Source organism: Heptranchias perlo, chromosome 19, assembly GCF_035084215.1.
Source record: "Heptranchias perlo isolate sHepPer1 chromosome 19, sHepPer1.hap1, whole genome shotgun sequence".
Taxonomy (NCBI): Eukaryota; Metazoa; Chordata; class Chondrichthyes; order Hexanchiformes; family Hexanchidae; genus Heptranchias; species Heptranchias perlo.
Genome location: NC_090343.1, coordinates 37,520,930 through 37,809,287, shown reverse-complemented (window position 1 = coordinate 37,809,287; position 288,358 = coordinate 37,520,930). Strand labels below are relative to the sequence as shown.

The 288,358-nt window shown below is 43.0% G+C and overlaps 4 protein-coding genes across 8 annotated transcripts; 2 read left to right on the top strand and 2 right to left on the bottom strand.

Moving 5' to 3' along the window:
- Positions 1–21,922: 21,922 nt before the first annotated feature.
- Positions 21,923–72,061, top strand: LOC137335488 (V-set and transmembrane domain-containing protein 2-like protein). Its single transcript, XM_068000833.1, has 4 exons — positions 21,923–21,998; positions 57,808–57,977; positions 64,349–64,399; positions 71,696–72,061. Exons 1-4 carry the CDS (start codon positions 21,923–21,925, stop codon positions 72,059–72,061), a joined length of 663 nt encoding a protein of 220 aa, XP_067856934.1.
- Positions 72,062–103,863: 31,802 nt separating this feature from the next.
- On the bottom strand, positions 103,864–126,218 carry tti1 (TELO2 interacting protein 1). Of its 4 annotated transcripts, none has more exons than XM_068000624.1 (8): positions 126,179–126,218; positions 119,492–121,852; positions 116,074–116,241; positions 113,417–113,568; positions 111,772–111,912; positions 111,323–111,527; positions 110,244–110,331; positions 103,864–109,319 (listed from the first exon to the last, which is right to left on the bottom strand). In XM_068000624.1, the coding sequence occupies exons 2-8, from the start codon at positions 121,803–121,805 to the stop codon at positions 109,136–109,138; spliced, it is 3,252 nt and encodes a 1,083-aa protein (XP_067856725.1). In that variant the 5' UTR covers positions 121,806–121,852; positions 126,179–126,218; the 3' UTR covers positions 103,864–109,135. The 4 variants fall into 4 exon arrangements, with proteins under 4 accessions (XP_067856725.1, XP_067856728.1, XP_067856727.1 ...); XM_068000627.1 differs by having other exon boundaries at positions 126,183–126,213; XM_068000626.1 differs by lacking the exon at positions 126,179–126,218 and adding an exon at positions 125,392–125,443.
- A 199-nt stretch (positions 126,219–126,417) lies between these two features.
- rprd1b (regulation of nuclear pre-mRNA domain containing 1B) lies at positions 126,418–162,492 on the top strand. Of its 2 annotated transcripts, XM_068000622.1 has the most exons (8): positions 126,419–126,696; positions 129,815–129,944; positions 132,157–132,290; positions 139,347–139,511; positions 150,342–150,451; positions 154,324–154,450; positions 155,971–156,146; positions 160,587–162,492. In XM_068000622.1, the coding sequence occupies exons 1-8, from the start codon at positions 126,546–126,548 to the stop codon at positions 160,734–160,736; spliced, it is 1,143 nt and encodes a 380-aa protein (XP_067856723.1). In that variant the 5' UTR covers positions 126,419–126,545; the 3' UTR covers positions 160,737–162,492. The 2 variants fall into 2 exon arrangements, with proteins under 2 accessions (XP_067856724.1, XP_067856723.1); XM_068000623.1 differs by lacking the exon at positions 139,347–139,511 and having other exon boundaries at positions 126,418–126,696.
- A 9,825-nt stretch (positions 162,493–172,317) lies between these two features.
- LOC137335309 (protein-glutamine gamma-glutamyltransferase 2-like) lies at positions 172,318–213,068 on the bottom strand. The gene is made up of 13 exons (XM_068000621.1): positions 213,013–213,068; positions 209,976–210,155; positions 198,876–199,118; positions 195,325–195,443; positions 193,450–193,578; positions 191,899–192,076; positions 188,083–188,218; positions 185,829–185,932; positions 184,348–184,590; positions 183,793–184,059; positions 177,041–177,201; positions 175,575–175,708; positions 172,318–173,089 (listed from the first exon to the last, which is right to left on the bottom strand). The coding sequence occupies exons 1-13, from the start codon at positions 213,020–213,022 to the stop codon at positions 172,930–172,932; spliced, it is 2,064 nt and encodes a 687-aa protein (XP_067856722.1). The 5' UTR covers positions 213,023–213,068; the 3' UTR covers positions 172,318–172,929.
- Positions 213,069–288,358: the final 75,290 nt, after the last annotated feature.

Sequence of the window (288,358 nt, the reverse complement as noted above, 5' to 3'; positions counted from 1 at the left end):
TACTGTTCACAATGAATAAGAACAAAAGATTTAACTCTTGAACTGATTTGCATAATCTCAACAGAAAAAGTGACATACAATATGAAACACGATGCATGGTTTTTTAAATCATACAGGGAATCATTGGGGTGGATTTGGAGAAACTACACTGAACTGAGAAAGAAACCCAGAGGACATAACCACAATGTAAAAAAGAAGCCATAAGACATAATAACTACATTACTCTTCATGTTAAATTATGGGGCAGACTGCCACCTAGTGTTGTGAGTGAAGTTGGAAGTTCCTAAAACAATTGGATAGAATCTTGATTCCGCGGGGAGTAGAGAGATGCAGGCTGGCGATTAAGGCAGGAAGAAGATAAATGATCCCCCCCCTAGCAAGCTCGGCACATGGACCAAAGCAACAGGACAGTTAAATGGGCTGAATGGTGTTTTTCAATTCTCCCTTCTTAGGCACCAATCAGAAGCCATTTTCTTAAATGAATCAGGCTGCAGTTGAGATTTAGTAAATCAGCATTGGAAAGAGAGATGGTTTATTATTGGTTTTCCATTGTCTGCATGTCAGTAAAGCTACTCCTTTTTAGTTCACCACTTGTTCATCCTCCAGATTGAAACTCACATTAGTCATAATGTGCCAGCTCGGGGAAAGAAAAGCGCACCCCCCAAAGAATTGTAGAGCACGTACAGCAAGAATGGCTCCCTGGAAAAGAGCTGCTATAAATGTAGCATTATTTTAATTCTGAAGGTATTTAAAAATACATTATCAGTCCTGTCTATGGAAACTATACAAAACACAGGTTAGAATTGGGGTTCTAAAGAAAGAGCTTCTCTATTAAGTGGGTACTGTACGCAATGAGAGGCTGGTGTATTTCTAGAACAGATTTATGTCAAATAAGATAGTTGTCGTATCCTACATATCTCAATATAATTTTACTCCATTGCCTGTAATAATAGTTCCAGATTAGTGACTTACAGCATTTCTTGGTTAAAATCCTTTACTTTGCTGCAGTCTGATTTTGATGTGCCCTTTCCAAAAATAAAAATCCCCTTTTATACCCAGGTTATAAATCATTTTGTTGGCTCTGTTAATATAGTATTGCATTGACAGCACTGACTGCTTAGTACATTTTCAATCCCTCATCAGCTTGCAATATTCCCATAACCTTCCTCGTCACATCTGTACAATCATACTCCGTATCCTTACTGTATTTATGAATGCTTAGTTTTACAATCTTGTGAATGTTGAGAATCTATGGTGATGCTTTGCCTGTAACATTTTTTAAAACCAGCTAGACTCTCATTTCTGATTTTGTGCAGAGAATACCTTAAATACAGAAATGTTACTCTGATCAATATGTTTCCTTTGTAGTATTCAACACTTCCAGAATATCAGCCTGCATACAAATTTTGAAAGTTACCATGGCAATGTGCTATTCAAGTGGAATATCTTTATAGTTTTGTTTTTAAGGTGTTACCGCTGTGATTTTGACAAACCTTGTTGAAAATGTTCACAGGAGGTTAAGGGCTTCACCCTTTTCTGCCTTACTCAAAAATGACCTATTGAAGTCTGGGTCTCATTCTTTGAAAATAAGAACCAAACCTATAACTGGATGTAGCAGTCCTCTCAATTACAGTCGATGTCTCATTCTGTTTAGTGCACTCAACTAACATGGGTTTGATTCCAGAATACAGATGCCTTTCACCTACCTTGTGTAAGGAGACAGAAATGCACAGTAGCCCCAGGTCCCAATATGTTAGTTGTGTTGCTACATTGCAAATGTTTCGACCCCACACTGGAGGGGGAAAAATCGTGCCTAGCTCAACATATTTCGAAGAATATTTTCAAAGAGTTTGAATCTGATATTTGCTATTACAGCATAGAATTCCACATAATAAAATATGGAAGCAATTGGGGTTCAAAATAGTTGCTGCAAAATGCCATATTCTTCATCAAAGCTGATAGTAATATAATATCAGCTATTATAATACTGATAGTATTAAATTATGTAACATGCATTTTCATATAGTAAACAACATAATATGCTTTTGAATTATTTATTTCCTATTATTCACTGCTTCTCATGTCTTCTATATCATTAGAGGTGTTTACTTGAGTCAGTTCAATTCATAGTGTAGGGGTTTCAAACCCAGACTCCAAGTTGCAGGCTGCAGTATAACTCCAGTTTATCTGAATATGGTTGCACAGAAGGATGTCTATTGTATGTGCTGCATCATGATGTGATGACATCATGGCTACCTAAAGCATTCCCTCATACAGTTGCCCTAATACATCCCACATCAATAGAATGCTCAGGTCCTGGGATTTCAAAAAAAGTTTTGAGTATAACTCTGGTTTGTGCAACCATTGCACACTCAAAGACCATCTGCTTGCAAATTACTTTGTGCAGCATTAAGGCACTATTAATCTGTTTCTCCATGAATTTATGTATGTTTCCTTTGAGCTTGTATCTTCTTATGGGCTTAAACTTATTAGGATGCATTGAGATTGTAAGTTTAGTTTTGGTGCAAAGTGATTCTACTCCTCACTAACACTAACCTGGCAGTGTAAATCTAGAATCAGGACAGGACCTGACCTGACTCCAGCACCCAGTGGAGAGAGCATCCTCGGTGATGCTAGCCTCACACTGCTTTGGTTTGGCACCACATGGAGTGCAAATCTAGTATTATGTCATGACTGGTTTACAAAGTGCATGGGGCTGCCTGGGTACATTGCAAGCCTACCTGTCCTCAACTTAAATGTTTAAAGAGCAGGAATTCCCTTATCCACTCTTTAAACATTTACATTTCTAACTGTTGGGAGAGAGCTCTGCATGCGTGTATCTAGGCTTGCAGAGAGGTCTCTTCTGGGAGGGTGGGCAAAGGTCCATACAGACAGGAGCCAAGCAATATAAATGCAGTTGTGCCTAGCTGTCTTACTGTAGTTGCAGTGTAAGCGCCCCTTTACACTTAAGACGGCCAAATTCTTGAATTTACTTCTGGCACATCAATCACTGATTTTTAAGCTCTTGAGTAATCCACTATAATTAGTTCACACTGTTATTCCTCATCCAAAATTTGTACCTAAATTGTCTTAAGTTCCATCTTTCCCAATAGATTACTGTGCTCAAATTCTTTCTGCCACCACTTCCCTCAAATATCAAACCAAGAGCTACTGTGCAGTTGCCTTCAGTTGCCTTTAAGCTGTGAAACTCTCAGGTTCTGCATAAATTATCTTTCAATCACTGATGTGCCTCAGAGAGAAACTAGCTCCATCTATCTATCATAGTATTAAATATGGTGTGTCCTGTCATATTTCCATTCAAATGTCCTATATTAACAGTGCCTATGGATTTTTCCATGTTAATTTTATCCACATGTGTTAACACCTGCCTTGTCACATCTTTAGTAGGATTTTCCCCTTAACGTGACAGCCTGTGATGCTGTGGTTCCATGCTCCGGCCACTGGGTGGCTCTGTGAGCAGACTCTGCACTGCAAAGCCTGGTGTACCCTGGCAGCCATCTTAGTAAAGGTGAGTAAACAGGTAGGTTCTTAGACAAATGAGAATTTAATACACTTGTACTACCATTCTTTTTAATTCTCAAATTCCCAGCTGATCAAGCCTGACTGCTAACCCATCTACCCAGAACCCAAATTTTAATTTAACCCTTGAATAATTGGCTCCATCATTCCCAGCGCCACATAGCTATTTCTAGAGGCCTCTGGGTTAAAGCAGAGTTGTTACATAATAAAAACTGAAAAGGGAAGTTCAAACCATTTTGCCACGGAGGGCACATGTAATCTATCCGACCATTATTTTCTCACCTCCCAAACTAATTTTAACTGTACAACTAAGTTATAGTTTGTGATGAAATAGACTCCCAGAACGAGTGTCTCTTTTCTGCTTCAACCTCACCGCTCCCCCCGTCCCCCATTCCCCCACGTCTGGCAGTGGAAAGGGTAACCACACCCCCCTCTCCTCCCTAACCAATAGAGTTGCCAACTGCCCCTGCAATGATGTTCTTCCCCCCCCTCCCACCTTTACTCCCCTGTCCACATCCACCTCCCTTCCATCCTCTCCTCTATCCCACTACCTCTTCCTCTTCCTTTCTCCCTCCCCATCTTCCCCTCCCCTTTTCTCTGCTCCTCTCTCCCTCTCCTATCCCTTCCCCTCCTCTTACCCCCAACCCTCCCCTTTCCCTACTCTTTTCACCCTCCACTTCCCCCTCCTCTTTTCCGCTCCCCTGCCCCTGCCCCTTCCTGCTCCTTCTCCCCTCCCCTATCTCCCTTCCCCTCCTCCATCTCCCTTTCCCTCCCTCCTTCAGTTCCACACTCCCTCTCCCTCACTCTGTTCCTTCCCCTTGCCTCCTTTCTTCCCCAATCTCTCCCTTGCCTTGTGTTACTGTTGTCCTGTAGGCAGCCAATTTGCACACAGCAAGATCCCACAAACAGCAATGTGATGTTATTTTCATATCTTCACACTCTTCCCTTAGTGTGAAGTAATGAAAAGATTCACAAGTTGATTAATAGTTATGAGTTGTGAATGCTCCCTCCAGCAATGAGATGAATAAACAGTTAATTTGTTATTGGTTGAGGGAAGAATATTGGGCAGGACCCCTGCCTGTTCTCCTAACAGTGTTGTGGAATATCGGTAATAGCCAGCTGAAAAGGCAGGAAGGACCCAGGTTTAATATCTCATCTGAAGGACAGCACCTCTGACAACTAGCACCCTCTCAGTACCACGCTGAACTGTCAGTTTAGATTATGTGTTCAAGTCCGGTAGTGGGATTTGAACCATAACCTTCTGACGCAAAGACAGGTGCTAGTAACTGAGCCAAGCTAACACTAGACTCTGTGTCACTGGAGACACTAACACCACCTTATTTATATTACAGCACCATTGCTGAAGTCAGATTCATTGCTCTGTGATAGGATGCAGTATTAGCCAACAATAGCAAGCAGTATGACATCACCTAATAGGTAAATGGCCACTAACATCTCTCCACAGAAATTGCCCAGCTGTTCTTGGTCACTTTGGAAAGCATTCACTCTGAAACTTGTTTTTTCGACATAGGTGAAATGAGAAAAATGAACTGGTGCTGGGTTCCAGATATTGGAAGAGTGCTCTGTGTATTAAACACAAGCAACCAGGAGCCCGGAGTTTCACTTTAATTGATTGCAGAGCTGATATATAAAATAGCTGCTTCTAAAACCCACACTTTTAAATTGAGAAACCTCAGCAGAGTAACTTCATAAAGGCCACAGCAAAATCTATTTGATAGATTGCTCTAATATAATTCATTTAGACAATCCTAGGTTACTCTCGTCACTGACTGTATTTCAGAGACTGAAGAAAGGCTTGCTTGTAAGAAAAAAGGGCAGCTTCTTCGTATCAGTAATAACAACTTGCATTTATATAGCACCTTTAATGTAGTAAAAAGTCCCAAGGCGCTTCACAGGAGCATTATCAAACAAAATTTGACACCAAGCCACGTAAGGAGATATTAGGACAGGTGGAGGTAGGTTTTAAGGAGCGTCTTAAAGGAGGAGAGAGAGGCGGAGGGGTTTCGGGAGGAAATTCCAGAGCTTAGGGTCTAGGCAGCTGAAGGCACGGCCATTATTCAATGAATAGAAGTCAACAGATGGGATAATTCTCTGCATATGCACTAGTGACAGGAACACGGGAAAATCAATATGCATTGGGGACAGGGGAGATTCTGCCTGCCAGCACATAGTTGGGAAAATTACCCTGTGGAGCAAATGTAATGGGTATACTCCTTAGTGGTGCCATTCTAACATACGACAACTTTCCTCTAATACATACAGCTGAGCATTAATTCAATGTACCATTTAGCTGAAACCAGTTTTGAGTGGCATGTTGAAGCATGAAGTGGAGGGAAGAAGCTTTGATTGGCCCTCCGATACCACATTCACAATCTAAGCTGTGAGGAGGGGAAAGGGATGGGATGGGAGGTATCAGATTGTTGCACAATTCCCAGCAACTGGTGAAAGAGCAACATTGCCAAAGGCCTGGAAGTAGCTTCCCTAGGCCCAGGAGTAGGCATCCAGCCCCTTGAGCTCATTCTACTACATCATGGCTGATCTGTACATCAACTCTATTTACCTGCTTTTAATCCATATCCCTTGATACCTAATAAAAACCTGTCAGTCTCAGTCTTGAAAATGTCAATTGTCCCAGGATCCACAGCCTTTTGGGGGAGATAATTCCTGATTTCCACTACCCTTTGTATATGTACTCTCTTTAGCTCAAGAGGCATATTTTTCCTATTGCTGGAATCGAGTGCAAATTCATTTGTTTCATTTCATCCGCACAGGAAGACAAATTTCAAGGTGAAGGTTTTCCCCCAAGAACAGCTGCTGATTTCTGTGGCAAGGCTTTTGATAGTAGAGGATATCACAGGGCTTGCTACTGTCGGTCAATGCTGTGTTATATTTCAATGCTGCTATCAGCAGCATCCCGGCCTCAGTGGCAATGCTGTAACACAAAAGGGGTGGCACTACCACCTCTAGTGGCATGGAGAACAAGTACTTGAGCTAAAGAGAGTGCATAGCAGTGAATTACTTTGAAATACAGTTCCACTTGTTTTGTAGTCAAACATGGCATCTATTTTGCACAGGGCAAAATCCCACAAACTGCTTTGAGAAGAATGACCAGTTGATCTGTTGTTGGTTGAGGGAGAAATGTGGACCAGGCTCCCAGGAGAGCTCATAACTCTTCTTTAAGAAGTGAGACAGGACCTTTAATGTCCACTTGAACCAGCGGAAAATCTAAACGGGACTTCAGTGAGCATCTCATCTGGAGAATGGCACTTCCAACACCTAGTGGTTCCTCAGCACTACACTGGAGAGTCGGTCCAGATTGTGTCATCAAATGCTGAACTGGGTTTCTGATTCAGAGGAATGTGTTACCAACCGAGCAAATCAAATAGCAAATGTGATACCCTTTAAAAATTATATAAGTTGCAAGGTTGAAGTTTACATTCACCTGGTAGCTGCTAATAACTGCTGAGGGGCAAATGGTTTTATTATTCTATAGGTTTATGACAAATGTAAAGTTCATGATACAGTAGAGAACCAAGCTAAATACCGAAAGTACAAAGGAGATTTTAAAAAAGGGAATAAGAGGGGCAAAGAGAGAGTATGAGAATAGATTAAGGACTAACATGAAAGGGAACCCAAAAATCTTTTATAAACATATAAATAGTAAAAAGATAGTCAAAGGAAGGGTGGGGCCGATTAGGGACAAAAGAGGAGATCATGTAGAGGCAGAGGGTATGGCTGAGGTACTAAATGAGTGCTTCACATCGGTCTTCACGATAGAAGAACATGCTGCCATTGTAGCAGTAAAGGAGGAGGTAGTAGCGATATTGGATAGGATTAAAATAGACAAAGAGCAGGTATTTAAAAGGTTGGCAGTACTCAAAGTAGAAAAGTCACCTGGTCCAGATGGGATGCATCCTAGGTTACTGAGGGAAGTAAGGTTAGAAATTGCAGAGGCTCTGGCCACAAACTTGCAATCCTCCTTAGATATGGGGGCGGTGCCGGACGACTGGAGAATTTCAAATGTTACAATCCTGTTCATAAAAGGGGAGCAGGATAACTCCAGCAATTACAGGCCAGTCAGCCTAACATCGGTGGTGGGGAAATATTTAGAGACAATAAACCAGAACAAAATTAATTGACCCTTGGAAAAGTATGGACTAATAAATGAAAGTCAGCACAGATTTGTTAACGGAAAATCATGTTTGACTAACTTGATTGAGTTCTTTGATGAAGTAACAGAGAGGGTTGATGAGGGTAGTGCGGTTGATGTTGTGATAGGGACTTTCAAAAGGCAGTTGATAAAGTACCATATAATAGACTTGTAAGCAAAATTAAAGCCCATGGGATTAAAGGGACTGTGGCAGTGTGGACACAAAATTGGCTAAGGGACAGAAAGCAGAGAGTAGTGATGAACGGTTGTTTTTCAGACTGGAGGGAAGTATATAGTTGTGTTCTCCAGGGGTCAGTATTAGGACCACTGCTCTCTTTGAGATATATTAATGACCTGGACTTGGGTATAGAGGGAATAATTTCAAAGTTTGCAGATGACACAAAACTCTGAAATGTAGTAAACAATGTGGAGGACAATAACAGACTTCAGGAGGACATAGACAGACTGGTGAAATGGGCAGACAAGGTGGCAGGTGAAATTTAATGCTGAGAAGTGTGAAGTGATACATTTTGGTAGGAAGAATGAGGAGAGGCAATATAAACCAAATTGTACAATTTCAAAGGGGGTCCAGGAACTGAGAGACCTGGGGATGTATGTACACAAATCTTTGAAGGTAGCAGGACAAGTTGAGAAGGCTGTTAAAAAAGCACATGGGATCCTGGGCTTTATTATTAGAGGCATAGAGAACAAAAGCAGGGAAACTATGCTAAATCTTTATAAAATACTGGTTAGGCCTCAGCTGGAGTATTGTGCTCAATTCTAGGCATTTAGGAAGGATGTCAAGGAACATAGGAACAGGAGTAGGCCATTGAGCCCCTCAAACCTGTTCCACCATTCAATGAGATCATGGCTGATCTGTGATCTAATTCCATATACCTGCCTTAGCCCCATATCCCTTAATCCTTTGGTTAAGAAAAATCTATCAATCTCAGATTTAAAATTAACAATTGAGCTAGCATCAACTGCCATTTGCGGAAGAGAGTTCCAAACTTCTACCACCCTTTCCATGTAGGAGTGTTTCCTAACTTCACTCCCGAAAGTCCTGGCTCTAATTTTTAGGCGATGTCCCATAGTCCTAGACTCCACAACCAGCAGAAATTATTTCTCTCTATCTACCCTATCAGTTCCCCTTAATATCTTGAAAACTCGGATCAAATCACCCCTTAATCTTCTAAATTACAGGGAATACAACCCTAGTTTGTGTAATCTCTCCTCCTAATTTAACCCTTGGAGTCCAGGTATCATTCTAGTAAATCTATGCTGCACTTCCTCCAAGGCCAATATATCCTATAAGGTCTTAGAGAGGGTGCAGAACAAATTTACTAGAATGGTGCCAGGGATGAGGGACTTCAGTTATGTGGAGAGACTGGAGAAGCTAGAGTTGTTCTCCTTAGAGGAGAGAAGGTTAAGAGGAGATTTGATAAAGGTGTTCAAAATCTCGAACAGTTTTGATAGAGTAAATAAGGAGAAACTGTTTCCAGTGGCAGAAGGGTCGGTAACCAAAGGACACAGATTAAGGTGAGCGGCAAAAGAACCAGAGATGACATGAGGAAACATTTTTTTTTGCAACCAGTTGTTATGATCTGGGCGGTGGAAGCAGATTCAATAATAACTTTCAAAAGGGAATTGGATAAATACTTGAAGCGAAGAAAATTACAGGGCTTTGGGGAAAGAGCAGGGGAGTGGGATTAATTGGATAGCTTTACCAAAGAGCTGGCACGGGCATGATTGGCTGAATGGCCTCCTTCTGTGCTGTATCCTATGATAATATTATGATTCGGATCAGAAGCTGAAAAACACCACGTTGTATAAAATCCCAGTATTTGAGAACAGTTTGGTCATACGTACGCTCCAAGTTTATTGTCAGTATGAAGTGACTTAGTTTGGTACTGATGCTAAACTGGCTGCATAAATCCGGAGTCAGCGTCCGTCCTGACTCTGTGGCAAAGCAGAGTGAGTTTCCTCGGCAGGGGGTATTTACACACTACTCGAGTTTTGATGCTGGAAGGTGTGTAAATCCATTTTGGCGTCAAACTTTCGTTTGCAAAGGTCAAATGCGTAGAGAGCAGAGGTTCTCGCCTCCCCGCTCTCACAATATTTACATTTCTAACTTTTGGGAGGCAGCTCTACCCCTGCATGTCTCCTAAACAGGACAGTTCGAGTTCCAGCCAAGCAACGTAAAGAGAGTAGTGGCTTGCTGGGACCCAAATTGCAGCTTTTGGTTTCAGACCACTAAGTCAGTGTCAGTGCACACGTTTTGATTAGAGTTGATTTTTTAATTAAGGTTGGTAACGACTTAAATAGATAAGGGATTTTTCTTTGTGTGTGTGTAGCATCAAAAACATTCCACTCTCGTAAGTGGAAGAAAATACTAATTTAAAACACGCAAATTTGATCCAGAAAAGGTTTGGATTCTACTCACAGCAGCCGTTTCAGTATTTATCTGCGGCGTGATCGGAAACAACTGAAGAAAAGAATTCTCCAGCTAATTACTACATCTTCTGTTTGTACCAGATCTTAACGTGTAAATTTTAAACACTTGAGACCCCAACAGCAATTGAACTGGTAGGTCATGAATTTTCAGACCCTCTGTTTTAGAGATATTCTGCTGGACTTTATAACTCAGGACAACATTTTAAACCATAGCGGGGACCAATGTTCCTGTAGTCATCCATTCCCCAGGTAGGGCTGCCAGGAACCTTGTTAAAACCACTTAACTAATAAACTCTGGGGAACGCTTTGAAATTAAGCATGATGCAATCTAATTCTATTGTACTACCAACAAGCCAAGTAATTTACAGAAGACTGTAAATTTTCATCAAGAAAAGTTATGGATTTATTTGATTATTTTCAACAAAATATATACAGTGGTACACCATCACATAACTGTATTTAGTATCTGCCAATTAACTACTGAAGACAGCATTAAATTGCAGTATCAACTTTTAAAATTATCTTTTCTATCTCTGGATGTGGGCGAGGTTGGTAAAGTCACATTTATTGCCCATCCTTGGTTGTCCTGAGTCAATAAATAAATAGTTTTAAGGTTCTATCGAAAGCTAAAATGTAGTAAGCTTGTTATGGACTTCCAGGATAGTGATAGACAGATAATTCTGGCACTCACTTCCTTGTCATCCCCTCCTCCTCACCATCATCACCATCCTACCCCCTCAACAGGAAGCGATGAGTTCTCAACAAGTTGATTGATGAATGTTTCAATGTAGCTCTCCAATTCCCTCCTTAAACCTTTCTGCCTCTCTCCGCTCTCCTCCTTTAAGATGCTCCTTAAAACCTACCTCTTTGACCAAGCTTTTGATCATCTGTCCTAATATTTCCTTATGTGGCTTGGTGTGAAATTTTGTTTGATAACGGTCCTGTGAAGCGCCTTGGGACGTTTTACTACTTTAAAGGCGCTATATAAATGTAAGTAGTTTTTGTTGTTGCATGAGCTGGCCGAGTACCATAATCAGATTTATATGTCAGTCCATGAATTTAATGACCCAATGGTTGGCATGGGGAAAGACGAAGAGGGGGCCAGGATTCTTCTCTTTCCAGTTCCACCATTGGAAACAGATCTTCGGATCCGAATCATTCTTGACATCCTTTCTCAGTGCTTTTACTTTTGAGAATAAACACTGAGAAAGGGGAAGGATGATTCCAGTCTATATTGTTTTCCAAATAAAAATTGCCCAGATATTTAAATAATATGTTTCAGATTGCCAGCTACATGAGCTGCCAGATTGCAGTATATCTGTCCTGTTGTGTCCTGCTGCTGTTGTTTAGTTTATTTATCTCTTATCTACAGCAAAAATTGGCTGTTGGACCATTTTTCTGGCAGCCCAGATGTACTGAAATTCAATCATGAGTTTGTTGTCTGACTCAGATGATAAGCAGGATAAAGTAGCTGTCTTTCTCATTTATTTATTTACAAATCTTTCCAAGGCCTTTTCCCTTAACATGCAGCTGGGAGGCCTTTGTTTCATTAAAATAACTCAATGATACAAACATGGTTTATTTGTACCTATTAGAGTTCTGCTCTTGGGAATATACTCCAGGATTTTGTGTATTTAAAATAAAATCAATGTGCAAATACAAAAAGACAGTATTGCACTACAGCTGCAATGAAAGTCAATATACATTTTTATCAGATTTATTTTCTCTGTAAATGAAGGATTTGTAGAACTTGTGTACATCGAAAAAGTAACATTTACAACCCACATGTAACCTTTTGTTTTGTTTCTCTATTAACTTGTCTTGTATCTCTGGAATATGTGATAACATATAGATGTTTCATTGAAACACACAGTACATTATTAATTTCCACTATTGTTCCACTCAGCCCATAGTTTTACACAATTGGGGGGGAAAAAATCAGATCTTTCGTCATATTGTTTTAAATGACCTAGGTTTCAAAAACATTTCACACATGGTTTCCCAAACAGTAATGCGTTTCACTGCCGCAGACATTTAATGAAGGTAGTGACTGATTTCTAAGTTGTTGCTGGTGTCATTTTAGACTACTCCAAATTAATGGCAAATATGAGGTACACAGACAGTTTTAAAATTAGCTACACAAGCAAACAAAATAAGCATTATCTTTTTAAGGGCATAAGTTTAATTATCCACCATTTATCACAATATGTGCAGTGTATCAAATACTCCTACATTAGAAGGCAAAGAGTTGTAATTTTAATATTGTGTTGTCAGATTGTTATGCCAGTATAAAGGTATAATTTTATTCTCAAACATTATTCACCAATTGTGTAATTACAGGTCATGTGTCTGGGCTGCAACATAATCATTAATGTTGTATAGTCTAATCCACTGATACATTCACATATAAAGAAGCTCCCCTGTGACACATATACAGATAGAGAGTTGCAACCAATATCAGATAATTTGTGATGGATTAGTAATACATAAGCAGTTCCTTATCGGCTTAAAACCTCTCTAGTTGTAAATGTTAGTTGTTATTTCTCAGACTTTTTCCTTCTGTTCTGAAGATTGACTTCTCACTGAACTCTATTTCTCATCATATGACTTTTTGAACCATTCTTACCCCCTTCCTCAAGAACTGTAGCCATCATACAGCCAACTGTATTCCTCGTTACCAACGAGGAATATACCTGATTGCTATAGAGACCAGTCAGTTTAAATATGCAGGCACCAGATATATATTATATCAATTACAGATTATAATGCTTTCGTGCAAGAGAAGTTACAGTTGTTTTGTAACAACAACTTGCATTTATATAGCGCCTTTAACGTAGAAAAATGTCCCACGGCGCTTCACAGGAGTGTTATCAAACAAAATTTGACACCGAGCTACATAAGGAGATATTATGATAGGTGACAAAAGCTTGGTCAAAAAGGTTTTAAGGAGCATCTTAAAGGAGGAGGGAGAGGTAGAGAGGCAGAGAGGTTTAGGGAGGGAATTCCAGAGTTTAGGGCCTAGGCAGCTGAAGGCACGGCCGCCAATGGTGGAGTGATTAAAATCGGGGATGCACAAGAGGCCAGAATTGGAAAAGTGCAAAGATCTCGGAGGGTTGGAGGAGGTCACAGAGATAGGGAGGGGTGAGGCCATGGAGGGCTTTGAAAGCAAGGATGAGAATTTTAAAATTGAAGCATGACCGGACTGGGAGCCAATGTAGGTCAGTGAGCACAGGGGTAATGGGTGAACAGGACTTGGTGCGAGTTAGGATGTGGGCAGCAGAGTTTTGGATGAGCTCAAGTTTGTGTAGGGTGGAAGATGGGAGGCCGGCTAGGAAAGCATTGGAATAGTCAAGTCTAGAGGTAACAAATGCATGGGTGAGGGTTTCAGCAGCAGATAAGCTGAGGCAGGGGCAGAGATGGGCAATGTTAGAGGTGGAAGTAAGCGGCCTTGTTGATGGAGTGGATATGTGGTCAGAAGCTCATCTCCGGGTCAAATGGGATGCCAAGGGGTTGCGAACAGTCTGGTTCAGTCTCAGACAGTGGCCAGGGAGAGGGATGGAGTAGGTGGCTAGGGAACGGAGTTTATGGTGGGGACTGAAGACAATGGCTTTGGTCTTCCCAATATTTAGATAGAGGAAATTTCTGCTCATCCAGTACTGGATGTCAGACAAACTGTGTGACAAATGAGAGATGGTGGAGGGGTCAAGAGAGGTGGTGGTGAGGTAAAGCTGGATGTTGTCAGCTTGCATATGGAACCTAATGTATTTTTGGATGAGGTCACCGAGGTACAGCATATGGATGAGAAATAGGAGGGGGGGCAAGGATAGATCCTTGGGGGACTCCAGAGGTAACGGTGCAGGAGCGGGAAGAGAAGCCATTGCAGGTGATTCTCTGGCTATGACTGGATAGATAAGAATGAAACCAGGTGAGGGCAGTCCCACCCAGCTGGACAACAGAGGAGAGGCATTGGAGGAGAATGGTGTGGTCAACCCCATCAAAAGCTGCAGACAGGTTGAGAAGGATGAGGAGGGATAGTTTACCATGGTCACAGTCACATAGGATGTCATTTGTGACTTTGGTAAGGGCTATTTCAGTACTGTGGCAGGGGTGGAGACATGATTGGAGGGATTCAAACACGGAGTTGCGGGAAAGATGAGCATGGATTTAGAGGTGACAATGCATTCAAGGAGAGGAAAGGGAGGTTGGAGATGGGATGGTAGTTTGCAAGGACAGAGGAGTCAAGTGTGGGTTTTTTGAGGAGGGGGCTGATGACGGTAGGTTTGAAGGGAAGGGGAACAGTACCTGAGGAGAGGGAACCATTAACAATATCAGCTAACATGGGGGCTAGAAAGGGAAGTTGGGTGGTCAGCAGTTTGGTAGGAATAGGGTCGAGGGAGCAGGAGGTGGGTCTCATGGACTAGATGAGCTCGGAGAGGGCACGAGGGGAGCTAGCAGAGAAACTAGAGAAAGATGCAAGTTCAGGGCTAGGGCAGGGTGGATCCTTAGAGGAAGTTTAGCTTGCTGAGCTAGGGGAAGAGAGGGAAGCGACAGAGGCAGCTGATCGAATGATCTCAATCTTAGTGACAAAGAAGTTTGTGAGCTCCTTGCACTTGTTATTGGAGGTGAGGGTGGAGGAGGCTGGGGAGAGCAAATCTGTTTGCCAATGTTACTTTGAATACTGTCAGTTTATTTGTTTCCTGTTAGTTTTAATCAGCTTTCTGTACAAAGTACTAAAGTGTGCTATTACTGGTGAACTCATTGCCAGGGCATCAGAGAGTAATGGTTTTGCTTCCATTGCCTTCTGATCCTACTCAGCGTACACCACAGCATAATCGAGACTAATTATCTCTGACTAGCAACAATTATTTTTTTAGCAATGGCTGCTTTCTAGTAAATCACCTTTAACAAACGCAATGGCTCATATCAAACGTAAGAGTGCTTTTTCTTCACAAATACAAAAGTATGCAGCCAGAGTTAAAAGGATCTTTTCATAGAGTGATCACTGCAACATAATTGAATAATATAGCAGCAGAGCAATATCAGAAATGAGAAAATGGATTATTCTGCACTTAGGATGTTAAAGTACAACACTTTGTTTTTTTTATTCGTTCACGGGATGTGGGCGTCGCTGGCAAGGCTGGCATTTATTGCCCATCCCTAATTGCCCATATGCTAAATGCTTGATTTGCATTCACACTGGATTCATCACTCTCTACATTCTTCCTAAATCTGGTTAGCGTAGATCATCCAAATTTGTCTGAACTAAGTCAATCTTTCAGTATACATAACAAGTTAGAAATGGAAGTAAGATCACCCAATAATCTAGTGGGTAAAGGCTCTACCTGATGTGGCATCAAACTATGCAAACTAGAAAGACCCAGATTTGATCATTGTTCTTTGGTGAGTTAGCTGATCTCAGCTGGGGCAGTATTTGGGGTGCTAAAATTACCCTCAATACCTATGTACCAAAGAGGGGTAAAATTGGTCCATTTGCCTGCTCCAGGTTGCTACTGAGCGGCCCCTGCTGGGAAAGTACACAAATACACACGTTGAATAAGGTCAGGATCAGTCTCAGCTGTGATGCTTTTTGTGTTGAATATCTGGCCAACATGCAGCCTCTGGGCTCACACATGAAGAATAATATTTTGAGTGAAGTACTGGAGGGTTGACAGGATCTGTGAAACTGTACCTCAGCAATTGTCAGTGTCGCCAGGGACCAGCAGAGAAAACTGGAAAAAATAATCTTGCAGGTTGAACTGATCTAAATTCACTCCACTTCTGTTATGGAAATTGGGTCAGAGTACAGTTATGATTTACAAAGATATATATTTTTAAATTGTGGACCTGATTCCAAACAGATTTATCATTGATGGTTCTTTCACATATGCATACATAAAATATCAAAATATTAATATACTATAAAGTCGTTCAGAAAAATACTTTTCCTCTCCCAGTGATGTATGCCATGAATATACAATCAGAATATCATTACCTAATCTCAGCACAAGAGTGGTACAACTTGACAATATGGGATCATATTTATAATTACTACCAACACATTTGTTAAATTCAGTCCTTCAGACATTAAAGGATGAACTGATCTGCACATTCATTATTTCAGACCTATGCCTGAAAATTATTTACATGTTGTTGCAAGCTGTGAATTTATATCATAAGTGTCCGGGGCACCACCGAGTTATTATATAAATTTACTTCCACGTCCTGAAGTAATTTTCATAACTAACATACTTCCTGATAGCACCCATAATAATTTTAATGTTGCAATTACTATTCCAGAGTCTCGTAACAGTATAAAGCGGCTCAAATGCTTTTAGTGTTTAGCGGTTTCAATACAATAGAAATAATATCTAAGATCGTACAGTGTCCAACGTGCTGCCGTAGTAAACCTTCAGATTAAAGGTCAGGGTTAAGGCCCACTCGGGTTTGTTCTAGGAGATAGGTTTTCTCTTCTCTACCTGGTTAGTTGGCAGGGTTGGGGAAAGTGCCTGGGGGTATATTTTACTTAAAAGGGAAGATTCACCATCAGTAACTCTTTTCAAAATTGAACGGTCAGTAAACATTATGGGGTGAAATTTGTTTCGGACGGTAGCGCTAAACAGGCGGGATCACAACGGCCGCCTGTTACACACTGCACTCGATATTCAGTTCTATTGCAGCCAATAATGGGCGGCCGATTCAATTCCGCCCATTTAACGCTACTGCCCACGACAAATTTCTCCGCCTATGATTCTTTAGTTTTTCTTGTCTGTGGTGGGTTTCTTTACCTGTGTGTAAATACGGATGGCATTACCATAGAAGTTAGCTTGGAGAGTTCACTGTGATTGGCTGCCAGGAAACTTCACTCAACAAAGTTGAAATGCCAAGAATTTCCGAAGCACTGTGGGTTAATTCACCTCCCTTGTGCTCTCAGGCTCAGCAGCTACTTCTTGTTAAGCCTCAGATGCTGAGATCAATGTTCATAGTTTACACAAAAAACTTTTTTTTAAATCAGAAGCAGTAGATCATGTCCTGTGTACTGTCGGATTTTAAGTCCCCGTTTTAAGTGCACCTCCAGGTGGATTGACTAAGGAATAGCATCCATGGAGGTGTCTAAATGCCACGGTCCCTAAGAACGGAAGGAGTGATTCCACGATCCCATGTTCACAAGGGCAGTGTGGCTCAGACAATCTGCACTGCAATGTTATTAGCCTATCTCCAATCCACACTCCAATGCGCAGGATTGTGGAATCACTCCCAATGTGTTGATCGAGGTGGGGATAACTTGGATGAAAAAAAGAACAAATGATGGCAAAAAAAATACTATTAGTAAGGATGGTTTTATGATAGAACTGGTAGGACTCCCATAAACAAGAGGGGAGAGAGAGAGAGGAAAGTTTATTGAGGATCTTACAGGCTCATTCATGATCATATTGTTACCATTAGGTTCTGGCGATTTCATTAGCGGAATACACAAGGTGCAGTATTCCTCTTAGTGCAGACACTCTGTACCTAACCTCAGCTGTTCTTTTACTTGTATGAAAAAGAAAACCCATCACAAGTCACCACGTCTGCTATGGTGGTGAGTTAGGAATGTGTCACATAGCTGAGAGAACTCCCATAACTCAGTGTCACTACTCAGATCTCCTCCATATCAAACCTGTAATATAATAACAATATTAATTGTCAGCATTGTCCCCAGCAATAAATGGCTCCCCCACTTTAATTACAAAAACTTTGACCTGTAGCTTCTACGTTAGAACTAGAGCATTGCTTGACAAATGAAAGTTGTGGCTTTAAATATCAAATGGAGAGATGTACTAGACTGCTGGTTAGACCAAACCGCGTAAATTATTATTTGCATATTCTTAATTTTGAAGGGTGGAAATGTTACACTCACTTTGCATATAAAGCTATCTTCACTGTGGAGAGACTAGAGAAGCTGGGATTGTTCTCCTTAGAGCAGAGAAGGTTATGGGGAGATTTAATAGGGGTGTTCAAAACTATGAGGGGTTTTGATAGTTTCTCCTTATTTACTCTGTTTCCACTAGTAAGTGGGTGGATAAACCAAAAGATACAAATTTGAGGTAATTGGCAAAAGAACCAGAGGGAAAATGAGAGGTTTTTTTTACACAGTGAGTTGTTATGATCTGGAATGAACTGCCTGAAAGGGTGGTGGAAGCAGATTTAATAGTTACTTCAAAGGGGAATTGGATATATACTTGAAATGGAAAAAAATGCAGGACCAAGGGGAAAGAACAGCAGTGGGACTAATTGAAGAGCTTTTTCAAGGAGCCGGCACAGGCACGATGGGCCGAATGGACTCCTTCTGTGCTGTATGACTATGTTTCTCAGGTATTGCTTATTCGGCAGGAACTTTTACATATTTTTTAGTGGTTAAATGTCAATTAAAGACCAGCTGAGCAGTATTTATGTGGAATTCCGTTGAGAGTTTATCACGGTTGCCCTTTATTTCCCACTGAAGAGAAATATCTTGAAGGACCTCGAACCAATTTACACGGACGCCGTTCGCTCGCTTCTGCATCGTGTTTCTGTGTCTGTGCTTAACCGACTTAGCTGTGGGAAAACCACCCATACAATTGATAACCCTTCCAAAAAAAACTTCAACTACACATTTACTACAAACCTGACCTTAATGATAGCACTGGGTTTCCAACTTTATTTCAAGTATGCATTTATACTCACTCACTAGAACATCTAACGAAAACGCTGGAAAGCATTAGAGTTAGATCCGAGGGCTTTTTAAAAAATGAATGGAAGCTGGGGGGTTAGCGGGCTGAAACTTGTTAATAAATGCATTGATAACAATATTCAGTGAAAATACATGACTGACTTACACCAGAGAGCTTTCAGTTCAGGGCCGGCGCTGATAGAGAGGCGGCGGAGTGCACGCTTTGATTGCTGCATTAAAGGAAGCTCTGACGTTTGGTATATATCACGGAGAAAGAGACAGCCTTGTTTCCGGGAATTGACCAGATAAAGGATAGGTGGCACCTTAACACAGCAGCGATTAACACACGACCTGAACGGCCAGCACCTAAGAATGCTGCAATCCCAAGATTAAATACCCCCGATTTAAATTTAAATTAAAATCAGAAATTACACTTTTGAATATGTAATCAAATAATGTATGTATCTATATACGTGTGTATGAGCTTCTCTATCTCAGTAACAGTCGTACCGCTTCTGATATTTAAGAATCGTCCGGCTGAAGCGATGGTTTTGTTTCCAGTGTTTACTGGAGCTGTTCCCCAGTGTGGTGCTGAAACAAAACTCTCGGATTGGAGATGTCACATGCACTTCACTGAGCACACGCAGCATCTAACAGCTCTGATGGAAGCACTGATGCTTCCCGAGTCACACAACCGGATCAGTCTTATTTATGCAAGCCTGAATACGAGCAGTTGTTGTAAGTGTCAGTGCTGACCTGTGTTTCGCAGGTAGAGTAACGAGGTTTTTAACGTCGTTTCATAGCATTGCGAGCACTCAGCCAACGGTAGTGTTCATTAATATGCAATCACCCTAATTGGTATATGTTATGAACAGAGCAATTATAATTGTTATTGTTAATTCTGATAATCATTATCATTAAGTTAATTGTAATGTTGACGCATGCTTAACGAATGAAGATTACTGATTCTATTGTGCTGTTGCTGGCCTCTACCCCTTCAAAAAAATACAAGTTAAAGAAAGTTTTAGGGCATGAAATGAAGTAACTGTTACACACAGTTCGCATTTCAAAAACAGCAGTGTATTTTAAACTTTCAGTGTGGAGACCCCCCCCCCCCCTCGACCCTTGCAAATGTTGCAAACCTGGGCTCTCCTGGCTTCATTCTGAAAGACAGTACAAATTTTTTTAAACTATAAATGTTGGAAACAAAAACAGAAAATGCCATTCTGAAGAAGGACCCAGCCCGAAAAGTTGACCTGTCCTTTCTCTCCCCATATTGTGGCTGACATGCTGTGGTTTTCCATCACGTTCTGCTTTTGTTTCTGAAGGACAGTGTCAGATACCGACAGGGAAATGGTGTTTTCACTGTAGAAATTTGTAATTAGCGTACAACAAAAGAAACAAGTAATAGTAAGTCAACAAATATCGAAAAAATACAGCTATCTGATGGACTGACAAACGCTCTGAGATCCCCTACGAGCTCCATTGAGCTGGAAAATCTATGACCAAGAGCTGTTTAAAAGTTATAATAGTAATCATGGGGAAAATACAGAAGAATCAGGGCTATTCGTTCATCGACAATGTATGTCACAAAGTAAGTGATTTTTATATAAATACAAAATTGTGCCGGTAGGAAGGAATTAGGCGAGGACTTGGCGGTGTTGTTCCTGTTTTGTATACATTAAACCAACAATGTAAATGCACATATTTGCCATTCTTTTCTCAAGTAGTATAATTTGCAGTGAATGTGTTAGAAAGTATTCAGATTGACACGCCTGGATACGTTATTAGTTTGATAGGTGTCAGCCATGGTATCTCTGAGTCAGAAGGTTGTGGGTTCAAGTCCCACTCCAGAGACTTGAGCATATAATCCAGTCTGACACTTCAGTACAGCACTGAGGGAGTGCTGCATTGTCGGAGGTACAGTTTGCCCTCTCATAAAAGACCCAGGGCATTATTTGAAGAGAAAGGGAGTTCTAGATTGTCATGGCCAACATTAATACCTCAACCAACACCACTAAAACATTATCACATTGCTGTTTGTGGGACCTTGCTGTGGCAAATTGGCTGTGGAGTTTCCTACATTGCAACAGTGACTACACTTCAAAAGTACCTAATTGACTGTAAAGCGCTTTGGGACTTCTTGAGATTATGAAAGGCGCTATATAAATGCAAGACCTATCAACACAAGTCTTTAGTGCAGCTAGTTGTCTGATATCAACTGGGCAACATGTCACCACGTTTAAGTGTCACCAAACCAAACTACTCTGATCATAAGCAGATTTTCAGTTTGCCTAATATGGAGTATTCACTCTCTTCTCACAGGGATACACCCACTTACCTAAGCCCAGAGAATGTAAATACAGGTTGGCAAGAGTTAAGATTAAGGACCTCAGAGCGTGGGTAGAGGTCCTTCTGCTGTTTAACTACCTCACAGTGCTGATCTCACCTACTCAGAGAACTGGTAAGCTTCCTATGGCCACCCTATGATTTGATGCGTTGATTTGCAGGGTTATCTGAGCCTGAGGGGGGTGGAATCTCAGCCCCCAGATCTACCCCTCTAGAGCCCATCAATGAGCCAAGCAATCAAGGGCATCCTGGACTATCACAGACAACTACTGAATTACCGAGCCTGCCTTGGGCGATGGAGTAGCTTGTCAACATCTTGGAGCTCACTAAATCCCAAAGAGAACTTACTTTGGTCAATGTGTGACAGATAAGACATGTGCATATGTCATTAGGGATTACAATGTTCTGCATCAAAAATGTTTGATCTTGTGAGCAGTGTCTCTGAAGTTATTACAAAGTAAAAAAACAAAAAATAGACTAAGTCTTGAGTGAATTGCTCCGCGCGGTGATCAGACGCCCACGTGCTCAGCACAGCCCTGTTCTGAGCGCCTCCTCCGCCCCAGCGTGAAGTACCGCAGAGGCAGCAGCTCGGATAGATCAGCTCACATCAGATCGGCTGAGCGATCGAGCTGTTTGAGCGGCAATTTTCTCAGACTCGAGACCGGATTTCTAACAACACCAAACCCGACTGATGCGAGAAACACAGCGCTGCAGACAAGATGGGGATGTTTGGAGCGATTGTGGGAGCTTTGCATTACCTGGGGCTCTATGTCCAACTCTGTGCTTCTTCACAAGGTGAGAATCAGCACTTGGCTATTCTGATAGAGCAGGTTAAATACGAGCAGCCGGGAAGGATGCCTTTGCACTTTGAATTACCAGGCGCAGGCATTGTGTCTTATTCTTTCATAGTGTTTATTTTTCATCCTAGCCACGAAATGCAAATTAAAGTTTCTACTGTTACCAATAAATATGTTCTTTATGAATTGAGGCTGGGTTTATGGTAACATTTGAAGACTATTTCTATACAGGGGGTTGCACTGCGCGATTCAATCTATCTTTATTTATTTATTTATATGAAGCAATGTCTCCAGATTACAAGGTAGGTGAAAGTCTGGATTGAGGCTACCACCCCGCTATTGAAATGCTATTTTTGTTGTTATAATTGTTGTGTTCCATCAGACAGAAAACAGAATAATCAAATCAAAATGTTGGATTTTATTTAGGATTAAAACTTCTTGCTCCCATTAGCTTTTTAGCACAGGATGTGGTTAAGAGTGGAAACTGTGGAATATATATAATTAATAAGCACTCTACTCTCAGCATCTTTGTGTGTCCGTGTGTACTCCATTTATCCCATGCTGTAGTTCTATTGTATTCTATGTATTTCCAAATATGATTAACCCTGTGAAAACCGATGAAGCATTCTGTGCAACGTCCGGAATAATACGTTTTGTAGTTTACAGCGAATGACCATTGAGCTCACTATTTGTTTTGCATTTTGCCATTGTTATAATTAAACTTCAATAGAATATTAATTCAGTAAGTACAAGGGGATCTTAAGTTGGAATAGATGAGCATGCGCTTATAAGCAGTTTACATACAATACGTCTCATTGTATCAGTTCTGACTCTGAGGGATGCAATCAGACAGTAACACTGCTTATATCAGGAATTTTCTTGAGGCTTTTTGTATACTGTGTGTGAATTCAGTTGTATTTTTTTTAAAGTTTGTCTCCGAGTTGTCTAAGGGTTAATACAGTTCCTAGGTGCATTTTTTCCCTATTTTTACCATTGAACGTGTATTAAAAAGATTATGGCTATATACTGGATCTTCCAGTTCATATGATGAATTCTGAGGGTACTAACTCTGTCAGTTCTACTTTCAGTAGATACAGTACTGGTGCTATTCTTCAGTTACCAATAGCTGGGATTATTAAACATTTAACATCAGAACCAATAGAAGCAAGTCTATAAACATTCACAGATCTGAGATAAATGTAATTCAGTTAGATCAACACATAAAATAGAAAGTTTAATATAACAGACATGACGAACTATTCACAACACTACCTCAGCATATAATAACAGCTGTACTAGACCCCGCTCTTAGAGGGGGAAATAATGTTGTGATTGTTTCAGTTGGATATTATGACTCACAACCAACAGAATTAGGGCTAATATTAATATTTGTTTTGTATAATTTTGTTTTGTGAGATAGCACTTTAAAATAAAATCTATTCTTTTTAGTAGCTAAGCTGTAAAAATGCTACAATCCAAACAAACCCATGACTCTTCAGATCACTGCTGGGAACTTCTATGTGCTGTGGAGTGACTAGGAACAATAATATATAATATGTAACTAAGAAACATTGCTGTTCAAAATGATTAAAATTAGCACAATTTAAGGTGTAGTTTTCTTAGGAAATAATACATTAAACTAGAGACTAGATCAGTCAACAAGGGCAAGGAAATTCAGTATGAATACTTAAGCACCGTGTTATAGTGACAAATTAAGGTGTGAGTTGATAAGATTGTATTTAATCATTTAAGTAAACTGTAATGATTTAGATTCAAGCATGCATTTTAAGTGAGAGGCAATGTCAAAGCAAAAAAATCAAACTCATGTGTTTAAAATGAGTTTAACAATGTGATTAAATAGGTAATTAGTTAAACCCTTCAGGAACAAGTGACATTTCAAAACTGCATCAAAAACTTATGAAGCTCCCTTTGTCAGCACGATCAATGATAATATAGTAATTAAAGGAACATCACATTTCAAAATAGTCCTAACTACTTCTAGATCAAGGACGGCAGAAGTCAGAAGTAATTTGGTGACATTCCTTTTATTGGAACAAACCAACCGCAAAACAGCATCCTCCACTGCTCCCATTTTTCATACCCAAACCTCTGCTTCTTTTTGAACCCTATCCATTGTATTGAATGTTAAAATAATAGTTTTGTTCCGTGGAATCATGTTCAACATGCACCAAACTCCATTTGTTGGAATCCACTTTGTTTAGGAGGTCCAAAGCATTTGTTTGTATCTGAAACATCTTTCATTAAAACCATATTATATATAAATACTGTAGCCTATTTTGGACCCTCCATTGTCAAAGCCAAATAAAACAGATACACTATTTTGTTTATGATGAATTTTATAGCACATCTTTCCAGAGTTGAACATTTAAACCTTTTCCTAACATACGAACATACGTAAATAATGGACAGGAAAACACCCACTGGTCCATCCAGCCTGTCCCATATAATTGTGATCCCCTATGCACTCCCTACTCACCTGAAGCCATGTAATCTCCTCGGAGAGGTGAAAAACCAGACAACACACCATATCATAAGAGGTATATCTTTTTGAATTTGTTTTTCAAATTTTGTTAAATTGAAAGATTAATTTATGCCATTAGGTATTACAAGTGATAAAAGCTGAATAACCCTTTTGCAAATTGAATGCAACAGTATTCCCTTTATCTTTCTCCGCTGCCTAGCATAAGGTTATATGAATCAGAGTAGGTTAAATCCAACTCACAATAGGAACTTATGTGCCCAAAGCCGCCCATAGCATTATGTTAGTGTGTACTACACACCTCATTACTCAGGGAAGCTCCACACTCTATCTATTAGACCTGGCCAGAGAGTGCTTGTTGTTTTCACTGGATGAAGAAAATTTCATTCATCATCTTGACTGCCCTAAAACATGCTTAAAAATGCAAAAAATGTAAGGATTCTAAAAGTATTTTTCATTTACTAGCAGTGATATTTAGTATTAAAAATTCAATATGCATTTTGAAAGATAAGATTTAACATATTTCATAAAACTGGAAGGTATAATTAAAATCTGCTTCAAATCCTTCTCCTCCTGTTCTGTTTTTCTTTATTTTTATTATTATTAGGCAGGGGGCAGATAGATTGTGGTGTTTAATGGCAAAGTGAGGATGCCCCCTGCTGATGAAGGAAGAACAAATGAACAGTGCATCGATAACACAAGCTGAAGCTGAGAGGTCAGATTAGAAAGAGACCACTTTAACTCTTTGCATTGTAGGGACAGATAGTTCATTACAAAATATTTTACTATCCATTCATGGCACAAGACTCAACATCATTTCTTAAAGCTGTGTGGTTTAAACAATGCTTTTTTTTCTCCCCAGATACGTCAAATATCTTTTCAAAGGTTTACATTTTTGGGGAAGAAATAACAATTGTTTAACCTCATATTTGAGCAAAGTTTGTTCTAAATCAATCATTTTCTTTACGTGCTTCCAAATCAAAAATGAAATAATAGAAAGTTTAATGGAACATATCACAACGGTATTGTTTTTCCCTTAGAAAACTGGCATTAAACTAAATGAGGCATAGGGCATCTGGATGTAGTGCTGGAGCAATAAAAAAAAGTATTTTAAGGGAGTTTTTGAAATATATTATTTTAATTAACAAAATATTGTAAAGGTCTGTTATTCTGTGGTATTTTATGCCATTATATATGATCCATCTAACGGAAAAGATGGTTTGATGCAGAAAGCATGAAGTAATGAATCTTTTTTATACATAAATAAATTCCAAACACTCAAGCCTGTGAAATATTACTGGAACTGAAATATTTAATTTGACAGCCTTAAATATAATGCTTGTCAATAGTATGGCCAACCTTAGGCTAGAATATATCACTGGGCTGCCCAAATATCATGTGATATATGGAATTCAAACCAATAGGCATATCTATAGCACACAGTATGAATCATCTGTAGTAAAACCACAATAACTTCCATTAAAATTGTACCTTTAATGCAATAAAGCTTTCCAAAGTGCTTCACAGATACTGAGCAGCAATAGAAGAAGAGTTAGGGTTGATGACCCAAAGAGTTAGGTATTGAGAAAGCTTTTGTAAGAGGAAAGAGAGGCAGCAAGGGAGAGGGGTTCAGGAAAAGTATTGCCGAGTGTGGTGCCAAGACTGCTGAATGCTCTGTGATTAAGTGCTAAGTATTATATTATTTATGGAGCTCTACTAGTATATGTGTTTACAAACAAGTAGCAGACTGGTGAAAGATCTTCTGAAACATTCTCATTGTAATTTTAATGTAGATTTCAGATAATGATTATATTACAGTTCAGTAAATAAATTGAGAAACTGTACACTTATTTTCACTTATAGAACAAATTTGTACTATGATCCTTTGAAATTGATATTGTCATGTAACAGAGAAAGTGGATATTATATACTTTAGACATTTGCAGTACTCTTCACAAAGCTCTATGATAAATGATATAGAGGTCCATACAGCAGAGTAAATTCTGTTATTCAAAGGTTATCAATTGAGCAGAAAAGCAATGTTAATGTTGGTGTGGAATTCATTTCTGCGTGGAATAAAGTTGCACACTGTGTTAATTTGGTTTCATTTTGTCCAAGTCAGTTCTGTTTACTGTCGATGCTTTACTCACTGCTTTACAAAAATGTCTGTTATGTGTTGTGTGCCTCTCGCAAACCTTCAAATGTCAGTCATTTTTATTTGCAATTTTCTGCAAATATTTGATGGAAGTCCCTTTTAACTAGACTTCAAAGGTCTGCCACGAATCACGGAAAAAGAGAAATGGGAAATGATTGCTCTGTTTTACTCATACAAAGAATGTACTTTTTTCAGCTACATACTGATTTTGCCCATTTCATTCTTATATTTTGGATCACTTATGTGATGTGGAGTAACTAAAAGTATCAATTGAAATGATCGATTAATTCATGCGAGTTAATATAACGGATTGGTCCAATTGTCCATAAATGCATGTAGGCATGGCTTAGTTTTATCATACTGGGGGGAGATATCCACTGTTGCTATGTGCCACAAAATCATAAATGGGTTTATAAATTCATTACACATAGCAAAGGAAACCTTCCCCCCAATGTCCTTACTTCAATAGCATTTTTAGATCTTATACCTGAACAAATAAATTTCTTAATGGGTACAGACCACTTTTATTCTAAGATTAAAATATATCTGCATCATCTTTTTTAATGTGATGATGTATTTATGGACAACAACATCCTTTTGAATTGAAATCTACGTCACAGAGGTGAAGGAACAGTGGACTAACCTATTGTGTCATTTAATTCCTGTGTTCATCTGATGTATTAACCAACCAATTTAACCGTATGGCCTTTACCTCCCTCTGTAGGCAGATAACCAGCACAACACTTATAAATAATTAACAAGTCATCAATGGCTCATCTACTATGCTCCTTAAAATCTGTTCAGTAGGGATAAATAATTAAATTTAGGGTGACTATCACAATCCAAAATAAAGCATGTTACAATCTAGTTCAAGAATATAGGATGAAGTTTTAGCTCCATTACCCAATATGAGGAAAGAAAAATGTAAAGTAGATGTTGGAATGGGAGTTTAGCTATCGTAGGGAGAGAAACCACATTACAGAATTTAATGCAACGGTCAGAATCGTTTTTTCTAATTGTTTAACATATATCAGGTCTGAGAGCTAAAACCTCAAGATGATAGAGACACAATAGCAGCTTGCACAACCTATTCAGAAGGATTAAAGAAACCTCCACGCTTGTAGTAGCCCTTAGTAAAAATGAATGTAATGCAATTTATATTAATTAATTTTAAAACAGTAATTACCTTGAGTGCTATAAGTACATTACTTAATGGGAAACTGCAGAATCCTGAAAATGTTCCATTCATGAGACAAAACTTAACAACTTATTTGTACACTCATGACTTATCAGGTCTTCCTCACACAAGGATTGCATTCTATATTCAGCAATTCCTAATGTATATTCTCATCTCCAAAGAAGGGGGGATTGTACAAAGTAACTGTGAACTGCTCATTCCTGTGCTGGAGCATGACATGGAGAATTTAAAAATGCCATCAAAAAGGAATCTAAAATAAACAGACATGATCTCTTGTGCCTTGATGTTTATCCATAAGCCTCTCAAAGATCGCAACATCACGTTTCCAGAATCTGTAACTGATTCAGTGTCAGGATGGGAGAGTTGTAATTTATTTCAAATGTTAGTGTTGTTCTCTTACCCAGCACCAGAACCAAGGATACTAACCACCAGCTTTCTACAGGCAATATTCAACATGGATAATTCAAAACATACAAAAAAAATCACTTCTGGTCAGTTGATATTTAACCTCTCTGAGAAAAGCTATAGTTAGGACATTCTTAAAGCGCAGGGAAAAAATACCCTATTGTATCCAGCAATTTACTAAAAAAAAATTCAGAAGAATCATAAGCTGGTGGAACACAAATCAAATTTGATATTCAATTTACAGCAATGAGCGAGATACTGTTGAGTAATGATACAACATGTAAAAGAGAAAAGGCATGCACTTATATAGCGCCTTTCATGACCTCGGGATATCCCAAAGTATTTTACAGCCAATGAAGTACTTTTGAAGCGCAGTCACTGTTGTAATGTAGGAAATGCGGCAGCCAATTTGCACACAGCAAGCTCCCATACACAGCAACGTGATAGTGATCAGATAATCTGGGTTTTTTTTAGTGCTGCTAATTGAGGGTTAAATATTGGCCAGGACACCGGGAAGTACTGTACTGCTCTTCTTCGTAATAGTGCCATTACACCTTTTATGTCCACCTGAGGGGGCAGACGGGGCCTTGGTTTAATATCTCATCCAAAAGATGGGACCTCCGACAATGCAGCACTTCCTCAGTACTGCACTGGAGTGTCAGCCTAGATTTTGTGCTCAAGTTTCTGGAGTGGGACTGTGAACTCACAACCTTCTGACTCAGAAACGAGAGTGCTACCACTGAGCCACTGCTGACACCAACCCTTAATAAGAAGAGCCTTTGAAACATTGGTAAAAGAGACATTCTATTTTGTTGCCTGATAAAATGCAATTGTTCCTTCATTATAACACTGTTTTATGCTATCTCTCATATAAATAGATACTATGCAAATTTTCCTCTACTAGAATAACCACATGAAGCCACACCCTGATTATAAGACATATTTTGAATAGCTACAAAAGACAACATCATGTGGAGGGTCTGCTGTGACTGTACAAGAGAGCAATATAATTTTGGAAAGTTCATAGGATGCACACTTCAAAAGGAAATTGTGAATTGTAACTCTGTGAGTAAAGGTGATGTAGTTAACCATAGATCTAACCAGTAAGCATACATTCATATAATCAATGGTAATGCAGGATTGACCAGGTGAATTCTCAAATGATAAAACTCTTAAAAGGTCTTCTGCATTTTCAACCAGGCAAGCTGACCCTGTTCACCATCAATAGATATCTCTGGTATGAGAAAAATTATTAAGTCCAGGGAATTTAAATAACTTCTGTAATTTTAATCAAATCTATACAACAGAAGTTATGTATATGTTAAAAATCTGAACAACGTTTTGAAACTACCACTTAAAGGTAAGAAAATTAAAGCTTATGTCCTTTGCAATCTTCACCTTTAGCAGTCTGGGCAGATTTTTGATGCTATACTGTCAATGAGAAATTACATACTATATACCCAGATATACATATCATTGAAATTTCAGCACAGAAGGAGACCTATCAACCTATCGTGTCTGTGTCAATGCTAGCCCCCCACCCACCCAGTCAAAGCTATCCACATCCCCCTGTTGAATCCTATTTCCCTGCTCTTTGCCTATGTCTTTAATATCTTTCTTCTTCAAGTGTTCTTAAATGTGTTCAACTTTAATAGTTTTTTAAGGTAAAGCAGTCCATATCCCAGTGTTTCCTGTAGTAAAAGCTTCTAGTTACTGAATCACCAATCAGTGGAGATAATCTTTTACTATTGTCACTTTCTAACCATTTCATCTGTTTGAACACTTCTATTAGATTCCTCTTTAACTTTTCTGCTCCAGTGAATACAGCCCTCTGATACCTTATCTATGATGGGGTACTTAAAACTGCTCATAATACTCCAGTCATGGCCTAACCAATGTTCTGTACAGATCCATCATCACTTTCTTGATTTTGTATGCAATGCTATATATGCAAATATATTTCAGTTTGCCTTTTGTATGGTATTTTCCAACTGTAATACCTATTACTCATACAGTGTATTTTTAAGCAGGATCATTTTCTTGTAAGGGAAGTGAGATGGGTTTGCTGTCCTACCACAGCAGCACTGTTGAAATCAAGGACAGATGCATTAATATGGTGACCTTGTACTGTATATGTATTTTCATGGAGACAGATAGGCTGGTTTCCAGGCAGAGGCAACACATTATTTAACCTATCAGATTACTCATATGGCAAATCCATTAACTAACTTGATTTCAACTGTGCCATCCTTGGTAAGAAGAGGAAGCAGTCTACTGTGATATTTCATAGTGTGGAACTCTTTGAAACCAATACATGCTGGAGCAGTGAAAGTAATATTGGCATTTTCATATATATTTACTTGAAATGCTCTAAAATGCACCAGCTTTGGATAGAAATAATTCAATCCCTCTCACTGATATGTAAAGTTCAGATTCCTAGATGCCCTACAACAGCCATCTTGTTTGTCCCTAGTTCAAGGTACAAATCTTCAGAAGTGGTTTATTGACATCCAATTCCTCAATGCTAGAGGAACTGTCATGCAGATGCAGAAAAGCCAACTAATCAATGTTGGAAACATGATGGAACAGGTTACCCATGAATCTTTGCCTTCTGCCTTGAAGAGAAAGAAAACACAATTATGTAAGTCTTGGGGCCTTTTCTTACTTTCCTTATCTTGGGATCAACTAGTGACATGTTGAAAATCCTCTTGCTGTATTGACTCAATTGAACCATGTGTTGATAGAGCTACAAATCTGCTTTTCTGTCTGAATTCAACATCGATAATCCTGTATCGTGGTAATTCTGCAATAATGGATGTGTGTGCTCAACTTGCAGTGTAACATCACAGCTGGGAGACAAACATTTTATCTTCTACAGTGAGATATGTAATATAGTGAACGGAGCATAAAATAGAGCATGAGAAAGTCAAGAACCATGGTGCAGCAGCTTTATAATAGGAAATATAACTCAGGCCTAATGAGCACTGTGTTTGTCACTTTGTGCTTTTGAACTCTGCTGTGTTGTAATTTATTTATTTGTTAATTACAGTAAGAAGTCTTTCTCAGAAAAAATATACAGTGCAAAGCCACTGTTATTACTGAAAATATTTGCCAGCTTGTTAACTTTTTTTCAAGGAAAGCAAATATGTCCTGTTACATGAATTACCTGAATGCAAAACATTTATTTTCAATCTAAGAGAGCCCAATTACGATCAGCTCTGAACAAGTTATAATCAGTTTCTATCGTGCATAAATCCATTTCTTTTTACTGTAGTGTAATATTTTGGAATAACATTAATATTAATTTCAGGGGAATAAAGAAACATCTTAAGTAAATTGACTAAACGGTAATGTACAAGAAAACCACAGATGAAGACAAGTGGAATACCTTTAAAGACATACTATTGAGCATGCAGAATGATACATTCCAAGGCTTAGGAAACACAGACTAAACAAAGATGACTGTAAATGGATAAACAAGACAATATAAAGTGAACTAAATATGAAAAACATCTCTAGATGTAGATGTAGAGAGATGTAGAGAAAGATATGAAGGAAACCAAAAGGACTAATGCAGGAACCATCAAAAAATGTAAAAAGGCAGTCAGAGGGGTAGAGAGGGAAATGGAAATGAGCCTAACTGTAGAGGTTAAACATAGCAGGAAGAAAATTTTCTAATATAATTATGTTATCAAAGAACAAGCCTTTAAGGATGTGAATGGGTTGAAATTGAAGATGAAATCAAAATATTTAGCATACTACATCCTGGAAGTATTATCTTAGTATTAAGGCTGAATTATAAGCAAAAGCTAGAAAAATTGGTATTCTTCAGTCTTGAAAGGACATGAATAAGAAGGGTATGTGTAAAGGTGTATAAGCTAGTAAGCAGAATAGAAAAGGTAATCCAGAACATTGTTTTAAGTTAAGTCATGACTACAGGATAAAGGGACATAGATACAAATCAGTACAAACACAAGTTCAGGATTGATGTCAGGAAGCACTTCATCATACAAACAGTGATAAATATTTGGAGTGGTTTTCTGTGTAATGCAATGCTGCAAAAACCTTGGAATCATTCATGAGGTGGTTAAATGCTACGATGGGAGGATCATAGGCTTCTTTCGAAGGATAAGCTAAATGAGCTGAACGACTTGCCTTAACTGAACTTACCTTTGTGAGTAACTGTAAAATCAAATCTCACTTAATGTTTTGAAGCACAGTTTCAGTCCAAGTTCAAATCTCATCATGGCCTCTCCCCTCCCTTTCTCTGCAACTTTCTCCAGTCATACACCCCTCCGAGAACTCTGCTTTCCTCCAACTTTGGCCTTTGGTACATATCCCACTTCATTTGCTCCACCATTGGGACACATAAGGTCTGGTCTTTGGGCTCTTTCTTGTAATTCACTTGCTGCACTCTAAAACTTTGACTCATCTTCTCTAGAGTATTGGAAATATTGACAAAAACAACTTGCATTTATATAGCGCCGTTAATGTAGAAAAATGTCCCAAGGTATTTCATGGAATCGTAATCATAAAAAAATTGACACTGAGCCAAAGAAGGAGATATTATGAGGGATGACTAAAAACTTGGTCAAATAGTTTTAAGCAGGGCCTTAAAGGAGGACAGAGAGGTGGAAAGGAGGAGAGTTTAAGGGAGAGAATTCAAGAGCTTATAGTTTAGATGGCTGAAGGCACAGCTACCAATGGTGGAACCAAAAGTTCAACTTGGGGTCAAATACGACACTGAGATTGCGAATAGGTGGCTTCAACCTGAGACAGTGGCCAAGGAGGAAGATGGAATTGGTGGCAAGGATATGGAGTTTGTGGCAGGTGCCGAAGATGCTGGCTTTTGACTTCCCAATGTTTAAAGGAGAAAACAGTGGCTCATCCAGGACTGGATGTCGGAGAAGCAGGCTGACAACACAGAGGCAGTGAATGGATCGAGAAAGGTGGTAGAGAGGTAGAGCTGGATATCGTCAGTGTAGATATGGAATCTGATGCCATGTCTTCAGATGATGTCATCAAGAAGCAGCATGTAGATGAGGAAGAGAAGGGGGTCTAAGGATAGATCCTTGGGGGACATCACAGGTAATGGTGTGGGGGCGGGAAGAGAAGCCATTGCTGGAGATGCTCTGTCTACAATTAGATAGGTAAGAGTAGAATGAAGCAAGGGCAGTTCCACTCAGCTGGACAACAGAGGAGAGGTGTTGGAGAAGGATGGTGTGATCGACCATACCAAAGGCTGCAGAGAGGTCGAGGAGGACAAGGAGGAATAGTTTACTACTGTCGACTAATGAACTACTCAGTTCCTATCACCGTGTGTTTCTAGCATGTGTTCTAAATGCTGTGCAGTATAATATTTACTGGCTAGCCATTCTTGATGGTAGGAAATCAATATTGCATAAGTATTTTTCTATTGAGGGTAACAGTCTTTTTAAAGTATTTACAGTACATCCTATTTCTTGGATTTTCTTAGCAACATGCCTAACCAAAAAGATGGATTGGTGACCTAATCCAAGAAATGGATCATCAGGAAGAGCGCAGAAGCCTGCAATGACTATCATTTCAATTTTCATTGCTACTTAGTGGGGAAATGCCTAGATCTTTCATAGCACTAAGGCTGAGATCAGAAATTTAGTATGTGAGGGATCTAGTATTACACATGAGTTTGATCCTTTTCACAGTCAATATGAATGTGGCCATGATGTGGAGATGCCGGTGATGGACTGGGGTGGACAAATGTAAGGAGACGCACAACAGCCGGTTATAGTCCAACAGCTTTATTTGAAATCACAAGCTTTCGGAGCTTTGCTCCTTCGTCAGGTGAAATGAAGAGATGCATATAGGCACAGCATATATGGTCAGAGAACAATGCCTGGTGACTACAGATAATCTTTCTAACTGCCCTTTATCACACCTCGGCAGAGAGATAATCACAGCAATCAAAGGAGTGAATGGTGTTCAAACAGGTTAGTCAGGGAAACATTACATCCAAGAATACTGAGGTGGGGTCACAAGGGGTCAAATGTAGCAGATGCTGGGGTTTGTATTAAAAACAGATAACTTTTTTTTTGCTGGAAATCGCAGCAGGTCCGGCCGCATCTATGTATGGTCTGCTGCGATTTCCAGCAAAAAAAAGTTATCTATTTTTGATACAAACCCCAGCATCTGCTACATTTGACCCCTTGTGACCCCACCTCAGTATTCTTGGATATAATGTTTCCCTGACTAACCTGTTTGAACACCATTCACTCCTTTGATTGCTGTGATTATCTCTCTGCCGAGGTGTGATAAAGGGCAGTTAGAAAGATTATCTTTAATCACCAGGCAATGTTATCTGACCATATATGCTGTGCCTTTATGCATCTATTCACTTCACCTGACGAAGGAGCAAAGCTCCGAAAGCTTGTGATTTCAAATAAAGCTGTTGGACTATAACTGGGTGTTGTGCGTCTTCTTAAATATGAATGTGTTTATTCGGATGAAATCCTACTGCAGTTCAATTTTTTTTCTTTGGCAGCTGATTTTATAGATTACTTCACTTTTCAAATTAATTCTTCAAAGCTTTTGAGGGGAAGGTATTGAATAAACAGTTTAATGTCTGTACCTTCCAGGTAATCCTCCATACTTGTATAGAAGGGATTATGTTTTCAATCTTGTGTTTCTGCTCATCAGTGCCCCTCACCATTTGTTCAGTGTAATTACTGCTTCCATTATCTGCTCTGGCTTTGCAGTGTCGAGTTGAAATGCATGTTACAGGTTAGCTAGATACTTGGTGATCTGGGCCTTGGTGCTGTGGAAGATGCTGAGTAAAGGCTAGATGGATGAGGAGTGAAAGTGGAAGTATAGTGATGTTAGGCTGTCCCTATCTGACACCAATAAACAAAAGAGCACCATGCCTGTGATCTTTTTAATCTGAATTTTCAGTGGGTATTGAAGTCACTCTATCTTTCATTCCTTGACCATTTTACCCGTATAATGTTCCGAGTAATGTCTTGAACAAATGGGGTTTTGTTGGTGGGAGATTGAGGAGCAGGAACTAAAGTCTGTAGCAACTTTTAGAGCGTCAAATGATTCCCCAGAAGGGCTGTAGTGTGCATGGAATGCTTATGATGGGTAATTTTAGTTTAATATTACATCAAAGAAAGAAGAAAATACAGCTGCTTCCTGGCCTTTAATATAACTGTGTTGTCTATGCACATCGGATAAAGCACCGGAGAGATAGAAATTAGTGTTTACTTGTAAAGGATATATCAACTTACTGCTTACAATCCCTGTTTGCACTACATTTAATTGTGAAAATGTAAACAAGCTGCCGTGGACTTTTTTGGCAAGAACAATGTTTAGTTGAGGTGAAGTAAAACATTCACAATGACGTCTGTAGCACTTATAAACACGAAAGGCTATAGGACATGTTGGAGGACCACTTCTGTCACTCAGGTCAACAGTAGCACAGTGCGAGCCCTTGTAGAGAGTGTTAATATTTAACAAAGCTGAGACACCGTACAGGAAAGCAACGTCGTTAGAATAAATGACACGTTAACTCATCCCCGGTTTTTCATTAGGATCTATTCTCTAATCAAATAGAAACCCAGTTTCTGCTCAACAGAATTTTAAAATATCTGCTTCTGTCTGTTCTTTTGCTCACTGCTACCGAATTTTCCTTGGGAAACATGTATTTTATTGACCAGAATTGCTAATTGCTGTTTTCCCTCAAATTTACGACCTGTCTCTCGCTTTTCCATCCCACCTCGTCCTTTTCAAGATGGGAAAAGTTCTTTCAGTCAGACGAAGAATTATGAATAGGCTTCAGGAGAGGCTGCTCAGACGCTGCAGTCACGAAGACTGCCTAGGGCATGCATACTTCCACATATCACAAAAATGACGGGGGGTTTAATGTTTTGACAGTAGAAAGCAATACTAAAATAATTCATTTTCATCACGTGAAGTAATTCATGCTTTGTATTTAAATGAATTACAAACAGTAAAACTACCAACATTGCACGAAGCATCTATTAATTATGCAGCTGTATATTTATTTTTAAGCAATAAAACTGCATATATAACAAGACTTTTTCTTGAATCCTAAAGGCAAATACAGAAAATGCTGGAAATACACATCTGAAGGAAAAGGCCAGGTTAATGTCTCCAGCCGTTCATCAGAACTGGCTATTTCTGACATGTTAATCTGGAACATTCTCTTCTCTTTTTAATAACCTACTGTGCATTTCCAGCATTTTCCATTGTACTTCAGATTTCCAGCATTTGCAAGTTCAATTTACCAAAAAAAAAATAACTTCCAAAGGTAAGGAATAGCTTTTATTTGAAAGTCACCTTTTTCGGTGCCAGTATGTACAATGAAACTGTATGACAATTAATGTAAGGAGTAGATACATTTTATCTGGAATAGTCCCATTTAAAAGAAGCAGAGAGAAATCTGTGCCTGGATCAACATTGCTCTGAAGTGCAATTTGTATTAATCAGGTTTAGCCTTAAAGAGATAATATTTACTACTGCATTTATAGAAAATTTCTCATAAAACCAAAATATTGTATCTGTATACTTATTTGTGTCTCTAATCTTTTTACCGTATGTTGTGCTTTAGTGCAGCTGCAATAGCAAATCATTTGCATAGAGCTCCCCTGATGTGACATCAATAATGAGAGCAGTAGTCAACAGGCAGTACTGTCCAATCATGATGCTACTGGACTGGAACTTCACAATGTCACCAAATGTCTGACTGCTTCTAACCAGTAGTTTTAAAACATAAAACATGGAAACAAAGAGCAAATGAGAGACACCTGTAAGTGCATAAATAACTGTCTTTATAGCAGTAAGGATTACTGGACAATTGAGAGGATTATGCATTTCTTTAAATGTGGTAACCTGTACGTGATTTGAAAATTATTTTTTGTCCTTGGTGTGTTTGAGATGTAATTACTTTAAGCCATTTCTGAAGGATGTTTCCATTGTCTTGGATCTTCGTCAGCTGTAGTAACTGCCAAGTTTATCACAATGCTTAATTGCATTTCTCCCTTAATCAATTGACTGGCAGACAGAAGTATTTGCTTTGCTTTATCTATTGTGGTTTTGTCCAATTCCTGAATAGACTGGTTGTGCGATTCAGCTGTTCTGTTGGTGCTTGATAGATGGTTGATATTTCAGTTATAGGTCACACAAGACACCAGAAAGTTTATTTTTCATATTGTGGTCCCACTGTAATTTCAAAGTCCTTTTTATGCCTTCGGTATATTAAAGCTTAATGATTTTAAGAAAATTTCCTCCATGATCCTGAATCTGTTTTAACTGCAGTAAAATGTAGGTAGTAATTTACAATTTTAAAAATCCCAGCAAGACCACTTAATATGTTAATTAACTTTGTCAAAAAGGAGCGGGATAAATTTTTGGTTAGAAATGCGTTGAGAGATTACAGACTGAGATAATCAAATACTCCTCATGAGATAAGGGGGCCCCTTTGCTACAGGTTGTTTTCTGTAGGGCCGGGTTGAATGGTAGGAATAGATCATTGCGCCTCTATCCTTTGGGAACCAATTAGTGATTATGCAGAACATTCTGCCCAGGGATTAAACGGGTTGGGATATAGTTCACGATAGGATAAACTGTACACATGTGTGGAAGCAGAGCAATCAGCAAGCAGAATGATCGTTGCTAAGTTAATGCTTCATCATGTTCTTATTATAGTTTGTACTAATCAACCCTGACTTGTGGCATTCCAATGATGACCCTTTTGAAAAATTGGATGTGTGCATCTCCTCAGAACACAATACTGGAAATGTATTGGCTGCTGTCAGCCTGTATATTGATATTGAATCTCCCACCTCCATATAAATTCAGTCTGTGAATTGTTTATGGAGGTGAAAGATCCAATGCAGGAGAGAGTCTGGTTTCCAGATACATCACATGTAAAGTTACAGAAAGCCTTTCTTGTGAGTGGAGTAACAAGTATCATTAGCCCATTAGGGCAGCTAGAGGCAGCATCCCACTGCTAGGAGATATCAGGCTTGTTTGTTGCAGATAGGATTCATGATGCTCTTGAAAGTCAATTCTAGAACAGACATTTCAAGCCACAGTGGACTGTGCCCATTCCCTCAGCAGCTAACAATAGAACATTCATAACAATGAGATAAATACTTTGAAACTTTTTTTTCAATCAACTCAACTGAATACACTGAATTGATGTTAGGGTGAAATAATCTGTTTGCAAATAAATTAAGCTGCTTTATTAGAAATATTAATTGAACCAGCTGGTACAGTGAAATACTGGCAAAAATTTCTGGATCGGATATATTAGTTTATAATGGAATATACATTATCATTTCTTTTAACTTGAATGTTAAAGGCAAAGAATAACTTTTTTTTAAAGATATGAACTTGAAGAAAACGTCTGCAGACCGTGTCTATTATGTCTGTTATCTTAAGTGAAAGCCATTTTTTATCAATGACTTCAGTAAAAAAGATAGTAGCAATTTTGAATGGATTTCTAGTGGGTTTATAATCAGTGCCTGAATGTTTAATTACACTGAGTTAATCCTTATTGTGTATCCTGGCAGGTGGGATAGGCTTTATAGTTATTCCTTTATTCCAGGAAGCCTCATGCAGAGAGCTCGGTTCTTTGAGATATGTGGTGGCAGCACCCATGGTGAAACAGGGGGGTCAGATCATTAGAGTCACAGAGTAGAGATGTGTTTTAATAATAATGACTGATCTATTATCTTCGTGGCGATAAGGTCATTGCCCGAAGCAATATCTGATGGGAGGACAAGCAGTTTATAAGTGGAAATGTAAGAATTCAAACCTTTAGTGATTGTTTGGGTCAACAACATGTTAGTCTAATGTGCCCAAAATTGCATGTGTGTGTAAGCCATTTGGTCATGTGTTGCAGAGTGAAGCACTTATAGAGCAATCAGCTGCAGAGTGCCCTGGACTTTTATGATTTTCTATGACTGTATATTCCGCTGAATCCAAATGTGTGAATATGGCTATGTTGCGCATAAACCCTAACACCATCAACTGCTGGTGCAGCTGCACCTCACTCTGTATTGATTCCAAAGTCTGTATGAAGTGTATCAGTGTCAAAGCTTTACACCACCTCTGCCAGTGGAACTTTCTCTCAGGCAATATTGTAACCTGAAAATCTGCTCTTTGTATGCAGAAGTTCAAAGGCACAGTGCTCACCGAGTGGGAAGGGATATAGATCAATAATTACCCTTTATGCTAAATTTCTGTCTTTACTAGATATAAAATGTTGGGGAGTGCAATATTTTCCATTGCCATATCAGGTCCCTGTCCTGTGTTGTATTTGCTGAGTTCAGCTGGGGTGTCTGTAAAGGTGATACAATGAATTTCCATTTTCTTAGGATTAGAAGGGGGGAAAATTCACTCTTAAATCACTATCCAGTGGCTCTGCTGGAAGATACACTGGTAGATATGAATGAATGAGGTCATTCAGCCAATCCCAGCTCATCCATTCAGAAAAAAAACCTACAGGTCCCTCTGCTTGAAACCTTTAATCACAGTCTTCTTCTGTTTTTTAAATGATTCCACAGTTTTTGTCTCAAGAACTCTACCCAGTAGTCTATTCCAAATGTTTATCACTCTTTGTGTGAAGGAGAACTTATTGAAATCAGTCCTAAATTTGTCTTTTGCCAGTTTGAACCAATTTGTGGTCCTTCACCCTACAGTTATGATTCACTTGATTTAGTGTTCTAGATTTCCATTTTTATACAGTTTACTGCCTTATATACCTCTATGAGGTCACTTCTCAGTCACCTTTTCAAGGTTAGTTTTCTGAAGCTAAGGATCAGCCTTGCCTCCAGGGATTGAATGTCTACTTTGTCTCTCTGGGACCAAAATTACTCCTGATTTTCAATTCCATTATTTTGCCTGGTATTGATATAAGACTGATGGATCTGTAGTTGCCCGGTTCTATATTGTCACATTTATCACTTTTGCTACCAACACCGTACAAATCTCATCCCTTGACTTTGTTCAGTACCCCAGGATAAATACCATCTCTGGGGATCTGTTTGTTTTGAGCCATGTTAGTTTATCTGGGACCTTCATCTCATTGATGTCAAAGTCATTAACCTTACTTGGATTATCTCCGATAATAACAGTCATACTACTGATGTGTTCCTTTATGAATACTTGGAGGAAACAATCTTTCCTTATTTTATGCTCATCATTTTAGGTTTCTCATCTCTACTCTGACAGCCCTCTTATTGTTCTTGCTATTGTGTTTAGTATTGCAGTATTGTGCTCATTCCCAGATTAAATTCCTTTTCTTTCCTCTGACCACCCTTTGAACGTGTTCATGAATGCTCTAATATTAATCCCAGTGTCCTCGTATCTCCCTTTGCTGGAGCCCGGTGGCAGTCTCCGGCTGCCCAATTTGAACAGCCAGGCAGTCGCTTCCCGCTGACTTTCCGGCCATTTTGGTCTGGAAATTGGCAAACAGCATGTTAATGAGGCTCGACCATTAAAATCCTCCGAGCCTCCCTACTACCGCTCCCGGACGGGCTGGATGTTCGTTAGGCCCAACCTTTCCCTCTTCATGTTAGAAATGTCCAACCATTTTATATCTTTGCACATCCTATTGGATCAACTTCTTTAACAGGGCTACATTAATTCCTTTCTTATCTAATCCATTTTCCCTGAGCACTCTATGTTCCTGTATGGTGCATTTGTTTCCATTTTCTGGAATTAGGCATGTTTCTGATGTTTCTTTTTCATACTTCTCTACCACCATAGACTCAAGCTCAGAGCTCTTATTCCTAATGCCTCTGTTAGATGTTGGCTGTTAACAAGATCAGGCTCAGCCATATTGACTCTTGTTGTTGAATATCCCATTGATGCTCACTATCTCGGCTGATACTAAAGAAGCTAGCCAAGACCCTCAGAACTGTGCAAAATTCAGACCTTTCAAGGCAGGAGGGGAAGAAAGATGTTATTATTTTTAAACATTCTTATTACCATCTTAGTCAAGCAATGAGATGGAAAAGTGTCTAAAATTGGGCACAAAGACTAAAAAAGTCCATCTACCTACATATCATAAATTATACAACCAAAATATTTTAAAGATAAATGTTTCTGTTACAACAGAATGTTATAATAAATACTTGAAAAGGAAAAATTTGCAGGGCTACAGGGAAAGAGCAGGGGAGTGGGACTGATTGGATAGCTCTTTCAAAGAGCCAGCACAGGCACGATGGGCTGAATGGCCTCCTTCTGTGCTGTATAATTCTATGATTCTATGAATGTGTTAGATCCACAGATTAGTGAAATTGTTGATGTATCACATAACCTTGCTTTCATTAAATAAATATTATATAAAGGTGCCATTGGGAGAAGTCACAAATCCTGCAAACAGTCACTTTGTCAAAATATCTATTCTTATCAAGTATGAACAGTGTTGCTTTCAATCTTAAGTCTTCCTTTATTGGGATTAATTTTATATTAAAGTTGAAATCCTCTGTTTATTAGGTACGGGATGCAGGAATTCCCTGCTTGATGTTATCAGAATACAAAGGATTAACTCAGAACTCAGAGATTTGCCAAAGTGGTCAATTTGAAGAAAGGCATTTAAAAGTAATTTGTAGTTTTAATGAACAGTAGTGGTTGGTAGGCTAAGGACAGCTTCAAACTCATTAGAATTGAGGATAATCTGATAGGTTGCTAACTAATTTTTATTTAGGTGCAATTAGCAAGGCTGCTGCTGTTAGAAGGGACACAAATCTTGGCTGGGCTTTTGAGCACTAAGGTGATGCCATTACTTATGCCTTTATCATTGATAGCAATATCCCTATCCATTCTTCTGGCTGTACCAGGACACTTCTCAATAGACATCGTTGCCTGTATATATGTTGCATCAGTGTAGAAGTAACGATCCATCTCTGTTGCCCTCATCACAACTTCCTTATCTCTCCCTATTTTGTTGATACTACTATCCTCATTGCTGCCTTCTTCTTAAGCTCCAAATTCACCATCCTACACACAAATCCTCCTCCATGCATTTTTATTGTGTTCAAATTAAGATTCATCACACCATCTCCCACTCTACCTCATTGTCACACTGGACCTCAAAACTGTGGACCTCCCTCAGTTTTTCCTTCCGCCTAAGGTATACAGGCTGTGCATGCTCTGCCCATTTCTCTTTGAAAATTGCAATTGGGGTCTAATAGCCTCCCGTCTGGATAGAGCAAGAGTGCTGGGCGCCCATTTGCAAGCCTGTCTGAAAGTTAATTCAGGCCAGCAAATAGGCACACACGGTCCCCACCAGACTTTCAACTGCCAGTTGCCTGTTTTTTTAGGTGAGATGGCTGGTAGTGAACTTACTCAGTTTGACCACTAGCATCTAGAGTACTTGTGAATGTGTCAGTAAAATCCCCACCAGGTTGCCATTCCTATTGCATCATCATTCCTGATTGAACATGGCATCTCTCTTTCCATTTACTTCATAGTGAGAATGGACTGTAATACTTTCACCTGTATGACATGGAATAGCACAACTCATGCATCCATGTCAGACAAGCTCACCTTAAGGGACTGGTATGCCTTTATTTAATTAGTTATTCCAGTAACAATAAAATGCACCCTACTCCCTCTTGAGGGTGTTATTTTTGTCAATTAATTTTAAGTCCAAAATATAGAAGATTCATAAATTAAACACTTTGGTGCATGTTCGTTAGTGGACCCCCTCATCCACCTGATGCAGTTTCTCTCCAAAAGAGCAATAGTGAGCTTCTTGTATTTGCCGCTGTAGCATATGTTGCCCAGGGAACAGGGTCAGGTTGTGGAGGGCCAGCAATGTGAAATTGCCACTTGTTCTCCCAACTCACATTTTGAACGAGGCTTAGAGATCCAACGGGACACTCAGAGACCCTCCGTGGAATTTCAGGACCATTCTTTTTTAAAAATCAGTGAGGGAAGATTTCCTCCTTGTGCCACATGTATTGAAATCATAAATACATTCTTTATAAATGCAGTTATAACTTAGTTATGCATAACAGAGGAAATCTTCTGGAATTGCATTACTAGTGATTCTTCTGCTAGTAACGGTGACTAAGATACATTATGGTATTCATGTGATAATATTGACTTCTGAAGGTTACTGCAATATTGTTGCACAAGAACTAAACAGCCCAAACTGAGTAGGATATATTCTTCAGTTTGGAGCACACACATTTCTGATGTAAATCTTCAATGAATTTTTCTATCTTTGCTCATCAGATCTACTTGGTCCTCCATACGTGTGGGAGGCTATAACTGTCAAAACCTTCACCACTTCTTACTAGATCAGTATGCAATATGATGCCTTACCTAGATACAGCTTATTTGTTTCTTTGGGAGGGTTGTAGAGGTGGCGGTCTAACTCAGCAAAATATCTTCCTTGGTGAATGAGACTGACAAAACTGGTGGTCCATTTATTTTTAATTAACTTAATTCTCAAGTGGAGTAAATATATTTAAAAAACCACAATAACAATATTCTATGGTATGTTGCTATCTTCAGTGCTGAATGCAAGGGTGCATCTGCACTTGTAAACTGTGGGTGAGAGGGGAGTAAATATCCCACAATTAATAACTTCTGGTAGGAATTCATAACTATCACCAACAGTATAATAATTGGTTGATACTCAGTCTACAAACTGCTGTTGATATGTTATTCATGGGCAAACTGTGGTTTACACACTGTATTGATGTTTTTAGACAGAGGGTTGAAATGAAGGCTTTCCCTCCTACACAGTGGGCCAGCCAATGAAAAGTGAGCAGTACTATTACTCTAAATCCCTATCATTGAGATTAGGAGTTAGTTAAGCACCTAAAATAGCACTGGGCAAGCAAGACAAGCTGATTACTCGATAAATGGCCATGCGTTTGGGTGCAACAATGAGAAAAGCCAATTTGATTGACCAGGAGCTGTTTGCTCTTTTGCAATGGTTATGGAAGGAAGATACACACTTAAAGGTCTGATGACCGCCTACCATCCCCCCAGAGGTGCATGATACACAAAACATGGAATGAGATGGCCTAAAGCAAGCAAGATCAGGCAGCCATCTCTGATATGACTGACATGCAGTGCCTAGATAAACCATCAAAATTCCAGTAGGTTGTTAATGAAACCCTGCAGCACGCCTTACTCCTTCCACAAGGAAATCACTTTCAAGGAGTGGTAGATTAGGTGTCACATATCTGAAACAAAGCACAAGCATCAAAGACAAGACACAAACATCATTGATGCATCACTCAATTTATCAATAAAGTCTACATTCTGCTGAGAATGCCTTAGTTTTACACAGAAAAATGCAGCATGACCAAAGATGGGCATTGATGCTGATGGAGAAAGTGTTGCTGAAAGTGTTTTGAGCCAGTTTCTTTGGTACATGTGGATATTAGAGTTCTTTAAAGGTTAAGTTCAGACATATATCTTGTTGAGTACCCGGGGCACCAATCTTGCTGACTGCACTAGTCTTCTGCAGCTATTTCTTCACTACCAGTGTCTGCTTTAGCCTTGATCCTCTTCTCCTCCTCCATAGTTAGGCCTCTTTGTATAGCAGAAGGTGTTAAACTTGGAGACCTTGGAGTTGCTGCATTGAATCTTGATCTGTCAAGACATCTAAAGTACTGCTTCAAGACACCAATGGTATGCATGGTAATGATCTTATTGGTTGCATGCACCTCATTTTATCTATGCTCAGCTTTTGTCAATCTCATTAGCTAATATTGATGAGGTGGAGATGCCGGTGATGGACTGGGGTTGACAATTGTAAACAATTTTACAACACCAAGTTATAGTCCAGCAATTTTATTTTAAATTCACAAGCTTTCGGAGGCTTCCTCCTTCGTCAGGTAAATGTTTAGGAGGAAGCCTCCGAAAGCTTCCTCCTTCGTCAGGTAAATAAAAGGAGGAAGCCTCCGAAAGCTTGTGAATTTAAAATAAAATTGCTGGACTATAACTTGGTGTTGTAAAATTGTTTACAATATTGATGAGGGTATCTTTGGCCTCCCAGGAGACACCTTTATATTCTACAATCAAATAAGATGATTGTTACAAGTTAAATGCATTATGGAAGCAGCTAGGGAAATGGAACTATTGATGTGCATGATTCTGTTCTCGTGGTTTCAGGTCAGCTGGATGTTCTGTTGATATATGCCACATGGGTATGGGTAGGCGCCTGAATGGATATATGGGCCAGTCAATGGTGACTATTATGAAGTTGTTGGCTCTCCTGTATAATGTCATCTCCTTTATGTATCTGTGAACAGTAACCGATGTCCCCAGCACTAGCCTTGGAAGAAGCTGGAAGTTTAAAAATTGGGGGAAATGATGATGTTCATAACTATATCAGTTTTGTTTAGACTGCAGGTGTTGGTGGAAGTCTTGGTGGAGGAGGTGGCACAGTTCAGTCAGTGCCCGAATTATATGGTCAGAAAGAACATATCGCTGTACAATAAACCAATCTACCAATATGATTCACTCTCCCCTTAATTTGCACTAATGTTATGTCCACAATGTATGCTTTGGTGCACAGATATGATCTCCTGCTGCCTGCAATATGGAGCGCAACAGTCAATGATTGGGATCTGTGTGCTGAGCCACACTTCAAATGTGGTACCACTTATCTCCCAGTTACTACCGGTGCTGTCCGTAAAGGATAATGCCACGATGGGAAGGGAGCATCATGGAGGGAAATGTTGAAAAATGGTAATGGTCAGTACAAGACGGTAAACCAATGGCTTAGGGAATGTAAGTAACCGAAGGACAGGATTAAATGTGAGGGAATGAATTGGAAAATGCTGCAGCGGGACCAGCTCTATCTCTGGAATTGCATGCTATTGTATATTTACTGATGGATGGATCTTATCAGCTATCACAGAAATATAACACACAGGGGATACACTGGGAAGTCCCATAAATTGATCTAATTGAATAACAAATGAGTCTTAAAGGTGTTATTAAGTAATTTTGTCTGTTGCAGTCTAATTTTCTAGTTCTCACTGGGCTGTATTCCAAATCCCCCTACTTGCCAGTAAACTGTTAAAGACTTGATCCTTGAAATTACATTGTGTAACTATTAGAATATAAATACTTAACATGTTCATGTGAATTTTATTTTTCTTCACTATTTTAACCAGTATAAAATAAATGGGTTAATTACTTTCTCAAAATGGTGGTCAAAGACAATTCATATGATTGTATTAGGCACCAGTGCACTAAGATACACACAGTTTAATTTGAAGGTAAATTGTATCAGTGTCATTGTTCCCAGTTCACCAATGAGTTAAGGTAAAAATGACATTGTTTTCATTCAGTTTAAATATTACCATTCTTTATATTAAATTATGTAAAAGTTCTTGACTATCAGTAACTAAAGGCTAGAGGGCAGAAATGTTAACATTGGTCCAGAGTTCATGAAGATATCTGTATCACAATAAACAGACACTATCTTGTTCACTGAGAAGGGAAATCAACTGGAACAACTGTGCACCATTTTTGTCACAATGGCACTGCATACAAGCAATACAATCACGTCTTCACAACGTAGTGATACACTTTGATCTGATTTAAATCATAGTGTTTATTAAATACATTAAATATCTTTTCATAAAGACACTTCCTCTTTAAAAAAAGAGTTTGTGATATATACATTTTTTTATGATTATAGTTATCAAATTTGGTTAAGACCATAACCATAAGACCATAAGAGATAGGAGCAGGAGTAGGCCATTCGGCCCCTCGAGCCTGCTTCGCCATTCAATGAGATCATGGCTGATCTGATTTTTACCTCAACTCCACTTTCCCGCCTTTTCCCCATATCCTTTGACTCCCTTGCTGATCAAAAATGTGTCTAACTCAGCCTTGAATGTATTCAATGACTCAGCCTCCACAGCTTTTTGGGGTAAAGAATTCCAAAGATTCACGACCCTCTGGGAGAAGAAATTCCTCCTCATTTCCGTCTTAAACGGGCGACCCCTTATTCTGAGACTATGCCCCCTAGTTTTAGATTCCCCCATGAGGGGTAACATCCTCTCAGCATCTACCCTATCGAGTCCCCTCAGAATCTTATATGTTTCAATAAGACCTCCTCTCATTCTTCTAAACTCCAATGAGTAAAGACCCACCCTGTTCAATCTTTCCTCATAAAACAACCCTTCCATACCCAGAATCAACCTAGTGAACCTTCTCTGAACTACCTCCAATGCAAGTATGTCCTTCCTTAAATAAGGGCACCAGAACTGTACGCAGTACTCCAGGTGTGGTCTCACCAGCACCCTGTACAGTTGCAGCATGACTTCTCTGCTTTTATACTCCATCCCCCTAGAAATAAAGGCCAATTTGTACTATTTGTACTTGTTACATACAAGTATGTGCAAGTTGGCCAGTATAATCCTTTGCACTTTCAGTAAACCCTGTAATACATTTGAGTGTCCACCGTGCAATTTTTTAGGCATTCAAAAATCTTATTTGGATCTACCACAATAGCACTAAAGCAAGACATTTACCCATTACATGAAATCTACTCTATTTAAATTTTCCCGCTAAAATATAATGTCGTCAACATAGAGCACAAAGAAAAGCAGCCTTATAGAAATTTAATCTCAATTTTCATTTATCATCACATGAAAAAAATGTTATTGACTCCAGCCCTATGTCAAACCTGAATGTGTTTCAAAAAATGAGGATCCAAAGGGTAGAGTTCAGGGAGATGCATTGCATGTAGCAATTCTTCATCTGGGAACCGATGACATGATCACTAGTCGGCATGTGTTCCAAGTCTCAGTATTACTCTTTCCTTCTAGGTACACATGTCGTGTTTTGGGATCCTTTTTTTCTTCACTGAAAGGATTTTGAGATTGAGTTATGGTTAAATATTGTGTTTTAATACAAAGTGAATTTGCACAGTTCTAAAAAAGAAGCCACATACTGCAAGTATTGGAGATATATATTGAAGCCAGACGGGTAAGTTTGTGAATTGTCATAGCTCACGGTTTATTTCCTGCAGATGCAACAAGGATCTACATAAGAACATAAGAAATAGGAGCAGGAGTAGGCCATATACAAGCAATACAATCACGTCGTGCTCCGACATTCAATAAGATCATGGCTGATCTTCGACCTCAACTCCACTTTTCTGCCCTATCCCCATATTTCTTGATTCCCTTAGTGTCCAAAAATCTATCGATCACAGTCTTGAATATACTCAATGACTGAGCATCCCTCTGGGATAAACAATTCCAAAGGATTCACAACCCTCTGAGTGAAGAAGTTTTTCTTCATCTCGGTCCTAAATGGCCAACCTCATTTTATATGACATCTAGTACTAGACTCTCCAGCCAGGGGAAACAGCCTCATGGCATTAACCCTGTCAAGCACTCTAAGAATTTTATATATTGCAATGAGATCATCTCTCATTCTTCTAAACTCCAGAGAATATAGGCCCATTTTATTCCATCTCTCCTCATAGGACAACTCTCTTATCCCAGGGATCAATCTAGTGAACCTTCATTGCACCACCTCTAAGGCAAGTATATGGGGGGAAGAAATTGGATAAGGGCCGTTTTTGGGTGAGATGCGCTATTACCCTATGCCCAATGACCGCTGCGCAGGCAGAACGTGAATTTCGGCCGAGAACTAACCTGCAATGAGCATTCCATTCGGGTCTTGCACGTGGAATCAATACAATTCGAACTTTCCATCACCAAGGGGAGCTCAATCTTTTAAAGGGAGGCTGTTTCTTAGAAATCTCTTAAAGGTAGCTGGTATCTGTTATTCGCTGAAAATAACAGTCTACTGTCTGCACGGAGTCTGAACAGAGATCAGACATCACACACATAAAACACAGATGCAGGTCTGATCCCTATGTTTACACACTGATGAGTTATGTTAAAACATTGAATAAAGGTTGCGCACTACTAAATCCCACATCCTCCAATCTGCACACCAGACCTCACCAATGTGCCGATCTGAGTTGGTACCAGGCCTGCAAGAGTGCAGGTTCTCTGCTGATGCACTAGAGACCTTGGTGCAAGAGGTGGACAGAAGGAGGGACATCCTATATCCGCGGGAGTGGAGGGGGTGGGGGGGGAGTGTGGGGGCAAGAGGCTCTCCAGACATATATCCGGGAGGCAGCGGGGGACGAAGTCAATGCCAGGCGCACAGCATCATGAGCATGAATCCAATGCAGGAAGAAGTTCAATGCTTTGATATGAATGGTCAAGGTGAGTGAGGTCAACTGTCAAGTGGCGTCTCCTACCAATGGCACCACGCACTACACCCCCCATCACCCACATACCAACAAACTCTTCCCATCAGCACTCAACTCTTCCAACCCAGATGCTTACACATTACCACTGTTTCAAGCCGCCCACCTACAACTCATAGGCCACATGCACTGGCAGCTGTTCAACCATGACAAGTACATCACCCAGACACAAGTCCCACTTTCTTGCAGGAGAAGGTGGCACATATCAGGTGGTATTTAGTTCCTCGAGCCTGTTCCACCATTCAATGAGATCATGGTGGACCTGTGACCTAACTCCATATACCTGCCTTAGCCCAATATCCCTTAATACCCTTGGTTCACAGAAATCTATCAATCTCAGATTTAACATTCACAAGTGAGCTAGCATCAAATGCCGTCTGCAGAAGAGAGTTCCAAACGTCTCCCACCCTTTGCGTGTAGAAGCATTTCCTAACTTCACTCCTGCATGTCCTGGCTCTAAATGTTAAGCTATGTCCCCGCATCCCAGTATTCAAGTCTAGGAGACCTCCAAAAACAGTTACAAATGTCTTGGCAGCCAAAAGCAATAATCCAGCCACTAACCTGTAAATCCTGCATGGTCCCTTTAAATAGCGGTGGTGGGGGTTCCTCCAGGCAATCTAAGACACGTTCAGATGGTCGGGGTTAAGACTGTGCGTTGAGTTGAGCGTTAAGTCCCAAAATGGTGTCTATCACTTTAAATCAGCATTACACACTGATTGAAGCCATTTTCTCCCTACTTTACATGTTTCCAGCGTTCGTTACTGGCGCCTGCGCTAACTCCTATACCAAGATGGCATCCGGCACACGTCACGCTAGAAATGTGCGTGCACATCCAAGATGCCATCTTGGATGTCAGGGAGGCCGTGTAGCACTGAAACAATGGGCGCTACACGGCCCAATTTAGCGCCCATCCTTCCTTAGATGAGGAGACCAAAACTGTACACAGTACTCCACGTGTGGACTCACCAGAGCCCTGTATAATTGCAGCAAGACCTCCTTGCTCTTATATTCCAAACCCCTTGCAATAAAGGCTAACATATCATTTGTCTTCCAATTGCTTGTTGTACCTGCATGTTAACTTTCTGTGATTCATGTACAAGGACACCCAAATCCCTCTGAATAACAACATTTCGTAGTCTGTCACCTTTTTAAAAATATTCTGCTTTTCTATTCTTCCTACCAATGTGGATAATTTCACATTTCCCCACATTATATTCCATCTGCCACCTTCTTGCCCATTCACTTAACCTGTCTATAATTTCTTTGCGTCCACCTCACAGCTTACTTTCCCATCTAACTTTGTATCATCAGCAAACTTGAATACATTACACTCGATCCCCTCATCTAAGTCATTAATATAGATTGTAAACAGTTGAGGCCCAAGCACTGATTCTTGCGGCAGCCTACTAGTTACAACCTGCCAACCCGAAAATGACCCGTTTATTCCTACTCTCTGTTTTCTGTCCGTTACCCAATCCTCAATCGATGCTAATATATTACCCCCAATCCTATGAGCCCTAATCTTGTGTAACAACTTCTTGTTTGGCACCTTATCGAATGCCTTTTGAAAATCCAAATATTAAACATCCACTGGTTCCCCCTTATCTACCCTGCTAGTTACACCCTCAAAAAACTCTAATAGATTTGTCAAACACGATTTCCCTTTCTTCATCTCAGGCCGATTAGCCACGATGGCCCCCATTCTTTTTAGCACACCCACAACTTAGTGGGGGGGAGGAGGGGTAGGTGGGGTTTATTGATAGGCTTACTGGTGAATCACTAATGGGGACGAAATCATCCAGGGAGAGGGCCGTAATGCTGGAAATACATAGACAAAAGGGACAAAGGAGCACGTGTTTTGAACAGCGATCTGTGAGACATAAATCTTTAGCCCGAACCTGGAATCTAAAAATGCAGGAGGTCAGTTTTTGTTTTTAGAAGTAGTCTGGAAGAAAGGTAATGCCAAAAACAAGTAGGTCGACTTATGATAGGTTCTGAGAGCGGGTTAATTAGTTTTCCCATGTTTTCGAGGAGAGAAGTTTGATTGAGCTAAGTGAGTGAAATTTCCTTTGACAGTTACTTTATGTGTTCATGTGCTGTCTGTAAAATAAAGCAGCTTAATGATTCACACCTGCCTTCGTTTCGTCAAAGCTCCAATTTTAACCCCCTGCGCCTGACGAGAATGGGCTGTGCGGGGGTGGAGGGGTAAAATTGCAGCAGTGTCCTTTCCTCTGCATTCGTGCCACGCTCCCACTCGCCGCAATTTTAACTCCCAGGTTTTGGGAGGCTTCAGAGGCCCTCAGGTGAGGGCCTCATCAATATTCAAAAGTCGGGGTCCACTGATGTCATTCAGACCCCGACGTGGTTTTAACTCAAGATTGCGCGATTTACAATGAGGGCCAAGTGACGCCAGTTAACCCTGGCACCATTCAGGAGCAGCTCCATTCTGATTCTTTCAATCACATTTTAAATTAAATCATCTCCATTAAAGTACTTTGCTGACTCTTATGTTTTATCCACACAGCTGAGTGCCTGCAATCACTTAAACAGTGAATGGCAGCGATATTACTGTATAAAAAAAATGCAGTCCATTAGAAGAAGGTCTGATTTAACTATAAGTGCAGTTTCAGGGCACACTTGCTACAATTTGATGGAATGCGATGGAGGGAACAGGCACACTGGCCTGCTTGCTTGCGTTAGTTATGTCAGCGCAGTCCGGGCACAATCCACCGAACCAGTGAGTAAGATTGCAGAATTTTAAGTGTAAGTGAGTTACGCCCAAAACTCACTCACGCTTGAATTTCCGCGATCTTTTACACTGGTTTAAAAATCACTTCACCCGAAGCTGGCCCCACCACAAAACTGGCCACGTCCCCAGATTGAAATAATGAGGATGGCGAGTTTCTGCCGATTGCGCTCGTTTGTGGCCATTCAAGGAGGGTCTTCAAATTAAGCTAATTTTCTTAGGCGTGCAGGCATTAGTAGGCACGTTTTAAAAGTTTTTATATATTCAAAAAAATATTTAATTTACTAAGAAACTGACTCGTGTACACCAATGAAACTAATAAGTGGTTCAGCATAGTTTTTAAAGTCATTTTCAGTGATTTTAAATCTGGTGACTCACAAGTGGAGGACTGGACACTCTCATTAAAAATGCTTCTTTTTTATGATAAACCCATTTTCAGCTGTATTAATAAAACTGCACCAGGTTACCACTCTTAAATACATCAAGGAATGTTTTTTAATGCAAAGAAAAGAAAAGAAACGATTACATCCTATTACGCTGCCCAGTTGCGCTGGTTCATGGAAGATTTTACGTTTGTGATTATACAAATTCATTTTAGCGGAAACTTGAACTATGACCTAACCAGTGCAATTTACGCCCAATTTTCCGATTGCACCCAAAGCGGAAACTCTACCTGACAGTGTCAAAATCATATGTTTGGAAGTTAGCAGAATAAGAAAAACATAAAGAATGCATTGATTAGCATTTAGTTATTGTGTGCCCTGTCATATTGATTGAAACTTAAAGGGGGTTTGCCTTGACAATTTAAAGGTGCTACCTATGGTGAGAGAAATTCTACAGATGTCTAAGGGTTAGATGAACCTTTAAGAAGAAGAGAGCCATCTGAAGAGTGAATGAACAATTTCTTGTCTACCATAAAACTGTTTTAAAGCTGGTTAGCATTCATTCTTCATTAGTTCAGATACTTTTGGGTCTGTACACTGTCATACATTATGTTCAGGTTTTTCTCGTGGGCATATATCCTGCGAGACTGTCCCATCCCCCCAATATTAAACTTTCCCAGGAACCTTGCATGATTGCTGATGGGGGACAAGGGATACTCCCACAGACATGGCTAATGTGCAGCCCTCCGCAACCCCACCATGCCTGAGTAACGCACATATAATTAGGGCCAGGGGACCACCAGGATCATTTTTGAGCACACCAGAGGGATGATGAAGCAGAGGTTTAGGTTTGTGGACATCAAGGCTCAAGTGTTTTTCGATCCACCTTCAAAAGAAATTGAAGCAGCATACACGTGAAAGTCACAATATCCAGTTCAGATCACAAGAGGGCCCCATTGTTACACCCCCACCCCCACCATCCAGCTCACGCTATCATGTCATTAGATATTGGGCAATATGGGCATACTCCTGAATGTAAGACACTAGGACCACTTACAGGAGTGACTAGCACTACTGTACCTGAGAGAATATGTAAAGCATTCCCTAAACTTATAGCAACACATATATACAAAACAATGTACTAAGAAGTCATAAATTGGGTTATATAATAGAAAGCAGTGTTTTATATTTTACTAGAACCCCTCATTATTTAAATGAGGTAAAATTGAAAGTGTACTTTTCTAGGATTGAGCTACAGTATAATTAGGAAGGGAAAAATGAATAGATTCTTCTATTAAGAAAGCCTACATCAGCTGGGGTTACACTACAAATATTGGTACTTGTCCAATGTTATCCACATTTCATGTGAATTCTCGTTAAGTGCATCTTCTAGCCTAATGCATTCAACACTCACAGCACATCAAATGCATGTGAAGGATAATTATTGATGTTACTGAAAGCATTGGTACATAATGTGAAAGTGGGCTTCCATAATGGGAGCTCAGTGGAACTGTTAAATTAGCTGGAGGTCAGATATCCAACACTGGGATTTCAAAGGAATCTTTGCTTTAATGGGTTTGTAGGTCTTCCCCAACACTGCTTTTTTTTTAATCAAGCATACACTTTTAAGAGGACCTCTGCAGAATCTTTTTTTTTCCCCATGCTAATGGAATTTTTTGAAATGCATCTTAATAGGTTCATGGGCAGAACCTTTTGCATAAAGTGTCACTGCCTAGGGCTAATGGCACTTTGTCATTCAATCTTTTGTTCTGGGTGGGTGGGAGAGGGCAGCAAATGGTCAATTTTAATTTGCTGTTAGGTGCACTAAGCACTCTGCAGCAGCTTGGTACAGGTGGAAGAGGATGGTGCCATTACTGGGCGATTTTTCAACTATGTTGCAGTCGACCATGGATTTGGTTATTCATCCAGTTTTAGACTAGACAGGCCATCCAGATACTGCTAAGCTGTAAATAGAACACCAAACATCGTTTTTTTTGTTGAAATAAGTCATTTCTTTCCCACGTCTGTACCTCAGGATGTGGAGTCATTAATTATTAAAGTTTTCAACAAATTTCTAACAGCAAAATAAATCTCAGCCCTCAAACCAGGATCCCACTCCTGTCCAGTCTTGAATGTGGCAAAAAGTAGCAGATTGGAGCTGGTTCAATCTGAGGTGACTCCAGCCCATCAAATTCCAACCCAGATCAAGGTCACTGAATTTAAGATGCCCCGATCTACAGCAACATCACTTGATGTGACTGCTCAACTAATGGATATTTGTGTTAACTGATTGAGTAGAAAATTCCAAACCCACTTATTGAATTTTAATCAATTCCGCTAACCGAATAATTTAAACTGTTTACTTGAGCACATAATCCAGGGTAGCACTTCAGAGCAGTATGGGGGGAGTGCTGCATTATCAGAGGGGCCATCTTTTAGATGAGACATTAAATTGAGGCCTCCTCTGCACTCTCAGGTAGGTGTAAAAGATCCCACAGCACTTTTCGAAGAAGAGCAGGGGAGTTCTCCCCAGTGGCCTGACCAATATTTATCCCTCAATCAACATCACCAAAAAACAGATTATCTGGTCATTATCACATTGCTGTTTGTGGGAGCTTGCTGTGCACAAATTGGCTGCTGCATTTCCTACATTACAACAGTAACTACATTTCAAAAGTACTTCATTGGCTGTAAAGCGTTTGGGACATCCTGAGGTTGTGAAAGGTGCTATATAAATGCAAGTTTGTTCTTTCTTTCTTTGCATCTGTTACATTAACCAAAGCACAAAAAGCTCAAACTATAGAAAATCATCAGTTAGAACCCAAAGTATGAAAGAATTTGTCTTATATTTTGTGCAGTGTCCTCCTAAGTGGAAACCAGTGCATTCAGATTTAGAAATTGACTGTAAATGAGAACTTGACTCAGGATCAAGTGTTTTGCCAAAGGCCAGGGTGGATTTCTTGACGAACATCGATAAATATGAATGGAGCAACCTAACCGATGAACCAGCAGAATACTGAACTTCTGAGTAATGAAAAAATGGAGAAAAAAAAGCACCATCTCTAAACAATCCTAAGCAACTTCGATTTTTAAACTCCTTCCTCTCAGACCTGCTGTCAGTTTTGTCAAATTAGCTGCATCTTGTCCAATTGCAATGAACGGAAACATGAAATTGACAGTGAAAAATGGCAAATAATTCTGGAATATACTGTGCCTATACTGCGTGTAATTACAGCCTCAAACTGCATTTGGTGCTGATCCTTCTGATTGCGTTTTCTGAAGTGTAGGGAGCTGCACATATCCTGTGCTACTCGTTGCAGGAATCGTTTTTAGCAGGAATCGGAACTTAAATTAAAAACGTTAGTATTTCCTTCAGTTTAACTGAACAGTCGCAGTTTAGTATATCGAGTTATGTATCAGTCTACTGAGTCTCATCACCTCCACAATTACTTTCATGTGTCCTGCAATATCTTGATGTATACTGATTACGACTTTACTTAAATAAAATAAATGGTTTTTATTTTCCAGCTTGTATGCGTATGAATGTAAAGGAAATTGTGTTGAATATAAGTATGTGATATAAAGCTACATTTATACTGCCACCTTCACCATGAGGCGAGGTAGTTTTGAGTGTACGTCAACATGAAAGAGGTAGTATAACTTGGAGTCAATTTCCAGTTTGAAACACTGTCCCATTTCAGTCATCCAGTATCAGCATCAGGAATTCCCAGGTCAGGTAAAGAACAGCCAGATACAAAATACAGCTCTCACCACTCTCTCCTTAAGGCCTCAGAACAGCACACCCTACTGCACCAATATGACATTTCCATTTACCACATCAGCTAAGCTTATATTGGCTCTGAATCAGACAGGGGCAGTGTTGTGCTGTGTGGCCATGCCCATTAGGAACTGTATTGAGGTAGCCCAGACTGATTTCATCCTTACAGCAATGGCGTAGGCAGGATTTCTTTTCAGGGGGAGTTGGACATGAGTTTGCCAGACCAAACAAAACTACTTCAAAAGGTCTATTTTTTAAATAGGAATTTCACAGTAAGGTTCAAATAGAAGTATTGGGGGTCAAATCAGTCAATGCCAGTAACGTGAAATGGGCTGATAGCGGATCGGCAGCCCGTTTTACACTACGCCCGATTTTCAGGTGCGATGTAGAATGGGCTGCCGATCCCCAGCAGCCCATTTCATGCGAGTGGCAAAGACTAATTTCACCCTCGTTATTATTTCCATTAATCTAACAATTCAAATAATTGAGCAAATGAAAACAAAACACAGCCTAGTCAGGGAAAAACTCTAAAGCAAGAAGTCCAAGCAGTGGTTATGTGTTGCTGGTCTGTCAACAACTTTGTAACTATTCAATGCAATATCCTGGTGAATATTTAGAAGTGCAAGGCCAACTAATTTTTTTTCACTGGTTGAATCGCGGCACTGACTAGCTCTGGAAGAACATCCGTTGTTTCTGTGTTTCTATCAGGTGGGCTAAGGGTCATCATTCAAAAGATGAAGTGGCCCGATTAGAAAAAAAGCATAGAAATTTCCGAGGGTATGTGAACACCCTGAACACCCCTCCCCTGCCTCGCTACTGCCTTACAGCCGACAGAGAGAGGAGACTGTCACGAGCCTAAGTTCGAAAACCATTAATCTTGCTCCTCTATGTGTTCAACAGTTTTTTGGGTGTGCTCTGCTACTAAATCTACCCTTCAATATAATTCAAAGTGAAAAACTGTTGTGTCCTTAACTGTAGCGATATTATATAAAACCAAGAGATATTTGACATTTTCTTAATTCTAATTACTGTACTTGATGAAAAGTAAAACAAATTGACCATCTCCATGTGCTTGCTACAGTTAATGTGGACAACCAACTAGATCAAAAGTGTAATCTGAGGAAATATGTTAGCCTAGAAATTACTGCTGGCAATACTAAACACAGCATATGGCGTTCTCCTGTGTGATATTTTATTGAAGATGTTAATCCATTAACCTTACCTCCACTAACAGTGGATTAAGGAGTGTCCCTTAATATCGGCAACTATAATTTCTAGGCTGTAGTCTCTTACTTTGCAAAAAAATGACAAAAGAACTTAAGAGAGTTACCTCACTGCATTCTGATTTGTTCTTTACAGCTCTGTTTACTGAAGTCCCTAATGATGTCACAGCCCGAGCTGGGCAGGATGTGGAAATGGCCTGTGCTTTCCGAGGTAGTGGCTCGCCATCCTACTCACTGGAGATTCAGTGGTGGTACATCCGCAACTCCAAGGACTGGACCGACAAACAGGCATGGAATTCCCACCAGGTTAGCATACCATGCATACTTGTACCCAAGTTATTTCTTTAAGCATAAACAACAACGATGGCAACTTGCACTTAAATAGCGCTTTTAACTTAGTAAACCATCCCAAAGCACTTCATGGGAGCGTAATCAGACAAAAATTGACACTGAGCCAAAGAAAGAGAAATTAGGACAGGTGACCCAAAGCTTGGTCAAAGAAGTAGGTTTTAAGGAGGGTCTTATAGGAGGAGAAAGAGGTGGAGAGGTGGAGAGATTTAGGGAGGGAATTCCAGAGCTTAGAGACTAGGCAGCTGAAGGCACGGCTGCCAAAAGTGGGTGAAGGAAGTAGGGGATGCACAAGAGACCAGAATTGGAGGAACGCAGAGCTCTCGGAGGGTTGTAGGGCTGGAGAAGATTGCAGAGATAGGGAGGGCAAGGCTGTGGAGGGATTTGAACACATGGGTGATCATTTTAAAATCGAGGCATTGCTGGACTAGGCGCCAATGTAGATACAGCAAAATTACTCAACTGTACAGACAACAATTAAGACTCAGTAATGAGTCCCAACATCTGATCATTCACACCATCCGTTCCTGGCGATGGAGAAAGCACAAATTGGTGGCAGTGTGCAGTGATAACCCGAGGATCTTAACATTTTGACATGTATTGTAAAATCACTTGGAATGTTTATCACAGGTTTTTTTAAAAAGTATGGAAACTAAATTTGCATCTCATATAACATATCCTAGATAACAATAATTCTTAAACTACATTTGCTCTGGATTTTACCCCTCTCTGTCCCAAATGGCAATTTACAGCCAGACAGAATGCACCTCCATGATTGGTGTGGAGGACTGCACCAAGCAAAGCACTCTATTGCCACCCTGTGGCCAGGTCAAGAACCAACATAACTTCCCACTAACGGGCAGCCAGGTCTGGGTTCTGAACCCACCCACAACTATCTGCTTTGGAGGCACCTGCTTCTGGAAGGCAAAGAGGGTTATCTACCATTGATACATTGCTGTAAAAGACCATGCAAGCTGATGCAATATACTGATGATGGGATTATATAGACATCAATATCAAATCCTCCATAGAATACTGCAGCTTCAGTCCTTTTGGGATCAAAGGAATAACATCTGTAACGAGAGAGTTTGAATAATGTTAAATTGATACCTTGTCATTTTTCACCCAATTAGCTTCAGGACTAGAAAGGAACTCTTGAGTTTTTTCTTCTTGGAAGAATTACCTAGGGTTAGTCATCTCCTTCAGAGGTTAAGTTAAGGAAGAGCCCATTAAAGGACCTTTTGAATGAGCAGAATTGAGAAGCCAGCTGTGTTGCATTGCATATTTACTACCATTAATTCAGCCGATCAGATAGGAGTGAATGAGTTACTGTACTGAGAGATCCAACCCGACCGAACTGGGCTGATTTGACTGGACTCAATGCAAAAAGAAATCTGGACCTGACTGGACGTAAAGCTTGTAGCTCCATCATATTTTCACTAGTTCCATTGTCTTTGTCATTTCTTATCTTGGCTGATCTACTGTAAAGACTCAAATTAAGGGTGTTTCCGTTATTCCTAAGAGAGGGAAGTAACTCCGTGTCATATTTTGCCTCTATTGCGAGCAGCACATATTTCTAAGTTTATGAATTCATGGAATGGAATTGCATCATAAATAACAATTTGTTCTTTGTAAAAATGAAATGATTATATAGCATGCTAAATAAACGCAATATGTTTATGTTGCAAACTGATAATGATGATGATGATGATGTTGACTCATCGTCATCAGTCTGATGATGGGAAGGATAATCCCATCATCAGATTAATGCAGCTGCCCCACACGACATTCATTGCCTCCCTCTCCCATGTGAGTGGACACTATTTCTGCCCCGCACCGCACAACACTCCCCTAAAGCAACCAGAGCAACCGATAATCACCCTATCCACAGTCCAGTGGCACAACCTGATGTCAACCTGCAGCTTTCACCTTCTGCCCAAGTATCCATTTTGAAACGACTCCTGTTTTACATTAAGAATTTGAAACCAGCGGAACAGAATTAAAACACAGAGAAAAATTAGAATAAGTGAGCGTTTTCAAGTGGAATATGAAAGACACTGAATGTGCCAACAGTCTGCTCAACTGCCTCAGACCCACCTTGCTTGTGAGGTTTTTTCGGTTGGACAACTCAACTGCACAATTACAAAATTCACAAGCCTCATGCAAGGTTTAGTTATTTGAAGATTTTTTTTTCTCTCACACAAGATGATGGATAAACGGATTGGTCCTCAGAGAGAGAGAGCAGTGAATCCTGGGTCAATTGGGCACCTTTAAAAAGGAACTGGATCAAAACCTGTCAAGAAAAGAGATTGAGGGTTACAGAGACATTAATGAATCAGTTTGATTCACATGTGGTTTAGGAAGAGTTCATGGGTTGGCAGAGTTCGTGGATGAGGTAATCATGCATGGACTGGGAAAGGAGCAGAATTGAAGGGCCAAATGGCCTTTTCTCATCACAGACTTTCTTCTTTTGAGGTTGTCCACTTGTGAAATATTTTCTGCAATTTGGCTGACTCATTCTGTTGGATTTGGTGACAACACCAAACCAGTTCTCACGACGAATTCATCACTGACTGCTGTTCAAAATAACAATATTCTCCTAAATTAAAGTAAACAGAAAAACAAAATAATGTTAAAATGAACCGTTATTCTTTGTGACTTTTTAAAAATGAAGTTGAGACTTGTTGAATAAGTAGTTCATGCAGATAAAGTACAAACAGTAAATAAATAAATGGAATGTTACCAAGGTCTCATTAACTTGATGACCTGATATTAAAAATTTAAGGAAACCCCCAAACTCTAACTGATAGGTCACTTGAACTACATATTTTGTGTCCATGTGAAGTGGTTTTGCCTTCACATTGACACTAAGTGTGTAACATCACCCAGGGGTGAAGTTTCTGAAGTGCTTTGCACTTTAGCACACAGTGTGAGATCAGTGTAGGGAGATAGACCCACACCATTTGGGGTTTGACCTTGCTGACATCCCATTTATTCATTTACTGTTTGGATTTTATCTGCATGACCTACTCAAGAAACAAATCTCACCATCATTTTTAAAAAGTCATAGCATAACTGGAATTGCTGCAAAGTGAAGTTTTAAATTGTAAACTTCATTTTTAAACTTTTTAATGTTAGCCAAGAGCAGACTGTCTTTGATCAGATCAAAATTTAATCTGCATTTGGATGCCAGTGAGAAGTCAGTACATACATTCACACAGCTCCCTATTCCATGACAAGACTACAATAAGGAACTAGCAGTATGTTTTGGGTCTACTGGCTCATTCTCAAGAGTGTCTCAAACCTGTAGTATAACCAGGGTATAATTGCTGTCTAATTCAATAGGATACCCTTCCAAATACCGATGCATTTTATCATTTCACTTGTGAAGTAAAAGGTCGAGAAGGATGAGAAGGGAGAGCTCACCACGGTCACAATCACAGTGCACAGTGCATATCATTTGTGACCTGGGTTAGGCCGTTTTAGTGCCTGTGGCAGGGTCGGAAAACTGGTTGGAGAGATTCAAACACAGAAAGATAGGTATGGCATTGAGAGGCGACGACAAGTTCAAGGACTTTGGAGGGGAAAGGGAAGTTGGAAATAGGGCGGTAGTTTGCAAGGACAGAGGGGTCAAGGGTGGGTTTTTCAAGGAGGGAGGTGACGACGGCGGTTTTGAAAGCGAGAATGACTGTACCAGAGGAGAGGGAAATATTTACAATGTCAGCAAGCATGGGGGCCAGGAAGGGATGTTGGGTGGTCAGCGGTTTAGTAGGAATGGGATCAAGGAAGCCGGAACTCAGAGGAGGCAGCCTAGCTACAAAGGAGAGCTCAACAGGGTGTACACCTGGCAAATGTATGGTACTGCATGTGAAAGCAAAAGTAGAAGGCTCATCTACTCCATGGATGGGTTAGAACTTGCCATGGGGAAATGTGAAAGAGGTCTGGTGGTATTAGTTGATTCACCTCTCACTGGGTCAGATTTTCCTCTCAGTGCTTGAGTGTGGAGCAGAAATGCTTATCGCAAATTCAAGTGCAAACTGCTCACAGTCTTCCGTCCATTAATTTTGGAGTATCTGGATTACTGTGGACAGTTCTAGTCACCACAACAAAAACGGGGTATTCAAGCCCAGAAGCAGTGCAGAGGAGAGCAACAAGGCCAGTCCTCAGTGTCAAAGCAGGGAGGAGTTACAAGGAACAAATTAACAATTTTTGGCTCATTAGCCTCAAGAAGAAATGTTTCAGTGGGCACCTCATAGATATTAATGAGTTAAAGAAAGTAAGAGAGAAAGAAAGAAAGACAGACTTGTATTTATACAGCACCTTTCACGACCTCAGGACGTCCCAAAGTGCGTTACAGCCTTTTGGCCAGGGGCTGCAGTAACCTGAGACATCAGCTGCTGACACACAGGCAAGAGCAACTTTTGAACTGAAGTAACCTTAGTTCAGTCGCTGGCCTGAGCTGGCTGGAACCGGTTTGAATTAGTTAAGTTTTGTGAAAGACAAAGGAGATGTGATAAGACACAAGTCCTTATTTAGAAAAGGAGAAATGAGGTAATGCTACCTAAGTCCTTGGGACAGAGCCAATGAGGAGAAGACACAGGCTAGGCGAGCAAGCCTAAACCAAAGGGAGAGAGAGAGACCACAGCTTGAAGAGATAAGATTCGGAATAAGAATGAAGAATCTGGGGCATGAGCCAGAGCGAAGACTCCGGAGACCAACCATCGCGGAAGTGGATGACCCTATGTCGGGGACATAGAGATGACGTCGAGAGAGAGAGAGAGAACAGAACGCCTGGCCAGCGTCAGCTCTCCTTTTCGGGTATTATCCTTTATATTCTGTGACCACTCAGGGAGTGTCAGAGAAACCTAGTGGGTGTGCATTTAGATCCTAGTTTGGGTATAAAACTGTATAACCTGGTGCAAACTGCATGTCTATATCTAACCAGACGTATAAGCTATATGTATATGATAACGGCATGAATAAAGTGAATTGAGAGTTAAGAGAGAATTGACTCTTCTCCTCTTTGTACTAAGCCAGTAACCGTAACCGGTGACCTCCGGTCAACAAGCCAATGAAGTACTTTTACAGTGTAGTCACTGTTGTAATGTAGCTTAGTGGATGTAAACACAGAACAGTGTTTTCCAATACACCAAGATAGCAGGACAAGAGGGCACAGGTTCAGGATTGCAAAGGGAAAGTTTAGGACAGACACCAGGAATTATATCTTTACACAGGAGATGATCAACAGTTGGAATTGATTGCCAGGAACAAGTGACTAAGCCCAAGAAACAGCTTGATGCTATAATGGTAAGGCAGTAGGCTCAACATTCAGGAAGGATAAGGCCAAATAGGACAAAGGGACTTTTTTTATCTGAACTGATCTAGTACGATAATTAGCAGCCTATTTTCACCAGAGCTTGTTGCTGGATAAAATATTCAGGAAGCTAGAAATGACATGCAGCCAAGTTTCACTTTTATTTTTCATGCCTCAGCTCCTTTTGATTTTTCTCACAACTCAGCTGAAAATCTCCCAGTTTCACTGACATTTTGAAAATGTTAAAACACATCAATTTTTTGTTCGAGAACATTGGAACAGTGTAATTTCAAGGTCTGATTTTTTTTACGCATTATGTTGTTAAATCAAGGGGCTTCTCCATAATTAATGAATTGTTTGAAAGGTGGGGATAGGAATTTCCTGCAAGTGGGTTCCATGCAGCAATAGCACTGGTATCAGATTTTCTCCTGCCCTTAAGTAGCAGTGGAGGGATCTATCACCGGGGAGAAATGTGCCACACTGCAAATGGTCCATGACAGTGCCAATCCCTTGGCAAAGCTGGTTTTAGCTCTTACCTCTGACATAATAGACAGGGTCGGCTCGCATGAAGCCTGAAGTCATTATTATTATAATAGTCCTGGATTACCATCCTGATACAGGGGGCAGACCCCAACTGTGCAGCCGTTAAGTTGCAATGACATTTTATATACTGCTTGAGCTTTGCTCTCACACTTTTACACCTCATCTCAATCTCCCGATGTGTTACTACCTGTAGCGAACTGTGTTATCCTTTATTTAGCATGCAGAGTGTGAAAAAAGAATAAACCCATATGCATTACTTTAAATACCTAATTAAATTACATGACTGGTTTCATCCTAATGAAGAAGAACTTCAGAGCACTGTCGTGCTGTCTAATGAGAGTGGCTGAGATTGCTTCTCTGCTCTTTGGGGTAGAGGTTTATACTAAAAATATTGAATAGTTTTGAAAGTGTTGTACTTGTTCTCTCTCTCTCATTCTCCTGCACATCATCTGTCTTCCCTATCTTTTAACAGATGAAAGCTTCTACTCATGAGGAGTCTCGGAAGGATGCAACAAAAATAAGTGTGAGTTGTAGTAACTTTCCATCATCAGTTCATATCTGCTATTGTGTCTAGTTACATCTCCAGTAATATGCAAAGTCTACAGGTGATAATTTGCATGTTAAGAAGGAAATAGAACAGTCCAGTAAAGGACTTTAGGATCAGTTTCATTTGCAGCTATTTGTAATCTATTAAATATACATCTGACAAACTAATCTAATATGCCACACAATAATTGTCCTTCATCCCTGGTTTCCACTGAGACCAGGTGTTACAGGTGAGCTGATGAGCCAGGTGTTACAGCATTGGATTCCAATTTCGGGCCCAGGTGTTAAATATCTAAGTAGGAAATGTACGCCAGCTTGATTCCTTCAAATGAGTTAATTTTTCTCACTCTTGCCTTGGCCATTACTTCATAGAGGCAGAGTCCTGCATCTTGTGGGGAGGACTTAGAAAGACTGACTAATCCCGAGCATGCGCAGGTACCTGCTGGCACTATTGGTGGCAGCTGCAGAGAGTGGTGTGTTTGGAGCGTCCCATTCTTGCAGCTGGAGGAAGGCCCAGAGTGCCTCTCACTATTATCCATGATCAGACCCCTTCAAAGGAAACGTGGGAAGGACACCTCAGTCCTCTTCCTAGTGACCACTGGTACCAAGCTTAGAACTACTGACATCCATAATGGTGACAGCCAAAATCAATATTTTCATTCAAATGAAAATGTCACATCGTAAAGGTCAGAATGTCCGCGAGCAGTTTGTTACAGTTCAGTAAAGTCATCCTGTTGAAAAGTGAAACCTGAACTTGACAGCATTGCACTCTCTCTAGTGGTTTTCTTTTCCTTTTGATGCTGCTTTCCCCCTGCACTGTCTTTAAGCTGCTCTGTCCTACATCTTGCTCACCTGCTACTGGTTAAGAAGGTGATGGAGTGTCCTCTGCCATTGTCTCTCTGTAAGCAATGACCAGGACCCTGGTGTATCAATGAGCTGGAATGACTCACCTTCCACTCTCCCTCCTTGTGTGGGAAAAGTGTTCCCCAACCTTTTTGCTCAGCGCCTCCCGCCTGTGACGGCACTCTCGCGGTCAAGAACCAATCGCCGTCACATGATCCTTCGTCCCCCAGCCTGCCAGCGCTGGGCCGCTCGGCGGCAACAGGGGGATTTGATGTAGAGCCAGCTGGCAGGAGCCAGCGAGGGGGTTAAACCATGGCGAGCTTCAGCAACAGAACAGAGAGGCTGCTCCACCTGCAGTAGCTGCAGCTGGCAGCATTCCTGTGGGGATATGAGTGCTGCAGACTGCAGCTGCTGCAGGGAGAGAGTTGCCCATTAGCATAATGGTATGTCATTGTAGATGCAAAAAACAGACTCCGTGCATTGATGCGAAAATCAGTTTTAATCACAGTGTGTCCAGTTATTACCTTTTGAAGATGCTTTGATGCAAATAAATTTTTACATGTTTGAGGCCTTGTGTTTCTTCAATGTTAGTGAATGTTAATAGAGCTTCCCAATCTAGGTGGTAGGTGGTGTCAGGGGCTCCTGTCTCTCTGCGGGTACAAGCTGCTGCAGTCTACCAAGGCCGACTCAAAATACCAGCTTCCCTGTTCCCTGTTACGTTACTAGGCGAGCCTCAGAACACAGTGAGGCCTGTCTGACATTATCCCAGACATTCATGCTGCTGGGAGCTTAATCACACAGGCTTGCTCTTGCCAGCTTGAGACAAAACCCCAGCTCCCCCCTGATGTGAGTGATGACACGGACAGCAGGCCATGAGGTAATCTGTACTCCCTCGTCCCGCATTGATCCATTTCAACTCCTGTTTACATCCCATGTTGCTTTTATCCTGAACCTCTGCCCTTGTTGGCAGGGAGAATGAATACTGGTTTCCATTTCATTGAATGTCCAGGAATAATGTGCAGCCACTCTCCTACACATATCATTATGCAGCATCTTTTGGCTACCAGAGGCTCTCCACTAAAAATGAGCACAGAAGCCTTGTTATGGCAAGAATGGCGTTAGAGAATAAATCAGATACTTTCTGAGACGTGCTATTTGGGTTTAGAAATGCAAGCCAGCAAGGGAACGCTGATAAATGCCACACTGGGAGTATTCTTCGGAGGGAAAAAACACACAGGGAAAGTTTTTGGATATAGTATCTGTTCCGAAGTAAACTTGGCTGAGCAGCCAAAGCAAAAGATTTTGGCTTGAAAATTGGATTGCTCAGTGCCCATTTTTCAGGCGAAAAACATGCGCTGAACGGTCCAATATCGCGTGCGGGGGTCTTGTGCCTGATATGCGCTGGCAGCCATATTGGCCCGCGCTGCTTTCAGGCATTCCTGGCCATCTCCTGAAAACAGTGCTGGCCCAATTGCAAGTACCTCCTCTTATATTGGGCAAAAACCTGTCCGAGCTTGGGCTGTGCAATCTCTGACAGGTTTTTATTGCTTCTACGGTGACCTAACCAGTGGTCCTTAAAAGAAACACAAAGGCAAGCTTTTAAAAGCTACCTGAAAGTGGAGTCAGAAAGAGCAGGCGTGCTCCTCCTGGCTCCTCATTAAAACTGCTTGCCTTCGCCCCCCCCCCCCCCACCCCTACCACTGGCGATTACCTCCCCACATCCCCATCCCCCCACTCCCAGACTTACTGCGGGCCCTCAGCTGGCAACCCAGCGAGCCGATTTTGCTCCTCCCCGCGACCGGTGAGCTGCCTCTTGGTGCTCGACCGACGCCCGCAGTACGCCAGTCGCCTTCTTGTGACGCAAGAGGACCAATATCACGTGGTCCTCTCGCCCATCACTTTAGGCCGTTCTTGCCGCCATTCAGTTCATGCCCAAAAATGGGCGTGAACGAATTTCTAGGCCTTGATGTTAAATTTTCAGGGCAGTCTGGTCAAGAAGGTGATCTCGCAGGTTGAGGACAATCTGACATCTGCGACTTCCCCAAATGCGGGAAACTCGACTGCAGGATTTGTGGTATCCTGTGTGATCCAGCTTTCGCCTCTCCTATCAAATAAAAAATAGGTTTGTAAAAATAAACCTGAACCAGTGGTCTGGGCTGGATTTTGCTGTGAATGACTTGCACTTGCCTATTGACTTTATATGAGCTTTTGCACGGCAAGCTACTCTAAATTAGAGATTCAAACAGCACGGCCTCCCCCACAAGGCATCTGGGACCTGTGTGAACAGGGCGAGCAGCTGTGTATCTCCCTAACCATTCAGATTGAAGCATCGTTAATGAGCAGCACAGACTGAATCAGGAAGTGTTCAGACATCACGGCGAGCGCTGTTAGCCCATTGTGATCTGCAATACCTTACTGCCCTCTCGTGGTCAATCTATGCATCACCTCCACACCACTCTTTATAAAAGTGCACAAATGATTGTTGGATTCTGTCATGCCCATGTTGAGTGCTGGATTCGTGAAATCTCATCCAGGCTGTCAAGATCCAAATGTTTTGGAGGGGTTTATTCTGGTATCAAATCACTACTCTCTTAGAATTCCACAAATTTAGAACAAGGATAATTGAAAATCTTCCAAACAAGTAGGAACTGGTATGGTGTATGATTTTAGAATTACTGGCAGATTCAGAATTAAAACTGTGCTTATTGAAAAAGCAAAATGAAAGCAGCAAGCCTCTGTAATTAATTTTTCACAAGACATATCTGAAGTCATTATAGCATTAATGAAATGGTCAATAAAGTACACCACGGTACATTTTCTGACCTAAATGTTACAAAGTGTGAAAGATGCAAGAAATCAAACATATCACCAGTGATAGCAATGGTAATTTTTTAATTAATTGAAATGTTAAAGACTCAATTTTGAAGCTTGTGAATTTTAAATCGTTCTCTATTTCTGTTCATCATTGATTTACCTTAATTATGTAACTAATTTTTACATCGTAACATATCCAGTTAGTAGGAGGAGTCCATCAACATAGGCTGTGATGCTACACCACATAAGCTTGTTTTAAGAATTCAGATCAAGGTTTAGCATCATTGAAAAGTGCCATCACATAGATGTATTGCACAGAGAATGGGCAACAGAAGGTACCTACAGAGCACGTTTAACATACAATAGTTTATGTCAGAAACGTTATACTGTTCTACCAGCGGTATTGGAGACATACCAGGATTTTGTCAGTAGTATAAACCCTAGCGAATAAATCCCTTTAGCCTTGGATTTGATATTAATATAATTCCAGTATCTTCCTAGATCTGAATTTTCTGCTGGCATTAAGCTGGCTCCCTGGCATAACACCAGCGGACAGGGCCTGCGCTTGCCCACCACTTGCCGAAATGATGGGGTTGCGCAATACGCACGCCCAACCATGGATGAGCGTATCCAAAGGACATGTGAATGACAAGAATGTGCTGTCCAACGCATTTCCCGCCACTTGCACCCAAGCAATGTTTTTTGTAATATGGAGACTAGAACTGTACACATCAGGACAATCAGGACCGTCATTGTGTATTTGTGTTCCAACATGTGTATACACTGTGCAAATTTTCTATGCAGTTGCAATACGATTCGGATGTCTGCAGCTCCCAGACAATTGATTCCCCTCAGATATAAAAATACGCACAAAAACCTCGATATTTAGGGCTCATACTGACTACTCCCAGCTGCATTCCCCATGTTCATTAGTGATTACGGCAGCAGTGGTTACACATGCTTAGCTTGCGTAACCTAGGTTACAAAGGGTTCTATCCACTCTGAGACTCGTAGATTAGCTCAACCACTGCTTTGACTGACATGATCAAATCTGCTTGAATGCGGTTCTGATTCTATGCTAATATTTTCTGACAAATGGAGATTTCCTACAAGAAGGGCTATGTTCTAATGCAAATTTAACAACTTGCATACATGTCTGGAGGCTGACCAGGGACTGTGGTTGAGGCTAATATTGAGATGAGTCTAATCGAATCTCCCCAATACAGAATGTTAATTTTAACCAAAGCAAGTTGCCGTTATGTAATATCTAAAAAGCCACTCACAACTTTTCATGAATTTCTGATATCTTTACACAAAATTAATAATCATTAAAGGAAACGTTTATTGTATTTTAATGGACCATCTTTCTGCAGTACAAATGCTGCAAAGGTCCTTTCTTGTTTTTTTATCGCACTCTAATCCTCCTACACACTAAGTGTTGCACACTGTGGGTTAGCAGATAATAGCAAAAAGCGACATGAAACTAGCTATCTCACTATCAACAGGCTTCAGTCTGGACTCCTAAAATCCCTGATCACTTCACAGCATCTACCACCTTAAGAGCTTAGATTTAATATCTCTCCTAGCAGAGGTTGAACACAATGAATTAATTTTATTGGTGACAGACAATGCGTTTAAATTGATTTAGCTGAGAAACTAATGAGTTTGGGGTAAGTTCACATTGATCTGTTTACTTGGCTCATTATATTTTTTTATTACCTCTGAACTGTGGTGCCTGCTTGAGGTCAGAGCTTTATCAAAATTATGTGGATACAGGGAACATTTTAAAGACTTTCTTGCATACAAACGTTAAGGCACAAATCAGATATTGGAAGGCTCCTTGCATTGACCTTGATGGAAGCTAAAATATTGGCAAATGTGAATTCAATGATCAGACTCTCCTTGTAGAATATCATTTTTAAAATCTGTATTTTGTTAATGATTTTTCCAGAATGAGTGAGAAAGCAAGCTCTATGGACACAATTAAATGGTTTCTGACCGGAAAGCAGTAAGCAAATACAACAAAATAAATAAGATTGTAGAGGATGGGGATAAATAGAATCAGCTGATCAAATAGTTCACAGGACACACAATGGTTCCTTGAAACTGGGGCTGAGGGGGGGTGTTGGTGAATGCTGCCTGCAGAGGGTATGTTAAACGGTGGGGATGCGGGAATGAATGAATATCATGGAGATCTGCTTAATTACATTTGAAAGAAAAAGAAAGAACTTGCATTTATACAGCGCTTTTCATGACCTCAGGATGTCCCAAAGCACTTTACAGCCAATGAAGTGAAATGTAGTCCTGCTGTATTTTAGGAAATGCGGCAGCCAATTTGCACACAGCAAGGTCCCACAACTAGCAATGAGATAATGACCAGATAATTCTGTTTTTTTTTTAGTGGTGTTGGTTGAGGGATAAATATTGGCCAGGTCACTGGGGACAACTCCCCTGCTCTTCTTCAAAATAGAACCATGGGATCTTCTTACATCCACCTGAGAGGGCAGATGGGGCCTTGGGTTAACGTCTCATCTGAAAGACGGCACCTCCGACAGTGCAACACTCCCTCAGTACTGCACTGGAGTGTCAACCTAGATTTTGTGTTCAAGTCTCTGGAGCACAAAATCAAAATAGTTACACAAAACTTTCCCACAGGAGACCAAGAGGGTAGGCTAGTGTTTGTGATGGACTAGATTGTGCAATGTTTGTGGAAGGAGTGGGCATGATAGTGCAAATATAATTTCCTTGCCCCATGCTCTCTATTCAGGAGTGGGCATAATAACGTGATGGGTGATGCATTGTCGTCAACTTATCAACACTTTTACCTGGCAGTGAAAATCTTTTTTTTTCCACAGCTTGCATGAAGGCTACAATCAAAGTCTGAAATTACTTCCTGCGAACATCAGCATACGAATCCTTAACGTTTTTGTACGATATCTATTTCCAATTTTAATGAGGGTATTATCCCATTTAAAATAAATGAGTTAGTGCCTGCATTAAAATAGTGCATAAAGAAATTTCATACAAACGTGTTGTGACTGCATTTCAAGGTCCACACTGTAAGGAGTTTGAACTACAGCAGAAATGATCACCGACCCACATAAGAGTTGTTGCACAGTGCAGTTCATAGTATGTGCAACACTTCTGAACGTTTCTCAGAGAAGCGATAAGACGCTACATAAATGTAAGTTCTTCCTCCTTTCAACAGTGCAAACCTTCCCAGCAGTCAGCATGTCAGGGTTTGAAGAGCTATGGAAGTGGGCTTTGGTAACTTGCTGGTTTAACACAAATAGTTTGTTTGGGAAATATTGGTAACTGTGACTGAACAAAGCTGCACTGAGCTGCATGGGATGCTGATTTCTTAGAAACTTTCTTATAGGGAATCCCTAAGGAACCAATTCCATTTGCCATCAAAACTAAAATAACTGATGCAAACATGGATTTATTCAAACCAAAATTAAATTGCATTCAATTAATACACTGAGGCGTTAATTAACCTCAACAAGGTATTAGTCTTACCCATGTTACTCTTCAACGGATGGTATTTTATTTCTCACTAATTTCTCTTTTCTAACCCCTTTATCAAGCCTTTGTTTGTCTTTTCCATTCATTCTAGGCTGTGAAGGTAGTTGGAAGCAATATCTCTCACAAACTACGGTTGTCCAGCATAAAAACTTCAGATGAGGGCACTTATGAATGCAGAGTGACTGATTACAGTGAGGGCAAAGCCAGGCATCACAAAGTCAAAGCCTACCTGAAGGTCAAGCCTGAGCAGGGTCACGAGGTGCTGCTACACGGAGTCTCCGCACACATGCAGGACACCGAGGTGCCGGGAAACGTCATGGGGACCCACACGAATCACGTTGCTAAATCCTTTTCCAACAGCCCTCAAACTGTCCGAGCCATAAAGGAACGAGCCCTGGATACTGACTGTGAACAGAATGATCTGTCCCTTGATACTGATCGTATCCATTGTGTTTAATAGAATGAGCTGTTGTGGAGAGTCAAGTGTTTGTATATTGTATAGAAGGAGTGCATGACCAGCTTCTTTGTGGGAGTATTTTGGCAAAAAAGATCTCTAAAACTATAGTTTAAAGGGGGAAACCCAGCTTTTGAAATATTTTCCTTATTTGATATCTATAATGATTATTGGAAGTAAAATGTTGATTTCATTACATCCACCTGGATGTTGATACGTGTTCAGTATCCTACATTGAAACATCTATCTACCTAATAACTCAGTAGAAACAAGCTCAGATCAACCATTTACTATATATTTATTAGAAAGGTGGAAAACACCAAGACATGGTACAGAATAATGATAACATTTCTTTAGTTTTCATAAAGTTGCATTAGAACAATTATCCGTCTCTTCAACATTAGTGGAAGAGTCTTTCATCTTCAGCCTCTTTTCGTTTCACAATGGAAACCCCATCTTCATCTAACAGTCCAAACCTTACCCACAACTAATAACTGTTGAAATGAATTACCTGATGAACTTCAACCTTATCTTTGCCCAACAATTCCAAACCCATCATGAACAACCCCCAACACATTATTATCTTATAAGTTTAACCTCAACTGAACTAACACTCCCAAGTCTGTTTTCACTTGAAGAGTCCAATATCATTATCCGGTAAAACCACAACTGTTCTCATGTAACCTTAACTTCATTCTTACCTAAAATCTCTAACGTTATCTCACCTAACCATCACAACCCCATATTCCCCTAAGAATTCCTACACTTCCTCTTCTTCATATCTGCCCATCATATTTAACAATCCCAAACTTATTCCCATTAACCACCCTATCTAATCTCACCTAAGAGCCCCAACATCATTTCACCTAATAATTGTATGTCATTTTAATTAACCACCTCAATCTGCTCCCACCTAACAATCACAATCCCATCTTTGTCTAATACTTCTGTTAAACTTTACATAATAATCCAAACTCTCCATTGTTCCATGTTATCCCACTGAATTACGTCTAAAATAATTATCTTAGCCCAAATCTCAAACTCATTTTACAGATCATTTATAATCTTGTATAATAACCACAACCACATATCATGAAATGCTCCAATCTTCTTTTACCCGTCCTCATTCTCATCTAATAACTTTAACCCATTTTATGTTTTAACCCCAACCTACATAATGCCCCTATCCCAACATAATTAAAAATCAGTACTCAACCTGCCCTGTTTCTTCCGAACTCAACCTCATTCAATATATTTTACCTCATTAAAAACCTGTCCCTTATTTCAACCTCATCTGGAAACTTCCACTAAAATGTTGCAGCCTCATCTAACAAACTATACTGCAGGAAATAATAAAGATTACTCCTCGACAACCTCTAATAACCAAGTACATTGAATTATGGACTCCGATTTGTAAATAGGGTTCTCAAAAATACAGATACAAAATTCAAAATTTAACATACCTTTTAGGGTTGAAAAACAGTGAACATTATTGAATAGCACAACATGAAAACAGTTGGATCTCTGGATTTTCTGCTCCCTGAATTCAGCCTAAAATGCCAACTATTTTGATAGATACTGCAGAAAAAACTTTAAAATATAGGCATAAACCATCCCTTTTATCCATTGTATACACTGACAGGGAGCATTTAGCAACTGAAATGTGTATGTGTCGTGCATTGTTAGTGTGCCCACAAATGTCTATTTAAAGTCCATCAAGAGTGGATGAATTGGAATGACAAGCAACTTGCTTCTGCTCTCCCTGAATAACTAATCATCTTGATAAAATACAAATGTCTAACAATGGTTTATGGGACACATCTGATTATCTACCAGGAAATCTGGATCATCTGATTAGATGTTGTCCTCAAATATTGCATGTGTCTACCAGATCACATTGGTTTGACACGTCATCTGACAGGGCATATCTGGTACTGTGCAATAGGACACTTCACTGTAAATAGAGCTTCATTTTGTGACTGTCTCTGATATCAATATTTTATTAATTTAATTGTGAAACATTGAAATATTTATGTAAGAAATCTAAAGTAACATTGTTTTATCTGTAGGTTTTTAAAATTATATATTGACAGAATTCATCAAATCAATTAAAAACAACAGCACTCAGGCACTGAGAGCGGTAATGATAAATTTTAGACTCTGCCAATTATCTGGTCCCTGTTCTTCTCAGACAGGGCCAAACAAGAACTAGCTTTGTGCTTTAGTTACTAAAATAGCAGATCTATTATGCCTGCAGACATACAGTGTTCTTAGCATATCTGAATATAATCAGTTATGTGTTGACAAACCTGCAGGACTGCAAATGGCTCCCAGCCCCATACCTTCATTGCCAGTAAATTGCTCTGTAAAGTAGCCTGACATATATTACAAATGGTGCCACTTTGCACTTTGGAACCCATTTAATGAGCAGTGAAGTGGGCCGGTACTCTAGGCTTTAGAGCCCATTTAATGAATCGTTCAAATGGTCCGTTCAAACTGTGAACAGCTGCCAGTCTGTACAGCTAAAACCTCTTTATGCGGGAACAATAAAATCCAGAAGGGAGTGGGTAATTGCCACAAATCATACTTTTAAGTATTTCTTTAGTCATGAAGTAGCTATAGAAGCATATTATACAATAACAGAGCTGCAGCTACTGAGCCTTTAATTACTGATTTTCTTTTGACCATTTGTAGCAGAACTTCTCTGTAAAATGATTTTGCTGAATGTGATTAATAAACACAAGAATATGGATCTACTATTGTCAGATTTGTTACTTTTGTTTAAATTTTTCCAATGATATAAAAATGCTGCAACTTTCAGAAGCCAAGAGAGATTCAGTAATGTGTGCTGAGAACCAATTATACTTTTAGGAGTTACATACCCAGCAGATTTAACATGGCTGGGCTTTTTTTGATTGGACCAATAAGGATGACACTGAGTTGGCCGAGTGTCACCTAACAAGAATCAAGATAACAAATGCTCCTTTTAGGGCGCCGCTAATATAATAAACGAATGAGTGGTCCAATTAAACTACTTTGCTTAAAATAAAGCAACAAAATGTATGTTTACCAATTAAATCAGAGTGTCATTACTGGTGTTTATAGGACACGGTGCCCACCGGTCGACATTTACTGTTGCTTTTTGTGCCTAATATCTGTACACTTGAGTGACTCCGTGAGAAACAATGGCGGACCCTCCCTGCCTGTCCTACTCTACTCCATTATCTTCCATATATTGCTGACGTCTCACTGATTGATCAATTATAGAAAATCGCCTCTGTACAACATACTATGCACTGTACTTTTTACAAATCCAAAGTCAACCATTATGTTTGGAAACATAGCTACCCAGTGGGGAGTTATAATATAAAAAGTAAGAGAGTTGAAGTTCTCTTGATGTCATGAACACGCAGGAAGTTTCCAGGATTGAATTACAGCCTTAAATTCATGTTTGTTATGATGTATAGAGGATAAATTCCCTGATTCCATACACCCAGCAGGGAGCCACTTTCAAAGGGAGTACAGGATGCAGATAGGGCTACAACACTGTAGATCCGATTCTCCGGCCTGTGCTCCCTTAAAGCGCAGCTCCCCGTTGGGAATGTGGAATCAGAGAATTTATCCTATAAAGGATAGTTGGATAGGAACAGGAGCAGGCCATTCAGCCCCTCGAGCCTGTTCCACCATTCAATGAGATCGTGGCTGATCTGTATCCTAACTCTATCCACCCGACTTGGCTTCATATCCCTTGGCTATCAAAAATCTATCGATCTCAGATTTAAAATTATTAATTGAGCTAGCATCTACTGCTTTTTGTGGCAGTGTTCCACATTTCTACCACTCTTTGCGTGAAGAAGTGTTTCCTAACTTCCCTCCTGAATCGCCTGGCTCTGATTTTAAGATTATATCCCCTTGTCCGAGACTCCCCCACCATTTGAAAAAGTTTTTCTCTATCTACCCTATTAATTCCTGTCAAAATCCTAAAAACCTCAATCAAATTACCCCATAACCTTGTATATTCCAGGGAATACAAACCTAGTTTATATAATCTCTCCTCATCATCTAATCCTTGGTAACATTCCGGTGAATCTGCGTTGCACACCTTCCAAGGCCAATATATCCTTTCTAAGGTGCGGTGCCCAAATGCTAGGGAGGGATTAAAAGGAGGGATTCAATTGAGATTGAACCGGTGAAAGAAAGGGTTACAGTGTCATCTGAAACCATGAGGTAAGATTACTGTCTTCAGACTTTTTACTTTTTTTATAATTACTAGTTGATCTCCTGTGCTTTCACTCATGGATAAAAAGTAAAGGGTTTAGTAGTGAGGCGTGAAACACCTTACCGTATTTCAGTCATGAAGGTGAACCCTTTTGGTCATAGTGCGACTGAGTACACTCCTGAGATATGGGCCTCAATATTAACTCCCAACGATGGGCAGGACAGGATCGGGGGGGTGGTTAAAGAGTGAAACGCTCGGAACACAACACCAACCAACCCGTTGTGCATGCGCCCGCTGCCATTTTTACAGTGGCGGATATCGGGGCGTCTGAGTGTCCCACCATGGAGAAATGGAACACTTATTAACATATTTAAATTGGGCTCCTACAGTGCAATTGGGAGCCCGATTTGAAATTAACTTGTGCTGCACGGGTTTTCCGGGGTCAGGAAACTCAGCAGTGAAACGGAGGCGGAAGCTGCCGGCTCCTCAGGATAAGTGGCTGTTTCAGCATTCCTTGTGGGCCAGGAGGAGCAGGAGTGCTCCCCCCAGGCACCTCAAAGAAGCCTTCAGCCTCCCCCAGCCCCAATCTCCAGCCTCCCCCCCCCCGAACCCTCCCGATCGAAGGTCTCTCCCTCCCCCCCTCCTGATTACCAAGAGTCCCCGGCCTCCTGCATCTGGTGCTCCCTCCTGCCCGCTGGCCAGGCTGTCCATTTGGCTGGCTGCCGGGAGGGAGGCGGAGTTACAAGATGTTAATGAGGTCCTGGCCAGGTTCTTCAGCCGTTTTCGGCCTCCCCTGCACCCTCCCCAGCTCCCCGTAAATATCAGGGCCTTGATGTCTTACTTGCTTGACTTCAGTCAGGAATTTCAATGTTTGACTGCTACAGAAAGGGTTCAAGTGAAATTACAGAGTAGAAATTAATTCTGATCTTTCTGACCAGGGCAGCAGCAACATATCGCACCAGGAAGACTCGTGCTGGGTGGGGTGTGGGAGGGAAAACCGCTAAATGTGGCAAAGGATTGGGAGAGAATGAGTGGGCAGCTGATTGGGTTCGGAAGTAGGAACTGTGCTGGGATTGAGGCGGGGGCTTAGGAGGGTGCGGGCAGCTCGAGTGGTGCGGGTGGACCGGCAGTCAGGGAGAGTTCTTGGGAGAGCTGGCTTGAGCCATGGGAACATTCCATGTAAGAGGGGGAAGATGGGCATGAGTGGAAACACTTGAAAGGAGCAGTCAAGGGTTTGGGAGCACCGGGATGGGAGTATGGGAGTGTAAAATAGTGGCAAGGTCTGCTTGTCTGAGAAAAAAAAAGACAACTAAAAGTATTTTCTTACTCAGTGTTTAACCTAATCCTATTACAGTGCTATTTTTAAGGAAACATTTTTTATGATACTAGTTAATCTCCTGTGCTGTTACACATGGTAAATAGGAGAATATAGTCACTCTCTTATCTGTTTCTGCTGTCTTTTTGTTACTGCTGCTCTCTGACTCCCACCTTCTGCTTCTGTCTCTCTCATTCTGTACTCTGCTACTTCCCTTCCCCCATAACTCTTTTTGCTTCTCTTCTGCTTCTCTCTCTCCCTTTCTCAGGGAGGGAACCCTCCTGTCTGGTGATTGTTGCGCGGTGTCCGTTCATCCATTGTCGCAGTGTCTGCATGGCCTCGCCAATGTACCATGCTCCGGGGCATCCTTTCCTGCAACGTATGAGGTAGACAACGTTGGCCGAGTCGCAGGAGTATGAACCATGTACCTGGTGGGTGGTGTCCTCTCGTGTGATGGTGGTATCTGTGTCGATGATCTGGCATGTCTTGCAGAGGTTGCCATGGCAGGGTTGTGTGGTTTCTTTCTTGGACACACGAATCTCCATCAAAGACGGACACCTCAGTACCTCACTCTACCGCAAGCCCACGGACAACCTCACGATGCTCCACTTTTCCAGCTTCCACCCTAACCACGTCAAAGAGGCCATCCCCTATGGACAGGCCCTGCGAATACACAGGATCTGCTCAGATGAGGAGGAACGCGATGGACACCTACAGACGCTGAAAGACGCCCTCGTAAGAACGGGATATGACGCTCGACTCGTTGATTAACAGTTCCGACGGGCCACAGCGAAAAATCGCATAGACCTCCTCAGAAGACTAACACGGGACGCAACCAACAGAGTACCCTTCGTCGTCCAGTACTTCCCCGGAGCGGAGAAACTACGCCATGTTCTCCACAGTCTTCAACATGTCATCGATGACGACGAACACCTCGCTAAGGCCATCCCCACGCCTCCACTACTCGCCTTCAAACAGTCACCCAACCTCAAACAGACCATCGTTCGCAGCAAATTACCCAGCTTTCAGGAGAACAGCGTCCACGACACCACACAACCCTGCCACGGTAACCTCTGCAAGACATGCCAGATCATCGACACAGATACCACCATCACACGAGAGGACACCACCGACCAGGTACATGGTTCATACTCCTGTGACTCGGCCAACGTTGTTTACCTCATACGTTGCAGGAAAGGATGCCCCGGAGCATGGTACATTGGCGAGACCATGCAGACACTGCGACAACGGATGAACGGACACCGCGCAACAATCGCCAGACAGGAGGGTTCCCTCCCAGTCAGGGAACACTTCAGCAGTCAAGGACATTCAGCCACCGATCTTCGGGTAAGCGTTCTCCAAGGCGGCCTTTGAGACACACGACAACGCAAAATCGTCGAGCAGAAATTGATAGCCAAGTTCCACACCCATGAGGACGGCCTCAACCGGGATCTTGGGTTCATGTCACGCTACACGTAACCCCACCAGCGAAAAAAGAGTTATCTGTTTTTAATACAACTGATCATTCTCTCTCTTTCTCTTTTTGGATGTTTCTCTCTCTCTATCTCTCTGTCTTTGGGCTCTGACCGTTTGTATATTCAGTAGTCCTGTATGTAAAGTCTCTCTGTCTGAAAACTATTCGATTCCTTTGATTGCCTTGACAACGGGCAGTTGGAAAGATTATCTGTAATCACCAGGCATTGTTCTCTGACTATATATACGGTACCTTCCATGGAATCGCACACTCACCTGACGAAGGAGAAAGCCTCCGAAAGCTTGTGATTTTCAAATAAAACTGTTGGACTATAACCTGGTGTTGTAAGATTCCTTACATTTGTCCACCCCAGTCCATCACCGGCATCTCCACATCATCCCTTTTTCCTTGTTTTAGGTGGGAGGCAGTGGGTGGTATGGTATGGTGTGGTAGAGAGAGGAGCCACCAATTACTCCAGGCTTCATTTGGGGTAGGATTATAGGGAAAACGTGCCCTTTAGAGGATCCTTTCCTATCCCACTAGCCATTCCCCTTCCTATCACCATTCATTCCTATCGCTAACTGCGTGACTTCCCCTTTGAACTACCCATTTAATCCTTTTATCCTCCCCTCCCTGTTGCTCTGTTGTCACTCTCCTCACTATTAACCCTCCATTCACCTCCTCACAGTCCCCTCACCTTCAACCAGATCCTTTCCTCTCCTCCTGCCCCTCCCTATTTATCACTCTCTCTTTCTCTTGTTCTATCTCATTGGCATTAGAATTTAGAACCTCTGTTTCACAGGTGTAAGCAATTAATATTGAACTTTACTAATGGTCAAGAGGTGTGATAGTAAGCTTTAAAATTCAACTTTTTTTAAGTTGAACTAACATTAAATGAAAACACTCTCTCTCACCCTCCCTTTCCTTCTGACCCCAGTCTCTCTCTCACTCAACTTAATACATTTTCTGAAGTTTATACAACTCAAGACAAAAGCTACAATAGATGTGCAATCATATCATTCTCTCTCTCACACACACTCTGATTTAAAAAGAATGCATTATTAAATTATCTGAGTAAAGCATTTGAAATGTGTCCTCTTGTTTTACAAAATTATTTGAAGGAAAGGTACTGAGCAAAAATTGATGCAAGCTTAAGAAAAATATCCCATCAGTACAGTTGACTGTATAGTACGGATGCAACCTGGGAAATCAGGTACACTGTGCATACTTAGCGTTCATTAATGTCCTTCAGGGAAGGGAATCTGCCACCCCAGCCTGTCTGGCCTACATGTGACTCCAATCCCACAATATGTGAATGACTGAGTGACTCTTAATACCCTCAGAGCAACTCAGGATGGGCGATAAAATACTGCCTTGCCCGTCTCATTCACATCCCACAAACAAATAATAAAATTTGAGCTACTGAGAAAAAAAAGCACTGAAAGCAATTTGTGGGAACCCAGTGGCCAGATTGCACAATCACACGGCGACTAATTTAGCATAATAAACACCCTTTGTAAATGTGAACATAGGAATTTAGAATGCGGAAGAGTTGACACAAAAAGTGTAGTAAAAACAAGTCAAGTTCTACAGACAGGATGTGCGTGCAGATGTAAGATTTTTAATAATTGTGGATAGTTAAAAAGTTATTTTAGCTTAAATTTTATGTTTCTTTAAAAAATTTGCTTTAAAATGATTCTCTCCCACTGTTCATAAAATGTCGAGCCAATTCTTTAATTTAAAAGTGCCAATGAAAATAATTTTAAAAGCTTCACTATTAATACAAGTTTTCACTTCCATGGTCACTTACAGGATTATTAACTGATGCTCCAACAGTGAAGCTGCTGTCACAATACAGCCAGCAATAGAAAAATATTTGCACAACCTTGAAGAAAGTTATATGCCTTTAAACGTATCAGCAACAACAAATTGTTTGAGCGGGACCAGAATTTATAATCCATTGACTGCGTACCCTTTAAGTTGCATTTATATTGCAGCTGCTGGTCTCAGAGCAGCAGTCACAGTATTGGTTCCTGCATCTTATTTCTACCACCTGGCTGGAACTGGAATTCTCCTATTCTTCCCCCAGTCACATATATGAGCATAGCTCCTCCCCAACTGTTAAAATTTAAATGTTTGGCAAGCACGAGCAGGTGTATCTGGGTAAACTCTAGAGACTTGAGCACTAAATGTAGGCTGGCATTTTAGTGCAGTACTAAGGGAGTGCTGCACAGTTGGAGGTGCCGTCTTTCAGATGAGACGTTAACCCAAGGCCCCGTCTGCCCTCCCAGGTGGATGTAAAAGATCCAATGGCACTATTTTGAAGAAGAGCACGGGAGTTCTCTCCAGTGTCTTGAACAATATTTATCTCTCAACTAACACCTAAAACTGATTATCAGGTCATTATTCCATTGTTGTTTGTGGGACCTTGCAGTGCGCGTATTGGATACCCTGTTCCCTACATTACAACAGTGTAAATTACATGGCTGAGAGGGTGTTGGTCGGGGGAGGGAAGAAGTGTTTAACCATGATGGTCCGGCCAGCATGATGTGGGTTAGGTTTAACGGACTAGCTGTTTTTTTCATGCCCGTCAATTTTGTATGTTCGTAAGTCTTTCTTTTTTCTAAACAATTTACACTCCAGGTAGGTCTAAACAGTTCCCTGGGAATCCAAGGAACCCTGCATTGGAACTATACAACGATGCAGTGCCAGAAACAAGCAGTGTGAGGATGCATCTCCAATTGATTCTATCCCAAGTCATGTTGCTGCCTGACATTGGATTTATATGTTTGCAACAACACAAACATTGCAGTATAAATACAACTTATACCTTTAAGTCACATTGTCAGGGGTTCAAGTCCCACTCCAGGACTTGAATGCCTCAGCTAGGCTGACACTTCAATGCAGTACTGAACTGTGGGAGGGGTTGTCTTTTGGATGAGATGTTAAACTGAGGCCCTGTTTGCCTGTTCAGGTGGATGTATGTAAAAAAAAAATCCCACAGTACTATTCGAAGAGCAGAGGAGTCCTTCTGGTATCCTGGTCAACATTTAACCCTCAACCAATCACTACCAAAACAGATTAACTGGTAATTTATCTCATTGCTATTTGTAGATCCTTGCTGTACACAAGTTGGCTGTCATGTTTCCCTACATAACAACAGTGACTACCCTTCAAAAGTAATTAGTTGGCTGGAACATGAATTGGGATGTCCCAAGGTTATGAAAGGTGCAACAACCCTCCGAGATCTCTGCGCTCCTCCAATTCTTGCCTCTTGCGCATCCCCGATTTTCATCGCTCCACCATTGGCGGCCATACCTTCAGCTGCCTAGGCCCTTAGCTCTGGAATTCTTTCCCTAAACCTCTCTGCCTCTCTACCTCCTTCTCCTCCTTTAAGACGCTCCTTAAAACCTACCTCTTTGACCAAGCTTTTGCCACCTGTCCTAATGCCTCCTTTTGTGGCTCGGTGTCAAATTTTGTTTGATAACGCTCCTGTGAAGTGCCTTGGGACATTTTGCTACGTCAAAGGCGCTATATAAATGCAAGTTGTTGTTGTTGTTTTAATTCATTGGCTGTAACATGCATTGGGATATCCTGAGGATATGAATGGTGCTGTATAAATACAAGTCCTTTCTTTATTATTGTACTGCTTAATACCCAGGTATATTACAGTGATCCCTCGAAGAAGTGATCAGGATGTTTTCTCTGCAGCGTTCTTTTCCCTGCCTTACTGCAAGTGAAGGTGAGCAGAGAGGTAATTAGCACATTGGAGACTCAAGATGGTTGGGGAGGGGAGTTGTACATGAGGGACTCAGAATGGGCATTTTTTTAAAATGAACATACCTTGGCTTCGGAGCTGTAGTTCAGTTTTATAATATAATTACGGGGCCTGAGAAGGACAATTTTTTTAAATGAAGGTCCGGCCTGCTGTAGAACTGTGTCAGGACCTGCGGTTGGGGATGTTTACAAGACCTGATGACGGTGCTCATAGAAGAGTTGTTGGAACAAGTAGAAGGTGAAAGGGGGTACATTTATGGGCGTTTATGATTTTTTTCAGAATTATTCAATTCTTTTATTGTACATTTAATTTTTAGTGGTATACTAGTGGATCACCTGTGGCTCAAAGTGAGTCAGAAGTTACACTGTTGCAAGAGAGAACAGCTGCAATGTGGGAGTGGGGAAGAGGTTTCTATCACCCGCGAAAGGATTTGGAAAGAAATTGTGAGAAAAAGGCAGTGAAGTAGATGGTTTTTGATTAGTGCCTCAGAATTTTGAGCCAATCAGGTCTTTTATTTTACTGTAACGATTTATTTGTACATACGATGAACACACGGTAGACACAGAGTTATTTACATATTTATATTAATAGATTTCTTGTAGCAGTGCTCATGCCAAGTTGGACCACATGATGTTTTATGATGATAAGAGTGTTATACCATGTAATGCACACTGTAATATCCTGCTGATAAGGTGAAGCTATATTCCTTTAAGGCCACAGATTGTTAAATAAACTAAAGTTTTGGTTAATTTGAATTTCAGTGCTTGGTGAAGGAAGTATGCAAAATAGAGAATGCTTGTAGGTTTCAGGCTGCAGTCAGAAGCACCCTCCATTAAATGGCTGGCCTTCTTTCTTGCTTTTTGAAGATCACATTAATTTTTTTTATTTGTTCATGGGATGTGGGCGTCGCTGGCAAGGCAAGCATTTATTGCCCATCCCTAATTGCCCTTGAGAAGATGCTGTTGAGCCGCCTTCTTGAACTGCTGCAGTCCGTGTGGTGAAAGTTCTCCCACAGTGCTGTTAGGAAGGGAGTTCCAGGATTTTGACCCAGCGACAATGAAGGAACGGCGATATATTTCCAAATCGGGATGGTGTGTGACTTGGAGGGGAACGTGCAGGTGGTGTTGTTCCCATGTGCCTGCTTCCCTTGTCCTTCTAAATGGTAGAGGTCGCGGGTTTGGGAGGTGCTGTCGAAGAAGTCTTGGCGAGTTGCTGCAGTGCATCCTGTGGATGGTACACACTGCAGCCACTGTGCGCCGGTGGTGAAGGGAGTGAATGTTTAAGGTGATGGATGGGGTGCCAATCCAGCAGGCTGTTTTGTCCTGGATGGCGTTGAGCTTCTTGAGTGTTGTTCGAGCTGCACTCATCCTGGCAAGTGGAGAGTATTCCATCACACTCCTGACTTGTGCCTTGTAGATGGTGAAAAGGCTTTGGGGAGTCAGGAGGTGAGTCACTCGCTGCAGAATACCCAGCCTCTGTCCTGCTCTTGTAGCCACAGTATTTATGTGGCTGGACCAATTAAGTTTCTGGTCAACGGTGACCCCCAGGATGTTGATGGTGGGGGATTCGGTGATGGTAATGCCGTTGAATGTCAAGGGAAGGTGGTTAGACGCTATCATGTTGGAGATGGTCATTGCCTGGCACTTGTCTGGTGCGAATGTTACTTGCCACTTATTAGCCCAAGCCTGGATGTTGTCCAGGTCTTGCTGCATGCAGGCACAGACTGCTTCATATCTGAGGGGTTGCGAATGGAACTGAACACTGCAATCATCAGCGAACATTCCCATTTCTGACCTTATGATGGAGGGAAGGTCATTGATGAAGCAGCTGAAGATGGTTGGGCCTAGGACACTGCCCTGAGGAACTCCTGAAGCTATGTCCTGGGGCTGAGATGATTGGCCTCTGACAACCACTACCATCTTCCTTTATGCTAGGTATGACTCCAGCCTCTGGAGAGTTTTCCAACTGACTCCCATTGACTTCAATTTTACTAGAGCTCCTTGGTGCCACACTCAGTAAAATGCTGCCTTGATGTCTCACCTCACCTCTGGAATTCAGCTCTTTTGTCCATGTTTGGACCAAGGCTGTAATGAGGTCTGGAGCCAAGTGGTTCTGGCGGAACCCAAACTGAGCATCGGTGAGCAGGTTATTGGTGAGTAAGTGCCACTTGATAGCACTGTCGACGACACCTTCCATCACTTTGCTGATGATTGAGAGTAGACTGATGGGACAATAATTGGCCGGATTGGATTTGTCCTGCTTTTTGTGGACAGGACATACCTGGGCAATTTTCCACATTGTTGGGTAGATGCCAGTGTTGTAGCTGGAACAGTTTGGCTAGAGGCGCAGCTAGTTCTGGAGCACAAGTCTTCAGCACTACAGCCGGGATGTTGTCGGGGCCCATAGCTTTTGCTGTATCCAATGCAATCAGCCGTTTCTTGCTATCATGTGGAGTGAATCGAATTGGCTGAAGACTGGCTTCTGTGATGGTGGGGATATCGGGAGGAGGCTGAGATGGATCATCCACTCGGCACTTCTGGCTGAAGATGGTTGCAAACGCTTCAGCCTTGTCTTTTGCACTCACGTGCTGGACTCCGCCATCATTGAGGATGGGGAAGTCTGCAGAGCCTCCTCCTCCGTTAGTTGTTTAATTGTCCACCACCATTCACGACTGGATGTGGCAGGACTGCAGAGCTTTGATCTGATCTGTTGGTTGTGGAATCGCTTAGCTCTGTCTATGGCATGTTGCTTCCGCTGTTTAGCATGCATGTAGTCCTGTGTTGTAGCTTCCCCAGGTTGGCAACTCATTTTTAGGTACGCCTGGTACTGCTCCTGGCATGCTCTTCTACACGCCTCATTGAACCAGGGTTGATCCCCTGGCTTGTTGGTAATGGTAGAGTGAGGAATGTGCCGGTTCATGAGGTTATAGATTGTGCTGGAATACAATTCTGTTGCTGCTGATGGCCCACAGTGCCTCATGGAGGCCCAGTTTTGAGCTGCTAGATCTGTTCTGAATCTATCCTATTTAGCACGGTGGTAGTGCCACACAACATCTTGGATGATGTCCTCAGTGCGAAGACGGGACTTCATCTCCACAAGGAATATGCGGTGGTCACTCCTACCAATACTGTCATGGACAGATGCATCTGCGACAGGTAGATTGGTGAGGACGAGGTCAAGTCGTTTTTTCCCTTGTGTTGGTTCACTCACCGCCTGCCGCAGGCCCAGTCTGGCAGCCATGTCCTTCAGGACTCGACCAGCTCGGTCAGTAGTGGTGCTACCGAGCCACTCTTGGAGATGGACATTGAAGTCCCCATCCAGAGTATATTCTGTGCCCTTGCTACCCTCAGTGCTTTCTCCAAGTGGTGCTCAACATGGAGGAGGACTGATTCATCAGCTGAGGGAGGGCGGTAGGTGGTAATCAGCAGGAGGTTTCCTTGCCCATGTTTGACCTGATGCCATGAGATTTCATGGGGTTCGGAGTCAATGTTGAGGACTCCCAAGACCACTCCCTCCTGACTGTATATCACTGTATAGCCACCTCTGGTGGGTCTGTCCTGCTGGTGGGACAGGACATACCCAGGGATGGTGATGGAAGAGTAGAGAAGCAGGCCATTCAGGCCAACTAGTCTATGCCACTGTTTATACTACACAGGAGCCTCCTCCCACTTGAATTACCTCATCCCATCCCTCTCTTCCCTTCTCCCTCATGAATGCATCAAGCCTTCCCTTAAATGCATCAATGCTCTCTGCTTCAACCACTCCATGTGGCAGCGAGTTCTATATTCTCACCACAGAAATTGTTCCTAAATTCTTTATTTGATCTGTTCGTGGCTATCTAATATTTATGATCCCTTGTTATGGATTTTTTTGATCTGTAACAAAGTATGACACCTGGTGTGTAATGCACATGCTAGATATGCTAATTTCATTTATGTACAGGAGGATCGCTTATAGTGTTGCTCATGGTAAGTGGGATATATAAAGACAGATTTTCCTGGCCTTCGCCACCAGAGAATGCCCAAAGGTACTGGAAAAGGTGGCAGAGACTCATTATATTAAGATTTCCAGGGTTCTCTGAGGGGGGGGGGGGGTGGAGGAAGCAGTGGTGGGGGTGGGGGGAATTAGGCCTCCTGTCTCTATTTCCTGTTCTTCTTACTGTTGGGTGCCCATTTTCAGAGTTACCTGAAGAAGGTAGGTGTTAGGGATCGCAACACCCCCCAGGTCTGTGGGGGCCCAGGGGCAGCTCAAAGACAGAACGTTGCTGCAGGTGAACACTTTTTTTTCCTTCCCTCTTTTCCCCCCAGGACAAACTTTAGGCCACACAGCCTCTTGCTGCTACTCTTCAGAAGGCCCCAACATCCGCAGCCAGGAGCGAAGCTGGAAGGCACTCGAGCCATTTTTAAAATCAATTATCTACAGAAAATATTTTTTAAATGTTTTAAGGTTAATAAATCTCTTCAGTGTGTATAACTCGGTCTTCCACAGTTCTGCTAATGAGGAGATACAGCTAATTGATTTCTTATAAAGTATCACTATGATACTATTTTATGGGGCTATGGGGAAAGAGCAGGGGAAAGGGACTAATTGGGTAGCTCTTTCAAAGAGCCGGCACAGGCACGATGGGCTGAATGGCCTGCTCCTGTGCTGTACTTACTATGATACTATTATCTGAAGATCCATGCTTGCTGTTCCTTTGACCGAAAGCTGTCTGCAATCAAATTGACATTTTGTGCGGTATGTTCTAAACACAAAATCCATAACATAATTTAAGTTTCTGAGAACAAAACGTATCAGTTTTCTCACTGCATTTATTTTTTTTCTGAACTGGTGCTCCATAGAAACGCATGTCAAGCATTATGGAACATAATGAGAGCCAAATATAGACTCTGTTAATATTGTTCTCTGAAGGCAATGAGAAAATTAAATTTTCTAGTGTTTAGAACATGAAGCCAAAGTGGAACTCCAGTCTGTAACCTTGTATGAGTACTGAAAGACAGTTTGAGCTTTCAAAATAACAGCCGTCATTTCATGTAACATCTGCAAAAATAGTTTCCTGCAATTTTTTATTGTTGAATATTATAAAATCAGGAAAACGAACAGAACTAAGATCCATTGCTTAATCCGCAGGAGCCTGACAGAGAACTAAGGTAATAAATGAAAGTTTGATGAATGTTTTGACTTAGGTGCTGAAATGCTACCTCAATTCTCAAACGGTTGAGCAGCAAGAAAGACAGTGAAGGGAAAAATCGACCAAATGCACATCTTGTGCCATGTGGCAACTCCAGAATGCTTCCCGTGTCCTGGACAGCCACATGTGCAGTTAGTGTCATCAGCTGGAGGAGCTCGAGCTCCAGATTTCGGAGTTTGAGCAACAGCTGGCGACACTACAATGCATTCATAAGGCTGGAAAACATGTTTCTGGAGGTGGTTAAGAGAGTGCAGGCAGAGAGGGACTGGGTGGCCGCCAGACAGACAAGGAGGACCAGGCTGGTAGTGCAGGAGTCCTCTGAGGGCATCTCGCTCTCTAACCAGTATTCAGTTCTGAATACTGGTGAGGGAGAGGTTTCCTCTGGGGAGTGCAGTCAGAGCCAAGTCCACAGCACTATGGGTGGCTCAGCTGTACAGGGCGGGAGGAGAAAGGTCAGGAGACCAATAGTGATAGAGGATTCAATGTTAGGGGAACAGACAGGAATTTCTGTGGCCGCAGACGTGATTCCAAGATGGTATGTTGCCTCCCTGGTGCCAGGGTCAAGGATGTCACAGAGCGGCTGCAGAACATTCTGGAGAGGGAGAGTGAACAGCTAGAGGTCATGGTCCACATCAGTACCAACAACATAGACAGAAAGAGGAATGAGGTCCTGCAGGAAGAGTTAGAAAAGAGATTAATAAGCAGCAACTCAAAGGTAGTAATTTCTGGATTACTCCTGGTGTCGCGCGCTAGTGAGTATAGAAATAGGAGGATAGAGCTGATGAATGCGTGGCTGGAGAGATGGTGCAGGAGGGAGGGCTTTAGATTCCTGGGGCATTGGGACCAGTTCTGGGGGAAGTAGGACCTGTACAGGCCGAATGGGTTGCACCTCAACGGAGCTGGGACCAATGTCCTTGCGGGGAGGTTCATTAGTTCTGTGGGAAGGGTTTCATCTAATTTGGCAGGGGGTTTGGCACCAGGATGTAGCATTGGAAAGAAGAAACAAGGTGCACAAAGGATTGGGAGAGACAGGTAGCACTAGAGTAAGAAATAGTACGGTATTAGATGGAATCAGATTACAGTGCATGTATGTAAATGCATGAAGCCTAGTAAACAAGGTTGGAGAGCTGCAGGCGCAATTAGCCATATGGGAATATGATGTTGTGGCGATAACGGAGACCTGGCTCAAAAAAGGGCAGGATTGGGTACTAAATATTCCTGGATACAAGGTGTTCAGGAAAGATAGGGAAGGAAAGAAAGGAGGGGGGTTGGTGGCAGTACTGATTAAGGAGAATATTGCAGTGCTGGAGGGAGAGGATGTCCTTGAGGGGTCAAGGACAGAATAGAAACAATAGAGGTGCCAATACACTACTGGGGGTAATCTATAGGCCACCAACTAGTGGGAAGGATATAGAGGAGCAAATTTACAGGAAAATTACAGAGATGTGCACGAACCATAGAGTTGTGATAATGGGGAACTTCAACTATCCTAATATCACTGGGATAGTAATACTGTAAAGGGCAAAGAGGGGGAGGAATTTTTGAAGTGTGTTCAGGAGAACTTTCTTGACCAGTATGTTTCTAGCTCAACGAGAAAGAAGCCATTGCTGGATCTGGTCCTGGTAAATGAGGTGGGCCAAGTGGAGCAAGTGTCAGTGGAACATTTAGGGAACAGTGATGGTATCATAAGGTTTCGATTAGCTATGGAAAAGGATAATGACCACTCTAGAGTAAAAATACTCAATTGGAGGAGGGCCAATTTCAATGGGATGAGAGCGGGTCTGGCCTGGGTAAATTGTAATCAAAGATTGGCAGGCAAAACTGTAATTGAACAATGGGTGGCCTTTAAAGAGGAAATGGTTTGGGTACAGTCTAGATACATTCCCATGAGGGAGAAAGGTAGGGCAACTAAAGCCAGAGCTCCCTGGATGACAAAAGAGTTAGAGTAAGATGAAATGGAAAAAAGGGGTGTATGACAGATGTCAGGTTGATAATACAAGTGAGAACCAGGCTGAATATAGACAGTTCAGAGGGGAGGCAATAAAGCAAATAAAAGGGGCAAAGAGAGAGTATGAGAATAGACTGGCAGCTAATATAAAAGGAAATCCAAAAGTCTTCTATCGGAATGTAAACAGTAAGCGGGTAGTAAGAGGAGAGGTGGGACTGATTAGGGACCAAAAAGGAGATCTACGCATGGAGGCTGAGGGCATGGCCGAGGTACTAATTGAGTACTTTGCTTTTGTCTTTACAAAGGAAGAAGATGCTGCCAAAGTCACAGTAAGTGAAGAGGTGGTTGAGATACTGGAAGGGCTAATAATTGATAAAGAGGAGGTACTAGAAAGGCGAGCTCTACTTAAAGTAGATAAGTCACCAGTCCGGATGGGATGCATCCTAGGTTGCTGAGGGAAGTAAGGATGGACATTGCAGAGGTACTGGCCATAATCTTCCAATCATCCTTAGATACGGGGATGGTGCCAGAGGACTGGAGAATTGCAAATGTTACACCCTTGTTCAAAAAAGGGTGTAAGGATAAACCCAGCAACAACAGGCCAGTCAGTTTAACCTCTGTAGTGAGGAATCTTTTAGAAACGATAATCCGGGACAAAATTAACAGTCACTTGGACAAGTGTGGATTAATTAAGGAAAGTCAGCACAGATTTATTAAAGGCAAATCATGTTAACCAACTTGATTGAGTTTTTTTGATGAAATAACAAGAGAGTTTCAATGAGGGCAATGTGGTTGATGTGGTGTATACGGACTTTCAAAAGGCGTTTGATAAAGTGCCGCATAATAGGCTTGTCATCAAAGTTGAAGCCGATGGAATAAAAGGGGTGGCAGCATGGAAACGAAATTGGCTAAGTAATAGGAAACAGAAAGTAGTGGTGAATGGTTGCTTTTCGGACTGGAGGAAGATATACAGTGGTGTTCCCCAGGGGTCAATACTAGGACCATAGATTTTTTTGATATATATTAATGACTTGGACTTGGGTGTACAGGGCACAATTTCAAAATTTGCAGATGATACAAAATTTGGAAGGGTAGTGAACAGTGAGGAGGATAATCATAGACTTCAAGTGGACATAGACAGGCTGGTGGAATGGACGGACACGTGGCAGATGAAATTCAATGCAGAAAAGTGTGAAGTGATACATTTAGGTAGGAAGAATGAGGAGTAGCAATATAAACTAAAGTGTACAATTCTAAAAGGGATGCAGGAACAGAGAGATCTGGGGGTATATGTGCACAAATATTTGAAGGTGGCAGGGCAGGTTGAGAAAGTGGTTAAAAAAGCATGCTGGATCCTGGGCTTTATAAATAGAGGCACAGAGTACAAAATCAAGGAGGCTATGATAACCTTTATAAAACACTAGTTCAGCCACAACTGGAGTACTGTGTTCAGTTCTGGGCACCACACTTTATGAAGGATGTGAAACCCTTGGAGAGGGTGCAGAAGAGATTCACTAGAATGATTCCAGGGATTTCAGTTATGTGGATAGACTGGAGAAGCTGGGGTTGTTCTCCTTAGAGCAGAGAAGGTTGAGAGGAGATTTGATAGAGGTGTTCATAGAATCATAGAATCATAGAAGTTACAACATGGAAACAGGCCCTTCGGCCCAACATGTCCATGTCGCCCAGTTTATACCACTAAGCTAGTCCCAATTTCCTGCACTTGGCCCATATCCCTCTATACCCATCTTACCCATGTAACTGTCCAAATGCTTTTTAAAAGACAAAATTGTACCCGCCTCTACTACTGCCTCTGGCAGCTCGTTCCAGACACTCACCACCCTTTGAGTGAAAAAATTGCCCCTCTGGACCCTTTTGTATCTCTCCCCTCTCACCTTAAATCTATGCCCCCTCGTTATAGACTCCCCTACCTTTGGGAAAAGATTTTGACTATCTACCTTATCTATGCCCCTCATTATTTTATAGACTTCTATAAGATCACCCCTTAACCTCCTACTCTCCAGGGAAAAAAGTCCCAGTCTGTCTAACCTCTCCCTATAAGTCAAACCATCAAGTCCCGGTAGCATCCTAGTAAATCTTTTCTGCACTCTTTCTAGTTTAATAATATCCTTTCTATAATAGGGTGACCAGAACTGTACACAGTACTCCAAGTGTGGCCTCACCAATGCCCTGTACAACTTCAACAAGACATCCCAACTCCTGCATTCAATGTTCTGACCAATGAAACCAAGTTCAAAATCATGAAGAGTCTAGACAGAGTAGATAGAAACTGTTCCCATTGGTGGAAAGGTCATGAACCAGAGGACATAGATTTAAGGTGATTGGCAAAAGAACCAAAGGCGATATGAGAAAAAACTTTTTTATCCAGCGAGTGGTTGTGATCTGGAATGCACTGCTTGAGGGGGTGGTGGAGGCAAATTCAATCGTGGCTTTCAAAAGGGAATTGGACAAATACAAATGAAGGGAAAAAATTTGCAGGACTACAGGGATAGGGCGGGGGAGTGGGACTAGCTGGATTGCTCTTGCAGAGAGCCGGCACGGACTCGACGGGCCGAATGGCCTCCTTCCGTGCTGTAACCATTCTATGATTCTATGATGATATATTTGTCTTCTTGCAGATGCTATTATAGATAGCCATCAAGGATAATTTCCTCCGTCAGCGTTATCTACAGAGGGATTCACGGACACCTTTCCACTTACAAAACAAACTGGGACGTAACAGAGGTACTTATGATGTCTGCTAATTGTTTCCGTAATGAGATTCAAAGATGACCCTTTAAGTGGCATTATAATTTCTTTCAACACAGTATTTGGGAGTTCAGATAACCTCCCATTTAAAGGACGCATTAGTAACTCATAGTTTGCAAAAGGAAATCATAGAAAATTTGGATTACCCTTCAGGGTACATGAAATACTCTTAAATGTAATATATTGCCCAAGAATTAATTACTTCTTGGGCATGATCCCAATTCAAGTTTCAAGTAGGCTTTTTTGGTCTTAATATGATTTCCAGGAATTTATAAGCCCAGGCAAGAAATAAAAAACATAGGTATTATTACTTTTGTCCAGGTAGGGAGAATAAGGGATGAATATGCTAAGTGTCCTTGGCCTTTTAAAAAATCATTCTCGGGATATGGGCGTTGCTGGCAAGGCTGACATTTATTACCCATCCCTAGTTGTTGTTAAAAGGTGGTGATGGGCCTTCTTGAACTGCTGCAATCCATGTGGAGAAGCTGCTCTCTCAATGCTGGTAGGTAGGGAGTTCCAGGATTTTGACCCAGCGACCAGATGGTGTGTGACTTGGAGGGAAATTTGGAGATCTTGGTGTTCCCATGAAACTGCTGCTATTGTCCTTCTAGGAAGTGGAGTTTGCAGGTTTGGGAGATAGTACACATTGCAGTCACAGAATGGCATTGGTGGATGAGGTGCTGATCAAGCAGACTGCTTTGTTCGGGATGGTGTCGAGCTTCTTTGTTGTTGAAGTTGCACCCATCCAGGAAAGTGGAGGTTATTCCATCACGACTTGTGTCTTGTAGGTGGTGGAGAGGCTTTGGGGAGTCAGGAGGTGAGGCACTCACTGCGGAATACCCAATCTCTAGTAGCCATGGCTTTTATGTGGTTAGTCCACTTGAGTTTCTGGTCAATGGTGACCCCAGTGAGGGACTCAGCGATGGCAATGCCATTGAATGTCAAGGGAAGATGGTTCGGCTCTCTCTTGTTGCCTGGCCCTTTTGTGACGCAAATGCTACTCGTCGGTCATCAGCCCAACCTTGGATGTTGTCCAGGTCTTGCTGCATGAAGCCATAGACTGCTCCATTATCTGAGGAATTGGTAGAGTTGCATTTGTCCTCCTTTTTGTGGACAGGACATACTTGGGCATTTTTCCATATTGTCGGGTAACTGCCAGTGTTGTTGCTGTACTGGAACAGCTCAGCTAGGGTGCATGGCTAGTTTGGCATTACATCCGGTACCTTGTCAGGGCCTATTGGCTTTGCTGTTACAGTGACTTCAATGGAAATAAAAATCGGGAAAGATGTAAAACTGGATGCCGACTCGCAATCATTCATTTTACACTATTGCACAAAGTCAAAATCAATGTATGGAATAGACTTTCAGAGACAGTAGTGAAAACTCTGGAATCCCTTAAGAACTAACTGGATGCTGCAACGGGGGGCTTTGTGGTCATGCTCGATGGATGAACTAAGATAGACGGAGTGGCCTCCCTCATCCGTAATTATCATAGAATCTTACAGCACAGAAGGAGGCCATTTGGCCCATTGTGCCTGTGCCAGCTGTTTGAAAGAGCTATCCCTTTAGTCCCAGTACCCCTGCTCTTTCCCGATAGCCATGTAAATTTTTCCTTTTCAAGTATATATCCAATTCCCTTTTGAAAGTTAGTATTGAATCTGTTTCCACCACACATTCAGGCAGTTGTCATGCGATATTGAGTTGTAGATTTTGTTATAAGGTATTTGCAGGACCATCCATTGATACAGTGGCCCCAATATTAACACAAAGGCGGGTTTCGAGCGGGGGGAGAGGAATTGCGTGCACGAAACCCGGAAGAAAATTTAGTGGGTCGGTATGTCCGATTTTAACTTGATTGCCTAATTACATTTTTCCTTCCGGGTTTCGCGTCTCCAAACTACGACAGTGGACGTAATGCACAAGCGCATGTTGCGATCTCAACTCGGCTATTTAAAGGGCCAATGCAAAAATGGAATTTGGAGGAGTTAGGAGGTTTTGGAAGGAGATGGTGAGAGTTAGTCAACATGGATTCAGGCTGAGCAAGGCCTGCACCCAGATTTAATGATGCTTCCCTTGACTTACTGCTGGGTGCAGTCAGGAGCAGGAGGGAGATAATTTTCCCCAGCAATGGGAGGAAGAAACCTGCTGCTCTCACCAAGAAGGCATGGTTGGAGGTGGCTGGGGAGGTGAGCAGCAGGAGCACTTCGTCCTGGTCTTGGATGCAGAGTTGGAAGCGGTTTAATGACCTAACCAGGTCAGGAATAGTGAGTACAGTTGCTGATTCACCAACATCCTGTGGTGTACAACACCCCCCGCCCCCTCACTTTCTCTTGCCAAATGTACTCCATCACATCACTCCTCACACTCACTTAAGTTTCAACAGCACTCATCCTTCACTTTCCATGCACTTCCTCACCTCCCCATTTATCCATTCACTGCTGCCATTCACCCCCAATCCTTATGCAATGTTATGCATCTGTATCATAATCACTCTCACCAAATGCACTGCATCCATCAGATGAATACGTGACCTTCAGTCACTCACAGGTCTGTTCTTTCACCCTTGTAGGAGAAGAGAGTGCAAAATACAAGGGAGAGGGCGAGGACAGGTGGTGGCCTTCCACAAATTGGGAAGCTCACTGATGCAGAGGAGGATGCCATGGAGATAAGTGAGACATCTGCATCCCTGACAATCAGAGATGGAGGGACTGGGAAGTCAGAGATGTTATGCCTGGTGACAGAATTAAAAATATCTCTGACACACATGCTGATTTTATTTCATCAATGACTGAACCAAGAGAAGCCTGAGCATGGTGATTGTCAAGATTGTTACTTTGCCAGGACTAATTCATATCCATTTCCTTTGTCTTCCAGGGCCTTCACGATTCCTCAGAGGACTTCATTCTTTCTGAGGATGCACTGTCACGGGACGTACAGCCATGCACCAGTGCATATTCTCGCATTTCGGTGGGTCCAGTTAGACAGTTAGTTGGGCTTTCACCTGGTGATTCACAATTCACAAGTGAGCACGAGCAGACACTGATGGCAGGGGCAGCTGTGGAGTCTGTGTCGGGGGGGTGCAACCCTTCTATAAGCTCTGCTCTGCTGAACACAGATGCTGAACCCCGGGGGCCATCACTGAGACGAATGAGAGGTACAGCAGCAACTTCGCGAGGTACTAGCAGAAGTGCCATGCACACCCTCCAGAATAATGGAGAGGATGGAGGAGTCCAGCTCCAACACTAGTGGATTGTTGTCCTAGGTAATTGTGAGAATGTCTGCCATGGAGAGAGTGGCCGCCTTTGTGGAGCTTCAAGCACAGCTTTCAAATGAGTCTATGCAGGCCATGACCACGGCCATCTAGTAAATGAAAGATACCTTATCCATAGCCTTACAACACATCACTGATCTGCACCAAGCTACTCCCCAGCAGAGTGGTAGGAGTGATGTGGCGCTGACCCAGGAGAAGGATGATGGCGAAAGGAGGCATGGAAGTGGGAACTCCACTCAAAGCGCTCCCATTTCTCACCTGTTGACCCTCCTGAGCCAGTACCCGACATACTGCCTTGTCTCCAGATGTCTGAGTCTGCCCCTGCAGACGTGCAGGTGGAGCAGTCTTTGGCGGGGCCTTCAGGGGCTCCAAAACCCAGAGGTCGTCGGCCAAGAGCATCTCAGCAGTCAGGGCAGGGACCTGAGCAAAGTGCTTCTACCTCAGCTAAGGCCACAGGGGCTGCACCACGTAAAAGCGGTAGGAAGTGTAAGCGAAAGCGATTGTAATTTACCAAGGGTATACAAATGGGCGTTTGACAAAATGTCATGTTGTTAAGTTTCCTTTTTTATAACGGCACATAAAATGTAATGATTTGCACCACTTCTCCATCTTGCCCATTATTGCGTCCCGAGTGCCAACTCGCCCTTTCAGTTGCTTCATGCTGAATGTCAATACATGATGGGACCCATTGGGTGGATGTGCAATGGGTGTATGCTTGATTGAAGGGCTGTTTTGTGCAGTGTTGGGGGGAGGGGGTGGTGGTGGTGGGAGCGGGCCAGAGGATTTCATTCTTTATTTTTTGCAGTGTCAGTCACTAGCTGAACTTTTGAGCTATTCAGGCATCCCTGGCATCCTGGACAGCAATGTACACGGTTGGTCTGGCGATAGGTGCCCCATGTTCATACTGCTCTTCGTCCTCGCCCTCCTCCTCCTTCTTCAATGTTCTCATCGTTAAAAGATGATTGATGAGCGTTTTGGTCGTCCTCCACCTTTAATCCGATCTGCTGCGCAATGTTGTGCAGGACACAGTACACCACTATGATTCTGGACATCCTCGCTGGTGCATACTGAAGGGCGCCTCCAGACCTATCTGGGCACCTGAAGCGCATCTTCAACATGCTGATGGCTTGCTCGATGACACACCTGGTAGTTATGTAGCTCTGGTTGTAACACTCATGTGCCTCAAAGGTAGGGTTCCTCATGCACGTGTTTCCCTTGTTCTTCTAGGAGGTGGAGGTCACTATTTGTATTCCTATTTACCATAGGCAGAGGAGGTTTATGTGTCAGGTATCATAAGCCAAGTTTGAAGGGGGTATCCCTTGTCTCCTACGAGCCAGCCTTTAAGGACTATTTTCTGGTAGGAAGAGGTTTGGAATGTTGGACCGCCGCAGTATAAAAGCATCATTTTTTTTGATAGTATCCGACTAAAAACAAGGACATATAAGATAGCCAAACTTAGTGGGAGGATAGAAGATTGGGAATTCTTCAAAAGACAGCAAAAAGTAACTAAAGGATTGATTAAGAAAGGGAAGTTAGATTATGAAAAGAAATTAGCAAAAAATATAAAAACAGATAGCAAGAGTTTCTATAGTTATATAAAAAGAAAAAGGGTGGCTAAGGCAAACGTAGGTCCCTTAGAGGATGAGACCGGGAAATTAATGGTGGGAAACATGGAGATGGCAAAAATGCTGAACAAATATTTTGTTTCAGTCTTTACAGTAGAGGACACTAAGAATATCCCAACACTGGACAAACAGGGGACTCTACGGGGGGAGGAGCTAAATACGATTAAAATCACTCAGGAGATGGTACTCAGTAAAATAATGGGACTCAAGGCGGATAAATCCCCTGGACCTGATGGCTTCCATCCTAGGGTCTTGAGGGAAGTGGCAGTAGGGATTGTGGATGCTTTGGTGATAGTTTTCCAAAATTCCCTGGACTCAGGAGAGGTCCCGGCAGATTGGAAAACTGCTAATGTAACACCGTTATTTAAAAAGGGTAGTAGGCAGAAGGCTGGAAATTATAGGCCAGTTAGCTTAACATCTGTGGTGGGTAAAATTTTGGAGTCTATTATTAAGGAGACAGTAACGGAACATTTAGATAAGCATAATTTAATAGGACAAAGTCAGCATGGCTTTATGAAGGGGAAGTCATGTCTGACAAATTTGCTTGAGTTCTTTGAGGATATAACGTACAGGGTGGATAAGGATGTTCCCAAAGATGGGTGAAACTAGAACTAGGGGGCATAATCTTAGAATAAGGGGCTGCTCTTTCAAAACTGAGATGAGGAGAAACTTCTTCACTCAGAGGGTGGTAGGTCTGTGGAATTTGCTGCCCCAGGAAGCTGTGGAAGCTACATCATTAGATAAATTTAAAACAGAAATAGACAGTTTTCTAGAAGTAAAGGGAATTAGGGGTTATGGGGAGCGGGCAGGAAATTGGACATGAAGCTGAGTTCGGATCGGTCAATGCCCTGTGGGTGGCGCAGAGGGCCTAGGGGCTGTGTGGCCGGGTCCTGCTCCTACTTCTTGTGTTCTTTAGATTTGTGGTTGGGATCAGATCAGCCATGATCTTATTGAATGGCGGAGCAGGCTCGAGGGGCCGATTGGCCTACTCCTGCTCCAATTTCTTATGTTCTTATGTTCTTATGACAGCTCCCTGGGAATCTGCCGCATACCTACATGAACCTCTTCTTGTGGTTGCTCACCAGCTGCGCATTGATGGAATGAAACCCCTTGCAGTTGATAAAAACTCCTAGTTCGTGTGGTGGTCCTTGGATTTCCACGTGTGTGCCATCAATGGCACCCTGTACCCCTGGGAAGCCAGCCAGAGACGCAAATCCGACTGCCCGCTCATTCTGGCTATTGTTGTCATGGGGGAAGTTGACATAAGTTGTCTCCCTGGTAAACAAGCCATCCGTTACGTGCCTTATACATTTATGTACAGCCGACTGAGAGACTCTCGAGAAGCCTCTGGTGGCACACTGGAAAGAGCCAGAGGCAAAGAAATCGAGGACAGTGGTGATTTTGACAGCAACAGGCAATGCTTGGCTACCAGGTTCAGCAGGGAGCAGCTCTTTTAGAAAGAGGCTTCAGATGTCTGCAACCACTTGCCGGGTCAATCTGAGACTGTGTAGGCACTGCTCTTCAGATAGGTCAAGGAAGCTGAGTCTCTGTCTGTAGACCATCTCACGTAGATAGTGCCTCCTGCGACCTCGGCCCCTCTGTTGCTCTCCTCTCTGCTGTTCTCCACTTTGTTGACCAGATCTGTGTTGTCCAAAGCTCTGTTGTGCGCCTCTCTCTTGTGCATCTGCAGATCCCACCACAGCACAATATTACTGCTGTGGATGGTGATTGTCTTCCTCATCTGATGTCCTATCGAAAAGATCCATGGCGCTCCCCCCATCCCCCCGATCCTGATGTAGTCCATTTGAAAGCCTCTAAACTTCTGAAACACATCTATGATTACAAGAACACTCTGCAAAACATTTGCCAGAGAGAACTGAGAAAGCAGTTGTAAGCACTCAGCTGTTATTCACATCGGGCAATCAAAATTTTAAACACCCCAATGAAGTGCAGCTCAATTTCATCGCCATTTCACTGGCGAGTTTCCCGAGCCCCGGGAAACCCGTGCTGAAGGCGTTAAATTCAAATCCGTGTTAAAATCTCTTCAAATGTGCCTCTTTAGCATGTGATAATCATCGACCCGCCTCCAGCAAGTAGGTTACTCGCACGCAGCCAAACGCGTCTTCGTTAAAAACTGATGTTGGAGGCTGGATGGCATCGGGCTTGAGAATTTTCACAATATTAACCTTCTCACCTGTCCCAACCCACCCATCCTTGGGCGTTAAAATTCCCCCCAATGAGTCTGTTGGCAAAGTTGTATATATTTGAGTAGTATTCCCCTTTGGACGTAAAGGTATTTTGTTGCCAGTGGCCACGGAGGTAGGGAGAGGTAGCTCAGCTGCGGCATTCAGAAGCTACCATTTGTTTTTAGGTTATAGTTGACTTGGATCACTACCTGAGGCATTTGTACCCCTATTTACCGGAGTAATGTATAAAAATGTGCATTTACTTGCTGAACAAACATATGGTCTAGCAGACACTAACTGTAGTAAAATAAAGAGTCATCCATTGAGTGATGAAGGAAGTATGAAAAATGAGGGAGACAAAATAAAGAGGAGATTTTTTTAGGGAAGGAAACCCCAAATTTGGAAATAATGGCATTGAATTTCTGCCATTGATGGCAACTAATTATTCCTAGAATTGATGAAACAGATCTACAACTTCCCTCCCACATTCCCTACAGCATTGATAGTGCTGCTAACAGCTGAACAAATAAAGCAGAAATGAGGTGTTCTTCTTTTAATTCATTCTCATGATATGGGCATCGCTGGCAAGGCTGGCATTTATTGGCCATCCCTAGTTGCCCTTGAGAAAGTGGTGGTGGGCCTTCTTCTTGCACCGCTGCAGCCTGTGTGGTGAAGGTGCTCCCACAATGCTGTTCGGTAGGGAATTCCAGGATTTTGACCTAGTGACCCTGAAGGAACAGCGATAAATGTCCAAGTCGGGCTGGAGTGTGACTTGGAGGGGAACTTGGAGGTGGTGGTGTTCCCATGCACCTGCTGCCCTTGTCCTTCTAGGAGATGGAGGTCACTATTTGTATTCCTATTTAGAGGCAGAGGAGGTTTATTCTCCTATATACCAGAGAACATTTCTCTCTCATGTTAGACGAATTGGGCATCGAGCTGGACAGATGAAGATTTGTTAATCCTGGGAAATAAAAATATGGGAAACACATTTGATCAGCTATTCTCTTCAGCAGACAGAATTAGTTCATTACTTTCATACTGACTCACATTACCAGCACTGTGGGCCTGATTTCCCATTCCAACCTAAGGTGGATCTAAAATTATTTTTGGACAAGGAAGTTGACAGGATTAAGACATTGTAGAAAACACATGGTTGGTTGATAGGAAGGTTGGAACAATATTCAAATGTGCTGAATTATTTAAAGGTGTAACCCATAGTTTGGTAGAACATAGACGGGCTGGATAGCCCATTCAACGAATGGGTCAACGTCAAATTTTCATCCAGGCTTTTCTTGCACCAGTGCAGCTCCATTGAATGGGTTTCAAACTGGATCCTAGCTAATGAAGGTACTTTGAAAATGATGTGGGGATTTGAAAATATAAAAGCACTCTGGCTAAAGGTGAAACTAAAGACATAATAAATGCAGAAGGACTAATGAGTCTCTGGATGATACCTCCATGCTTCGAAACTTCAATAACAGTCATCAGTTACATTTACAGCATTGACAGTGCTGCTAACAGCTGAACAAATAAAGCAGAAATGAGGTATTCTATCATCAGTCATGGACTGGAACTAGTCGATAATTTGAAATTAGAATGATTGGGTACTTTTCTGTAGGTAGGGGTGGGGGGAAGTTGTAGATCTGTTTCATCAATTCTAGGATTTAGTTGCCATCAATGGCAGAAATTCAACACCATTATTTCCAAATTTGGGGTTTCCTTCCCTAAAAAAAAATCTCCTCTTTATTTTGTCTCCCTCATTTTTCATACTTCCTTCATCACTCAATGGATGACTCGTTATTTTACTACAGTTAGTGTCTGCTAGACCATATGTTTGTACAGCGGGTAAATGCACATATTTATACATTTAATATAAAAAGTATATGCCCACGCATTTCCTGTCACGTTGCACTTCTCCATCAATTAGAAGCAATTTCAATAATCTTTAAAAAGAAACTCCACCACCAAAAGAAAGTACCAAGCCAGCACAGCATATGACTTTAAAAAGTCTTACCAAACACAACTAAAATAATTCTGGGTTCTGCTCTGCAGCCTGAAGAACAATTAAACTCTGACTGACTGCTGATTGGGGTCAAGAAGCAATTTAATGTACTTTTGCTAAGAGAAGGGGTACAGGACTACAGTAAAAGGGCATGTAGATAGGGTTGAGGTCTATCAAGTAAACTTGTTGGGTGGGGCAATCCCCTAAACAATCCAAGTTAGACACACTTGCAAAATGCATCACGAGCATCAACCATTTCCACTGAAGTAACTAGAGGGTATAAATTTAAGATAATCATCAAAAGAAAAAAAGGTCGATAGAAAGTTTTGTAGGACGTGGAGTGAACAACCTAAAGCAGGGAAGAATCCATAATAGCTTTTAAGAGGGAAGCGGATAAAGATTTGAGAAGAACAATTTAAAAGGGTATGGGGAAAATGGCAGAGCAACGGGACTAAGTAGATAGCTCTTTCACAAAGCTGGCTCAGACGTAATTGGCCTCCTTCTGTGATTCTATAAAATGTGCCAAAGATTAAATGTTTTTCTTTGTTTGAAATACCATGTCTCATCAGCATACTGTTCATAAACCTGTGTAAGATTTTCCCAATGGAAATGCAACATTTATATTTTTGTGTCCTTTGTTTTAAACTGACATTTTAATGCTGCAGCTCATGTTTGGGGAGAATGGCCATAATTTAGTGCCGGCAGTTTTCTTTCTTTAAATAAGCATTATTTCCTCATTAACTTTAATTATGCTAAGTCCCATGATTCATTCTTGCCCTTAACCAACTGACTAATATTTTACAATGTGTCCCATCATACAGAGGGACAATGTCAGCTTTATTAACTGCATAAAAAATGTTTTAGTTGTACATAGACCAAGCTGACTTTGCTGTTCTGATGCACCAGGAATAAATTCTATTGTATCTGATAACACTGGAATGAATACCAGAACTACACTTACATAGAATTACATGGAGTCTACAGCACAGAAACAGGCCTTTCGGCCCAATTGGTCTACGCTGGCATTCATGCTCCACACAAGCCACCTCCCACCCCTCTTCATCTAATCCTATCAGCATATTCTTCTATTCCTTTCTCCTTCATGTGTTTTACTAGCTTACCCTTAAATGCACCTATTCTAGTCACCTCAACTATTCCTTGTGGTAGCGAGTTCCACATTCTTACCAGTCTTTGGGTAAAGATTTGGCTCATAACGGGGAGTCCACTAAACAAAGTCAAGCTTGGACTACACTTTGATCGAAGTTTCTACGAGGGATCCGGCTGCAGGTTATTAGACAGACTTGCTGCCTCTTTGTAAAAGTTGCTAGGATATATGAACGTTTGGGCTTTTACTTGTACTCTCCATCCCTCAGTTTGGGTGTACCTTATAAAGGGATTATCCTGCCAGCCTATACTAATTCTCTGGAAAGAGGGAACACATCCAAAAATTACAACCTGACTTTTCTCTGAGACCTGCTGTGAACTTACAGCATTTTCTGTTTTTACTGCTCATTCTAAGAAGCCAGGTTAGTGCCACCAGTTCACACTCTGCATGAAGACAGCATTTCAAGACAGCAAAGTGCTCCACTTAGTGGCCAGTCTAAAAAGTGCAGCAATTTGTTTAGGTGAAAGCTAGCAATGAACTAATATTCATAGCACGCTGAAGACATGAATAATAAGAAAAACTTATGAAATTTATATAACTAAACTAAGCAGGAAGTGGTATGTGGCATTTCTGCCTTTATAATGGGCAACAAGAAATAATTTGGTGTTTTGGAATGCCAACACTGGATAAGAATCCTCTAAGTGGATGGCACTACGTGGACTGTGGGCTCATTTGAATATTTGGAGAACATGCTCGTTGTAATGCAATGTGATGTTTTCTTTATTGAGCTGTGGTGTATAAAAGGGCTGATAATGTTATCATGAGCAAACTATCCAAGAAAGCAGTCACTGAAAGCATGTGCAATTAGAAACACAGGATAAATGATTTCAACCAATAAAAAAAATGTAAATTTCTTCACATCCTCTCTTAAAAAAAATAAGGTTTTATTTTTCCCTTTCAAATATAATAAGTTTTATACATATTAAAGTGTTTATGCAAACTCCAATTAAACTTGGCAGGTCAGAATATGATTATGTGCAAGTACATTCTGTGCATGTCTAAGATTCCATATTATTTATAAACTAGTAAGAATATAATCACATTAAAGCAGCTGAAAACTGGCAGTAATACGTACTTTAATCATTATAACTTCAGTGGATAATGCCAGCAAACCTTTTTACTGACATTGTACAAAGATGCTGCCATATACCTCAGAGGACAATGCCTGGGTCTGTGCGGTAATGAGTTTATTACAGTCATTATTCTGAACAACTGTGGCTTTCTAATGTCACACATTTATCTTTGTCGGCACCTCATGCTGCAACATTCCCCCATTAATCTGAATAATGTGGATCTAAGCAAATCTACCTCGGCAGAGAACGTTAATTTACAGCCAAGGGCTGGACCACATCTCATTACTTCTCAATTTAGAGCTAAATGGCTCAAGTGCGCAAAAGGTCACAACCTCCATACATAATATACAAGGTTTTACACTTGTTTCACACAGTCTGAAAAGTTAGTTGCTCAGGCAGTGACAGAATATGGTGATGTTGCAGCATAAAGGGACAGATATCTCAGAGCATTTGGCAGCTTCAGTGTTGAAGACTGTTTCAACCTTGGCTCCTGGGGGAAGCCAGCTGGGGTCTAAGCTGTTTTTGAAAGTATTCGGTAGGTTTAAATCTTTTGATGTTTTCTGTTGTCCCCTCATCCCTTTTTATTTCTTTGACCATAGCTTGAGGCAGCCTTGTCATTACTGTAAAAGATGCTTATCTAGACAACGAGGGTCAAGAACAGTTTCATCTGAAACAGATCAACAAGTTTAGCGTTTCTGGTATTCATTTTCTTTCCCGGGTTTGCAGGTGTGTGTTTTGCTCTAAATTCATCGCTTAATATAGGCTCTAAATTTTTGAGTAGCAAACTCACATGATTACTGGATCCCCTAAGTATCAGTGGCATTCTATACTGCCTGATTTGGGGAAGGATAAGCATTAAAACAAAAAGAGAGTCATCAGGCAGTCAAAAATGAGACCCTGAATTCTGTTTCTGAACTGAGGTCTTTTTTTTAAAAAAAACACCAAAATTTTCAATTGAATGCTCATCACGTTCTGTGCATTTGCTGTTTCAATTTTGAAAACCTTGGGGGCTAATTTTAACTTTATACACCCTGCCTGATTTTTATTTCCATTGAAGTCAATAGAAAGGAAAATCGGATGAGGTGTATAACAATCCCCAAAAGTTAAAATTACCTCCCTGGGATTTAACTTGTAGGAATAGGAAGTGATTGTAAAAAAAAATTGTTCTCTATCAAGATGAATAAAAACAGATTTAGCTGATGAGGGTTTTACTTGCACGTCCTTTCATCAATGTGTACTTTATTTCACTCGTGCCACCTCGAGGTATAGATAGATCAGAGGTGATTTTAATTTCATCCCACCAATGGTCTTGGGTCTGCTAAAATAAGCTCCAGTTAATTGTCGGAGTGCAAAGGAAATTTTGTCCTGCAGTTTGGAACAGCCGTCATAAACAGGACACGAAATTCATTGCCTTGCATTACTGGTACGTTAGGGCTGAGCTGCATTCTTTTCAATCCATGGGTGATGCATGCTCTGTGGATGGTTGCCTGCATGCATTTCTTTGCTTGGATCAAGTGCACGTTCTACATTTTGGAAACAATTCACTCACCCAGATCACCAAGTTTAGTCAATGCTGCAGAATTGAACTGATTGCCACCAGCACGTGGAATGAACACTTTCACCACAGTAGTAATGTTTTTTTCTCCAGAAGACTTGGGTCTCCTTGTTGTCCCTAGCTATAAATTCCTCATCAGGAAGGATTATGGGGTTACTGATGCATAGAATTCTCCACAACTGCTAATGTGTCTGAATTTTTAGATGGTAGAATTATGATTCAGAGGGGAAGGAAGGGAAAAAAATGGCGAGCAAGGTCAGTTTTTCTTCTTCACCAGCTGTGTTTCTAGCTGTTCAACTGCCATGCTGAGAAATCAAATTTGGCCAGCTTAGATAAGCCTTTTGACTAGAACACACTGCCTTCTGTTCAAGAGCCCAGCAGTTATCTACTTGAGCTATCAGGACCCAGCCCCCCCCACCACCCCCCATTTAAATTAGACCATACTTGCTAAGATACCACTACCCTCCTGTGCAAGCACACATAATAATGCACTGTACATTTATGCTGTACAAGTCCATTAAGTATCAACTTTAAAATAAAGGTCAGCTTGACAGGGATGATTAATAGAACTGGGAAGTGTCGTAGCTTGAAAGAGTGAACTAGGAATTGTAGAACACAAGTGAGTCATCAGGGCCAAACTAGCCAATGTTATTAAAAATATTCTTCTTAAGTGTTCCAGGAAGAAATCTTCATTAAAAAGCACAATTCCAATAAATGTTTTTTAAAAAAAATACCATCTATCAGATCACTTTGTGTAAATCTCTTTCTTCAAAAATACTTGATAGAAAAAATGCTACAGTTCATGCAACTGTCAATTCAAACTTAGGATTTTAACAATGTCACCATGTTATTGGGTCGTGTAAGACACACTTCACTAAGTTTTTAAGGGAGCAAGAACACAATCAATTTTGACACTATTCAAGATTATAATTTCAATAAAAACTAAAACCAAACTGCCAGTTTACGTCGCACCAGTTAAGGCGTCTGAAACTGCAGCAAGTAACATGGTAGACTAGGTTTTTTTTTGAAAAAGGCAGTTGCTTCAGGTGTTGGATCTGCTTTGACACTGTTAAGTGCTTCTTTACAATTAAAAGAACTGCACGCCAGATAGAATTCCTAGAATGGGGATTTTACTGAGCATACAGCAAATGGCATTGAACTGTGGTAAATAAATCAGACTTGACAACGAAATATTTGTATAATTTAACCATGATTCTGTGCATGCCTCTTAATGATGTTGTATTTTTGTTATGCCACCAACCACATACTTCGTATTTGAAAAAAGAAAATGCTAAAGTCAAATACACAGTTTAGTCAGAATTTAATTGAAGTGTTTTGAAATGATCAAAATGGTGGTCAATTATATGTTCATGAGCAGGCATTAGAATAATTTCTAGCAGGGCCACATCTGAAAGGGACCAGCTTTCTTCCAAATCCAGTACAAACCTCAACATATTGAGGGGCATGCTATCATTCATAAATGGACACACAATCCATCCTCTTATCCTGCTAAAGACTTGGGTAGGGGATGGAGAGTGAAGTAATAAACCATCAGTCTCCAACTTGAGAGGAGACTTACTCAGGCTCTCAGGGCACCCCTGAAAGTGAGCCTTTTGTGACCCGAACTAACAGTCACATTTGGGATTTTTGGTTATTATTTGTTACTTCACTGAAGGGCTTTCGGATTGAGTTACGCGTAAGCATTACGTTTTAAAAAAAAGTAAATTCACACAGGTTTAAAAAAAGGGCCACATGCTCCAGGCACTGAAGATGTGTATTAAACTCAGATAAGCCATGATGTGGAGATGCCGGTGATGGACTGGGGTTGACAATTGTAAACAATTTTACAACACCAAGTTATAGTCCAACAATTTTATTTTAAATTCAGATAAGCCAGTTTGTGGAATGTCTCACCTCACTGTCTATTTCAAACAAAAACAAACAATGAGTCAACTGTCTCATCCTAGGCCCATTAACCAGGATGACCGGGACTTTAAGTAATTTGTTGTCTCATCTCCAATGGCCAACAAATATTCACACCCATTGTGGTGAGGACATCTTCCATGTGGTCACTGCCCCCCCCCCCACCTCAATTCTTGGGATCAGAATTAACAAAAAAGGAGAAAACCCTTGTTTGGGGAGCAGTCAGGTTTTAAACAAGAGACTGCGAGGTGTAGGCTTGGGGCTGGAAGCTAGGTTGTAGGGTGTCAGTTTTTGCAGTCAGAAGTTGTCTAGAAAGAAAAGTAACGCCAAAAACAAGTTAAGTTAGCCCACAAAAGGGACAGGGCTAACGTGTGGTTTACTATCCAACCCGTGCCCTGCGCTCCCCCCCCCGCCACCACTATTTTTCAAGGAAAGAAGCTCAACTAAGCTTTCAAAAAAGGTGGAGAAGTGAATGTGCTAAAGAAAAGATATCCAGTTCTGATCATAAGGGGGAGCTGCTGTTACATTCCTGGGTTACACTGTCATGTAATTAGATATCGGGCAGTATAGGCACAATCCTGAACATAAGATGCTTGGACGTCTTACTGGAATGACCAGCACCCAAGAAGGACCCAAAACTTGTAACACTAACTATTGACACAGTCTGTAAAGTTAACTCATGATCACCTATAATTCAAACAATTGATCTAGTACATTTATCAGATAGTAAACCACTTCCCTCAGATTCTCTAATATGCGCATTTTAGGAACTTGTCACGTTCTCAAATATCAAACCATCACCTCAGTAATTTAGATTTTCACTAGGAAGTTTAAAAAATGTGTGCAAATTTATTCCGGAGGCTTTTCAGGTGTAGCAAATATTGATCAACAGCAACACCAAAAGAACAGAACATCCAGTTATATTTAGTAGGTCCTTAGACAGTATTACTAAGAATTAAGTACCCTAAAGTTGGTACAGATGTTTTGGAACTCAAATCTATTTAAGTTTCACAAACAAAAAGCCCCTTTGAGATTTTGAAGGCAAAAAAACCTCATAAAAAGACAGATATGGTTATTCCAGTTTGGGACCTCTCACCACCCTTACTAGCTAATCACACTGTTGCTGCGTGACTGCCCCACCGTCCTCGCAGCCAGTCATAGGTGCATGGCTCGATACAGAGGGGAGGTAGAAGACAGAAAGGAAAGGAGTCATAGCATGTTACAGACCCAACTACTACAGCTACTTCCATTTACTGAAACCGTTCCATACAAGATGATTGTGGCAGTTGTTCTAATGTGTGAGACACTCCCTTAAGGCATTTTTCTCACCTACATCTTTTAGGCCTCTGTCGTGCGCCATCTGTGGTCAAAAGGTCAATGTGTGCTCAGACCTTTGACAGTGTTGCTGTGAAACAAGCCACAAGAACCTGGTGTACAGTACACCAGGGAGGACTTCACATACCTACAGAGAAGCGCCTACCCTCAGCTTAACGCATTCCTTGCACCAAGGCTGATATTGGCATTCTGCATATGAGGCGTTTTAGTTATCGTATAGACACTGACAAGTGCCACAAATTCCTGAGTCACCGAAACCCTTGCAGAAGCCGAAGAACATTATCCGTGAATTCATTCCTTTGCTTCCCCATTCCAGTCAGTTGGAATGGTGGGAGGCTCGAGTGTGGTGGCTTGTAGGCATCTGGACAGTAAAGTTCATTCAAAATGAGCCAGATGGCATCAGGATCAACTTCAGTTAGATGGTAAAAAACACTGGTGAAGGGAAAAAAAAATATTAAATACACATAGAAGAGTTTGTGATTTTAACTGCCAATTGAAACAGTTTTATAATAAAATGGTTTACATATTTTTTCCTTCCTCCATTTTTTTCCTACCAATTCTCTTCCATCCTTTTTGGCCTCTGCTGAAGACACCTTTCTGGAGTACTGATCTATCAGTTCCCTTCTCTCTAACCCAGGGCAATGAGGCCAGTTGTAGTATCCCTTCATCACCCCGCTGAGATCCACTAATTCAGCAGACTGAGAATCTCCCTGGTCTGAAGGCTCAGCTACTCAGTCTTAATTAGTTGGCCCATGCCCGGTTTCTATATCTAATGTGGATACATGATGAGAGGGGATGTTAATGTAACTACACAATTCTTTGTCGGTGACGAATTTAACTACAAGCTAATCTCTCCTAATACTCAACAATGCAACCTCACTCTTGGGCATAGGCGCTGACTTAGAGGGAGCAATTGCGCTCCCCTCTACCCCCCCATACCATAGAATAACAGAATCATAGAAAATTTACGGCACAGAAGGAGGCCATTCAGCCAGTCATGTCCACACCGACCGAAAATGAACCACCCAGCCGAATCCCACTTTCCAGCACTTGGTCCGTAGCCTGTTAGGTCACGGCACTTAGGTGCACATCCAGGTACTTTTTAAAATGTTGAGGGTTTCTGCCTCTGCCACCCTTTCAGGCAGTGAGTTAATAATACCATGTTAATATTGGGGCACAATATACCCTAATGGGTTGTCAGAACTGCCTGGTTATATTTTTTCCTGAAACAGAGATATATACAATAAATAAAAGATATTAAAATGAATATAATAGAAGGTACTGTTGGGGAAACATACTTCTTAAAAGCTGCACAAATTCTTCAAATTTCATTCAAATCAGTGATTAGTGAGTTACCTGCAAGCTGCTTCCTGGAGTTTCAGTGGCTGCCTGCTGCTCAGGTATGGTAGGCAGGTGCTAGCCACCATATCCAGGTCAGTCTCACCTGTGTCAAGAAAAATAACTGATATTATCTCCGCCAACGCGATTAAACCATTTTTATGTCACTTTTTTGTGTTCACCAAGGTGAGGGATATTAGTACTGAGGAATTGAACACTTTGGACTGGATATTACAACTAGATGGTACAAGTTCAACACCAATACTCACATCACCAGTCCAGATACTCGTTAGGTACACTGACCTCTCAATCCCGAGCAATAATGCGTTAGTGTTGCTTTATTCTCAAGAAAGAGGATAATCCAGTTGTACCAAAAATGAGAAATGGCAGCCAAACATTGTAACATTTACAACTGCACAATCTGTTATCACACAGCCCAAGTGACAACTAAGCCGCTTGTTATCTAGAGGGACTTTGGTTAAGTTGCTCTAGTTTTAAAGTTGATGAGGAAAGAGCCCTGAACTTCTATACACTGCATTGCCAATAGCTTTGAAAAGTATAATTCAATATAGCCATTGATCAATGTTGGTCTAAATTGGCAATCACCACATCATAAAACCAAAGACAAGTGCCCATTAGAATATGCTGGCCTTGAAGGGTAGTCTGGCTACAGCAAATTAACGTCTCCTCTGGAAATCATTGGGAACACATGAAAATCCATCATTGTGGCAGTATCACTTTCTTTGGGTCTTTAAAATGTATTTGTATGGCAATATATGGAAAAATAGGGCATCTGCTCCATAGCTGAATAGTTAGTCACTCACTTGTATTTTTCCAATACAGAATTTTACTAGTAACAGTCTCATTAGATCATAGGTTGATATGAATTCAGTGTCTGAAATGCATGAATAGTATGAAGTTTGAACACTGCAGCTGCATTTAGAAAAAAAAACTGAATTAGGACACAAAATTAAAATAGAACCCTAGCCCCATTTAAAAGGGAAAAGTTGCCCCTGATAAAAATATTAATTCCCTTTTCTATTATATTGGCAGTAATTGAAAGAGTCCAACCATCGACATCAGAGGTATGTGCTTACCAAGATCCAGTTTCTCACAGAAAGTTCCAAGGCCCTGAAGCACAGCCAACTGTAGTTTGTAGGAGAGAGTGTGGCTATAAATGGGCCCGGCTTTGCCACTGACTGGGGCTTGGTTTACTAAAGATCTGGTCACCTTTGGCAAAATGTCTTTAGAAACTCGGCTCCTCAGAAATTCACCACATGTGTCACCCAACTTACACAGCACCTAGAAAGCAAGAGAGAAACCACTTAATGCTCTGCAGTTTGTTCATACAAGATCTGAAAACAATCCCAGCAGATTTCTGATATCCTGAAATACATTTTAGTTTTAAGAACTTATTTTCATTATAACACGCAAACATTTTTGTAATGAAGTCAGCATAAAATAAACTGTTCTTGCCCTGGTTGAACAAAAGTCACGTGAGACACAACAATTCACCAAAGATGCTGGATAGGAAACATCACTTCACCTTGAACGCCCTGAGAACCACGAGGGGATCATCATTGGTCAATCTCTGCACAAGAGGACCCCAGACACGGTGTACCATTGGGAGCAGTTCATTCACATGACTCTGAAGAACAGTAACACACAGTTCCAAGACATCCAACACCTATAAAAAACAAACATTGTACAGCAATAGATACACAGTAAATGATGAGGCACACATTGAAAGGATCACAGTTTAAGGAGAGACACCCTCTATATTCATTGTAATCATGCTGCTTTCATGAAGCAAGAGTTTACTATTAAAATATTTCACTGTTCTAATACAATTTGATGGTTTTACTCTATTGTTTGCATTATGTAATATATAAATCCATAGGGTTTGCTAGTTTGACTGTTTGGACCTTAAAATATTTCTTTACATCTAGATGGCCTGGCCACATTAATCCAACTGGAGGAGAATGCAGGCAGCAAATTTCAAATTTAAGATTTTAATAGCAAAGTCTCTCAATTTCTTTTTAAATTAGAAGAACTCTCCATCATATAGATTCCTTAAAAAGTACAGGTGCAATATGACATACCCATGTAAAACAATTTTGCAGTTTTCTTGGGCTGCACATCCTTGGGGCCTGACTTGCTCCATTCATTTTATAAGAAGCAGACTAGGCAGGGGGGAAAGCTGGAAGCATTCACATCTGCTCCCCATTCCCACTCCTCACAATTCTCTCTCGAAGCATAAGATGGACTGGTACATGGCAGCTCTAATTAGGAGCGAACTCATTGGAGTAGGTTTTTAAAATATTATGGGCCAATCTTACATTTGTGATAACCATGCAGTCTGGAAGTATTCAAATAGCAAATTGAAAGGTGTGTATTGCTTCTAAGATCTCATGTCATGGCATAAAATGCAACACAAAAACAAACAGGTAAGTCCCGTTACCTTATTGATAAAGGTAGTGTAATTGCTAAAAGCTTTACATGAGAACAGAGTCCAAGTTACTCAGCTTGCTGCAGTTCTTCACCATCTTACCCTAAAGCACTAGTCCCAGTATTATTTGTTCTACCTATAGTACATGGAAATTGGAACTTATTCAGCAGGTCAAAGATTAAAATGCGATTAAAGTCTGAAACATTGACATGTCTCTTCTCTTTATAGATGCTGACTGACCTACTGTGTATTTCCAGTATGTTTTTATTTTCTTTTAATTAAGTCATGCAGTTTATTTATAACATGTACAGAAAGAACTATGCTACGAAAACTAACTATCAATTTGCTTGATCACAAAAATATGACTTTTTAAACTCACTAATGCCACTCCACAATGGATTGGAAGCAGCTCTGAATGACTAACAGAAATTCAGAACTTCTGTAATTTAAAAAAGATAAATTAAAGATAACGACACCATTCTGAGGGAATGACAGGGAACACAGGCACATGCACTTCACTTGTACGTTGGGATTTCAAAGGAATGCCTCAACTGGGTTTCTATCAAGCCCAATATTCTCTGGGTTATTTTTTTTCACAAGTAAAATCCCCCTGAGGATTTCTAGTCTTACTGTTAAATGATAAGTCTCTCACACAGGATAAAACAATCCTACAATTAACAGATAGCCTGCAAGCCCTTGAAGATTTTATATTCTTTCTTCCAGATATGGAACAATACAAGACCTTCAGCCGCAGTTTAATGCTTTTGTCTGGCAGGAGGTGAATGCATCTCTCCATCACATCTTTGGAGATTTGGATATGAGCTGGCAGCTCTTTCTTCATATCAGGGTGGTCGCAGCTGATGTCAGATTCCAATTGATCAGGGATTTCACATTCTAAAACAGGACATACACATGTTAGAAAACTCAAACATCACCTACAACATTTTAAAACTGTGACTGTCCAGAGCACAGGATGGATGGTTGAATATCAGACGTACCATTCTAGACAATGATAGATTCCAGGTTATTGGTGCTGGGTCTTTCAAATTCACAGATATAAATCAGACAGAAGAAAGCCATAAAAGTTATTGCTATGACATCAAGCAAGCCAGCATCCCTAGTTACTTGGAGATATACTAGAGTGGAGATGAACAGTCTTGTTTGACAATGGCAGCCAGCGCCATATGAAACTCTCAACCAAAGGACAAGGAATAATACCAGTACAATACTGGCATAAGTTTATACTTAAGCACCACTCTGAAGAGGATCCCACCCAAAGCTGAGCAAAAACTTAGCTGTGTAAACTGAACGTCATTTCTGAAGTGTTTCAAGAGCTGCCCTGGAAATATTTTCTTTTGTGAAGCTTCAGTATGCACAGCTTCCTTATGTAACTTGTTATTCAGTTTGCACAACGCCCCAAAGTAATGGTGCTCAAATATTACAGAGTCCGTTTGTAATGCACTGTGAAACTCTGGAGTGTAATGATCTGCTTTAAGTACATAAAGCTCTCCATATAATGCATTGTTTATTTTCATATGAAACTGACAGAAGGTACTATTGCCATCTAAGAGAGAAACAAATCAACAGAAATAAGGTAAAATGTGTGAATGTGACAAAATAACACAAGTGGGCTATGAAATATATTGTGACATTTGGGCTGCTGAGGTTCCTTACGGCCCCAGAAGCGATAGAGCGACACTTTCTTGGGGCCACTTTTAATTTTATTAACTTTGGGCAACTTTTCACGATGCTCAGACTTCGTTAACCAATTCTGCTCTTTAAAGAAGTATTAAAAATATTTAAAAGCAAAAACTATTTTTGGTTTTGACACAATATTTTCTGCTTACTAGGATCTCATCCCACTTCCCTTAATTGGGAATTATTTCTTTGCAGCAAAAGTAAATTGACCTCCTCACTTATCAACTATTAATCACCTATGTTTAAAGGGATGTGCAATCATCTGAACTGTCCGTATAGCATAGTCTTAAACGCTATAGAGACAATTAAGAGACATGGGATCATATTGCACAGTATTTTTTTTAAAACCCTAAAGATATGCTAAAAGATTCTTTTAAATGAGAGGGTGATGAAATTCTCTGTATGAAGGACTCAACCTTAGTTTACTTAGTTGGACTAAAATCAGTACATTTCACAATGAACCAGTGACCATGGGAGTGTGACTGATCCAATAGATTACCACGTGAATTTCAATGCCAATACATTTAAAGGCTTCCTGCGCAGGTTTTCTATACCACACATGAGCATCAGATACAGTAAGTACATCTTTACTTTCTGTTATGTCAGCAGACCAGCAATTATTGGTGTTAACAGTAACACCAGTCTTGCTAAACATTCACTCTGCAGCCTTTGTTCTGAGCCACATTATTCCACTGGAAAATGCATTAATGACAGCAGGTGACTAAGTAACTGGATAATCAAGAAAAATCAATATTAACGCTAGTTAATCATTAACAAGTGAGGTGGTTTTCAAATTTGCTAGTTGGCTTTCCAACTGCAACACAGCCCTCCGTCCGCTTACATAACCCTCCATCCAGCACAGCTGTCTGAAAGCTACATTGTCGTGGAAGTATCGTTAAATCATACAGAATTTAATATTCAGCAAAACAAAGAATATGCATTAACAGAGACTATATCAGAGTTTATACAGCACGATTAATCTGCCAGCATTATGCTAGGAAGATTTTGCATTCCTTCTCAGACAGAGCTAATGGAAAAATACTCGGCTGAAATTAGACTGTATGTGAAGGATGGCCGATTGGAAAAAAAATAAAGTAAGCTGATTAGGGGACTGTGCAGGTCTGATATGGAGAATCCTCTCAGTATCAACACTCAACAAATCATGTAAGCATAGTTCAAGAATTAAGGCATAAAGAGGGCTTAAACAAATATGAAAGGCGGAAATAGAATGAGAAAGGGAAAGGCTGATGGCGAGATGGCAACAATGAAGTGAGAGAAGGTTGCAGAAATGCCATTGAACAGATGAGAAGAGATTAAAGGATTCACTCAAAGTCAGGGCTATTCACAGTCAATCCATCCAATAGCTAATAGCTGGGTTAATCACAGGAAAAGCTTATGGGTTTGAAGAGGGCTGTGAGGTCATGCAATTTGATTGAATTCTAAAGTACTTCCCAAATAAGAACCAATATGGGAAAAAAAAACATCCAATTCACTGAGACACACAATAACCTAAAGCTAAAGCTTGCAGTATGCAATTATCTTTAGAGCTGTCAGTCAGCTACATGTTACTGGATCACAGGCGCCTATGTGACAGTAGGTTATATTCACTCTGTATGCCTTGAGGACAATAACCTCTATTGTATTGGAGATAAAATGACACGCTTTCACTATCTGGTAGAGCCATTCTTGTCCAGGAAGTACCTGTTTTGTCCAGATCAAAGTCCTCAACATCCCCCTCTGCCAGATGTTTCTGCTTCCGATATTCCTGGAAAAAGCACTGGATCTCTTCTGCTGTGATACCAGACCTGCAGGCTTTATCTTGAGGTTTCTCCGTTTTCTGAACAGGATCCTCAGGTGGAAACCAGTGAGCTGTTTTGTGATCAAAGATTAACAGGTTACTGTGTCACAGAATCGCTCATTAATGTCTAACTAGTTGAAGGGCCACAGACAGTCAAAATTTACACAAGAAAAATATTAAATAAAATTTTCAGGAGCCACACAGTTAAACTGGACCGCAGATTCTGAATTGCATAGATTCATGGGAGAAAAGTTACAAAGGAATATCTCTCTGGAGGATCCACGTTGCCATTACATTTTCACCACAGTAAAATAGCAGTAGCCATTTGTAATGACACAAGACTTTCAGGATATGTAGCGTAAGTATCAGACACTCCACCTTGGGTGTTTAAAAATTTATGTTTTTTTCATTTTCTGTAAAAACATTAGTGAACACATTTGGTTATTAGTTATAAAAATATTGGAGATGGGGAAAAAAGGCTGTTTGATTGACACTCAAGACTCATCCAATTGGGCAATGAAGAGTCTGTTCACTTTTCAATTGGCATGGGACGGCGGCAAGAATGGATGTGTCAGGCAACCAATGGTGGGAGCATTGTTGGGGGGGGGGGGGGGGGGGGTTGGAGGTCATGTGATTCAACCTCCGGGAATACATCCAATCAGAGCTGATAACCCTAACTCCACCCCTGGTTCTATGGAACTAGAAACACAGGTATATAAGGGGGTATTGTACTGAGCAGCGGTAACAGAGACTTCGAACCACAGAAATTTACAGTATAGAAGAAAATAACTTGTATTTATACAGCGCCTTTCAAGACCCGAGGTGCCAACCTAGATTATGCGCTCAGGTCTCTGGAACGGGTCTTGAGCCCACAACCTTCTGACCCAGAGGCGAGAGTGCTACCACTGAACCATGTCTATTGCTAGCACTTTGCTAGGACAATCCAAAACTAATCCCACTGCCCTTCTCTCTCCTCGTAGCTCTATCTTCCTGTGGTCCAAATATTTATCCAATTATCTCTAGAGAATCAATGGTCTTTACCTCAATCACTACCTGTGGCAGAGCATTCCAAGCTTCAATAATCATTGAGTAAACTCATTTCTCCTAACCTCCCTTCTCACACCAGGTGACAGTTTTAAATGGATGACCCTCTAGTCACTGTCACAAGTGGAGGAAACAGTCTTTCCCTATTCACTCTGTCAAAACTCTTCATAATTTTTTTTAAAAGTAGTTAAATCTGCTCATAGCCTTCTCTGGTCTAGTGGAAATAGTCTCAGTATCTCATCTCTCCTCATAACCATAGGTTCCCTTTCCTGTTCATCATCCTGGTGAATTGTGTGCTCCCTATGGCTTTAAATTCTTTTCTATAATGGGTGCCCAAAACTGCACAGCAATGTAATTGTGGGCTAACCAACGTTTAACCTCCATAAACTTGAGCTCATCCAAAACTTTGCTGCCCGGAAACTAACACGCCAAGTCCGGTTCACCCATCACCGCTGTTCTCCCTGACCTGCAGTGGCTTCCAGTTCAGCAACCCCTCAATTTTAAAATCCTCATCCTTGTTTTCAAATCCCTCCAGGGCCTCGCCCCTCCCTATCTTTGTAACCTCCTCCAGCCCAACAACCCTCAGAGATCTGTGCTCCTCCAATTCTGGCCTCTTGCAAATTCCCGATTTCCTTCGCTCCACCATTGGCAGCTGTGCCTTCAGCTGCCTCCTTGAAGATGCTCCTTAAAACGTGCCTTTTTGACCAAGCTTTTGGTCACCTATCCTAATAGCTCCTTATATGGCTCGGTGTCAAATTTTGTTTGCTAACACTCCTATGAAGCACCTAGGGATGTTTTACTATGTTAACGGTGCTATATAAATGCAAGTTGTTGTTTTGTACAAATTTATTACTTATTTACTAGTGTTCCATGCCCCAATTTATAAAAGCCAAAATGCTGCTGGCTTTTTTTTAAGGCTTTATCTGCACTCGCACTTTCAAGGAATATTTAGTTGCAGTTTCAGGGAATAATGTACTTGAAGCACCAAGCAATCATGTGCTGTGTGCATATCAGCTGATCACATTACCCTACAAAAGAGAATCCATTAACAACCCTACACCTCAGTTTGCAGTGCTGTGCCGGTACGCTTGAGGCTTTCCGCGACCGGTTCCGCAGGGACTAGAGTGCATCCTGGACCAATATAATAACATTTTAATTTGACACTTATTTTGGGGTTTTTTTTGGTTTTCTGCACATGAACACACCCTAAACTCTCCCTTCTTATAAAAAGGGGGGCCTAAAACACACAAAAAAAGTTTGCAGTGCTGAACAAAAGAAAGCCAAGCAACTACAGTTAAGTAGTCCCATTATTTAGTGACTCCTATTATTAGAATTGTTTTTACAAACTGGTTACATTAGTAATAAACACAGAAAATGCTGGAAATACATAGCAGGTTAGTTGGACTCTATAAAGAGAAAAGGCAGGTTCTGGTGGTTACAGGTGCACACCCTTCATCAGAACTGAAGACTAAAAGATAGCAAGTGTTCAATGCACAGAGCAGCAGTTACAAAACTTGGCTTACTGGTATTTGATGTGTAAAACTATAAAAATACTATAGTATCTCATACTATAATCTTTAATGACAGTCAAATATCAATGAGGGGTTTAGCATGAACCATTGCTTGGTGCTTCAAGTACATTATTCCCTGAAACTGCAACTAAATATTCCTTGAAAGTGCGAGTGCAGATAAAGCCTTAAAAAAAAAAGCCAGCAGCATTTTGGCTTTTATAAATTGGGGCATGGAACACTAGTAAATAAGTAATACAGTGCCCAAAGCTGAAGCTATCATTGCTTGAGGCTAATTCTGTAAACTGAGGGTTTACCTTTAAGCCCCAAAACACACTGCATTTATTATATGCTTTTAAATTTTGACATTTAAGAGAACGAGCAATCAAATTGGTAATCTGCCCAATTACCAGGTTTCAGCCACGAGATTAATGTGGAGTAGTTACTCTCTCTAGTGGCGAAAACAGATATTGCCATTTACACTGAATTGCATACGTCATGTTGGTTTTTAATAGTGGTACTTTCTGTAAGTTCTAAGGTTCTTCTTTCCTCCCCTCTGAAAAAGCCTCTGACGTCAGGCCTGTGAAATTGCTTCTTTACTTCAGATTGTCCTAGTTTTCACCCAAAAATGCCATGCTAAATGCAAATGGGGAAATCCACTAAATTGGCAGAAAACCATTATTGTTTTGCTTTAACATCATTCCATCTAATCACAAACGTGTGCTACATTTTAATACAGGTACTTACTGCCTTGACGCACGATACATACCTAAAGCTGTCATTAGCGAATGGAGGACAGTGAAAATTAGCTGAGCCCTTTCATCGTAGTAATGATCAAGAGACAGCAGCACATCTTGAACCACATCATCAACCAAAGGCAGGAGGCTGGCATCAGAATAGCTAAACATGACGCTGATAACACGGGGTGTGTGAGGGTGCTGAGATAGCCTTCTCAAGTTGAGGGAAATAGTGTTTACTAGATAGTCCGAGTTCTGATTTATCAATTCCTGAAGTGAATCATAGCCACAGGCTTGGCAAAGATCTACTAATGTCCTTGTGGCCGTTTGACTAACAAGCAGAGTCTCATCTCCAACTTTCTCTATCACTGGGTAGAGGGATGTCATTAAAAGCAGACGAAATTCCTTATTTAACACACAAGCAAAATGGCCAATTCCTTCAAGCTGGATGCAGATTTGCCAGATGTTACTGTTCATAGTATGGACTGTTAGACTTTGACTTGAGTACAGGTAACTGCTGTGGGATCCTCTAGTAAAGCCCTGAAATTTTGGTTGGTTTGTATTGACACCAGTTTCATATTCTGACTCTATACTTGTTACCAAATGCCAGTTAGTTGTGCTTGTGTATTCCTCGATAATGGATGTCACGGTTGCCTTGAAATCATCTGTGCTAACTGGAGTTTCTCTTTCATGCAGAACATCCACATCTAACCCAGCACCCCCTAGCAACAGTTCATTAATCACCAATGCAGCCTGTTTCCTGTACACTACAGACTCTTGGTAGAGTTCCATAAAATGATCCACCAGCAGATACAGACTGCCATAGTAACCTAAAACCCTGCAAATCTGTTGAAGTAATGCAAACACACGTTCGTCATTAAAATACCTGAAGTATTTTCTCTGCATAGCAGGCTTGCCCCATTTTCTTAAGTGATCCGAGCCAGGCAAGGAGGGTGTTGGGTGCTGCAGAGCCTCTGCTTCAGAAGTCAATCGCCTTTCTTCCACAATTCTCACATCTGTGACATCCATCTCTAGGATTTGCATCAGCGCTTTTGAAAGACGCCCAAGGTGAACAGTTGAATTTAGAACAACACTGACTTTGTGGCCTAATAATTTTAAATAACCAAGTAACAATCCCAAGGATGTCAATTTACTCTGGTCGTCCAGTGTTCTCATGAGTCTTGGAAGAGCTGTTGTGAGTGCATGCAAGTTCTCCGACAGCACATCTGTGAAAGCTTTGTTCTCACACACCACACACTGTTCGGAGACATTTCTCAAAACTTGACTACATCTGGTTTGCACCTCTGGTCTCTCGTCACCCACGAGCCCCACTAGAACTTCCAGCAGCTGGCCGATGGATTGTTTGAGCGATTTGTTACATTTTGACAGCAAATGGTGAACTAGTTCGACCAATTCCAACCTGACTTTCCAATGTGAGTTACCAGCAGTGCAGCTGCATAATTTTTGCAAGAGCACATCCAGCTTGCTTGCAGTGCTTTTCATCCATTCTGGTTTTCTGCAAATTACAAGCTCAGCAAGTTTACCCTGCTCTGCACAGAACATTTTCTTGTCATGATGGTTCTTGGACAGTTGGTCATCGGCCATTACTAAGCTCACCACCTTATACCAAACCTTGATGGCATAGGTTGTTACTAAGTGACCCTGTTTAACATCTCCAGAGATAACGCGGGTCATTCCTAAAGTGATCCCAGGCAAAAACGAGGCAAATGAGTCTCCAACGTGAACTAGGTCATTGTTGTCAAAAGAACAGTGCGTATCTGGGCAATCACACTGTAAAATCAAGACCAGCAAACACTTCAGGGCAAGAATTTGGAGCTGTCTTGATTTTTCATGTTCAGCTATGGCTAAAAGCAACGAGATAACAAACCCTTGGGTAGGAAGCATTTCTGGCTGGTACAGACTTAGCACAATGTCGCCATATGCTGAATGTAGCAGGGCAGTGAGTCCTTGGACAACAGCCATTTTAAGCTCCTCTGAAGTTATGGCCAGCTTTCCATGATTGCCTGGAGAGGACAGGCAAAGGGAAAGGTCGGAGAAGAGGTCATGAAGAAGTTGCTGATTCTGTACACATGTTCGAGAAATAATAAAATTAATGCACTCCACTACACTCTGGACAAATCTGTCCTGCTTTAGACCAGGTGTCCTAAGTGCAAATCTGAGTGGGAATAACACATACTCCTGCAATTCCTGTAAGGCAGCATCTCCAACTTTCTGCAGTTGAGACTGAAGGCTCTGTACATTGTTAACAGTCTGCTCCTTCGTTATCCTAACACAAATTGGACGCAAGGCACCAAATGCTTCCTTTGGGGTATCAAAGATGGCCATAATGCTGTCTTTCTCGCCCCTACCACTTCATCTGCTGCTCTACCATCCTGTAAAAAAGAAACAGAATGTTATGTTTAATTTGCTGGATATTTCACACTATAGGATAATAAGATAAATTCATAATAAAATTCAATTTTATTAAACAACAGGTAGCAATGTTATTTTGGAGAAGTGACCAGTTATTTTGAATGGCATAATATCATGTTAGTAATGGAACTACCTGTACACAACTGTACCAAATGGATGCTTTTAGCACTTGCATGCTATCAGTTAAATTCACACTGAAACAACTACAATCTGACAGGATTAGCAATCATTTAAAGGCTGGGAATGTGTGCTGTAGATATTACAATCCAATGAATCACCAACATTTACTGAACAAAGTCCAGTTTTCAGAATTGAAATGATTACTAATCCTGTAATATTGTCACCGTTTCACTGTGAATCTAACAAAGTCTACCTGCCACAGACCTCATTCACAGCAGCAACACAGATGCTACATCAAGTATTTACAGGTTCAAGTATGATGCCATCCGTAGTGGAATAGCCTGAAAAGACTCTTGTCAAGGCTCATACAAGTACTGACTTGAAAAAGGTACAGAATGGCAGCTGAAACTGATGGAGTTGTACCTCAGGAAGAAGTTAAAAGGAAAAGGAAGAAAAACATGCAAGGGGTAGAAAATCTTCAGACAAAAAAAGCTAAAAATGAGTGATGAATGAATGAAATTGCTATGTAAAAGCAGTAAAACAATAGAACACTAGTAAATTGCCTATGACATTGCCCACCTTCAGTTGATGAATATAAATTTTTGTTTTTCATATAAAATGGCAATGAAGTTGAAAGTTCAGAAACTTGCTCCACGCAGCCACCTAGTGGCCAAAGCCTGCAATTACACAGTTAACATGGCAAAATTGAATGGGAAATGTTGACATACCAATTTACCATGGGAAATGTCACAAAAGGATGATGAAAAATTGTGACAACAAAGAATGTGTGGACAGGAAGCGTATGACCTATGCAAGATTACATAGGTAGTTTCCCTATATAAATGTGGATATAAAATCTATAATGGAAAAAGTTGACAGGAAGTGCACACTTACATAAGATTGTGTACATATAGAATCATAGTATGATACAGCTCAGAAGGAAGACATTCAACCCATCGTGTCTGTGCCGGTTCTTTGAAAGAGCTATCCAATTAGTCCCATTCCCCTGCTCTTTCCTTATATCCCTGCAAATTTTTCCCCTTCAAGTATTTATCCAATTCCCTTTTGAAAGTTATTATTGAATATGCTTCCACCATCCTTTCAGGCAGTGCATTCCAGATCATAACAGCTCGCTGCGTAAATTCTTTTTCCTCATGTCACCTCTGGTTACCGACCTTTCTGCCACTGGAAACAGTTTCTCCTTATTTACTCTATCAAAACCCTTCATGATTTTGAACACCTCTATCAAATCTCCCTTTAACCTTCTCTGCTCTAAGGAGAAACAACCCCAGATTCTCTAGTCTTTCCCCATAACTGAGGTCCCTCATCTGGTACCATTCTAGTAAATCTCTCCTGCACCCTGTCTAAGGCCTTGACGTCCTTCCAAAAGTGTGGTGCCCAGAATTGAACACAATACTCCAGCTGAGGTCTAAGCTGTGATTTATAAAGGATTACTATAACTTCCTCACTTTTGTTCCCATATGCCTCTCAACTTGTTCCGCCACCTTCTAAGACTTGTGTATGTATATCCCCGGGTCTCTCTGTCCCTTTAAAATTGTACTATTTAGTTTATATTGCCTCTCCTCATTCTTCCTACGAAAATGAATCACTTCACACTTCTCAGCATTAAATTTCATCTGCCATGTGTCTGCCAATTTTACCAGTCTGTCCATGTCCTCCTGAAGTCTGTTATTATCCTCCTCATTGTTTACTACATTTCCAAGTTTCATGTCATTTTCAAACTTTGAAATTATGCCCTGTATACCCAAGTCCAGGTCACTAATATGTATCAAAAAGAGCAGTGATCCCAACACCAAGCTCTAGGGAACGCCACTGTACACTTCTCTCCAGTCTGAAACACAACCGTTCACCACTACTCTCTGCTTTCTGTCCCCTAGCTAGTTTTGTATCTCCACTGTCACTTTAATCCCATGGGCTTCACTTTTGCGAACAAGTCTATTATGTGGTACTTTATCAAATGCCTTTTGAAAGTCTATATACACATCAACCACACTACCCTCATCATTACTTTATCAAAGAACTCAATCAAGTTAGTCAAACACAATTTACCTTTAACAAATCTGTGCTGTCTATCATTTAACCCATATTTCTCCAAGTGCCAATTAGTTTTGTCCTGGATTAATGTCTGTAAAAGTTTCCCCAACACTGACGTTAGGCTGACTGGCCTGTAGTATCTGGGTTGACCCCTTTTTTGAACGTTTGCAATCCTCCAGTCCTCTGGCACCACTTCCATATCTAAGGAAGATTGTAAGACTGTGGCCAAAGCCTCCACTCTTACTTCCCTCAGCAACCTAGGATACATGGCATCCAGGCCGGGTGACTTTTCTACTTTGAGCACTGCCAACCATTTAAGTACCTCCTCTTCATTTATACATAGACAGCAGTCTACATTACAAGTGTGCATATCATGGAATTGTCTTCATGGGCCATACAAATGCATATATCATGGAATCTCAGGGGCTACAAATAAAAGTTTAACACCATTTATTTGCATATAACAACTTGCATTTATGTAGCACCTTTAAAGCAGTAAATGTCCCAAAGCACTTCATAGGAGCCTTATCAAACAAAATGTGACACCGAGCCACATTAAAAGATATTAGGACAGGTGGCCAAAAGCTTGGTCAAAAAGGTAGGTTTTAAGTAGCATCTTAAAAGGAGGCGAGGTAGAGGGGTTTAGGGAGGGAACACCAAAGCTTAGGGCCTAGGCAGCTGAAGGCACATCCACCAATGGTGAAGCGATTAAAATTGAAGATGCGCAAGAGGCCAGAATTGGTGGACCGCAGAGATTTCGGAGGGTTGGAGGAGGTCACAGAGATAGGGAGGGGCAAAGCCATGAAGGGATTTGAATAGAAAAATGAGATTTGTAAAATTGAGGCATTGCTAGACATATCACAAACTACTGAGTTGATTATCTAATTTAGGATTTGACTACCAATGAGGCAGCAACATTAAGTCCAGCCATTTCTAAATCTCCAGACCTATAAGATTCAAACAGGAGAAATTAGCAAGTAAGAAATATGGACACAAATAAGACTGAGTTACTTGGGCTTCAAGGGCCTGATTAACAGGTCTTGGGGCGCCTACAGCTTTGGCACTTTTAATAATCCTTTAACTAAGGCAGTCAACATTAAGGAAATGTCAGGGGGTGAGATCTATGATGATAAAGGGCGGCACAAGCTGCGAACCCATTTAGGAAAATGGAGCGCCGCTTATTTTCAAAGGCATTTTTTAAAATCACTTTATTTTAAACTGAAACGAGTGCGAGTTGGCAGGTCTGGGGATAGATTGAAATAACCGCTGGGGGCTGGGTTCAAAGCTCTAAATCCGTGGTCTGGCTCCAGGCAGGTTTCTTTACCCCGGTTCTATGTCCAGGGGCTTCCCACGGGCGGTTTAACCTGCCGGGGGGGGGGCGCGGTTTAACCTGCCGGGGGGGGGCGGTTTAACCTGCCGGGGGGGGGGCGGTTTAACCTGCCGGGGGGGGGGGGGGCAGAGTCCCAGCCCCAGTGTAATGATAAAAGTTAACAGCTCCAGACCCAGCCCGGCCCGACCACCCCCTCTCCCCCACGACCCGGCCCGACCACCCCCTCTCCCCCACGACCCGGCCCGACCACCCCCTCTCCCCCACGACCCGGCCCGACCACCCCCTCTCCCCCACGACCCGGCCCGACCACCCCCTCTCCCCCACGACCCGGCCCGACCACCCCCTCTCCCCCACGACCCGGCCCGACCACCCCCTCTCCCCCACGACCCGGCCCGACCACCCCCTCTCCCCCACGACCCGGCCCGACCACCCCCTCTCCCCCACGACCCGGCCCGACCACCCCCTCTCCCCCACGACCCGGCCCGACCACCCCCTCTCCCCCACGACCCGGCCCGACCACCCCCTCTCCCCCACGACCCGGCCCGACCACCCCCTCTCCCCCGGACCCCGGCCCCTCTCTCTCCCCCGGACCCCGGCCCCTCTCTCTCCCCCGGACCCCGGCCCCTCTCTCTCCCCCGGACCCCGGCCCCTCTCTCTCCCCCGGACCCCGGCCCCTCTCTCTCCCCCGGACCCCGGCCCCTCTCTCTCCCCCGGACCCCGGCCCCTCTCTCTCCCCCGGACCCCGGCCCCTCTCTCTCTCCCCCGGCCAGGCCTCACTCACCGACCGTGACCCGCGGTTCCAACAACAACCGACTCCACCGCGCACGCGCCAAACCAAGCCTGTTTCTGCGCTTGCGCGTTAACGGCGACTGATCTTTCATCAGAATTTCGTACATGAACGATCATTGAAACAAATAATACCATGATTTTTTTTTTTCACATCACGTTTACAAAAATTATCCCCCGTTCCTGGCCGCTGCGGGTATAACCATCGCGCTGTCACGTGATCGGGCTATCTCCACACCCTCTGACCTCCCAGGGTGAGAGGGCGCGGCGCCATTTTGCCGGGGGAGGTGAGAGCGGCGAGTCGCTGCCCCGAGTTCATTCGCCTCCCGTGTGGGCCCGCGGCCTGCAGCCACCGCGGGGAGATGTCCTCTTTCTCGGAATCCGCGCTGGAGAAGAAGCTGGCCGAGCTAAGTAACTCGCAGCAGAGTGTGCAGACCCTCTCCTTGTGGCTCATCCACCATCGAAAGCACGCAGGCATCATAGTGCACGTCTGGCACCGGGAGCTGAAGAGAGGTGAGAAGTTCTCCGCGCCTGAGCCCGGTAAAGGGGCAGCTGTTTGTACCCGTCCCTGGCGGGGGAGGGGAGCGGAGCGGAGCGCCCTGCCTGGGCGGGTATGAAGTGCTCCCTCCGGTTACAACAGCAAATCCGACGGCAGCGCTTCTACTCATTGAAAAAGAAAGAACTTGCATTTAGACAACACTTTTCACAATCTCCGGATGTCCCAAAGCGCTTTACAGCCAGTTACTTACTTTTTGAAGTGTAGTTACTACTGTTGTAATGTAGGAAACGCGGCAGCGAATTTGTGCACAGCAAGCTCCCACAAACAGCAATGAAATAAATGACCTGATCGTTTGTTTTAGATGATAATTGAGGGATAAATATTGGCCTGGTCACTGGGGAGAGCTCCCCTGCTCCTCTTCAAAATAGTGTCTTAGGATCTTTTTCATTCACCTGAGAGGGCAGACGTGGGTTTAACGTCTCATCTGAATAGATCACACCTCCCAACAATGCAGCCCGCCCTCAGTACTGCTCTGAAGTGTCAGCCTAGATTATGTGCTCAAGTCTGTGAAGTGGGACTCCAGCCCACGACCATCTGACTCAGAGGTCAGAGTGCTACTGAGCCAAGGCTGACATCTTCATGAAGGGCTTTGGACCAAAGAGTAGGTTGAATTCTGTGATGAATTTGTGCTTGTTTTGTAAACATTTCCTTGTTTCAAGAGCCAAGTTTCTGACACTTTGAAGTGGAGATAGTAGTCGGTTTAAACTGAGTGATGGCAAATGCCAGTAATCTCAGGACTGGAAAGTTCTGATGTGAAATTGTACTTTGTCAGAAGATTGAGGCTCTGGCAGTGTTTCTTGTAGTTGAACTGGAGTGAATGCTTTTAAATTGTTCGGAGGATTCGTGTTCGATCTAGAAGGTGCAGTTTCTGTATTAACACTGCCTGCCTTCTATTATTTCCCAGTGTTCTTGTTGCAGTACCGTGTCTCTGAACTTATTTCATGTGAAATAGAATATTTTTGGAACTGATGGAGAAAGCAATATTTTAATTAATTCCAGCAAAGCAGTTATGGGTGACTAATGAAACTGTTACCATTTGATTCTGTTGCTCTGTGAGGTGAATTGCACTGTTCCTTTAGGTTAAGTACAAATTTTCTGTAAACATTTCTAATGAGTATTAAATTTCATGGAGGTAGGAGCTATTAAACCAATAATCAATTAAACATTCTTTAAAAATTATGATCCTAAGTGCAATTAGTGTAATATCTTAGTAAAATCTTAGTTTTCACTTTTCTAGAATCTAATTTATAGATTTTTCTGATGGTTGTGCCACTATTTTTTCTGACTGAGTGTCCTACAGTTATTTAAGTGCTGTTTCTTCTTCTCTCCTTCAATAATGTTCGTGGTTTCTCTGTTGGATCTTGTAACCTAATAACAGATTTGCATGGAAAGCACCACAAACATCCTTCTCCAGATCACTATATCTCTGACCTTACCTAGAGAAAGTAGTCAATTTGGATTGTGCGTTTTTAAAAAAAAACACTTGTGGGACACATTGGAAACAAAAAATTAAATATATTTCTAGAGACCCCTGCTAACAGGCTGGTTTGCTTTCATTGACAGCAGAAATATACATATTTATTTCTTTGCCCTGTGTATTGAAGTAAATTACATTTTGATATTGAAAAGAAGTTTAAGAAAAGAAAAATATCAACATAGTGAAAATACAGGTAGCCTGCCCTTATCCATACACAGCATGTCTGCTTGTGTTCCATTTCCTCATTTTCCCTTTTTACTGTCTGGTTATTGTTGGTGAATTTGCTTTTGCCTTGTGGCTTTTCCATCTATCCTGAAAAGGAATGAAAAAGAATTTAAAATTGGTGGGGGAAGAACAGTATTTGGGAGGGAGAGAGAAAAATGAAGCAACTTTTACAATATAAGGAAAGTAAATATGTACTATCTCTGCTTTCAATTTAAGGGGCAAATTCAGCTACCTTTTGGGGTGGGGAAGACAATACAACCTTTGAGTGCTCTATTGATATCACTTAAGGTTTTATTCTCTATTCATGGATCTTTGAGATGTGCTTTTTTGTACTAAAACGAATTCCAGTTCTGTTTTGGAGTTCCAGTACTTAGATCAGAATCCATATATTGCATGCCCCAGCAACTCTGTCCATTAAGGGACTGTTATGCTATATCTGGCACAATAGTTTGCACCCACTGTTTTAAGTTGGCACACCACAACCCATCAGGTAACTCCTGCAAGTAGTTTAAAAAGCAGTCATTCATTTTTTTAAAAGAAAAATTGATGGCAAATGCATTGCAATGCTAAAATTAGCAAGAGGCTGAAAGCATGTGAAAACTCGATCATAAGAAGAAGGTTGCCCATTAGGCCTGTTTTTTTTTAAATGCTTGACTTTTAAAATTCTAGTTTGCCTTTCGGAGATCAGAAATCACAGTAGACAACTTTGGGGATGAAATAAACTGAGGTGAGAAAGGGCAGGAACATCTTTCTACAATATAGAAAAGAGAGGGAAAGGTTTTTTTTGAGGGTACGATCTCCTTTTTGCCAAGTTATTTGTCCCTACTTCCCTGGGATCCACAGACGAATCATGTACCAAATCCGAAGACGAGAACTACTTAAAAAGGTGCAGTCATATTTTAATCAACTTGATTTTCTGTGTTGATCAAGGTATTTTTAAAGTAATTTTTTTTAAATGCCTGTGTTATAATGAAGTATTAAATTTCAGGGCTTCCTAGAAAATACCAAAATGTTACCAGTTCTGTACGAATGATGAAGATTGTCCATATCCCACATTTTCTGATTATAAATATCTTTTCTTAAAGTGAAATGTGCTCACTCTAAAAGTTGCTAAAATTGTGAGATCTTCACATGGTTTAACCACCACCCACCCAATCAACTCTAACATCACAGATCCTTGCAGATTTACGGAGTCATACATTTAACCCATAATAGTTACAGCTTTAAGGTAAGTTAACTGCAGTTTGGAACAAATGTAAAGCCCTTTTGTAGTTTCAATTAGAAAACTCTTGCCAAGTGTACAGGTATGTTATCCATCTGAATGTTTGTGTGTTCATTAATAGCAACCTTTATTTTTTTAATATACCTAGCTAAACCAAGCAGGAAATTGACATTCATCTATCTGGCTAATGATGTCATTCAAAACAGTAAGAGGAAAGGTCCTGAATTCACCAAGGCTTTTGAGGGGGTTCTTGTGGATGCATTTTCCCATGTTGCCAGGTACAGTATGAGTTGTTGAAGAGCTATATAATGCCCTTGAAGGCCTTATTCTGCAATAATAACTTGTGATGGGTGTGTTGCGCAGTAGGGAGGAAGCTCATTTGAGTAATCGATTGGTGGAGGTGGGAAAGATGATGAGGTGCACCCAGAGTACTGGTTCATCTGCTACGACCGTTGAGGTGCTAATGTCAACCAGTTCTTAAAGGAACGTTGGATCGAATGTTGTGTAGAAAGCCATCTTGTTCCACAGCATGGAGAATACATGCAAATGTGGATTTCTGTTGGCAATGAGACAAAATAAATTAAAAACAACTTTGCAGACAAGACTATATATAGGCCTGTTGTAAGTGACCAGGGAAGTAAATACTGTGCATTGTTAAAAAGATGAGTGAAATTTTGGTTATATTAAATCATTGCAAAATGGCACCGATGTATAACTCAATAGACTTATTGTCCAGTAAAGTGTAGTAATGTGTGATAATTCCTCAGTCAGCATCTGTTTTGATGCCTGCATTATACAAGCAAGACTGACTAAATGCAAGGTAGGCAGTCTTGGTGAAATGCCATTTGATCAAAAGCTTTCTTGAAAATGTAGTATGTATTCCAAAAAATGTTGTGAACTTATAAATTAGTACGTGTAAGGTTGATGTGAATTATAGTTTGCTGTATGTATGCCAATGTGAAACAAAAATATCAATTTGTTTCAAGGTGAGACCATGTGAAAGATGATTACTAAATGGATTTAAGAGTACTTTTATATCTGAGGGAATTAGTGCCACTATATAAAAGAAAAAATCTAAGGAAACAACCAAAAACCATGTTACTAAAGTCGTTGTAGAGTTTGTCAAGCCATGCTGATTCTGTGCTAACTACATGGACTAACTGCCACATGGTTGACAGGGTCTAATAAAATTCCACACCAGAATAGAAAAGCAGCCATGATCATATCCCACACTTACTGAGTGAGCAATCTGACTTCACAACCTAACGCTAGCATGTACAACTTGACAGAGCTGGCGTGAGAGCAGGAGTGGAACATTCCTAGCTTTTCCGGCATCTTACACTTGTTATGTGCATCTGTGACATACCACCTCTGAATCTCAGACTGACGATGGCACCGAGTGGCTAAACTGACTTAATTTTGGTATAAGTTATCAGTGGCAGTGCATTAATGTTGAAAGGTGACCTCCCAATTGCTATTCTTCATCTCTAATTTCGAGTGCTCTGTTGCTGGAAAAGCTATCCCCTATCCTATCAGTAACTGACCAGTGGCCAGTCTGCACATGCTCAGAAGCCATATCATGGTAGATCCACTTTATAAAAAATAAAACACACAAATCAATTTTGGAAGTGTTAGCTTCACGTTAGATCAGGACTTCTCTGTCGAGTTCTCCAATGGCTCAACTGGTTAAGAAAGTAAATAACTGACCCACATAAAACAGGAAAGTTCCACTCGTTTGTGCTAAGTAAGCTCATCTTACTCATGACATTGGTAGAAGTGCTACAATTGGAATCAGCGCCCTTGGGTTAGGAAGGGGGAAATCAGCTAGGGTACCACTTCCAATCGCTATTCAGCAATTACTGCAGCAAGTAGGCATTTGTGGACGTCAGCTGAGGACAGGATCAGGCGTGATTGTGATCTCTTCCAACCCCCGCTTCCCCCAACAATTGAACAGTCTTCTGGCACTCACTGTGTAGACATATATGTGAGAAGTACCCGTTTGGGTGAGGTACCGGAAGGTGACCAACGCTCCCTGAAACCTTACCAGGACAAAGATTCAGTGTCATCAGGGAGAAAAATGGTGGAAAAAGGAAAGGGTGCCTGGGAATTCAGGCCATCTCGTGAATGAATCAGAATTTTACAGTACAGAAGGAGACTATTTGCCCAATTGCCTATGTGTCGACTCTCTGAAAGAGTTGCCCACTTAGTCCTGTTCCCCTGCCCTTTCCTCTTAACTTTTTAATTTTTCCACTTCCCTTTTAAAAGCTAAAATGCATTCTGCTTCCACTGCTGTTTCTGATGGGGGATCCCATGTCCTAATAGTTTCTCCCAACTTGTACCTTTGGTGATGTTCTTGAGTTTTTTTTAAACTCAATTTTGCATCAGGATAAATATAATGGAAGGGGTGGTGTTGGTAACAATCTTGAGCAATCTTGATAAAATTACTGGAGTTTTTATTGATGTTTCTTCTTCTTTCCTTCCCCCCCCCAGAGAATCTGAGCAGAATTGTAAGAAGCAAATGGAACGAGTCCTGAATATCTGGCAGGAAAGAATTGTCTATGATGTTGATTTTATTCAACAACTTAAGTTAACTGTGGATGAGTCTAACAGTCCACTTCTAGTAGGTATGCATATCATAAATTAAAATGTAACCTTGTGTTAACCAGGGGTCAGAGAATAACCTGTGTACTATAATCTGAATCAACCAGATTATCGTTGTGCTTAAAGGTACTTGGTTTAAATAAATAGCCTGTTAAGTCTCATTTGTTAATTGCGAGGGTGTTGTAGGGGATGGTTACACCAATCAGTGAGTGTTCAGAATGAATTATATGTTAGTGTTTGTATGTTTAATCTCCCAGTCTCACTGGTATTGCTCTGAGCAGGTATCAAATGGAAGCCAAACACTATTCCAGTGTAATGGAAAATTGGAGAATCAGTCATTCCTGGTCTCAAATGCCTCTATGCGTTTGGCTGCAGAGCAACGTAAGTGGTGGTCTGGGTGTGGGCCTGCACTCTTCAGTCTGGGAAGGTGCTTCGTATCGAAAACTACAAAGGGAAAAGGTGGAGAAAATAAAAAATACATTTTCAAATAAAACTTGCTGCTGTTCAATGGAGATTGAACTTTTTAAAAAGTTCAATGGAACAGTCACGATAGGATTGTCAAAATTATCAGGATAAGATCCCTAAGTTGGTGCTGTGACATGGGATGGTAAAGCAGAGCTTTGCACAAGTTATGTTCTACATGTTGAAATGCTGCTCTCCACCCATGTCATTGGGGGAAAACTAAACGGAGGCAAAATAGTTCCCCAGACCAGGAAAATTGGAAGAGCTATACTTTCTCCTGACATCCAAATCAAGTGCAGTACTGGCACAATATTTTATGTTGTACTGTGATAAATTGAAAATGCATAGGAACACTGCATAGAACATGTTGAGTTAGAACCAGGATTGCTGTACCAGTACTGGCTGAATTCAGAACAAATTGGGACTTGGTAATGAGTTGGTCATATTGTAATTGATTTGTATACAGGTGGATTTGAGAGAAATTGAATATAATGGAGAATATTACAATGGGTTTGTTTGGTTGCATGTGTTTATTTTTAAACAAACTGGTTCTGGACTGAACAGTCTGTGACGTGTTGGTGCATCCTGTTGCACATTTGGACAGATTAAAAGTGATTGCAGAAATGCAGTGTGTATAAAATGCTGTGATGTGGGCCACAGGAAGCAGCAGTCAAGCCATAAAAAATGTTAATTGAATATCATTACAAAGCTGTTGTCTACACAAAGAGCTTTGAAACTTTGATTCAGGCCTAATGCACACTACTGAGGCTTAAAAGCTTTTTCTTATTTAAAAATTATTTTTTTATTACTTATTTGGCTAATCATTATACTATATTAAAAAAATGTATTTTAAACTTACTATAAACCTGCTGTGCTCTTGTGCTGTTTTCCCAAATCATAATGAAGTTATGGCAAATGTTAATAATAACAACTAGCATTTATATAGTGCCTTTAATGTAGTAAAACGTCCCAAAGCACTTCACAGGAGTGATAACTAACAAAATTTGACACCGAGCCACATGAGATACGAGGACAAGTGACCAGAAGCTTAGTCAAAGAGGTAGGTTTTAAGGAGCGTCTTAAAGGAGGAGAGAAAGGTGGAGATATTTAGGGAGGGAATTCCAGAGCTTAGGGCCTAAGCAGCTGAAGGCACGGCTGCCAATGGTGGTGTGATTAAAATCAGGGATGCGCAAGGGGCCAGAATAGGAGCAGCACCAAGATCTTGGAGGGTTGTAGGGCTGGAGGAAGTTAGAGATAGGGAGGGGTGAGGCCAAGGAGGCAATTGAAAACAAGGATGAGAATTTTAAAATCAAGGCGTTGCCAGTGTAGATCAGCGAGCCACAAGGGTGATGGTGCAGCAGAGTTTTGGATGAGCTCAAGTTTATGGAGGGTGGAAGATGGGAGGCCAGCCAGGAGAACATCGGAATAGTCAAGCCTAGAGGCATGGATGAGGGTTTCAGTAGCAGGTGAGCTGAGGCAGAGGTGGAGACGTGCGATGTTATTGAGGTGGAAGTAGATGGTTTTGGTGATGGGGTTGCAAGCTCATCTCAGGGTCATATAGGACGTCAAGGTTGCGAACGGTCTGGTTTAGTCTCAGATAGTAGCCATGGAGTGGGTGGCTAGGGAACGGAGTTTGTGACTGGCTGAAGACAATATTTAGTTTGAGGAAATTTCTGCGCATCCAGTACTGAATGTCGGACAAGCAGTGTTACAAATTCAAGGCAGTGGAGGGGTTGAGAGAGGTGGTGGTGAGTGGTGAGGTAGAACTGGGTGTCGTCAGCATGCATGTGGAACCTGACTCTGTGTTTTCGGATAATGTCACCGAGGCACAGCATGTAGATGAGAAATAGGAGGGAGCTAAGGATAGATCATTGGGGGACTCCAGAGGTAACAGTGCGGGAAGAGAAGCCATAGCAGGTGATTCTCTGGCTACGACTAGATAGATTAGAATGGAACCAGCTGAAAGCAGTCCCACCCAGCTGGACAATGAAGGAGAGGCATTGGAGGACAATGGTGTGGTCAACCATGTCAAAGGCTGCAGACAGGTCAAGAAGGATGAGAAGGGTTAATTTATCACTGTCACAGTCACATAGGATGTTATTTGTGCTATTTCAGTAGTGTGGCAGGGGCGGAAACCTGATTGGAGGGATTCCAATGTGGAGTTGTAGGAAAGATGCGCACAGATTTGGGAGGCGACAACTTCGTGACAAAGAAGTCCATAAGCTCCTCACACTTGTTGGAGGTGAGGGTGGAGGGCAAGGGAGAGGGGTTTAAGAAGACGGTTTGTAGTGGAGGAGAAGTCGGGCTTATCTTTGCATTCCAGGATCAGCCTGGAATAGTGAGCAGTTTTGGCAGAGGAGAGCAGAACCCGATAGTGCATTATGTGGTCCAGCCAGAATGTTCAAGTCTGCACCCTTTGATTTAAGGGAGTGGAGATGAGGGCCGTACCTGGGGAATGACGAGGGTGAGAGTGTAATGGTTTTAATGGGGACAAGGGCATCAAAGGTGATTGACACAATGGGAGTAGAGAGGCCGTGAGGTGGCAAGATCGAGGGGGTGGCCATGAATATGGAGGGAGAGATTAAGGGAGGATAGGAGGGCAGTGAACTCGGAGAAGAGAGCATGATGAGTTGAGCTGGAGGTTGAAATCACCGAGGATGAGAAATTGCTCAGTGCAGAGGCTGAGGGAGGAAAGCAGTGAAGATATCTCTGTGAGAAACTTGGTGTGCTACTTGGGTAGGTGATAGAGAACCAGGATTTTAAAGGACAGGCATGAGTGGTGGAACTAGGTGATATGCTCAAAGGAGGAGAAGGTGTCAGAGGATGAGGGGGACAGACCAAGGTGTGATTTGGTGATGCGGACCACACCGCGTCAGTCTGGGTGGGACAGATGTTGGAAGGTATAGCTAGGCGGTGAAGCTTCATTAAGGGGGAAGGTATCATCAGCCAAGTTTCTGTCAAGGCCGTGATGTCGATGCAATCATCCACAATAATGTCATGGATGGCAAAGGCCTTATTCACAAGTGAACGGAAATTCTGGAGGGAGATATGGAGAGGGGTGGTGACAGCGGATCGGCTGGCAGAGTCCACAGGAACAGTGCTCAGAGGGATGAATGGGATGGAAAGGAGATTGGCAAGATTAGTTCCCAAAGGGCGTGCTGGGTGGGAAGGTCGGTGAGAGAGTAGGATGGAGCAGTTGGGGTTGCTGACCTTAAGGAGGCAGCGATGGGTCCCTCTATGGGCCCTTTGGAGGATGCCAAGAGAGGCACAGAGGGAAGCTGTAGGCTTACCTAAGAGGGCGTCAAGCCTGGGATGGCGGCAGGAGAGTAGAAAGGTCGAAGAATGCTGAAGAGTTGGGGTAGGGATTTGGGGGGGCAGAGCACCTGAGAGGGGAGGCATGATGACAGGAGAGAGAGGCTTAGGAGGGGTAAAGAGAAAAGAAGAAAAAGGAAAATAGAAGTGATGGGCTTGGGTCTGGAGCGGCAGCCAAAATACGCATGCGAATGGACACAGAGAAACTCAAGTTACATAGGTGTCATTACATAGCAAGATTAGGATAGATATGTCCTGGTAATAGGCCGCTGCCAACACAGGTCTGTGTATACCCTGGTTGACGGTTATTCAATGTATTTGTTGTACTTGGATTTTAAAAAAATCAATCATTGCAGACGAGGCTGAAATGTGCTGAACTAAGCAGTGACATACTGCGCCTACACTCCAGGCAGCAAAACTTGTTCTTGTAGCTTTCAATTTAAAGGCCCCCTTAGACTTTTTCTGCATTTAAAAATATATATATATTCATAGATGACATTTATCCTAATGGTTCACAATAGTTTTGTTCCGCTATATAATCAACATATTAGAATGGATACCACAAGGAAGGAAAGTAGATGGCGATGTTAAATTGTGGAGGCTTAATAGTTAAATCTTGAATTATCATAGTTTCAAGAGTTTCAATAAATCAAGCAGCTTTTAAAAAGTAATTTTTATTAAGTGCTTGCTACATGGGATTACAAAATTGTCTTTAATAAACTCTGGCTTCAACCGTTCCAGAAATAAATCTGTTTGCAGTCAAAATTACTGTGCTCAATTCCTTTTCAGAACTATTAAAACATAAAAACAATTACCATTAATGAAGGAATTTTGGAACAAAATTGATCAAAACAGCAATTTGAAACAGGAAGAATAGAATCAGGAAAAATTAATATGTATGTGTTAAAAACTTGAGAAAGGAGTGTTTGAACTGTTGTCTGTAAATCTGCATTGGCAATGTTGGAAATCAAGATTTTAGATGGTGAGGTGATGATCTAAAATGCCACAGTTAAATTTAATCCAGTTAGTTTTGCCTTATTTTGTTCTTTGAGAATGTCCTTTATCCACTGCTCTTCATGCATTTGCTTTGATGATGTAATGGCAATGTTGATTTTTATCCCAAGTAGTAAATTGCATTGTGAAATTATATAATCAATATTTGTTCTCTGAAATACATAGTTTCCTTTCTAGTATCTAATGAAACTGAAGATGTAATTAGAATATGTTTCAGTACTGTAAATGATATAATGTTCTAGCACAATTTAATTTGCATTTTCTTACAAAAGTCATGGCATCCTAATGTTGCCCTCCTGTAATAATTCTTAAAGGAGCAAATCCTAAAATATTACAAGCAACACGTTAAGCTGTAAAATTTATGACTGACAACAAAGTCTGACTTTATTCTGTGGGTCCCAGGAAATAAATCTTATTTTAGGATTTTTGTTTCTCTGCATCCAGTGTCTCAATCCAAGTTGGGTGGTCATTTCAGGGAATACAGGGTTTGTGATATGGTGCTGTATTGGGTTGCTTATGATCCTTGGTGCCAAATGGAATAAATATACAGGTAGCCAAGTTCACAGCTTGTTTTTGAAGATCTACAATCTATAAAATGTCTTTTGAATATCATAATCTTGCTCTATAGAAAGAGTATAGGAAAGCTGACCCTATATACCTGTAGCTTCTGACAACTTGCTAAATAGTCAACAAAAGCCACCACAAAATTTAGAAGGGTCTATAAGTACCAGATCAAAATCTTTTATAGTTGTACAAGATCTTTACCTCTACATAAATTTCTAATGATTTCAAGAGGTTAAAGAGTGTCTGGTGTTAGTTGCAGCATGTGGCTGAAGAAATGAGCCACCTCTTGGACAGGAAACTCATGAATAGACAATATTTGTATCAATCCCAGGTAAATTGAGGTACCTGTAGAACAGACGCTCTCAATAATTTTTTTTTAAAGATGAACTATATGAAAATATCAGGAATTGAGTGGAGTAAGAGACTCCACTCAATTCCTGAATTGAGTGGAGTCTCTTACTCCACTAATCATTGTGAAAACCTAAAGGAGCTGGTGCTAAAATTTATAGGGAAAACTGAACCACAGATATACGAAAGTACAATGATAGCAATAAATAGGTAACTGAACACAAGAGAATGAAACAGATTATGTGGCCAGGACTTAACATTCATTCCACTTTTTGAGTTCAACATAGACTGGCATTTTGTTCCGTATAGATATAATGCAATGTTGATCATATTTTCTCTAGCTGACAGATGATGGCAAATCTTCATGTTTTACAATTTACAGATCTAGAATCCATGTGTTATGATTTAAATCAGAGTAGCAGGACCTGTGGGATATCATTGAAGCTTGCATTTTCTGTAGAAATTGTGTACAGTTAAACTGGGGAAATAATTGTGGAAGGAAGAGAAGGAAAGACTTACAGCCACAGTTAAGACTGCTTCATAATCAAGGAAAAAAGAGTTGTTTTCCCAAGATTTTTTTCTTCCATGATGGAAGCATCTCTACCATTTGATCTATCTAGCAACTTGTTGAGAACTAACAAAACTTGAGTTATACCCTTGAAAGATAGCAGTCCTGTCTAACATGTAGTGACTAAGCTGTGTGTGTATATGTGTGTGTGTGTGTGTGTGTATTTATTTATATTTTCTCAAATTCATATTGTGACTTTAATTCTTATTTAGCCAGCTAACCATATATATTATACACACTGAGAAAGCTTGCATTTACATAGGACCTTTCGTGGCTTTTGGATTCCACAAGATGCTTCACAGCCAGTGGTACTTTAAACCTTTTTTATATTCTGCTTGCCACTGATTTGGACTGGGAATTTGGCAATAAATTGCCAGTAAAATCTGTCCAACAAATATTGCCATGTGGTAGTGTACTAGGCATATGGAAAAGTCAATTCTGATTAGATGACACTGAGAAATTACTTGCCAAAAGTAAATTGATGGCAGTTAGTATGAACATTTAACACCAGCGCCATCTGTTTTCAAAATACTTAACCATGAAATAGTTAAACTTTAACAAGGTGTATCATTACAAAAATAAGTACCCTTGGTTTTTATGTTGATTTTCTCTCTCCTCACCATTTTGGGATTATAGTACAAGCCAAGAATTTCCCAGCACTTTGAATATCCTTTTATAATGTATTTTTCTTGTAGGGCACTGCAGCTTGAAGTGACATAGAATTGCAGTAGTATTTTATGTGTACAATGAAAATATTGTAAAATTTTGTACCACAGTAATTACCTTCTGACAGCAAATTTAATCTTTGCAGAGAGTGCTGGGTCTAAAGTCGTATATGATCAACCACCATCTTGCCCGTCATCCAGTGAAAGGCAGGCTCGGTCTAACAGAGTTCGTAATGCTGAGGTTGTGAAAGGTCATGAATCAGCAACATCTGACTCTTCATCCAGCATCTCATCTGAGACCAGATATATAGGTCAGTAGGTTTCCAGAAAGCCTATAGTATACCACCTCTTTCTAAAGAAGATGGAATGACTCCACAAAAAGAGGTGTTTTAAGATGCATCATATCTTCACTGTTTCTACCTTTTGTAAAGTTGGTTGTGCCTGTGTCCAACCTTCGATTAGCATGGCTCAGGACATTATAGTTGATGATGGATAGGTGTTTTTTATTAAGCGCTTGAATTAAGAAGGTGGAATTGATTTGTCTGTATATGCTATTCGTGGGTACGATTTTGATATATTTTGCTTTCTGTGCTGAAAATCTGTTGGAAGTGCAAAAGCTTGGGTGACGAGGTCTCCAGGCTGTACGGAGAACATGCAAAACACATTTCCTCCTCAGTATTGAGAAGAGAAACACTTCATACTTGTTTCAAGCTTTGTTTTCTATACACAAGAAGGAAGATTTCATTTATATTGTGCCTTTCACATCGTCAGGACATCCCAAAGCCCTTCACAGCCAATGAATTACTTTTGAAGTATAGACACTTATTATGTCGGCTGGTGCAGCAGTCAATTTGCCCACAGCAAGGTCTACAAACAGCAATGAGAAAAAGAGCCAATCAACCTGTTTTGATAGTGTTGCTTGAAGGATAACTGGAAGAATTCCCCTTCTCATTGAATAGTTCTGTGGCATCTTTTACATTTATCTACCTGACGAGGCAGGTGGGGCTTCTGTATAAAGTTTCATCAAAAGACGGCACCTCCGACAATGCAGCTGTTCCCTCGGTGTGCACTGAAGCGTCAGCCTAAATTTATGTGCTCAGTTGCTGTAGTGGGACTTGAACCCGCGAATTTCTGATTCGGAGGTGAGAGCTGACAAATAAAACGTAATGAATACTACAGAAGAAGTTGGCAATGTTGTAAAAAATGGTAACTATAAAGGGGAGAACGTGCTTGGGGCTAAAAGTACACCTCTTTCCCCCGTGGTTTATACAAGGTTATTTTTGCAACTTTTTCCACGTAGTGAATTTTGAGTTTCAGTTGTGCCATGGGGGGAGCTGGCGAGCAGCAGTCAAGCATTTTTCCACAGGGTGGGAAAATCTGCAAGACACCTCAAGCCAGTCCTTGCATATCTCCTGATGGCCAGGTGAGGAGTAGAGCAATGTTGACAGAAGCCTGAGAGGAGGTTACCAACTGAAGATTGATGCTTTTGGTGAGGGGAAGCCCTTAAAGAGAGGGAGAAAACTATTAAAATCAATGGACTAAAACCATAAGTGATTGGTACTCTAGCTGTACAAATGGGAAAGTTAAGGCTGATATCAATTGAGCCCTTCAACAAACACAATCTTGCATATTCAGGTGTTAGAAGTTTAGGGTCTTGCCTTAGATATTCTCTCGGGTACAGTGGTGCTAGTTACCCCTGTAAGCGGTCTGAGCATCTTGTATTTGGGGTATGCTCATCCTGTCCAATATTTAACTATATCGTAACGTAACCCAGGAGTATAATGAGTGTCCTCCTTGTGATATGAACCAAATAATTATATCTTTTACGCCTGTGTTGCTTCAATCTCTTCAAAGGAAGGCCAACAAAACACTTGATAAAATACGGTCAGATACAAATAGTTAAACAGCTTCAATTCACAACAAATGAGCATAGTTAGAACCTGATTGAACTAGAATCTGATACTAAGTGAATCAGTACAAATTCACTTTATGTAATAATACAAAATAATGAACACACTGCACTTCCTCACTTAAGTGGGTTGTCTTGTTTAACCTAAAGGTGTAAGCCGTGGCGCCTAGTAGCATGCTCGCCTCTGAGTCAGAAGGTTATGGGTTCGTGTCCCACTCCAGAGACTTAAACATGTAACACAATCAGCAATGTGATAATGACCAGGCTGACGCTCCAGTACTGAAGTGCTGCACTGTTGGAGGTGCCGCCTTTTGGATGAGACGTTAAACAGAGGTTCATCTGCCCTCTCAGGTGGACGTAAAAGATCCCATGGTGCTATTTTGAAGCAAAGCAGTGGAGTCCTCCCCGGTATCCTGGCCAATATATATGAAACAGAATATCTGCTCATTAGTACATTGCTGCTTTTGGGACCTTGCTGTGCACAAATTGGCTGCCACATTTCCTACATTACAATAGTGACTATGTTTAAAAGTACTTCATTGGCTGTAAAGCACTTTGGGACATCCTGTGGTTGTGAAAGATGCTAAAAAATGTAAGTCATCCTTTTCTTTTAAATTAAACAACTTCTCGCTACCCTCCTGCATTCCTCTTTGCAGCTTTCTATTTTGAAGTTTTACTGACTTTGCAACCTTAACTGGACCTGACTGTCCTTGTTTCTTTCTTTTTTTCAAAAAGAATACTAAGTGACAGTCTGATGAGAAAAGATTGGAAACAAATAGTCTGAAGCATGACATTTCCATCTGTAAGAGCTTCCTTATTATAGGAGAAACCATCAACTTAAGTTTGGCGGTTTTGTTTTAAGAGAGCCCTCAAGTTGATAAGAGATGTTGATCACAGATATCTAATCTAGGACCACAGTGGGATCTTTGATTATCCAGTTTCCATCACAATTTAGTAGTCTCAACAGAAAAAAACATAAATTTTGCAAACATTACAATCTCAATTGAAATTCCTCTTCATTGCTAAGTTTCCTGTATCTTGAGTAATGTGAGGATTGCAGTTTAAGAAAGTAGTGGGATACTGTAAGAGTCTTTTCATCCAAAACCCACATGAACTTTTACTGTATTCTTGAAAAATTGTTGCTAAACTGCCAAAGTATGTTCTTTACTTCCTGTGACCAATATCAATAATTGTGTGCTGCCCAATCGCGCACACAAAAAAGCCTAAGCTTTGCAAAAAAAAGGCTTCACGGTCTACAAATTCAGCTAGTACCTTTTTTAGGAAAGTAAAACGGGGATATGTCTGATGACTGTAGGGTCTGGTTTCTCAGCAGTAATATCACTTAAGAGGAAGTTTATTTCAGAAATCCAGCATCACTTGGGACTGTTACAATATGAGAATGTTACAATAACTCCCTAGTTCTCTTGAGGTAGTGTACCTAAAAGTAGTAGCTTTTCAGTGCCGTACTTAGCAGCTAGGACCTGAGCACAGGCATAGTTGAGATAGAACTACCAAATAAAGTTTTTCCAAGCTCAAGTACATGGTACGTTACTAGGTTTAAATAGGGGAAATAAATAGTGATGTCTTGAGGAGTGTACATATTACAGAGAGGGAGGTGCTGGAAGTCTTAACGTGCATCAAGGTAGATAAATCTCCGGGACCTGATGAAATGTATCCCAGGACGTTATGGGAGGTTAGGGAGGAAATTGCGGGTCCCCTAGCAGAGATATTTGAATCATCGACAGCTACAGGTGAGGTGCCTGAAGATTGGAGGGTAGCAAATGTTGTGCCTTTGTTTAAGAAGGGCGGCAGGGAAAAGCCTGGGAACTACAGACCGGTGAGCCTGACATCTGTAGTGGGTAAGTTGTTAGAGGGTATTCTGAGAGACAGGATATACGGGCATTTGGAGAGGCAGGGACTGATTAGGAACAGTCAGCATGGTTTTGTGAGAGGAAAATCATGTCTCACGAATTTGATTGAGTTTTTTGAAGGGGTAACCAAGAAGATAGATGAGGGCTGTGCAGTAGACGTGGTCTACATGGACTTTAGTAAAGCCTTTGACAAGGTACCGCATGGTAGGTTGTTACATAAGGTTAGATCTCACGGGATCCAAGGTGAGGTAGCCAATTGGATACAAAATTGGATTGACGGCAGAAGACAGAGGGTGGTTGTAGAGGGTTGTTTTTCAAACTGGAGGCCCGTGACCAGCGGTGTGCCTCAGGGATCGGTGCTGGGTCCGCTGCTTTTTGTTATTTATATTAATGATTTGGATGAGAATTTAGGAGGCATGGTTAGTAAGTTTGCAGATGACACCAAGATTGGTGGCATTGTGGACAGGGAAGAAGGTTATCTAGGATTGCAACGGGATCTTGATAAATTGGGCCAGTGGGCTGATGAATGGCAGATAGAGTTTAATTTAGATAAATGTGAGGTGATGCATTTTGGCAGATCAAATCGGGCCGGGACCTACTCCGTTAACGGTAGGGCGTTGGGGAGAGTTATAGAGCAAAGAGATCTAGGAGTACAGGTTCATTGCTCCTTGAAAGTGGAGTCACAGGTGGATAGGGTGGTGAAGAAGGCATTCGGCATGCTTGGTTTCATTGGTCAGAACATTGAATGCAGGAGTTGGGATGTCTTGTTGAAGTTGTACAGGGCATTGGTGAGGCCACACTTGGAGTACTGTGTACAGTTCTGGTCACCCTATTATAGAAAGGATATTATTAAACTAGAAAGAGTGCAGAAAAGATTTACTAGGATGCTACCGGGACTTGATGGTTTGACTTATAGGGAGAGGTTAGACAGACTGGGACTTTTTTCCCTGGAGAGTAGGAGGTTAAGGGGTGATCTTATAGAAGTCTATAAAATAATGAGGGGCATAGATAAGGTAGATAGTCAAAATCTTTTCCCAAAGGTAGGGGAGTCTATAACGAGGGGGCATAGATTTAAGGTGAGAGGGGAGAGATACAAAAGGGTCCAGAGGGGCAATTTTTTCACTCAAAGGGTGGTGAGTGTCTGGAACGAGCTGCCAGAGGCAGTAGTAGAGGCGGGTACAATTTTGTCTTTTAAAAAGCATTTGGACAGTTACATGGGTAAGATGGGTATAGAGGGATATGGGCCAAGTGCAGGAAATTGGGACTAGCTTAGTGGTATAAACTGGGCAACATGGACATGTTGGGCCGAAGGGCCTGTTTCCATGTTGTAAACTTCTATGACTCTATGACTCAATATTGTCTGGTCGGCCGCCCATTATAGAAACCACCCGATACCCATTTCCATTGATTTCAGTAGAAATGAAAATCAGGCATTTTCTGTAACAGGTGGCCGATCCGCAACACCAGTTTTACGCTTGGGCGGCAAGTTGAAAATCTACCCGTGGAGTCAATTTGAGTGCAGCAAAGCCCCATGTGCTGATCTACAACCTGATACAGGGGCAAATTTTGTTTACTGGCAGATGTTTGCAGTTTAGTAAGCTGACTTCTGACACAGGTCCTGGGAGCCTTAGACTTTGTGTTGCATGTAAAGTGAACATCTGATAATCGTATGAGGTTGCTTAATTACATTAGTGTGTTTTTGACTATTGTGGAATGTAACTGACTTGCCTTTGGTATGAAACTGGGAATAAAACAGCAAAATCTCACTCCCAATAGAACTAATGACTTAGTTGATATTCCCTGGTCTAAATCAAAAGTAAGGAATCTTACAACACCAGGTTATAGTCCAACTGTTTTATTTGAAAATCACAAGCTTTCAGAGGCTTTCTCCTTCGTCAGGTGAGCGAGTGTGGGATTCCATGGAAGGTTACCGCATTTATAGTCAGAGAACAATACCTGGTGATTACAGATAATCTTTCCAACTGCCCATTGTCAAGGCAATCAAAGTGTTCAGACAGAGTGATGTTACCTACAGGACCACCGAATACACAAACGGCCAGAACAAAAGACAGAGAGAGAGAGAGAAATATCCGAAAGGAAGAGAAAGACAGAGAATGACCCGTTGTGTTAAAAACAGATAACTTTTTTTCGCTGGTGGGGTTACGTGTAGCGTGACATGAACGCAAGATCCCGATCCTTGACAACGGGCAGTTGGAAAGATTATCTGTAATCACCAGGTATTGTTCTCTGACTATAAATGCGGTAACCTTCCATGGAATCCTACACTCGCTCACCTGACGAAGGAGAAAGCCTCCGAAAGCTTGTGATTTTCAAATAAAACAGTTGGACTATAACCTGGTGTTGTAAGATTCCTTACATTTGTCAACCCCAGTCCATCACCGGCATCTCCACATCATAAATCAAAAGTGATGAAGCTGTCTGGTATAAATCTGATAAGTGTTCCTTATGTGTCAATGTGCCACCAATGATGAGGAACAACTCCCAGCCAACACCTGTACTATGCCCAAGAAATTGTACAACAGCCACTTATTGAAATACTGCAAGAAATTACTTCACTTGAGTGACCAGCAAATGCAATTATTCATCTGCCTCACTTTCTCTGCGAAAACCTAATGATGCAAAGATTTTTTACCCCAGCTTGATGACTGCCTCATCCAAGCTTTCTTCTTGGTTACTATCCAAGATGGTGTATTTTAGACATGTAAACATTTACACAGCCAGGATTCTTTGTAAACCTAAATCAGTCTGTAGCCTTTCAATGGCATGTAGACTCATTCACTTCCTTGGATGTGGTTGGGCAGTGATAAACGTGGCAGAAAATCTATCAAGGGCCGCTTTGCCACCATGTAAATATGGTTCTTCCAGCATTTGACTCAAAGCCTATGGATACTGAGCGGGCTAGTACTTGGGAATACTTTGCCCTTCAGTACTTTGCTAACCCCTCATAATCTACACAAAAGCTGTGCAAGCAGATGAGTTAAACTTGTATCCAGTTTGAGGCTTAATCCCTAACTTGTAGTGAGGTGGTCCAAGTTGTAGCTTACTTGCATTTCTCACCAAGTACCTTTTGGCGTCCTTATTTTTTTCCAATTACCAGTGAAATGTTTTCACCCTTCAAATGTGTCTTCAGTGAGTGATCTATTCTCTTAAATTGTCATCCTGGAAGATGGTGCTACTTTTAGCACATGTAGATTTACCAACTCAGGAAACCATGTATTTTGGTGGTGCAGTCACCCTGCCCTCTTTATCATGAGGTGTTATTTAGCCTGCGTTCAGATTTTCTGTTTGAGCTCAATTTGATGCAGATCCTCCTTTTGCAGATTTCAGAACTATAAGAATCCAATGATGTTCTAAACTATTTTGTGTTCAATAGGCAACACACAAGTTTAAGAAACGGCTAGCTCCCTGGTCAATTGAATCCTGCTTCATTATTGGTTGACCGGATGAGAGCACTAGTTAGATTTGGGTCTTTTTCTCAAACAATGGCTACTACCTGGTCTAACATCAGTCACATGACTCTTGGATTTTCCCCTCTTCTCCCTTAAAGACTGCTCACTCTTACTGAGGTACAGCTGTATGGATACTGGCAGCCCTTGAATACTTTGCCCAAGTGGACATTAATTTTGTGTGAGCCTAGACAACGGCAGCAGATTTATTCAGCTGTGGTACAGCATCACATCTGAGCAAGATTTCCCCCCCCCCCCCCCCCCCCCCCCCACTTGATGTGTGCATATACACCCATTCCAGCCAAAGTCACTATAGTATTCAGGTGTGAACCCTGGCCAAAAGATTTTTTTTTTTCCCCCCACTCTCTTTCCCCCCCCCCCCCCCCCCCCCCAATACCCCCTCCCTTTGGGGACCCTGAAGCCATTTGTAGCACCTGTACCACCATCATACGCAAGATCAGCTATTAGGACAGATGAGTGCTAGTACCTGGGACCTTCCTGGTCTGTGTGACTCAGGAATATTTGCCCTCAGACATTAGACGAGCTAAAAATCCATGCATTCATTAAGAATTATTGTTAGGTCAAACTACTTAGGGATTGTGTGCATGACTCCCTCTGGATCCTAGAGAAACACGCTCCTGTCTTTTCCCTACTGTATCATTGTGCCACCTTCAGGTATATTTATAATCCCTAAAGTTTGAGTTAATCAGTACGGTATGGCTTTTGTATCATATGTTACAAATAGTTTTCAAGTTATTGAAATTAATATCTATAATTTTGCATCCTTGTTTTCAAAGAATTTAAAATGTTTGATTCCTTTACAGTAACATATTTTCATATTGATTTCCTTTTAGCATTGAGCCAGGATTTTCTTCTCCCTGTATGTCTCAGTACCAAATGGGAGTGTCAGACAAGATCAAGTCCTAGAGTGGGACTTGAACCCATAACCTGACTCAGATGAAAGTGCTACCAGCTGAGCCAATCTGAAATCTTATTCATGATCTATGGGGTATATTTTTATTCAAAGAATGGGGGCCACTACTAGAGTTAAAGTTCCAGCAGTATACATATTTGTTAATCTGGAGATCAACAGAACTTGTTTGTATTTATCTACCCTTTGATCCTCATCAGCAAGACATATATTTCTGTTGACTATTAAGTGGTTGTTTTCAGAGAATATATTGAGACAACATCACTGACAGAAGTTTTGCAAGGAATCAATATACAAGATTACCAGGAGTAATTGCTGATGTTTGACTTTATTGAAGAATACAGGTTTATCCAATTGAGAAATTTGTTTACCTCAGATATGAGTTGTGCAATGCTGGATAAAGAAAATGGTGTGGCATCAAAACTGAAAAAGATTTTTAAAAAAATCTTTAATTGCCTTTCAGTGTGTTTGTTGAAAGCTCATAACCAACTGATGTAAACTGAAGGGGGCTTTTGTTGCAGAAATACAGGAGCCCCTGCAACTATTCCTAAAAACATAATTTTTTAAATATTCTCTAGGTGGTTAGAATACAAAAGTAAGGAAGTGATGCCCCAGTTGTACAAAACCTTGGTCGGACCCTAGCTGAAGTACTGCATTCAGTTTTGGGCACCCAACCTCAAGAAAGATATATTGACCTTGGAGGGGATACGGCACAGATTCACCAGAATGATACCAGGGCTTAAAGGGTAAATTGAGGCCAGGTTGCATAAACTTAATTTGTATTCCTTTGAGTTGAGGGGAGAGCTCATCAAATTATTTAAATTGATAAAGGGATTCAGTAGGGTAGAAACAAAGCAACTATTGCCTCTAGTGGGTGAATCCAGAACAAGGGGGCATAATCTTTTTAATATTAGAGCTAGGCAGTTTAGGAATGTAATCAGGCAGCACTTTTTCACGTACGGTAGTAGAAATCTGGAACTCTCTTCAAAAGGTTGTGGATGTTGGGTCAATTGAAATTTTCAAGACTGGTATCAATAGATTTTTGTTAGGTAAGGGTATCAAGGGATATGAAGCAAGGCAGGTAAATGGAGTTGAGAAAAAGATGAGCCATGATCTAATGAAATGGCGGAACAGGCTTGAGGGGCTGCATGGCCTACTTCTGTTCCTATGAGCTTAGGTTTGTTTGAATTTGGAATGCAGTTATGTAGAAGATTAATACAGTTGTTGTCAGATATAAATTAGATAGAATCAAATCGCTTTCCCCAAACATGAGTGCTATGCTTGAGTGAAGAAATAAACTGTTGTGTTTTACATCCTCATTCTTTTCCCCCCTCTCCTGCCTCTCTCCCTTTACCCTTTTTGGTGGTAGGTGTATTTTGGGGGTAGGGGGAAGTTTTTCTTAAAAAGAAAAAAAAGGTGTTATGCATTTTCTAAATGTTAATTCTGTTTGGAATGTATATTATAAAGTGGTAGTGAATTTTCTTTCTTGCATTTTGGACACTTACTTTAAAGGCATTAAAACCAAATATGGGACCTAGTTGTTAAATGACACATTCTGATGGCTTCTCTGTACATAAATTTCCTGTATCACCATCGATTTAAATGGATTTTAATTTTGTGACTTGAAAATATGAAGAAGGCAGCTAAAAGAAATGGGCCATGTTTCCACACCTTTCGATGCCTTCATTGAGAAAATTCTTTCGTAAGCCAATCTAGGAAATGTTTGATTCAGAGGATAGCAAGCCAGAACAGTCTGACTATAATATCCATATAAATTGCTCTTTGAGATGAGAGCCATTGGTCTCCAATATATACTGTGAAAATTAGTTCAGTTTCACTTTACCTTCTAAAGCACCTGTGCATGTCACTGCACTTCAAACTGTTCACTTTCAATACGGCAAAATCATTGGGCATCTAAAAATGCAATTTTTTTTAATGCAAGGCAAGTGTATTTATGAACCTGATTGAATAAAATGAGTTTGGTTCTATACTAATTTGCGTAAATTGACATTTGTTTTTAATAATTTGTTTATTTCACTACCTTATTTTTACTAAACGTAAGGCAAAGCTAAGAATGAGTAATGAATGAAACCAGTATTTTCAGTATTGACTGATTTCTCTGCATTTTCTTCAGAATGTCTGGCTGACACAGTGGTGTCAATAATGAGTTGCACTGTCAGCCAAAGAGTTGAAGTGGGGCAGGACTCACAGCAAACAGTCTATTTTACAGTAAACAAAGTGTATTTACTCAGCAAACAGAGTCTATTTAAACAGTCTATTTTTAAAAAGAGTCTCTACGAACTACAGCAAATCGAACTCATGACCAAAACTACAGCAATTCTCCCGATAAAAGCAGGGTGATTTCTCCAGTGAAATGCAGTGAGTGGAGGATACAAATTCAGTGTGTAAAATCAATCCTAGTCACTTACAGCAGTGCGGTCTCCAGGCGTGATTGACGGGAGAATTACACAATTATCTCCATTCGAGCTGGGAATAGTGGTGTCACTATATGCAGCCCATTTTCTTATTATAAGTTGCACAATTTGAATTTGTATGCTTGGAGATTGAGGGGGGGAGGAGAATTGTTGAACCTTGGGTGCAGTCTGGCATGGCTTTCTGCCACTAGTGCTGACATTATTGCCTAAACTTATAAACATATTTTCACCAATTATTTTTGATCCTTGTGTTTGTATATAGGTATGAAAAAATAAGCTGCAAATACCTCCACAGCAGTCGGAGTTAGAACTGTAACAGGAGTGTTTTATATGCAATTTATCAATGGGATTAAAAACTTTATTTCCCAAAAAAATATTTGTTTCTGCAGTTTTTTTTAATCTTGTGGTATTGCTAAGTATGAGACTTTTTTTTTAAAAGTCTAACAATTTGCTAGAGATGCATTAGTTTAATTTTGCCTTCAGTGCTATGTAAGGCACCGTGTAAACCATAATCCTTTACTTTCGTAGGTGAAGAGAAGCGAGCACCGAAACGTAGCTATCCTGTTGTTGAAGATGAAGAAGATGACGATTACAGAGTCAACTACTCTCCTATAGACACAGGCACAGGTCCAATGTTGGTATGTACTTAACTGGAAGCCATCGAATCATTACGAATGTATAATGAAACATGTTTCTGGAGGATCCAGTGTGTGTGATGTACTTCATGATGCACAAGTGCCATTTAATAGTGACCGGAAACTCTTTCTATTTATCATTTATACTTCAGCCAGTACAATGAGCAGGTGCATTCAGACCCCGATTTCTGGAAGCTTTGTTAGGAAGTGATGCAGGGTAATGATTTTGGAAGAATTAAGACATCCTAAAGGTTTGTCATAGATTTGATGCCAGGTTTACACTAAAATCAATGTAAATCCGGTACTAAACTGGTAGAATAAATAGTGTACTGGCTTAGACCATTGTCCTTTTAATTCAGACCAAGCTTAGAAGATAGCTCAAACTAATGGGATGAATGTGGAGATGTCGGTGATGGACTGGGGTTGACAATTGTAAACAATTTTACAACACCAAGTTATAGTCCAGCAATTTTATTTTAAATTCACAAGCTTTCGGAGGCTACCTCCTTCCTCAGGTGAACGATGTGGAAATGAAATCCTCAATGAAGTCGCATTTATAATTCACAGAACAATGCTTGGTGATAACAGACAGTTTTTTCAACTGCCCGTTGCCAAGGTCTCAGAATATACAAATCACCAAAAAAAACAACAAACAAAAAAAAACAGAGATAGAGAGGTAGAAACATAGAAAAGACAGCAACTGACCCGTTATATTAAAAACAGATAACATTTGTTCGCTGGTGGGGTAACGTGTAGCGTGACATGAACCCAAGATCCCGGTTGAGGCCGTCCTCATGGGTGCGGAACTTGGCTCTCAATTTCTGCTCGACGATTTTGCGTTGTCGTGTGTCTCGAAGGCCGCCTTGGAGTATGCTTACTCGAAGGTCGGTGGCTGAATGTCCTTGACTGCTGAAGTGTTCCCCGACTGGGAGGGAACCCTCCTGTTTGGCGATTGTTGCGCGGTGTCCGTTCATCCGTTGTCGCAGTGTCTGCATGGTCTCGCCAATGTACCATGCTCTGGGGCATCCTTTCCTGCAACGTATGAGGTAGACAACGTTGGCCGAGTCACAGGAGTATGATCCATGCACCTGGTGGGTGGTGTCCTCTCGTGTGATGGTAGTATCTGTGTCGATGATCTGGCATGTCTTGCAGAGGTTACCGCGGCAGGGTTGTGTGGTGTCGTGGACGCTGTTCTCTTGAAAGCTAGGTAATTTGCTTCGAACGATGGTCTGTTTGAGGTTGGGTGGCTGTTTAAAGGCGAGTAGTGGAGGTGTGGGGATGGCCATAGCGAGGTGTTCGTCGTCATTGATGACATGTTGAAGGCTGCGGAGAACATGGCGTAGTTTCTCCGCTCCGGGGAAGTACTGGACGACAAAGGGTACTCTGTTGGTTGCGTCCCATGTTAGTCTCCTGAGGAGGTCTATGCGATTTTTTGCTGTGGCCCGTCAGAACTGTCGATCGATGAGTCGAGCGTCATATCCCGTTCTTACTAGGGCGTCTTTCAGCGTCTGTAGGTGTCCATCGCGTTCCTCCTCGTCTGAGCACACCCTGTGTATTCGCAGGGCCTGTCCATAGGGGATGGCCTCTTTGACGTGGTTAGGGTGGAAGCTGGAAAAGTGGAGCATCGTGAGGTTGTCCGTGGGCTTGCGGTAGACTTCTACTGCCTCCCAAAGATACACAAAGCCAACACACCCGGACATCCTATCGTATCAGGCAACGGAACCCTGTGTGAGAACCTCTCTGGATACATCGAGGGCATCCTGAAACCCATCGTACAGGGAACCCCCAGCTTCTGTCGCGACACTACAGACTTCCTACAAAAACTCAGTACCCACGGACCAGTTGAACCAGGAACACTTCTCACCACGATGGACGTCTCGGCACTATACACCAGTATCCCCCACGATGACGGCATCGCTGCGACAGCATCAATACTCAACACCAACAACAGCCAATCTCCGGACGCCATCCTACAACTCATCCGCTTCATCCTGGATCACAATGTCTTCACCTTCAATAACCAGTTCTTTACCCAAACACACGGAACAGCCATGGGGACCAAATTCGCACCCCAATACGCCAACATTTTCATGCACAAGTTCGAGCAGGACTTCTTCACTGCACAAGACCTCCAACCAACACTATACACCAGATACATCGACGACATTTTCTTTCTATGGACCCACGGCGAAGAATCACTGAAGAGACTACACGATAACATCAACAAGTTCCATCCCACCATCAAGCTCACCATGGACTACTCCTCAGAATCAGTTTCTTTCTTGGACACACGAATCTCCATCAAAGACGGGCACCTCAGCACCTCACTCTACCGCAAGCCCACGGACAATCTCACAATGCTCCACTTTTCCAGCTTCCACCCTAACCACGTCAAAGAGGCCATCCCCTATGGACAGGCCCTGCGAATACACAGGATCTGCTCAGATGAGGAGGAACGCGATGGACACCTACAGACGCTGAAAGACGCCCTAGTAAGAACGGGATATGACGCTCGACTCATCGATCGACAGTTCCGACGGGCCACAGCAAAAAATCGCATAGACCTCCTCCGGAGACTAACACGGGACGCAACCAACAGAGTACCCTTTGTCGTCCAGTACTTCCCCGGAGCGGAGAAACTACGCCATGTTCTCCGCAGCCTTCAACATGTCATCAATGACGACGAACACCTCGCTATGGCCATCCCCACACCTCCACTACTCGCCTTTAAACAGCCACCCAACCTCAAACAGACCATCGTTCGCAGCAAATTACCTAGCTTTCAAGAGAACAGCGTCCACGACACCACACAACCCTGCCGCGGTAACCTCTGCAAGACATGCCAGATCATCGACACAGATACCACCATCACACGAGAGGACACCACCCACCAGGTGCATGGTTCATACTCCTGTGACTCGGCCAACGTTGTCTACCTCATACGTTGCAGGAAAGGATGCCCTAGAGCATGGTACATTGGCGAGACCATGCAGACACTGCGACAACGGATGAACGGACACCGCGCAACAATCGCCAAACAGGAGGGTTCCCTCCCAGTCGGGGAACACTTCAGCAGTCAAGGACATTCAGCCACCGACCTTCGGGTAAGCGTACTCCAAGGCGGCCTTCGAGACACACGACAACGCAAAATCGTCGAGCAGAAATTGAGAGCCAAGTTCCGCACCCATGAGGACGGCCTCAACCGGGATCTTGGGTTCATGTCACGCTATACGTTACCCCACCAGCGAACAAATGTTATCTGTTTTTAATATAACTGGTCAGTTGCTGTCTTTTCTATGTTTCTACCTCTCTATCTGTTTTTTTTTGTTTGTTGTTTTTTTTGGTGATTTGTATATTCTGAGACCTGGCAGGTAACACCTGTCTGTCTGCACACTGATTGCCTTGGCAACGGGCAGTTGAAAAAACTGTCTGTTATCACCAAGCATTGTTCTGTGAATTATAAATGCGACTTCATTTCGAGGATTTCATTTCCACATCGTTCACCTGAGGAAGGAGGTAGCCTCCGAAAGCTTGTGAATTTAAAATAAAATTGCTGGACTATAACTTGGTGTTGTAAAATTGTTTACAATGGGATGAAAGTCGTCTTTCCATGAGCCTGTAAGGGTTTTCAGTGAAAATTCAATGCGGTTCCATTGACCATGCATCCGCTACACACACATTTCCCCTCATGTGAACACAACGCTCAGATCAAATTAATATTGTATAATGTGCTTCATATACCCTGCCAAAATAATTGGTATTTTTTCTTAAGTTAGACCCTCCCCAATTAAGTAGCTTTTACAACCTGTCATTAACTGTTTTCATTTACTCAGATGAGCATACATCCTCTTGATGTAATCTATTTTCTTTTAAAGACTGAAAATCTGATTAAATCTCTCCAAGATCTGGAAAATGCAGCATCAGGGGACGCAAATGTTCGTCAGAAGATTGCATCGTTGCCTCAAGAAGTGCAAGATGTTTCACTCTTGGAGAACATTGCAGGTAGAGAGTTTGCTGTATAATTATTGACCACCAGGGCTGGATGGTGCTGTGTAATCCCTATAACATTCATTTTAATATGTCTTACTCACTAAGTAGTGAATAACTTAATGAAGAGTGGAGAAAATTGCTAATGCTGGAAATATGAAACAAAATCAGAAACTGCTGTCGATATACATCAGGTCTAGCATTGCCTATAAAAGGAAAATACTGGTTAATGTTTTCAGTGTTATGGTTCTGACAGTGGGTTACACCCAAAATGTTAACCTGTTTTTCCTCTTTATAGTTGCGTTTTCTATTTTTTAAATGACATCTAATGATTTTTCAGCACTGAGATATGAAAATTATAAGGTGGGGGAACTATCCAACATTTCATAGTGCCTGATTCCTGTTCTAATTAAAATACGATGGGCCAGTTTTTGCTGTAGTAGGGTATCTAATGACATCTGCCGTTAGTTAGATTTGCCCCTGCACCCTCCAGCTCTAACCATTTTTGATCAACAATTTGCTGAAAGTGCGAGCTGATAAAGCGGAGCGAGGGAAACAGGGCATCTGGGACCTGAGTGAACAGGGCAACCAACAGGATATCTTCTTAACTAATCAGATTTAAGGATTGGAAAATAAACAGCGGAAGGACTGAGAAGGAGGGTGAATTAAACACAGTGAATTCAATGTCGAATCAGGTACAGAAAGAGAAATAGGGAGAGAAAGAAAGATTGGATTGAGAGAGAAAAAAGAGACAAAGGGAAAGTATGAAAAAAAAATTAAAATTAAAATTTGATATTTAAAATATCTCCTAAAACAATTCACAACCTGAAGGAATGAGACTCCACACTTTATAATAGTTAATTTTCAGTGCCAGAGAGGTTGATTAGCAGTCATTAACACTCATCGCATGTTAAAAGGGTACTTCTGCATGTAATTACTACCCTTAAAATATCTGCGAAGGGTTTAGTTCGTATCTACCGTGCAAATACAGCAACTTCACGACTTTCAAGGCATGTCAATGGTCAGGTAGACTGAAATTTTGTTTCCGCGAAGCTCAAACGGACAGCAACTTTTGGATATTCGCATTTAACTGCGCATCTGCCCCAAGCCTGAAGTTGTTGTACCATTTACGCATAAATAACGGCGAGCGCCATTAGCCTCACCGTTACTTTGAGAGCAGAGTTTGGCCCATTAGATCTAGATGTGCACAACACATGAAGGGCCTGATTTCTGATGACCTGCATAGATTTGCCATCACATTTAAAATAAACTATAATAAGCATCCCTTTAATCATTAGCATTATGGTAGCTCTTTGCATGTCGGTTGAAGTTTTTTTGTTCTACAGATAATTTAGTTTAAACTGCTAATGTGGTTTCACATTTCTTTGCTGTCTCTTTAAATTTCTGACACTAGTTTAATTTTCTCAAAGCTGAAAAGGTATACCAAAAGGAAATTGGTTTGCCATTTATTGTCCTCTCCGTTTACTTTAAATTTAGCTGTAATGTAGCTAATTTCTTCTGTTTCTCATACTTAGATAAAGCAGCTGCTGAAAGGCTATCGAAAATTGTTGACGAGGCTTGTTTGCTGTTAGCGGAGTACAATGGGCGGCTGGCAGCAGAGCTGGATGACCGGAGGCAGCTGGCACGAATGCTGACTGAATACATCAATAGTCAGAAGGAGATTCTGGGAGAAAAAGAGAAAAAGTTAGCGGTGCGTAGATCGTTCTCTCTTGCGTCACTAATTTTTACACTGAGTGTCAGCTGTGAGGAAAACTAAAACCCCTACGTTTTGTGTTGGCCAAAAATAAAGCCACTGCTTCTACCTCCACTCTTCCACATTATGAAAATAACTAACTTTTTACATTCATAACATCAGTGCAGTTATCTTTGGACTGTTGAGTGCTGTCTACTAAACAGATAAGATTATGCTGTTTGCATAGGAATTTCATGTATCAAATGCTTCTACACTTCATGCAGGATCTCAACAATGAATTGCAATTTCATTTCAGTTGATAAAATTTAGTAATGTTGTCATTAACCCTGAATGAAGTTGTCCATCAGTGACCTAACGCATCTCAGGATCCACAGTCAGTCACTCAATTTCATATAGTGGATCTTGAAATGATTTGCTGGTAATATTGATCAGGATAAGTCTTGGTGTTGCTGATCAGCCCAGAGAGCACCTGGTCATCTTTGGGGGCGCTTCTAGTCTGTGGAATGTGGGTTGACAAATGAGATCTGGTTAACCAGCAGCTCTGCAGGATGTTAAGTTATGTTAATTTAGACATGTTTACTTAATAGTTAGCTGGCATTGAAGATAGTGGGTCAGAATTAATCCATTAATAGATGCTGACATTTGTGATGATGTGGAGATGCCGGTGATGGACTGGGGTTGACAATTGTAAACAATTTTACAACACCAAGTTATAGTCCAGCAATTTTATTTTAAATTCACAAGCTTTCGGAGGCTTCCTCCTTCGTCAGGTAAATGTTCAGGAGCTCCTTGAAGCCTACGCATTTATACATCACAGAACAATACATGGTGTTTACAGACTGCCCCTGCAACTGCCCGTTGCCAAGGCAATCACCGTGTTCAGACAGAGAGGTGTCACCTGCAGAACCCCCGAATACACATTCAACAAAAAAACAAACAGGAAAAAAAAAAGAGAGGCAGAAACATCCGGAAGGCAGAGAAAGCCAGCAAATGACCCATTATATTAAAAACAGATAACATTTGTTCGCTGGTGGGGTAACGTGTAGCGTGACATGAACCCAAGATCCCGGTTGAGGCCGTCCTCATGGGTGCGGAACTTGGCTATCAATTTCTGCTCGACGATTTTGCGTTGTCGTGTGTCTCGAAGGCCGCCTTGGAGTACGCTTACCCGAAGGTCGGTGGATGAATGTCCATGACTGCTGAAGTGTTCCCCGACTGGGAGGGAACCCTCCTGTTTGGCGATTGTTGCGCGGTGTCCGTTCATCCGTTGTCGCAGCGTCTGCATGGTCTCGCCAATGTACCATGCTCTGGGGCATCCTTTCCTGCAACGTATGAGGTAGACAACGTTGGCCGAGTCACAGGAGTATGAACCATGCACCTGGTGGGTGGTGTCCTCTCGTGTGATGGTGGTATCTGTGTCGATGATCTGGCATGTCTTGCAGAGGTTACCGTGGCAGGGTTGTGTGGCGTCCACGACACCACACAACCCTGCCACGGTAACCTCTGCAAGACATGCCAGATCATCGACACAGATACCACCATCACACGAGAGGACACCACCCACCAGGTGCATGGTTCATACTCCTGTGACTCGGCCAACGTTGTCTACCTCATACGTTGCAGGAAAGGATGCCCCAGAGCATGGTACATTGGCGAGACCATGCAGACGCTGCGACAACGGATGAACGGACACCGCGCAACAATCGCCAAACAGGAGGGTTCCCTCCCAGTCGGGGAACACTTCAGCAGTCATAGACATTCATCCACCGACCTTCGGGTAAGCGTACTCCAAGGCGGCCTTCGAGACACACGACAACGCAAAATCGTCGAGCAGAAATTGATAGCCAAGTTCCGCACCCATGAGGACGGCCTCAACCGGGATCTTGGGTTCATGTCACGCTACACGTTACCCCACCAGCGAACAAATGTTATCTGTTTTTAATATAATGGGTCATTTGCTGGCTTTCTCTGCCTTCCGGATGTTTCTGCCTCTCTTTTTTTTTTCCTGTTTGTTTTTTTGTTGAATGTGTATTCGGGGGTTCTGCAGGTGACACCTCTCTGTCTGAACACGGTGATTGCCTTGGCAACGGGCAGTTGCAGGGGCAGTCTGTAAACACCATGTATTGTTCTGTGATGTATAAATGCGTAGGCTTCAAGGAGCTCCTGAACATTTACCTGACGAAGGAGGAAGCCTCCGAAAGCTTGTGAATTTAAAATAAAATTGCTGGACTATAACTTGGTGTTGTAAAATTGTTGACATTTGTGATGTGTTACGAGTTGCTGTGAACTAAGAGGCATCGACCTATCATTGACAAAGGTCAGTATAGTTGAGCTGTAACCAGGGTCCAAGTTTTTGGTAGCGTACAGCTTTGTCAGCAATATGGCAGCATGAAAAGTTGAAAGTTTTGTTTGGTGGTGCCGTTGAAGGGTATGGCAAAACTATTTTGGTTCACTTTCATGGAAAGCTGTAATATTGCTACCATGGTAAAGAAACTGTTTAACAAAGTCAATAATGCTACTTCAAATTTGGGAGAAGAGCAGCTGGTGGAGAGTGTTGCTTTAATCCTAGCTCAGTTGATTCATTCCAAGCTTGGTCACTTTTACGTGTATGTATGACTTAAGATCTCGGAAAGATGTTTGTTTCAGCAAAAATTACTATATTAACATAACATAAATCACCAGCAAAGGTGTCACTGATGTGAATTGTGGCTTGTGACCCAGCTATTGTTGCCATCATAATCTTGGCCATAAGTGTTTTGCGTTCAAGGTCCATAAGATGCAGATCCACTGACATTAATTATTGGATGTAAATTTTACTGTGGAAAATAAGTAGCTTTTCAGTCTACAAATATATTCCATGTAAACAGAAACCCAGTGTATTCACCATCCCTGTCATTGCCTTGGTACAGCCCCTCTAGTCCAAAGGGCACAGACTTGATCGATCTTGCACACACTTGATTAGCCATTCATTGCCAGACCTGGCTGAACCCCATCCAGCTCCAGTGGGCCACACTCTCCTCTGCCAAAACAACCCACTATTCTAGGATCATTCTGGATGGCAATGATAACCATAGGTTCCTTTTTTCTACTCTCAGCTACTCCCATAAATCCATCTTCCCTGCTCCCTGCAACCTCATCAGAACAAGCGAGGAGCTCATGGTTTACTTCGTCACCAAGATTAGGGACCATCCATTCGGCTGCTTTCCTACTTTTCCTTGCCCATCAAGTCATAGCTCCCCCAAATCTTTCTCCTACCCTAGCCCCCTACCCTAGCTTCTCCCCGTTCCCATCCAAGCTCATCTCATCAATGGCTCCGACCTCCAGCTCTCTCGACCCCATTTGCACTAAATTCTTGACTACCAAACTTCCTTTTCTGGCCCCAATGCTAGCTGATATTGTAAATGGTTCCCCTTGCATAGGCATTGTCCCCTCTCTTTTTAAAAACTGCCATTGCTACTCTCCTCCACCCCCCCCCCCCAAAAAAAACTACCCTTGACCCCGTGTCCTTGTTGACTACCGCCCCATCTCCAACCTCCCATTCCTTTCCTCGATCCTTGAATACATTGTCACTTCCCCAATCTGTCTCTCCTTCAACTCCCTGTTTGAATCCTTCAATCAGGTTTCCGCTCCTCCCACGGTACTTACCCTCTCGTTGTCCAGTTGGTGGGGCTACCTCACCTGGATCCACACTTAGTCGATCATAGCCAGAGCATCCCTAGCAATGGCTTCTTTTCCCACTGCAGCACCATCACTTAGGATGGATCCTTGAGGAACTCCCTATTCGACCGCTTGTGCAACATACAATGTTGGATGAGCTGTAATTTCCATCAGCTAAACATTGGGAAGACCAAAACCGTAGTCTTCAGTCCCCGTAACAAGCTCTGTACCCTAGCCACTGACTCCATCCCCTCCCTGGCCGCTTTCTCAGGCTAAACCGATTTATTTATAACAGTGGCATTGTGTTTGACCCTGAGTTGAGTTTCCGATCCCATATGCTCTACGTCAGAGGCCACCTACTTTCACGTCTAACATCACCTATCCTAGCCCACCTGAACACTCTATTCCTCTGACTCTGGCCTCTTGTGTATCTCCTGCCCCTTTTGCTCCACCACTGACTGCCGTGCCTTCAGACAATTAGGTCCCACGCTCTCTCTTCCCTCCCTATATCCTTCCGTTTATTCACTTCCCTCTCTCCTTTTAAGATCCTCTTTAAAACCTACCTTTTTAACCAAGCCTTTGGTCATCCCTCCTAATCTTTCCTCCTTTAGCTCAGCACCTGTTTTCTTAGGGCCTCTGATGTATTTGAGACTTTTCTGTGTTAAATGTACTAGGTAAATACAATCAGTTGTTGTGGTTGTAGTAGCAGCAGAATTATAGGAGATATATTACAGGTAGGGTTATTACTGTCTAATGGTAACTCTTAATTCTCTTCTGCAGGAATACAAACAGAAGTTGGCTCAAGTAACACAAGTTCGGAAGGAGCTGAAATCACATATCCAGAATTTGCCAGACCTTTCATTGCTTCCAAACGTTACTGGTGGTTTAGCGCCATTGCCCTCTGCCGGCGACCTTTTCTCTAGTGACTGAACTTACACCCTTTTCTCAGGAGTCAAACCGCAATACCTCCACTGTGTGTGACAACTTCATGACGGCATGGACCTGGGATATGATGGGGGCTAAATCAGCAAGGCTCAACTTTTTAGACATCTATGTGCAAATTGCATTAGAGCTGTAGTAACCTTAACGCGGTGGCTTACAGCAGTTTGAAACATATGGAGGAAAATAAACACTATTCAAAGCCACTGCTGTTCACCTGTAAGTTCCAAATACACATCAGTCCTAGACCAGGAGTGATGGATGCTCTATTCTCTAATCAGGATGTCAAATGACATCTGTTGTGATAATGTGAACCAAATGAGCAATATAAACAGTGTGCATGAGTCCGCAGTACAGAACATCCCTGAGTTCACCAGGTTTGAATGTAGTTTAGTGAATTGAAGTATAGTGCTGGTACAGTATACCAACTTCCTCTGAAGTAGGAACTGAGGCAAATTGTTGGCAGTGTGAAGGGAGTGCAGCATTGCTGGTAGCCTATATACTGTTCCTGGGTTAGGAGCTCTTACTGCACCTGAATATGACCTGTTAAATGTCCAGTTCCACAAGTTGACCACACATTTTGCTCTTTTAAGCACAACTATTTTAACTTTTTTTTTTAAATGCTCCTCCAAAAATAAGGGATCTCAAACTTTAACCATGACTGAAAAGTTATGTAACCTGTAATAATCATTTCATCGTGTTAGACCAGTGATGAGAGGCTTTCCCCACTGTTTAAGTTTATGGCATTCTTCTTTCAAAAAGCTGGTCCTGCCTGTTTGCATTGAGAGCACAGAACCTTTTCATACTTGATTTAAAAATTGGACATTTCTAAACAAATAACGCCATGTTCATATTGAAGTTTGGCTCATAATACAGTATAAAGCTATATGCCATGGCTTTCCCATTGGTGCCTGTAACTTAGGTCTGTCAATACTGCTTTGCCTTCTGTAGAAGAATGTGGTGCACTTTTTTTTACATATCTAGTTTCAAGCAACTTGTTTAGGTCTGTGACTGCTGAATTTGGTTTTGTACTGTGGGCTCATAATTCAGCTCTTTCCTCCCTCTGAGGATTACATTAACTATTGAATGATCTACTACATTTATAAAAAGATTCATATTGCATCACTCTCCTGTGTGTTTTAAGTTGTGTTTCAGCTGTTTGATAACACGGAGCAAAATCAGTGACCCCACTAAATTGTTTTTTTAATTTTAAAGAAAGCATTATTTTAAAAACTGCCAAGCTGATTCAGTCACGCAAACAGTGCAAACCAAAATTTGGTTTTATCTTGTGCAAGGGGTATTTTGTTTTAAAAAAAATCTTAAGCTCAAGCTTGAACATGTTTGTTTGAAGTTTTGAATTTGTGTTATTTAACAGCTGTGTGACCGTTTCTGAACTCTAGCCCCTTAAGATGAAAAAGTCCGAGGTCACTGGCAGTTTGTTTTCCCCTAACTTCTTTTCAGGAACAATTTGGTTCAAAACAAACGCCATATTTGTAGAAAAATGTTCAGTTGAAAAGCAACTGGAATGGAAAAGATCTTTTGGGTCATGGCAGATGTGTAAACTATTGTGTGAATTCAACTGGTTAAAAGCTTACATATTTGGTGTTTTTATTTGTTTTCAGTGGATTTAGTTCCAAAAAGTAGCTAGGACAGGAATTTTTTTATAAAAAAAAAAATTTCAGCCACCCTGACCAAACACTGTATTAAATTGCCTTGGCCTTATCAACATAAATTTCTCTTCCTCTTTTTTGTTTGACATTTTTTTCATTTGTATGAATAAACTTGCATACATCTTTATGGGGAAGATAATCTCAGCACACAAATTAATTTGTGCAAGGTATGTAATGCATTTGTACATTTTAAGAGGGAAAGTAACCATATTTTCAGTATAGGTGCAACTGTGAAGAAAGACATGATGTTCCACCCATCTTTTGATAGAAATTTTGAGAAGTAGTTGCATCTTGGTAGCCACAACACTAGAGTGCCGACCTCTTGACTTGTGACAGCTGAGCCCCGAATTCCAATCTTGACTGACATTTGCACTTGAGCTCCTCCTGGAAGGGCGAGTTTCATTTTTGTTACATTTACTTGGGGTGGGAGGATTGAATTGACTGAAAGGAATCTCCTCCTGTGCCACTCGAGCATCACTTAAGGAAGATTGACCAGATAAATCAACTGGAAATGGCTGTAATACAGGGGATTTCTAACTACATGCAATGGTGAAAACTGCAAGTCCCAGGTTGATCTGCAGTCATTCGAGAAAGAAATAGAATGCTTTTTAAAGTTCTAAATCAGTCTTTGCTTTATTTAGATCGTGTCCATGGCAAGCAATTGGGAAATGCAGTGGTACTCTATCTTACCACAATAACTACATAGTACTTTATGCTTTCTTAAAAATGGCAGAACCCCTTGGGTTTGACAGTGTAACATAAGTTTGGATGTCTCTAAACTTAGTTATTCTTCCTCTTGACTGAAAATTAAGAATTGCTTTCTGGAATGAAGTTCCCACCATTGCATTCTATGTAAGGTTATCATTCAACATTTTAAAGTATATTCTTCAAAGATCACTAATTCCTAAAAGCAATCAAACTATTAACATTTGTAATTTGTTGAAAGAACTTGTATTTCTTCTAATGTCTGCATCACAAACACACAAACCCTAATTTGGCAACTCTCCAAATATTTACTTGGAAAATTGTGTTTGGTAGTGTTGAGGGGAAAAAAACGCTTTTACTTACAGTAGAAAACCAGCCTGCACCTAAATGGGAAGATCTGACAAAGGTAGTATTTGCATTATGTATTCTAGGCAAGCTATGTCACTTACTACTGTGTTTTCAATATTGACAAATATAATTTTGTGGGGGTTAGGCATCTATTATTGTTAATAAAATAAAACCGGGATTTGCTTGATTTCCGTCTAACTGCACGAAATTCTCAGGGGAATTGCAAAGCGAGACATCTCTTCGTCTCCCAAAGCAAGTGCACTTTCTGCAGTTTGCTGACATCTGCAACTTTATGGTCACTTATAAACAAGTCTCTGATACAGGTAATTCTAGGTCATGGTACTTAATGTGGAATGTCCTATTAAGGTTGGATTATGAGTACTCAAGCCATTTAGTAAGTGCAATGTAATACAAAGCAAATGGTAGTTTTGCCTTGTACGGTAGCACCCTCCAGAATATGTCTTAAGTCCATGGCATGCATAGTTTTCAAATGTCTCCCAAAAAGGAACATTTTAGAAAAGGTTACTTCTACTTTTTGTGGGAAATTTCTCCACCTTGCAAATGTGCCTAAACCTTTGAATGTATTTGTAAGAAGCCTTAATAAAACTAGTGATATTGAATAGAAATCAAATTGCTAGGTGAATGTGTAATGGGTTAGTGTTGAAGTATAAAATAAAAAATTAATTAGATTTCACAACCATATTCTGGTACACCCTCATTTTAATTTTAACTTATTTTCAATCAATTAAGTTATGCATATGATGCATTTTCAATTTGAGAAAAATACATCTGAAAAGTCCAATTCAAGAAAGATCACAAAGGCTTATTGGGAGAAAAAAAACTCCATTTATCAATAACAATGCACTTTGATTGCTTGAAGAGAATGAGTGCAAAACCAGTTCAGTCGATTAAATTCCAGCAAAGCTTTATGCAAGACTTGAATCAACAGTCCAGGAAATAATATGCATGCTGTTCCAACTGATTGGATTATTTTTGGGACTGGGAGCTTGCTCTGAGTAAAGCCACAGAGTTTGAAAAACCTTCATAACTGGGGCTTTGAATCTTGAGACAGAAGTACACTTGTTACTCCTTATTCTTGCTCAGGTTTTCTGTTATAAATAATTACAGTCCAGCACCTAAATAAAATGCCCTTGATCAATCCTTGTATGTCAGCCAATAGGTTCAAAAACTGATCTGCTTAAGTTTTTGCTCAAAAGCAGGTTTTCAGTTTCAGTTTTTACTTGACCTCTAAAGCAATTTTTCTACTCAGAGGGGAGGATATTGAGTATTCCTGTACAGTCAATAGTAAATTTATAAAGTGGACTATGAAATTTAATCTGCTAGAAGTAGAAAGCTAAATCTACAAAATTATAATTAATATTGTCTGAAAAATTAAAAATGGAATGACCTGTTCAAATGGTGAATACCCAGTAACTCAGTTCAGAGGTCCCAATAGGTTATAAAACCATGTCCCAGTATTTTAAAGTATCTTAGTCATTTTTTTAAACAAGAAGCCATGTGCCAATATGATTTTTGTTTTTAACTGAGGAAAATATATATTCCTGATATAAATGTTACAAACATCAGATCCTGGCTGCATTTGTAGCAACATTTATATTAAAATCAAGTCAGCTAATATATTTTGTAATCGTTTACAATTTAGAAGAAAAAAAATGACATGAAGGAACCATTATTGTTATCAAGATGTTATTGAGAAGAAATAGATGACCTATTAAATCCTACAATCAAAAATCAGTAATTTTGTATTTTTATATTATCATTTCATATCGAGCTTCTTACGCATGCATATTGTATTTTTCATGGTTTTAATACAACTGATTACAGGTAGTAGCTGAATTGTAAACAAAGTACCGTGATTTAAAAATTGATATTCTACACTTCATCTTTTTCACCTCACCCACATCTTTATGGAATGTATGTGGGAAGTTTACTTCTCTTTTTGAAGAGTTTTTCTAAGCATTGAGAATTGGAACATGACTAATAATTTACACCCACTTTAGCAAATTATTAAAACAAAACCTATGAAAGTCAAGTGTTAAAATAACTTTGCAATTAATTCATACTTGTCACCAGCAGACATGGTAAACCCTTGCTAGTTAGTGGGGTTCTACGACAAAAAAAAATCTCCTTTTCCTATCAGCAGTTCTGTTTGTAATTGTAAAAGGTAAGTATTTTGTTAAGATACTGGTTTGTTACTTTGATCAGAAAAAAAGGTATACAAGACCTAGATCACCCAATCCCACTACTGCAATAGGAGACTTCATTTCAAAACGGTGAGAATGAAGGGAGTACAAATAATTGGGCAATATATTTGGAACTTTAAAAGAATAAGATAAGTTCAGAGAACTGCTGACCAAAATTGTATTGTTAGACAAGAAAAGTTGTTACTGGGAGAAAGAAAAGTTGTAGATTAGAGAGACTGCCCGTCAGTTGAAGAGCTTTTTGCTTGTATCCCGGCCAAGAGTGCAATCTGAGTCTCCCCAGATATCCTTTTCAAGTTTTGGCCAATTTGGACTGAAGGCTATGATGTGTTTGGCACAAAAGAGGAAATTGAACTGATTGGCAAAGCCTTTAGCAATGAAGAAGATAGGGAAGTTCCATGTTACAGGCAGCAGAGATATGAATAAAAAGACCAAGAATTTTTATAGGACTTTTGGTGTGCAGCCATCAACGGTGCCAAGCAGTAGCTGTTGGTTAGGTTTGGGAGACATGAAGAAAACCTGTCCGAAGAGCTGAAAAATATTTTCATTGCCCCATTGAAGAGCATGAAGTGATTCAGCCATTTTACTCCAAGAACATGAATTATTAATGCTGAAGATATGCGATCTGAAGGAAGTTGAACATACTGTAAAATAATTAATTGGGAATTGTGAGCCATCTGTCATAGTAGCAGTGTGAAGTTGCATGTGAGGACAATGGCTAAAGGCAATCACTGAAATGGGAAGCAAGTTGAGGGAATTATTTGAATGAGGGGACAAGGATCTGAAAGTCCACTAGCTGTGGCATGATGAGCCAGTGAATGAGGTTGATGTGGCTTTGTGCAAGTAAGGCTGTACTATTCTGAAATGTAATTTGTAGAAGCTGGCTAGGAGAGCATTAAAGAAATTGAGCCTTGAAGTGATAAAGGTGTATGGATTGGGGTTTGGGCAGCAGTGGGGGAGAAGTAGGGCTGTACATGGGTGATGTTTCACATTGAAGAAAGCAGTCTTGGTACTGAATCAGATGTGGGGCAAACTGTTGAACAACTTGAACTTCAATAAGCAGTGAAGGATAAGAATTTCTCCAGGAGCTATATTTAAGGATCTAAATTAGGTTAATAAATCCAACATACACTTGGTTTCCTCCCAATCTCTAAGATTAGAATGGTTACAACACAGAAGGAGGCCATTGGGCCCGTGCCGGCTCATAAGAGAAATCCAGTTAGTCCCATTCCTCCGCTCTTTCCCTCTAGCCCTTCAAATATTTTCCCTTCAAGTATTTATCAAATTAAGAACTTAAGAAATAGGAGCAGGAGTAGGCCATACAGCCCCTCGAGCCTGCTCCGCCATTCAATAAGATCATGGCTGATCTTCAACCTCAATCCCCTTTCCACCCAATCCCCATATCCCTTGATTCCCTTTGTGTCCAAAAATCTATCAATCTTAGTCTTGAATATACTCAACGACTGAGCATCCACAGCCCTCTGGGGTAGAGAATTCCAAAGATTCACATCCCTCTGAGTGAAGAAATGTTTCCTCATTTCAGTCCTAAATGGCCGACTCCTTGAGACTATGACCTCTCGTTCCAGACTCTCCAGCAAGGGGAAATAGCCTCTCAGCATCTACTCTGTCAAGCCCTCTAAGAATTTTGTACATTGCAATGAGATCATCTCTCATTCTTTCCCCAGCACCTCCAAGGTGTCATTGGAAAATGAAGGTGTTTTGTCCACATTTCATTTGGCATCCAATGCAATGTAAAACCAAGTAATTTTGTGGGGATATTAAAAATACTCCCCTTTAAGAACAGCTGCTGGCTGGATTTTTGTTCTCCCAGCCCATCACGTTGGCTAGGCTCCCTGCATACATATTTCCTATGTGAGGAGTCCATTAATGTAGTGGAGGTAGCCTCGCAAACCGTGGCGAGGCCAGTCCTCCCCCGCGCCCCCCCCCCCCCCCCACTTTGCAGGAGCACAGCACCAATTTTACCACCCTCACAAAACTGGGAATTTAAACTCTTCGCTAAATTGGGCTGAGTGGGGGCAACTGAAGATCAAATACGCAAAACCAATGAGCCATTCACAAAGCTTAAGGCTAAGATTGGTTATTTGCTCCAAGAAGATGGGACTTTGTTACTGAAACCAGTAACCCAAACTATTTGAAAGTACCCTGTGTTCTTGAAGCTGGAAAACAACTAGCACCTTTAATGCAGAAAAAACATCCCAAGGCACTTTGCAGGATGTTATTAGATAAAATTTGACACACAGCCACATAGATATTAGGACAGGTCAAAGAGGTAGGTTTTAAGGAGTGGCTTAAAGGTGGAGAGGTAGAGGTTTAGGGAGGGAATTCCAGAGGCTAGGGCCTAGGCAGCTGTAGGTATAGCCGCCAATGGAGGAGCAAAGAAAACCAGGGATGTGCAAGACATCAGAATTGGAGGAGCGCAGTGAGGGCTGGAGGTTTGGAAGGTAGCAAATGTAACCCCGTTATTCAAGAAAGGAGGGGAAGAGAGAAAACAAGGAACTATAGGCAAGTTAGCCTGATGTCAATAGTAGGGAAAATGCTATAATTTATTATTAGGGACAAAGTAACAGGGCACTTGGAAAATCATAATGTGATTAGGCAGAGTCAACATGGTTTTATGAAGGGGAAATCATGTTTGACCAATCTACTGGAGTTTTTTTTTAAGGGTGCAACCAGCAGGATGGATAAGGGGGAAACCAGTGGATATAGCATATTTGGAATTTCAAAAGATATTCAATAAGGTATAACACAAGAGGTTGTTACAAGATTAGGGCTCATGGGATTGGGGCTAATATACTAGTATGGATTGAAGATGGGTTAACAGACAGAAAACAGAGTAGGAATAAACAGGTCATTTTCAGGTTGGCAGATTGTAACTAGTGGGGTGCCGCAAGGATCAGTGCTTGGGCCTCAGCCACTACCATCTTCCTTTGTGCTAGGTATGACTCCAACCATAACAAAGGCTATGGGCCCCGACAACATCCCAGCTGTAATGCTCCAGAACTAGCCGTGCCTCTAGCCAAACTATTCCAGTATAGCTACAACACTGGCATCTACCCAACAATGTGGAAAGTTGCCCAGGTATGTCCTGTCCACAAAAAGCAGGACAAATCCAATCCGGCCAATTACAGCCCCATCAGCCTACTCTCAATCATCAGCAAAGTGATGGAAGGTGTCATCGACAGTGCTATCAAGCGACATTTACTCACCAATAACCTGCTCACCGATGCTCAGTTTGGGTTCCACCAGGACCACTCGGCACCAGACCTCATTACAGCCTTGGTCCAAACATGTACAAAAGAACTGAATTCCAGAGGTGAGGTGAGAGTGACTGCCCTTGACATCAAGGCAGCATTTGACCGAGTGTGGTACCAAGGAGCCCTAGTAAAATTGAAGTTAATGGGAATCAGAGAGAAAACTCTCCAATGGCTGGAGTTGTACCCAGCACAAAGGAAGATGGTAGCGGTTGTTGGAGGCCAATCATCTCAGCCCCAGGGCATTGCTGCAGGAGTTCCTCAGGGCAGTGTCCTAGGCCCAACCATCTTCAACTGCTTCATCAATGACTTTCCCTCCATCATAAAGTCAGAAATGGGGATGTTCGCTGATGATTGCACAGTGTTCAGTTCCATTCGCAACCCCTCAGATAATGAAGCAGTCCGTGCCCGCATACAGCAAGACCTGGACAACATCCAGGCTTGGGCCGATAAGTGGCAAGTAACATTCGTGCCAGACAAGTGCCAGGCAATGACCATCTCCAACAAGAAAGAGTCTAACCACCTCCCCTTGACATTCAATGGAATTACCATCGCCGAAACCCCCACCATCAACATCCAGGGGATCACCATTGACCAGGTCAGAGGCTGGGTATTCTGTGGAGAGTGACTCACCTCCTGACTCCCCAAAGCCTTTCAACTATCTGCAAGGCACAAATCAGGAGTGTGATGGAATACTCTCCAATTGCCTGGATGAGTGCCACTCCAACAACACTCAAGAAGCTCAACACCATCCAGGACAAAGCACCCCATCCACCATCCTAAATATTCACTCCCTTCACCACCGGCGCTCTGTGGCTGCAGTGTGTACCATCCACAGGATGCACTGCAGCAACTCACCAAGGCTTCTTCGACAGCACCTCCCAAACCTGCGACCTCTACCACCTAGAAGGACAAGGGCAGCAGGCACATGGGAACAACACCACCTGCACGTTCCCCTCCAAGTCACACACCATCCCGACTTGGAAATATATCACCGTTCGTTCATCATCGCTGGGTCAAAATCCTGGAACTCCCTTCCTAACAGCAAAATGGGAGAACCTTCACCACACGGACTGCAGCGGTTCAAGAAGGCGACTCACTACCACCTTCTCAAGGGCAATTAGGGATGGGCAATAAATGCTGGCCTCGCCAGCAACTCCCACATCCCATGAACGAATACAAAAAAGCTGTAGGGGTGGAGAGTTTGGAAGCATGCTACCACAACCCAGCAACTACCTGCTTTTATTAGTCCTGTTGTCACCCTACACTCTCCCTTATTCAATCTGTTTTGAATGTATTCAATGACTGAGCCTCCACAGCCCTCTGGGGTAGAGAATTCCAAAGATTCACCACCCTCGGAGTGAAGTAATTTCTCATCTCAGTCCTAAATGGCCTACCACTTATTCTGAGACTGTGACCCCTGGTTCTAGACTTCCCAGCAAGGGGAAACATCCTCCTTACATCTAACCTGTTGAGCCCTGTAAGAATTATGTATGTTTCAATGAGATCACCTCTCATTCTTTTGAACTCTAAATACAGGCCTAGTCTACTCAATCACTCCTCATACAACAATCCCGCCATCCCAGGAATCAGTCTGGTGAACCTTCGTTGCACTCCCTCTATGGCAAGTGTATCCTTTCTTAGGTAAGGGGACCAAAATTGTACACAATACTCCAGGTGCAGTCTCACCAAGGCCCTATATAATTGCAGTAAGACATCTTTACTCCTGTATTCAAATCCTCTTGTAATAAAGGCCAGCATACCATTTGCCTTCCTAATTGCTTGCTGCACCTGTATGTTAGCTTTCAGAAATTCACATACAAGGACACCCAGGTCCCTTAGAACATCAACATTTCCCAATCGCTCACCATTTAAAAAATACTCTGCATTTCTGTTTTCCCTACCAAAATAGATAACTTCACATTTTCCACATTATATTCCATCTGCCATGTTCTTGCCCACTCACTTAGCCTCTCTATATTCCCTTGCATCCTCCTCACATTCCCACCTAGTTTTGTGTCATCAGCAAACTTGGAAATATTACATTTGGTCCCCTCATCCAAATCATTGATATAGATTGTGAATAGCTGGGGCCCAAGCACTGGTCCCTGCGGTACCCCACTAGTCACAGTCTGCCAACCTGAAAAAACCCGTTTATTCCTACTCTCTGTTATCTCTCTGTTAACCAATTCTCAATCCATGCCAGTATATTACCCCCAATTCCATGAGCTCTAACTTTGTTTACCAACCTCCTGTATGGGACCTTATCGAAAGCCTTCTGAAAATCCAAAGACACCACATCCACTGGTTCCCCATTATCTATTCTACTAGTTACATCCTCAAAGAACTCCAATAGGTTTGTCAAATATGATTTCCCTTTCATAAATCCATGTTGACTCTGCCAAATCCTATTATTATTTTCCAAGTGCCCTGTTACTTTGTCCCTAATAATAAATTATAGCATTTTCCCTACTATTGACATCAGGCTAACTTGCCTATAGTATCACATCCTTTATAGGTAGATTCTAGCATTTTCCCTACTACTAATGTCAGGCTAACAGGTCTGTAGTTCCCTGTTTTCTCTCTCCCTCCTTTCTTAAATAGTGGGGTTACATTTGCTACCCTCCAATCTGCAGGAACAGTTCCAGAATCTATAGAATTGTGGAAGATGACAACCAATGCATCCACTATCTCTTTTCGCAACCTCTTTCAAAACCCTGGGATGCAGTTCATCAGGACCTTGGGATTTACCGACTTGGGGTCGCATTAATTTCTCTAGTACTATTTTTTTTTACTGATACTAATTTATTTCAGTTCCTCATTCTCGCCAGACCCTCTAGTATTTCTGGGAGGTCCTGGGAGGGAGGGGGAGAATGCAGGCCAGCAGCAGCCTGCAGTATTGCTGTGGAGCCAGGAGGAGTACTCTTGCTCCTCTGGCTCCACATTAAGGTAAGTTTTTTTTTAAAAAACCAAACACTTATCTGCTGTTTGCCGGCCTCCAGCGGTCCCTTTAAGGACTGCTGATTAGGCTGCTGTAGACCCAGAAAAACTGAGCAGAGCATGTATGCTCCACCCAGTTTTCCCCAAATTTGGTCTTAAATGTGACATTGGGCCACTGATTAGCATATTCAAAGGGCCTAATATTTGTTTTAGGTGGGTGCCCCAAGCACTCAGAAGTCGTGGCTGCTAACGGGGATCTAGCACGGGAGATCGTTCCCCGAAATTGGTTGCCACGACTCCTTTGCCAAGAAATTGGCCGTGATGGGGACCAATTTCTGCCTCAGTATTACATAGAATAGTCATCTTAAAATGTGCACTGATGATTATAGCAAATGTAGACACACATACAGTTTTCAACACCCTCAGTGAATTTTATTTAGAAGTTCCCAAGCACGCAGTATGCTAAAATTACATTGTATCATGTAATGGCACAAAATATGCAATGGAGTTTGTAAGAGTACAGAAAAGATTTAGTAGAATGGTTACAGGGATGAGGGACTTCAGCTATGTGGATAGACTGGAGAAGCTGGGGTTGATCTCCTTAGGGCAGAGAAGTTTGAGAGGAGATTTGATAGAGGTTTTCAAAATCATGAGGGGTCTAGACGGAGTAGATAGAGAGAAGCTATTCCCATTGGCAGAAGGGACGAGAACCAGAGGTCACAGATTTAAGGTAGTTGGCAAAAGAATCAAAGGCGACTTGAGGAGAAACATTTTTACACAGCGAGTGGTTATGATCTAGAATGCGATACAGGGGTTGGGGGGGGAGCGGGTGGTGGAGGCGGATTCAATCATGGAATCATGACCTTCAAAAGGGAATTGGACAGGCACTTGAAGGCAAAAACAATTTGCAGGGCTATGGGGAAAGGTACGAGGAGTGGGACTAGCTGGATTGCTCTTGCAGAGAGCCGGCACGGTATCGACAGGCCAAATGGCCGCCTCCTGTGCTGTAACCATTCCATGATTCTAATCAGATTAGTTTAAAACATTGGACTGTGATATTCTTGAATCCTTTCACATCCTTAATTCTGTTGCAGTCAAAATCCACCAATAATTTCCGTGGGCCCATTCTCTTGGGAGTGAATTGAACTGTCACTGTTGTTGTTTCGTTCACCTTTATCTCACGGACACTGAAACAACATAAGGACAATGTTATTGGATAAAGGAAAAAATCTCTCAAAAGAAAGAAAATAGTTAAATTAACTTTAATGCAAAAATTTAAAAAAACAAACTGAAATGATCTTCAGCTTCCCTGATGGCTGATTTGGTAATGGCAGCACATATTTGACTCGGCAAACCAGTAGGTCTCAGATCCTCTGTCAGTGTTCAGTTAGTTCTGGGGCCCCCAACCTGTGGAGCAAATCTGACCCACTTCTCAGTCTTATCGATCCCAGGGAGCTTTGCCTTTTGATCTCTCATGCCTAACCATCCTGGTATCTTTCTGCTGTTTTTCTTTGTCCTCCAAAGAGCAGGGGAATTCCCAATGGGAAACCCATTGTGCCTTATCTGAAATGATGTAGTTCCACAGCAAATTGCACAAAAGCAGATGGGAAAGTCATTTACAAATGTTGAAAATTAAAAAATGAAGTCAAAAGTAAGAGGGGAGATTTTCCTCTATGTTGTGCCTGGGGGAAGCTCAGTTCCCAGATGTAGTAATGAGGAAACTAGGGCAGAGATCAATTATGTGAAGTCCATGCTGTGCTCCTGGGCTACAAGGTTGCTGATCAGTATTAAAGTGATCTTTACTGGAAAATGTTTTGATAGAGTAAATAAGGAGAAACTGTTTCCAGTGGCAGAAGGGCCGGTAACCAGAGGACACAGATTTAAGGTAATTGGCAAAAGAACCAGAGGCGATATGAGGAAAACAGTTTTTACGCAGCGAGTTGTTATGATCTGGAATGCACTGCCTGAAAGGGTGGTGGAAGCAGATTCAATAATAACTTTCAAAAGGGAATTGTATAAATACTTGAAGTGGAAAAATTTGCAGGGCTATGGGGAAAGAGCAAGGGAGTGGGACTAATTATATAGCTCTTTCAAAGAGCCGGCACAGGCACGATGAGCCAAATGGCCTCCTTCTGTGCTGTATCATTCTATGTGTGAATGTTTGATGAGGGCAGGAACAGACTGGGTGTAATGCTCCTACAGCTGAATAGTCTGTCAACACTCACTGTTTAGAATCGTACATGAAGAATGGGCACTTGGGGCTAGTGGAACCTTTCCACAGCAAAGGATTTGTGCTTTCTATCCTCTAAAGTAGGTGCAAAAATACATTAGAGCCCTGACAATGTATTATACATTTATTCGGGATTAATTAAATGAAACACAAATATGCTTTTCATTCAAATTATTGTGACACTGATATTGAGTCAGCCGTTTAGTGTGGGACTGGAGCCACATGTAGGCCCAATCAGGTAGGAGTGATAGGTCCCTTCTCTGAAGGACACTAGTGAAACAATTGGGTTTTTATAACAATCCAGCACAGTCAATTTTCCTGGTGCTAGCCCATGAGTTACCAGATTTATTTAATTGAATTTCACAGCTCGCTGTGGGTGAATTTGAGCTGACAACTTCTGGGTTTCTTGGTCAGTACCATAACCACTAAGGTACTGTACCCTGTTGTGATGTTAAGCTGCTAATCTGGTCATTCCATTTAAAGCAATTGCTGTAAATGGGAAAAACCCTCATCACTGTATTTCAGCTACTTGTTACATCATATGCCCTCACATGATCTTCCTTGATTTCAGAAGGCAGGAGAGTAAATATTTCACTAGACTGTAGCTCAGACTGAATTGCCAAACTTTCAAAATTTGATCTGGACAAAGGAAATGTTTAGACGTATCTCTTCAAATCAATTAGAACTGCCAATCAAACATATATTCAAACAAAACACAAAATATGCTTGTATTTGAATTGATGAGTTGACCACTCCCTCAGATATTTGTCAAGACATAATGGGTGTAAAATTTAACTTTAGCAGGGGCACAAAACGGGCGGTAGTGGATCGACCACCTATTAGGCACTCCGCCCGATCTTCCTTTCCATTACCGATCTGCTGCTGCCTATTTTGCACTCTCACCAAAGTTGAATTTTAGCCCCGACGTCTGTTCTGGGTCCTATTATGCATCAAAACATTCTGTAAGTGTACCTGGTTTTAACCCTATATGTACGATTACAGAATAAAATAAACCAATAACACGGGGTCAGCCATTTAGGACCAAGATGAGGAAATATTTCTTCACTCAGAGGGTTGTGAATCTTTGGAATTCTCTACCCCAGAGGGCTGTGGATGCTGAATCATTGAGTATATTCAAGACTGATATCGATGGATATTTGGACACAAAGGGAATCAAGAGATATGGGGATAGGGTGGGAAAATGGAGTTGAGGTAGAAAATCAGACTATGATACTATGATTAGCCATGATCTCATTGAATGGCGGAGCAGGCTTGAGGGGTCGTATGGCCTACTCCTGTTCCTATTTCTTATGTTCTTATATTCTTATGCTACATAATAGCCAAAGAATGCCAATGATGGAGACTTATGTAAGTCAAAAATGAATAATTTGTTTGCTCTGCTTGCATTTTATATTGTTAGCAACCATTCTTTTTTCACTTACTTCATCTGTTGTATCTCGTCAATCAGACCTACTCCTTCTATGGTGAAGACACAATCAAGCAGTGGCACAAGCAAAGGGTTCCTAAAGCTGATTTCTGCCATCAACTGTTGGTTCAAGATAGGCTGACCCAGGATCTGAGGAAACAAATCGGAGTTTAATGTTGCATTTATTTCTCCTTATCCCAGACTGTTGAAATCAGTCAAACTCACGTTTATTAATGCGGCTTGGTTGGAGCTGAACATTTGCTGATTTCAAGTGAAACAAAATCCTATCTAAACCATTCCTAAAGTGAGTGCTTTCCTCTTCCATTTCTCGCTTCCTAGGAGTATTGAGGATTGTTCTGTCATTAATTTGAGAACTCGAAGCTCTTACATGCATGCCAACCATCAACCTTTCTGTTCCACAGCTCCACTGTTTTGGGGCTCAGTTCATGTATCAGTGTTTGTTGACAAAAGTCAGTCCTTCTCCCCTCAACATAATTCCTATCTGAGACCTGCTGCTAACTTGAAGATTCCGGCCACCGCATAATGAAGGTGGGAATTCTTGTGAGAACTGGAAGTGTCTGCATACAGTATGCAGCAACCAAAATCAGTCCTATTCGCAACAGGACTCGGGTAGGAGCAGCACTGCGGGGATAGGGAAAGGGGAAAGCAGGAGAAATGAAAGGCAGTGGAAAGGAAGGGAATGAAGGGGAGAGGAAATGGGTCACAATTTTGGCCAGTACTTTGAGGAGGGGAAGAGCAGAGAAGCTGGAAGTGCTGCTTGGGGGTGGAAGTATTAATTAAGAGGGAGTGGGGAGGGAGAGTGCCAGCTTAAAGAAGAAGGTCAGCTTGAACTGTGTTGGAAGGGGAGAAGAATGCCAGATTGAATTTAGGGGGAAGATGGAAAAGAGTGCCAGTATGAACTGGGAGAATCGGAGGAAGTGAATGGCTGGGAAATTCCTCCAAGCGGCTCCTGCTCCAATAGAAACCCTGTTTATGCTCAGTTTCTCCAATTGCCGAGTGTTATCCATTACTATGTCTTAATCTGCTTTCCATTAAGTTGTTAATGAAAAGAATCCAAGTTAACTTTATAATAATTCAGATGTTGTATTGAGTTATCATAGAAGGATACAGCACAGAAGGAGGCCATTCAGCCCATCGTGCCTGTGCTGGCTCTTTGAAAGAGCTATCCAATTAATCCCACTTCCCTGCTCTTTCCCCATAGCCCTGCAAATTTTTCCTCTTCAAGTATTTATCCAATTCCCTTTTGAAAGTTATTATTGAATCTGCTTCTACTGCCCTTTCAGGCAGTGTATTCCAGAGTTCCATAATTTAAAGTTTGAAAAATCATTCTGTCTATTAACAGAGGGTAAGTGCTGGGAGACCACTGAATGTGAAAGGAAAAATTGAAATATCTCCAGAGACGGACAGATCAACTGTGGTTTCCACAGCGAAGATGCAGCTGATAGCATTGTTGCAGATTACCTGAATTGTGATATCAGGATTGACCACGGCAACATCCTTCACTGCCAATACGTTTTCATTTGTTGCTACATCAGCTGCCAAAGCTATCAGCTTGATCAAATGTTGATTTTCAAGGTAGTTGCCATACTCTGAGTAAGAGACTTCTAGAGGCACTGTCCTTTCTGAAAGAATAATTAAAGAACAAAGAACATAATAAAAAATTGCCGTATGTTAAGATGGAATAGTCTTTTCTTATATAATGTCTTTAAGTCCCACAATACCTCACAAAGGGGAAGAGGGCCTAACTAAGAAAGGGGGGTGGGTGGAGTGCAGAGAAGTCCACACTCACGAGCAGAGGGTGTGAGCCAAGATGTAAGGTTGCAAAGAGAGGGTGGAGTCACGCTGTGGAGGGATGTGTACACAAGGATTTTGAATTCAATGCACTCAGGCATTGGAAGCCAGTAGAGCTCACCAAGGTCTGGGTGATGAATGAACTGCTCATAGCTAAAGTCCGGATTTCTTGCTCTTTAGGCATATGGCATTTGAACCAATCAGGTGGAAGTGTAACACAGACATTTGTATATAGACAGTAGAGTGTGATGGATGAATATATATATATATATATATATATGACAAATTTTGCCTTAACTAGTTACTAAATTATATAATTTAGTAAACCTGACAATTTACACATTTCCCGCCTTTTCCCCATATCCTTTGACTCCCTTGCTGATCAAAAATTTGTCTAACTCAGCCATGAATGTATTCAATGACTCAGCCTCCACAGCTTTTTGGGGTAAAGAATTCCAAAGATTCATGACCCCCTGGGAGAAGAAATTCCTCCTCATTTCCGTCTTAAACGGGCAATCCCTTATTCTGAGACTATGCCCCCTAGTTTTAGATTCCCCCATGAGGGGTAACATCCTCTCAGCATCTACCCTATCGAGTCCCCTCAGAATCTTGTATGTTTCAATAAGATCTCCTCTCATTCTTCTAAACTCCAATGAGTATAGACCCAACCTGTTCAATCTTTCCTCATAAGACAACCCTTCCATACCCGGAATCAACCTAGTGAACCTTCTCTGAACTGCCTCCAATGCAAATATGTCCTTCCTTAAATAAGGGCACCAGAACTGTACGCAGTACTCCAGGTGTAGTTTCACCAGCACCCTGTACAGTTGTAGCATGACTTCCCTGCTTTTATACTCCATCACTCTAGAAATAAAGGCCAATATTCCATTTGCCTTCCGGATTACCTGCTGAACCTTTATGTTGACTTTTTGTGTTTCATGTACGAGGACACCCAGATCTCTCTGTACCGCAGCATTTTGTAGTATTTCTCCATTCAAATAATATTTTGCTTTTTTATTTTTCCTCCCAAAGTGGATGACTTCACATTTTCCCACATCATATGCCAAACATTTGCCCATTCGCTTAACCTGTCAATATCCCTTTGCAGACACTTTGGGCCCGATATTAGGAGGGCGGCGGGTTAGCAACGGGGGGTCGACTGGGCGCGTGGGTAACGCGCCCAGTGAAATCAGTGTGCTCCGCACTCAATCACAGGCTAATTGAAGCCACTTACCTTGGCTTCTGGTTTCGCGCTGGAAAGCTGCGCAGCGGGCGGACTGCGCATGCGCAGCATAGTCTGTCAGCTGGAGGAGCCCTATTTAAAGGGGCAGGCCACCAATGCTCCTCCTGCAGCAAACAACCAATTTTGAACAGGCCAGAGGAAAAGCTGCCCCAAGGTTTTCGGACTTCTCACTCCAGGTTCTGCTCGATGGGGTGAGGAAGAGGAGGGAAATCCTTTTCCCATCTGATGGGAGGAAGTGCCCTCCCTCCACCACCAAGAAGGCCTGGCTGGAGGTGGCCGAGGAGGTCACCGGCAGCGGCAATGTGCCACGAGCCTGGATGCAGTGCAAGAAGAGATTTAATGACCTAACCAGGTCAGCCAAAGTGAGTATACTTACGCATTCTCCCACACTCCGTCTTCCACATCACCTCCACCACCACACAACCCCTTGTGCACTGCCACCACAACGTTCTCGCATCACTCCTCACATCCACTCAACCATCATCCTCACCTTACCTGCATGTACTCACCGCCCCAGTTCCCATTTGAACACTACCACGCAACCCAATCCTCATACAATCTCATGGCTACGTCGCAAACGCACCCTCCCATGCCTCTCCCTCACGCTCAACCCCACCCACACCAATGCATGCAGCGGGTCACTATGCAACCATCACTCAATCACGCCTCTGTGTTTTGCCTTGATAGAAGAGATGCCAGAATGCCCGGGAGAGGGCAAGGACCGGCGGGGGCCCGCGACACCAGGTGGCACTAACAGACACGGAGCAGCAGGCATTGGAGATCAGCTACATGCTGGAGTGCCTGTCCGTGGCAGATGCCGAGACTGGGATTGCACAAGCGGCTGGTGACAGAAAGTTAACACTCAGCACTCATGATAGCGAATGATCTTAGCATCATTGGGCATCTGTAGCACCTCAACATCTGTCCACATGCTTAATATTGCTTTCTGTTCTCTTGCAGGCCCATCTGCGAGCGCCGTGACCATGGAGGGCGATTTCTCAGAGGACCTGCCGGCCTCTGAGGGTCAATCGTCACATCTGAGCCATCCATCTATCAGCACAGATACACACACCTCGGTGGGTCCCCTTCCTCACTTAGTTGGGCTCGCAAATGGTGAGTCAGCACGCACATGTGAGCACGAGCAGACCCTGGTGGCAGGGGCAGCCGTGGAGAGTCTGCGTCGGTGGGAGCACTCTTCTCCAGGCTCTGCTCAGCTGGACCCAGATGCTGAACCCAGGGGGCCAGCCATGAAAAGGGGAGCCATCGAGGGGCAGCAGCACATTGCCGAGGTACTGGAACAGGTGCCACGCGCACTCTCCACAATCACGCAGAGGATGGAGGAGTCAAACTCCTGCATGAGGGGAATGGTGGCACAGGTACAGGAGGGAATCTCCGAGATAGTGTCACAAGGACGTGAAGGCATCTCTGAGATAGTGTCGCGGGTAGGTGCGGGAATGTCTGCGATGGAGGAAAGGCTAGCCTCCATCGAGCGCCAAGCACGGCTCAACAATGAGTCCATTCAGGCCCTGACAATGGCCGTTTGGATTCAGGGTGAGCAATATTCTGCCGCCTTAAACAGGCTGACAGATACCTTACAACTGGCTTGCCAAGGCTTCACACAAGTCCTCCAAACTGTCGTCCAGCAGGGTGGAAGGAGTGATGTGGGCCTGGGCCAGGAGAGGGATGATGGTGAAAGGGGACATGGAAGTGGGAACGCCACTCAAAGTGCTCCCATGTCTCATCCGTTGCCCCCCTCTCAACCAGTACCCGCAATGCTGCCCCCTCTCCAGGTGGCCGAGTCTGCCCCGGCACAGGTGCAGGTGGAGCAGTCTTTGGAGGGGCCCTCACGGGCACCGAAACCCAGAGGGCGTCGGCCCAAAGCATCTAATCGGTCAGGGAATGGACAAGAGCAACCTGCCACTACCTCTGCTGAAGCCACATGGGTAGCACCACGTAGGGGTTCCCGTAAACGCAAGGCGAAGGTTTTCTGAGCACCAAGGGAATGCACAAGGGTGTTTGACGATTTGTCATGTTTTTTATTTATATTTGTTTTCTGCCACATGCACAATAAATCCTATTATTATCACCACTACTGCCACGTCTTGCCCATTCTTGACTGGCTTGTGGAATAGGTCCCTTTCATGGGGTTCACCATGAACACGCACACTTGATGCCACCCATTGGGTCATTCTACAGTGGGTGTAGGCGTAGTTGCACCACTGTTTTGTGCAGGGGGCAGGGGAGGGGGCTGATATGGCCGCTGCTCTGTCCAGGTGATGAGGACTGGACTCTTCACACTGTCTGATGTTAGGAGAACCGTTCACATATCAGTGACTCCCTGGCCTCACAAGCAGCCAGGTGAGCTGCTGTTCTGCCCATGGGTTGTTCCTCCTCCTCGTCCTGCTCTTCCTCAATAGGTGGCAGATGTGGATGGGGCCTCCTCCAGCGGCACCCTCTCTGTTGTGCCATGTTGTGCAGGGCACAACAGACGACTATAATGCGTCTCACTCTGTGTGGTGCGTATTGCAGCGCTCCCCCAGAATGATCAAGGCACCTGAAGCGCATCTTGAGCAGCCCTATAGCATGCTCAATTGTAGACCTGGTAACGATGTGTCTGTTGTTATATCGACGCTGTGGCTCGGTGGTGGGGTTCATCAGAGGTGTCATAAGCCACGTGTGCAGGGGATATCCCTTGTCCCCGAGGAGCCAGCCCTTGCGGGTGTTGGGTGAGTGCAAGAGGGGCGGCATGGTGGACTCCCTGAGGATGAAGGAATCGTGCCAGGGTATCTGGCGCACACGTGAAGGAATCTCTTGCGGTGGTCACAGATGAGCTGAGTGTTCATGGAGCGATAGCCCTTCCTGTTGACAATCAGTCCTGGCTCGTGTGGAGGTGCTCGTATTGCTATATGGGTGCAATCGATTACACCCTGCACCCGTGGGAAGCCAGCCACAGCGTGGAATCCCACTACCCTCTCCATATGGCTGAGGTCATCCATGGGGCAGTTGATAATAGTGCGAGACCCTGTGAAACAAGCCGTCGGTAACCTGCCTTATGCACTTGAGTGCAGACGACTGAGAGACCCCGGTGATGTCCCCGGTGGCACCCTGGAAGGATCCGGAGGCGAAGAAGTTGAGGGCAGTGGAAACTTTGACAGCGACAGGTAAGAAGATGGTGCTTGGGCCAGCCGGGAGCAGCTCAGCATGAAGGAGGCTGCAGATGTCCACGACTACATGTCGAGTGACTCTGAGCCTCCGTGTGCACTGCTGCTCAGAGAGGTCCAGGAAGCTGAGCCTCGGTCTGTAGACCCTGTGGCGAGGGTAGTGCCTTCTGCGACGCATCTCTCTCTGCCGTTGCCCTCCCTCCTGCTGTGCAGATGGATGTGTCACAGCACTGTGTTGTGGGGCTCCACGTGTCAGAGGTGGACGGCGTGGCCGGCGAGGCTGGTGATGCTGTTCATTCTCCGAGGGGGTCATGACTGCAGCTATGGCGGCCCTCATCAGGAAGATGTACATTTGAGGGGGTCCGCAAGATAGGTAAATGTGTCTGGCCACCGGGGTAAGTGTGCAAGTTGGTGAATTTTATTGTTAGGAGGAGGGTGGTGGAGGCCAAACTTTGTCCAAAGTGACAGAGTGACCTCCTGCAATGAGTGAGGGTCCCCCCCACCACCTGTCAAATGGACCTTTGCAGCTGCCACAGGCTGATGACTGCAACATGTCCATTTCAACTGGGAGTGTTTCCCCCAGTATGGGAAACAGTCCCAGTTGTTTGGAAAATCCCACCCCTCCTAAAATATCATGTTAATCAGGTCTGTAAACGACCTGAAGTACCTAAATAATTACCTTAAGTGGCATCTCAAGGGCAATTAGGGATGGGCAATAAATGCTGGCCTCGCCAGCGACGCCCACATCCCGTGAACGAATAAAAAAAAAATCCCGCCAGCTTTAATTGCCGGCGGGAGTCCCACATGCGGGGGCTGCGCGTGCATGTCAGCGCATCACTGGGGAACCCGGAAGTAGGCGGGTTGGAGCCGGGCTCCAGACCCGCCCCAGGAATCCCCGATTTTCGCAGCCCCCCCGCCACGAACGCACCCGCTCGGGGGTGCGAAAATCGAGCCCTTTGTGTCCTCATCGCAACTTGCTTTTCCACCTATCTTTGTATCAGCAGCAAATATGGCCACAAGACACTCTGTTCCTTCATCCAAGTCATTGATATATATTGTAAATAGTTGAGGCCCCAGCACTGAGCCCTGCGGCACCCCACTTGTTACATATTGCCATTTTGAAAATGACTCTTTTATCCTGACTCTTTGTTTTCTGTTAGTTAGCCAATTCTCTATCCATGCCAGTATATTACCCCCAATACCATGAGTTCTTATCTTGTGCAGTAATCTTTTATGTGGCACCTTATCGAATGCCTTTTGGAAATCCAAATATACTACATCCATTGGTTCCCCTTTATCCACCCTGCCCGTTACTTCCTCAAAGAACTCTAATAAATTTGTCAGATGTGATTTCCCCTTCATAAAACCATGTTGACTCTCCTTCATTGTATTATGAGTCTCCAAATGTCCTGCTACTACTTCCTTAATAATGGATTCTAGCATTTTCCCAATGGCAGATGTTAGCCTAACTGGTCTATAGTTACCAGCTTTCTGTCTCACTCCCTTCTTGAATAGGGGTGTTACGTTTGCGGTTTTCCATTCCGCTGGGACCTTTCCAGAATCTAGTGAATTCTGGAAGATTACAACCAATGCATCCACTATCTCTGTAGCCACTTCCTTTAAGACCCTCTGATGCAAGCCATCAGGTCCAGGGGACTTGTCAGCCTTTAGACCCATTAGTTTACCTAGTACTTTTTCTCTAGTGATAGTGATTGTTTTTAATTCCTCCTTCCCCTTTGCCCCTTGATTTTCTACTATTATTGGTATATTATTAGTGTCTTCTACTGTGAAGACAGATACAAAATATCTGTTCAATTCCTCTGCCATTTCCTTGTTTTCCATTATTATTTCCCCAGTCTCATTCTCTAAGGGACCAATGTTTACTTTGGCTACCCTCTTCCTTTTTATATGTAGTATGTTTCTTGAATCATGGCAGATATGACCAAATCATAACAGATTATCTGTTACAAAAGCAAATGAAGACAAACTAGATGCAAGATCAGTAGCTGTTCCATTACCTTCATTGGCTTCAAGAGCAATTTCTTGCACATTCTTCGTTATAGCTTGGCTCAGTGGTATTCCATTATACTTCATTATCTGTGCATTAAAGTTAAGTTTGCAGACCATATTCACTGGACTGCAGTTGGAGATGGATATAAGAACTTTAATGTCAGATCCGTGGTTTACTGATTCGTCAGTCTTTACATGGATTTGGAGTTTCTTTTCTCGTTGAGGTCTATTTGTGAGGTCAGCTTTAGTAAATATTGCTCTTTCTTGATTAGAGCCTAAATATATTGAAAAATAAGTTGGTTACATAAGAAAATAATGGTTTACTTATCTTTACTGCTAACTTTATTTGGATAACTTATGTGAATGGTTTCTTAATTCAAATGTGTTGCTATAAAAACACACTACAATGGCTTTCAGATTGCTGCGCAGTTCACCTTAATTATAAAATATCACCCGGTATTTGAATCCATAGCCATCAAACTGGATTGTTACCAGGCATCATCACCAAGAACAATAATAAAGTTTAAAAATCACATTTTATATTGTATGCTTCTTTTCCTTACCCTCAGGATATTTGTAATTGTGTGTGATGTCATCACGATCAGTGCTGCCACAACTCTTGGTGCTGATATTCCGGCCCACATGTCGAGTTTCAACAGATATCTTTTCTTTCCCGCCATCTCTACGGCAGATCCAACTTACTTGATCTGCATTGACCTCAGCAAACACAAAGGGAACGTCAAACTTCATATCCACGGCCCCTTCTTTGATTGCATTGACCGGTGCAGGTCCACAGCAGTAAGTTCCTAAAAAACCAAAGAAACGTTTGAGAACCAATCTCAATGAATTTAAATGAACCATACCAGGATTCAAATTTAACAGATCCCTTTAAGGAGCCCATACAGTCATCTAACATCAGCGTGCCCAAAAATCATACACGTTTGTTAAACTACAGCTCTTTGCTTTTATTTTAAAAGATTTGCTTTTTCTGACATGCAATTGTGTTGAAATTGTGCTATTGTAGATAGATAGCCTTAAGGTAGGAAGCACTGAAAGTGGTGTGAATAAATTGTGCTTAAGGATTTATTCCACTGTCTCTATTGAGCAGAGGACATTTTCCCCTGAGAAGCTAATGCTGTCTAACTGGCAGACCTGTGTTAGGCCAATAGAACATTAGTGCATAACACAAGCACCATTTACACTCAATGTGACAGTAAGTAAGTCAAGACTGTGAAAAAAGTTATGAACTGCTTGAGGTGCACTATTATAGTTTATGATATCAGAACCCCTCAATTAAACAACTTTTTGATATCTCACTTCTGGCCTACTACTGTCATATTTATAACCTATGCAATGAAACGATAATCTTATTTTAGTAAATGCTGGAAAAGATCAGCAAGTAAAGCAGCATCTGTGGAGAAAGAAACAGAGTTAACGTTTCAGGTCGAAGACCTTTCATCAGAACTGGAAGATATTAAAGAGTTAAAGTTTTTAAGCAAGTACAGAGCCAGTGAAAGGGGGGAGGGAGGGGAGGGGAGGAAAGAACAAAAGGGAAGGTCTCTGATAGGGTAGAGGGCAAGAGTGATTAAATGGAAAAAGGGATGATGGTGTAAGGCAAGGAGGGTGGTAATGGGACAAGTTAAGAAACAAAAGACCAGTCTAGAGAAGCTGTGAATGGCAACAGCAGAACCATAACCAGCAGCTGCAGTCCAATAAATCAAAAAAAAATGGCAGCAGTGATTATGATCTGAAGTTATTGAAATCAATGTTGAGTGCAGAAGGTTGTAAAGTGCCTAAACGAAAGATGAGGTGCTGTTCCTCAAGCTTATGTTAAGCTTCATTGGAACAGTGTAAGAGGCCGAGGTCAGAGTGGGAGTGGGACAGGGAATTAAAATGGCAAGTGACCTGAAACTTTGACCTGAAAGACCTGGTTCTTTCTCCACAGATGCTGCCTCACTTACTGAGCTTTTCCAGCATTTTCTGTTTATATTTCAGATTTCCAGCATCTGCAGTATTTTGCTTTTGATCTTATTTCAGTCTTTACCTTCACTTTTCTCCTGTGGTGTTGGGTCCAGTACCTGCCATCCATCATGGCCTGACTTCAGATCATTTCGCGCCATCCAACTCTCCACCCAGACATGGAAGTTCCTAAAGTGCAGCAACAGCGAAAAATCTCCAGATTATTAAAATTCTCACAGAAATAATTGTGTTATGTTTGTATACTTAATTAAGGCATTAAAAAACAGATCAACACTTGGTTGATCTATTAGTGACCATCAGTCACAACTTCAGTTTTAATGATTATTTGAACTTTCAATTCTATAAGAATTGTAGCATTTTCCTGCTACAATTTGAACTTCAATTAAATGATTCAGTATATATTCCAACCAATCATTCCCCATTTACAACAACTTCTTTGAGGCAGGTTTTAGACCACTCTAAATCTTTATGTCTTTGCTGTGAATATATTCGGCATGACAGAGAAGTATTAAATGAAATGATGTGGGGTAACTAAAGTATTGGGGAACATCTAGAAAAGAGTGTCCATAACACAATTAGGTTTGATCTAAAAATTGAAAAGGAGAGGAGCAATCAAAGACAGTTTTAAAACTCTCTCCTCCTTTAAATCGCTCCTTGAAATCTACCTCTTTGACCAAGCTTTTAGTCACCTGTCCTAATATCTCTTTGTGGCTCGGCGTCAAATTTTGTGTGATAACGCTCCTGTGAAGCTCTTGGGATGTTTTAGTATGTTAAAGATGCTATATAAATTCAAGTTGTTGTTGTAAACTACTTGACTGGCAAAAAAAAGGACATTAAACAAGATAAAAGGAGAACGATCCCAAATCTGGCTCAACCACATCAAGTTCTCCTCTGCAAAAACTGCCCACAACTCATATTGGAGGGAAAAGATAACCACAGGCTCTTTTCTCTACTGCCAATTGCCACCTTAAACTCCTCTCTCCTGCTTCCTCCATGCTCACCTCTAAGAATTGCAAGAAGCTCGTGGATTTCTTCTTCACCAAGGTGGAGACCATCCATTCAGCTGCCTCTGCTGCTTCTCCCTTGCCTTTTCCAACTAAGCTAAACCTCCTCCCGTCTCCTTCCTACCCATCTTCCAAATGCCCTCCCCAAGCTCAACTCTTTCATGAGATCTACTTGCTGCTCGCTTGACTCCATTGTCACTAAACTCCTGACCACCTAACTTCCCTTCCTAGCTTCCATGTTAGCGAACATTCTAAATGGTTCCCTCTCATTCGACACTATCCTCTTCCCTATCAAAACCGTCCTAAACTCCCCACAAATCGACATCCTCAACCCCTATGACCTCGCTAACTACCAATCCATCTTCATCCTCTCTTTCCTCTCCCAAGGTTCTTGAAGGAGTTTCCACTTCCCAATCCATGCTCATCTCTCTCAGAACTCCTTGATTGAATCTCTCCAATCAGGATCCTGCCCCTCCCACAGCACCAAAACAGCCATAACCAAAGTTGCAAATGACATTCTTTATAACTGTGATCATGCTGTATTACCCCTCCTTGTCTTCCAGCCTTTGACACAGCTGAACACACCATCCTCCTCCAATGTCCCTCCTCCATTGTCCTGCTCAGTGGTCCTGTTCTTACTTGATTCTCTTACCTCTCCAATCATAGCCAGAGCATCATTAGAAATGACTTCTCTTTCCAGTCCTGCAAGGATTCATCCTTGGCATCATCCTCTTCCTCATGCTGCCTCTCAGTGACATCAGCTACAGACCCAGTAGGCAGTCTTATGATCTAACTTCAGTAAATGTCTTATTTTGCACAGGTCTATAGGCAAAACCAGAAGAGCAACTACAAGGATCCCCTCCCCCTCAAAAGGTGGGTCTCACTAAGAGACAATTGGCAACCTTTCCAAACATCTAGCAACACGGATTGACTTTCCTTTTGCCCCTCCTTCACTTGGGTGGTATTTGGGTAGAGCACGCTTAACATGAACTTATCTCTATTTCCAGGTTCAGATCAATTACGTAGGCCAATTGCTGCCGGCCCCTGGCAGGGCCTAGCACCTGAATGCGAGGTGGAAAAAAGTCAGCCACTGCCTGAAAGATCTGCAGCAGCAGTGATGGTCACTGGTTGTACAGCCTTTTGGCTGCTGCCCCAAAACAGGGTCTTCATTCGTTAACCTGTCTTTTTTCTTTAATGGTGCTGACTGACCTGCTGTCTATTTCCAGCATTTTCTGTTTTTATTTCAGATTTGTAGCATTTGCATTTTTTCCTTGTTTATTATTTTATTAGTATATTTATACTAATTTGACTTACCATATACTATCATTTTGCCCTCCACATTCTCTCCCACGTTCATCATATACTTTATCAATTGTTAAGTTCCCATTGGTGTCATGAGCAGAATTAAAGTTTGTGACAACACGAGTAGGAATTCCTAAGCACCTCAAAACTGAAGGAATCAAAAAAAAGAAAATGGTTACTTCATAATTAACTTAATTGCATATCTTTGTAACTGGCAGAATCAGAGATCTGAGAAAACTGACAGCATTTTAATTCAGTCTGCAATAGTATTTGGTAATTTAGGATTTTACTTTCAGAGAAAGCTTACACAGCTGTGTTGAATATTAGAATTTAAAGTATTTTTTAACCTATCAATCGCCAATCAATATAACAAAAACTTGCATTTATATAGCGCCTTTTACAATCTCAGCATGTCCCACAGCCAATTAAGTACTTTTGAATTGTAGTCACTGTTGTAATGTAGGAAAATAAGGCAGCCAATCTGCACACAGCAAAGTCCTACAAATAGCAATGAGATAGATGACCAGATAATCTGTTTTAGTGATGTTGGTTGAGAAATAAATGTTAGTCAAGACATCAGGAGAACTCCCTGCTCTTCTTCAAAAAGTACCAAGGAATCTTTTACACCAGCCTTGAGCAGGCAGACGGGTCTTCAAATTAACATCTTCACCTGAACGACAGCATCTCCGGCAGTGCAGCATTCCCTCAGTATTGCACTGAAGTGTCAGTCTAAATTATATGCTCAATTCTCTGGAATGGGGCTTGAACCCATGGCCTTGTGACTTAGAGGAGTGCTACCACTGAGCCAAGGCTGACACCTAATGAGCCGCCATTTTTCTCACCCGTACCTGGTGTGATGATCGTTAGAGTCTTATAGAATGATCAAGTGGGTAATGAAAGGGTAAATTTTGTTTGGCTCTCCTCTTGGTGTGGATTGTAACTAAACAGCAGTGTGGGACAGACATAGCACTGTAACATTATAAGGCCAATTCTAAGACTCAACACTCCCATCTAGCAAGCCTCTGTGCCAAGAGTGGAGCCTTGTAAAATTTACTCTATCAAACCTAATGCATTTAAAATGTACTTTCATATTCTTCCTATTCCTGAGCAGAATTAAAATTTGTGAAAACATGGGTGGAAATTGGGAAGCACAGAGCAGATAAACTGCGTAGAACGGTCTAGGAGTTTGTATAGAATGGCCTAGGGAGGCAATAGCTTTGTTTCAAAGGATTAGAGATACATTTTGGTGTTTTGATAATTCTGAGAAGTTTGGGTTGGTTTGAATAATATGAAGCTGAACAGAACTAAGTAAGACATAGATATGCTTCCATGGATATCCTTCAGTGTGAAAACTATGGGGGTGTGAGCCATAATGCTCAATCCTACACTGTATATTTTATCATATCACCTGTCACAAAACTAAAAATTAGTCTTGTTAGGTTTATAGTTTTAAAAGGCAATCATAACTCATTTTTAAAAAAGGAACAAGTGCTGGTTTGTTTAAAATTAACATGAACCATCTCTGGAAGTCCATTGAGAAATTCCATTTTATGTTTAAGTTAGTTTGTATAATGTAGTCAATGTTGCTGGTTACAATGTAAATAGCTTTAGTTACTACTGGAATTATTAAGTACTGTGTGAGTAATTTGTCAATTGAACCTTTTAATATTTATCATCTTATTCATTGTGGATGTCTGACATAAATCGGTTTTCAGTCTTGCTGCCCACAACATAGCCCATTGTTTGGTTTCCTACGATCATCATGGCAACTTCTCAGCCAACTACCTTGCCAATTATGTATGACGCTGTAAGCTCATCAAAGTTGCTGCTAAGTAAAATCTTTGAAGATATTCCTTGTACATGAAAGGAATTGATGTATAAACCTTTCAGTGTTCTGCAGTTCTGTCACACTGCCAATATACAGTCGGCTGCACCCAACGCTGTATGTAGGTGATTCATTACGTATTATGGCAAGAGATTGAAGTATTTCAAAAGTTTGCTTGGAAGGGCTGGGAGAACAATGAGTTCTTTGAAAGAAAGTCATTCTAAATTATTATTTGTACGTTACTGTACCTGTCTATTTGTATGCTTCTTTAAGTCATCTAACTGTGCAAAAAATTATCTGTGGTTTTCGTCTATATGAAGTCGGCCTATAGTTTGATATTTTTTGGCTTCCAAATTAGAGAAGGCACAGGAGAAATGCTACTTAACTTCCAGTTTAAATACTGTTAAATAGGGCATTTTGGTTGATAAAACTGTAAAAAAAAAAGCATTTGAGATCGTAACGCTTATAAGTAGGGACAGAGAGTAGAAGTGCAGAGGTAATGCGAAACTATACAAATCATTGGTAAGGCTGCAGTTAGAATATGGGGGGGGGATTTTTCTGTTGTAGCACTTGGTCATATTGGGTCACTTGGGTGCAGTATATAGAGGAACATAGGATGGTTTGGAATGCATGCCATTTAGGGAGCCCACCCAATTTTCCACCCATTTAAATGAACGGGTGGAAGATTGGGTGAGCTCCGTTACCAGTTTGCAATCCTCCCCGCCCAATTTTCTCTAGGTCCTGCACCCAAGAGATCCAATACGCCCAAATGCATTCAGAGAAAACTTGCCGCTTTATGTCCAGTTTTGGGAATCTTACTCTAGGGAGGATGTCAAGGCCACAGAAAGAGTGCAGAAGAGATTTACCAAGATGATCCCAGGAATGAGAGGCTTTAGTTATGAGGTAAGACTAGAGAAACTGGGATTCTTATCACTGGAAAGATATCTGATAGAGTTCTTTAATGTTTTGAAGGGTTTTGATAAGGTAAAGAGGGATTAAACCATTGCCACTGGTCAGTGAGTCAGTGAACAGAAGGCATAACTTTAAAAAAGAACAAAGGGAGTGGTCAGAAGATTTTTTTTATGCAGAGCTTTGGTGACACACGGAATGCCTTACCAGAAACAATGACGGAAGCAGAATCCACAACAGCTTTTAAAAGGAAAATAGATTAATATTTGAAAAAGAAAAAATTAAAAGGGTATGAGGGAAGGCAGGGAAATGGCATTAAGTGTCTAGCTTTTTCAGAGATCTGGCACAGGCAGGATGAGTTGAGTGAACCCCCCTTCTGTGCTGTAAAATTCTATGGGGTTGAATTTCCATGGGGTTCTCCCGATCGTCCCCGTAACTTCAGCAGAAGATCCACAGAAACCCCAGAGAAACGGTGTTTATGAGGTTTCCGCAGATCTTCTGCCTAAGTTAAGGCAGAGGATCGGCAGAACGCCCGCGGAATAATTCTACTTGTTAGCTACTCAGAACACCAGAAAGTGATAGGCATGGGTTTCAGATTGTGTGTGTCCATTTACTGTAACTATTGTCAGGTCATTGGCATGAAAAATGAATGTTGATAAAAGCCCAAACCATAACAGAAGTGAAATGGTTGGATATGAGTTTCTGAATAAGAAGCTCCACAATATATCTAATAAATCATAAAAGCTTCTCTTTGTTAGTATTTCCACAAAGATGCATAGATTCGTTTAACAGTAATTTTTATATGTGTTTCCAGAACCAGTTCATGACATTAATTACAAGTTAGGTATCTAACCTGACACTCAACAGAATTACCACTATTGACTAACTTCTTAACCAAAGAATTTCAAAATAATCTTTAGTTTAAACATATATTCCAAAACATATAAATGTGTCTAAACATCTGAATGTATCTTTATCAGTCATACAAATATATTTCAAATACTTTAGGATATGTTTCAATGCATCAGCATTTAGAGGTTTAGAAATAGATTCCCTTTCTGAATGAGCTCCCTTTCTCCTTCTCCGCACTGTACCTGTGCAGGCCACCGCTGCATACACCCAGCACTGCCCATAGCGAACTGGCCGACAGCCATATCTATTCCACTGATGAAGGATGGCAACACTTCCATTCCAACTCCAAGGGTACGCTCCACCAGAATATGGTTCATTCCATTTACCCTGAAGTATCCCTCTGTCATCATTACAATTCACCTAGAAAGGGTAGAGCAGTGAATCTGTATTAACACTATTGTGTAGATTTTATTCCTGAGACTAGCAATGAAGATCATTTCATGGATATGATCATACAGTCATTACAATAGAAAATTTACAGCCTTTTATCAAAATGACTTATTAGTCGTTCCCTCGTCCCTCCCTGGTACGAAGGGAACACCATACACTTCAACACTTGCTAGGTTCTTGGCCTTTTGCAGCAATGTGCAAGGCCATTAACTACTCCACCATATCTCAAACTGAGGATCAAGGCCTCTGTTTGCAGCAAACATAGCTATAAGACACAATCAAGTTGAATTAAATTATGAATGAATGAATCTCTTGCTCTTTTTATGAAAACCAGATTATGCATAGTCACAATAAATTAGGTTACTGTTGCCTTCCAGACCTGCAGTAAAGAAGAAGTGAGCTTGATGGGCTGAGTGGCCATTTCTCATGGCAGTCTTTCATATGTTCTTAAATATGTGGTTATTGGAAGTGTTAAGCAAGCACAACAGAAATAAAATCATAAAATTATGAATAGGAAGAAAGAAATAAGAAAGGATGCATGAATGAGAGAGAGATTGATTGATGGCCAGAAAGAGTAGCGATGCTTTTGATCAACAAGTAACTAGAATAGAGCCTTTGGATAATTCAATCAGAACCAAAGGCGAGTACTACTGAATATCTCCTAGATTTTCTTGCCATTATCCTGTGGGGTGAACTACAATGAAATCACTGTTATAATATAGGAAATGCGGCAGCCAGTTTGTGAACAGCGAGGTCCTACGAACAGCAACGAGATAATGACCAGATAATACTTTTTAATGATGGCGGTTGAGGGATAAATATCGACCAGGACACTGGGGAGAACTCCCCTGCTCTTCTTCGAAATAGTGCTATGGGATCTTTTATATCCACTGAGAGGGCAGACGGGGCCTCGGTTTAACGTCTCATCTGAAAGACAGCACCTCCAACAGTGCAACGCTCCCTCAGTGCTGCACTGAAGTGTCAGCCTAGATTATGTTCAAGTCTCTGGAGTGAGACTTCAACCCTCAACCTCCTGACTCAGAGGCGAGAGTGCTACTGACTGAGCCAAGGCTGGAGACTTCAGTGCAGTGCTGAGGGAGGGCTGCAAAAAGAGGATGGAAGACGTTCAGCAACGTATCAAAGCTTCATTGTGTGGTGTAGTGTTTTAAAGGACAACCAGACTACAACTAACATCACAATCTCAAAGTGTTGGCTGTGATCTGGAAGTGGAGGTTGGGGAGACAGAAATATGTTGAGACAAATAAACCCTAAATGAAAGCCATCATATTATTAGCTACTACTTCTACTCTCACCACTATCAGCTGTAATGATTCAGTGCTTACCATAGCTGTCACTACCCTACTGATGTAAACAGGGTCATTTCTGCGCATATAGTCCTTCTCTGGGGTGTTCAGGCATTTGCGATTGTTGTCCAATAACTTCAGACAGATATCTACGATATTCTCTTCAAACTGAAAAAGGAAGAATATTTCCATTATTCTGTAAAAGCTGTTCGATAATTGTTGAGCGATATTATTGTCTTTTATATCAACTTCTGTTATGTTCAATTACCACAATAGCAGCAAAGTGAATATATGGTTAGCTTATATGTTGTATTGATATTCAGTTGATGCAACACTGAGTGACATTGTTTTGAGTTCTCTTTCCAGTGCTGGGGCAGCATAGCTGGGTTGCTCCTCTGAGGTGCCTATGCTGTTGAAAGTGTGGTGCAGCAGGCTTTGCACCCTCTGTTTGGCCATGAGCCGACCCCAGCAGGTTTTAAACAGTCAGCTCATTTAAATAAATTTTGGCAGGCTTCTTTCAGGAATCCTGCATGCCCAGGGAGCCCACTTCGCTGGAGGCCTTGGGTGTCTATAGCGTAGCGTAGCGTAGCAAAGCCGCGCCCTCCACAGCATGTCATGGCCAGCACCTGCCACAGCGCAGCACGACCAACGCCCAATAAAGTACAGCACAGCCAGCTCCCGATACAGTACAGCACGGCCAGCACCTGATACAGTGCAGCGTGACCAGCACCCGATACTGTGCAGCACAATCAGCGCCCCACACAGCGCAGTGTGACCAGCGCCCAATGCAGCACAGCATGGCCAGCGCCTGATATAGTGCAGCATGGCCAGCGCCTGATATAGCACAGCATGACCAGCGCCTCACACAGTGCAGCATGACCGGCACCCTATACAATGCAGCACGGCCAGCGCCAAATATAGCACAGTATGACCAATGCCCCACACAGTGCAGCATGGCCAGCGCACAATACAATGCAGCACAACCAGCGCACGATACAGCGCCTCTCAGACAGCAACTTCCGGATATTTGCATTTAACTGTGCATCTGCTCTTACCAGAAGTTGCTGCACAATTTTCTCGTAAATAACAGTGCGCGCCGTTAGTCTCACTGCTATTTTGACAGCAAATTCTGGGCCAATACATTTGTTCTTGAAGGAATATAATGAATGCATCATTTTAGCACAGGCAGTCATGCTGACATCCACCTCAATGAACACTTCTGGATTGGAGGCCATCGTTTTCAAGTCAGATAACTTTAATCCAAAACAGGCAAGGGAAGCCTGGACCTCTCACTTGGAAAGCTTTCACTTCAGCTAGAAATATTTGTGATATCGCCGTATGCAATTGGAAGACCACTGACTGATGTTGTCACCAGGGGTTTGAAAGGGTGAGGTCAGGGATGGCAACAGTGGTAGCTAAATTGTCAATAGTTGTGATAATTTGTGTGCAGAAGGGCCACAAAGCACAGAAATTTCATTCAGACTGTCCAATGTTTCATGCAATGCCTAGAATTAGATATATTCTAGCTATTGGAAGTACAAGAGACATTACAGTCAAAATGACCACTGTTTTAAGGGCAAAAATAGGATGACAGGATTTCTGACACTATGACATTGAAATTCCTGGAGTCTGGTGGTGGCGGGGGAAGGGGGGGGGATCTGGGGCAAAGCTGAACTTTCATCATGCCTGTGACCCTGACCCCATTAAAATCCCAGGGTTAGGGTCATTTAAATGTTTTGGGCAGGAACAAAATTAAAATCGAGACGTTGGTGGACCAGGAGCCAATGTAGGTCAGCAACCACAGGGGTGATAGGTGAATGAGACTTGGTGCGAGTTCGGATACGGGGAGCAGATGCATTGTAACTCACTTGGTAAACAGAGCTCAATAGTAAATTGTTCAAGGATTTCAAATACCTGGCCAAAGTACCATGGGCGTTTATTAATAAAACTACAATGACCAACGTAGACGATTCCATCTTCATTCATCACATATTCTTCTCTTTGTTCAGCACTGTCCAGAAAGACTTCATCATCTGACAGGGTAAAGCACAGATTTAATAACACAGCAATCAGTTGTAATTTGTATATGTGCAATAAAAAGGCTTACACAAAAATCCCTTCAGGACTGGATTAGGAATCAAAGCTTTCAACATCAGGAAAATAATAGTAGTAACATTTATGATCAGCTAATTGACAGGGTATATGAAATCCTATAGTTCTGTGTTTATTCTGCAAAGTAAACACCTACGGCCTAGAAATTGGATCGCACTGCCCCCGTTTTACAGGCGTAAAACAGGTGCCTAAGAGTAAATATGGCGGGCACTGTGCACGCGCTCATTCTGCGCCGGCCTCGATATTGGTTAGGGCTCCTCTGTAGATGTTAAGGACATGTACCTGAAACTGTTGTTAGGTTATTTGCATATGCAAATCAGGGGCCTAACGCCCGTTACAGGCTCCTGTGCGAAATTAAAGGGACCATTGGAGACTGCCGCGTGAAAGGGAAGTTAGAAGTTTTTTTTACTCACCTTATCGCGGAGTCGGGAGGAGCAGGTATATTCCTCCCTGCTCCACATTAAAACTGCTGACAGCCACCACTCACCCACTTCCTGATTGCCTTCCTTTCCCTGGAACTCCCCTGGAGCCCTCAGCCAGCAACCGAGTCAGCTGATCTTGCTGCCCCCTCACACTCACAGCACGACATGCTATCCTAATAAGGGCGACAGACCAATTTGCCATGCTCCTGCTGCCTTGTTTGGCCGCGTGTGCCAGCAGCAGCTCCTGTGGTAGACATTCTTGAAAAGTGGCAGGAAAAGGTTCACTGGGCATGCAGTGCAGTTAGCGTAGAGTCGTGAGTGAGGCAACCATTGGTCCTCCCTTTCCCTCAGTATGCTGCTGAAGTGTTCAGTCTTTTTAAAGGCTGCACTCTAATTTCCACGCACCCTAGCAAATTACACCCATTTTACACAGGGTTTACACCTGGATACACAAATGAGCTGACCCAAAAAACACTGTAAATAACACAGACCACAGACGGGCAAAAATCTTTATCCACTAGCATAAAAGGTTCACATCTTACCATGTGGGAAATTTTAGGCCTTGTGATTTTTCCTCATGATTACATCACACACAAGGGAACAGATGTGTGTTAATCTGGTTTATGTACATATTTATGAATAAAAGGGGGGGAGGGGTGGAAAGAAACTTTGCTCAAACTCTTTTTAGGAGAATAAATAGTTTGAATAGTAGGATTGAGTCAGTGGAAGGAGCAGAGTTGATGGGCTGAGGCCATTCCATGGGTTCTGATAAATGGATTCCTCATGCTGGGGCAGGTTGGATCACCTGAACTTGTAAATGAACATGAGCACCAATGACTGGGGTTACTAAGTGATCTGAGATGCCTCTTTGTATACAAGAAGCATTAAGTGCAAATGCTTTAATGGGTCCTGTCTATTTACATACTTGGATTTATACATGTCCACATTAGGCCTGCTCTGGTACAATTCAGAACATTTAGAAAGTAGAGATGCGTCTTTTTCTTAATAGATTCTCCCCAAAATCATCTTGTACAAAATGGCCAATTTTTCTGAGCGATATCACCACAAGTCACTTCTAATACTACATCTGGATCTTGTGACTGTTGGTTATCCTGTGATATAAACCATTAGACCATTTATCATAGTGTACAAATTGAATGTCATGACTCTACAGTCTATTCCTCTTAATTCAAAATTATTGGATAATTCAAGATTTGCAGAATTATCAGAAGTAGATTGTACACATTCTTTTTTATATCTGCAAAACTGAAATCTCATTTTTACATAGAATTTATAAGAACATAAGAAATAGGAGCAGGAGTAGGCCATACGGCCCCTCAAGCCTGCTCCTCCATTCAATAAGATCATGGCTGATCTTCGACCTCAACTCTACTTTCCCGCTTGATCCTCATATCCCTTGATTCCCCTAGAATCCAAAAATCTATCCATCTCAACCTTGAATATATTCACTGACTCAGTATCCACAGCCTTCTGGGGTAGAGAATTCCAAAGATTGACAACCCTCTGCGTGAAGAAATTCCTCCTCATCTCAGTCTTGAAAGGCCGACCCATTATCCTGCGACTATGCCCCCTAGTTCTAGACTTCCTAGCTAGGGGAAACAATCTCTCAGCATCCACCCTGTCAAACCCTCTCATAATCTTATACGTTTCAATGAGATCACCTCTCATTCTTCTAAACTCCAGAGAGTATAGGCCCATTCTACTCAACCTCTCTTCATAGGACAACCCTCTCATCCCAGGAATTAATCTAGTGAACCTTCATTGCACCGCCTCTAAGGCAAGTATACCCTTCCTTAGATAAGGAGAACAAAACTGTATGTAGTACTCCAGGTGAGGTCCCACTAATGCCCTGCACAACTGTAGGAAGACTTCCTTACTCCTGTACTCCAACCCCCTTACAATAAAGGGCAACATGCCATTTGCTTTCCTAATTGCCTGCTGTACCTGCATACTAACTTTTGTGTTTCTTGTACGAGGACACCCACGTCTCTCTCTGAACACCAACATTTAATAGTTTCTCACCATTTAAAAAATATTCTGTTTATCTATTCTTCCTACCGATGTGAATAACCTCACATTTCTCCACATTATACTCTATCTGCCACCTTCTTGCCCACTCACATAACCCGTCTATATCCCTTAAATACTCTTTGTGTCCTCCTCACAGTTTACTTTCCCACCTAGCTTTGTATCATCAGCAAACTTGGATACATTACACTCGGTCCCTTCATCTAAGTCATTAATATAAATTATAAATAGCTGAGGCCCAAGCACCGATCTTTGCGGCACACCACTGGTTACAGCCTGCCAACCTGAAAATGACCCGTTTGTTCCTACTCTCTGTTTTCTGTCCTTTAACCAATCCTCTATCCATGCTAATATATTACCCTCAATCCCATGAGCCCTTACCTTGTATAACAACCTTTTATGTGACACCTTATTGAATTTACAGCACATAAACAGGCCATTTGGCCCAACTGGTCTATGCAGGTGTTTATGCTCCACACATGCCTCCTCCCACCATACTTCATCTATCTCTATCTGCATATCCTTCCACTCCTTTCATCCTCATGTACTTATCTAGCTTCCCCTTAAATGCAACTATGCTATTCGCCTCATCTACTCCATGTAGTAGCAAGTTCCACATTCGAACCACTCTCTGGATAAAGAAGTTTCTCCTGAATTCCCTATTGGATATATTAGTGACTATCTTATAATTATGGCCCCTAGTTTTGGACTCCCCCAGAAGTGGAAACATTTATTTCTGGCCTTGGTACAAAATGCCAATGAATTCATCAACGTTTTAATGGATTGCACAAAGTTGGCCCATTTTAGACAATTAGGCCCTCTCTCATTTACAACCTGGTTCTAACTCTTTAAATGCCGAACCTGTAGTATAAGAATCCATACCTGAGCACCATGGGTTGAAAAGTAGGATGAACTCCCCAAGTTTGAAGCTCTTGATCTGGTAGTCTGTTGAGCTTAGCAGAGATAGGGTATATCGTCCGATCTTGGCATTTGGAGATGAGGATATGGCCAAGGACAATAAGGTCCCGTTGTTAGAAACTACTACTCCACTCCACTTCTTTGCATTAATTGAATTTTTCAATGGGAACAGGACTTTGGTTCCAGATGTTGGTGAAGGTCGTGGTCCTAAAGACAAGAAAAATTAAATTAAGCCCACATCCGACCAGACTGTAATTGTATGCTAACAAATCAGCCAACTCTGTTTTCCAGAGCATCCCCATCTTTTTCTATTTTAACAAAATAAATAGGCCAATTATATTTCAAAAAGTAGTTTAAAGTATATTTTGTGTCATATTTTTACTAGCAATATAATTAGAGTGGCTTCTGCACAAACCTGACATTTTTCTGATAGTAACATAATTTTGATTACCTTATAAACATAATAGGGTGAATCTTTTGCTTCGGACCACAGCCCAGGGGAGAAGTGGTTACAGTGGGCTTCATGCCCACTGATTTGTTTCTAGGCAATGTTCAGATTTCCACGGCCCACCTCATTAAGATCAAGCAAGTGGTCTCCCGATATGTGCTTTGTGGGTGGGAGACCCGGGGGTGGTGGGGAGGGGGGGGTGCTAGCTTAAAAATCCTGTAGTTAGGTTTTTTTTAATTCATTCATGGGATGTGGGCATCGCTGGCAAGGCCGGCATTTATTGCCCATCCCTAATTGCCCTTGAGAAGGTGGTGGTGAGCCGCCTTCTTGAACCGCTGCAGTCCGTGTGATGAAGGTTCTCCCACAGTGCTGTTAGGAAGGGAGTTCCAGGATTTTGACCCAGCGACGATGAAGATACGGCGATATATTTCCAAGTCAGGATGGTGTGTGACTTGAAGGGGAACATGCAGGTGATGTTGTTCCCATGTGCCTACTGCCCTTGTCCTTCTAGGTGGTAGAGGTCGCTCGTTTGGGAGGTGCTGTCGAAGATGCCTTGGTGAGTTGTTGCAGTGCATCTTGTAGATGGTGCACACTGCAGCCACAGTGCACCGATGGTGGAGGGAGTGAATGTTTAAGGTGGTGGATGGGGTGCCAATCAAGCGAGCTGCTTTGTCCTGTTTGGTATTAAGGTGCTTGAGTGTTGTTGGAGCTGCACTCATCCAGGCAAGTGGAGAGTATTCCATCACACTCCTGACTTGTGCCTTGTAGATGGTGGAAAGGCTTTGGGGAGTCAGGAGGTGAGTCACTCGCCACAGAATACCCAACCTCTGACCTGCTCTTATAGCCACAGTATTTATATGGCTGGTCCAGTTAAGTTTCTGGTCAATGGTGACCTCCAGGGTTTTGATGGTGGGGGATTCGATGATGGTAATGCCGTTGAATGTCAAGGGGAGGTGATTAGACTCTCTCTTGTTGGAGATGGTCATTGCCTGGCACTTGTCTGGCACGAATGTTACTTGCTACTTATCAGCCCAAGCCGTGCATAACAGCCAAGAGCAGACTCTTACAGGGGCAAGAGGGTCACACGGTGAATGTCCCTTCAGGTCTTTTAAAGATATTTAAGTGACTTGGCATAGAAGATATAGATGGGGATGGGAAGGTGAAGGTCCTTCAAGCTGAGGCCTAATACCATTTGTATAATTGTCTTTATTCTCACTCTGTCTATTCACTCACCCACTCACTGCCACCAATGCATGCATTCAAGGATGATAATGTGTGACAAATTCTCATGGAATTAATTTTGTTTGAGATTCAACCATTGCAACATATCTTCATCTTTTCTTTTTCTAGGTGTAGAACGGGAGTAAATTCAATAGCCAGTGGCTCAGACCTCCCAAGCACTCCACAGCAGCTGGCATTAGTCGTCTCTATCTGAACAAACCATAGAGAGTTTCTTCAGGTGAACTGAACAGGTGGTGTTGAAGGCTGAGGAAAAGCAGGAACCTGCTGTCTGAAGGGCCAGCTTGTTCCCTAACTACAACTGAGAAGCCAAGAGATGAAGACCTCACAGGTTTACTGTACACCATCACTGGTTGCATAAAGCGTAGGAATATAGGAAGATAGGAACAGGAGTAGGCAATTCAGCCCCTCAAGCCTGTTCCACAATTCAATTGGAATGAAGTGGGGCAAGTGGAGCTTATTTCAGTGGGAGAGCATTTAAGAAACAGTGATCATAATATCATTAGGTCCAGAACAGTTATGGAAAAGGACAAGGAAAAATCAAATCTGAAAATACTCAACTGGAAGGAGGCTAATTTCAGTGAGTTGAAAGGGGATCTGGCCCAGGTGGATTGGAATCAAAGATTGGCAGGTAAAACAGTAAATGAGCAATGGGAAGCCTTCAAATAGGAAAGAGGAGATAGGTTGGGTCCTGACTAGACACATTCCCATGAGGGAGAAAGGAAGCAAGAGCTCCCTGGATGACGAAAGATATAGAGTTTTAAATGAAACAGAAAAAGGAGGCGTATGATAAATGTCGGGTTCATAATTCAGTAGAGAACCAAGCTAAATACAAAAAGTACAGGGGAGAAGTGAAAAAGGAAATGAAAGGGGCAAAGAGAGTGTATGAGAATAGGTTGGTGGATAACATGAAAGGGAACCCAAAAGTCTTTTATAAACATATAAATAGTGAAAGGGTAGTCAAAGGAAGGGAGGGGCCAATTAGGGACCAAAAAGGAGAACTTCTTGTGGAGGCAGAGAGCATGGCTGAAGTACTTAATACTTTGCATCTGTCTTCCCTAAAGAAGCAGATGCTGCCAATGTTACAGTAAAGAAGTGGTGGTAGCAATATTGGATAGGATAAAAATACATAAAGAGCAGGTGTTTAAAAGGTTGGCAGCATTCAAAGTAGAAAAGTCACTCGGTCTGGATGGAGTGTATCCTAGGTTGCTGAGGGAAGTAAGGGTAGAAATTGTGGAGACTCTGTCAACAATCTTCCAATCCTCCTTAGATATGGGAGTGGTGCCAGAGGACTGGAGGACTGCAAATGTTACATCCCTGTTCAAAAAAGGGGAGAGGAATAAACCCAGTAACTACAGGCCAGTCAGACTAACGTTGGTGGTGGGGAAACTTTTAGAGTCATTGGGCTAGAAACTGGGCCTTGTAACACCCGTTGTTTCGGCGTTAGGTGGCCTCCCGAAGTGCCAAGATGGCGCCTTGGCTGTGCATGCACGTTTGCACCGGGACGTGCGCAGGACGCCATCTTGTTATAGGTATTAGCGCATGTGCAAAGACCGAATGCCGGCAGCATGTAAAGTAAGGAGAAAATGGATACAATCAGCGTGCAATGCTGATTTAAAGTGATAGACACTGTTTTGTGACTTAACGCTCCACTCAACGTACAGTCTTAACGATGACCATCTGAACGTGTCTTAGAGTGCCTGGAGGACGCCCCACCAGCACTATTTAAAGGCATCATGCAGGATTTACAGGTTAGTGGCTGGATTATTGCTTTTGGCTGCTGATGCATTTGTAACTGTTTTTGGAGGCCTCCTATACTTGAATACTAGGACGCGGGGACATAGCCTAACATTTAGAGCCAGGACATGCAGGAGTGAAGTTAGGAAACGCTTCTACACGTGAAGGGTGTTTAAAGTTTTGAACGCTCTTCTGCAAATGGCAGCTGATGCTAGCTCAATTGTGAATTCTAAATATGAGATTGATAGATTTCTGTGAACCAAGGGTATATGGAGTTAGGTCACAGGTCCACCATGAACTCATTGAATGGAGGAACAGGCTCGAGGGGCTAAATGTCATTGCCACTTGCTGACTCCTGTTATGTGCCACCTTCTCCTGCAAGCAAGCGGGGTGTGTGTCTGGGTGATGTGCCTGTCATGGTTGAATAGCTGATGGTGTGTATGGTCTGTGAGTTGTGGGTGGTCGGCTTGCAACAGTGTTAATGTGTAAGGGTGAGAGGAAGTATCTGATTGGAAGAATTGAGTACTGATGGGAAGAGTTTGTTGGTATGTGGGGGATGGGAGGGTGTAGTGCGTGGAGCAGTGGATGCGGCTGGTGGTGCATTTGGTAGGAGATGCCACTTGACAGTTGACCTCACGCACCTTCAACACTCGTGTCAAAGCACTGAACAGTCTCCTGCACTGCTTCCATGTTCATGGTGCTGTGCGCCTGGCATTGGATTCGTTCCCCATTGCCTCCCACTGCCTTTTGGCCATACGTCTGGAGAGCCTCTTGCCACCGCCCCCCCCCCACCCCACAACCCCGGATATACAATGTCCTTCTTTCTGTCCACCTCTTGCACCAAGGCCTCTAGTGCATCAGCAGAGAACCTTGGTGCATGCACTCCTGCAGGCCTGGTACAAACTCAGATCGGCAGATTGGTGAGGCCTGGCATGCAGATTGGAGGATGTGGGATTTAGTGGTGCGCAACCTTTATTCGATATTTTAAAATAACTCATCAGTTTGTAAATATGGGGACGGGACCTGCATCTGTGTTTTACGTGTGTGATGTCTGCTCTCCATTCAGACTCTGTGCTGAGAGCAGACTGTTATTTTTTAGCAAATAACAAGTTCTGGCTACCTTTAAGGGATTTTAAGGGACATCCTCCCTTTAAGAGATTGGTGCTCCCCCTGCTGGTGGGAAGTGCGCATTTACTTCAATCGTCGTGTAAGGCCTACTTTTCAACGCTGCTAGAAGGTAAGTCCACAAGCCAGACAAAGTTCTCCTCCTGTGCCTAATAATAGGCCTTATCCAATTTTTTTGCCCCCAATAACTCGGAACAAAATTAACTGGCACTTCGAAAAATATGGGTTAATAAATGAATGCCAGCATGTGTGGGAGTTTAAAGGTTAATCTCTTTAAAATCTAGTGTATATTGCTTTCAACTGTTTAAGTTCAATTTTAAAGTTTAAATTTTTAAGTTTCTGTTAGTCTTCAGCAGAGAGAGCTGCTGTAGTAAGTTAATTGGTTAGCTAGATTAAACTGGTACCTGAAGGTGGGGCAGGCCTGACTCATCTGAGTCACAAACTGTAGAAATACAGAGGCCTGTCAGTGCGACAGCACGGTGTGCGGACAACACAGTGTGAACTGCTGAGAGTTTGGTAAGTGTGGGAGTTTGGTGAAGTGGGGGAAGGAGGTGCTGCTTTGCCTTGCTTTTCCTAACTTTTTCCACAGAGCGGCAGTGGACCGGAGCGTAGAAGACTGAGATTGGGGAATAAAAGCAGCAGCAGACCAGCAACTAGAGAAAACTACTGTGCGACGTCACAGGTGAGGCAGGAGAGTCCGAGAGGTGAGCACAGTATAAAAGGAGAGACCCAGAGCGGGAGGAGAGTCTGAGAGTCTAAGGCAAGTCATGGCAGCACAGCTCGCACCCGTGATATGCTCCTCCTGCACTATGTGGGAAGTCATGGACACTACCAGTGTCCCTGGTGACCATGTGTGCAGGAAGTGTGTCCAGCTGCAGCTACTGGCTAACCGTATTTCGGAGCTGGAGCTGCGGGTGGATTCACTGTGGAGCATCTGCAATGCTGAGACTATCGTGGATAGCACAGTCAGTGAGGTGGTCACACCGCAGGTAAAGATTACGCAGGCAGAAAGGAAATGGGTGACCGCCAGGCAGAGTAAAAGGACTAGGCAGGTAGAGCAGGAGTCCCCTGGGGCCATCTCCCTCTCAAACAGATATTCTGCTTTGGATACTGTTGGGGGAGATGGCTTATCAGGGGAAAGCAGCAAGAGCCAAGTTCGGGGCACCACGGGTGGCTCTGCTGCACAGAAGGGGAGGAAGAAGAGTGGCAGGGCTATAGTGATAGGGGATTCAATTGTAAGGGGAACAGATAGGCATTTCTGCGGCCGCAAACATGACTCCAGGATGGTATGTTGCCTCCCTGGTGCTAGGGTCAAGGATGTCACGGAGCGGCTGCAGGGCATTCTGGAGGGGGAGGGTGAACAGCCAGTAGTCGTGGTCCATATTGGTACCAACGACATAGGTAAAAAAAGGGATGAGGTCCTGCAAGGTGAATTTAAGGAGTTAGGAGATAAATTAAAAAGCAGGACTTCAAAGGTAGTGATCTCAGGATTACTACCGGTGCCACGTGCTAGTGAGTATAGGAACAGGAGAATAGACAGGATGAATGCGTGGCTGCAGGGATGGTGTAGGAGGGAGAGATTTAGATTCCTGGGACATTGGGACCGGTTCTGGGGAAGGTGGGACCTGTACAAGCGTGATGGGTTACACCTGAGCAGGACCGGGACAAATGTCCTCGCGGGGGTGTTTGCTAGTGCTGTTGGGGAAGGTTTAAACTAGAGTGGCAGGGGGATGGGAACGTGAGCGGGAAGTCAGAAGGGAATAAAGTTGAGAGCAGCAAGAGAGGGGAAGACCCAGGGGAAATCTACAATACAAATAGTACAAACAGTTGTTCAAGGACAAGTGAAAGGGAAAAGCGTAGAGCAGCGGAAAGAAAGTGGACTTTAGGCACGACAGATAAAATAAAAACTAGAAGGCGTAAGGCGATTAACCCAGCATCAAAGCTGAAGGTCAGGCTAGGGTGTGTGGCCCAACTAAGAGTTCTATATACAAATGCACGGAGTATAAGGAATAAATTAAATGAACTACAGGTTCAAATTCAAATTGGAGGGTATGACATGATAGCTATTACTGAGACTTGGCTGCAGGATGGTCAGGATTGGGAACTAATTATACCAGGTTATAAGGTCTACAGGAGAGATAGGGAAAATGGAAGAGGGGGAGGAGTAGCCTTAATGATGAGAGATGAAATCACTTCAATGATAAAGGGGGATATAACGAGAGGTAAGCAGCCAACAGAGACCTTATGGGTTGAATTGAGAAATAGGAAAGGATCTAAGACTATAGTGGGAGTTGTATATAGGAGCCCTGGCAGCAGCTCTGAAGTGCTAGATTGTATAAATGCAGAGATTAGACAAGTGTGTAAGAAAGGCATAGTGGCCTTAATGGGGAACTTTAACCTTCACATAGATTGGGAAAAGCAGACTAGCAACTGTCAGAAAGGTAGTGAATTTCTTGAGTGTGTCCAGGATAGTTTTCTGCAGCAGTATGTCCAAGAGGCAACAAGGGGGCAAGCCATACTAGATTTAGTAATGAGTAATGAACCAGATTTAGTTAACGGCTTAACTGTGCGTGAACATCTATCCAATAGTGATCATAACCTGATCGAGTTCAATGTGGTGTTTGAAAGGGAAAAAAGTGAATCAGCTGCTAAGATTCTAGACTTTGGCAAGGCCGACTTCAATGGGATGAGACAGAGACTTTCCACAGTAAACTTGGCAAATCTGTTAATGGGTAAAACGACTGATGATCAGTGGGAAATGTTTAAAGAAACATTTAACGTGATACAGAATCGGTTTATACCCCGGAGGGGCAAGAACTCTACTTGCCAAAAAAAACAGCCATGGACAACTAAAGAGGTAAGGGACAGTATAAGACATAAGGAAAGGGCACACAAAAGGGCAAAAAATGGCATAGATCCTGGCGAATGGGAAAGATACAAAGATCAACAAAGGGTCACAAAACAGATAGTAAGGGCTACAAAAAGAGAGTACGAAAAGAAACTCGCAAGGGATATCAAAACCAATACGAAGAACTTTTATAGTTATATTAGGAAAAAGAGGGTGGTCAGGAGCAGTGTTGGCCCCTTAAAAACTGAAAGTGGGAATATTATCATTGACAATGGGAAAATGGTGGATATGTTGAACAATTACTTTGCGTCAGTATTTACAGTCGAAAAAGAGGATAGCATGCCAGAAATCCCAAGAAAACTAATATTGAATCGGGGACAGGGACTCGATAAAATTAACATAGGTAAAGCAACAGTAATGAAGAAAATAATAGCACTAAAGAGTGACAAATCCCCAGGACCAGATGGTTTCCATCCCAGGGTTTTAAAGGAAGTAGGTGAGCACATTGCAGATGCCCTAACTATAATCTTTCAAAGTTCTCCAGATTCAGGAACTATCCCTCTAGATTGTAAAATTGCACATGTCACTCCGCTTTTTAAGAAAGGAGAGAGAGGGAAACCGGGGAATTATAGACCAGTTAGCCTAACATCTGTTGTGGGGAAAATGCTGGAGTCTATAATTAAGGATAGGGTGACTGAACACCTCGAGAATTTTCAGTTAATCAGAGAGAGCCAGCATGGATTTGTGAAAGGTAGGTCGTGCCTGTCAAACCTGATTGAATTTTTTGAAGAGGTGACTAAAGTAGTGGACAGGGGAATGTCAATGGATGTTATTTATATGGACTTCCAGAAGGCATTTGATAAGGTCCCACATAAGAGACTGTTAGCTAAGATAGAAGCCCATGGAATCGAGGGAAAAGTACGGACTTGGTTAGGAAGTTGGCTGAGCGAAAGGCGACAGAGAGTCGGGATAATGGGAAGGTACTCACATTGGCAGGATGTGACTAGTGGAGTCCCGCAGGGATCTGTCTTGGGGCCTCAACTATTCACAATATTTATTAACGACTTAGATGAAGGCATAGAAAGTCTCATATCTAAGTTTGCCGATGACACAAAGATTGGTGGCATTGTAAGCAGTGTAGATGAAAACATAAAATTACAAAGCGATATTGATAGATTAGGTGAATGGGCAAAACTGTGGCAAATGGAATTCAATGTAGACAAATGTGAAGTCATCCACTTTGGATCAAAAAAGGATAGAACAGGGTACTTTCTAAATGGTAAAAAGTTAAAAACAGTGGATGTCCAAAAGGACTTAGGGGTTCAGGTACATAGATCATTGAAGTGTCATGAACAGGTGCAGAAAATAATCAAAAGGCAAATGGAATGCTGGCCTTTGTATCTAGAGGACTAGAGTACAAGGGGGCAGAAGTTATGCTGCAGCTATACAAAACCCTGGTTAGACCGCACCTGTAGTACTGTGAGCAGATCTGGGCACTGCACCTTCGGAAGGACATATTGGTCTTGGAGGGAGTGCAGCGTAGGTTTACTAGAATGATACCCGGACTTCAAGGGTTAAGTTACAAGGAGAGATTACACAAATTGGGGTTGTATTCTCTAGAGTTTCGAAGGTTAAGGGGTGATCTGATCGAAGTTTATAAGATATTAAGGGGAACAGATAGGGTGGATAGAGAGAAACTATTTCCACTGGTTGGGGATTTTAGGAGTAGGGGGCACAGTCTAAAAATTAGAGCCAGACCTTTCAGGAGCGAGATTAGAAAACATTTCTACACACAAAGGGTTGTAGAAGTTTGGAATTCTCTTCCGCAAACGGCAATTGATACTAGCTCAATTGCTAAATTTAAATCTGAGCTAGATAGCTTTTTGGCATATGGGCCAAAGGCAGGTATATGGAGTTAGATCACAGATCGAGGCGGAGCAGGCACGAGGGGCTGAATGGCCTACTCCTGTTCCTACGTTCCTATGTTCCTATGTGTTTGACTAACTTGATTGAGTTCTTTGATGAAGTTACGGAGGGGGTTGATGTTGTGAATTTGGACTTTCAAAAGGCGTTTGATAAAGTACCGCATAATAGACTTGTTAGCAAAATTGAGGCCCATGAGATTAAAGGAGCAGTGGCTGCGTGGATACGAAATTGGCTAAGTGACAGAAAGCAGAGAGCAGTGGTGAACGGTTGTTTCTCAGACTGGAGGGAAATGTGCAGCGGTGTCCCCCAGGGGTTGGTATTGGGACCACTGCTCTTTTTGATATATATTAATGACCTGGACTTGAGTATACAGGACATAATTTCAAAGTTTTCAGATGACACGAAACTTGGAAATGAAGTAAACAGTGAGGAGGATAATAACATACTTCAGGATGATACAGACAGACTGGTGAAATGGGCCAACACATGGCAGGTGAAATTCAACACAGAGAAGAGTGTGTTGATTCACTTTGGTAGGAAGATTGAGGAGAGGCAATATCAACTAAATGGTACAATTTTAAAGGGAGTGCAGGAACAGAGAGACCTGGGGGTGTATGTACACAATTCATTTGAAGTTGAGAGGGCTGTCAAAAAGGCATACAGAATCCTTGGCTTTATAAATAGAGGCATAGAGTACAAAAGCAAGGAAGTTATGCTAATCCTTTATAAAATACTGGTTAGGCCCCAGCTGGAATAATGTGTCCAATTCTGGGCACCACACTTTAGGAAGGATGTCAAAGCCTTAGAGGGAGTGCAGAGGAGATTTACTAGCATGGTACCAGGGATGAAAGACTTCAGTTACACGGAGAGACTAGAGAAATTGGGTTTGTTCTCCTTGAAGCAGAGAAGGTTAAGGGGAGATTTGATAGAGTTGTTGAAAATCATGAACAGTTTTGATAGAATAAATAAGGAGAAACTGTTTCTAGTGGCAGAAAGGTCGATAACCAGAGGACACAGATTTAAGGTGATTTAGTACCAGAGGCGACATGAAGAAAAAATGTTTCATGCAATGAGTTGTTATGATCTGGAATGCACTGCCTGAAAGAGTGGCGGAAGCAGATTCAATAATTACTTTCAAAAGGGAATTGGATAAATACTAGAAGGGGGAAAATTTGCAGGGCTATGGGGAAACGGCAGGGGATTGGGACTAATTGGATAGCTCTTTCAAAGAGTCGGCACAGGCACAATGGGCCGAATAGCCTTTTTTGTGCTGTATCATTCTATGATTCAATGATTCTATCATGGTTGATCTGTACCTCAATTCTGATGACTATTTGCTTCATATTCCTTGATGCCCTTACCTAACAAAAATCTATTGATCTCAGTCTTGAAAATTTCTATTGGCCCAACATCCACAGTCTTCTGGGGACAGAATTCCAGATTTCCACTACCCCTTATGGGTAACTAGTTTATAGTAATTCCTTTCAGAGGAGTGGTGACTGCTTGCATTGCAGTCATCAATGCAAGTCTCTACAAGATCCAACATTCCCACCTAACACTATTAGTGGTATCCGCTGATCTCATTGTTATAGAGAAATACAAACTGTACCATTCACATCTACTGTAAATAAACTGAGCAAAGTGGGGCATGAGTGTGAGTAACTATACAAAAGTTTACAATTTTTACCTTAAAATTCATACAAGTCATTTAAACTTTCCCAATTCATTCATGACTGACTACCTGTCTCAGCAGTGAGCGCAAATCTGTCACTGTCTGGATTGCATTGGCTTTTGTTGAATTGCACCGTGATGTGGAAGATCTGTCCCCGCCTGACTATCAGTCGCTTGGTGCTGATCTCAGCGGTCCTGTGCTCTTGGTTGTTCTTCTCACAGTGAAAGTCAGCGTAACTCACTTCAGCAACTGCAACAGAATCCACAGGATAGTTAAATTATAAAAGGCAAAAGAAAAAAAAGCATAAAGCATTTAAACTGTCCCGCTTTATTTTTTGCTAAATGGATATATTTTCCTGTTTTGTAAAGAGTCTTTGGGGTGGAAATTAGTTATGGATCATTTTCTAGGGCCATAGCCGATGGCGCGCATTGACCGATTGGGAGGCCCAAGGCTGGCCTGAAATTGAGCCTCGTTTCAATAATTTAGGAGAGCAACTGGTTTCTGTCGCGCCTCCAGAGGCAGCTCACCTATTTGTAGCAGATGAATGTCGGGCTGCTTGCCTCGCCAGCTGCCCCCCCTCAGGTAAATCCCTGAGAGGGTGGGGGAGACAACGGGAGGGGGCTGATTGCAGGTCACAGCAATGGAAATAAAAATTGGGAGAGATGTAAAACGGACTACAATTCGCTTTCACATTATCGCACAAAGTCAAAATCTGCCCCATAGATTGATCAAGACTTGGAATGGACTTCAAGATAGAGTCATGGAAGCAAAAACCCTGGAATCAATCAGGAAACAATTAGATGAAGCAATTGGGGGGGTTCTGTAGGTTTTTCTCAATGGATGAATTAAGGTGGGCCGAATAGTCTTCCTCGTCCATAATTATCCTACGATCGCTTAGCTCTTTTGAAAGCAATGGTGCTAGAATTACTAATATTGAAACTGCTGCCACATCAAGTAATGTTTAAGAATAACAGTGCCTCTGCTGCCTAGATTTTGAATACAGGTGTGTTTCCACTGTACATTCCAGGTCACACTTTACAGCCTGAATTTTCCTATAGATGGCAAAGGCTGACAACAAGTGGGTGTGTACACTTTGAGATGTTAATTACTGGAGTTATTTCACCTAACTGGAATTTGCAGCTAAATTTATTCACTTGAGAGAACGAATAAAATGTGAGCAGCAAACGATTGTATACATTCAGTGTCTATTCACTTAACAAAAATATTTATGCCCAGATTCAGATATCGCATAAAGCAGAACTGACGTGACAACATTTAAGTGGTGTCAGTGAGCCGGTTCCCAGCATTTACACTACTAAATTCATCCCCTTATACTGGTGGCAGAATCAGACACCCACGAAAAACTAGATCTACAATCTGCTGCAAAGAGATGGGAGTTGGATTTAGCAGCGTAAATGCCACGAGCCAGTTTACAGACCCCAGTCTCCCGGAAGCCAACCTAAACAAGTGGCAGTATAGAAGCTGTTCTAAAGGCCTCAAAATCCGGCTTGGTGTATGATTAATTTTTTTTCCCCATAACTATGACATAGCACGTTTCTGAGATGATCCTAATTCAAACTTTTTCTTGTGCTGCATCTTGCATTCATTGAAAGCCACACAGACCCAAACAGCCAATAGCAAACAACTGCATAAGCATTTAATTCCCTTAACAAGTCTACATCAGGCTACTTAAGCAGTAGGTGAAGAAGGCTAATGCAGTCAAAGTTCTAGAGGCATTAATTGACAGCATCAAAGCATCATTTTTCACCCCCTGATATATCCCTTTCCCCCCGAACTTCCCCTCTCCCCCTCGATCTTCCACTCTCCCCCCCCCGATCTTCCACTCTTCCCCCCCCCCCCCCACCCCGATCTTCCATTCCAGCGCTGGATGACGTCTCACTCTCTCTTTCTCCCTCCCTCGGCGTTGCAGCTCCTGTCAATCAGGCTGGCTGCTGGGCGCGAAACCCGGAAAGAACTTTAATCACCATCAATTACGTTGCGATCTCGTTGGAAACGGTAAGTTTTGTTTATTCGGGTTTGCCTCACGTACCTTCACCCCCCCGCTGCCAACCCACCACTATTTCAAAATTGAGCCCCAAGTATCAGTCAGCCTGACTTTGGTAGTAGGGATGCTTTTAGAGGCCGTAATAGAGATAAAGCTAATGCACGAGTGCCAGCAACTATCTGCGGGATAGCCTGCCCCGTCCTGCAACCAGCGGAATTAGAGGAAAGATGGTCGCAGGTCCGAGTGAAGTCATTTGACGTTGATTTATTTGCTGTGCCCCCTTATGGGGCTAGGCATCACAGCTCGACAAAAATGGAAGAGGAAGTTTGGGCGCAAAACAATCATTAAGGGAGCGGTTAGTAGAAACATTTTTAGGCAGTGGATTGTTAGGGCATGAAATGCCTTGCCAGAAACAGTGATGGAAGCAGAATCCATAAGAGAAATCAAAAAAGTAAGAAGGGTATGGGGAAAGGGCAGGCAAATGGGATTAGGTGGATATCTCTTTCAGAGAATGGCACAGGTGCGATGGGCTGAATGGCCTCTTTCTGTGCTGTAAAATTAAACTATTGTATGATTCTATAAAAGTAACAAGGTTTAAACCAAGGTGATTGAAATCAATAGGGGAAAATATACCTATTAATATCAATAAAAATATTTCTATCAAAGAAAGATTAGAGGGCAAAGAAACAACAAGAACAGTGTTAGTTATCTATCAATATCAAGCAAAAACTGCCATGTTTTGCAAAACCACTCAGCCACTGAACGCCAACATGGGAGTGCCACTGTGCTGACAACTGTTATAACGAGAGATTCGTGCACAGGTCCTGCGATACATTAACCAGTGGGGTTTCCCACAAAGTTTCTGCAATTTCCAATAACAAGACATTAATCGTCTTAATTGCTGTCATGTACACAACTTTTTCTTGGTGTCCCCTTATCATTTCTTTCCTCTCACAGTGCCACTTTGACAAAAATAATCTGTTTAAAATGCACCCTCTTTCATTAAATTGTTATCTTTCATAAATGTTTTTTAAACAAATCTTTCTTCCTTCTATATCCCCCGCTCTGAAAAAAAGAATGGAATGCTTCATCTCGACTCACCTCCTGCCATGTTTGTATCAATGAAGTGATCTCCCCTCTCTGATGTTCTTTCTGTGAATCCTGTCAGAAGACTGTCAACATTTATACTTTCAACTCGTTTGTAATTGGCTGCAGCAAATTTGTAAACTGTCTTTTCTTGTTAGCTAGGATGACTGATCTTCATAGTTACGCAACCTGTTACGCCTACTTTCAAATCTGACAGCTATCTGCAGTGAGAACATAATGAATTAACCCATTTTTCAGGAATGTACGCATACATCATTTTTTTTCCCTGGTTCTCCTCCTCCTCCTCAGGCGCTTATTGTAACTGAGAAGGTAGAATGAGTTACTCTCAGGCCCACCACCAATACTGCACTTAGAATCATAGAATGATCTAGCACAGAAGGAGACCATTCGGACCATCGTGCCTGAGCCGGCTCTTTGAAACAGCTATCCAATTAGTCTTACTACCCTGCCCTTTCCCTATAGCCCTGCAAATTTTTTCTCCTTCAAGTATTTATCCAATTCCCTTTTGAAAGGGGTTACTATTGAATCTGCTTCCACCACCCTTTCAGGCAGTGCATTCCAGATCATAACAACTCGCTGCGTAATTTTTTTTTCCTTATGTCACCTCTGGTTCTTTTGCCAATTACCTTAAATCTGTGTCCTCTGGTTACCGACCTTTCTGCCACTGGAAACAGTTTCTCCTTATTTACTGTATCAAAACCCTTCATGATTTTGAACACCTCTATCAAATCTCCCCTTCACCTTCTCTGCTCTAAGGAAAACAATACCAGCTCCTCCCGTCTCTCCACATACCAGGGATGCGAGACTTCAGTTACCGTTCTAGTGAATCTCCTCATTACCCTTTCCAAGGCCTTGACATCCTTCCTAAAATGTGGTGCCCAAAATTGGCCACGATGCTCCAGCTGGGCCTAACCAATGTTTTATAAAGGTTTAGCATAACTTCCTTGCTTTTGTACTCCATGCCTCAATTTATAAAACCAATTTTCATGTATGTCTTTTTAACAGCATTCTCAACTTGTCCTGCCACCTTCAAAGATTTGTGTACATACACCCCCAGGTCTCTCTGTTCCTGCACCCCCTTTAAAATTGAACCATTTAGTTTATATTGCCTCTGCTCATTCTTCCTACCAAAATGAATCACTTCATACTTCTCTGCATTAAATTGCATCCGTCATGTGTCAGCCCATTTCACCAGTCCATCTATGTCCTCTTGAAGTCTGATACTATATTCCTCACTGTTTACTACTCTCCCAAGCTTTGCTTCGTCTACAAACTTTGAAATTATACCTTCTATACCCAAGTCCAGATCATTAATATATATCAAAAAGAGCAGTGGTCCTAATACCGACCCCTGGGGGACAACACTGTACACTTCCCTCCAGTATGAAAAACAACATTTACCACTACTCTCTGCTTTCTGTCCCTTAGCCAATTCTGTATCCACACTGCCACTGTCACTTTAATCCTATGGGCTTCAATTTTGCTAACAAGTTTATTATGTGGTACTTTATCAAACTCCTTTTGAAAGTCCATACACAACGTCAACCGCACTACCCTCATCAACCCTCTCCGTTATATCATCAAAGAACACAATCAAGTTAGTCAAACACAATTTGCCTTTAACAAATCCATGCTGGCTTTCATTTATTAACCCATACTTTCCCAAGCTCCAATTAATTTTGTCCCGGATTATTGTCGCTAAAAGATTCCCACCTCTGCCGTCAGGCTGACTGGCCTGTAATTGCCGGGTTTATCCCTCTCCCCATTTTTGAACAGGGATGTGACATTTGCAATCCTCCAGTCCTCTGGCACCACTTCCGTATCTAAGGAGAATTAGAAGATTGTGGCCAACTTCCAATTGCAAAGTCCCTACAGTAGAGCAGCTGGGGCCAGGAGCTCAGCCAAATGGAAAATAGATTTGATGTCCGTCCACACTGTGATACTGCTTGTAAAATGTCACAATGCCTGGATCACCACATGGCTCGCTTAATTTTTTTGTCTTTGAACGTACCAGAGCGTGGTAATGGGAATTATGACAAAGAACTGGAGGATGACAAATGTCACACCACTTTCGAGAAAGGGGAAAAGAATTTGATTTGGCTCAGTGAATTTTACTCTAGGTTCTGTGCTGTTATCTCTTTTGTTTTCCATTCATATAAATGACCTGGATCTAGGCACAAGATGGATAATATAAAAAGGTTGCTAATGATAGCAAATTAGGGACATGGAAAACTGAAGAATGCAGGAGGAAATAGACAGGTTAGTAGAACGGGCAGATAGATGGCAGATGCAGTTGAACGGAGAGAAAAGTGAAGCAGCACATTTTGAGAAAAAGAAAATAACAGTGAAAAGAAATAAATTCTAAATGGTAAGATTCTTACAGAGTGGAACAACTGAGAGATCTGGGGTGCGTACATAGTGGGACTGCAGGTAGCAAAGGCTATAAAAAGGCAAATGAGATTCAGGGTTTTATACATGGAGCACCACCAAAATAATGAAGGGGGAAGTTAGAAGCAATGTTATTAAAACTTACGAAGCTTATTTACAAGTGGCTTTTAAGGCAAAGGCCTTAAAACATCATTTAAATGGGAACTGGATAAGTATTAGAAAAGGAGGAATACAAAAGGATACAGGGAAAGGGCCAGGATTAAATTAGATAGCTCCACTTGAAGCTAGCTACAAGGGCATATGGCCTCCTCATGTGCAGCAATTTCTGTGATTCTAGCGGTTGTGTTAAACCATTCAATTTCTCTTCAGAGGGCACGAGTTAAAGTCTTAGCCTCAAGTATCAAGCCGAACTCAGCAACAAACTGTTCTCGGCCAAGATTTCATACGCTATAGTGGGCCAAAGTGCTTATTATAGGTGAGGGGGAGGAATTAGCAGGGAGTTCTAATTCAGCCCACTAAGTGTGTTTCCTATTGAATAATATAAGGCAGCAATGTTGGCAGTGATATAAAAAAAACACTGCTGAAAGTGGACAGTGGAAGGCAGCAAATAAGTATAAATTGGAGGCTAAAATGATATCTTCGTCCAGGAAAAAAATAAGCTCCTAATGCGGGCTCAGAGAAAAAGTGAGTTAACACTGTATCCTATCACCTCCCTTGTTCAGGTCTATTCTAGACTGATAGGGGGAGAAAAATTGGATAAGGGCCGTTTTTGGGCACGTGTAGCGTGATGCGCTATTACCCAATGACCCCTGCGCAGGCAGGACACAAGTTTCGGCCGGCCCGAGACTCGCCGGCAATCAGCGTTCCATTCCGGGCCTTGCAGGTGGAATCAATGCAATTTGCACTTTCTACCACCAGAGAGAGCCCAATCTCTTAAAAGGGACAAATGTACGGAGTCGTACAACACCAGATTATAGTCCAACAGCTTTATTTGAAATCACAAGCTTTCGGAGCTTTGCTCCTTTGTCAGGTGAGTGAAGGGTTCCATAAAGGCACCGCATATATGTGAAAGCTTGTGATTTCAAATAAAGCTGTTGGACTATAACCTGGTGTTGTACGACTCCGTACATTTGTCCACCCCAGTCCATCACCGGCATCTCCACATCTTAAAAGGGATTATGTTTCTTAGAACTCTCTCAAAGATAACTGGTACCTGTTATTTGCTGAAAATAACAGTCTACTGTCTGCATGGAGTCTGAACGGAGATCAGACATCGCACACATAAAACACAGATGCAGGTCCCTTATGTTTATACACTGATGAGTTATGTTAAAACATTGAATAAAGGTTGCGCACTATTAAATCCCACATCCTACAATCTGCATGCCAGATCTCACCAATCTGCCGATCTGAGTCGGTACCAGGCCTGCGAGAGTACGTGCATCAAGGTTCTCTGCTGATGCACTAGAGACTTTGGTGCAAGAGGTGGACAGTAGGAGGGACATCCTATATCCACAGGGGGAGAGGGGGTACAAGAGGCCCTCCAGACATATACCCAAAAGGCAGTGGGAGGCACGGGGGACAAAGTCAATGCCAGGCGCACAACATCACGAACATGGATGCAATGCAGGAAGAAGTTCAATGGTTTGACATAAGTGGTCAAGGTGAGTGAGGTCAACTGCCAAGTGGCGTCTCCTAACAACTGCACCACACACTACACTCCCCATCACCCACATACCACGAAACTCGCTCTTTCCATCAGTATTCAACTCTTCCAACCAGGTGCTTCCTCTCACCGTTACACATTACCATTGTTGCAAGCCACCCACCCACAACTCACAGGACACACACACTGGCAGCTATTCAACCATGACAGGCACATCACCCAGACACACATCCCGCTTTTTTGCAGGAGAAGTTGACGCATATCAGGAGGCAGTCAATGGCAGTGGCATTTAGCCCCTCGAGCCTGTTCCACCATTCAATGAGATCATGGTAGACCTGTGACCAACTCCATATATCCGTCTTAGCCCCATATCCCTTAATACCCTTGGTTACAGAAGTCTATCAATCTCAGATTTAATATTCACAAGTGAGCTAGCATCAACTGCCATCTGCAGAAGAGCGTTCCAAACATCTCCCACTCTTTGCATGTAGAAGCATTTCCTAACTTCACTCCTGCACGTCCTGGCTCTAAATGTTAGGTTATGTCCCCGCGTCCTAGTATTCAAGCGTAGGAGACCTCCAAAAACAGTTACAAATGTCTCGGCAGCCAGAACAATAATCCAGCAACTAACCTGTAAATACAGCATGGTCCCTTTAAATAGTGCTGGTGGGGGGTCCTCCAGGCACTCTAAGACACGTTCAGATGGTCGGGGTTAAGACCGTGCGTTGAGTTGAGCGTCAAGTCTCAAAATGGTGTCTATCACTTTAAATCAGCATTGCACACTGATTGAACTCATTTTCTCCCTGCTTTACGTGATTCCAGCGTTTGTTATCTGCGACTGCGCTAACTCCTATACCAAGATGGCGTCTGGCACACATCACGCTGGAAACACGCCTGCACATCCAAGACACCATCTTGGATGTCAGAGTGCCATGTAGCGCCGAAACAATGGACGGCCCAATTTAGTGCCCATAGGATTAAATTTCCTCTCCCTGTTAACTGTAAGATGTGAAATGAGTCAGGCAGTCTCAAGACAGCTTCTGGTGGGCGAACAGCATAAAATATTTAATAATTTGTCACTAATTACCACCAATTTAGCAATTGCACTCAAAGGAATTCATAATTTAAAGATAGCTGGAGCTGTGAAAAAAATCACACTGGTGCAGTAGAGAGTGATATTCTGAAGTTGGGGATAATGTATTTTGTTGGGAAGACGTGCCTTGCCTCTAACTTATATTGTACCTGACCTGTGAGTGTTTCATGCTTACACCGATGTGGCATAAATCAGAGTACCAGCCCCAGCACTAACTTCCCTCACTATCAGCACATAAATTCACCTCTTCTATCCGCATAAAAATATAAAATTGACTCTACACAGCTGGGCAGGGGCAAAATGCTTTCCAATCATCACAAACTAAAAATTAAAATAGCTCATGCCTTACTAAACACTAAGGTGGATGTCGGGACGGGACGCTAATCTGGAGCTCCACCCAGAAATCACTACAAGATGAACAGGAGGGGCTTGTTGAGGTCATGGGGTGGATAAGCTCTCTGCTCAATGAATGTGCTGACAAGTCTGGTCAAAGAACTATGCCAATTCAGTGATGCAATGGTTTAGTTACTGTTAATTAAATTACAAAAGGCTATGTAGGAAATGTAACTAGGTGTAACGTATAGATGCAGAGTGTATCTAATGTTCCGTCGAAGTTTGTTTGCTGATTAAAACCTACACTGTCACTATATTCTGAATTTCAGGGCCATTTTGGTTATGAAGAAAGGAACACAAATTTGGGGTTTTTGGACTGGAAAAGGGCAGGCTAAAGGGCAGGTTTGAGGAGAGGTTTTGAGACGGAAAGTAGTGAATTAGCAATTCATTAACAAGGGGGCATAGACATAGACTCTCAGTTGTACAATCCCACAACAAAATAACATAATAAGAATAAAACTGGACGGATCACCCGACATCGGACCATTAGGCACCGGACACGACAAAGGCAAATCAAGCCCAGTCAACCCTGCAAAGTCCTCCTCACTAACATCTGGGGTCTTGTGCCAAAATTGGGAGAGCTATCCCACAGACTAGTCAAGCAACAGCCTGACATAGGCATACTCATAGAATAATACCTTTCAGTCAACGTCCCAGACTCCTCCATTACCATCCCTGGGAACGTCCTGTCCCACTGGCAGGACAGACCCACTGGCGGTACAGTGATACACAGTCAGGAGGGGGTGGCTCTGGGAGTCCTCAACATTGATTCCAGGCCCCATGAAGCCTCATGGCATCAGGTCAAACATGGGCAAGGAAACCTCCTGCTGATTACCACCTACCGCCCTCACTCAGCTGAAGAATCAGTACTGCTCAATGTTAAGCACCACTTGGAGGAAGCACTGAGGGTAGCAAGGGCACAGAAGGTACTCTGGGTGGGGGACTTCAATGTCATCACCAAGAGTGGCTCGGCAGCACCACTGCTGACCGAGCTGGCCGAGTCCTGAAGGACTTAGCTGCCAGACTAGGTCTGCGGCAGGTGGTGAGAGAACCAAGACAAGGGAAAAACCTACTTGACCTCGTCCTCACCAATCTACCTGTTGCAGATGCATCTGTCCATGACAGTATTGGTAGGAGTGACCACTGCACAGGCCCTGTGGAGACGAAGTCCCGTCTTCACGTTGAGGATACCGTCCATTGTGTTGTGTGGCACTACCATGGTGCTAAATGGGATAGATTCAAAACCGATCTAACAGCTCAAAACTGGGCCTCCTTTTTTTTAATCATTCATGGCAGGTGGGCGTCGCTGGCAAGGCCAGCATTTATTGCCCATCCCTAATTGCCCTTGAGAAGGTGGTGGTGAGCCGCCTTCTTGAACCGCTGCAGTCCGTGTGGTGAAGGTTCTCCCGCAGTGCTGTTAGATTGGGAGTTCCAGGATTTTGACCCAGCGGCGATGAAGGAACAGCGATATATTTCCATGTCAGGATGGTGTGTGACTTGGAGGGAAACGTGCAGGTGGTGTTGTTCCCATGTGCCTGCTGCCCTTGTCCTTCTAGGTGGTAGAGGTCGCGGGTTTGGGACGTGCTGTCGAAGAAGCCTTGGCGAGTTGCTGCAGTGCATCCTGTGGATGGTACACACTGCAGCCACAGTGCGCCTGTGGTGAAGGGAGTGAATGTTTAGGGTGGTGGATGGGGTGCCAATCAAGGGGGCTGCTTTGTCCGGATGATGTCAAGCTTCTTGGGTGTTGTTGGAGCTGCACTCATCCAGGCAAGTGGAATGTATTCCATCAGACTCCTGACTTGTGCCTTGTAGGTGGTGAAGGCTTTGGGGAGTCAGGAGGTGAGTCACTCGCTGCTGAATACCCAGCCTCTGACCTGCTCTTGCAGCCACAGTATTTATGTGGCTGGTCCAGTTAAGTTTCTGGTCAATGGTGACTCCCAGGATGTTGATGGTGGGGGATTCGGTGATGGTAATGCGGTTGAATGTCAAAGGGAGGTGGTTAGACTCTCTCTTGTTGGAGATGGTCATTGCCTGGCACTTGTCTGACGCAAATGTTATTTGCCACTTATCAGCCCATGCCTGAATGTTGTCCAGGTCTTGCTGCATGCGGACACGGACTGCTTCATTATCTGAGGGGTTGTGAATGGAACTGAACACTGTGCAATCATCGGTGAACATCCCCATTTCTGACCTTATGATGGAGGGAAGGTCATTGATGGTGAGACCACATCTGGAGTGGTGAGACCACATCTGGAGTGTTGAGACCACATCTGGAGCATTGTGTGCAGTTTTGGTCTCCTTATCCGAGGAAGGATGTTCTTGCCATGGAGGGAGTGCAACGAAGGTTTACCAGACTGATTCCTGGCAGGACTGATGTATGAGGAGAGATTGGGTCGACTAGGCTTATATTCACTAGAGTTTAGAAGAATCAGAGATGATCTCATCGAAAACATATAAAATTCTAACAGGACTAGACAGACTAGATGCAGGGAGGATGTTCCCGAATGCTGGGGAGTCCAGAACCAGGGGTCACAGTCTCAGGATATGGGGTATGCCATTTAGAACCGAGATGAGGAGAAATTTCTTCACTCAGAGGGTGGTGAACCTGTGGAATTCTGTATCACAGAAGGCAGTCATTAGATGTATTCAAGAAGGAGATAGATATAGTTCTTAATGCTGAAGGGATCAAGGGATGTGGGGAAAAAGCGGGAATAGGGTACTGAGTTAGACGATCAGCCATGATCATTTTGAATGGGGAACAGGCCCGAACGGCCGAATGGCCTACTCTTGCTCCTATTTTCTATCTTTCTATGTTTATGTTTCTATGAAGCAACTGAAGATGGTTGGGCCTAGGACACTGCCCTAAGGAACTCCTGAGACAATGTCCTGGGGCTGAGATGATTGGCCTCCAACAAGCACTACCATCTTCCTTTATGCTAGGTATGACTCCAGCCACTGGAGAGTTTTCCCCCTGATTCCCATTGACTTCAATTTTACTAGGGCTCCTTGATGCCACACTCGGTCAAATGCTGCCTTGGTATCAAGGGCAGTCACTCTCACCTCACCTCTGGAATTCAGCTCTTTTGTCCATGTTTGGACCAAGGCTGTAATGAGGTCTGGAGTCGAGTGGTCCTGGCGGAACCCAAACTGAGTGTCGGTGAGCAGGTTATTGGTGAGTAAGTGCTGCTTGATAGCACTGTCGACAGGGAAGGAAGCCTGCCGCCCTTACCCGGTCTGGCCTATATGTGACTCCAGACCCACAGCAATGTGGTTGATTCTTAATTGCCCTCTGAAATGGCCTAGCAAGCCACTCAGTTGTAAAAAATCTCGCTCAAGAAGGCGGCTCACCACCACCTTCTCAAGGGCAATTAGGGATGGGCAATAAATGCCGGCCTTGCCAGCGACGCCCACATCCCGTGAACGAATAAAAAAAAACACCTTCCATCACTTTGCTGATGATTGAGAGTAGACTGATGGGGCAGTAATTGGCTGGATTGGATTTGTCCTGCTTTTTGTGGACAGGACATACCTGGGCAATTTTCCACTTTGTCAGGTAGATGCCAGTGTTGTAGCTGTACTGGAACAGTTTGGCTAGAGGCACGGCTAGTTCTGGAGCACAAGCCTTCAGCACTACAGCCGGGATGTTGTCGGGGCCCATAGACTTTGTTATATCCAGTGCACTCAGCCGTTTCTTGATATTACGTGGAATGAATCGAAATGACTGAAGACTGGCTTCTGTGATGGTGGGGATATCGGGAGGAGGCCGAAATGGATTATCCACTCGGCACTTCTGGCTGAAGATGGTTGCAAATGCTTCAGCCTTGTCTTTTGCACTCACGTGCAAGACTCTGCCATCATTGAGGATGGGGATGTTTACAGAGCCTCCTCCTCCCGTTAGTTGTTTAATTATCCACCACCATTCACGAGTGGATGTGGCAGGACTTCAGAGCTTTGATCTGATCCGTTGGTTGTGGAATTGCTTAGCTCTGTCTATAGCATGTTGCTTCCGCTGTTTAGCATGCATGCAGTCCTGAGTTGTAGCTTCACCAACTTGGCACCTCATTTTTAGGTACGTCTGGTGCTGCTCGTGGCATGCTCTTCTACACTCCTCATTGAACCAGGGTTGATCCTCTGGCTTGTTGGTAATGGTAGAGTGAGGAATATGCTGGGCCATGAGGTTACAGATTGTGCTGGTATACAATTCTGCTGCTGCTGATGGCCCACAGAGCCTCATGGATGCCCAGTTTTGAGCTGCTAGATCTGTTCTGAATCTTTCCAATTTAGCACGGTGGTAGTGCCACACAACACATTGGATAGTGTCCTCAGTTTGAAGACGGGACTTTGTCTCCACAAGGACTGTGCGGTGGTCACTCCTACTAATACTGTCATGGACAGATGCATCTGCGACAGGTAGATTGGTGAGGACGAGGTCAAGTAGGATTTTCCCTCGTGTTGGTTCGCTCACCACCTGCGGCAGGCCCAGTCTGGCAGCTAAGTCCTTCAGAAGTCGGCCAGCTCGGTCAGTAGTGGTGCTACTGAGCCACTCTTGCTAATGGACATTGAAGTCCCACCCAGGGTACATTCTGTGCCCTTGCTACCCTCAGTGCTTCCTCGAAGTGATGCTCAACATGAGGTGCTGTGGGCCATCATCAACAGCAGAATTGTATTCCACCACAATCTATAACCTCATGGCCCGGCATATCTCTCACTCTACCTTTATCATCAAGCCAGGGGATCAACCTTGATTCAATGAGGAGTGTAGAAGAGCATGCTAGAAGCAGCACCAGGCATACCTAAAATTGATGTGCCAACCTGGAGAAGCTACAACACAGAACTACATCATGCTAAACAACGGAAGGAGCATGCTACAGACAGAGCTAAGCGATCCCACAATCAACGGATCAAATCAAAGCTCTGCAGTCCTGCCACATCCATTCCATGAATGGTGGTGACAATTAAACAACTAACGGGAAGAGGAGATTCCATGAACATCCCCATCCTCAGTGATGGCAGAGGCCAGCACGTGAGTGCAAAAGAGAAGGCGGAAGCGTTTGCAGTCATCTTTAGCCAGAAGTGCCGAGTGGATGATCCATCTCAGCATCCGCCTGAGATCCCCACCATCACAGAAGCCAGTCTTCAGCCAATTCGATTCACTCCACATGATATCAAGAAACGGCTGAGTGCACTGGATGCAGAAAAGGCTATGGGCCCCAACAACATCCCGGCTGTAGTGCTGAAGTCTTGTGCTCCAGAACTAGCCGCGCCTCTAGCCAAACTGTTCCAATACAGCTACAACACTGGCATCTACCCGAAAAAGTGGAAAATTGCCCAAGTATGTCCTGTCCACAAAAAGCAAGACAAATCCACTCCGGCCAATTACCGCCCCATCAGTCTACTCTCAATCATCAGCAAAGTGATGGAAGGTGTCGTCGACAGTGCTATCAAACGGCACTTACTCACCAATAACCTGCTCACCGATGCTCAGTTTGGGTTCCGCCAGAACCATTTGGCTCCAGATTTCATTGCAGCCTTGATCCAAACATGGACAAAAGAGCTGAATTCCAGAGGAGAGGTGAGAGTGACTGCCCTTGACATGAAGCAGTCCGTGCTCGCATGCAGCAAGACCTGGACAACATCTAGGCTTGGGCTAATAAGTGGCAAGTAACATTCGCGCCAGACAAGTGCCAGGCAATGACCATTTCCAACAAGAGAGAGTCCAACCACCTCCCCTTGACATCCAACGGCATTACCATTGCCGACTCCCCCACAATCAACATCCTGGGAGTCACTATTGACCAGAAACTTAACTGGACCAGCCACATAAATACTGTGGCTGCAAGAGCAGGTCAGAGGCTGGGTATTCTATGGCGAGTGACTCACCTCTTGACTCCCCAAAGCCTTTCCACATCTACAAGGAACAAGTCAGGAGTGTGATGGAATACTCTCCACTTGCCTGGATGAGTGCAGCTCCAACAGCACTTGAGAACCTTCACGCCATCCAGGACAAAGCAGCCTGCTTGATTGGCACCCCACCTACCACCTTAAACATTCACACCCTCCACCACCGGCGCACCATGGCTTCAGTGTGTACCATCTACAAAGTGCACTGCAGCAACTCGTCAAGGCTTCTTCAACAGCACCTCCCAAACCCACATCCTCTACCACCCAGAAGGACAAGGGCAGCAGGTACATGAGAACACCATCACCTGCACGTTTCCCTCCAAGTCACACACCAGCCCGACGTGGAAACATATCGCTGTTCCTTCATCGCCGCTGGGTCAAAATCCTGGAACTCCCGACCTAACAGCACTTTGGAAGAACCTTCACCATACGGACTGCAGCGGTTCAAGAAGGTGGCTCACCACCACTTTCTCAAGGGCAATTAGAGATGGGCAATAAATGCCAGCAATGCCCACATCCCAGGAATGAATAAAAAAAAGACCCATGATTATCATTAGAAGAGCAAAATGCGAAGTTAAAAAAAAGATTCACACAAAGGATTATCAGAATGTTTTACCGCAAGCAGCAGAAATGATAACATCATTTAAAAGGGAATTGGACAAGTATTTGAAAATGAAGAATATAAAAATATATGGGGTATGGTAGTATAGTGGTTATGTTACTGGACTAGTAATCCGGAGTCATGAGTTCAAATATTAAAATACTAGTATCAGTAATGGTGGACGTGAAACTACCGGATTGTCGTAAAAACCCATCTCGTTCACTAATGCCCTTTAGGGAAGGAAACCTGCCGTCCTTACCCGGTCTGGCCTATATGTGGCTTCAGACCCACAGCAATGTGGTTGATTCTGAAATGGCCTAGCAAGCAACTCAGTTGTAAAATCTCACTAAAAAAAGTTATAATAAGAACAAAACCGGACGGACCACTAGGCACTGGACACAACAAAGGCAAACCAAGCCCAGTCGACCCTGCAAAGTCCTCCTCACTAACATCTGGGGTCCTGTGCCAAAATTGGGAGAGCTGTCCCACAGACTAGTCAAGCAACAGCCTGACATAGCCATTCTCACAGAATCATACCTTTCAACCAATGTTCCAGACTCTTCCATCACCATCCCTGGGTATGTCCTGTCCCACCAGCAGGACAGACCGACCAGAGGTGGCGGTACAGTCATATACAGTCCAGGAGGGAATGGCCCTGGGAGTCCTCAACATTGACCCTGGACCCCATGAAATCTCATGGCATCAGGTCAAACAGGGGCAAGGAAAACTCCTGCTGATGACCACCTACCGCCCTCCCTCAGCTGATGAATCAGTCATCCTCCATGTTGAATATTCCTCCGTGGAGGAAGCACTGAGGGTAGCAAGGGCACCAAATGTACTCTGGGTGGGGGACTTCAATGTTCCATCACCAAAAGTGGCTCGGTAGCACCACTACTGACCAAGCTGGCCGAGTCCTGAAGGACATAGCTGCCAGACTGGGCCTGCGGCAGGTGGTGAGGGAAAAACTTACTTGACCTCGTCCTCACCAATCTACCTGTCGCAAATGCATTTGTCCATGACAGTGTTGGTAGGAGTGACCACCGCACAGTCTTCATGGAGACGAAGTCCCGTCTTCGCACCGAGGACACCATCCAACGTGTTGTGTGGCACTACCACCGTGCTAAATGGGATAGATTCAGAACAGATCTAGCAGCTCAAAACTGGGCATCCATGAGGTGCTGTGGGCCATCAGCAGCAGCAGAATTGTATTCCAGCACAATCTGTAACCTCATGGCCTGGCATATTCCTCACTCTACCATTACCAACAAGCCAGGGGATCAACCCTGGTTCAATGAGGAGTGTAGAAGAGCATGCCAGGAGCAGCACCAGGCGTATCTAAAAATGAGGTGCCAAGTTGGTGAAGCTACAACTCAGGACTACATGCATGATCAACAGCGAAAGCAACATGCTATAGACAGAGCTAAGTGATTCCACAACCAACGGATCAGATCAAAGCTCTGCAGTCCTGTCACATCCACTCATGAATGGTGGTGGACAATTAAACAACTAATGGGAGGAGGAGGCTCTGCAAACATCCCCATCCTCAATGATGGTGGAGTCCAGCACGTGAGTGCAAAAGACAAGGCTGAAGCGTTTGCAACCATCTTCAGCCAGAAGTGCCGAGTGGATGATCCATTTCGGCCTCCTCCCGATATCCCCACCATCACAGAAGCCAGTCTTCAGTCAATTTGATTCACTCCATGTGATATCAAGAAACGGCTGAGTGCACTGGATACAGCAAAGGCTATGGGCCCCGACAACATCCCGGCTGTAATGCTGAAGACCTGTGCTCCAGAACTAGCTGCGCCTCTCGCCAAGCTGCTCCAGTACAGCTACAACATTGGCATCTACCTGACAATGTGGAAAATTGCCCAGGTATGTCCTGTCCAAAATAAGCAGGACAAATCCAATCCGGCCAATTACCGCCCCATCAGTCTACTCTCAATCATCAGCAAAGTGATGGAAGGTGTCGTCGACAGTGCTATCAAGCGGCACTTACTCACCAATAACCTGCTCACCGATGCTCAGTTTGGGTTCCGCCAGGACCACTCGGCTCCAGACCTCATTACAGCCTTGGTCCAAACATGGACAAAAGAGCTGAATTCCAGAGGTGAGGTGAGAGTGACTGCCCTTGATATCAAGGCAGCATTTGACTGAGTGTGGCACCAAGGAGCCCGAGTAAAATTGAAGTCAATGGGAATCAGGGGGAAAACTCTGCAGTGGCTGGAGTCATAAAGAGCACAAAGAAAGATGGTAGTGGTTGTTGGAGGCCAATCATCTCAGACCCAGGACATTGCTGCAGGAGTTCCTCAGGACAGTGTCCTGGGCCCAACCATCTTCAGTTGCTTCATCAATGACCGTCCCTCCATCATAAGGTCAGAAATGGGGATGTTCGCTGATGATTGCAGTGTTCAGTTCCATTCGCAACCCCTCAAATAATGAAGCAGTCCAAGCTCGCATGCAGCAAGACCTGGACAACATTCAGGCTTGGGCTCATAAGTGGCAAGTAACGTTCGCTCAAGGCAAGTGCCAGGCAATGACCATCTCCAACAAGAGAGAGTCTAACCACTTCCCCTTGACATTCAACGGCATTGCCATCTCTGAAACCCCCACTATCAACATCCTGGGGGTCACCATTGACCAGAAACTTAACTGGACCAGCCATATAAATATTATGGCTACAAGAGCAGGTCAGAGGCTGGGTATTCTGCGGTGAGTGACTTACCTCCTGACTCCCCAAAGCCTTTCCACTATCTACAAGGCACAAGTCAGGAGTGTGATGGAATACTCTCCACTTGTCTGGATGAGTGCGGCTCCAACAACACTCAAGAAGCTCAACACCATCCAGGACAAAGCAGCCCGCTTGATTGGCACCCCATCCACCACCCTAAAAATTCACTCCCTTCACCACCGGCGTAGTGGCTCCAGTGTGTACCATCCACAGGATGCACTGCAGCAACTTGCCAAGGCTTCTTCAACAGCACCTCCCAAACCCGCGACCTCTACCACCTAGAAGGACAAGCAGCAGGTACATGGGAACAACACCACCTGCACGTTCCCCTCCAAGTCACACACCCCCCAGACTTGGAAATATATCGCCATTCCTTCATCGTCACTGAGTCAAAATCCTGAACTTCCTAACAGCACTGTTGGAGAACCTTCACCACTCGGACTGCAGCGGTTCAAGAAGGCTGCTCACCACCACCTTCTCAAGGGCAATTAGGGATGGGCAATAAATGCCGGCCTCACCAGCGACGCCCACATCCCATGAACAAATAAAAAAAATATAAAAAGATACAGGGAGGGGGCAGGGAAATGGATTACAGTATCTCGGAGCCGATTTTAACCCAACCCACCCGATGGGAACGGAACGGTTGAACCATTAAAATAGTGAAAATCGACTTATCGCCACATTCCTGCCAGAAACCCATCAATTGACACTTATAGCTCAGGAGCTGACCTTGGTGGCAAACACGCCCACTGTAAACAGCTGGGTCTCATTAATAAATGCAAGTCGAGGCCCTGTACTGTAATAGGACGCCATCAGGATATTAACTGGACTGGGAAGAAGTCCCGCCCAGTGACCTACCCACTGAGTGAAACCTCACAGGATAAGAACATAAGAAATAGGAGCAGGAGTAGGTCATACATCCCCTCCAGCCTGCTCTGCCATCCAATAAGATCATGGCTGATCTTCGACCTCAACTCCACTTTCCTGCTCAATCCTCATATCCCTTGATTCCCCTAGAGTCCAAAAATCTATCTATCTCAGCCTTGAAAATACTCAACGACTGAGCATCCACAGCCCTCTGGGGTAGAGAATTCCAAAGATTCACAAACCTCTGAGTGAAGAAATTCCCCATCTCAGTCCTAAATGGCCTATCCCTTATCCTGAGACTATGCCCCCTAGTTCGAGACTCTCCAGCTAGGGGAAACAACCTCTCAGCATCTATCCTGTCAAGCCTCTCAGAATCTTATATGTTTCAATGAGATCACCGCTCATTCTTCTAAATTCCAGAGAGTATGGGCCCATTCTACTCAATTTCTCCTTATAGGACAACCCTCTCATCCCACAAATCATCTAGTGAAGCTTTGTTGCATCACCTCTAAGGCAAGTATATCCTTCCTTAGATAAGGAGACCAAAACTGAACACAGTGCTCCAGGTGAGGTCTCACCAAAGCCCTGTACAATTGTAGTAACACTTCCTTACTCTTGTACTCCAACCCCCTTGCAATAAAGGCCAACATGCCATTTGCATTCCTAATTGCTTGCTATACCTGCATGCTAACTTTTTGTGTTTCTTGTACAAGGACACCCAAATCTCTCTGAACACCAACATTTAATAGTATCTCACCATTTAAAAAATATTCTGTTTTTCTATTCTTCCGAAAAAAGTCAATAACCCCACATTTCCCCACATTATGCTCCATCTGCCACCTTCTTGCCCACTCACTTAACCTGTCTATATCCCTTTGCAGACTCTCTGTGTCCTCCTCTCAGCTTACTTTCATACCTAGCTTTGTATCATCAGCAAACTTGTATACATTACACTCGGACCCTTCATCTAAGTCATTAGTATAGATTGTAAATAGCTGAAGACCAAGTACTGATTCTTGCGGCATTCCATTAGTTACAACCTGACAACCTGAGAATGACCCGTTTATCCCTACTCTCTGTTTTCTGTCTGTTAACCAATCCTCTATCCATGCTAATATATTACCCCATTCCCATGAGCCCTTATCTTATGTAACACCCTTTTATGTGGCACCTTATCTAATGCCTTTTGAAAATTCAAATGTACCACATCCACTTGTTCCCCTTTATCTCCCCTGCTAGTTACATCCTCAAAAAACTCTAATCAATTTGTCAAACATGATTTCCCTTTCATAAAACCATGTTGACTCTGCCTAATCATATTATGTTTTTCCAAGTGCTCTGTTACTACTTCCTTAATAATGGATTCCAGCATTTTCCCGATGGCTGATGTCAGGCTAACCGGCCTGTAGTTCCGTTTTCTCTCTCCCTCCTTTCTTGAATAGCACTGTTACATGTGCTACCTTCCAATCCGCTGTGACCGTTCTGGAATCTGGGGAATTTTGGAAGATCACAACCAATGCATCCACTGTCTCTGCAGCCACCTCTTTTAGAACCCTAGGAATGTAGGCCATCAGGTCCAGGGGACTTATCGACTGTTAGACCCATTAGTTTCTATAGTACTTTTTCTCTACTGATGTTAATTACTTTAAGTTCCTTACTCTCATTAGCCCCTTGGTTCCCCATTATTTCTGGTATGCTTTTTGTGTCTTCTACTGTGAAGACAGATACAAAATATTTGTTTAACATCACTGCCATTTCCTTATTCCCCATTATAATTTCTCCTGTCTCAGCCTCTAAGGGACCAACTTTTGCTACTCTCATCCTTTTTACATGTAGAAGCTCTTACAATCTGTTTTTATATTTCTTGCTAGTTTATTCTCATTCTATTTTCTCTCTTTTTATCAATTTATGGTCATCCTTTGCTGGTTTCTAAAACTCTCCCAATCCTCAGGCTTACTGTTGTTCTTCACAACATTAAAGGCCTCTTTTAATCTAATACTATCCATGACCTCTTTAGTTGGCCACAGATGAATCACTTTTCTCGTGGAGTTCTTATTTCTCAATGAAATGTATATTCGTTGAGAATATTGAAACATTTCTTTAAATTGCCACTGCTTATCTATCGTCATACCCTTTAATTTAATTTCCCAATCTACTTTGGCTAGATTGGGATTGGCTTCACAAACTCGCTGACATGACTGGAAGCATTTGCTTTGGATGGAGGAACCGCTGAAGGAAGAGCAGCAGCGATAGCCCCAGCAACAAATGAACATCCAAGACAAGAAGCTTTTGGGCCAATTAGAAAATAGCAAGTGAGGTTTGGGGCTGCTGCTGGCAGGCCTTACTCAGCCTACAGGGTCTACATGCCAAATGTTAATTCCCTCTTAATCTCTGAGGAGCACTGCACAGGTGGCTGAGCTACATCGGGTAGGCTGTTGCTGATCCTTGCAGCCTGTTGCAGTAGGGCCCACTGCTTGCTGGACCAGGGGGCCGTATGTGCCAGGTCCAGCCAATACATTACTTTTCCCATGGACACCAACAGCTAGAATGGGAAGGCTGAGGGATTTTCAGCAGTGGCTGGTTTCTCTCTGTCCAGGGCATAATAGACTGCACTCGTAGTTATTAGGGCACCAGAGGACAAGCAAGGACCATTTCTGAATGGAAGGGCTTTCACTCCATCAATGTACAACTGGTGTGTAAACATCACAATAGGATAATGTAAGTGTGCGCCAGTTTCGTTGGCAGGCTGCCATGATGTTTTCATCCTATGACACTCACTCATCCCCACACTTTTCCAGCCATCCAGGAACATCAGAGGATGGCTGCTAGGGGACAAGGGATACCCCCTGCACATATGGCTGATGACATCCCTTTGCAACCCACCAAGCTTGATCAGCTCAGGTACAATCAAAGCCATGGGACTACCAGGAACATCATAGAATGCACCATTAGCATATTGAAGCCGAGGTTCAGGTGCCTTGATCAGTTTGGGAGCTCCCTACAATATAGCGCAAAGTGTATTCGTATCACTGCAGTTTGTGACATTCTGCACAACCTGGCAATGCAAAGAGGATTGCAGTCAGAGCAGGCATAGCAACTGGAAGAATCAACAACTGTTGAGGAAGAATTGGATGAAAGCGAGCGAGAACCAGAACAAGTATATTGCCTTGTAGGTAGAGAGGCCAGGGATCAATTCATGGAACAACGCTTTCAGTCGCATGCTCATTCCCCTGCCCTGAAAAGTTACAGAAAGTCCCTCTGCATTAACAGTCCTTTTTACCCACTTTACCACTCCCTTAATCCTGCATTAAAGAACAATTCAGCCAACTGAGATAGATAGCCTTTTGGCAATCAAAGGTATTAAGGGATATGGGCCAAAAGCGGGTATATGGAGTTAGATCACAGATCAGCCATGACCTTATCAAATGGCGGAGCAGGCATGAGGGGCTGAATGGCCGACTCCTGTTCCTATGTTCTATATCAATGACATACTGATAATGTAGACTAAGAAGCTACAATGTAAAGACACTGCAGACCAAAGCGCCTAATGTCTAACGGTGATTTCTTTAATGCCAAACACAATAACTTCCTTCATTTCATTTAACCACAAGTGATCAACTCATAATGCTTTTTTTTGAAAGAAGGTTTACTAATTCTACGACTCCTACGAGATGCTCCCTCAGTGGTTTCAGCAAAGCTGGTGGAAGGCTGCTGTTGCTCATGTGGGGATCCTTGAGATGCTTGAGGCTGAAGACTTCCCAAAGCTTGATCCTCTGAGTGTTAGAATGCACCACTTTGGTTGCTGCCGGGGCAGTCTGGCACCATGGTTAGTATTGGTTGAGGGGGTGGCAAGGGAGCAAACATGCTGAAATCCTGAGACAGGGCAACACATGCCACTCCTGCAGCACCGCTACCACTCCCATGTGGCTGCAGCTCATCACTTCCACTGATCTTCAGGAAAGCAGACTGCAGAAGAGAAGTGACTGCTAGAAAGCCCCTATGGATCATTGGTGTGATCCACCAATCTATCCAGGGTGGATACCTGTCTCTCCAAGGTGGAGCCCAGAGCCTGCATAGCAGCCATTTGAGCTTCCACCAAAGCTGAAAAGACTGTGAACATTAATTTCTGTTGTGTGAGCCCAGCTGTGGACTTCCTGGAGGTGGTCACACTGCCCAAGATAGAATGCAGTATGCTGATGCCATGTGAGATGACACCACAGGCTGGAAGCGGACTCCTCCATATTTTCAGTCATGGTGCTGAAACACCTTGTCAGGCCTTCCAATACCTGGTATAACTGCTTCAGTGAGGCAAGCAGTTTTCTTTCAGAATTGGGCCCATGAAGCCCTCATCTCTGACCTCCTCAGCAGAGCTTGGAGAGTACATCACCCACCAGAGAGCTGCCTCCTGGGCTGTTCCTGCCACTAGTAGCTGTTGCTACTCACTAGTTCTGGGTGCACCATCATTGTGCTGACTCATTTAAGTCACTCTAACCTAGCCAGGGTGCCAATCTCGTGCTGCTGCTTGCGAGTGATGCAGTGCATGATTGTGCCTCCTCTGAAGGATTGTCCTTTTCCGAGGTTTCTTATTTGGCAGGCTGGGGCTGTTGAGAAGCATCTGGAGGAAAGAGAAAAAAAGGCAATAGAATGGCTCTGAGAGGCTGGACAGTTGCAGATGACGTGCATTACAGTGCATCTTGATGTAATTAAGCTGGCTGGATGTATGTATTTCACTGCTTCATGAAAGGTTGCAAGTAATAGTCAGAGGCCCTGTTCAAATAAGCCCTTGGCCTGGAAATCCCCGATGTGCACAACCCTTGCAAGGCCACTTGCAGCTCCAGCTCTGATATGACCAAGAGGTTGTCTGATTCTCGTCCAATCCAACTCTTCTCCCTGGTGTTGGTCGCTGTTTTCTCCTGCAGAGAAAGTGGGCCAGAGTTAGTGAATATATTCTGCAAAAGAGAGTGCACATGTGTGGGGCTTCAGCTTGCACTGCACATGCTGAGAGGGAGAAGAAACACGATGCAAGCAGAATGGAGAGGTGTTGAATGGAAAGCAAGTGTCTGGAGTGTGAAGTGAGGAAGAAGTAATGGGTCCAGATACTGGGGCTTACATTGTTGGAGCTTACAAACTCTGCCATCTCCCACCATGCCTGGTGCACATCATGTTTGGAAACTCTTTTTCTGACTCTGGGATACGAGACTTCCCTCCTCACCCTCACCTCTTCCAGCAGCACCTCTAGGGTATCTTCTGAGTATCTGGGGCTTGCCTGCAACTCATTCTTCCCACTCCTCCTTTCGGACAGTTTCCAGGCAGAAGGGAAATCAACCTTGCTTTAAGATGGTGTTTCACGCTTTAAGTAGGCCTCTGGAGAGCCTGCCAGAAATTGCAGTAAAAAAGTGGGCAGGTTTCCTGTTCAGCCACAATGAAGTAGGAAAGCCCTCTGTCAGATTTAAATGAGGATTGTGAATTAAAATATCCCGGACCTGAAATTATCTGCAGCAAGTGCGTTTCACACTCGCTGCCTCCCCCCATCTGCCCGAAACCCACCAAGTTCAAAATCGACCCATTAGCTCCAATAGGGAAACAATAAACTGTGCAGGCACAATGGGCTGAATTATCTCTTTCTGTGCTGGAGTTTCTATGATTCTATGAAAAAACCTCTGGTTATAACTTGCACAACAACCATAATCCATTACATTGCACAAATATGTTGCAGATCCAAAACAAATTGATTTAATGATATCAAAACTTTGCCCTAAAATGTTGCATCAGTCCTTAATTATTTCACGTGAATCCCACAAAGATGTTTTGATGGTTTCTGTACTGGCCACATACATCACTAATTTGATTTGAGTAAGAAAGCCCGATGGGTTACACATCCAAGAAAGCTGTGGCTCATTGGGTGGGAAATAATAGAAACAAATTAGTAAGTTCCGATGTAATGGTTCCACAAAGCAACAGCAACAGCTTATGTTTCTACAGTGTTCATTACATACAAAGATATGTGTCAGAGAAACTTCACAGGGCAGTGGATAGCAGGCAGAGGAGGGAGGGAGGGAAGAAGAAAATTGGAGTTTTCCATTTAATCAGCAGGTCCTGTTCTGGGGAGAGTGCTTACTAACAGAACTTTTTTTTACCATAAGTAAAACAAATACAACCTGTTTTTATGTTTGTTGTTTCTTTCAGAAAAATGTTTTTTTTTTGTCAAGGAGTTATATGGAGAGACTAGAGAAGCTGAGATTGTTCTCCTTAGAGCAGAGAAGGTTAATGCAAGATTTAATAGAGGTGTTCAAAATTATGAAGGGTTTTGATAGAGTAAATAGGGAGAAACTGTTTCCAGTGGCAGGAAAGTCAGTAACCAGAGGACACAGATTTAAAATAATTGACAAAAGAACCAGAGGGGAGATGAGAAGAAATCTTTTTACACAGCGAGTTGTTATAATTTGGAATGCACTGCCTGAAAGGGTGGTGGAAGCAGATTCAGTAGTAACCTTGAAATGAGAATTGGATATATGCTTGAATGGGAAAAATTTGCAGTGCTCTGGGGAAAGAGCTGGGGAGGGGGACAAATTGGATAGCTCTTTCAAAGCACCGGCACAGCAGGATGGGCTGAATGGCCTCCTTCTGTACTGTATGATTCTTCAAATAAACTTGCATTCAAAAAGGCTGAACATGAAAGTTAGCTGCACCAGCTGATTGAAAAAAAATATACAAATGGATTGTATTGTTGTAGTAATGCAGTAGAGGGTAGCAGTGGAAAAATTGTGGCATGATTACTGACATCTAGTAACCTCTGTCACAGGCCATTATCCTTTTTAGCTTAACGTATTTGTGTCAAAAATTACAAACCTGACTCTAATCTAACGAACAACTAAACATTTTTTTACATTTTATAATTGAGCTCCTCAGGCTGTCTGACTGTCCACCTCTGATCCATCTATTGTCAGGATCATAATTGCTTCTCTATGCATGAGCCCAATGTCCATCTCAATCCCCCTGTCTGGCTGACACAAATCTGAAATCCAGGATTCCACCCACCTGATGTTTGGCTGATGCTACCTGTTCATTGAGGAACAATTTTTCGAATGCTCTCCTAACCCACTTCCATTATCTACCAGTCACAATTCATTCAGAATGCAGTGGTCCCATGTCCTCATCCACACAAAGGAGTAGATTTTAATTCCCACCATCGGGCGCAATAGACTGTTACACGCCATGCCTGATTTTTTTGCCCCTGCTGGAAGTTCAAATCTATCCCATTGACTTCAATGGAAATTGGGCGGCCATATAATGGGTGGATAATTCGGTACTGCCATTTTTCCACCTGGCGGTGACAGTTAATTTCTACCCCTCAGCACCTCAGCACCTCACTCTACCGCAAGCCCACGGACAACCTCACGATGCACCACTTTTCCAGCTTCCACCCTAACCACGTCAAAGAGGCCATCCCCTATGGACAGGCCCTGCGAATACACAGGGTCTGCTCAGACGAGGAGGAATGCGATGGACACCTACAGACGCTGAAAGACGCCCTAGTAAGAACGGGATATGACGCTCGACTCATCGATCGACAGTTCCAACGGGCCACAGCGAAAAATCGCATAGACCTCCTCAGAAGACTAACACGGGACGCAACCAACAGAGTACCCTTCGTCGTCCAGTACTTCCCCGCAGCGGAGAAATTACGCCATGTTCTCCGCAGCCTTCAACATGTCATCAATGATGACGAACACCTCGCTATGGCCATCCCCACACCTCCACTACTCGCCTTTAAACAGCCACCCAACCTCAAACAGACTATCGTTCGCAGCAAATTACCCAGCTTTCAGGAGAACAGCGTCCACGACACCACACAACCCTGCCACGGTAACCTCTGCAAGACATGCCAGATCATCGACACAGATACCACCATCACACGAGAGGACACCACCCACCTGGTGCATGGTTCATACTCCTGTGCCTCGGCCAACGTTGTCTACCTCATACGTTGCAGGAAAGGATGCCCCGGAGCATGGTACATTGGCGAGACCATGCAGACGCTGCGACAACGGATGAACGGACACCGCGCAACAATCGCCAGACAGGAGGGTTCCCTCCCAGTCGGGGAACACTTCAGCAGTCAGGAACATTCAGCCACCGACCTTCGGGTAAGCGTACTCCAAGGCGGCCTTCGAGACACACGACAACGCAAAATCGTCGAGCAGAAATTGATAGCCAAGATCCACACCCATGAGGACGGCCTCAACCGGGATCTTGGGTTCATGTCACGCTACATGTAAGCCCACCAGCGAACAAAAGCTATCTGTTTTTAATATAACGGGTCATTTGCTGGCTTTCTCTGCCTTCCGGATGTTTCTGCCTCTCTCTCTGTTTTTTTTTCTGTTTGTTTGTTTGTTTGTTTTTGACTGTATATTCGGGGGCTCTGTAGGTAACACCTCTCTGTTTGAACACAGTGATTGCCTTGGCAACGGGCAGTTGCAAAGACTATCTGTAATCACCATGTATTGTTCTGTGATTTATAAATGCGTAGGCTTCAAGGGGTTCCCGACATTTACCTGAGGAAGGAGGAAGCCTCCGAAAGCTTGTAAATTTCAAATAAAATCGTTGGACTATAACTTGGTGTTGTAAAATTGTTTACAATTGTCAACCCCAGTCCATCACCGGCATCTCCACATCATGTCTACCCCAAAGTCTCACACTTCACTGGCGCTCCAGTGACTGTCCATGCCCCAGACAAACCCTCAGTGCCCTTGACCCACTCTACCTCCGTGATCTCTTCCATCTGTAAGTATCCTTATGAATCCTCCACTCGTGTGACACCAGTTTACTCTTCGATCCCCACTCCTGTGATACCAGTTTACTCTTCAATCCCCACTCCTGTGACTCCAGTTTACTCTTTGATCCCCACTCCTGTGATAGCAGTTTACTCTTCGATCCTCACTCCTGTTTGCACCAGTTTACTCTTCAATCCTCACACTGCACTCCTGTGACTCCAGTTTACTCTTCGATCCCCACTCCTGTGATACCAGTTTACTCTTCAATCCTCACGCTGCACTCCTGTGACACCAGTTTACTCTTCGATCCTCACGCTGCACTCCTGTGACTCCAGTTTTTTTCCATCCTTTATTTAGATCAGTGTTTTTCAAACTCCGGGTCGCGGGACATTAATCACTGGGTCGCTCCCCCCCAACTCCGGTTTGGAATGACCCATTGACGGTCAACTCCAAATCTCTCCTATTAGGAGGGAGGAACAACAAGTTCTGCAAAATAATTTTGCTTGTCCAGGATTCCAGCAGACGGTATCCAGTCTCATGACTTTTCCAATAATGATGTGTGTATTCATGTTCAATTAGGAGGAGTTGGTGTGAGCACGCTGCTATTGTGCTCTCTGAGTCCTAGCACACCACCCCCCCACCCCCACCCCTATCTCCCAGTGTGCCGGCCCGATCAGATATTACGGGTGAGGCAGCTCGAGGGCCTGAGCTTCCCCGCCCGCCATGATGGTATTGCCTCTGAGTGGTGTGTGTTTGGTGGGATTTACATCAATCTTGGTAAGTTGCTTCGAATTGCGATACAGTTTTTCCATTGTGCAGCCTGAAACAGCCGGTCAAGCAGAAGAGTCATTGCCATTGAAAGAAAAATATATATGTTTATATACCTGGGCAAATCGATAGAAAAGGGAGATGAGATCAGATCCTCAATAGCCTTCTCCCTCGTTATCTTTGTAATCCCCTCCCCGTCTCTTTGTAAAGGGTGCAGAGTTGTTACCTCAGCCCGAGAGGGTTTGGTTATTAACTTTGGGAGGAGAGATTTCGTTTTTCTCTTCGCCTTAATGTTCACTAACTACAATCCCTCGTGAAACTGCAGTCAGTGCGCGGATTCCCACTTCTTCCTCAGCGCCTTAAAATGGAGACACCAGTCCATTTGCTTTTTATTTACCCTGAACAGCTTCAGCATTTTTTTCTTCCCCTCTCAGGACCCTGCCCTCGGCCTACTGCTCTTGTCCCCACTGGGGCTCAGGACCATGCCCTCGGCCCTCTGCCCTTGTCCCCACTGGGGCTCAGGACCGTGCCCTCGGCCCTCTGCCCTTGTCCCCACTGGGGCTCAGGACCGTGCCCTCGGCCCTCTGCCCTTGTCCCCACTGGGGCTCAGGACCGTGCCCTCGGCCCTCTGCCCTTCAAAAAATACTTCATTGGCTGTAAAGCTCTTTGGGACGTCCTGAGATCATAAAAAGCACTATCTTCCTTTCTTTCAAACGTGAGAAGAGAAAGCATGGTTATTCAACACATTCACTGACGTCCCTTCAAGTTACTATTGCCAGGTTGTTCAGTTTATTCTTGGTTATTTGTCCACTTCCTTCATTTTCCATGATCCTGGAGGTTACAACTCACCCTTTCTTTCCTTGGTGTTTTAAGAGCCAGGTCTGGCAGTTTTTAGCCGACTGGAGACCAGGGTGGGGAGGGAGAGCTGTGGTGGGGGCCACATTTACGTGTCTCTTCAAACATGGTTAGGACAATAAAGTCCCACTGAAATAGTTGGCCTAAGTGTGGCATAGATGAAAGCCCATTTGTGCTTTATAAACTTGGCCCAATTTCACTGATATACTGGTCCTGCATAAAGGAAAGGAAGCTCTTGTATGTTGGATCTATACCAATATCTGTGTCAGTGCAAATTCAAATAAGAACTGCAATAGCATGTTTAAACAAAGCTGACTGAGTACTGATGAAAGGCTCTGCCTTCAGGTGCCATCTGACTGTGCACTTTTTTATATCACATTCCTATCTTCCAGAGAATAATAGGGTTTTGTAGTTTACACCTTTTAGTCATTCACATGTTTGTACATGTGAATGTACTGGTTTGTGAAGGGGCAAGAGATAGGCACATATCCAAATTGACCTGGCCCCTTTAAATGCACAGCTTGGCAGTCTAATAATTTCACCATTGTATTCTGTGGGCAGAGGCCCAAGAACCTGGAAGTGGACCATCAAAGCAATTTCCCTCAAAGTAAGGAAGGTGCCACCAAAAGTGGATTCTGCACAGCACAATGTCCTGTGTTCAGTATGTGTATAGTTGTATTAAAAGCATTTTAGTGGTAATATTAGCCATTATACATTGTAAATCACATGCATTGAAGAATAAAGAGCAAACATGTGCCTGAAGTTTGAACACTGCGAGCAGGTCAAGCTTGTTAATTGAACAGTATACCCCAGGAACGTATATTGACCTTGGCGGAGGTAAAGCACAAATTCACCAGAATGATACCAAGGCTTAAAGGGTTAAATTATGAAGTTTGGTTGCATAAACGTGACTTTTATTCTCTTGAGTTTAGAAGGTTGAGGGGTGATCTAAATCAAGGTGTATAAATGATATTGGGATTCAATAGGTGGGAAATTCAAAAATTGTGCCTTTGGATTGGAAAATTGCAAATTGAAGGAGAGAGAAACGTTAGACCTATCAGTTTAACATCAGTTGTGGGGAAGTTACTGGATTCTATCATCAAGGACAGAGAGACTGATCAAAGTAGGTCATCACCTATTTGTAAAGGTCATGTCTGACTAATCTAGAGGACGTAACTAACATGGTGGATAGGGGAGTGTCTATGGATGTTGTCTATATGGACTTCCCGAAGGCATCTGCTGCATGTATCCTATCCCACACCAAGTACTGCTTACCCATCACCCCTGTCTTCACTGATGTATATTTGCTCCTGGCCCCTCAACACTTCAAATTTTAAATTCTTATCATTGTGTTAAAATCCCCTCATAGTCTCATAACTTCATTTCTCTAGAACCTCTTCCAACCCTACAACCCAGCAGCCCCTGAACTCTCCATTCCTCTGACTTTAGTATTGTGGCCTTCAGCCGCTTAGGCCCCACGCTCTGGAATTCCTTCCTTAAATACATCCGCCTCTCCACCTTCCTCTCTGCCTATAAATCCCTCCTTAAAACCCACCACCTTGTCCAAGCTTTTGATTGCCTTGGCTAACATCTTTTTTGGCTCAACGCTAATTTTTTCTCCTTACATCTCTGCAAAGTACCTTGGATGTTTTTTCTACGTTAAAGGTGATAAATAAATGAAAGTTGTTGTTGGTGAAAAGTCCACTGCATACTGATTAGATTAATTCTTAGAAATTGGAAATTTACCCTTCATGTCTTTCTTAATCAAGTGCCTTTTAATAGTGGCATATAAAATATAAATAATTAGAAAATTTAATTCTGATCTCAAATATTTATTTTAATCTATACTCCTTTAAGGATCAAAGACACTTGTGTCTCTGAATGCATATTGCTTCCCAGTTTGTTGGATTTGTGATTTCTTGATTCGTCATGTAAATATTTTCCTTTTGAAAGAGTTTTCTTGCTTTCCTCAGCTGTACACTTATCACTCCATGTTAACTGCTTTCTCCTCCCCATCCCCTCTCTCCTTTCCACACCCTTTCCCAAATCTTTTCAGGGTATCTACACAATTTTTACCAGCAATTAAACTCCACCTTGCTTCCAGTGAAATTCAGTTGTTCCAACTGCCAAATTTAATACCAATTCCCAAAATTTGCATTTTAAGATTTAGTGTTACTTAATAGATCAGCTGCCTGATTCACTCACACCTCATAACTGACATCATCATTTTTAGCTCTACTTTAACACAACACTCCCACTCTATCCTCCCTCACCCTCTTTAATTTAGCTGCTAACTTCCAATGAAAGTCATATATGCAAACAAATCGAACAAAATTAATTTAAATACGCAAATATAAATACCATCACAGAAGCCAGTCTTCAGCCAATTCGATTCACTCCACGTGATATCAAGAAACGGCTGAGTGCACTGGATACAGCAAAGGCTATGGACCCCGACAACATCCCGGCTGTAGTGCTGAAGAATTGTGCTCCAGGACTAGCCGCGCCTCTAGCCAAACTGTTCCAGTACAGCTACAACACTGGCATCTACCCGACAATGTGGAAAATTGCCCAGGTATGTCCTGTCCACAAAAAGCAGGACAAATCCAATCTGGCCAATTACCGCCCCATCAGTCTACTCTCAATCATCAGCAAAGTGATGGAAGGTGTCGTCGACAGTGCTATCAAGCGACACCTACTCACCAATAACCTGCTCACCGATGCTCAGTTTGGGTCCCGCCAGATCCGCTCTGCTCCAGACTTCATTACAGCCTTGGTCCAAACATGGACAAAAGAGCTGAATTCCAGAGGTGAGGTGAGAGTGACTGCCCTTGACATGAAGGCAGCATTTGACTGAGTGTGGCATCAAAGCGTTCTCGTAAAATTGAAGTCAACGGGAATCAGGAGGAAAACTCTCCAGTGGCTGGAGTCATGCCTAGCACAATGGAAGATGGTAGTGGTTGTTGGAGGCCAATCATCTCAGCCCCAGGACATCACTGCAGGAGTTCCTCAGGGCAGTGTCCTCGGCACAACTATCTTCAGCTGCTTCATCAATGACCTTCCCTCCATCATAAAGTCAGAAGAGGTGATGTTTGCTGATTGTGCAGCGTTCAGTTCCATTCGCAACCCCTCAGATCATGAAGCAGTCGGTGCTCGCATGCAGCAAGACCCGGACAACATCCAGGTTTGGGCTAATAAGTGGCAAGTAACATTTGTGCCAGACAAGTGCCAGGCAATGACCATCTCCAACAAGAGAGAGTTCAACCACCTCCCTTTGACATCCAATGGCATTACCATTGCCAACTCCCCCAAAATCAACATCCTGGGTGTCACCATTGACCAGAAACTTAACTGGACCAGCCACATAAATACTGTGGCTACAAGAGCAGGTCAGAGGCTGGGTATTCTATGGCGAGTGACTCACCTCTTGTCTCCCCAAAGCCTTTCCACCATCTACGAGGAACAAGTCAGGAGTGTGATGGAATACTCTCCACTTGCCTGGATGAGTGCAGCTTCAACAGCACTCGAGAACCTTCACACCATCTAGGACAAAGCAGCCTGCTTGATTGGCACCCCATCCACCACCTTAAACATTCACTCCCTCCACCACCGGCCCACCATGGCTTTAGTGTGTACCATCTACAAGGTGCACTACAGCAACTCGTCAAGGCTTCTTCAACAGCATCTCCCAAACCCACGTCCTCTACCACCTAGAAGGACATGGGCGGCAGGTACATAAGAACACCACCACCTGCACATTCCCCTCCAAGTCACACACCATCCCGACTTGAAAATATATCGCCGTCTCTTCATCGCCGCTGGGTCAAAATCCTGGAACTCCCTTCCTAACAGCACTTTGGAAGAACCTTCACCACACGGACTGCAGCGGTTCAAGAAGGTGGCTCACCACCACTTTCTCAAGGGCAATTAGAGATGGGCAATAAATGCCAGCATTGCCCACATCCCAGTAATGAATAAAACAAAGACCCATGATTATCACTAGAAGAGCAAAATGGGAAGTTGAAAAAAAGATTCACACAAAGGATTATCAGAATGTTTTACCGCAAGCAGCAGAAATGATAACATCATTTAAAAGGGAATTGGACAAGTATTTGAAAATGAAGAATATAAAAAGATACATTGGAGCGGGCAGGGAAATGGGATTAAAGTATCTAGGAGCCAATTTTAACCCAACCCACCCGATGGGAAAGGAACGGTTGAACCAGTGAAAATTGACTTAGCGCCACGTTCCCGCCGGAAACCCATCAATTGGCACTTATAGCTCAGGAGCTGACCTTGGTGGCAAACACGCCCACTGTAAACAGCTGGGTCTCATTAATAAATGCAAATCGAGGCCCTGTACTGTAATAGGATGCCATCAGGATATTAACTGGACTGGGAAGAAGTCCCGCCCAGTGACCTACCCACTGAGTTAATCCTCACAGGATAAGAACATAAGAAATAGAAGCAGATCATACGGCCCCTCCAGCCTGCTCCACCGTCCAATAAGATCATGGCTGATCTTCGACCTCAACTCCACTTTCCTGCCCGATCCTCATATCCCTTGATTCCCGTAGATTTATCCATCTCAGCCTTGAAAATATTCAACGACTGAGCATCCACAGCCCTCTGGGGTAGAGAATTCCAAAGGTTCACAAACCTCTGAATGAAGAAATTCCTCATCTCAGTCCTAAATGGCTGACCCCTTATCCTGAGACTATGCCCCCTAGTTCTAGACTCTCCAGCTAGGGGAAACAACCTCTCAGCATCTACCATGTTAAGCCCTCTCAGAATCTTATATGTTTCAATGAGGTCACCTCTCATTCTTCTAAATTCCAGAGAGAATGGGTCAATTCTACTCAATTTTTCCTTATAAGACAACCTTCTCATCCCAACAATCATCTAGTGAACCTTCGTTGCACCACCTCTAAGGCAAGTATATCCTTCCTTGGATAGGGAGACCAAAACCCTGTACAACTGTAGTAACACTTCCTTACTCTTATACTCCAACCCCCTTGCAATAAAGGCCAACATGCCATTTGCCTTCCTAATTGCTTGCTGTACCTGCATGCTAACTTTTTGTGTTTCTTGTACGAGGACACCCATGTCTCTCTCAACACCAACATTTAATAGTATCTCACCATTTAAAAAATATTCTGTTTTTCTATTATTCCTAAAAAAAAAAGTCAATAACCTCACATTTCCCCCATTATGCTCCATCTACCTTCTTGCCCACTCACTTAACCTGTCTATATCCCTTTGCAGACTCTGTGTCCTCCTCTCAGCTTACTTTCCTACTTAGTTTTGTATCATCAGCAAACTTGTATACATTACACTCGGACCCTTCATCTAAGTCATTAGTATAGATTGTAAATAGCTGAAGACCAAGTACTGATTCTTGCGGCATTCCATTAGTTACAGCCTGACAACCTGAGAATGACCCGTTTATCCCTACTCTGTTTTCTGTCTGTTAACCAATCCTCTATCCATGCTAATATATTACCCCATCCCCATGAGCCCTTATCTTATGTAACACCCTTTTATGTGGCACCTTATCTAATGCCTTTTGAAAATTCAAATGTACTGCATCCACTTGTTCCCCTTTATCTCCCCTGCTAGTTATATCCTCAAAAAAAACTCTAATCAATTTATCAAACATGATTTCCCTTTCATAAAACCATGTTGACTCTGCCTAATCATATTATGATTTTCCAAGTGCTCTGTTACTCCTTCCTTAATAATGGATTCCAGCATTTTCCTGATGAGTGATGTCAAGCTAACTGGCCTGTAGTTCCCTGTTTTCTCTTTCCCTCCTTTCTTGAATAGCACTGTTACATTTGCTACCTTCCAATCCGCTGTGACCGTTCTGGAATCCAGGGAATTTTTGGAAGATCACAACCAATGCATCCACTGTCTCTGCAGCCACCTCTTTTAGAACCCTAGGAATGTAGGCCATCAGGTCCAGGGGACTTATCGACTGTTAGACCCATTAGTTTCTATAGTACTTTTTCTCTACTGGTATTAATTACTTTAAGTTCCTTACTCTCATTAGCCCCTAGGTTCCCCATTATTTCTGGTATGCTTTTTGTGTCTTCTACTGTGAAGACAGATACAAAATATTTGTTTAACATCACTGCCATTTCCTTATTCCCCGTTATAATTTCTCCTGTCTCAGCCTCTACGGGACCAACTTTTGCTACTCTCTTCCTTTTTACATGTAGAAGCTCTTACAATCTGTTTTTATATTTCTTGCTAGTTTATTCTCATTCTATTTTCTCTCTTTTTATCAATTTTTTGGTCATCCTTTGCTGGTTTCTAAAACTCTCCCAATCCTCAGGCTTACTGTTGTTCTTCACAACATTAAAGGCCTCTTTTAATCTAATACTATCCATGACCTCTTTATTTGGCCACAGATGAATCACTTTTCTCGTGGAGTTCTTATTTCTCAATGAAATGTATATTCGTTGAGAATATTGAAACATTTCTTTAAATTGCCATTGCTTATCTATCGTCATACCCTTTAATTTAATTTCCCAATCTACTTTGGCTAGATTGGGATTGGCTTCACAAACTCGCTGACATGACTGGAAGCATTTGCTTTGGATGGAGGAACAGCTGAAGGAAGAGCAGCAGCGATAGCCCCAGCAACAAATGAACATCCAAGACAAGAAGCTTTTGGGCCAATTAGAAAATAGCAAGTGAGGTTTGGGGCTGCTGCTGGCAGGCCTTACTCAGCCTACAGGGTCTACATGCCAAATGTTAATTCCCTCTTAATCTCTGAGGATCACTGCACAGGTGGCTGAGCTACATAGGGTAGCTTGTTGCTGATCCTTGCAGCCTGTTGCAGCAGGGCCCGCTGCCTGCTGGACCAGGGGGCCGTATGTGCCAGGTCCAGCCAATTCATTACTTTTCCCATGGACACCAACAGCTAGAATGGGAAGGCTGAGGGATTTTTAGCAGTGGCTGGCTGTCCTCTGTCCAGGGCATAATAGACTGCACTCGTAGTTATTAGGGCACCAGAGGACAAGCAAGGAGCATTTGTGAATGGAAGGGCTTTCACTCCATCAATGTACAACTGGTGTGTAAACATCTCAAAAGGATAATGTAAGTCTACACCAGTTTCGTTGGCAGGCTGCCATGATGTTTTCATCCTATGATACTCACTCATCCCCACACTTTTCCACCCGTCCAGGAACATCAGAGGATGGCTGCTAGGGGACAAGGGATACCCCCTGCACATATGGCTGATGACATCCCTTTGCAAACCACTAAGCCTGATCATCTTGGGTACAATCACAGCCATGGGACTACCGGGAACATCTTAGAACACGCTATTAGCATATTGAAGCCAAGGTTCAGGTGCCTTGATCAGTTTGGGAGCTCCCTACAATATGGTCAAAGTGTGTCATATCATTGCAGTTTGTGACATTCTGCACAACCTGGCAATGCAAAGAGGATTGCAGTTAAAGGAGGCAAAGCAACTGGTAGAATCAACATCTGTTGAGGAAGAATTGGATGAAAGTGAGGGAGAACCAGAACCAGTATATTGCTTTGTAGGTAGAGAGGCCAGGGATCAATTCATGGAACAACGCTTTCAGTCGCATGCTCATTCCCCTGCCCTGAAAAGTTACAGAAAGTCCCTCTGCATTAACAGTCCTTTTTACCCACTTTACCACTCCTTAATCCTGCACTAAAGAACAATTCAGCCAACTTCTATATCAATGACATACTGACAATGCAGACTAAGAAGCTACAATGAAAAGACACTGCAGACCAAAGCGCCTAATGTGTTAACGGTGATTTCTTTAATGCCAAACACAATAACTTCCTTCATTTCATTTAACACACAAGTGATCAACTCATAATGCTTTTTTTTGAAAGAAGGTTTACTAATTCTACGACTCCTACGAGATGCTCCCTCAGTGGTTTCAGCAAAGCTGGTGGAAGGCTGCTGTTGCTCATGTGGGGATCCTTGAGATGCTTGTGTGATGACTTCTTAACGCTCGATCCTCTGAGGGTCAGAATGCACCACTTTGGTTGCTGCCGGGGCAGTTTGGCACCATGGTTAGTATTGGTTGAGGGGGTGGCAAGGGAGCAAACATGCTGAAATCCACTCCTGAGAATCCCTACGTGGTCAGTTTTCGGTAAAATATTAAGATGCCTACGTGGCAAAGAAGCAGAATGCAAAATGGTTAGAAAGGGTTAATTAGTTAATAACTGAGATTGGTACAGGTGGCCTGGCCTCCTGCTGGGCCATATGTTTGCGTCGTCAGCAGGTTTGCATGGTCTTAGCAATGTAGAGTCTTTGATGTGATTCAAGGACTGGTCTGAATGTTTCCATGTTTATGGCAGATCAATATTGGTAACGAGCTTAGCCAAAGTTGAAAGACATTCCAGGTTGGGAGATAAGGAACAGAAGGAACAGGGAAGAACATTCCAAGTTGGAAGGTGAGGAAGTATCCCCTTTGATGTCTAACAGCAGCATGATCAGCACACGGACGATTTATGATTGGCCGGAAATAATGTAACCTCGCATGGCAACCTATGCCCGGCTTATGATTGGTGTTGACCCTCGTTAAGTATGTTCCAACCCCTATTGATTTGTATAAAAACGTGTGGATTTCTGTATGTTTCTTGTTCTTGCTCTGCCAGCATAGAGGGACTCTATCAGGAGTCCAAATCAATGCTGCAGACTAAGAACCCTGCTATTAAAGTTGTGATGAACTTTAAAATGTATTCAACTTCAGTTTTTACTGAACCAGACTGAGGGGAAAGAATCCGGATCGTCACTACCACTCCCATGTGGCTGCAGCTCATCACTTCCGCTGATCTTCAGGAAAGCAGACTGCAGAAGAGAAGTGACTGCTTGAAAGCCCCTATGGATCATTGGTGTGATCCACCAATCTATCCAGGGTGGATACCTGTCTCTCCAAGGTGGAGCCCAGAGCCTGCATAGCAGCCATTTGAGCTTCCACCAAAGCTGCAATGACTGTGAACATTAATTTCAGTTGTGCGAGCCCAGCTGTGGACTTCCTGGAGGTGGTCACACTGCCCAAGATAGAATGCAGTATGCTGATGCCATGTGAGATGACACCACAGGCTGGAAGCGGACTCTTCCATATTTTCAGTCATGGTGCTGAAACACCTTGTCAGGCCTTCCAATACCTGGTATAACTGCTTGAGTGAGGCAAACAGTTTTCTTTGAGTTGGGCCCACGAAACCCTCATCTCTGACCTCCTCAGCAGAGCTGGGAGAGAACCTCACCTGCCAGAGAGCTGCCTCCTGGGCTGTTCCTGCCACTAGTAGCTGTTGCTACTTACTAGTTCTGGGTGCATCACCATGTGCAGACCCGTCTAAGTCACTCTAACCTAGCCAGGGTGCCAATCTCGTGCTGCTGCTTGCGAGTGATGCAGTGCATGATGGTGCCTCCTCTGAAGGATTGTCCTCTTCCGAGGTTTCTTATTCGGCAGGCTGGGGCTGTTGAGAAGCATCTAGAGGAAAGAGGAAAAAAAGGCAATAGAATGGCTCTGAGAGGCTGGACAGTTGTAGATGACGTGCATTACAGTGCATCTTGATGTAATTAAGCTGGCTGGATGTATGTTTTTCACTGCTTCATGAAAGGTTGCAAGTAATAGTCAGAGGCCCTGTTCAAAGCCCTTGGCCTGGAAATCCCTGATGTGCACATCCCTTGCAAGGCTACTTGCAGCTCCAGCTCTGATATGACCAAGAGGTTGTCTGATTCTCGTCCAATCCAACTCTTCTCCCTGGTGTTGGTCGCTGTTTTCTCCTGCAGAGAAAGTGGGCCAGAGTTAGTGAATGTGTTCTGCAAAAGAGAGTGCACATGTGTGGGGCTTCAGCTTGCACTGCACATGCTGAGAGGGAGAAGAAACATGATGCAAGCAGAATGGAGAGGTGTTGAATGGAAAGCAAGTATCTGGAGTGTGAAGTGAGGAAGAAGTAATGGGTCCAGATACTGGGGCTTACATTGTTGGAGCTTACAAACTCTGCCATCTCCCACCATGCCTAGTGCACATTATGTTTGGAAACTCTTTTTCCAACTCTGAGATACGGGACTTCCCTCCTCACCCTCACCTCTTCCAGCAGCACCTCCAGGGTATCTTCTGAGTATCTGGGGCTTGCCTGCAACTCATTCTTCCCACTCCTCCTTTCGGACAGTTTCCAGGCAGAAGGGAAATCAACCTTGCCTTAAGATGGTGCTTTCACGCTTTTAAGTAGGCCTCTGGAGAGCCCGCCAGAAATTGCAGTAAAAAAGTGGGCAGGTTTCCTGTTCAGCCACAACGAAGTGGGAAAGCCCTCTGTCAGATTTAAATGAGGCTTGTGAATTAAAATATCCCGGACCTGAAATTTTCTGCAGCAAGTGCTTTTCACACTTGCTGCCTCCCCCCATCTGCCCGAAACCCACCAAGATCAAAATCGACCCCTTAGCTCCAACAGGGAAACGAACATCTGTGCAGGCACAATGGGCTGAATTATCTTTCTGTGCTGGAGTTTCTATGATTCTATGAAAAAACCTCTGGTTATAACTTGCACAAATATGTTGCAGAGCCAAAACAAATTGATTTAATGATATCAAAACTTTGCCCTAAAATGTTGCATCAGTCCTTAATTATTTCACATGAATCCCACAAAGATGTTTTGATGGTTTCTGTACTGGCCACATACATCACTAATTTGATTTGAGTAAGAAAGCCCGATGGGTTACACATCCAAGAAAGCTGTGGTTCATTGGGTGGGAAATAATAGAAACAAATTAGTAAGTTCCGATGTAATGGTTCCACAAAGCAACAGCAACAGCTTATGTTTCTACAGTGTTCATTACATACAAAGATATGTGTCAGAGCACTTCACAGGGCAGTGGATAGCAGGCAGAGACGGGAGGGAGGGAGGGAAGAAGAAAATTGGAGTTTTCCATTTAATCAGCAGGTCCTGTTCTGGGGAGAGTGCTTACTAACAGAACTTTTTTTTACCATAAGTAAAACAAATACAACCTGTTTTTATGTTTGTTGTTTCTTTCAGAAAAACATTTTTTTTGTCAAGGAGTTATGTGGAGAGACTAGAGAAGCTGAGATTGTTCTCCTTAGAGCAGAGAAGGTTAATGCAAGATTTAACAGAGGTGTTCAAAATTATGAAGGGTTTTGATAGAGTAAATAGGGAGAAACTGTTTCCAGTGGCAGGAAAGTCAGTAACCAGAGGACACAGATTTAAAATAATTGACAAAAGAACCAGAGGGGAGATGAGAAGAAATCTTTTTACACAGCGAGTTGTTATAATCTGGAATGCACTGCCTGAAAGGGTGGTGGAAGCAGATTCAGTAGTAACCTTGAAATGAGAATTGGATATATGCTTGAATGGGAAAAATTTGCAGTGCTCTGGGGAAAGAGCTGGGGAGGGGGACAAATTGGATAGCTCTTTCAAAGCGCTGGCACAGGCAGGATGGACTGAATGGCCTCCTTCTGTACTGTATGATTGTATGATTCTTCAAATAAACTTGCATTCAAAAAGGCTGAACATGAAAGTTAGCTGCACCAGCTAATTTCAAAAAAAAATTATACAAATGGATTGTATAGTTGTAATAATGCAGTAGAGGGTAGCAGTGGAAAAATTGTGGCATGATTACTGACATCTAGTAACCTCTGTCACAGGCCATTATCCTTTTTAGCTTAACGTATTTGTGTCAAAAATTACAACAGTGACTCTAATCTAATGAACAACTAAACATTTTTTTTTTACATTTTATATTTGAGCTCCTCAGGCTGTCTGACTTGTAAGGGGTTTTATTACTGTTTCTCGGGCTTATAATAGGTCAGCCAGTTATGTTTTCCTGAGCTGCCCTGCCCGCTGTGCGGTTGCGAATCGCTTACCCCTTCCTGATTCTGAGCTGAGGACTTATCGGGCGGTAACAAAGACAGACTAACAGACCAGTGGATTGGTACAAGGAAAACCAATGTTTATTAATAAGAAAACTAAAAACTGCAAGGTAAACAGTATAATACAGAAGATAAAGAAATCGCTATAGATACAATACAGTCTTACACTTATCGGGTTGGAAGAAACGGACACATCGAGGGAAAAATCTAAAATCACAATTTTAGCAATCTCCCTTTAACCCCCACCTTTATACCTAACTAGGTCGTCTTGTGGCGGCCAGAAAATTAATGCTCACCGGTGAAACAGATGAAAAGGCCTGGCCCCTGTGCCTGCTGCTGCCGTCGACATGTGGTTGCGAGGTTTTTGGATGGCCTTCCTTCTTAGCTGCTAGCAGGCAGACAGGACAGGGCCAAGAGGCGGAGAGAGAAGAGAGAGAGATACTGGGAAGCCACCAGTTATACCCTCTTGGTAACAGGTTTTTTTCGTACCTCATCAGCTTGCTTCATTGTTTGATTTAAGCACGAAACGTAAGACAAAGGACCCCATCTCTGGCCTATTTACATTAATGGCCAATTCCTGTATTTCTGAGTTCCATAACTGCTTTAAGACAAAGGACCTCATTTCTGGCCCATTTACATAATGGCCGGTTCCTGTATTGATCTGTTCGCTAACTGCTTTACCATTGTTCCGAATGTACCTTGATAGTTCACCTTTTGTCCTGCGATCACTTCCTGCTCGAATTTTGATGTGTTGGCCGGCCATGTTGATAGCTTGCCTCGGGGCTAGAATGCAGCTGCATTGTTTAAAGAAACCTGTCTGAAACACGAAACCTGCCGAGTTGTTGAAGAATCCAGCAGGCTTTTAGGCCATGTGTCTGACCGCAGCCATTTTGAGAGACCCTGGATTTTTAAAACAGTCACACCAGGGTTTCTTTAATAACTCCAATAAATCTTCGGGGTGGGGGGGGAACATGTGAAATTTTGCGAATCCCTTCAGACTGTCCACCTCTGATCCATCCATTGTCAGGATCATAATTGCTTCTCTATGCATGAGCCCAATGTCCATCTCAATCCCTCTGTCTGGCTGACACAAATCTGAAATCCAGGATTCCACCCACCTGATGTCTGGCTGCTGCTACCTGTTCCTTGAGGAACAATTTTTCGAATGCTCTCCTAACTCACTTCCATTATCTACCAGTCACAATTCATTCAGAATGCTGTGGTCCCATGTCCTCATCCACACAAAGGAGTAGATTTTAATTCCCAACATCGGGCGGAAAACTTGCAATAGCCTGTTACACGCCATGCCTGATTTTTTTGCCCCTGCTGGAAGTTCAAATCTATCCCATTGACTTCAATGGAAAGGAAAATTGGGCGGCCATATAATGGGTGGATAATTCAGTACTGCCATTTTTCCACCTGGCGGTGACAGTTAATTTCTACCCCAAGGTCTCACACTTCACTGGCGCTCCAGTGACTGTCCATGCACCAGACAAACCCTCAGTGCCCTTGACCCACTCTACCTCCGTGATCTCTTCCATCTGTAAGTATCCTTATGAATCCTCCACTCCTGTGACACCAGTTTACTCTTCGATCCCCACTCCTGTGACACCAGTTTACTCTTCGATCCCCACTCCTGTGACCCCAGTTTACTCTTTGATCCTCACGCTGCACTCCTGTGATACCAGTTTACTCTTCGATCCTCACGCTGCACTCCTGTGACTCCAGTTTACTCTTCGATCCCCACTCCTGTGATACCAGTTTACTCTTCGATCCTCACGCTGCACTCCTGTGACACCAGTTTACTCTTCGATCCTCACGCTGCACTCCTGTGACACCAGTTTACTCTTCGATCCTCACGCTGCACTCCTGTGACACCAGTTTACTCTTCGATTTCCACTCTCCAGTCCTCTGACACCAATTTATTCTTCTATCCCCACTCCTGTGATACCAGTTTACTCTTCGTTCCCCACTCCTAACTCCTGTGATACCAGTTTACTCTTCGATCCCCACTCCTGTGATACCAGTTTACTCTTCAATCCTCAAGCTGCACTCCTGTGATACCAGTTTACTCTTCGATCCTCACGCTGCACTCCTGTGACTCCAGTTTTTTTTCATCCTTTATTTAGATCAGTGTTTTTCAAACTCCGGGTCACGGGACGTTAATCACTGGGTCGCTGCCCCCCAACTCCGGTTTGGAATGACCCATTGACGGTCAACTCCAAATCTCTCCTAGAAGGAGAGAGGAACAACAAGTTCTTCAAAATAATTTTGCTTGTCCAGGATTCCAGCAGACGGTATCCAGTCTCATGACTTTTCCAATAATGACGTGTGTATTCATGTTCAATTAGGAGGAGTTGGTGTGAGCACGCTGCTATTGTGCTCTCTGAGTCCTAGCACACCCTCCCCCCCCCCACCCCCCAAACCCTATCTCCCAGTATACCGGCCCGATCAGATATTGCAGGTGAGGCAGCTCGAGTCCCCCGCCCGCCTGCCAGCCATGATGGTATTGCCTCTGAGTGGTGTGTGTTTGGTGGGATTTACATCAATCTTGGTAAGTTGCTTCGAATTGCGATACAGTTTTTCCATTGTGCAGCCTGAAACAGCCGGTCAAGCAGGAGAATCATTGCCATTGAAAGAAAAATATATATGTTTATATACCTGGGCAAATCGATAGAAAAGGGAGATGAGATCAGATCCTCAATAGCCTTCTCCCTCGTTATCTTTGTAATCCCCTCCCCTGTCTCTTTGTAAAGGGTGCAGAGTTGTTACCTCAGCCCGAGAGGGTTTGGTTATTAACTTTGGGGGGAGGAGAGATTTTGTTTTTCTCTTCGCCTTAATGTTCACTAACTACAATCCCTCGTGAAACTGCAGTCAGTGCGCGGATTCCCACTTCTTCCTTCAGCGCCTTAAAATGGAGACACCAGACCATTTGCTTCTTTTTACCCTGAACAGCTTCAGCTTTTTATCTTCCCCTCTCAGGACCGTGCCCTCGGCCCTCTGCCCTTGTCCCCACTGGGGCTCAGGACCGTGCCCTCGGCCCTCTGCCCTTGTCCCCACTGGGGCTCAGGACCGTGCCCTCGGCCTACTGCTCTTCAAAAAATACGTCATTGGCTGTAAAGCTCTTTGGGATGTCCTGAGATCATAAAAAGCACTATCTTCCTTTCTTTCAAACGTGAGAAGAGAAAGCATGGTTATTCAACACATTCACTGACGTCCCTTCAAGTTACTATTGCCAGGTTGTTCGGTTTATTCTTGGTTATTTGTCCACTTCCTTCATTTTCCATGATCCTGGAGGTTACAACTCACCCTTTCTTTCCTTGGTGTTTTAAGAGCCAGGTCTGGCAGTTTTTAGCCGACTGGAGACCAGGGTGGGGAGGGAGAGCTGTGGTGGGGGCCACATTTACGTGTCTCTTCAAACATGGTTAGGACAATAAAGTCCCACTGAAATAGTTGGCCTAAGTGTGGCATAGATGAAAGCCCATTTGTGCTTTATAAACTTGGCCCAATTTCACTGATATACTGGTCCTGCATAAAGGAAAGGAAGCTCTTGTATGTTGGATCTATACCAATATCTGTGTCAGTGCAAATTCAAATAAGAACTGCAATAGCATGTTTAAACAAAGCTGACTGAGTACTGATGAAAGGCCCTGCCTTCAGGTGCCATCTGACTGTGCACTTTTTTATATCACATTCCTATCTTCCAGAGAATAATAGGGTTTTGTAGTTTACACCTTTTAGTCATTCACATGTTTGTACATGTGAATGTACTGGTTTGTGAAGGGGCAAGAGATAGGCACATATCCAAATTGACCTGGCCCCTTTAAATGCACAGCTTGGCAGTCTAATAATTTCACCATTGTATTCTGTGGGCAGAGGCCCAAGAACCTGGAAGTGGACCATCAAAGCAATTTCCCTCAAAGTAAGGAAGGTGCCACCAAAAGTGGATTCTGCACAGCACAATGTCCTGTGTTCAGTATGTGTATAGTTGTATTAAAAGCATTTTAGTGGTAATATTAGCCATTATACATTGTAAATCACATGCATTGAAGAATAAAGAGCAAACATGTGCCTGAAGTTTGAACACTGCGAGCAGGTCAAGCTTGTTAATTGAACAGTATACCCCAGGAACGTATATTGACCTTGGCGGAGGTAAAGCACAAATTCACCAGAATGATACCAAGGCTTAAAGGGTTAAATTATGAAGTTTGGTTGCATAAACGTGACTTTTATTCTCTTGAGTTTAGAAGGTTGAGGGGTGATCTAAATCAAGGTGTATAAATGATATTGGGATTCAATAGGGTAGATACAGAGAAAGTATCTACTTTGGTGGGGGAATCCAGAACAAGAGGGCAAAATAAAATTAGAGCTAGGCCATTCAAGAGTGAATTCAGGAAGCACTTTTTCATACGAAGGGTAGTAGAAATCTGGAACACTGTGGATGCTGGGCCAATTAAAGGTTGCAAGACTGAAATCGCTACTTTTTTTTGTTGGGTAAGGGTATCAAGGGATTTGGGGTCAAGGGGTACCTGCCCTTGATAATCATTTGATGTCCTTTTACAACAGACATATGACAGCAGTCACCTGAATCATGGCTGATTTGATCAAGAGTACCTACCCTTGACTATTGCTTGATAACCCTTTACAATGGACATATGCTGAAAAATAGCAGTCAGCTATAACATGACTAATTTTGATTTAATTTGATCAACAAGAATTGTGACCAAGCTGAACAACAAGAACGCTCCCTGCCACAATGAAGCAAGCGGGAAAGAATTGTATAAATACTGAGAGCTCAGATTAGGTTTTTTAGATTTGCTTAGATGGGCTGGAGTATTTTTCGGCTGTCAAGAGTGAGGTGAGTTGAACCCTCACCTTAAAAAGGAAGGACACATCTCACCAGCTCTATAGTCTTCTACTAGTTGGGGATTTAAGGTAAAAGCTACCTTGATGATTGATGGATGTCCTGTATAAATAATTTTGAGAACCGATTACTCTAACAAAATTTAGATTCACAGTTTAAATTCTCTACTAGAAGGAAGATTATAATTTTTTATCTTTTTTAAGGATCTGTTACTGTTGTGATTGCCGGTCTCACCAGCTATAGATTGCAACTTGTTTAATCATTAAACCTCTGTATAGTTTTTATATTGTCACTCATAGTTTTCTGTATCATCAACTTGTGAACCCCATCTCCGTACATTTTTTTGGTGAGGAGGTGCATTACTGAGGAGAGACCTCCCGGACCCCCTCAATATCCGAGATATTACAATTTGGCTGGAACTTGCTAAAAACGCTTTCTGGAGGACGGTAATATTCTCTGGTTGTCCCTTTCCCTTGGGGAGAGATAGACCAGATCTTCAGACCCATTCAGTGCCTTTAGGATTTGGCTATCTCAGCCTTAGGTTGAGAGTGAACGCCTGAGAAGTACGCCTGATCTGGGATAGTCCCCAAGGGGCTAGGATCGTAATTCACCACAATGAAGCAAAGGCAGGTAAATACCCTACTCCTGTTCCTATGTAGAGTACCACTGGGTACATGATAGGGTGAAGGCTTATTAAATCTTAATGCATCAGTCTCTGTTCTGTGCTGCGTTAAGTTTACTGATAATATTGCCAGGCACAGCTTCCTGTGAGGTAAGAAATGTTGGAAAGTTGTCAACTGAGAATTTATTGCTGTAAACCTTGATCTGTCAGTAGCTTTGAAGCCCCATACTACATTACGTTATTTCATCAAAATCCTAGCAAGCCACTTCTTGCTTAAAGTATTCAAAGAAATAGGTGAGAAATTGCAAATGCACCAGCCATTATTTTCCAAAGCGCTCTAGATTCAAAAGTTGTACCTTTTGGATTGGAAAATTGCAAAGTGAAGGAGAGAGAAACCAGAAACCATAGACCTATCAGTTTAACATCAGTTGTGGGGAAGTTACTGGATTCTATCATCAAGGACAGAGAGACTGAGTTCTTGGACAAGTATGAGCTGATCAAAATAAGTCATCACGTATTTGTAAAGGTCATGTCTGACTAATTTAGAGGACATAACTAACATGGTGGATAGGGGAGTGTCTATGGATGTTGTCTATATGGACTTCCAGAAGGCATCTGCTGCATGTATCCTATCCCACACCAAGTACTGCTTACCCATCACCCTTGTCTTCACTAATGTATATTTGCTCCTGGCCCCTCAACACTTCAAATTTTAAATTCTTATCTTTGTGTTAAAATCCCTTCATAGTCTCATAACTTCATTTCTCTATAACCTCTTCCAGCCCTACAACCCGGCAGCCCCTGAACTCTCCATTTCTCTGACTTTAGTATCGTGGCCTTCAGCCGCTCTGGAATTCCTTCCTACACACATCCGCCTCTTCATCTTCCTCTCTGCCTTTAAGTCCTTCCTTAAAACCCACCACCTTGTCCAAGCTTTTGAATGCCTTGGCTAACATCTGTTTTGGCTCAATGCTCATTTTTTCTCCTTACATCTCTGCGAAGTACCTTGGACATTTTTTCTATGTTAAAGGTGATAAATAAATGAAAGTTGTTGGTGCAAAGTCCACTGCATACTGATTAGATTAATTCTTAGAAATTGGAAATTTACCCTTCATGTCTGTCTTAATCAAGTGCCTTTTAATAGTGGCATATAAAATATAAATAATTAGAAAATTTAATTCTGATCTCATATTTTAATCTATACTTCTTTAAGGATCTGACATTTGTGTCTCTGAATGCATATTGCTTACCAGTTTGTTCGTTTTGTGATTTCTTGATTCGTCATGTAAATATTTTCCTTTAGAAAGAGTTTTCTTGCTTACCTCAGCTGTACACTTATTACTCTGTGTTAACTGCTTTCTCCTCCCCATCCCCTCCCTCCTCTCCACACCCTTTCCCAAATCTCTTCAGGCATCTACACAATTTTTACCAGCAATTAAACTCCACCTTGCTTCCAGTGAAATTCAGATGCCCTGAGAAACTTCTGCAGCAATGTCCTGGGGCTGAGATTGGCCTCCAACAACCACTACCATCTTCCTTTGTGCTAGTTATGACTCCAGCCACTGGAGAGTTTTCCCCCTGATTCCCATTGACTTCAATTTTACTAGGGCTCCTTGATGCCGCACTCGGTCAAATGCTGCCCTGACGTTAACGGCAGTCACACTCGCCTCACCTCTCTGGAATTCAGCTCTTTTGTCCATGTTTGGACCAAGGCTGTAATGAGGTCTGGAGCCGAGTGGTCCTGGCGGAACCCAAACTGAGCATCAGTGAGCAGGTTATTGCTGAGCAAGTGCCGTTTGATATCACTGTCGACGACACCTTCCATCACTTTGCTGATGATTGAGAGTAGACTGATGGGGTGGTAATTGGCCGGATTGGATTTGTCCTGCTTTTTGTGGACAGGACATACCTGGGCAATTTTCCACATTGTCAGGTAGATGCCAGTGTTGTAGCTGTACTGGAACAGCTTGGCTAGAAGCGCAGCTAGTTCTGGAGCACAAGTCTTCAGCACTACAGCTGGGATGTGGTCGGGGCCCATAGACTTTGCTGTATCCAGTGCACTCCACCGTTTCTTGATATCATGTGGAGTGAATCGACTTGGCTGAACAGTGGCTGCTGTGATGGTGGGGATATCGGGAGGAGGCTGAGATGGATCATCCACTCGGCACTTCTGGCTGAGGATAGTTGCAAATGCCACATGTTGGATGGTGATCTCAGTGCGAAGACGGGACTTCGTCTCCACGAGGACTGTGCGGCGGTCACTCCTACCAATACTGTCATAGACAGATGCATTTGCGACAGGTAGATTGGTAAGGACGAGGTCAAGTAAGTTTTTCCCTCGTGTTGGTTTGCTCACCACCTGCCGCAGGCCCAGTCTGGCAGCTGTGTCCTTCAGGACTCGGCCAGCTCGGTCAGTCGTGCTGCTACCGAGCCACTGTTGGTGATGGACATTGAAGTCCCCCACCCAGAGTACATCCTGTGCCCTTGCTACCCTCAGTGCTTCCTCCAAGAGGGAGGGCAGTAGGAGGTTTCCTTGCCCATGTTTGACCTGATGCCATGAGATTTCATGGGGTCCGGAGTCAATGTTGAGGACTCCCAGGGCCACTCCCTCCTGACTGTATATCACTGTACTGCCACCTGCCAAATTTAATACCAATCCCCAAAATTTGCATTTTATGATTTTTTTTACTGGATTGATGAACTGTCTGATTCATTCACACCTCATAACTGACATCATTTTTAGCTCTCCTGCCTTCCAACACAACACACCCACTTCATCCTCCCTCTCCCTCTTTAATTTAGCTGCTAACTTCCAATGAAAGTCATATGCAAACAATTCCATCAGCATTCATTAGCCATCCAACAAAATGTCTTTATATTTGCATATTTAAATTAAATCACAAATAGTTTGATTATTAAAAGTTTACTTAAAATAAATATTTGCATTTATATAGCACCTTTCACAATCTCAGGACTTCCCAAAGTGCTTTACAGCCAATGAAGTGCTTCTTTAAAAATCTGAGTTCCACACCATCACTGAGGGGATTACAAAGTTAATTTGGTTTGTCCCCTGAAGTAAATGCTTTTGGACAAGGATATGAATTGCAGATATAGAATAAAAGATCTTAAATGAGTGCAATGAATTCTTTCTGGTTAAATTTTACAAATAGAAACATATTTATAAAAATTGTAAAATTCTATAAAATTGCAATATTAATGATTGCTAACCATATTTTTGCACACAACTCAGCCTGAGGCTGCGGCTGACACAATTCACATATCTCAACGAGGCCAGTTTGTAACTTTATTTTGAACAAATGTTACTGTTGATATCTAACTGCTGAAACACATTTCTGGCTAGTTCCTCACAGCTTCACAGCACAATAATTTAGAGGCTCACATGTCATATTTTGAGTTGAGTTACTTATACCATTCTATGATTTATCTCCTGGGTTGCTCTCAGCAGAGTCCAGGAAATTAATCTTTAATTCCTGGAGACTCCAGCAGAATCCTGGAGGGTTGGCAACCTTACATTGCAAAACTGTATATGAATTACAGATGCTAATGTTGCTGTAAGGGGTTTTATTTACTGTTTCTCGGGCTTATAATAGGTCAGCCAGTTATGTTTTCCTGAGCTGCCCTGCCCGCTGTGCGGTTGCGAATCGCTTACCCCTTCCTGATTCTGAGCTGAGGACTTATCGAGTGGTAACAAAGACAGACTAACAGACCAGTGGATTGGTACAAGGAAAACCAATGTTTATTAATAAGAAAACTAAAAACTGCAAGGTAAACAGTATTATACAGAAGATAAAGAAATCGCTATAGATACAATACAGTCTTACACTTATCGGGGTGGAAGAAACGGACACATCGAGGGAAAATTCTAAAATCACAAGTTTAGCAATATCCCCTTTAACCCCCACCCTTACACTTATGCTAGATTGTCTTGTGGCGGCCAGAAAATTAATGCTCACCGGTGAAACAGATGAAAAGGCCTGGCCTCTGTTCCCTGCTGCTGCCGTCGACATGTGGTTGCGAGGTTTACTGGATGGCCTTCCTTCTTGGTTGCTAGCAAGCAGCAGGACCACGGCCACCAGGCGAAGAGAGAAGAGAGAGAGAGATACTGGGCAGCCCAGTTATACCCTCTTGGTAACAGGTTTTTTTTCATACCTCATCAGCTTGCTTCATTGTTTGATTTAAGCACGAAACGTAAGACAAAGGACCCCATCTCTGGCCCATTTACATTAATGGCCGGTTCCTGTATTGCTGAGTTTCATAACTGCTTTAAGACAAAGGACCTCATTTCTGGCCCATTCACATAATGGCCGGTTCCTGTATCGATCTGTTCCATAACTGCTTTACCATTGTTCCGAATGTACCTTGATGGTTCACCTTTTGTCCTGCAATCACTTCCTGCTTGAATTTTGATGTGTTGGCCGGCCATGTTGATGGCTTGCCTCAGGGCTTGAATGCACCTGCATTGTGCAAGGAAACCTGTCTGAGACACGAAGCCTGCCAAGTTGTTAGAGAATGCAATTTCAAATCTGCCGGTCCTCGGCCATGTGTCTGACCGCAGCCATTTTGAGAGACCCTGGATTTTTAAAACAGTCACACCAGGGTTTCTTTAATAACTCCAATAAATCTTCGGGGTGGGGGGAACATGTGAAATTTTGCGAATCCCTTCACTCCCCCCTGTGGATACTTAAACTTGCTTGAAGTGTCCATGCAAGGTGAGCAAAGATTTCTGACTGTCGCAAACAACCTTCCCCTTTATTTACCTATCCCTAATCCCTCGACACATACATTCCCTTACTTGGAGAGAACCCCAGTGTATGGCAGGCATTCGGATAGAAAACAAGGTTGAATTACAACAATCCCAGCACGGAGGGATCCAAATACCCCTGCACCACTTGGGATGAAACAGTATTTCGCATACTATACAACACAACAATGAACAATCTTTATTCAAAACAACATCAAAACGAAAACTTACTTTATTGAAAACAACAAATGGAAGGGACCATCTTTATTAAAATAATGAAACAGGCTGCCATCACTCGCAAGGGATGCGTCCCCGAACTCACACGGGTGTTTCGTCTACCCGAGCATACTGGTCCTTCCATACCCTTTGTGTTGTAACTACTACCTCGAGACCCCTATTCCTACACTGGACGCAAACCAGGTAGAGGACGATCCCGAGCTGACAGATTACTAGCACGTGTGATGCCAGACGAATCCAGGAGGGGACCTCTATATTCTCAAAGATGTCCCACCAGGGTGGGGTCGTAATACTCAGAATATCGGCCCCTATCTGGACAGTCTTCTATTCCAGCATGTAAAAGTGTTTTTGGGACACCCCTACTGCTTTTAATAATTTAACGAGGTGTTCTGGGAGAGGGGGGATCTGGTAGCCGAAGTGGGCTACATACTTTTGGAGGTTGGTGAAATTCTCTTTCACAGTGAGGTGAACAGTGGATGGTTCAGGGATGGGGACAATTCGTATCTGTGCCACTTGAACTTCTGCCTCGGGTTTAAAGCAGAAACTGCTGTCACTCACCGCGCACCAGCTGTGCTGACCATGCTGGTAGTGAGACGCTGCTGTGGTGACGCAATATGTCCCACCTCCTATATACGCCACCTGTGGGGGAACATGGCCTTGTGCCATGGCTTCCATGGTGCAGTTTATAGGCTTCGCGTCAGCAGCTCTGAACCCGCACTGCGGTTTTGAATAGGTGTTCAAGTGCTGGGGACACAGGATTATATGTGATCCCCGGCTCCGGCACCCCGAGAGGTCAGTACCCGACATACCATGCTCCCACTTTATGACGTAGGGCGGGACCGCTGTGAAACGAACGTGTGCACCCCCCTGAATGATACCAATGTTCTCCACCCTGTACACCGGCGCGGGTCGGGCCGTCCCGCCCATGACTGGCATCCTTACAACTATCCCTATGATGGTGTGGTTGGAACGCCCACAGTCCACTGGGACTGGGTAGGCCTCAGAAGCTAGGCGGAGCTGGCACGGACTTAATGTATTCTCAAAAGGGTGGAGGGCTGCGAGGTGTTTGTTGCTGATCCAGGAGTGGACTAAACCTTAATTTAAATCCTCCAGATTGCTGCGGACCTCGCCCAGCAACCATGCCCCATACAGCACGCACACTTCATTCTGCGCCGCCTGGTCTGATGCATTCCGACCCTCCTTAATGAGCGCATTCACCGTCTTTGCATGCTTTTCCAGCTCCGCTATGATCTCCTTTAAGTGGAGAGTCATGGCCTGATCTTCGTGCAGTTCCGAACCCACCACCTTATTCGCATCGATTAATATTTTCTTTAATTGCGTTTTTAAACCATTAATCTGGGTCTGCAGCTCGATGTCATCTAAGCTATTGATGACAGAAGACCCCGTGTTAAAACCAGTCAAGACATCGTTAAAAACGCCCCTTCTTTGTCTCCCAATCCCGTCCAAAAGCTCATGGGTGTATAGTCTGGTTCTGTCACCATCTGAAAAATCAAACTGATAAAATTTAACATCTGGCCGGGCCCCATATAGGCTGCCTGGCTCGGGTGAAGTGTGAGCGTGTCCCTCGACCTCGGCTCACGTAGACAATACTGGAACGGTTCCATCTTAAAATTACATTACGGTTCCACACCTTATAATAAACCTATACATCTTAACTTAAAACTACAAACTTAACTGCTAAAGTTATATACATCCGCCGCCCGTCTCCGAGCGGCCAGCTCAAATTCTGTCAGGACTGCTGCAGGCTGCTCCCTGCGGCGTGGCTGTACTGAGCTTTACTTCCGGTCCCTCACAGCCCGCGACTGCTGGCTGAGGACCTTTGTCTTTCGACTTAACTTTAACGCGGGAGGTAGCCCTTTTAAACTGGGGAGCCGGCGACCATGCCTTCCTAGGCTGGGGTGTCCGAGGGGACCTCCTAGGAAGTGCTGTTGGTGGGGCTACCCTGGCGAGCGGACCCTTGCTGTGGGTCGCAGCCCTCGCTGGCTGGGGGCTTTTCCCCTGTGGCTCCTCCCTTCCCAAGTCTGAGCTGGGGACAGGCAACCCTTCGCTGCCTGCTGCCTGTTGCTGAGAGTCTTCCTCTCCAGGTTCAAAACCTGGGTCGGGGGCGGGGCTACCTGCCTCGGGCTCCTCCTCCTCCCCTCCTGAGTCCCAGAAGAGAGGGGGAGTGGTTTGGACAGGGGCCTGTGTGACTCCTCCCCTGACACATGCGACTGCTCCTGCAGGTGCTGCCTGTGCGCTGGGAGCTGCTGGGAGCTGGGGATTTCTAACCTTGGGTTGGATCCCAGCTGCCTGCTTTTTCGCCTCCGATCTAAACAGCTTACATTGGTTTATATGAAACAATTTCGTCCGCCAGGGCAATTTTACAGCGTAAACCATGGGGCTGGCTTTATCTACTATGCTATAGGGTCCCATGTACAGTGGCTCCAAACTCCCCACTCGGGCGTAGTTCCTCACCATTACCTGGTCCCCTATCTCCCACTGATGACTTTTGTTAGGCTCGAGCAGCAATCGGTTATTCCGATGCTGCTTCCCCACACTACCTGCTGCCTGTTCGTAAATCTGCTTCAGGCGCTCGAGGAGTGTTCGGGCGAATTTATCCCGGTTTACCTCCCGAAGCTGCCCTTCAGTAAGAACTGGGGCTAGGACATGGGTGGGGGTTCTCATGACCCTACTGGTCATGAGCTTGTGCGGGGAATACCCCGTACTCTTTGACTGACTGGCCCGGATCCCCATGAGGACTAGAGGCAGGACCTCTGCCCATTTTCGGGGCGAGTCCGCTGTCTCCTTCCTCAGCCTTTCTTTGACTGTGAGGTTCATGCGTTCCACAATCCCTGAGGACTGTGGATTGTGGGCTACGTGCCACTTCCCCTGAATACCGAGCAGCATAAGTGTGTTCTGCATGACCTGGCCGGTGAAGTGGCTTCCCTGGTCGGACTCCACAAACTGGGGTAGTCCCCACCGCGAGAACACCTCCCGTACCAAGATCCTTGCAGTCCCTAATGCTGTGGCTTTTCTACAGGGGAAGGCCTCGACCCACTTGGAAAATACGTCCACCAGGACGAGGCAATATTTGTAGCCTCCCTGGGCGGTGGGTAGGGGCCCGATGTAGTCGATCTGGATCGACTGCCATAGTCCCTCTACCCTCCTAACGTGTCCCATGGGCACCTTCCTTCTGTGGGGGTCGGGGTTATTTGCAGCGCACACAAGACAGCTAGCACAGAACTCGCAGACATCTTCCCGGAGACCTGGCCACCATCCCGCCTGTTCCACCCGCCGCCAGGTGGCCTCAGGCCCGGGGTGTCCTGCTCCCGGCCCTTCATGGGCCAGTTGAAGGAACTCCCTCCGGTGCTGCTGGGGTACTACCCACTGTCCTTCCTTGAACAGCATGCCCTCTCTTATGGAGGGGGCTGCCGCGCCGTAAGGGCCCTCTATCCTCCTACCCTCGCTCACTGCGCTAGTGACGGTTTTCAGGACAGGGTCCTGGGCTTGGACTGTTTTAAGATCCGGGGCTAATGCTACCCCTAAGCTCCTCTGGGTCCCACCCCTGCCTCTAACTGCCGCCACGGGCCCGGACCCATAGGGGTCCCAGAAAATGCCGGTGCGGGCACCCTCCTTGGCCAGCGTGTCGGCTTGCTGGTTGCGGGGTTCTGTGGAGGAGTGGGCCTTCACTTTGTGGATGAAGACCTCGCCTTCCTCCCCCACGGCTGCCAGGATTTTCTCCAGCAGGGGTTTTACTGTTAAGGGCCTCCCGTCGGCGGAGGTATATCCGCGACGGGACCAGATTGCCAGGTATTCCGTGCACGAGTTGCAAGTGAACATACTGTCCGAGCAAATCGTGTATGGGGTGGGGAAGATTTCGGGGTGGGTAACCACGTACACCACCGCGGACAGTTCAGCCTGCTGGGCGCTCATGGTGCTGGGGAGCTTGATCGCCAAGGCAATGTTAGCCGATGGGTCATAGACTCCACATCCCGTGAGACGTTCACCAGCGGATACCATGCTGGAACCGTCTACATAGATCTCGTGGCCTGTGGTGTATCCTGGCCCGTAGACCAATGTTCACCTCCCACACCCCTTGTATGGGACACTGATGGGCTGTTCCAGGATATACCATGTTAGCCGCGAGCTTTGGCTCGCAAAGGCCCCTCACCCTCAGATCCATCTGGGAAAGGAGGAGGGTCCAGCGCGCAATGCGGGCACTGCTGACTGTCCCATCTTTGATCCTCCCGTCCAGAAGCATCTGGGTGGGCGTGTGATGTGTGAGGAGGGTGATAGGAGAGGTGCCTGTGAAGATCGAGGATCTTTTCACAGCCCAGTACGTGGCCAAAAGGTGCCGCTCGCAAATTGAGTAGCTCTTTTCCACGTCAGTGAGTACTCTGGAGGAGTAGACCACGAGTCTTAGCCTGCCGTGCCGCTCCTGGAGCAGCACAGCACTGAGATTATCCCCGCTGGCCGCTACCTCCAGAAAGAACTCTCTCCCTCCATCTATCGCTCCCAGGGCTGGTGCGGTCTGCAGGTCCCTCTTGAGCTGGACAAATGCTGCCTGGCACCCCTCATCCCAAGACCACTCCACTCCCTTGCGTAGGAGTTGGAGCAGAGGGGCTGCCGTGGCTGCATGATCCTCAATAAAATCCCTGCAGTAGCCCGTTAGCCCTAAGAACGACCTCACACCCCTCACAGTACTGGGGACCGGTAGCTCTTGGACCGCTTCCCTCCTAGCCTTGTCTATGGCTCGTTCCCCTGCGCGGACGGTCAGGCCCAGGAATTTCACCTCCTGCTGGCCGATCTGCACTTTCCTAGGGTTCACTTTAAAACCTTTCCTCTGCAACAGCTCCAGCAATTCGGCCAGTAGCGGGCCATGCTCCCCGACTGAGTCGGTAAACAAGAGCAGGTCGTCTACATACTGCACCAATTGCCTGGGCTGGCTAAATTCCTTTAAACTACTCGCCATGCACTGGTGAAAGATGTTGGGGCTGTTATGAAAACCTTGCGACAAGCAGTTCCAAGTATACTGTTGCCCTTAAAAGTAAAAGCGAATTTATACTGGTCTTCTCTCCTTAAGGGGATTGACCAAAACCCATTTGAAATATCCAGCACCGTGAACGTAGTCGCGGATGCTGGAATGCTTCCGATGAGGTCGGCAACTGCTGCCACTGTGGGGGCGCACGCGGGGATATTGCTGTTGAGCACCCGATAGTCCACCGTGGCTCTCCATGAATTGTCCGGTTTCTTGACCGGCCAAAGAGGAGAATTAACATGGGTGGCTATGGGCCTCAGCACTCCCTGCTGCACTAACGAAGATATGGCCATCTCCATATCAGGCTCTGCATCTCTAGGAAAGTTATACTGCTTCTGGGGCCGGGCCATGGGGTCTCCGTCTACCCTGACCTCAAACCCGGTGACCCTCCCGCAGTCGTGTTTGTGCGTGGCGAACGCAGCCATGCGAGCCTGCACGACTGCTTTAAATTCCTCCGGGACACCCTCCATCATGAGCCCGAGGTCGTAACCTCCTTTCGGCTTCATAGTGCAAAGGGTTCCCTTCCCTTCTTTACCTGGGATAACTACCACGCCATTCTCCTCACCCGTGTCGGCTCCCCAAAGGCAATGATTGCGGAGATCCACGAGGATCCCGTGGCCCACGATGAAGTCGGCCCCTAGGATCCCCTTTCCTCCCTCCGCTTCCTACCTCGCCAGGACACACGTCCACTTGGTTTGGAGTGGGCCCAGGCGGACTGAGAGCGGCTTGGAGAATGCTCCCGCCTGTTCCTTGCCAGTGAACCCCGATAGGACGTATGGAACTCTGCTAGACAGAGGTGAGGTGGTGGGATTAGCTGCATGGATCACGGTGCATGATGCCCCCGTATCCAGCAGATAAGTCCCTTTAACCTTCTCTACCTCCATCTGCACGAGCGGTCTCTTCCATCCATCATAACTGAGAGCACACAGGTAGACAGGCTGTGCAGGCTTTAGTCATAGCGGGGCATTGTTAGGGGGGGCTGAGGGAGCGACCACACCGGTAGTGGCTGCTATTCTTCCCTGGCTGGCCATAAAAGATCACATGGCCTCAAAAAATGACTCCACGGCAGCGGGGGCAATTCCTGTCTCTGCCTCCCCCGTCGCTGCCTTTTGGGCTGGGGCGGTGGGATTCTTTCCCTTGGTATCCTTCCAGGGGTTTTTACAATCTTTGCGCCAGTGGCCATTCTTCCCGCACCCAAAGCAGTTTAGCTTAGCCTGGGCGGGACGATTCCCTTCCTGGTGCCATTCCCTTTTATGCTGGGCCCCTGATTTAACCTCGTGGACTTTCCCCTTGAGTGAGCTGGCGGATCACCGTTTCCTCGGTGGTCTGGGGGCTACGGGGGTCAAACCAGGCCGCACCTCGTGTTCGAATTTGGGGCAGGCAGTTTGCAATGAGACAGCGGAGCCAGTGGGCCGATTGATCTCTGTCCAGGAATGCCCGCCCTGGCATTCCCGGGCATGTGCTCCGGTAGACTGGCCACAGCCTGTCTGCGAAAGCCTGTGGGGACTTCCCGGGAAGCTGTACTGTTTTTTCCACCCGGGCGAACGGACTCCCGTCATTGAGTCCCATGGCCTCCAATATCTCATCCTTTAACTCCTCATAATCTTTCTGCCCCCTTTTGCACTCATCTGATAAGGTTTGGAGGAGGTCACCACCCAGAGAAAACAGCAGCATTTTTGCTTGTTCTGCTTCATCGCAGTCATTAACGCATGCTGCCTGCTCTATCTCACGGAAGTGTAGAGAGGGGTCTCCCCTCACTGTAAGCTTAGGGATATGGCTAACCATGGCCCTGAGCTGTGGGGTGCCATGCGGCACTACAAACTGGTTCTGGATGGCCCCTAGGTCCTCGCCATCGGCGGGCGGGCCGTACCTCCGTTGTCGGAGGGGGTACACTGGTCTCGGTCCTAGTCTATCTACCAGGGCTTGCTGGGTCTCCCCTAATGCTTCATCCTCCACCCCCCCTTGCTGCCAGACCTCCTGAAAACTCGGGGCTATGGGTGGTGGCCGTGAAGCCTCTGGTTCCCTAACCAGTGTCGTTCTGGGAGCTGCCTGTGGGACTTTCCTGCTTGGGTTGCCGGTAAAATCCGACTGGCGCGCCTTCGGGCTAAGGAGGCATACCATGCCCTTCGCCCTCGCTAAGGCCATGCCCAAACGTTCTATTTCTTGCCTGCAGGGGCCATGACCTGCGTCTTCAAACCTCTGGGCGCAGGCCAGCTTATATGCTGCCTTTACCTCGCCTACTTTCTCCTCCTGCTCTTTTAATTCTTGCGTGAGGCTGTGGATCTTATCCATTAACATAACCTCACTGCCTCTTGCCTCTCTGACCTGGTATTCCAGGTGTTCCATTTTACCTCTAGCGCTACTTTTTAGCTCAGCAATCTGGTATTCCAGGCGCTCTACCTTTGCCTGGTGGTCCCTTGCCATCTGCGCCCTTTCTTGGCTTATTGCCTGGAGCGCCGCTACCCCTTTCTCTTCTGCTGCTGTCTTTTCCTGCAACTCTCGGGTCAACTGCTTAATCTTGGCAGCTTGCGCTGCTACAGCACGGTCCAGTACCAAGACCTGCTTTTTAAAACACAAGAGCCAGACCGCCTTCTCAATACCTTTCTTATACTGTTTACTTGCTGTCCACTGGATGGCTGCGTCTGTGGGACGCTCGGCCTTTAACATATTGCCCACCCACTTTGGCGCGATATTTACCTTGCCGCACACATAGGCAGACAACCTTTCCTCCATTGCGGATTCCTCCTCCGCACCACTGTCTGCCTTGTTACACTCCTTTGCCTCAGCTCCTGCCTGACTCGCCATTTCTGTAAGGGGTTTTATTTACTGTTTCTCGGTCTTATAATAGGTCAGCCAGTTATGTTTTCCTGAGCTGCCCTGCCCGCTGTGCGGTTGCGAATCGCTTACCCCTTCCTGATTCAGAGCTGAGGACTTATCGGGCGGTAACAAAGACAGACTAACAGACCAGTGGATTGGTACAAGGAAAACCAATGTTTATTAATAAGAAAACTAAAAACTGCAAGGTAAACAGTATTATACAGAAGATAAAGAAATCGCTATAGATACAATACAGTCTTACACTTATCGGGGTGGAAGAAACGGACACATCGAGGGAAAATTCTAAAATCACAAGTTTAGCAATATCCCCTTTAACCCCCACCCTTACACTTATGCTAGGTTGTCTTGTGGCGGCCAGAAAATTAATGCTCACCGGTGAAACAGATGAAAAGGCCTGGCCTCTGTTCCCTGCTGCTGCCGTCGACATGTGGTTGCGAGGTTTACTGGATGGCCTTCCTTCTTGGTTGCTAGCAAGCAGCAGGACCACCAGGCCAAGAGGCGAAGAGAGAAGAGAGAGAGAGATACTGGGCAGCCCAGTTATACCCTCTTGGTAACAGGTTTTTTTTCATACCTCATCAGCTTGCTTCATTGTTTGATTTAAGCACGAAACGTAAGACAAAGGACCCCATCTCTGGCCCATTTACATTAATGGCCGGTTCCTGTATTGCTGAGTTTCATAACTGCTTTAAGACAAAGGACCTAATTTCTGGCCCATTCACATAATGGCCGGTTCCTGTATCGATCTGTTCCATAACTGCTTTACCATTGTTCCGAATGTACCTTGATGGTTCACCTTTTGTCCTGCAATCACTTCCTGCTTGAATTTTGATGTGTTGGCCGGCCATGTTGATGGCTTGCCTCAGGGCTTGAATGCACCTGCATTGTGCAAGGAAACCTGTCTGAGACACTGTTGTGGGAAAAAATCACCACTCGGAGTCAGACTTAAAGATTCAACATGCAGTTTATTGGACAAAGCTTTGGGAGAAGAACTGGATACTCCGCAGTATCGCAACTACCTCCTCAACTTTAAAATGGTTGTCATGCTTTTTTATACCTTTGAAATACAGATTTTCAATAGCTTTTACATCATTAATCTTGATTACACACATTAACCAATTAAGCCCGCATGGCAACAACGGACTGCTTACACATTAACCAATTAAGTCCGCATAGCAACAACGGACTGCTTACGCATTAACCAATTGAGTCCGAACAACTATTATCGCCTTAAGACAGTATGCCTTTGTTTCACGCAGTCTGGTTCTATAGTTTTATCAGTTCGTTGTGAAATATCCTTTGTATTCCCAGACTGTAAGCCAGTTCTGGAATGTACAAACTCAACACTTTTAACTGTCTTTCCCACAGTCACAGAATCCATTTTATTTAATAGTGTCCATTTTATTTAATAGTGTCCATTTTGTTTAATAGTGTCCATTTTGTTAGTAGTCAAGCGTTATACTTAAGCTTTTAATTAGGGTTAGTCTAATCTACACAAAGCGCATTTCAGTGTGGTTTTAGGGTAAAGACCACCGCCATGTACCCAATAGTCACTTCATTGTTGCCTTTAATTCAACAGTCCAAATTTTACGCTAACAACACGAAGCCTGCCAAGTTGTTAGAGAATGCAATTTCAAATCTGCCGGTCCTCGGCCATGTGTCTGACCGCAGCCATTTTGAGAGACCCTGGATTTTTAAAACAGTCACACCAGGGTTTCTTTAATAACTCCAATAAATCTTCGGGGTGGGGGGAACATGTGAAATTTTGCGAATCCCTTCATTGCTACATTGCATATTCTTATTTGTGTGAAAATAATGCTGAAGAATGGAATATTCCCCTACTTGTCAGCTCAGTTTATTTAATAGAGTAAAGTTTTTTTTTACAATTCTCCTCATACTTTTACAAAAGTAACACTTGCGATGTCATGTTCCTTACATCCCTCTCCATATTAAGAGTGGTTGGCAAGTTGGCAAGAGTGGTAAGTTCTTTCATTGGGGGGTGTAATTTTCCAGTCGTAGTTAAGTCAGGGTATGAGTTAACAGGTGAGTTAACAGGGAGGGTGGTTGGGATCCAGGTTGAAAGCAGGGAAGTTGGGCTGCCAACAGCAGTTGGGTTTGGTCAGGGATTTGAAAAATCTTCAGTAGGACTTTAGTATGAAATTTTCTGTATTCCACAGCCAAGCCAACACAATATTTATCAATGTTGTCCATTATATGCCAAATTTCCCATTTAAGATCCAATTTAGGTGCTTCAGAAGCGTGAAGGCAGCATTAAAGGTGGGTCCCAATTGGTTGGCTTCCATTACGATACTAGTGTGTTCAGATTGCACAAAAAATTCAGAAGTAAAATTGATCACACTTAGCATCTTTAATTTTCATTAATTTATTTCCACAAAAGGCTTATTAATCCTTTGTTAAGGATATTAAGTGATTGGGTTATAGGTGCCAATGGTTACCAACTCTGGATGGACGTATTCCTGGAGCATCTACCCCTACATGTGATTTCTAACTGTCAAATGAGAGCAGTTTTGTGTTGTGGATGCATGTCGACTAGGAGCTGGATTGTGATGGTCCAAACTTATTTCAGTCAGGATATAGAGGAGACTTTTGCAACAGTTTGTACTGGATTAGAACCCAGGTTCCAGAGGTGAAAAGCCAGTGTCCCACCCACTGTGCCAGTCAGTCTCACAACCACATGTTCCAAATACTAAACAAAATCTTAATATCTGGATTGTTGTTTCAGATCATTCCAACCCATTTAACCACAATGTCTTACAACCTCTTTGGGAAAGTACTTGATTGATTTGACCACTTATGCAATTTAACATTTTGAAATACTCCATTTCTCAGTACAGCACAGTGCAGGAAAGAATTTATAAAGTGATTATAAAGTCAATTGCAGTGACTAAAAGACTGCAAATATCTGGAGCATTAAGAAATAAATAAACTAAATGGATAATCAGAAACAAAATTGAGCAGGAGGTTATACAGGAAGGAAATTAAACAAATGTAAAGAGAACTGAAAGCAAACTTACATCACACAATTTGAGAAAGTTGAGAACAAGGTTCCAGTCAGTAAACAAGATTATTATCTTGATAAGGAAGGCAGAGAAGGAATGTGCATTCAGATCATATATCAAGATTGAACCTGGAATAATGGAGAAAGGAGGTGAAGAGAAGAATGCTGATCGGCAACTTAAAATATCAAGATGCTTTTATATGAGGAAAAGGTTGTTTGGTGTGTGTATGCCACAGCATCCCCTCCTAGGAGAATCGCACCTATATCATTGGTCTCCACGCTGTGCTTAACTCTCAACTGGGCTCCCGAGAAATTTGAGCACATGATAGCGGAGTCAACCCAGTTACCATTTCGAACTGGTGGGCTAAACAAGATGAGAGTAAACAGCAACTATCGCCTACCCTCAAATGCATGGAAAGTGAAGGGATTCGCAAAATTTCACATGTTCCCCCCCACCCCGAAGATTTATTGGAGTTATTAAAGAAACCCTGGTGTGACTGTTTTAAAAATCCAGGGTCTCTCAAAATGGCTGCGGTCAGACACATGGCCTAAAAGCCTGCTGGATTCTTCAACAACTCGGCAGGCTTCGTGTTTCAGACAGGTTTCTTTAAACAATGCAGCTGCATTCTAGCCCTGAGGCAAGCTATCAACACATCAAAATTCGAGCAGGAAGTGATCGCAGGACAAAAGGTGAACCATCAAGGTACATTCGGAACAATGGTAAAGCAGTTAGCGAACAGATCGATACAGGAACCGGCCATTATGTAAATGGGCCAGAAATGAGGTCCTTTGTCTTAAAGCAGTTATGGAACTCAGAAATACAGGAATTGGCTATTAATGTAAATAGGCCAGAGATGGGGTCCTTTGTCTTACGTTTCGTGCTGAAATCAAACAATGAAGCAAGCTGATGAGGTACGAAAAAAACCTGTTACCAAGAGGGTATAACTGGTGGCTTCCCAGTATCTCTCTCTCTTTTCTCTTCGCCTCCTGGCTTGGTGTCCTGTCTGTCTGCTAGCAGCTAAGAAGGAAGGCCATCCAGTAAACCTCGCAACCACATGTCGACGGCAGCAGCAGGCACAGGGGCCAGACCTTTTCATCTGTTTTCACCGGTGAGCATTAATTTTCTGGCTGCCACAAGACAGCTTAGCATAGGTGTAAGGTTGGGGGTTAAAGGGGATATTGCTAAACTTGTGATTTTAGAATTTTCCCTCGATGTGTCCGTTTCTTCCACCCCCGATAAGTGTAAGACTGTATTACATCCATAGTGATTTCTTTCTTTTTATCTCCTGTATTATACTGTTTACCTTGTAGTTTTAGTTTTCTTATTAATAAACATTGGTTTTCCTTGTACCAATCCACTGGTCTGTTTGTCTGTCTTTGTTACCACTCGATAAGTCCTCAGCTCAGAATCAGGAAGGGGTAAGCGATTCGCAACCGCACTGCGGGCAGGGCAGCTCAGGAAAACATAACTGGCTGACCTATTATAAGCCCGAGGAACAGTAAAAAAGAAACCCCTTACAAAAATGAGCATGACAGAGGTGTCAGGGAGAAGCTTTGCAGTTGGTTGGTGGCAAAGAAAGATGCAGCAGCAAAGTGCATAGCACACAAAAGGCGCAGGTTTGGTGTAAAGTAAGTTGTAACCAGACACTACAGAAGGTTCTTAAGGGAAATCAACCGAGTACTTTTACCCTGTCAACCAGCGCACTTGAGAGTTTTGAACGATATTGATCACCTCAATCCCCAAAATAGAGAAGATTGAACGAGATAGAGAAAAAGAGTGAAGGACGCAAAGAAAGTAGTTGCAGTCACTGAAGAAACAGCTAGCCAAAGATCGAAGGCAATCCAAAAAGATGAAAAGCAATGAACAGAAAACACTTGGATGTAGTATTCCACTCAATATTTCTCCCTGCCTCAATATAACTCCTCTAACAACTACCATTGTTTTCTACTCTTCAGCCAATTTTTTTATCCATTCTCAAGACTTATCCAAGATGCCTACAGGTTTGAGTGTTGTAATAGCTTTGTGTGGAGTCATATCAGATACCTTTTGAAAGTCTGCTTCTCCTGGCCCACAAGGAAACCGAAAATAAAATGTAATACCTTTCCAGCCTCGGCCTCTTCTGGTCCATGATCCACCTCCCGGCAGGTTTGGCCTGACGGTGAAGCAGTCACTGCTCCCCTACGCAGGCCTCCAACTGAAATAGCAGATCGGGTCCCGATGACATCACATTTAAAGATGACTCTGTTGCCTTCCTGCAGGTGTCTCGCTTGCCTTCTGAAAAGAACAGGTTACATCGGGACATGGTGGGAAGAGAGGAGGCAAATCGCTGCCCTCATTTTAGCTGCCTTCCGCCCGGTTTCCAGCAGGTGGAGGGAGTTAAAATTGGGGCCAATAGGTCTGTAGTTGCTGGTGTCTTTTTTTGTCATGTTGAAAAACATTAGGGGCTCGATTTTAGCGTCGGGTTTCCAGCGGGGGGGCCCCGAAAATCCCGATATCCAGTCACGTGACCGGATCGCGCCGAGATCCCGGCCACTTCCGGGTGCCGCGCTGACGTGCGAGGCTGCGTGCGCAGGCCCCGCTGGTGGGAATCCCGCAGGCAATTAAAGCCAGCGGGGTTCCACTTGAGTGTACTTACCTTGCTTGTTGAGGTCATTAAATGAGCTGAAGCAGCTGTCAAAACAGGAAGTGTGGGATTTTAGGTTCAAGGCAGTGTGTTTCACACACTGGGGGAAACAGTCTCCCTTCAACAGGTCGTGTTCCAGCCAGCAGCCTGTGGCAGCTGCCAAGGTGCACTCCACAGCGGGTGGGAGAGCCCTCACCCACGCAGGAGGCCACCACGTCACGTAGGGCAACCCCTGCCCTCCACCACCCCCCGCCAAGCCAGAGGACAGACCGACGTGAAACCGCAGCCCCAGTGCGAGGAACCACCTACCTACCCTGCACAACCCCTCAGACCAACACCTGCCAGATGGGTGGTGCGTTGACATCCTCGGAGGACGAACAGCATGACCAGCCCCAGCAGCCTCGCAGTCCACGCCGTCCACCTCTGACACGTGGAGCTCCACAACAGAGTGCTGTGACACATCCACCTGTACAGCAGGAGGGAGGGCTACCGCAGAGAGAGACGCGTCGCAGAGGGCACTACCCTCCGCACAGGGTCCACAGACCGAGGCGCAGCTCCCCGGACCTCTCTGAGCAGCAGTGCACACGGAGGCGCAGATTCACTCGACATGTAGTCGTGGAGATCTGCAGGCTCTTTCATGCCGAGCTGCTCCTGGCTGGCCCCAGCACCATCTGCTTACCTGTCGCTGCCAAAGTCACCACTGCCCTCCACAACTTCTCCTCCGCATCCTTCCAGGGTGCAGCCGGGTACACCGCCGATGTCTCTCAGTCGTCTGCGCGGAAGAGCCCTGAAAATACACCTGCACCTACTCTGCAGTAACACAATGGGTGGCATCAGTGGTGGGTCCTCATAGTGATACCCAGGAGCGGGCATTATTGGACACAACAGACAGGATTCGCGGAGACATGGCAGTGGTGGTGCCAATATAATGTGTGATGTTTGTTGCTCTGAAATTCAATATAGGTAACACCCATGGCAAACCCTCAGACACCCTTGTGCACCCCCTTCATGCTCACGACACGTTTGCCGTACGCTGCCTACTGCACATATGTGATGCATGCCCTGTGGCTGCAGCACAGGTGGTGGCAGGTTGAGTGAGGCTGGCCGTGAGAGAGATGCACGAGAGGGTGAGTATGGGATAGAGCCATGAGATTGTATGAGGATTGGGTTGCGTGTTAGTGGCGGGTGAGTACTGGCGAGGTGAGTAGGTGCAGGTAAGATGAGGATGGGGTTTGAGTGGGTATGAGGGGTGATGTGACAGAGTAGTGTTGGCGGTGCCGAAGGAGATGTGGGGTGGGGGCAGTGTTGTGGCAGACGGAGTGTAGGGGAAAGACTACGTGTTCTCATTGTGGCTGACCTACTGAGGTCATTGGAGCGCCTCCTGCACTGTATGCAGGTGGGCGATATGTTGGTGGTGCAGGTGACCCCCTCTGCCACCTCGAGCCAGGCCTTCTTGGTGGCAGAGGCAGGCCGTTTCCTCCCGCCCGCCGGGTGGAAGATCTCTGTCCTCCCCCTCCTCCTCACCCCATCTGATGATACCTGGGGTGAGGCATCATTAAACTGGGAGCAGCCTTCCCCCTGGGCTGCTCCATGCTGTAATTTGTTCCATTGGTTGCAGCATCTGTCAGTGGAGGACTGCCCCTTTAAGTAGAGAGCCTCCAGCTGACAGATCGTACTGCGCATGCGCAGCCCGCCCGACGCGCAGACCAGCAGCGCGGACCTCGGAGGAGCAAGTAAGTGATTCCAATTAGTGCATTGCCTGCTACGATCGCGCGGGCAACCCACTAATTTCACCGGGCGCGGAGGCCACGCACCCAAAACCCAACCCGCCGGAAACCCGCAGGCCTGCTAAAATCAGGCCCTAGATGTCAGTGATCATAAGATAATTAGTCAGAGCAGAAGAATAAAAAAAGTCAAAAGCCAAGACTTTGGAATGAAACTGAACAAATTTTAGAGGGAAAGCAGTATCCAGTCAATGTGAAGTTGTTATTAACAAAGTAAATCAGGTCCCAGGATACATCTCCAAAGCATTTGACTATAAATCAAAAGAGGTTGTTTTAATTCTTTATAACTTATTGGTGAGGCCACACTTAGAGTACTGTGCTGAGTTTTAGTCCTCTTATTGGATGCATTGCAAAGGATACAAAGAATGACTAGGATGGCAGAACGGTATGAAGGTAGGCATTGGTGAGCAATTAATGCAGAACAAGTTGACAGGCAACACTTTATGCCATGGACCATCATTGAGATACAAGGGGCTGGAATTTGCTGAAGAAATAACACACGCCGTTATTAATGTGCAAATCGGCCAGCAACTTAACAGCAAGGAAGAGATACCTCGTGAATTGCGAATCGCCACAAGTTGCCAGACGACTTGCGCCGCTCTGCCATTAGCTTTATGAAAACAGAATCTTGCACTTAACCTCCCCGTGAATTTCATGAAGTTGCTGCACTTGCACATTAATTGCCTATTAAACTCGCCACAAAGTTAAGTCTAGTAATTAATAGTGTAAGTACCCTTTTAATGATGTAATAATTGTTAATGACTTCGAATCAACCTCTCTGGTCCAGAAAGTGAACAATTAAGTGTGGAGTTTCATTCCTTCAGGTTGTGATTATTGTTGGAGATTTTAACTATCAACATTTAAATTTTTATATTTTTTTCTTACTCTTCCTTTCTATCTCTTCTCTCTCTTAATCCAATCTTTCTGTCTCTTTTTCTTTCTGTACCTGATTTGACATTGAATTCACCCTCCTTCTCAGTTCTTCCTCTGTTGATTTCTCAGTCCTTTAATGTCATTGATTAAGGAGATACACACTGTCCTGTTGTTCATCGAGGACCCTGGTGCCCTGTTGCCCTCACTGTGCTGTGATCAGCTCGCAATTCCAGCAACTTTGTGGACTAACAGTTACACATTTAGGTTTTAACATTTTAAGTCTAACAAACCGGGCATGCCACGAGATGCAAAATCTGGTCCATTGTCTTTGGCCCCTGCCACAAACTCCGTTCCCTTGCCACCAATTCCTCCCCCTCCTATGACAATGTTATGGGCCGAACTAGACTGTTCACAGCCTCTGTGTCCTATTTGACCCTGAGCTGAGCTTCAGACCTCATATCCTTTGCATCACAAAGAACGCTTATTTCTACCTCCGTAACATCATGCATCTCCGTCCCTGCCTCGCCTCAGCTCATCTGCTTCTGAACCCCTCATCCATACTTTTGTTGCTTCCAGACTCAACTATTCCAATGCTTTCCTGACTGGCCTCCATCTTCCACCCTCCATAAACTTGAGCACATCCAAACCTCTGCTGCCCGTATCCTAACCTGCATAAAGTCCCATTCACTCATCATCCTTGTGCTCGCTGACTTACATTGGCTCTCAGAACACCAATGCTTCAAATTTAAAATTCTCATCCTCGTGTTCAAATCCCTCCATGGCCTCGTCCCTACCTATCTCCGTAATCTCCTCCAGCTCAACCACCCTCCGAGATCTCTGCATTTTTCCAGCTCTGGCCTCTAACACGACCCTACTCCTTTCACTTCACCATTGGCAGCTGTGCCTTCTGCCATCTAGGCCGTAAGCTCTGGAATTTCCTCCCTAAACCTCTCCACCTCTCTCTTCTTGAGATAAAAATCAACCTCTCTGACCAAGCTTATAGTCACCCCTCCTAATATCCCCTTCTTTGGCTTGGAGTCAATTTTTGTCTGATTGTGCTCCTGTGATGCGCATTGAGACGTTTTCCTATGTTAAAACACTATATAAATATAAGTTGTTCTTTTAACTGGAGCAGGTGACGGGGAATGTTTTAGTGCGGACTTTATGCACGCCTGAGTGCACAACCCCAAGTAAGCCTTCAGGGTTTGTATGGGTGGACAAGTTATTTATTCAAAGCATAGGGAAGGGGCGCGGGAGAAATGTGCACACAAGGGGAAAGGGCGCGGGAGAAATATTTTTCCCAAGTCTTATCACTATCCATATCCCAGTTATGGGGGTGTGAGAGGCTAAGCTTTTTTTTGGTAGGGTCAACCTCACTCAAAGATTAAGTTGGCTGGTGTGAGGAAGGGAAGGATTCAAGCTGATGCAGTAAAAACTTGTTCTTGGCATGTTGTTGGGCCAGACTAGAATTATTTTTATACTCTGTATCTGGCATTATTACACCTGACCTGTGAGTACTTGATGCTGACACAGGACACCTAACAGAAATTTATGGAAAAGTTTAGCAGTGTGTTAGCAATGAATGTGAATAGTTCCCAGACAATCTGCTAGCTGGGGATGCTTTATGATAGGTTACTATACACCAGAAGCAGCTCAGATTGGTCCAACTTCCACTTCTTAGAATTCAGCGGGATTTCAAACATCACAGATGTGCTGAGATTGCCCTGCACGAGGCTGCATCGGAGTATACTTTTTCCTTGAATTTCAACTTAAACTTGCTCAGTTTCTTTAAAAGTTAAAGACGTACAGACTTTTGATTACCAGTCTACCAATAGTAATGCAGGAAAGTGGGGTGAGACTGCATCAATCGCAGCAGCAGGCACCCACCAGGTCAGCAGTGTCGATTGATATTATAGTTTACTACCAGTCCAGGTGATCCTTGCCTGCATTGATCGACCATTTCAAATTGAAGTGTTCCGAACACCCCTCTCTCCATTCTCTCCATTCAGGCAGCATCTATGCTTGTTTTTGATGTAAGTGAAGAAAATCCCACTTCACACAGATACATTCCGAACACCCCAGTGCCCCCCAGCTCCCGTGTGCTATATAACTAACGGGAGTTTGGCGTTCAATACTTTTGAAGGAAAGGAGTTTTTTTTTTAAGTGTCGAAGAATTAGAGGCGGGCAAAAGAAAAATAGAAAATACCATCCTTCCTACATGGACTTGGGATTCACGTTTACTATTACTGACAAAAATCTTCAACCGCAATGTGTTATTTGTGCTGAAGTTCTTGCTCAGGATAGCATGAAACCAAGCAAATTTTAATGTCATGCCTCTTGATCAGTTCTGGGGTTCAATTTAAAAAGAGCTCTCTGCGTTGTGCCAAAGAGCCGTTAAAATACTTGTTCACTTTGCCTCAATATATCTGTGTGAAGTGGGATTTTCTTCACTTACTTGCATCAAAAACAAGCATAGAAGCTGCCTGAATGGAGAAACTGGTTTATGATTGACAGTCTCCGAAATCAAACCGAAATTCCACAAATTGTGTGGCAGCAAACTGGCTCATCTCGTTCATGTCAGATTAGGGTGAGTCATCAAGTGTTCTTTTATATTCAACTTTATTCACTAGTATAGTACTACATTACAACAGTGACTGCACTTCAAAAGCACTTCATTGGCTTTAAAGCGCCTTGGGATGACCTGAGGTTGTGAAAGGTCCTATATAAATGCAAGTCTTTTGTTCGTTCTTTTACTGTGCTATTTATATTGCTTTCTGTTTTAACAATAGGTTACGTTAGCTAAGAAAATAAAATCCCCTTGGTCCATGCAAAATTACTGTTTCTTAGAAACAGAAGAGCATGCACGGCGTGAATCATTGAAGGGGGCTCGACAAAAAAAAGTTTGGAAACCTCTGTAACAAGCAAAGAAGCAGCTTGCCCAGAGAACTTCGCCTGCAGCACACTCAGCTGGGGATTGCAAAATCCACTGCCGAGCGGCTCTTTAAAGGTCATAAAAAAATTAATGGTGGTGGCAGAAGCGCAGACTATATGTTCACAATAGCACAGCACGTGGGAAACATCACTCCTTTTGATGCTAAAGAGTTGGAGGTCCTGCTGCAGGAGGTGCATCAAAAGAGGATGGCTCTATTTGGAGATGAAGCCAAAGTTCAGTAAAAGCGGAGGAGCCAGCTTAAGTGGAGGGAAGTCACCACCTGAGTCAATGCAGTCACCCAGCAACCTTGTACCTAGTTGAAAATGAGGAATGAGTGTGCTACTGTCAGCAGCACTGAGTGCTTTCCTCAGTGTCGCGCACTTTTTTTGGGAGGTTCGTCGAGCCTGGCACAAAACTAAATTGGGAACTCCCGCACCCGCAATGGAGGCACCATTTGAAGCATTGTACATAACTACTGCCATTTTGCGTACATTCTTTCATTGTGGCTAAGCTGCAAGGCACACTTTTTTTGAAGGTGGATGTAGCAGCCATGGATCAGCAAGCAGATACTGAGATGGCACGGTGCTCCTTTGCTATTAGGGGCCTTCTCAATGGGATCAGCCACCATGGATGCAGAGAATAGCCCGAGTCTCTGAAGAGCCATCCACCCCATGTTACTTCTTCAAATGACAGGGATACCATGGACTGCTGTGCATTGAAGGCATCATGGCTGCTTCCTCGTGTGGGGAGGCTACACATTCTAAACCACGTGATAGACATTGTGTAAAACAAAAGGTTAATCCTTGAATTCTACAAAACTGAAACCCAGAAAAACAATAACAAAAACTCTAGCCTGACCCTCTCCACAGCCAACAACTCTTTGAGCTTTAGAATCACAGGCACCGTCATACCCAAGGATTTTTGATATCTCAATCTATACCTATCCCAACAACTTCCTAAACCGATTCCCAACTGGCGACATATCCACAGATGTTTGAAGGAGTTAATCACTTTTGCAGGGAAACTGCTCCTTGAGCCTTAGTCGGTAGGAAGAAGTGGGGGTAATTTTCACCTTCACCGATGGAGCAGATCACCCTCCCGTTATAGAACCCGACCGATTTTCATTTCCATTTGATGTGAGAGAGTGTACAGTGGATCTTGATTTCAAAACAGTGGTAATGTAGGGAGGAGGAAGAAGTTGTAATCACACATGCCGGCTTTTCATGCTGACAGTCAATATTTAACCAGCCCTGCCAGCATGTCAACATCATCTCTCTTACTCTCTCTAGTAAGTAAATCCAGAATGCCCTGAAATTTTCTTATACACGTGCTTGAAGTTTCACAACTATGCAAAGTTTGGATCATTGTGAAATTTTGTGAGAACACATGGGTGGATTATTGTCATGACCCATTTTGTCCACTGTAGATTTTAAAATGTTGTAAGACTCTAATCAAGCATTTTGAGGGTGAATTCCACCCTATTTTAGAATAGAATGATGGATATATTGGGTATACCTACAGCTCAAGTTACAACACACTCATGTCCCACTGCAGTTTCAACATAACCATTGTTTTCAGATTGTAGGGAAGGTCTTTAGACTACAGTTTCAACAGTAAAAGGAACCATATTGTGAAGGTAATGCCAAAAAATATTGGTGAAAATTATCAGACAACATATAATAAAACAGAATGTAATTTATTCTGTCACTGTGTGAATCTGGTTATTGGTTGCTATTGAATTTTCAGCTTATTTGGGGCTGCGTCAACTTTTTTGAAGCTGTTCATCAACTTCTGACAATTTTCTAAGTTAGAATGCATGTGCAATGCAGCATATTTGCATCTTAGGAGGGAAAAAAAAAGGAAAGCTAATAGGATCATTCACCATATTATTACCAAAACGACAAGAATAGTTACAAGGGAGAAACAGAGACAGAAATTAAGACCTCATGAAAAGAATTTAAAACAAGCACCTTACCAAATAAAACACCCAAAATCATCCATCCATAAAGTTGCTAATTTCCCTAATAGAAACCTGCATAAATCTCAGCCCACACTTGTCTTGGCAGCCCGGAATTTCCTGAAATGACATAACCCACAAGTTATACCAATCTTCCCGGCGGTGAGTGACGTCAAAATTTCGGAGAATCTCATTAGCATATGTCAGAACGAAAAAAAAGGCGTAAAAAAGTGGAAATCAGCGTAAACAATCGGAGCCCAGGGAAAGCCTGAACTTATTCCTTTTTCAAGTCCCTCTTTATTCATGAAAACTAAAGTTTGAAGCCATGAAACATTATTTATGCACATTAGGCACAAGAAAATGCAATCATAGAAGTTTCCAAATTTTTAATCATAATACCATAAAGATGCATTCAAATATACAGAAAATGCATTTAGGTCTCAGTAAGGAATTTTTTTTTAAAGCACAGGGAAAGAAATCACCATAAAACACCAGAATTATGACTTTGGGCCCTTTCAGGAAATTCGTGTGAACTGCACATTTGTATGGGTGGTGGGGCTATCTGAATATGCGATGGAAGTTTCACAGAATCTGCATAATAGGTCGAGGAAATTCGGGCGTGGCATAAAAATGGACATAAGTCACTTAGGAACTTCCTTGCTCTTCTGTGCCGGAAATTGGCATTATACTGTGATTACGCCGTTTTTTGACACAAATTTACAGGAAATTCTGGAACATCATAAAATTACTGCCCTGTTTTTGTGTAAACCACAGCATTCTCCAAATTCTGTCTGATTCATCAGGAGATATTCATATGTCAGAGGAAAAAAAGTCAGAAAAATGAGCAAACCATACCAGCAAACTTTGAATACTGAATCATTCAACTCCTGTGTACACATTTTAGCTCCAGCTGCCCAATCTTTGACCCACACTCAAAAATCCAAGGGAACCTGAATATCAAAATACACAATGCACAGAACAGCAAAAAAAATAATTGAGCAAAGCAGTAACTGAATCAGTAATGACAGCAATTAAAAGTATGACTGAGCAACCACTGCTGGACTAACATAGCGACAGAACAATATCGGACTATGAGGACGTCACCCACACTTTTTGCTGCTCTATATACGTCCAGACAATTACAGTTCCCACCAAATCACTACTTTCCTGGTGAAAATTATCCCATGGATTCATTAGTTAATATACTAAACAAATAATGATTATATATTAAAAATGGTTGGAATGGGATTCCTAGTGAAACTGTAAGGCTCAAGTGAATTAAAACATTGCTAGGAGCTCTAACTTGATCCCCAAGATTAGATTGCTGCTCTGTAACCCATTCCCTACAATCCAATAACCTCTCTGTAAACTTAATAACCAGATTTGGACATTGACACAACATTTAATACAGTGAAATCTGTCTCTAAATTCTCTTGGGCTTGTCACTTTTGTGAGGTCAGTGTATGTAGATCAGCGCGAGGAGGCAGCGGGTTTTGTGAAAGAAATGACTTTTGTGGAATGGGAGCTTTTCACCCAGCATCCATAGCAGAGAATCCGATCCATCTCTGGGATTGAATGCTTGTATGGCTCTATCCCAGGGATGGAGCAATTTCTCTGCTGCTATGGATGCTAGGTAAAGAACTCCCCATTTGACAAAAGCTGTTTCTTTCACAACACCCGCTGCCGCCTCACGCTATCTGCATGTACTGACCTCCGCAGCCTCCCGAATTGAGGAATGTACGTGTGAACGAGAGGGGCCGTCCTTTCCTGCCCCAGCACCACGTCCATACACTCTTACAGCCGCAGCTGGCAACTCCTCTCCCACTGCCCTACCATCATTTTCTTTCCCTTGGCTTTTGATGGTGGATCAGCTTCTTTGAGGAGCTTTGGCTTTGGGGAGTGAAGGTGGATGGCTGTCCTGGGTCTCTATGCCTCTCTGCTGCTCTATGAAGTGATGGACAATCCTGTGAGTCCCAGCTATCAGTCTGTCTTCCTGTAGACTCACTGCTGAACCAGAAAACTGCAGTTTCACTCCTACACATAATGTGACCTGTAGTGTTTTCCCTCCCAAATGTTCTCAATCCATTCGAAGACTTGCCTTTGAAAGCTTCAACATACCGGCACAACCTGTCATCACGTTTCCCTCTTTTTTTGTCCTGTGACTGCCCTATTGCTGGTAAGTAGAACTGAGAAATGTAGTTCATTACTGAAGTTACACTCTGCTCCAAGTGAGAATGGTTTGAAATGAAATGGGAATTTAGACTGCAAAACTGTTAGGTGAACAGAGTTGAACGTGGGTGCATGGAGGGGAATTCTTTGCACTATTGCAGCTGATTCGGTTGCTGATCCTAATCTCAGCTGGTTCTTCAAGATTGTTGGGAACATTTTTACAGTACAGAAAATGATAATTTTGAAAGGACTGCTGATGCCAGTAATTTACAGGTTTCACTGTACTTTAATGGAGTAAGCACAAGTTAAAGTGCAAAAATTACATTTGCACATTTTCCTTTGCATTAAAATTAATGTTAGATTTATTTCTAAACTTTCTGATTCATTCCTGTCTCAACAATGATTTCAGATCTGTCCTTTTCTGGATTGAACCAATCAGTGAAGTTCACCTTAATGTGGAAGGTCTGTTCCCGTCTGACTATCAGTCGCTTGGTGCTGATCCCACCTTGTATTGTACAGCATGTATTAGAAGATATGTACTGTGTTTTGAATTGTAATAATGGGATCGTTTGTGTGTGATCTGTATTGTATTGTTTTGAATTGTAATTGTGATTTTGCATTGAACTGTGTGTATCCTTACATTTTATGAAATAAAGTATATTTTGAAATAAAAAAATACTGAAGCTCAACTTGGCACTTTCCAGTAAATTGAGCAGGATCTCCAGCTTAAAAAAAAAGAAAGGACATCTGTAAAGCATTAAACGTTTGCATCATTAGGGCCAGCAATGGATGATAAGTTTCATTGCTGTTGCTGAGCTCCTCCTAGTGGTGGCCTCTGTGGCTCCAGATCAGCCTTTGGACCGTGGAGGAAAATTAAGTGACCCAAAAAAAGGGGCAGTGTAACGCCCTTTATTTCAGCAATAAGCGGCCTCTCGAACATCCAAGATGGCGTCTTGGCTGCGCACGCACATTTCCAGCATGATGTGCGCCGGACGCCATCTTGGTATAGGAGTTAGGGCATGTGCAAATACCGAACACCAGAAGCATGTAAAGTAGGGAGAAAGTGCGTGCAATCAGTGCGCAATGCTGATTTAAAGTGATAGACACCCTTCTGCATCTTAACACTCAACTCAACGCACAGTCTCAACCACGCAGACCTGAACATACCTTAGACGGCCTGGAGCACACCCCCTCTCTCCCCCCCATCAGCTCTATTTAAAGGGACCTTGCAAGATTTGCAGGTTAGTTGCTGGATTATTGCTTCTGGCTGCTGGTGGAATAGGAAGTGTTTTTTGAAGCTCCCTATACTTACTGAGAGTTCCTAAGAGCACATTTGAGAGTGGTTGGGAAGGTACTTCCTTACAGTTCGGAAAGTTATAACCATGGTTGAACAACATTCCTGACAACCATGGGTAGTCTGCTGGGTCTCCCGCTGGACATTGAACGCGACTGGGATCATGCAGAGAGGCCATGCACAGTAGGACAAGCTGCGAGGAGAGGGAGGACGAGGAGGCGCAGCACACTGAGCAGGAGGCTGATTCCAATGAGGGCCTTCCGGGACCAATTCTCTTACCACAACATGACCGAGGAGGATTGCATCGAACGCCTGAGGTTCATCAGGAAGCTGTGACAGATCTGTCAACTGCTGCAGCCACAACTGCAGCCTCAGCAGGGCAAGGACAGCATTGCCTGTGGCTGTGCAGTTCACCGTGGCACTGAATTTCTACAGCTCAGGATCATTTCAGGCCTCTGCTAACGACATGTGCAACATCTCGCAGTATGCAATGCACTGCTGCATAAGGAAGGTCACAGATGCACTGTACCAGATGAGGAACAGATTGATCACCTTCCCTCTTGACAGAGACAAGCAGAACGAGCGAGCATGGGGTTCGCTCGCATTGTTGGCTTCCCCATGGTGCAGGGTGCCATTGACTGCACGCATGTTGCCCTGCGTGCCCCGTGTATCAACTCGGCCGTCTTCGTCAACCGAAAGGGCTTCCACTCCCTTAACGTGTAGCTGGTGTGCGACCACACCATGGAGGTTGATGCCCGCTACCCTGGGAACAGTCACAATGCCTTTGTCATGCGGCAGTCCAATGTGCCAGCTATCTTTCACACACCTCAGCAAGTCAAAGGCTGGCTACTGGTCGACAAGGACCAATGCCTTGGCTCATGACATTGGTAAGGAACCCTCACACATGTGCCCAGCAGGCCTATAATGAAAGCCATGCTGCCACATTCAACATCTTGGAGCACATCATAGGCCTCCTCAAACAACGCTTCTGCTATCTGGACCGGTCTGGAGGAGCCCTGCAGTACACCCCTGAGCGGGTGGGCAGATTCGTCGTGGTTTGCTGCATGCTGCACAACCTTGCCATCTTGAGGGACCAGCCCTTGCCACCAATGATTGGAGGAGATCCTAAGCCAGAGGTGGAGCAGGAGGAGGCCGAGGAGGAAGAGGATGAGGAGGGGGAGGAGCCAGAAGAGGAAGTGGAGGAAGATGCAAGGGTGCAACAGGGACCGCACGCCTTGTCTGCAAGAGCTCTGCGTGCCTGCCTGATCCATGCCCATTATCAATAACGTCAACTACATCCCCCAACTCACCAACAGTCCTACTCTCCCTACCTTTCCGTTCCCACAAAACAATCAAATCGCCATCCATCAGATTGCATATTGGTTTCCTCCTGAGCTCATCGCGCAAATAAAAACCACCACCAAATGCAAATTCAAAGTCACATTTATCAATGAATAACCGAAATTTATGGAAACAGAACAGAACTATTCACCCTTGTGCATTGCCATAGTACCTTTATCCTAGTGTTCCTACGAGTTGCATCCCCAGTGGCTGGAGCATAGGTGGTGGGAGGCTGCTGGGCTCTCGTGGAGGAGTGTGCAGATGGCCGTGGAGGACGACCTTGACAGCTCTGAAGCTGGTAGGGCCCGGCTTCAGACTGCACCATCTCAGCCTAGGCTGCAGTATCCTGGCCTGGCTGGCCAATAGGCAACAACAAGTGGAGGAGTGGTAGGGGTGGGAGCAGGAATGCTGTCATCCTGAGAGAGGACAGCAGGTCCTACTGCCATAGCGCAACTGCCACTCTCCCGACGCGGCGCCTCAGCAATCCTGGTGATCAGCTGGAGAACATATTGCTGGAGTGCTGTGACGCTCTAGAAACTCCGTTCCACAGTAGTCCCCAGACCCACGATAGCATCAGTCTGAGCTTCCATTGCAGACGTCTGAACAGCAACCATAGCTTGCAGACCTTTGATCACATCGGTTTGTGCCACAATGGAAGCCGCGACATGGGCCATCAGGTGCTGCGTCATGGTGGGTTCCACAGGTGTGCTGGTGGAGGTGATCGCCTGTTCCATGTGGGAAAGGATGGGCTCCAAGCTCTGCACAAAGCCCTGTGCTAAGTTCGAGGTGGACTCCTCCATGTCCCTTGACATTGTGCGCAGACTTTCTGCCAGGCTTTCCAATGCACCAAGCATTCGGTGGTGTACGCCCATCAGCCGTCTTCTGACTCCTCTGCAACAGAACCAGTAAGCGACCTCGCCCTCCGGCAAGCTGGCACCTGCAGTATCCGTTCCCACCACCCCGGCTCCTACGCACTTGTGCTCGGTGTCTCACCATGTGCAGATCCCTCCTCTAAACTAGCCTACAAAGGATGTGCAGTGTCAGTCTCTGAGCTGGTGGATATG

Bases quoted from the DNA above. Each gene is read 5' to 3' on its own strand.
- LOC137335488 (XM_068000833.1), top strand. From the start codon at position 21,923: ATGGGGATGTTTGGAGCGATTGTGGGAGCTTTGCATTACCTGGGGCTC. The intron at 21,999-57,807 runs GTGAGAATCAGC...TGTTCTTTACAG, and splicing joins ACTCTGTGCTTCTTCACAAG to CTCTGTTTACTGAAGTCCCT. The intron at 64,400-71,695 runs GTGAGTTGTAGT...CATTCATTCTAG, and splicing joins AGGATGCAACAAAAATAAGT to GCTGTGAAGGTAGTTGGAAG.
- rprd1b (XM_068000622.1), top strand. From the start codon at position 126,546: ATGTCCTCTTTCTCGGAATCCGCGCTGGAGAAGAAGCTGGCCGAGCTA. The intron at 129,945-132,156 runs GTACAGTATGAG...TCCCCCCCCCAG, and splicing joins GCATTTTCCCATGTTGCCAG to AGAATCTGAGCAGAATTGTA. The intron at 156,147-160,586 runs GTGCGTAGATCG...TCTCTTCTGCAG, and splicing joins AAAAAGAGAAAAAGTTAGCG to GAATACAAACAGAAGTTGGC.
- tti1 (XM_068000624.1), bottom strand. From the start codon at position 121,805: ATGGCCATCTTTGATACCCCAAAGGAAGCATTTGGTGCCTTGCGTCCA. The intron at 116,242-119,491 runs GTATGTATCGTG...ATCACAAAACAG, and splicing joins TTCGCTAATGACAGCTTTAG to CTCACTGGTTTCCACCTGAG. The intron at 109,320-110,243 runs GTAACTCACTAA...TCCCTTCACCAG, and splicing joins CTCCAGGAAGCAGCTTGCAG to TGTTTTTTACCATCTAACTG.
- LOC137335309 (XM_068000621.1), bottom strand. The intron at 199,119-209,975 runs GTAGTCAGTCAT...TCTTGTCTTTAG, and splicing joins TGCGCTCACTGCTGAGACAG to GACCACGACCTTCACCAACA. The intron at 177,202-183,792 runs GTAATGGAACAG...TTATTCTTTCAG, and splicing joins TGCTCTTGAAGCCAATGAAG to AAAGGACAGTGCCTCTAGAA.